Genomic DNA, 234,382 nt, shown 5'->3' with positions numbered 1-234,382 from the left:
CCAAAGACCCTTTATTTTTATCATTGGCATTTTCCCCCTTTTTTTCTTTGCCCACATAAAAGACAAAATAATGGAGAAAGAACATCATCACAGGCTGCTGCTAAGGTTAGTGGTAGCTCCTGGAGCCTTGCTTGGGTGACCTACTCAGAGAGTCAGACACCTCAAACCCAGATGCAGTGCACAGCGGGAACATGATCATCATAATCCGTTCACTGTGCTTTCCCCCGGGGGGTATTTCTGGGTTCTTTATTTATTTAAACACAGTGGTATATGTTTGAAGTAAGAATATCCCAGTCCATATTGTTCTCTTTTCCCCTGTGAGGGTCATGTTTCTTCTGTCAATAACACAGTCTCTGTTTTCCTTGAGCCCCAAATTACACTTCCTCATAAGAGATGAAAATGCCACAATTTCCTTCAGGTTTTTATTCCACATGATTCTGCTAATGACTAGGGTAAAACTGAGAAGTTCAGGAAAAGGAAATCTCTCCTTCCATCAAAGTGGGTAAACAAACTAAAGGAAAACAAGAAGCCAAATTATGTAGAGGGTTTAAACTATGTCCCATAAATCTGGAGGCTAGGCTAGACCCACAGTGGGACCTCCTTGCCTGTCCACCCAAAGAGACCCACAAGCTACACTCAGCACCTGTTACATGGACCCAGAAATGTGTGTGTGTGTGTGTGTGCACGCATGTGTGTGTGTGGTGCAGGGATACTGCAGATCAGAAAAACAGTGAAAGGGTTTTGTCAGCATTGCCATGCTGAAAAAACCTTGTATTCTGGCCACAGCTGCCAAAACCCTTTCACCAGTTTGCTGTGGGTTTTGTCTCCCAGCATTGGAAAGATGTAGTGCAAATGCTATTCAGCCTCAGTAGTATCATCTCACCTCATGTCTCCTTCTTCCCCTTTGGGCTTATCTGTACCCATCTACTTAAGATATTTCACATCAGCACACTAGTTCACATCTCCAAGCCCTTGTGCATAACATCCCATCAGTCTGAAACATTTTCTGTATCTGTCCATCTGGGAGAATGCCTACTGACCTTCAAAACCTTGCTAAGACAACCCTTCTACGAACGTTTTTCTAATCTATAATATCCTCCCCTCCCCCTACACACGTCTGTGTCCATTTAAAAGGTGTTATTGGTGCCTCACTTATATCCCCTAGGACTACCCCAGAAACCATCTGGAGACCAAGTGAGCAATTCCTGTCCATGTCTATGGCTTCATTTCTCAAGCATCTCTGTCTTGACTTGAGGGCTTTCTCTGACCACAGCAGCATGTCATCTCTATATGGGGTAGGCAAAAGTGCCAGGGAGTTAATACCTCAGAAGCAACTTTCAACCAGTGAGGGACAGGAATTCATTGATAAACACCCCAGCTTCCTTACTCCACCATGGGACAATTCCGAAGGCTGCCCTCCACGTGTCTCAGTGGGCTCTCAGCAAGACTGAGCCCCAGTGGCCCACAGCGTTCACTCTCTGATCAATACACTCCTGATTGGCCCACAGTGTTCACTCACTGATCAATACACTCCTGATTGGCCCATAGTGTTCACTCTCTGATCAATACACTCCTGATAGGCCCACAGCATTCACTCTCTGATCAATACACTCCCGATTGGCCCACAGTGTTCACTCACTGATCAATACACTCCCAATTGGCCCACAGTGTTCACCCACCAATCAAAACATTCCCAACTGGCTTTTTCTTCCTCTCTGTTTCACTTTCTTACTCCCTCATCGTGCTTCCTTGGATCACCTCCCAAATAAATGAATGGCTCCACATCCCTATTTCAGGGTCTACTTCTGGGGGAAATCTGTACAAACTTCCATGATCCTGTCATTGCTCCATGTCGTATCTGTTTCTGTGTGTCTAGGACAGCTCCTTTGAGGGTAGGCACTATTTGTTGCTCATTTTTATTTATCCCCAGCACCTAAAACACAGTGACTCCTCCATAAATGCTTATTGAAGCAAACCAAAGGGGAGACTGAGAAACTTAGGGGACCATCTGCAGAAGACCTGTAGGGGTGAATCAGTGAGCATAGGAATGACGACAAGAAGGAAGTTATTTAGAGAAACTGGGTTGGAAGGGAAAACTAGATTAATTAATGGGGATTGAAGAACTCTTAGAAACAGCAACTAGAAAATGCATCTGCAGAGGGGAATTTGCCAAAGCAGACAACAGTGTGCTAAAGGAGTGAAAGGTGGACTGTGGGGTGAGACAGTGTCCACACTGGCATTTCAGTGGCCAGGGAGAGGGGATTTCTAGCTAAACCAAAGATGTGGACTGGACTAAGCAGTCAGCGTGAAGGAGTAAGTTGGCTCCTTCTGAGGACAAAACTCCTTAGCTTGGTTGAGCCCTAGATTGATGTAGCAAATGACACCAAGGGTTAGCCACTGAAGGCTTGCCACCTACTTGCATATACTTACCGCTTAGCACTGAGTGTTAACATGGTGGGGGGAAAACTGCTATTATTTGCTCTCTAAATGGCTAAGCATGTGCTGGGCTGCAGACCCATTGTGAAGGAGTCAGGGGAGGCAAGATAGGGGAGGAAAGCTATGCTCTGGAGACAATGTGCTCCAGGTTCCCCTGGGGGAGGAAGCGTACAGCCCCATGAGCAGAAGGCCGGGTGTCTTTCAGGATGTCGCACATTGTTTCATCACAATGCTACATCTTCCCTAATTTTTTCAGAGCTTGCCCTCTATAGGTCAATGAGACAAAAAACCGGCTTATTTTTTTTCCTTTACCTGCACACAGAAGGGTGTTTACCCTAAAAATAAAACAAAGCAGAAGATGAGCAGTATTTGAAATCTCTGGCTCCACCCAGGGGGAGCCTCTGACAAACGCTCTGCAGCCGACTGTAGGAATTGCCACCATGCTATGGAAGTGCACTTACAGAGTGACGCAAGGACTGTGACCCAGGCTTTGGGACATTCCTAATCAAAGGCCACGTTAGAGGAACGAGCCAGGGTAAATCCTCATCTCCTGCACAAAATATGCAAACGCACAAGAACGAGAGCTTCTCTTGCATTGTGTCAGAACAGCAGGAATTTTTACGAGACAATTTTTAAGGCCATAGCTGGGCGCAGTGTTGAAAACCCCCCACAGGACCGATTGCAGAGTGAACACTCTGATCAAGATGGTGTCTTAAACTCAATGAACTCCCCAGCGGGTAACAAAGCAATAAGTAATACATGTGCAACCTTTGAAATTATTTTCTTTCCACATTCCCTGGTTACTCATGTTCTCCGTACACTCGAGAACAAAATGGTGACCGTTAGGCTGTGTTTACGCAGTTTGTTCTGGTGTCCTTAGGAGCCTTTCTCACCCAAGAGTATGATCTTTTGAGAGCTGGCTCAAAACTGACCCCAGGAAGGATCTTATTACTTTTCCAAAACACTGGAAATCATCATTTAGACACAAAAGTTAGAAGCTGCCTCAATCATCCAGTTAAAAGCAAACAGAGCTATGTGGTTAGGAAAGAGGTTGATTTCATATTGCTCCCTCTGTATTACGGTCTGCACAAGAACCTGGTACCACCTAAATCTATTGAGATCCATGCTGAATAAATAAGATGAATTTTTAAATATGTCAATTTTTTGACCCTAGACTTGTCAATGCAATATGAACTTCACATAACTTGATACTAAGATCATCTGGGGGCCGGGTGTGGTGGCTCATGCCGGTAATCCCAGCACTTTGGGAGGCTGAAGCAGGAGGATCTCTTGAGCCCAGTAGTTCAAGACCAGACTGGGCAACACAGTGAGACCCTATCTCAATAAATAAATAAATAGATGACACATAGATAGTCAGACAGAGAGAGAGAGAGAATCTGGGTATATGTACTCTTGTTTTTTTTTTCCTTCCTCTTTCTCTTCTGTTTTGGAAATGATGGTTTTGAATTTAAATAAGATAGAGGAAAGATGAGTAAGTACAAGACATTTGGAGCACCCACAGCCAACATAAAGTTTCTGAGTCCATGTTCCCTCGTCATGCCCCATTCAGATTGATTCATGAGCACACAGAAGGCTGCTGACCATATCCACGGTGCATCTAAAACCACATTTGAATTGCATTTCCTGCTGTGGCTTTGTTTGTTTGTTTGAGACAGGGTCTTGCTCTGCCATTTAAGTTGGAGTGCAATGGCATGATCATAGCTCACTGCAACCTCGAACTCCTGGACTCAATAGATCCTCCTGCCCCAACCTCCCAAAGGAGTAGCTAGGACTATGGGTACACGCGTCACCATGCCCAGCTAATTTCTGTATTTTTTGTAGAGATGGGTCTCACCATGTTGCCCAGGTTGATCTTGAACTCCTGGCCTCAAGTAATCCTCCTGCTTAAGCCTCCCAAAGCACTGGGATTACAGGGTGGGCCATTGCATCTGGCCTGCTCCAATTTCTTTATATTTTGTTTCCTCAGTGATTTATGGACTGAGCCTCTCAGGGTGGCTAACAGACTTCAAGAGAAAGCAAACCTGTGATTTAGTTAAGATATTGAGTCTGTGGAGTAAATCAGACTGGCAATAAAAGAGAGAAAAAAAATGACGGACGTTGTTGGATGGTGAGGAGGAGTTGCACTGTTGGACTTTATTTTGAGGATTCCATTCAAACATACTCCAGTGTGCCGGCAGTGAGTTTTGTGTCAATTCTATTATCTTTCATTGTGTAATTGTGGATAAGTAATTTAAATGGAAACATCTTGGGCTGGACAGAGAATGGTTTTTGGAGTCAGACAGATCTGAGTTTAAATCTTGGCTTTGCTACTTAGTGATTTGGGGCAGGTGAATTAACCTCTCTGGGCCAGTTTCCTCATCAGTCAAATGGAGAGGGTAATCTTACCTCATATGTTTTATAAAGAATAAAAAAGATGGTGTGTGTAAAATGCCTTTCACTTCCTCCTGTCTTCTTTTTTCCAGCTTTGAAAAATCAATTATACCTGCCATCTATTTGTCCAACACTCCCTTGGGAAGATTAGTTATTGCATAGAAACCAGTTTTAGTGAGTAAAATAAATTAGTTCACAAAACTATGGTTATTAAAAATTAAATAGTGTAAGTGCCCCGTGGTCTGAGTGGGTGACAGCCCCTGTATTTTGTGAAATGCATTTTATAGGGAAAGGTTCGAGGACAAGCAAGATGTGTTCAGACTGACTTTTGTAGCACTTGCTTTCAGGTACTAGGTTAAATTTTCTGATTTCTAAGGCTTCATGCTGATACGTGAGAGCAAATATTCAAATACAATGACTTTGGGGAACTGTGTCATAAAACATATATGTTACCAAGTTAAAATTCCTTATTTGACATTTTTCCATAGAGATCCTTAATTGTTTGGTTCAGTGATTTCTATGTACCAAAAAAATAATATGTGGGTATGCGCATTTAGTGAGAGCGAGGGCTCTGTTTGTAGTGAATTTCACAAATGCCTTAAAATGAGATACACTTAAAAAAAATCTAAGTCACCTTTTCACAGATACCATTACAGGTGTATAAATGTTTTAGTAGAGTCCAGAAAATTCTGCAGAAATTTTCTTTCTCTTGTCATCAAGGACCAAGACTATAACAATTTTTCTTCTACTGAAGATTAATATTTCAAAGGATTTCTCTTCAAGGGTAAAGCTCACAGAAATATCAACTTCTAGGATAAAAGGGGACTCTTTTATTCCAAGGATGAAATGTGCATTCTTCATTATGCAGCAGGAAGCCTGGCTGCCTTGCAGTGCTGTCCCCAGGGCCATGCCCAGGATAATCCCCACAGTGAGACTCTAGAATGTGAAGTTCCAACATGGATCTTGTTTATGCAAAATTTATTTTTCCTGAAAACTAGCGAAGTGCCAGGGACTTTGAAGATTTGTAGAGTTTATGGTTCTCAAAATGCACATATACTTCACAATTAAAGGCATACTATGAAATAACATTTTAGAGCTTATCCTTACTACTTCTTAGAAAGCACCCTGATTTATCCTTTCAAAGAACGGATCAGTTGCATAAAATGGGACACTTTGCATAAAACTAACTAAAAATGCAAAATTTTTCCAAGTTTACTAAGACCCTTAATTTTTAAGACCACTACATCACTTTGTTAACCAAAATGAAAATTCCAGAAGGCTTGAGAACTCAGGGCTAGTAAGCAAGTTTAAATTCTTCCTGTTGTCAAAAAGTGGCATACCTAGGCTTTTAAACTTTAAACACTTAAACATTTTTTTTGTCTCAACTTCTTATTGTTTCAGTAAGATAATACAGGTAAACATCCTAGCCCATATCCAGTAAGTTATCTTCGTTAATAAAAATTCCACTTATCTAGCTGAAAAGTCCTTTGGGTGAAAGGCCAAACCCAATAAAATTTTTCCTTAATGAAAAAGCAAGGTCAATAGGATCAACAAATCACAGAATTAGAGGTCTAGACTTGACCTGCTGAAGCTCCACTCAAGTTAGTGTTCCTCAACATGCTTGAACTCCACCACCAAGCATCTTTTTCAGAGTATGACATTCTTGCTTTCAAAACCTCAATGCTGAGATTTATTGGGGAGTTGGGAGTTTGCATCTCAACTAAGGGGCCTCTATCATAACATAACAGTGTTGAGGAATGGGATTTATCATCCCCTAGAGAGCTTTAATTATTTGGCTACAACCATCATTTTTATTAACTGGAATGAAAACTCTGGATGTTTTTGAGAACTCAGTAGTAATCATGTAGGGTATACTGACATCTGGTGGCATTGATTAAGCAAACCTTATAAATTAATGAGCAGCATTATAATTAAATTCATTGACCGAGTTGTTTTTAAATATTCATAACTCTTCTGGAGTTTTTCTAAACTCTATTTTAAAACACTTTCATTTCCCCCCGCATAATACTTAACAGCTAGCCTAGTCCATTCATTTAAGCATTCAGTAAAAAGTTCTATTTTAACTCCAGAGTAATTAATCCTAGATTAATAACAATAGGTACAAACTGTTGACTAACTTAGGACTCCAGTTTTAATAACATGGTCTAAATGATAATGAATTTTTCTGATTTTTAAAAAATTTGTTCTGTTTTTCAAGGAACATTTTAACATGGAATAAATCTGGTTCTTCTAGTTTCCTGCTTAAAAGCCAAGAGTGGAGAGCTGCCTACAATAAAAATGGGGTGTGGTGTGTACATTTCATGCTACTAAATCACTTGACTTTTCAAAAATACGTCTAATCAAATCTAGGAGAGAATTACCACCGTCTCTTTATTAGCATGGCTCCAGAGGTGTCCATCAAGAGAAGTAAAACAATAGTTTCCACTCTGCTTTTCAGAGTGGAAAATGAAGACAGATTTTTTACTTGTCCAAAGTCAATGTCAAGTCCATGAATAGAATGCGGGAGTTGCTAAATCCTGGTTCTTCTGGTTCTTGCCACCTTTTGATGTGTGTTTCCATTTAAGATGAGTGACATGTAGTCAGCTGTCATAGTTTTAAATAGATCTCTGTAAGGTCTGGCTTTTGCATAAAATTCTGGACTAAAATCATGTTTAAATTTTGTTTCCTCTCATCTTGTCCTGGTTTTGATTATTTTTTAAGAGTAGTTGATGGTCTCATGACACGAGCCTTCTATTTTGTGTTTTGTGTTTCGTGTTTTGAATTTTATGTGAAATTGTGGGTTTGATCTTTGACCTCTGTTTACTATAATACTGATTTGCCACTAATTTGATAGCAAGCCATAGGGATCTACTGTAAACACGCTGCTCACTTTACATAGCTCTGTTTGACTCTTAAGTGAAGAAATATGTGTGTGGAATATAATTGAGAGGCTCTTGCAGAAGTAATAAAAACCATGTAAGTTTTCGACTTCCCAGGTAGCACTCAGATTAATATAATCACTTTCTGTGATGGAAGGACCTAGTAAATTGAGAGGAAGTCATCAATGTAAATAGGTATAACCTAGCATTTAGTTTTAGTTTGGTCAATAAACTTATCCAGAAACACAGAAAAAAAGGTATAGACCATGTAGCCCTGCCTAAGCTGCCTGGGGCTCTGAACTCAGAACTCTGATTACAGGTGTGACCAGCATGGAAGGCAAGATCAGTCCTGAATTATTTCATGCCCCGATCCTCGAGAGTCAGGGCAACTGGGAAGGAAATATACAATACACAGACATGGTGGGGAGGAAGCGGGAAGCATTGGCTGAGTGAGAGTGCAAAGAGAGGGCCTCAGGTGGGCTTAGTCAAACCTGCACTGCAAGAGGCACCCAACCTGTGAGGTGATAAGTCCGTGAATTTATTTCCCATTGACCAGACCTTCCAAAGGCAACTGTGTTTACTTCTTTTCTTATCTTTTCTTTTTTTTTCTTTTGAGATGAGTTTCACTCTTGTTGCCCAGGCTGGAATGTAGTGGCATGATCTCAGCTCATTGCAACCTCTGCCTCCTGGGTTCAAGCAGTTCTCCTGCCTCAGCCTCCCAAGTAGCTGCAATTACAGGCACCCACCACTATGCCTGGCTAATTTTTGCATTTTTCATAGAGACAGGGCTTCACCAGTTTGGCCAGGCTGGTCTTGAACTCCTGACCTCAGGTGACACACCCCCCTCAGCCTCCCAAACTGCCGGGATTACAGGCATGAGCCACCACGTCCGGGGCAACTGTGTTTAGTTCTTAATCCCACAGCTGAAGAAATGAGAAGATCTTGGAGACTCTGCAAGGCAGGGTTTGCCTTGCAGCGGATACACCTTTGGGCACAGGCCAGGGAAGTACAGAGCAGCACTGGCCTCAGGAAGGAAGGATATGGCAAGACTCATGTTTTGAGAGGAAAATACTGTCTTTCTCTTTCTCCCTGTTAGGCCAAATGCCTGTGATTTGCTGGCCTGAGAAGGAAAAGGTACCAAAGGATTGTCTTGTCAACGTATATTCCAAGTCTTAATTTCTTGTGGTTGGGTTTATGTTATGCCCAGTTTAAGATCGGTCAGCCCTTATGATTCTGGGCTTCAGCTAAACATGGAGCATCAGTTGTTGCCCTTGGAATACTTTGACTCAATAGAAAAGAATTTGCTATTAAAAACACATTTGTGGTATTCAACCTGGTCTCTCTTTTTCAGTTTCATCTCATTTCTCTTAATCATATTCAGAGATTTCATGAGAATGAAATCATTTGTTTGTCCAACAAATATGTACTGAGGTCCCACCTTCTTTATGCACTATGCAAGGCATTGAAGGAGAAAAGACACATACAGTACTTAGGTACTCCCTCAAAGAGCATGCATTTCTACTGGAGACATGGAACATATACACGTGCAAAGGTAAAAAGCAATTCAGGAGTCTCACTGTGCAATACACACATCCAGTAGACAAGAGATGCTGCAAAGCATGGTAGGACTCTGAGGAAAAGGAGTGGGGTCAATAAAAAAGACTTCAGAAGAGAAGACAAGCACTAAAGACTGGAGTTCAGGAAAGGTTTGCCGGTACAGATGGCAATTGAACTGGAAAGGTGGCATTCCATGTAGAGAAGGGGAGATGTATTTTGAGAACAAATCTAACTCAGAGGAAAAAGACTCAGGGACATGTGGTATGGTGCAGGAGACACGAGTTCCAGCCCTGACTCACTGGCTTGCTGCTGCATGACCTTTAACCAGTCTATTCCATTAGCTGCAACTGAGCTTACATGTGTATAAAATGGGAACACTAATGCCTCCCTTGACTTGCATGAGCAGTACTGTAAAGATCAGATGAGGTAATAAGCATGAAAATGCTTTGTGATACCAGCATAAGAGACAGATTAGAGAATGCCTGAAATGCCAGTCTGGGTTTGACTTTAATCCTTTAAGTGATAAGAAGTCACTGAAGATTTTTTGAAGGAGGGAGTGAATGACATGATGAACAAGGTGTAAGGAACCTAATTCCCCTCTCCAACTCCCTCCTGTAGCCTGGCAATCAGTCTCTCTTTTCTGCTGACAATTCTTTGTGATGTCAATTCAACATCTCCTGCAGACACTGGGAAGAAAATCCATCCCAGCTCTGGAGAAGAACTGTGCATGCCTTGAAGTAATCATGCTATGTAAATCAAAGGCCTTGCTACAGCCCAGTCCTCCCATTCACTTAAGCATATCTATTGTTCCTGGAACTTCTTCCAATTTATTCGCATTCAAGATGCCTCATACTGTGTACAGAGCATTCTTGTACTGTATCACCAGAAAGCATCCGTGTTTTATGATGTGCTGTCTTTGGCTAGGCAGCTTTAAAAATCATTAGCCCCCACCCATTTTGCTGCTTTGCTGAATTCAAGCACACGTCTAAGCCCCAATAATCTTTTCAATATTAGCCTAACCTTTTGAGGGAGTATGTTTCTGAATATATTTACTTTTTCTTATATTTTAATTTTACCATACTGAGCTACTAAATTTGTGATATTACAGATCCTACAGAGCTTTGCTTAGTGATGAGTCATTTTGCTGCAACAAGTTGGAAAATCATTAAATGTCCAAAACCTTCATCGAATACAGTTATTTAAAAAAAAAAAAAAAAAAAAAAATCCAGCTTTTTCTTTTCTTTGTTTGAAGCAATTGAAAGGTTTAAAGAAAATTTGAAGGCAGTATCTGCAGTTCTTTTTAACCCCATGAGTGTTTCTAAGATTTTTAGTTCCTATCTGTCTAGGCCAATGAATGGATGAATGAATTGAAACAACTGGATCTGGAAAAATGTATTTATATTATTCATCTAGTTCCAGAGTCAGCAAACTTTTCCATAAAGGGTGAGATAGTATATACTCTCAGGTTTGTGGCCATGTGATCTTTGTCCCAACGATTGACTCTGCCATTGTGGCGTGAAGGCAGCCGTAGACAATACAGAAATGATGGGTGATGATATTCCAATCAAATGTTATTTAGAAAAATAAGCAGTGCCGTGAGAGAGTTTGGCTCTTGGGTTGGTCTAGTTACTTGTTCTCAAATGTTGATGTGCATGAGAATTACCTGGGCAACTTGTGACCAAAAAAAGATACCCAAACCCCAGATTCTGATGCCATGAATTTGAACTGGGGCTGCAGCTCCCCAGATGATTCAGATGGAACAAAATTTGAGAACCTTTGCCCTTTTTTCTCAAGAAATGCAGCTCAGAAGTCTTATTTTAGCTGTCAAATTTTGATAAGGGACTCATATAAGGCAGGTTCAGACAAGAGAATCAAAGTTGGACCAGTGAAGATGAGCATATTTTAAATGGAAAAATAAAGCAATTCTTGCATTTATACAAATTTCAGGGCCCAGTAATTTTACTCTATTATTCTAGCTAGCATCAATTTTTGTAAATCGTCTAAATTGTGATATTTAAATAAATCATAGAACTCTAGCAATAGCCAAATAATCATTTGAATTTAGTCCTTAATGTGTAAATTGAATTTAAATAATCTCAATTGATTTTTAAGGGTTTATTAGCCTCCAACCTGTAAAATAGTTTACTACTATTATTAAAATTATCATAACTCAAAAAAAATTACTTAATAACTTTATAGCCCATAAAATCCCCTCATTGTTTTAGCATCCCATCAGTTGATACTTTATAAATCTGGAATGAGATTTTTTCCAAAAGCTTATTGAAAGCTACTCAGCAAAGCAATGAAAAGATAGAAAATATTTTTTTCCATATAGAAATTGAGAGGAGCATGGGTCCCACCCTGTACAAAAGCATTTCTCATACAAAGAAAAGACACTCAAATTATAAACAGATGGACAATCACATGGCAATCAATTAAAATATATCAGGTGAGGTCTGGTTCCAAATCCGAATTCCAGTTTTGTTGGCTAACCCCACAGTTTCCTTAACAGTGAGATGAGCTGCTACGTGGAACTGTAAGCTCCAGTCCTGTCTCTGTCCTCCCCTTCCTGGATAGCAGGGACAGAGACTCCCGCATAAGCAGAGAACTTGGCATCTAAGGAGACTTACATTAGTCCTGAGCCCATCTGCCAGCTGGTGGTGAAAGATGGAAGAGTGAACTACCGCCCTTCTTGGCTAAAGGATAAGTTTCCATTTGCTCCTCCTTTGTGATTCAACTCAAAGCTAATAATTTTTTTATTATTTTCCTTTTCTTTTAGTAGCATCCTGCCTGCCTGGCATACTGTACAAATACAGACTAGGTTAAAAAAAATCAGAGCTCAATTCTTGAATTTTAGCAGTGGATAGACGAATATATATATACCTCATGTAAACTGCCTCATTTCTCTAAACTTCAAATTTTGATAAATGGGAAATAACATTTTTTAAATTTACATAATTATAGGACAATAAACAGGTTAATCTTGGCTGGAAGGCATTTGGTCATTAGAACAGAGGAAATTCAATAATCTGATATTTTGAATTGTTTTTGTAACTGATACAAAGCGGTTTTAAATATGTGGTTAATGATGCAAGACTTTAATGCCTGTATAATTAAGAAATGATTTTTATATTTGCATTTGGCAAATATAAACTAACTCATGAATGCATACTTAATAACTTAATAACATAGTAATGATCCTTGTATGTGTCCAAATCCACTTAAGACCCAGAGCCCCACCTCCCAATGGAGACACATTTAGTACTCCCTGGTTTTTATTTTGAAAAGTTGCTAATCCTTAGCTTGTCCTCACTGTTGTGAGTACTGGTGATCTCACTGGTTTCATTCGAAGCAGAGTGAACCACACCAGGACCATTTCTGAAGCCACTGATAATGGCTAACAAAAAACTCTCGGCAACAAATGAGTCTCTGTCACACACTAAAGCTACTGATCCTGTTCCAGTGTATTGTGTTCCAGAACACAATAAAGCCCATTGTGTTCTGGAACTGATTCTTGGAGGTAAAACTTGTAACTGTATTTTCCCGAAAGAGTGGAATAAAATGCCTTTAATGTTTGCTTGATTTAATTATTTTCCCAAAAGAACCAGCATCATGACCCAAGAATGTTGGTTTACTACCAAACTGATATTTTATCTTTAAAATCACGATACTCTAAAGCAGTTATATTCCTCCAGATTGTATTCCCTCAGTGTCTCGTCTCATTTTGAAATCAATCCATCCCTGTACTACTCTCCTATTGCAATCCAGGAAGATACACATTCATATCGCATCTAATATATACCTCCCAAACCGCCATGTATGACTTTCACTTTTGTTCTCAAGTTAAATAACGAATTGCTTATTTTTATTCAATACCTCCTACTTATAAAGTGAGGATTTTAACATGGTTGCTTAACTGTCTACATAAAGCGCTACTAACCTCCTTAAGAATAACCCAAGGAGCATCTTGTTGAAAACTTTCAGAGTACATTTCTAAAATGAAAGTGAATAGAGTAAAATAAAGAACAACCTACTCATCCTAAAGGAAGACTTTTTATATGAGTATGCTTTTTTCCCTTCTTTTTCTTCTTACACCAAACATCACACCATATATGTACCATAGTATATTAATGTCTCAAATAAATATTTCAACATCTCAAATAAACAAGAAAACAGTTCAAAAACAAGGAAAAGGGGAAGAAAGATTCTTTTGCAGGGGAATTTACGTCTTTGATTCTCTTTTCTCTGGATGAGGAATCTTCGGTTTTTAAGTCATGTATGTACCCTCCACTATTGTACCTGCCTAAATCCTATTAATCCTTCTGTACCCTACTTGACTTCTACCCACTTGATAGTATTCTCTAATTTCCTCAAAACACACAGTTATGCTCTTTCTGACCTGATACAATTCTTGCAGGATATGGCACCAGATTAGACTTCCAGTGTGCTCTAATTGTTTCATGTGTATTTTGTGACTTGCCTAAAGTCAAACAGCTAGTAAGCACTTAGGAGAAAATGAAAATCCATGACTGCTGGCTCCAAATTCTATGATGTTTCTTTTCCCATCATGCATCCCTGAGCACTGCTGTCTGTTACTCTTTGGTCAGAAGATAAGAGTTGTCCTTTTCCTAAAGGACGGCAACTTATGTAATATTTCATGTGCTGCCAAATTACTTGGCCTCTGCAAGTTATATTTTTCTAACTAGTTCTCCTGCTTCTTGGATTTCTCCTCCTGTCTCCTTCATGGGCTCCTCATCCTCTTATTGCTCTTTGAGCTTTGAAGTCCCCCAAATGTATCCTCAGTTACCTTTTTCTTTCATGTTCTCTATATCAGTGGCTTCATTTATATCCAAGAGTTTAACTCATGCCCTGCATGCTCTCAGCTTCCACTGCAATATATTCTGGAGCCTGCTGAACATCTCCAATATGTTTCAGAAAATGAACTCACAATTTTTCCTGTATGACCTCCTCCTCCTAGCTTACCAAGTTCAGCCACAATAGATTCTCAGTAATCTTTTTTAACTTCGGTATCCCCTGTCCAATCACTAGCTACATCTTATGGTCCTGTCACCTCTTTCACATTCCCAGTGGCTTCTCCCTAATTAGGGACTCTTCAGCTCTTTTCTGAACAACTCCCATAGATAGCTAACTTTTTCTCACTTTCAACTGCATCCCTCTGCCCAGTCCTTCCTACACATCTCTTGAAGCCAGGGCAGTAAGTGATGCCAAATCAAAGGAGACAGGGCCTGGCAGGTACCTTGACCTTAAACACAGGGGTGATGTGATTTGGCTGTGTCCCCACCCAAATCTCATCTTGAATTGTAGTTTCTACAATGCCCACATGTTATGGGAGGGACCCAGTGGGAGATAATTGAATCATGGGGGTGGGGTTTTCCCATGCTATTCTCGTGATAGTGAATAAGTCTCATGAGATCTGATGGCTTTTTTTAAAGGGAAGTTTTCCTGCACAAGCTCTTTTCTTGTCTGCCACCATGTGAGGCATGCCTTTCACCTTCTGCCATGATTGTGAGACCTCCCAAGCCACATGGAACTGTAAGTTTATTAAACCTCTCTTTCTTTTATAAATTGCCCAATCTTGAGTATGTCTTTATTAGCAGCATGAAAACGAAATAATACAGTAAGTTGGTACTGGGGGTGGGGCACTGCTAAAAAGATACCCAAAAATGTGGAAGCAATTTGGGAACTAACTGGGTAACAGGCAGAGGTTAGAACAGTTTGGAGGGCTCAGAAGAAGACAGGAAAATGTGGGAAAGTTTGGAACTTCCTAGAGAGTTGTTGAATGGCTTTGCCCAAAATGCTGATAGTGATATGGACAATAAAGTCCAGGCTGAGGTGGTCTCAGATAGAAATGAGGAATTTGTTGGGAACTGGAGCAAAGGTGACTCTTCTTATGTTTTAGCAAAGAGACTGGTGGCATTTTGCTCCTGGCCTAGAGATTTGTGAAATTTTGAACTTGAAAGAAGTTTTTAGGGTATCTTGAGGAAGAAATTTCTAAGCAGCAAGGCAGTTAAGAGGTGGCTTGGGTTCTGTTAAAAGCTTCAGTTTTATAAGGGAAGCAGAATATAAAAGTGCAAAAAAACTTGTAGCCTGATAATGCAATAGAAAGGAAAATCCCATTTATGTGAGAAGTTCAAGCTGGCTACAGAAATTTGCATAAGGAACAAGGAGCCAAATGTTAATCCCCAAAATAACTGGGAAAATGTTTACAGGGCATGTCTGAGGTCTTCAAGGCAGCCCCTCCCATCACAGGCCTGGAGGCCCAGAAGGAAAAAATGGTTTGATAAACCAGGCCCAGGGTCCTCATGCTGTTTGCAGCTAGGGACTTGGTGCTCTGCATCCCAGCTGCTCCAGCCATGGCTGAAAGGGGTCAAAACAGAGCTCAGGCTGTGGCTTCAGAGGGTGGAAGCCCCCAAGCCTTGGCAGCTTCCATGTGGTTTTGAGCCTGTGAGTGCACAGAAGTCAAGAATTGAGGTTTAGGACCCTCCACCTAGATTTCAGAAGGCGCATGGAAATGCCTGAATCCCAAGGCAGAAGTTTGCTGCAGGGGTGGGGCCCTCATGGAGAACCTCTGCTAGGGTAGTGCAGAAGGGAAAAGTGGGATTGGAGCCCCAACACAGAGTTTCCACTGGGGCACGCCTAGTGGAGCTGTGAGAAGAGGACCACCATCCTCCAGACCCCATGAAGGTAGATCCACTGACAGCTTGTACTGGCCCCTGGAAAAGCCACACATGCTCAATGCCAGCCCATGAAAGCAGCTGGGAGGGAGGCTGTACCCTGCAAAGCCACAGGGGTGGAGCTGCCCAAGACCATGGAAACCCACCTTTTGCATCAGCACGACCTGGATGTGAAACATGGAGTCAAATGAGATCATTTTGGAGCTTTAAGATTTGACTGGATTTTGGACTTGCCTGGGGCCTCTAGCCCCTTTGTTTTGGCCAATTTCTTCTACTTGGAATGGCTGTGTTTACCGAATGCCTGTGCACCCATTGTATCTAAGAAGTAACTAACTTACTTTTGATTTTACAGGTTAATAGGCAGAAAGGACTTGCCTTGTCCCAGATGAGACTTTGGACTGTGGACTTTTGAGTTAATGCTGAAATGAATTAAGATTTGGGGGGACTGTTGGAAAGGCATGATTGGTTTTGAAATGTGAGGACGTAAGGTTTGGGAGGGGCTGCGGTGAAATGATATGATTTGGCTGTGTCCCCACCCAAATCTCATCTTGAATTGTAGCTCCCACAATTCCCATGTGTTGTGGGAGAGACCTGGTAGAAAGTAATTGAATCATGGGGGTGGGTCTTTCCCATGCTATTCTCTTGATAGTAAATAAGTCTCATGAGATCTGATGGTTTTATAAAAGGGAAGTTTCCCTGCACAAGCTCTTCTCCTGTCTGCCACCATGTGAGATGTGCCTTTCACCCTCTGCCATGATGGTGAGGTCTCCCCAGTCACATGGAACTGTTAAGTCCATTAAACCTTGCCCAGTCTCAGGTATGTCTTTATCAGTAGTGTGAAAATGAATTAATACAAGGGGGTGCAAGGATCAAGGCTTTTTAAAAAAGAAATTTAAAAAATAGCAGGATGGGGGGCATGGGGAGAGAGATAGAGTGGGGGGGGTGCGGGGAAGGGAGAGAGAGAGTGATCCTGAAAGCCAACTAGGAGAAGCAGGGAGGGATCAAACACTTGAGAGGGAAAAGTAGACATGTCTTTATCTCAGATATTCTACTTTCTTACCACCAATTTGCTTATATTAACAACAACAAAAAATAATACTTAACTTTAAAGCAGAAAAGCAGAATATACCCATTTTATTCTGATTTTTACAATGATTTGGATCTGAGTAATGATTCTTAAAGGATTGACAGAGTAGGAAATCAGAGAAGTATCAAATAGAACCATGGATGGAGCTGGAGGCCATTACCCTCAGCAAACTAACGCAGGAACAGAAAACCAAATACTGCACGTCCTTATTTATAAGGGTGAGGTGAACAGTGAAACAACACGGATACAGGGAGAGAAACAACACACACTGGGGCCTGGGAGAGGGGGATTAAAAAAAAATAAGAGAAAAAAAAATAGTATATAAACCTAGATCCTGAAAAAGTACTAAGGTGGTTTTGTTTGTTTGTTTGGAGAACAATAATTACTATGGTACCAGCCTCAACACAGCCTCCTCAGTAACGGTTGATTGTGTATATTTATCCACCAATGCTGAAGAAAAAGTGTCAGTTTTATAAACTCCAGGTAAACATTTTGAATTTCTAGAGAAAATAAAATCAAAGACATATTTCATGTAATAAAATACACATTGCATTCTTGAAACAAAGTGTTTCTCATTTAACCCACCACCCTAAAATCATTTGCAACTAAATCAAGAAATGGCAGAATGAGCAGCTGTTTAAGAGTCCTGGGTACCTCTGGTTTTAAACCAAAGATAATCAGCCCTTAGAAGGATTTATACCAAGCTTGTCCAACCTGTGGCCTGCTGGCCACATGCAGCCCAGGGCAGCTTTGAATGCAGCCCAACACAAATTCATAAACTTTCTTAAAAAATTATGAGATTTTTTTCCAAAGCTCATCATCTATAGTTAGTGTTAGTGTATTTTATGTGTGGCCCAAGACAAATGATTGTGGCCCAGGGAAGCCAAAAGATTGGACATCCACGATTTGTACGTTACAAAATGAAAGTGTCTTTATTTACAGCAAGTTTTTTTTTGTTTTTTGTTTTGGTTTTTGTTTGTTTGTTTGTTTGACCCAACTGTGGTTTCCAACCCATTTGTGAAATCAATTTAGTGGGTCATGACAAATTTTTGTTAAATAAATAAAATAACATTTTTTAAAAATGTTAGAGTATATTACAGATGTTAAGGGTATTACTTCATGAAACTTTTATTTCAGTAAATATATCTGTATATATGTGTATACTGCCTTAATATAAGAAATATTTCTTCTTGTGTGTTACAGTTAAAACAAATGAGAAACTGATTTCAGGCAGTATAACAGGCTTCCTACTGTTTAAAATAAAAAAGCCAAACATTTCATCAAATTAGACTGTCTTACATTGTTCTACCTATAGCTGAAATCACTTCTTTAAAAAGATACCCTGTGTATTTGTCACTTTTAACACTGCTATAAAGAACTGCCTGAGACTGGGCAATTTATAAAGGACAGAGGATTAATTGACTCACAGTTCAGCATGACTGAGGAGACCTCAGGAAACTTACAATCATGGTAGAAGGAAAAGGGGAAGCAAAGCTCCTACTGCACAAGGCAGCAGGAAGGAGAATGAATGCAGGAAGAACTACCACACACTTACAAAACCATCAGACCTTATGAGAACTCACTCCCTATCACAAGAGCAGCATTGGGGAAACTGCCGTCATGATTGAATTACCTCTACCTAGTCTCTCCCTTAACAAGTAGGGATTATGGGAATTACAGGGATTACAATTCAAGATGAGATTTTGGATGGAGACACAGCCAAACCATATCACCCTGCCTCTCTTCTCTGCCCTACCTTCAGAGAGTTTCTTATGCCAGTGATTCACGAAGTGCCCATGGATCCTTGGACATCCCCAAGATCCTTTCAAGGGAGTCAACAGGTTCAATACTACTTCTATTATAAGGCTGGGCTATTATTTGCTTTTTCACTTTGCTGACATTAGTATTGGTAGAGCAAAGGCAAAATGAGTAAAACTGCTGGGTAAAATGGGTAGAACTCATCACTCCTGAGGCGGTGGCACCAAATTGTGCCAACAGTCCATGAATTGTCACTGCCACATGCTCATGGATTTTTCTTAAAGCAGTGATTCATTTAACAACGACCTTGATAAATCCATGGGAAGTATTCATTTTATTAAATGTTGGCCCTTATGCACATACTGTTTTAATATTCTGTGTGAGGAAATGAGAAGTTCTCCTAAATGCTTTGATACATACTAATTACGATGGTTGACTCAAGAAAAATCATGTGTGTGATTATTTGAGTTCTGAGCTGAACTAGTTGCTTTTTAATGGAATTCGATTTTTACTCAAAAACAAACTATGGTAATTCAGATGTGAGGATTTGGCAGACATTTTCCCCAAAATGAACAAAGTGAGACTATCACTTCAAGCAAAACAACTGAAAGTACTTATTGCCAATAATAAAATTCCAGCTTTCAAGCAAAAATGAGAATTTCTAAAAAGCTGACAGCATACCAATACTTAAAGGATTTAAGACAAAATCAGTGGTGATATTAATGAAAATGATTATTTGATACTGTATCACGAAATGTGTCAACATCAGGAAGATCTGCATAACTCAGGGAATCAATGTTTTCCAAATGACCAAAGCATCATGCCAATACATGAGAGACCAATGGATTTTAATGGAATGAAGAACAAAAAGTAATTGATAATGGTTTCAGAATCTACCAACATTTAGGAGATCATCCTTGAAGAAACTATCACTGGTTGAATGTTGATGTCAAATCTGAAAGAAATATCCACAATCATCTAAAAAGGGTGTTAAAATAGTCTTCTCTTTTTTTAGTTACAGATTTGTGTGAAGCCCAACTTTCTTCATCTACTTCAACCAAAACAATGTATCACATCAGGTTGGGTGCAGAAGCAGCTATGAAACTGCAGCTGTTTTCTATTAAGTCAGCCATTAAAGCAACTTATAAAAATGTCAAATGATGCCACTCTTCTCATTAATATTTACACTAAAAGTATCTTTTTATATTATTATATAATGGGCTTATTATTTTAATGAAGAAATAGATTTTAAAAATCCTTTTTTAACTTTAATTTTTAATACAATAAACATTATATATGTAATGTTTTAGTATATGTTTATATAACATACATAATTATATATTATATATATAACCATTACATACAGATAAATATATATTTATATGTATAAAATAATATAACCCATGTAAACAAAAGCTCTTTGGAGTCCTCAATAATTTTTAAAGAGTATTCATGGGACCTGAGACCAAAATGTTTGAAAATAACTTTCCTTGACCTTGGTTTGATTCCTTTCTAAAAATTACCAAATTTAAAGATATGAACTACATAGTTGAACCTGTAAGCAACAATCAATTGTACTGTTTAAGAAAATCTTACTAACAGGTATGGATTGGGTATTTTGAAGCCATTTCTGGGGTAAAAAAATGAATTTCCTAACTAAAGACTATTTAACGTATACATCATATGGTGAGCAAGAATTACCTAGGGCCCAAAAGAGATCCTCAATGTTTTCTCCCCTGCTGATCTTGATTTTAAAATGTTCACTTTTAGTTACTATGCTGTCAAGATGGATATAATGTACAAACACAACCTTTATTCATCAATACAGAACACAATTCTAATCTGACACTTTAAATACCTCATCCAACCTGAGAAGTGTATCATACATGATGCAAAATGCCTACCATCAAGAGCTCTTCTTGAATTGTCAGTGTGAAAGCCCATATACCCATGGTACCCATGCCCCCAGAACACTCTAGAGCAGACATCACCCTGCAGTGAAGGCTGTACAAAAGCAACATGACTTAATTACATTCATCACACTGAAAATCAAATTCTATGCCAATGATACATGGCACTTGGAGCTTATTTTACAAACATTAACTAATTAATCTGCAAAACATCCCTGAGAGGCAAGACATAATGATATATGAGCTGACAACCTAATTATGTCTAATTATTCCTATTTCCCCCTTCCAAGTGTTTTTTATTGCTAGTTCAGAGAGGTGGGACTGTTATGTTCTTAAATCAGATATGGAAATCAATTATCTCTGATTCCATCCAGAATTCCTTTGCTACAAGAGAATTCCCTAGCATTCACCTTTCTTTGTGGAACAGATCAACCTGTACCATTTTTCACTGGAATAGTTTACAGAAACTTTAAATCACTCAAATATTAATTTAAACTACATTCTTTGCTCCTTCTTTACCTCCAAGTAGTTTTGATTATTACCCTCAATTGCCTGACCAATTTTGCTCTGCTGTCTTTTCTTTCTATGGTGTCTTTCTGCTGGAAAGATAATCATAGGCGCAGGCCCTATTATCCATGCAGTTCCTTTTCCCAAAATTTTGTAATCAGAAGGTCAAAGTTGCCTTCTCTGTGCTTTCTTCCCTATTGTCTCCCTCTTTTGAGACCTTCTTAGGTTTCCTCAAGCTCTCTGCAGTCCCTCATTTCTCATTCCAATTAAAATTCGGACAATTTTGTTTCATCCGAGAATTCCACTTTGGCTTCTAAATTTTCTCCTTGGCAGCAAGGTGCACCTTGAAAGTGAATGCCCCCTATGTTTAAAAACAATGCTAGAAGATGTATTGTTAAAAGTGATGTCACCATTTGTGGGGATAAAAGATATAATTATGTTTTAAAATGTATCAATTATCTCAGGAATTGAAAATAAGTAATGACTCTTATAAGAACTATAGTAGAATTCTCCAAAGAAACAGAACCAATAGGATGTTATGTGCACACACACACGCACATACACAGACACATACACAGAGAGAGAGAGAGATTTTAGGGAACTGGATTTGTAATTGTGGGCCTATAAGTCCAAAATTTGCAGGGCAAGATGAAATTCTAGCCAGAGTTGAGTCTAGCAGTCTTGAGTTTGAAGGCAGTATGAAGCAGAATGCCCTCTTGCTGGGGGAAACCTCAATCTTTGCTCTTAAGGCCTTCAACTGATTGGACATGGCCTACCCACAGTATGGAGGATAATTTGCTTCACTCAAAGTCTACTGATTGAAATGTTAATAGAATCTAAAAAAAAAAAAATGCCTTCACAGCAACATCTAGACTGGTGTTTGACAAACAACTGGGCACCATAGTCTAGACAAGTGGACACATAAAATTGGCCATCACAAGAGCTTACCTTGTTTGAGAAAGCATTTAAGGTGACTACTTCCTCATTGCTGAAATCCTGCCAGCTAACAAAGTGCCTCCTTTGCTAGGTGTTCACTTACTCTTCATTCAGTGGTGAAGTTAATGAATATGTGTTATGCTTATGTTTCCAATAAGTTGTAAGCTTGAGGGACAATATTTCTCTTGCATTTCCTGTAGCAATTGCAATTACATAACTCACATTTTCTGGAGTAGGACTGATTTCAAGTGCTCTGTTTCACTGTTACATCATGTGTCCTGAGTTTTAATTTTAGGAAACATGGTCACTATACCTCTAACATGTAATTGCATGCTGGACATGGTCAGTAAATTTCAATAAATACTTACTGCTTGAAATGGAATTTCCAGCCAGTGGACATTTTGTTTAAAATATGACAAAATACAACTGGAGGAAATTATCATTTTTCACCTCATTTATTCCTGAGACATACAATGCAATCTGGTTCTTGTGTTTTAAATTTTCCAAGTCCAGTTTTCAGGGTGTGGTTATAATGAATTGCCAAGCCAATATGAAGTAAGATATTCAGTAATCAAGGACAAGTTCAAACAATGCTGAAGATTTTTTTAGGGTGAGTGAATATGCAGGTAATATATCCAGGGAAGGGCTTGTATATAAAGGGAGGGACACAATTAGACAAATAAAAATCCCTGTTTACAGTTTCTCTGTGCAGATAATAAAACCTTATGACTCCAGGAGGAAGGTGAATGAACTTTATTGTACATGAGAAGATGGCACAATCTAAGAATAAATACAACATAAAGAATTTTTTCCAATAAAAATTACTTGGGGCTTTTCTGGACTGCTGAAATTATTTTTCTACTTTATAATCTGGAGTACAAATTATACCACTTGGAATTTAGATAGGCCTGGTGAAAATTTAAAGCTATCATGGAAAACTGAACGATGAATTATCTTCAGGGAAGCCAGAAAGTGCCTGAACCAAAAGCTTTCAGATACTCAGTAAAAAAATTAGCAAGATTTAGTGACAGCTTGGGTTCATGGAATGAAGATATGAGAGAGATGAAAGATATTTTAGTTGAAGTAGGAGATGGGACCATGCTGATCTCATTGCTAGAGACAGAGAGATTAGGACAGAGAACCAGTCTGGAATATTTAGTAGTAGAGCAAAGGTGCTGAGCCATTTTGAACATGTTGCGTTGAAGTGAAACGTGGAGATGCCCCATACACAGCTGGAAGTGCAGAATAAGAATGCAGGTGAAAAATCAGAACCAGAGCTGTGTTTCCAGAACCTTTATTATAGAATTTAAATGAAGCCTAAACTATTGACTGTGGTTATCCCTTTCAGCCCCACTTCTCCCCCAAACCACACATTTCCTCTTCCTGGACTCCAGCTAGATGGAGTGATTGGCAGGCCCCTTACTTGATCTGTGCCCCTTCTGGGACATGTACACACTATTTTTTTACCTGCAAAACTCTCTCTTTTCCCATCCCACATTCACAACCCCACTGCCCAACTTCCACTCAACCTTCAGGTCTCACTTTAGATGTGGCTTCTGAGTGCCCCCTTATACACACACATGCACACATGTGCACAAACACACATGTGTGCGAGTGTACACACACGTATGTGCAAGTGCACGCACACGTATGCACAAGTGCACACACACACATGTATGCACACGTGCACACACACACTCCTCCCGTGTTAAATTAGTTACCTTCCTGTGGGGTTCCAGAGCCCCTAGGATTTATTTCCCCCACTATACTATGTTATAAAACCCTGCTTACCCTTTCTCCCATCCAACTTGAGTCCAAGGTTTCCCAGGGCAGGGATTGTATCCTTCCTGCTCGTTATTGTATTTTTAACTCCATAACACACAGTAAGGCACTCAACAAATTGAACGAATAAATTATCAGAGAGGATTGAATACAGGCAAGATTACAGTGGATACAGCTCTACAAAGGCATGTGGGGAAAAGAGAAGGGTAATAGTTGCCTACCTCAAAGGACAAGCCTGGAAATGCTTGGAAATGTTAATTACTTGTTGTGTATATGACCTTGTGGAATTAATGTGAGGTTATGGTGTTGCATTCTGATGTGGTTTTTCTGGTGAGGTGTGCAAGGTAAGGCACACCCGTGTGTGTGGGTAGTGAGCATGTCTTCCAAGAAGCTGGAAGCCGTTCTCCAGAGCAACCACTTGGGAAAGAAGGGTGTTCTCGGGCAGGAAGTAAGCTGAACGGTGGCATGGGTGGGGGAAAGGACAGGCTTGATCTTGTTCTCTTGGTCTGGAGCTGTGCTTTCCGATAGAGCAGCCACGAGACACATCTGTGGCTACTGAGCACTTGAAATGTGCTGATCTAGATTGAGATGTGCTCCAAGTATGAAATACACACTAGATTTCAAACTGAGTACAAAAAAATAAGATATTTCATTAATAGTTTTTATATTGATTCCATGTTAAAATGATATTTTGGGTATGGTGGGTTAAATAAAATCCAGTATTGAAATTAATCTCACCTGTTTCTTTTTGCCTTTTTAATGTAGCTACTAAAACATTTAAAATTCTATATATGGCTTGAGTTACATTTCTATTGGACAACGCTGGTCTAGACTTGAGGAGATTTGCCCTGAACGTCCTCCTGGGTGTGAGACAGAGAAGAGACTCTTCTTAGAGGCCCCCCGCCCCACCCCAAGCATGGAAATAAAGGCAAGTCTGGAGTTCCTTCAAAAAAAATTCCAAACACCTAGCCAGCCCCACGAAGTAAATAAGCAACCTGATAAGCAAGAGGGTAATAATTGCTTAGGGGAGGGACAGCAGGGGGTGGGGAGTTGGGGAGAGATAGCATGGGGAGAAATGCCAGATATAGGTGAACGGGAGGAAGGCAGCAAATCACACTGCCATGTATGCACCTATGCAACAATCTTGCATGTTCTTCACATGTACCCCAAAACCTAAAATGCAATTAAAAAAAAATAGCAAAGATGGGCTGGGTGTGGTGGCTCATGCCTGTAATCCCAACATTTTGAGAGGCTGAGGCAGGTGGATCACGAGGTCAGGAGTTTGAGACCAGACTGGCCAACATGGTAAAACCCTGTCTCTACTAAAAATACAAAAATTAGACAGGTATGGTGGCATGTGTCTGTAATCCCAGCTACTTGGGAGGCTGAGGCAGGAGAATCGCTTAAACCCAGGAAGGGGAGGTTGCAGTGAGCCAAGATCCAACCATTGCACTCCAGCCTGGGCGACAGAGTGAGACTCCATCTCAAAAAAAAAAAAAAAAAAGGCAAAGGAAGTTAGAGTCACAAGCTGTTTGGTTTCCTATAGAAACTAAAGATAGATTGGGTGCCTATAATCCTAACACTTTGGGAGGCTGAGGCAGGAGGATCCCTTGAGCTCAAGAGTTCAAAACCAGCCTGGGCAATGTAGGGAAACTGTCTGTAAATAAAAGAAAAAAAGAAAGAAAAGCTAAAGATAACATCTTAACAGATGTCCCTGAGCTGCTTTTCAGAAACCTACACCTCCCCACCAAATGGAAAATGTCGTTTACTGGCATGTAGACCTCAGGTAAGGGAGAAGCAAGAACTGAACGCCATTCTTTGTTCTAAATTTCCTCTTGAGGGGCACTGAAGAGTCACAGGCACAGGCCAGACCTCAATATTCCTTTCTGCTGACCCCAAGTTTTTAGACAAAGCTTTCCTTCCTTAACTAGTTGTGAATCAGAGAATCTTTGAACCCTCCAATGACTGATAAGCCCCTGCTTCAAAATATCCCACCTTTTTAGGCCAAACCAATCTCTACCCTCCATGTGTTGATTTCTGATCTTACCTGTAACTTCTGCTCTCCCGAAGTGTACTCCTGCCTTTAAAACTCTGTGCCTCTAAGCCAGCAGGGAAGCCAGTCTTAAGCACAAGCTGCATGATTCTTATTGCTTGGTGCCCTGTAAATAAAAGCCCTCCTTTCCCTCACTGCAAAACGTCGGTGTGGGTGTTTGTCTTTAGTGTGCTGGGCGAGTGGACCCAGGTTTGGCTCAGTAACAGGTGGAGCTATTAAGGCAGCAATGGAACAAGCCTGAAAGCCTGAACACTAAGCATATCTTGTAAAAACAGAGTATGAGCATCTCTGTCTTGTTTGCATCATTGTAAAGGATTTCTTCCTGGTGCTCTATGTGCTGAGCACTGTGCTAGATGTTGGGGCTACAGGATAAACCAGGGGGAGGTGGTCCTGCCCTCATCAAGCTTGCTCTCTAGCTACATGATTCAGTCTCTCCCTTCACTAGGAGAGTTTCTGCTACTGCTGTCCTTGCAGGAGAATGGATAGGGAAGCATGACATTTGATATTTGTTTTTCCTCATGATTAAATGTATTGAATGTTGACTCTGTGTCAGGCACTTTTAATTCCTTGTCTCTTGGAATCCTCATTAATCAATCACCCTACAAAGCAGAAACTATTATTATTCCTGTAAAGAGGAATAAACTGAGGATTGGGAAGTAAAACGACTTGCCCAAGGCCAAACAGCTGGTCAGAAACAGAGCCCGAATTGAAACCCGTATCTGCCTGAATGCAGCGTTCCACAGCTAACCACTATGCATATACTCACTGGCTAACTAACTTAAGAACCAGATAGGCCACAGCACAGAGCAGGGCCCTGCAAAGAGAACTGCGGAGTGGTCCCTGCATTCTTTATCATCTAAGACACACACATTTAGAGAGACGGCGGGGGCTTGGGGGCACGGCACAAGTCTCTCACTTGGTTGTCCAGCTGGTCTTTAACTCCTGGCTTCAAGAGATCCTCCTGCCTAGGCCTTCCAAAGTGCTGGGATTGTAGGTATGAGCCACCACACCTGGTCTATTGCTATTTTACAAATGAGGCAATTGAATCCCAGAAAAGTGAAATAACCTGGCCAAGATCACGCAGCTACTAAACTGTGGCACCATTATTTGAATCTTAGTCCTCTTACATTTAAAGTTCTTTAAATATTCCATTTCTCTAAAGTTTCTATAAAATATATATTTTAGTGGCTCACACCTGTAATCCCAGCACTTTAGGAGGCCAAAGTGAGCAGATCACTCGAGGCCAGGAATTTGAGATCAGCTTGGCCAACATGGCGAAACTCGGTCTCCATAAAAATATACACATACAGTAATACCCAGATGTGGTGGCGTGCTTATAATCCTAGCTACTCGGGAGGCTGGGGCATGGGAATCATTTGAACCTGGGAGGCGGAGGCTGCAGTGAGCAGAGATTGCACCACTGCACTCCAGCCTGGGCAACAGAGCAAGACACTATCTCAAAAAAAATCATAAGAAAAGAAAGAAAGATTTTAAACGTGTGGAAGATAAAAACTAACCTTCTTAGCTTGGTGCACACCTGTAGTCCCCTGTAGTCCCAGCTACTGGAGAGACTGAGGCAGAAGAGGATCATGTGAGCTCAGGAGGCCGAGGTTGCAGTGAGCCGTAATCGTGCCACTGCCTGGGCCACAGAGCAAGCCCTTGTCTCAAAGGAAAGGAGACGAGAGAAGAGGGGAGAGAAGAGGAAAGGAAGAAAGGAGGGGAAGGAAGAGAAGAGGAGAGAGAGAGAAAGGGAAGGAGGGAAGGCGGGAAGGAGGGAAGGAAGGAAAGAAAGCAGGAAAAATTGGAGGAATAACAGGCTAACCCTTTTTGACCAGAGACTAACAGATATCCCCAGATGTTGTAGGAAGACGGATTAGTACCTTCTAGAGTCATTCTCTCTTCCCCTAAGTAGCTGTGGGGGAAAAAATAACTGCTATAATGTGAAGAAGATAAAAGTCCTCCTAGACTCATACTTCAGAGTTGGAAACATTTGGAAAGTTGTAGTCCACGCCTCTCATTTCACAGATGAGGCCCAGGGAGATACAGGAGTTGCCCAAGGTCACCCAGCTGCTTGGTGGCAGAGCCAGACCTGGAGCAAGTGCTGCTTTGCACAGCGTATGCCTCTCTTCATAACCCTCCAGCCCACGGAGCACCCAAACAAGGGCCTTGGGGAGTTTCAGGGCAGTGTGTGTGTTTGCAGGTGAATTGCTGGGGGATGCCCTATCGGCTGACAGGAGGCAAAGCTTACTCTGCCTCATCATACATGTAGTTTTCATCACATCCCCAAGGCACTTGTGAAGAACCCAGACAGGCCACAGCACAGAGCAGGGCGCTGCAGAGACAACTGCTGGAGTAGTCCCTGCATTCTTTATCATCTAAGACACACCAGGGCTGCGGATCCAGATGACAGGACAAAGAGCAGAAAAACAAGATTCGCTCAGTACCTGGAAACAAGTGGAGGGTTTTACTTTCCTTGCTTTTTTTTCCTCCAAGCACATGCAAGTCCAGGAGAACAGCTTTTCAGAGGAAGCCTGTATAACTCGGCAGAGCAGCTGTGGGACTTGACCGGCAAGACAGGTTTAGGAAGCCGTGTTTGGGAGGAGACGCCTGCAGGAGACGCAGATGACATTCCATGCTGATCCTGGAAATTTCACACACAGTGAAAAAATTCTAATTAGCAATCTGGGCCGAAAGCTGTTTCTGGGTGCTGCTCTCCAGGCATCAAGCTGTTCCATGGCACGGGTGCCCACCCAGCCATGACTCGCTGTCCCTGCACACACATTTGCACTTCCCACTTCCCTCCGGGTGTTCTATATTCCTGCCATACTCTCTCCTGCCCACGCTTGCATCAGCCACGCTCTTCTCTCAGGCCCTGCTCAAGAACCTCGACTTCCCTGAAGCTTTTCTAGACCCTGTCCAGCTTGATAATCGCTCCTTTTTTTGGAATCCAACATTCATATCCTCCTGTATTTAGCACTCAGGTATCGAGTTCCTACTTGATTTATACTTATTTATCTTTGTATGTATATGTTCTGTCTCTTAAACTGGAATTAAGCCACACACAGCAAGGGACAGATCCAGTTTTCTCCATGAATTCCAAATTCCTTCTTGGTACAGAGCCACATGAGTGCAGGCACTCCATACGACTTTGGATGTTGATGATGACAGTGACAATGATGAGGAATGAACACGATGATGGAGGAGAATGAGAACGAGAGAAGAGAGAAAATAAATTTGTCCTAAGGGACAAACTGGATGACTATTGAGATCAAATTCACAGCCAAAGAAAAAACTGAGAAATATTCAAATTTGTGTCTGTGAAACTTCTATTTGCCACGTTTGTCACATCTGGTTTCACAGGCCAATGCATCAGTGTTAAATGCAAAGCTAAATTGTCTCTTTCTTTCCTTTCCTTGAGGACCACACTGTGATGGCTACTTTCATGTGTCTACGTGACTGGGCCATAGGGTGCCCAGACATTTAGCCAAAGATTATCCTGGGTGTGGCTGTGTGGGAGTTTCTAGGGGAGCTCCGCAGTTGAATTGATAAACTGAGTATAGTGGGACTGTGCTCCCTAATGTGGGGGACTCATCAGTTGACTGAAGACCTGAGTAGAACAAAAAGGCTGAGTCAGAGGGAACCCCTGTTGCCTGACGGCTTGAGCTGAAATATGGGTCATTTCCTGCCTTTGAAATCTGACTGAAAAATCAGCTCTGTTTGGGACTCAGACCTGCCCACTTTTGGCCTGAAACCTACCCCACTGGCTCTCCTGGTTCTCAGGCCTTCAGATGTGGACTGAAACTGTACCATTGGCTCTTTGGGGTGTTCAGTTTGCCAACTACAGATCTTGGGCCTTCACCTTCATAATCATGTGAGCCAATTCCTCATAAGAAGCCTGTGTGTGTGCGTGTGCACGTGCATACGCCTATCTCCCATTGGCTCTGTTTCTCTGAAGAACCCGGATTAGTATACCCTCCTACCTGGACATCTTCACTGAGTGGCAGAAGTCTCGGCTCGACCACAAACCAGCAGTGAACATTAGATAAGTAATTTAGCTTCTCTAAGCTGAGGTTTTTGCGTTTGTTTTTTAAAAATGCAAATTTTTGCCAGGCACGGTGGCTCATGCCTATAATCCCAGCACTTTGGAAGGCTGAGGAGGGTGGATCACTTGAGGCCTGGAGTTCAAGACCAACCTGGCCAACATAGCAAAACCCCGTTTTTACTAAAAATAAAAAATAAAAAATAGCTGAGCATGGTAGTGCCTGCAATCCCAGCTACTTGGGAGGCTGAAGCATGAGAATCCTTTGAACCTGGGAGGTAGAGGTTGCAGTGAGCTGAGATTTCGCCACTACACTTCCACCTGGACAACAGAGCGAGACTCTGAAAAAAAATTTTAATTTAAATTTTAATGAAGAGAGGTTGGTTAATAGGTACAAACATGCAATTAGATAGAAGAAATTAGTTCTAACATTGGATAGCAGACTAGGGTGACTATAGTTAACAACAATGTATTGTATATTTCAAAATAGCTAGAAGAGTTTAAATGTTCCCATACATAGAAATGATAAAAACTCAGGGTGATGGATACCCTAAATACCCTGACTTGATCATTTCACATTCTATGCATGTAACAAAATATCACATGTACCCCATAAACATGTACAAATATTATGTATCAATTAAAAATAGATAAATATACTAAATATAAAAATGCTTTTTGGCCGGGCACAGTGGCTCATGCCTATAAACCCAGCACTTTGGGAGGCCGAGGTGGGTGGATCACGAGGTCAAGAGATCGAGACCAGCCTGGCCAACATGGTGAAAATCCATCTCTACTAAAAATACAAAAAAAATTAGCTGGGCATGGTGGCGTGCGCCTGTAATCCCAGATATTCGGGAGGCTGAGACAGGAGAATTGCTTGAATCTGGGAGGTGGAGGTTGCAGTGAGCTGAGATCGTGTCACTGCACTCCAGCTTGGCACCTGGTGACAGAGCGAGACTGTCTCAAAAAAAAAAAAAATGCTTTTTAAAAACACAAATGTTCTTCCTACTTTACAGAGCTTTTGAAAGAATCAAATGAAATAGTAGAGGTGACAGTGTTTGTAAACTATAAACTGGAAGGGAAAGATAATACTATGATGTGGCTATTTCTTTTTTTGTTTGTGACAGGGTCTTGCTCTGTTGCCCAGGCTAGAGTACAGTGGCATGATCATGACTCACTGCAGCCTCAACCTCCCAGGCTCAAGTCACCCTCCTATCACCCTCCCAGGTAGCTAGGACCACAGGCACATGCCACCACCCCCAGCTAAGTTTTCTACCAAGAACCAGATTGGTTGGGAGACCCCCACCCAGGCAGGCTGAAGGTAATGAGAGGCAGAACCCAGATAACACAACAGAGTGAATCTATCCTGGGGACCAACAGCCTGAGAGCCTGTGGGGCTGACAGCTCCCCAGGACTGAAGGCCCCGAGCAGAGACTCATTCACGCATTTATTTGCTCTTTGACAGGTGATTCTTATTAATACACAGGTGTTCTACATACACACATAACTTCAGAATATACCAAGTAGGTAGCTGTTACCCGCCTACCACTAATTACAAACTAGAAGTATCTTCCACAAAGGAACCATGGGGGCAGGATAAACTTAATGTTTCTCAACAGTTTTCTATTATTTTGTAGAGATGAGGTCTCACTATGTTACCCAGGCTGGTCTCCAAACTCCTGGGCTCAAGTAATCCTCTGACCTTGGCCTCCCAAAGTGCTGGAATTACAAGCACGAGCCACCACGCCTAGTCAGTAACTACCTCTTGACCTCCAACCTGAGGCCATTTATCTAGCCCTATATTTCTCACTCCAGGGAATTTTTATTTACCAATTACAACTAAGATCTGTTGCGTCATCACCTCAAAGTAAATATTTTATTTCTAAAATTAAGGTTTTTATCTCATTTCCCTCAATATCTCTCCAATTCACAAGCAGCTTACCAGTAACAAACCTATGATTTAATGAGATTTGAGGGGCAATTTTGCCCTTCCCACCTCCATCTGCCCAAATTCTTACCATGACTGAAATACTTCTTTGGGTTTAAGACCTTGTGTTGCCAGGAGAGTCCATTTAGAAAGCAAATAGACACAGAAGATCTATTATGTCCATACCTTGGCATGGATTCATTCTTGGACTCCTCTTTGAAAGTAGAGAGCAGCCGGGCATGGCTCACGCCTGTAATCCCAACACTTTGGGAGGCCAAGGTGGGTAGATCACCTGAGGTCAGGAGTTTGAGACCAGCCTGACCAATGTGGAGAAACCCTGTCTCTACTAAAAATACAAAAATTAGCCAAGTGTGGTGGTGCATGCCTGTAATCCCAGCTACTCAGGAGGCTGAGGCAGGAGAATCGCTTGAACCTGGGAGGTGGAGGCTGTGGTGAGCCGAGACTGTGCCATTGCACTCCAGCCTGGGTGACAAGAGCGAAACTCTGTCTCAAAAAAGAAAAAGAAAAGAAAAGAAAATAGAGAGCAAAGGAATGAGAAGTGAGACGGTTTGATTTTAAACAAAGCAGGGGAAGAGACGCTGTCTGTGGAGGACTGGTCTGGATGGGACACAGCCTTGGGAAGCCCTGCATAGCCAGAAATCAGTAAAGGCAGGTGGGTTGGGGTAAGAGGGAGGACAAGAGTTGGGGACAGTTATGGAAAAAGGCTTTCCAAGAAGTCAAGGAAAGGTCAGTCTTAAAGCAGGGTGGGCACTAGATTAACATTTTGTCCATTGAATACTTTTGTTTAGGGCTGGCTCTGTTCTTGTTTCTCCAGGCCTGAGACCAGATATTCTTATCAGCTCTCTCCTCCCTTGGCCTATTCTACCTCCCTCAAGTCATCTCTCACTAAATCCTGCTGTTTTTAAATTCCACATTGCTTGGATCTTGCCTTTGTGTCTGGTTCCCAAAGATGCAATTCTGCCTCAGGCCCTAAGGGTCACACCAGGACTGTGCTTGGCCTTGCAGCCTTGGTTCTCTCCTTGATGGGCTCTCCCCGCTCTGAGCACTGTCTCCCTTGAGTATGGATGGATCCCAACATTCCTTTCCCAGAAGCCTCCTATGGCTTCAAAGTAATAAAACTCCTGGCTCTCCCTGATTCCTAACCTCTTCCTTATCTAAGTTTCTTTGTAGTCATAACTGACATTCCAGTAGTGAATTCGAGTTTGGTGAAATGTTATGGTTAACTATAGTTTGGCTGTCACCCCAACACTCTACTGAAACTCTCAGGAAAACATCACCAGTGACCACCTATTATCGCTAAAGCCAATAAACACATTTCACTTACTGTCTTGGTATCCTTTCTGCAGCGGATGGCTTTATTCAACACACCTTCATTTTTGTAATTCTCTCCTGTCCAGGTTTCTACAGCACTGCTCTATGCCGGTTTTCCACAATATTGACAATTGCTTTTGTCTGCTCAGCACCCCTTTTCCTCACCTTGGTACGGCCCCATCACCTTGAATAGAGTGGGCACATGATCCAGGTGGGCCAATCATAATACTAAATCCTTCTGTTCTCAGCGATTGGTCCAGGGTTGGGTCACATGTCCCAAAGGAGGCCAATCAGAGTTTTTTCCCCGATTTTCTAACTGAAGCTGGTTGGGAATACCCTTAACCAACTGGTTTTGCTGCTTAATACATACCCTCAAAAATCTCAGTGGTTTTCAACAATCTACATTAATTTTCTTGCCCAAGAGGTCAAATACGGCTCCATTCAAGACAGCCAGGATTGGCTTGAGGTCCACTTCACAGGTTTCTTTTTCCTCCCTGGACCGGTGGCTACTTGGAGTAGAGAGGAGCACAGGAGCACTTCTACAGAGCTTGGCCTGAAACTGTCACCCTCACTCCATCCACATTTCTATTGGCCAAAGCAAGTCATGTGCCCAAGCCCACCATCAATGGGAAGATGACTCTGTGGGAGATACTGCAATCACTGAGCAATGGGTGGGGACGTACAAGCCAAATATTCCTGTGCGGGGTGGGGCAGGCATGAAGAACTGTGTAGTCCAATCTGCCACACTCCCCCTTTTCCTTTGCCACTCTAAAGACGGCATCAGGAGCCCCTGTGGCCATAATCTCGCCATGTGAAGCTGATCTGAGGATGAAGCTCAGATGGCACCATCAGGCTCCCAGATCCAGTAGTGCAGCTCCACCCCTGTCTTCCCAGGTTTTAGTTAGGAGTTAATGAATTTCCCTTTGAACTGGGATCCTATCTTAAATACTTGAGAACTCCATAAATCCATGCTCTTACCTCTTAGGCAGTTTTTGTCGGCCTTGTGTTCTGTGCTCTGTCTAGAATAGGGGTCAGCAAATTGTGGCCTTTGGGCCAAATCCAGTGGGCATGCTGTTTTTGTAAATAAAGTTTTATTGGAACACAGTCATCCATTTATTCACATGTTGTCTGTGGCTGCTTTCACGCTGCAACAGCAGAGTTGAGTAGTTGTGACAGAGACCATATGGTCCACAAAACCTAAAATATTTACTATCTGGCCATTTACAGAAAAAGTGTGCTGAGCACTGCTCTGAAAGATACTGGCTACTTGCTAATCCTGGCCAGTCTCATCCACCTGCATGCTGGTGAGTCCCAGATCTATTTTCCTGGCCCTGACCTCACCAGTGCGCCTTAGAATAAATTCTGTACACCCTTTTCTGCTTGAATATTCTACAAGTTCCTCAAATTCAATGAGTCTCGAAACCAAACTCTGGTTCCCCCTATGCTGGTTCCTCTTTCCTCCTCCCCATATCAGTGAATGATGCTGCCTTTGTACCTAGCACCACCAACTACAGCAATCTTAGACTCTCCCTTCTCCCACCCTCTCCTGCCCCATAAGCAGGTCACACTGATTTTACTTCTCAACATTTCTTAAATCCCTCTCCTTCTCCCCAGCCTTTCTCATATATCCTCACTTGAGCATAGCAGTCTCTAACTTGTCTCCTATCTTGTGATTCACCCCTTAAACCACACCCAACCACACCTGCGCCTCCAACAAAGGAGCTTTTACAGCAGTAGGCTTGCCCTGCTGCCCCATACCTTAAGCTACTTAGTGGCTCCCCATTAAGAGTCAAGTCCAGCTGCGCGGTGGCTCACACCTGTAATCCCAGAACTTTGGGAGGCTGAGGTGGGCAGATCATGACATCAGGAGTTTGAGACCATCCTGGCCAACAGAGTGAAACCCTGTCTCTACTAAAAATGCAAAAATTAGCCAGGTGTAATGGTGTGCACCTGTAGTCCCAGCTACTCAGGAGGCTGAAGCAAGAGAATCACTTGAACCTAGGAGGTGGAGGTCACAATAAGCCAAGACCACACCATTGCACTCCAGCCTGGGTGACAGAGTGAGACTTCATCTAAAATAATAATAATAATAATAATAATAATCAAGTCTCACCTTGATCATCCAACACACAAAGCCCTCAATATGGATGCATACATACTCTGCTGTCTTTGCCTGTGCTCTGCCTGCTGCAAGCTCTGCGCACTCCCGACCTCCCTTCCTCATGTGGCTAACTCATCTCAGCTTTCTCAGTGGTCATCACCCTTTCTAGGTAGCCATCCCAGGCTGCACCTGCCCACCCAACCTGAGCTGGCTGCTGCTGCTTTGTTTCCTCCCACTCTCGTGCTGAAGTTAACTCCTAAGGCTGAGCCTACCTATTTGCATATCTGCCTGCTCACAGCTGGTTAAGCTCCTCATGCCTTATCCAATTTCATGTCCTGGGCTCCTGGCACAAAGTTAAGTATTTGGTGAACTGCGCTGACATACAGCTCACATTACCTATTACTTAATGTTCAAAAAAGCCTTTAAGATAAATATTATCATTCCCATCTTATGAATTAGGAAACTGAATCTAAGAGAATTTGCCCAAAGTCATGCAGCTGATAAAGGTCAGAAGACCACACTTTAATCCAGGTCTACCAATCTTGAACTTTTCAAACCTCTGACAGCAAAACCTTGTTTTTTTCCTAGATGGGTCTTTTTGTGTTCATTATAAAATATATTATAGTTATAAAAGAGCACACTTGACTTTCATGCTATGGGTAAAGACATACAAAAAAAAAGCACACTTGACAGAAGTGTATTAATAATAGTACAAATGCCCATGTAACACATCACCCAATTTAGAAAGCAGAACGTTGCCAAACCTTTGAACCACTATCAGAATTTTTGTGTTTTTCATTTTCTGCTTCCCTCCCTCCCTCCCTCCCTTCCTTCTTTGCTTTCAGACAGGGTCTCACTCTGCCCAGGATGAAGTGCAATGGAGCATCATCACTGTACCTGTACAGATCCCCCATGTTGCCCAGGCTCATTTTGAACTCCTAAGCTCAAATGATCTGCTCGCCTCTGCTTCCCAACTGCCAGGATTATAGACGTGAGCCACAGCACCTGGTCCATCCTTTGCTTTTCATTAGGTCTTCCCACATATAGACAGACGTACTTCTAAATAATATATTATCTAATTTTGCATTTTGCATGCTTTTGAATAATACCGAATAAAATCTCCTATGGATTTGGCTTTTTAATCCAATATTATGTTTGTGGGATTCATCCATTTTCTGTGGCTACCAGGTAGTTGTCATTCAGGTAATTTCATTGCTGTATTCCATTTATAAGTGTGTCAAAATTCATTTGCCCACTATTCCTGCTGATGGATATTTGAGCTGCTTCCAGTTTTGTTTTTTTATTTTTATTTTTTTTTGCTGTTACAAAGAGTGCTGTTATTCTTGCACATCTCTCCTGCTGTCCAGGTACAGAAGTTTCTCTGGGGTATGTACATAAGAGTGAAATTCACATGTACATCCTCATCTTTACCAAGTACTGTCAAACTCTTTCCAATGTCAATAGCATCAGCACTAGATAAGAGTTTCTTTTGCTCCACATCCTTATCGACACTTGGTATACAAATTATTATTATTATTATTATTTGCCAAGAAGCAGGTGTAAAATGGTTCTCATTGGAGATATTATTTTGCATTTTTCTCATTATTGGTGAAATTGAAGCATTTTTATATGTTTATTGGCTATATATATGTTTTCTTATGAAGAATACTTGTTACGTTTTTGCCCATTTTTCTACCAGGTTGTCTGACTTTTTCTTACTGGCCTGAAGGAGTTATTTATATATTCTGGATGTGAATCCTTGGTCAGTCATATGTGTGAGAAATAAAAGTTGAGTTTGATTTTTGCTTTGTTTTTTTGAGACAGGGTCACACTCTGTTGCCCAGGCTGGAGTACAGTGGCATGATCATAGCTCAGGGCAGCCTGGACCTCCTGGGCTCAGATGATCCTCCTGCCTCAGCCTCCCCAAGTAGATGAGACTACAGGCACGCACCACCATGCCTGGCTAATTTTTTTGTATTAAGGTTCTCAGTTTCTGACTTATCTTTTTACACTTTATGGTGCCTACTGATGTATAAAAGTTCTTAGTTTGTCTGGGCGTGGTGGCTCATGCCCGTAAACCCAGCACTTTGGGAGGCCAAGGCAGGCAGATTTCTTGAGCCCAGGAGTTTGACACCAGCCTGGGCAACATGGTGAAACCCCATTTCTGCAAAAAAAAAAAAAAAAAAAAAACCCACAAAAATTAGCTGGGCGTGGTGGCGTGAGCCTGTAGTCCCAGCTACTTATGAGGCTGAGGTGGGAGGATCAAAGGCTTCATCGTGCTGAGATTATACCACTGTACTCCAGCCTGGGCAACAGAGCAAGACCTTGTCTCAAAAAGAAAAAAGTTCTTAGTTTTATTGTAATTGCACTTATGAATCTTTGTCTATGTGGATTGTATTTTTGAATTTGTTTAAGGGATCTTTCCCTATGGTAAGATTATAAATTGTAAGAGCCGGCACTCATTGAGTACTTTCTACGTTTCAGGCACTCCTTTCATCTCCCTTTTACAGCTGATGAAGACAAGGCTCAGAGAAATGAAGCAGCTAGATGAGGTCACACAGCAAATAAGCGGTGGAGTCAGGATTTGAACCCAGACAGTCTGCCTTGTGTTTGTACTTTAACGATTGCCAAACTGCTGTTTATAAAGATGGTCTCACATGTTATTCTATAAGTTTTAAAGTTTTGCCTCTCTCATTAAAGTCTCTAATCTGGACTCGGCTTATGATGTGAGATACTTTAATTAATCCTACTCTCCTTTAGCCCATGAAAAGCTCCTAATTTGAGTAATGCTTATTATAACACAACTAGTATTGACTGAATTGTGCTAGAAATGAATTTTAAAAAATTATTCATGGGAGCAATCAATACCGTGGACTACTAGAGAGGGAAGGGAAGGAGGAGGGCGCAGGTGGAAAAACTACCTATTGGTACTGTGCTCAGTACCTGAATGTAATAAACTCATGTAACAAAACTGCACATGCACCCCTGTATCTAAAAAGTAGTTGGAAAAAAAAAAAGCTGTTTTGTTAATGCTGCCAGTGACTGACCCCAGGCAATTAGGCAAAAATTTAACCACGATCTCTAAGTAAATGATTTGGCACCAGAGTAGAGTTCTTCAAATTAACTGAAGAAGACAGACCTCCACATTTCAGCCTTTTTTTTTTTAGTTTTTGGCATCCCGTAAAGTGAACAGGATATCCCCTGAAGAAATCCCACGAGAGGTAGAGGCCGTCACAAAGTACGGAACAATCTCCACAGCTCTGCCTACACTGCTGGGACCAAAATAGTTCACATGGCATTCCTGCCGCCTCCTTGTGAACTGTGTGGGAAGGAACGCTGGTCACGAATTCTTCGTTTCAACCACCCCCACACACTAGGACAGCAGCAGCAACAGCAGTGACATCTTGGAATCTAGAGAACAGCACGTGGTAGGCAGTACATCAAATCTCTGCATCATGTACCATCTTCCTCCAAAATTAGAGGTTTTAAACAAATGTAAAGAAATTGAAAATGATTTCTTTAGATTAAGAAATAAAATAGGAACAAGTTGAGTATAGCAGAGTATCAACTAAAGAAAAAACATCAAGCTTTTAAAGAATTAAACATAGTTTTATTCAGAAGTCTCACTGAATCATTTGAGGTCAGAAGTCATAGACCAGTCTAGGAAACATAATGAGACCCCACCCCTGTAAAAACAATTATTTTAAAAAAATTGGTCATATGGGGTGGCTCACTCCTGTAATCCCAGCACTTTGGGAGGACAAGATGGGTGGATCATGAGTTCAGGAGTTTGAGACCAGCCTGGCCAATGTGGTGAAACCCCATCTCTACCAAAAATACAAAAATTAGCCAGGCGTGGTGGCATGTGCCTGTAATCCCAGACTCAGGAGGCTGAGGCAAGAGATTGCTTGAACCCAGGAGGCGGAAGTTGCAGTGAGCCGAGATCATGCCACTGCACTCCAGCCTGGGCAACACAGCAAGACTCCGTCCCTCAAAAAAAAAAAAATTAGCTGAGCATGGTGGTGCACACCTGTAGTCCCAGCTACTCAAGAGGCTGAGGTGGGAGGATCACTTGAGCCTAGGAGGCTACAGTGAGCTGAGATTGTGCCACTGCACTTGAGATCATGCCACTGCACTCCAGCCTAGGTGATAGAGCAAGACTCTGGAAAGAGGAAAGAAAGAGAAAGAGAGAAGAAAGAAAGAAAGAAAGAAAGAAAGAAAGAAAGAAAGAAAGAAAGAAAGAAAGAAAGAAGGAAGGAAGGAAGGAAGGAAGGAAGGAAGGAAGGAAGGAAGGAAGGAAGGAAGGAAAGAGAGGGAGGGAGGGAGGAAGGCAGGAAAGAAAGGAAGGAAGGAAGGAAGAAAGGACGGACAGAGAGAGAGAGAGAGAAAGAAAGAAAGAAAAACAAAAGAAGGAAAGCAAGCAAGCGAGCGAGTTCTCTAGGGAAACTAGAATTGTTGCTGAGTCTGTGAAGGAAACTCAAGATAAAGAGCAAGAAGACAGGAAAATAAGAACAAGAAAGAAAGGAGAAAACAGTTAAAGACATCATGTGCCAAAGACCAAGAAATGTGGTTTGTTTCTCACTCCCTGTTTAGGTGACAATGAGGAGATTCTAACATAACTTAGGTAACTCTGCATATAGCTGAGGACATGCTCTGGATAACAGAGTTGTCTACGGGCTCTGAGAAGCCTGAAGATCAGTGGCCTTCCCTGAGGTCCCTGGTGGAGTGTGGTGACTCCTGCTTGTAATCCCAGCACTTTGGGAGGCCAAGGCAGGAGAAATGCTTGAGCCCAGGAGTTGGAGACCAGCCTGGGCAACACAGCAGACCTCATCTCTACAAAAAACTTAAAAATTAGCCAGGCGGAGTGACACGTACCTGTGGTCCCAGCTACTCCGTAGGCTGACATTTGGATCACTTCAGCCCAGGAGTTCCAGGCTGAAGTGCCATGATCACGCCACTGCACTCCAGCCTGGGTGACAGAGCAAGACTGAGGCCTATGGCCCAGGAGCAGTTAGACTGCTCCCAAAGCAACATTTCAGTCATGGTCCACATGCAGGTGGTGAAGATTCAGTATGCGCAAAATCACACCCAACTTGCTCCTAAGTTAAATTAAAGCAGAATCACATCAAGGTTTGGGTGTAAGAGACATCTGATCATAGATTGTAGACATATCATCATTAACCCCATTAGATGTTAAGGACTAGGGTCATTTATCATTTAAGAAACACAGTGACTGCAGCAAGAGATGTGGGGGGCTGTGTGCTTTGTTCTGTTTCGTCTTCAGCATTTCCCTCCGGAGAGCTACTTCACCACAGAATCAAGGGTTCATGCAGAAATTAGCAAACATGGCTTCTTAGTTTTGCTGCTTTGGCTCACTAGAGTATGGGGGCCAGATCACAAGGATCCCATGGGCCAGGTTTTAAAAGTGTGGACTTCATTGTAGCAATGGGGAGGCTTTGAGGCATTTTAAACCAGAAAGTAACACAATCTATTTAGTATTTTGCTTTTTAGCAACTGTACAACTACTTATAATCTGGCTGATAGAAAAATACTGAAGAGTGGTTGTACCAGGCTTGGCTGCTTCCCCTCCCCCACACCCCATGGCATTCCCGCTCATCCCGGTTGGTAGAGCTCACCTCTCACTCTCCAGGTTGGAAATACACAAGAATCACTTTCCTAGCCTCCCTTGCTGGTAGAACATGGGCATGTGACCCAGTCCCAGCCAATGGGATCTGAGATGAAAGGATGGGGGCAGGGCAGGGCAGGGTAGGGAGGGGATTCTGGAAAAGGACAGTACCTCAGGGATGGTAGAGCAGAAAGATGGAAGTGATGACATAATAGAACCACATAGAGATGCATTCCTCTGGAGATAGTGGATACTTATTATTTAAGCCACTTCTATTTGGATATTGTTACTTGCACCCTAAAGTATGTGAAGAGAAAGAAACATTAATAAAGTCATCAATATCAAGTAATGTGATGTTATAGAAAACTTATCAGTCCAGGCATGGAGGCTCACACCTATAATCCCACCACTTTGGGAGTCCGAAGTGGGACAACTGTTTGAGGCCAGGAGATCTGGACCAGCCTAGGAAAAATAGCAAGACCCTGTCCCACAAAAAATAGAAAAATATTAGCTGGGACTGGGTGTGGTGGCTCACACCTATAATCCTAGCACTTTGGGAGGCCAAGACAGGAGGATTTCTGGAGATTGAGGCCAGCCTGGTCAACATGATGAAACTCTGTCTCTACCAAAAATACAAAAATTAGCTGGGCATGGTGGTGTGCATGTGTAGTCCCAGCTACTCAGGCAGCTGAGGCAGGATAATCGCTTGAACCCAGAAGGCGCAAGTTGCTGTGAGCTGAGATTGTTCCACTGCACTCCAGCCTGGGCAAGAGAGCAAGACTATCTCAAAAAAAAAAAAAAAAAAAAATTAGGTGGGGCATGGTGGTATGCACCTGTAGTCCCAACTACTCAGGAGGCTGAGATGGGAGGATTGCTTGGGCCCAAGAATATGAAGCTGCAGTGAGCCAAGATCACACCACTGCACTCCAGCCTGGACAACAGAGTGAGACTCTGTCTCAAAAATAAAATAAAATGCAATATAACAAATAGAGACCTTTTTCCTTCAGATATTTATCTGAAGTAAATCAGCCTCTTAAAATTGGGAATAATTAACTACAATTGTTAGCTGTTCACTGAACATCTTGAGGGCTTAAGCCAGAAACTACACAATTTCTGAAACATGTCTTGTTTTTTCTGTATAAAAAATGACTTTTTCTCATTGTCTTCTCTCATTTGCACATTTTCCCTAAGAAACACTGTAAACTCTCCCTGTTCCCTTCTGGGCAGTATTTCTCTTTTCTTGAAGGTCCCTCTTTCATGAAGTCATGGAAGTCAAAGCACATTATCTAAGAAAAACCTCAGCATTGTGTAAACAAAAGAAGGCAAGTATCAGGCTTCAGGCAACAGTAAAGAAATCTCATCTTCTTAAAGTGAGAAACACCTTACAGAAAGAAATACCTTACAGATCATTTGTGGTCATACATTAGAATTTGAATACAGGTAAAACCAGAACATCTGGTTAGAGTTCTTAAGATTAATAACAATATTTATCTTTCATCCTAAATGCACATATATCCAGTAGCTGGCAGCTTCTCAGGAATTCTGCTGGGTCCCATCTGAAGAAAACCCAATCCAGTCATCACACATTGGGGTCCTGCAGCTACCACGGGGTATTCCTTCCTCATTTAAGGATATTTATTAAGGATCTATCAAGCACTGGCGCTGAAATTTAATTGCTCGCATCTTGATTCTCCTATTGCTTACACTGTTTGGGGAACTTATGACTTTTTTATATGCAATCAATTTTTTAAATATCCATGAGAAACACTACATATGTGATAGAGAACTGGAATTGCCACGTAGAGATAGGAGATGGTAGCTGCTTTGGGTTAGTCAGTGTCTCCTTTCTCTTCCACTGACTTGGACATAATGTTTACATCGGAGATGATGTGATTCTGGCCCCGGCAGGCGCGAGCACCCGTTGCAGACTGCCGTGGGGATTGCCCTCTGGACAGTGCGGCCCGGAAGATGCAGATACAGGCCCGGCGGGAGGAGGGTGCTACGCGATCCGGGCGCCCCTGAGAGGCCGCAGACCTCCAGGATCCCCGCGGACACCTCGCGCGGGAGGAGGAGAGGAGGCCGCACCGGGCCAGGTTGCAAGCACCTGCGGCCGCGCGGGGGCGGGAGCCAGGTGGCCTCGGCGCGCCCGCCTCACCCGGCCACCTAGCAGGAAGTGGCTGCGGCGCGGCCCGGGCGCAGCCTCCAGGCGGTGCAGCCGGGAGGGGAGGCGGCCGCAGCCCGAGCCGGAGCCCGAGCGCCAGGAACAAGACCTTATGGCAGCGTTGGCTCCCGCGGGCCCCTGGGACGCCGCCTCGGCAGCCCTGGACGAGCTGTCCCTGAACTTCACGTACGGGGCGCCGGGCCCTGGCAACGGCTCCCTGTCGGGCGCCTGGTACGGCAGGAACCAGGTAAGGGCCGCCCCGCAGCCCCGCAGCCCTGTGCGGACACGGCCGGGGCGGCTGGCTCCGGGAGCCTCTGCGCCTCGGCTGCTTTCCTGTCAACTCTCAGGAAGACACCCGGGCTCTCCGAGTGGGAAGAGCTGACATGCGATGTCTCCTGCATTGACCTAAGTCCCCTTCATCTGGGGGCGCGGGGGTCCCAGTCTTCCTCTCCCGGGCAACCGGCACTGAGAGTGTGCGCCAGGTCCTCGGCCTCGACCTCAGGCACCCGTTCCTGGGCCTCCAGATCCCGATCCCGCCTCCCCAGCCTGCGTCCGCCCTCTTCTCCCGGAAGGAATCTAGGAATGTGGGGGTGATTCTCCACTCATTTTCACCCCAGGATGCTTTTACAGTTTTTTATTTTTTTCAAGTGACACCCCGTCGTCAGAAGCAGAAAACTCATTAAGGGCAACCTAATGTCACCTCGCTCAGATGCCCTGCGTATGTCCCTGGTGTCTCAGCACAGCTCTTCCATTTCCGTGCGAGGAACACATTTTCTCAGGTTGCATTTGCAGGACTCTCATTCTTTCCCACTGCCCTTTGGGAAAACATTGTTAACCTAAACAATGCCAGTTTACGCTAGAAATATACATTTAACAAAATCAAAGGGACTTGGAGCCGCCCATTTATTTCTGGCTTGGTTTAAGATGAGGGAAAGCTCTGGCCAGCCCTTCTTCTAGCAGCATTCATATTGCAACTGAGTTTTATCACGGTGGATTCCAGGCTTCCTCCTGTTTTTATTAAATGTGTTTTGTTCTTGTTCTTTAACAAAGCCATGGATACTTTTATTTTTGCAACAATATAATCAGAAAATATTTGTTGCTGTTGTTCTAAATCGGAGACTTTAACCAATTATCAAAGATCTAGATTCCTTTTATGCCTGAAGAGTGTTTTAAATGTTAATTTCTGAATGCAGAAGACAGTATATTTGTATAAAGAATAAATAAGATAAATAAGCATGTCCACTTTATTAGTTTTCAAGAGGGGAGAGTATTGCTTTAAGTCTATTTCATCATAAAAAATATAAAAATAGGAAAAAGAAAAATGAGGGGACCCAGAGCCTCTTGATCAGTGTTTGTAATCCATCCCCATTTCTCCTTTCTTCTACCCATAGGAATTACAAAGAAAAGCATCATTTTTATGGGAACTTCTTTGAGTGTATTATATTATTCTTATATTAGAAGCATTCCCAATACAAGTTTAAGAATGAGTTATCTATCCCCTCTTGGTAGAAAAAAATGAGAGGGTTAGTAGATGTGATCATCCCAAAATAGGACAACATTGTTTTCACAGTGGAAACCTCTGTAGTCATTAGTTTTCTTTGACATTTCCTGGAATTCTTGATTGTCTTGGCGCTCTGATATCCAAACACAGATTATCATGTGACATAAATGGAAGGCAAGTAAATATTGTTTACAAGGCTTAATTTGCCTTTGACAGTGTATATTTGCACAGGTTAGAGAGGAGGTATCCAGAATGTGCTAATTGAAATTACTGAGCTGACATCTAAACTTTGCTGGTTTGAAATAAGACTGTATCAAGTTTTCCCATTATTGTGCAAATTTAGGCACTCTTATAAGACGGTGGTATTTTGTCTTTTCGGTAATGCATTTGTGTTAAGCAAAAGTAAAAGTTAATTTTTTAAAAGTTCACTTGAGAAGCATTTTATTGAGTGCTTCTAGTGTTAATTGAGTCAAATTTTTCTTGTCTTTTTTGACAATGAATAGAAATGGCTTAAAATGGGTGTGGCTCCAGAAAAACACAGTGTGAGATATAAATGTGTCACTCTCACAATCAAAATTAATGTTGGTTGCTAGCTAGCCACAGCTTAATGATGCTTATTGCTTGCTTCCATTGGTTTTATCACAACTAAAATATTTGTACAGCGTTGGCTGATAGCCTAGTTCTCTGTCCCTTTCAAAGTGATTATCATCAAATCTGATCAAGTAACCCGACTACATAGAAAAAGACAAACTTCCCTGGAATGCTTTCATGTAATAGATGAATGTTTAACAGTGGCCACTTAGAATCAATGCTGTCTAAGGCAAAGGTGTGAGTGCTTCTGGAGGAAGAAATCTCAAAGCAACTCAAAAGGAGTAGTTCAGTGGGGACGATGTCTTAGGAGCAGGGAGGTGAGGTCTTTGCCCTTGCACCACTCAGGTGCTGCATGCTTGGTGAAAAGCCTGGAATACAAAAGTATAGAAGGGATGGAGTTCTGCCTGGTAAAGAAAGGGTACTTTATGTTTGATCCACAAGTTTTCAGTAGAGAAGGATAATGTTCCCAAGATGTTTATTGAGCTTCATGCTATGTACAAAGCACTGTGGGGATATTCAATATAGTGCAAGACCCAAACTCTTCCTTCCATGAATATTATGAGGTGTTTGGGAAAATGAGTTATGTAGGCAATGCCAAAACAAGGCTGTATGTTGTAAGTGTCATGTGAGTGATACAAAGTTCTATGGAAATTCAGAGCAAGGGGGTATTTGGCTGGGCCATCAGGGATGTTTTGTGGAGAGGTGGTATTTGAACTGGACAGTTAAGGATAGACAGGGTTTCACTGATAGGCATGCACAGTGTAGGGTGCTACAGGAAAGGAAAAAGCTCAGGGACCCAGGAGCAGCCCTCATGGCCTGGACGGGTGCCTTTCTGAATATATTCCTTCCTAGAGTACAATTCAGCCATCATTCTGGTCACAGTGGAAGATGGAGACTGACTATAAGGCAGAAATATGGTTTGGGGTCTTGAATATAGTCATGGGTTGCCTTGAAGGACTGGTGACAATGTTCGGACTTTATCTTGTAGACAGTGGGGAGCCACTGAAGATTTTTTTGAGCAGGAGTGCAGGAATCAAAGGAAATGAAGTAAAAGAAATTTAAATTAAGGCTAGCAGGATTCAGAGCTTTGAAACTGGCCAGCTGTGGACTAAATCCAGCCTATAGATATGTCTTGTTTGACCACCAGAGAGGCTTAAAAGTGTTCAGTACATTGCCAACATTTAAAAATGAGAAGATTAAATATAAAACTTTGAGTTTCCATAATCTCTTTAAATACTAGGAGTTCTAGCAACGCTGGGCCTTTTCCCCCATGTGATCACTGAGCTGGAGCTCATGTTTAAAGCAAGCTGTGCCCCCTGCTGTGGCTCTCTTGGTTTTCTTTTCTTTTACCTACTGACCCCCATATGCATTTTAAAAAATTTTTTAATGTTTATGTATACGTAATAGTCATACATGCTTATGGGGTCCATGTGAAGTTTCAAAACATAAGCATTTAATTTGTGCTAGAGGCTGTCACCTGTGCTGTTAACTAGCATACTTGGGCAAGTCACTTAAGTTCTCTGGATGTCAGTTTCCTTACTGGTAAAATTAGAGTTGGACCAAAAGATCTCCAGCCTCCCTCATGCTATGCAGTTGGATAAATAAGGGCCAAACCAGCAAGGTTGCAGAGGGAATGGACAGAAGAGGGAAAATGTGGGAACTAATTGAGAAGGAGGATTTTGTTGTTGGTTCTTATTGTTAAATGCCTAAATTCACAAGGACATGGTCAGACAGGTTGATTCTGCATAGGGTGAGATGAAACTTCAGGATTTTTTTATGCCCTTTCTTTGAACTTTAGATTTTCAATGGCTCAGATTTTAAAGTCAACATATTTAAGGGAAAATTGATACAACTTGGCAGGGAGGAGGACAGCGAAGAGACTGACATTTGTTATGCATTTACTATGGGACACTTTATAGCTGTTATCTCATTTGAGCCCCTCAACCGCGTAAGGTATGTATTATCCTCACTGCTCATGTAAGGAAACGTGTGTTAAATAACTTGCCCCGAGATCTTACAGCAAGTGGGTTTAACTGCAAAGCTATTTTTATTCCATGCCTGAAGGCCATTGCTAGAAACTAAGGCTTGAAAACAATGTGGTAAGAGTCCACGCGAGGGGAAAATGAATAAGGCTTCTCTTGCTGTACTTGAGAAAAATTGTGCTGAGTTTTATATTGCCCTTGTTGCCCTTTTATTCATTTTGCTTTGCTACGGTCTACCTCTTTTCTGCTGGTAGCTGCATATGACTATCTCTTAAAGAAAGAACAGAGCAAAACTTCCAAATAATCAGAGGGCTGAGTAGAGGTTGCTTTCTGGTCCTTTCTATTTCCTTCCTAAGAAAAATTCTTTTTCTATTTTGTTTTGTTTATACTTGATGTTGTTCCCTTCCTTATGAATCCAATGTGACATTTTTCCTTTATCAGATTTTCTAGGAGATGTATGTATAAGGCAGAAAAAAGCCAGACATGGTAGCTCGTGCCTATAGTCCCAGCTACTCAGGAGGCTGAGACAGGAGGATCTCTTGAGCCCAGGAGTTCAAGACCAGCCTGGGCAACATGGCACATGATGCTATCTCAAAAAAAAAAAAAAAAAAAACAAGAAGAAGGAAGAGGGAGGAAGAAACAGATTACCTCAAAGCAACTGTCCAAAACTTTTGTAAATCAATAAATAAGTCCCCTGGCCCTTTTTAGAGGAACTGAGTTTTAATATACTTGCATATGTGGCAGACCAGATATTATGGCTTGAGTCATACTACATAGTTATAATATTCACATTGATGCAATCAGCTGAATCCAGGCTATGAGAAACTTTGCCAGTTTATAGCATACATGACCTGGTTTCTTAAAAAATCATTTTTATGAGGAAAAAAGGGGGAAAATGGATGGATGGATGGATGACCTGTAGATTAAAATAGACCTAAAAGAGACAGCAGAAAAAGACACCATTTCCTATAATGTTTAGGGGTACACACTTGGGTGATAAAGCTATAAGAAAAAGCAAGAAAGTGATTGCCACAAAGTCAGGCCAGTGATTCCTCTGGGGAAGGGAGAGCTTGTGATGGAAGGAGGAAATAGGAAGGCTTGGGTGGGAACCCAATTTCTATTCTTGATCTGGATATTTTCCTTATGATAATTTATTGTGGTAATTTATTCATCAAAATAATTATCTTCACAGTTGTCTATATAATTTTTAAAAGCTTAAAAAATATTACTAGCATTGCTATGACTATTCAACTTGCATGCTTCACCTAGGTAGCATGGGAAATTATATGTCATATTCATTTTGTTAGCTTATGAGAATTATTTAAACAATTTCTTTTTCCAATGTCGATGATGGTTCACACTGACATTTGAGAATTTACCCTGGAAAAGCTGACATTCCCCAAAGCTATCCTTTTTGTTCCTATATTGTGCTATTTTAAAAGCTCAGCCTCTTTACTAGATGTGTTGCCAAGTTTCTCAATTTTTCTATTTCTTGGCTTTCTCTATATAAATGGAAACAATAATAATACGTATGTACCTTATAGAGTTGTTATAGGCACAAAATAAGATAATGCACATCAAATAGTTAGCAAAATGCCAGATACATAGCAAGTACCCAATAAACACTAGTTATTATTACATTGCAATCAACCTATATTATAGGAAATGTCATAAAAATACATATCTAATGATCAGTAATTTTTGGACTTAGTTCATTGCAAATGGAAATAAGAAAAATCATGTCAGTTATGTGATGTAGCTTTGCTTTCTTTAAACCATAACCACTATTTCTCTGCATCTGGTGCCTTCCTCACTTTCTTTGATGTTTGCCTCCCTTTCAGTCATATTTCAGAACACTTCCTCATGAGAGTCATTTTCTATTTGGAGCACTTGATATCTCGAAGTACTAAGGCAGAGATTCTTCCCATGTCTTCAGCCACTTTCCAGACTTCCAGGTTGGAAATGTGGGATGTGTAGCATTGGGAACAGCTGATAGCGGTGTTTGGTGGCAGTAGTGTCATCATATTTCATAGACCCTAACTGTAGTTCAACCAACAGGACCACCACCCCAACCTAGGAAAGCTCATTTAGTGTTAACATAAGACTTTGGGCCATTTATTTTAGCTTATTTTTTCCTGAAAGACCAGTATTCCTCTATTCCATTTATACCTTCTGTTCACTGCCCCCTTCCCCATCCCATGTTCCAGTAGACTTACATTTTACATAAAGTCAAATCTCTTCACCCAGTCTGTCATGGCCCGCCAAAGTGTCCTAACTGCATGAAGCCTGGCAGATAGCACTCTACTTCACTTTCCCAGCCCTTGGTCACTCTCAGCATGTTTTTTTTGTTTCGTTTTGGTTTTGGTTTTGGTTTTTGAGACAGAGTCTTACTCTGTCACACAGGCTGGGGTGCAGTTGTATGATCTCAGCTTACTGCAACCTCTGTCTCCTGGGTTCAAGTGATTCTCACACCTCAGCCTCCTAAGTAGCTGGGTCTACAGGTGTGTGCTACCACACCCAGCTAATTTTTATATTTTTAGTAGAGATGGGGTTTCACCATGTTGGCCAGGCTGGTCTCAAACTCCTGACCTCAGGTGATCCACCCACCTCAGCCTCTCAAAGTGCTGGGATTACAGATGTGAGCCACCGTGCCTGGCCTCAACATGGTATCTTGCCATCTTTGGCACATATCAGAAGGTGCTGACTGATCCCTAAGGTAAATATAGGCGGATATATGTTTAGTTATGAGCTCCATGCCTCACTGAAGATTGTGTTTGCCCCAACATGACTTCTTCAGAGACCGACCCTGAGCTTGGCAGGTCATACCAGATCTGCATAAAATGAATGTCTGGCTGCTTGCCTGTGGCCTCAGCACTGGTTCCCTAAATCACCTTAGTCTTTTTGGTGCTGTTATAACAGTATACCACAAACCGGGTAATTTATAAACAATAGAAGTTTATTTGGCTCATGGTTCTGGACCTGAGAAGTCAAAGGTCTAGGGGCTGCATCTGGTGAGGGCCTTCTTGCTGTGTCATAGCATGAGGGAAGGCATCACATGGTGAAGGAATGTGCAAAAGAAAGCAAGAGAGGGCCAAACTTCTTTTATAAGAAACCTACCCCAGAAACAAAGACATTAATCTGATCATGAAGGCAGAACCCTCATGACCTAATCACCTCATAAAGGTCACACCCTTCAATACTGTTGTATTGGGGATTAAGTTTCCGACACATAAACTTTGGGGGACACATTTAAACCATTTCATCACCCAACCCCACTTCACCTTCTTTACAGCTCTCAAATTGTTTCCTCCTCTAGGACTTGGACCATTGGGCTGATTTCTTTGGCTTGCAAGAGGAGTCAGTCTCTCTTTTGGTCTTTGAACTTGGCTTCCCTACCATGAATACTTTGTAAGTTAAGAGGCTTTAGGTTGCAAGTTACAAAAAAAAACAAAAAACAAACAAACAAAAAAGACTAACTTTAGCTGACTTAAATAAGAAAAGAAAGTAATCCATTTGGATCATGTAAAAGGTGAGAAGAACTGTGGGTTCAGGCAAGCCTTCACCCCAGGGCTTTAATGATATGGCAAATGCTCAGTTTCTCACTGTCATTTTCAACTTTTGTTCTTCAGGGCTGTTGGTTCCACCTGTAGCAGGCTCGTCCCTCTAGGGTACATACTTCCTTCCACTCCCTGGTAGAAGGAGCTTGACTTTCTCAACCACTAATGAAAAAACATGGGCTTTAGTCTGATTGGATGAGGTTAAGGCCATGTCCTGTCTCATACCAGTCACCAAGGCTGGAGTTACTAGGCTTAGTGTTCCCAGAGCACATGGGCATCCTTGGGAAGGACTGGACACCCACCTGAAATAGGGCTCCTGTAACCAAGAGAAAAGGGCCCCAACAGCAATGCCCCGCAGGTGGACTTGAGTCCTCCCCCTATGGATTTTTGTCTTCATGGGACACCCTTGGGCTAACACCATTCCCAGCTCACAGAGGACCTTTCATTTCTGTATTCTGGCTCACATGAGAAGCTCCCTAGAATAACTCACTCTGCCATGTCATTGTTGATGGGACCTGAACAATAATCTCCTTAGAAGCTTAGATTATAGGTTTAATTTCTGAAACATTTTCAAAAGCATCATCCCTAAGCAGTGATTATTTGCAAGTTCTAAATGTATCTCCTCCTACCCCCAAGGAATTCTAGAAAGGCCTCTATTCATTCCTATTGATAGAAAAATTAAAGGAAATAAATGGCAAAGGCAGTGTCCTCTGCTGGGTCTCTATCTTGCTTCTATTTGCTTGGCAAGTTCTTATGAACAAACGCCTCTTTAGGAGGTAGGAATCTCCTACAAGTTTAGTTTACTTAGGTGACTTAGATTATGGTGTACAAATACAATGCTGTAGAGTCCTAGGGGTCATGTTAGCATTGTGAATATCTCATTCAAGTTTGAAGTGAATCCTGAGAATTCTGGGGGTCTTTATTTCCTCTTCATCCTCTGGACTTTCAGGGCTCTGATTGTTCCAGGCCTGTTTGGGGGGTGTCTGCACTGTGTTCCCTCTTATCATAGCCCACATTAGGCTGGGTCAGTGAATCAATGAGTGCCAAAAATGCAACCAACATTCCATTCAAGAAAAACCATAAACAGAGAATCCTTCTCTATAAGGCAGTGTTAACAAAGAAGTCAGAAAACATGCACTATGACCTCAAAAAGCAGCTGTACTTTTTGTGATATACATCGTGTGTGTGTGTGTGTGTGTGTGTGTGTGTGTGAGAGAGAGAGAGAGAGAGAGAGAGAGAGAGAGAGAGAAAGCCTTAGAAATATTTCAAAAGGCTGGGCATAGTGGCTCATGCCTGTAATCCTAGCACTTTGGGAAGCCAAGGCGGGTGGATTACGAGGTCAAGAGATCGAGACCATCCTGACCAACATGGTGAAACCCCGTCCCTACTAAAAATACAAAAATTATCTGAGTGTGGTGGTGCATGCCTGTAGTCCCAGCAACTTGGGAGGCTGAGGCAGGAGAATCTCTGGAACCTGGGAGACAGAGGTTGCAGTGAGCTGAGGTCGTGCCACTACACTCCAGCCTGGCAACAGAGTGAGACTCTTTCTCAAAAAAAAAAGAAAGAAAGAAAGAAAAAAAAACTGAAAAGATACTTGAAAAATATTTGAAAGAGTAGTTAGAAGTTACTTTTCTTATATAACCTGATGAGTTATTTACATTAAACTTCCAGAACTAACATGGTACTGTTTTGTGTTTGTAAATAAGAGAGCCAAAGCAGAAGAGGAAACATTATGATATACATTTGAATATGGCTGCTGGAGTTACAGTGGTAGCATGGGCAGTTCTTTGTGAGCAAGATTCGACAAATAACAATTGCGATCGGTGAATCATGTAGGTGTCATATGAGCATTGATCACGAGGTGTGTTGGGACCTGGCTGCCATGCTAGTGGGATGTGAGGCTTTTGCCAGGAATAGGGGGCTTGGGCATGAGGAAATTAGACTGGCTGTGAGGATTGGCCCCTGAGAGGTTGTGAAGAGCCCAAGTCACAATGTCTAAGGGGTATAGCAAACTTGAACTTGATTCTTGCCTTGATTTCAGAAAGGTCTAATCTGGTGGGTAGCGAGGGCCTCAGGAGTCTCTGTCAGAGATCAGTCAGTGAGTGGCAACGTCATCACAGTCCCTCCCCATATCAAGATAGAAACTCACCCAGTGGCTGATGCCTGGTATAGGCTGTAGAGTTTAGTCTTTGGGGAAAGCTGCTGGCAAAATACTGTTGGAGTTCAAGGCAGGCATTGCTCCCAAATAGAGTATGCACTCCGGAAACCCAGGCAGGTGTGGGGTAGAGTGTTGCAGCTAACAGAGCTCACAGCATCCAGCTTTTGCAGAGGAAGCCTTGTTCCAAACCTGGGCTGGGCCTGAAAAAGGTGGCCTGCAATCCTGCCTCTTTGGAAACAAAGGATTATGGGTTGTTAGAACTATTATAAGAAACGTGCTTGTAAAATATGAAAGTTGTAAGGCCCTATATTGATCTGGACACAGACAATAGCATTCTTTGTGTTCAGCATGTCTGTCTTTGTTTCAAAAATTTCCTCCCCAGTGTTATACAGGATTAAGCTGTTTTGTACTAGAACCAAGTTTAAGACTTCCCTAACTGGAATCTCACCTTGACTATTGTTGCTCTCCATTTACCAAAGTGTTAAAAGCTCTCAAAGGGCGTGTTATTAAATATATTGCTTTTTCCATAAATTTGCTCTGCTGAGACTTAAATTTCTCAGAAATGAAAAATCCTGGTGGCTTTTTAGTAAAACTTAGGCTTATTTTTAATGAAATTTTGTTTTTAAAAATAAAGCATGTACAATGATATAAATAAATGTGTTCCCTAGTAAAAGACAAATGTAATAGTTTTTAATTGCATGGGAAGGCAATATGTTGGGGTTTTCTGCCTAGGCTTTAAGGTTGATTAAAAATTGGCATGGAACAGCTTGTAGAATAGCAACGATATACTGTGTTATGTAACTCTGAGCTTATATGTTGGCTTTTAAATAACCCGATGTGGCATTGGTGTCGTAGACTTTCTCAGAATTGGAACGCAATAACCCAATAGCATGCAATAACCAAGTAACAAATTAAAAATCTGTTCCTGACTGAAAATTTCTCTTTCTTCTTTTTCACATATGGGATTATAGTTTTAACTCGGTTTGTGTTAGTATTGCAGACAACTCAATTATCTACAAGAATGAAGGAGATTAGTGGTAAAAATAGCACAACCCACCCAGTAATCTAAAAAGCATTACCATATTTCAGGTTGCCTCCAATGTTTGCTGCTATGAATATTGTTTCTTTTTCTTTTCTTTTTTGTTTTTGTTTTTAGAGACAGTCTCGCTCTGTTGCCCAGGCTAGAGTGCAGTGGTGCAATCATAGCTCACTGCAGCCTCAAACTCCTGGGCTGAAGTGATCTTCCCGCCTCAGCCTCCCAAGTAGCCAGGACTACAGGTGCATGCCACCACGCCCAGCTAGTATTATTTCTTTAGGGCCCTGTTATAATTATCCTCATTGCCGCTACTTCCTGCGTGAACTCCTAGATCTATCTCCTGCTTGGTCTTCCTGTTCTCTGGTCTCCTTGCTACTCCATCCTCCACACTGCAGCTAGGATGAGTCTTCCAAAAGCCAGATCTGAACTTAGACTTCTATAGTTTATGTCTTTGTGTTCTTTGAGTTCTTGGTGTCTTAGCACCGCCTACAGATCCATGGCACAAAAGTCTCCTGTTTGCCTCTCCAGTCCTCTGCTTTCAGGTCTTCGGGGTGCCTTGTTTGCTGCAGCTTGGGCCCCTGCACCTGCCCTGCTCTTTGCCAGAATACACTAACCTGGTGAGATATCACCCTGAGAGGCTTCTCTAACTCCCTCCCTGGATAAGCCGATCAAAGACTCTCCCCCTCCCAAAAAAAAGACATCTGCATCTAGACCCCAAAACCTCCTTCGAATGTTACCTTGCATGGCAAAAAGAGGACTTTGCAGATGTGATTCAAGTAAGGATCTTGAGATGGGGAGAGTATCCTGGCTCTCCCAGCGGGGCCTAAATGCCATCACATGTATCTTTACAAGAGAGAAGCATAAGGAGATCTGAGGCAGATGAGTAGAGGCGATGTGATCACAGAAGCAGAGCCTGGGGTGTTGCAGCCACGAGCCAAGGAAGCCAGCAGCCACCGAGGCTGCACGAGGCAAGGCACGGGTTCTCCTCTGGGACCTCCAGAGGAAGCTCGGCTCTCCTGACTCCTTGATTGCAGCCCAACAAAGTTGATTTTGGACTTCCAGCCTCCAGAACTGTGAGAGAAGAGATTGTGTTATGTTAAGCCACAATGTTTTGTGGTAATGTGGTACAACGGTCACAGCAAACAAGTACAGTCCCCGCCCACAAGGCAGATTTGTACTCTGCCTTCTCTGTTCCCTGGGGTTCTAATAGAGCAGAGCACACCTCTATTGGAGACTGAACAGGCTGTGCTCTGCTTGTTAGTGGTTGCTTTCTCTACTTCTCAGATTCCCTTTTTACATTTTTTTTTTTCATTTTTGTGGGTGCCTAGTAGGTATGTATATTTATGGGGGATGTGAGATGTTTTGATACAGGCATGCAATGTATAATAATCACATCGTGGAGAATGGGGTATCCATCCCCTCAAGCATTTATCCTTTGTGTTACAAACAATCCAATTATACTCTTCTAGTTATTTTAAGATGTACATTTATTATTGGCTGTAGTCACCCTGTTGTGCTATCAATTATTTGGTCTTACTCATTCTTTCTGTTTTTTGTACCCATTAACCAACCCCACCTCACCACCCCCTACCCCAGTACCCTTCCCAGCCTCTGGTAACCATCCTTCTACTCCTTCTGAGCTTCTTAGGGGTACTTTGCATCCTTGATTCCCAACATCAGGCCTAACATTTAGCAGTTGCTGAATGAATACTAACTGGATGAACAACTAAATGGATAACATCTGATGTGAGCTTGCTGAAGTTGTCTGTCCCCTACATCGCTCCTCTTTCTCTCTGATCACTTTCATTTCATGTCCTTTCCCTCTACATAGTGTGTTTTTCTCAAGCAGTGCCTACATGTGGTTTTCAGTTGCACAATGGTTTTATTTTTCTCCTTAACATCTTTTCCTGGTTCTGCCAGCTTCCTTTTCATTTCTTCTCTTGTTATCATCTCTTCTTAACTCTATTTATAAATAAATTCCTCTTCTCCTTAATTTCACTGAGCCTGCAAAGGAAGGTTGCATTTAAAATTTTTTAGCTTGGAAAATTTTTAAGCCTATAGAAAAGTAAAAAAGAGAAGTACAATAAACACCGTATGTCCCTCACCCGGAGATTCACCAATTGTTAACATTGTGAAATATTTGGGTTTTTTTTTTCTCTCTCTCTCAATACATATATAAAGAGTAATGGACTATTTGAAAGTCAGTGGCACAGGTTATAAATCTTTACCCCTAAATATTTAAAGATGTATCTCTAAGAGTATAGATGTCTTCCTGGCCCGTCCTAACTGTCCTGGAGACTTAGCATGTGCCTACCTGTCTACTGGGTACAAATACAAAACAACCCCAGCTCATTCCTAAGAGTTTACTGTGAGATGGTGTGAGCTGAACACCCATGTCTCAGATGTGTCCCCTGGTGTGTGCAGGCTATTATGGTCATTTCTGCAGTGATTAGTTGATCTAAATCACTCAACCTGTACTATTGCTGATACAAGACACTAGTTTGTATCATTTCCAGTTCATACATGTTTTATTGCCAGGAACAAGATAAAGCATTATTCCAGTTGTGAGGTGCATACAACCATTACTGTGTTCAAAATGAGCTCAGAATCTATGGCGCTTTTGTGCAATGTACTAGCTTCCACTGGGATCTGATTTTGAATTTATGTTTTGAAGACAGAGCCAGGTTGAGTTCAAAGCCAGAGCTGGGACAGATGACCAATTCCACACACCCCTGTATTGCCATATCCCATCTCCATACGGACAAATCACTGCTCTCGCTCCGCAGTGGATTACAGGTCAATAACACAATACTACAGGTCAATTTGAAATGTATAAAGAACATTCTGGCACAAAAAAGTAGGACAGAAAATTGTTGTTCCAAATAAAATTAAAATATCTTAATACTTATCAGTGCTGCTATTTTGAGCTTCATTCTATATAAGTTGTATGCTGTAGCTGCCACCATCTATTTGCCAAGACATGCTGGAAAAGCCAGAAATTATGCTACAGTGGTGACAACAGTGAGCACTGCAGACTTTAATTAAGGGCATCTTCCTGTGTTTCTGGCTTCTCCTTGTAACTACATTACTAAGATGTAGAACTATCTTTCCTATCTATTGTCATTGCTTTATTTCATTTGTATTGAGCAACAGAAACAAATTCTGCTAATTAAAAACTTGTGGTGCATTGACATTGACTAGCCAGAAGGTTACCTATTGCATTCTACAGATAAATAGTGATTCAGACTTGACCTGGGTGCCTTGGGCTCAAAATTTGGCTGCTATCTAGCTGTGTGATTTTGCATAAGTCACCTTCCTTTCTGGCCCTGTTGTCTTCCCTGACTAGTCTCCAGATCAGTAAAAGGACAGGGAAGTAGGGGGAGCAAAAGAAAGAGAAAACAAGAAAAAGAGAGAGATTTAAGCTTCTATAGATTCTAAAATGTTGGAAAAAGATATAATGTGCTGATAAGTAATGATGTAAACTAGACATTTTTAATCTAATGTAATGGCAAGTTTCTAAGGGCCTGCTCAATGTATGCAAATGATACTTCTGACTGCAGGAGTTTGTAGTCATTAAAGCACATTTACCAGAGTCTCTAATTGGAAGCAATATTTAGTAACGGTTACCTCAAGTTACTGTATGTCTTTAAAGGTAATCAAACCACCTTCTTTTAAAAGCATTGCAAATTTGAAGCTTTCCTCCCCAATAATTAGGGCAATTAATGAGGATTTACTATGTTACTACCATTCACAGGAATGTTTTAAATAAATTTAATAAATATGCAATCAACCTTGAATAATTGGACAAAATTTCAGAAAAAAACATAGAATAAGATGTATCAGTTTATACAGAGTATTATCAGGAAACTATTTCTGACAGCTGCTTTATACCGACATATTTCTTGTTTTTTTAGTATAATACAAATCTAGTAGATTTTAAAAGTCAGCAAGCAGCTTTTTACTACACTCTTGATTGTTGAAATCTGAACTCTGGGACAAATTTTGCTCTTACAGAAACTGGATGTTTGGTATATTCAAACCTCGGTTATTATAAAATAGTTATTCACTGTGATCTTTCTAGGGCCAAAGGTCAAAATTTCCTATTTCTAGACAGTTTATATTTGATCTGATAGTTCAGTTCAAATGATATTTAATAAACAATGTCTCTGTGCTAGGTCTATACTAGTCATTAGGGTTTAAAAGATGAGTCGATGTGTAAGTCACAGCTCTGCCTTCAAGGAGCTTATAGTCTAGAGAAGAAATGGGCTTATAAAAATTAATTGCATTACTGTGTATGCCCTGATAGAAATATATAAGACTCAATTCAGAAGAGAGAAGTCAGGAAAGGTAAACTGGAAGATAGTTCCAAGAAAGTTACCCAGAATTCAGTACAAAGAGATAAAGAGTTGGAAAATATAGGAGAGATCTTAGGAAACAAGGGGTTAGAATGAAAAGACCTTGTGTATGAGTAAGAGGAATTCCATATGGAGAAGAGAGAGAGAACAAAGGAGAGATGACATTTAAAGGGGTAATGGTGGAGAGCTTAACACAACTAATGAAGACATGAATCCTCAAACTGAGAAACCATGAGTCCCAAACAAAACATAATTCACATATACAGAAATTGTATATGCAAAAAAAACACCGTGACAAAGAAAATCTTAAAAGCATTCTGAGAAAAATGACAAATTAGACTAACAGCCGACTTCTCAACAACAATAAGAGCCCGAAGTCAATAGAATAATATCCTCAAAGTGCTGAGTAAAATTGTCAGCCTATACTTCTATACTCAAGTGGAAAAATGAAGATATTTGCAGAGTGACAGAGAATTTGTAATTCAAATAATTTTATTGAAAGAGCTACTAAAATTTTCTTCAGGAATAAGGACACTGAAGCCAGAAGAAAAAATAAGATGCAAGAACATAATATCCAAAACATGAAAACAACCCAAATATCTATCAACTGATGAATGGATAAAATGTAGTATGTTCATGCAATGGACTATTATATAGACATAAAAAGAAATAATACATGCTATATAGGTGATCCATACTGATACATGCTACAGTGTGATGAGCCTTGAAAACATTATGCTAAGTAAAAAAAAAAGAAAAAAAAAACATGTAAAAGGCCACATACTGTATGAGTCCATTAATATAAAATGTCCAGAATAGGCAACTTCATATAGTCAGAATGTAGGTTGATGGTTGCCATGGACTGTGGGGAGGAGGGAATGGGAAATGACCGCTAATGGCTATGGATTTTCTTTTTGGGGTGATGAAAATATTCTTTTTTGTTTTTTGAGACGGAGTCTCACTCTGTTGCCCAGACTGGAATGCAGTGGTGCGACCTCGGCTCACTGCAACCTCTGCCTCCTGAGCTCAAGCGACTCTCCCATCTCAGCCTCCCGAGTAGCTGGGACTACAGACATGTGCCACCATGCCCAGCTGATTTTTGTACTTTTTGTTAATAGTAGAGATGGAGTTTTATCATGTTGACCAGGGTGGTCGGGAACTCCTGATCTCAAATGATCTGCACACCACGGCCTCCCAAAGTGCTGCAATTACAGGCATGAACCACTGTGTCCAGCCAGGTGATGAAAATATTCTGAAATTAGATAGTGGTGATGGCTGCACAACTATGTGAGTATATTAAAAATTATTGAACTGTACACTTTAAAAGGCTGAACATTATGGAATGTAAATTATATCTCAGTAAAGCTGTTATTTAAAAAAAGAACAGTGGTGAACCAGAAATGGATAAACATGGACTGGGTATAGTGGCTCACGCCTGTAATCCCAGCACTTTGTGAGGCCAAGGCGGGCAGACCACTTCAGGTCAGGAGTTCGAGATCAGCCTGGCTAACATGGTGAAACCCCATCTCTACTAAAAATACAGAAATTATCCGGGCATGGTGGCTTGCACCAGTTAGTTCCAGCTATTCAGGAGGGTGAGGCAGGAGAATCACTTGAGCCTGGGAGGTGGAGGTTGCAGTGAGCCGAGATCATACTACTGCACTCCAGCCTGGGCAACAGAGTGAGACTCTCTTTCAAAAAAAAAACAAAAAAGAAAAGAAAGAAAGAAATAAAAAAAAATGGGTAAATATGGACAAATAAGGCAAGTATTGACTATATAGAACAATAATGATGACTAGGAACTCTTATTCCTTGCTAGTGGAAATGCATGGTATAGCCACTTTGGAAGACAGTTTGGCAGTTTCTTACAAAACTAAACATTCTCTTACCAGGCAATTCAGCAACCTTAGTATTTACTCACAGGTGTTCAAAACTTATGTCTACACAAAACCCTGCACATAGATGTTTATAGCAGCTTTATTCATAATTGCCAAAATTTGGAAGCAACCAAGGTGTCCTTTAGTAGCTGAATAAACAAACTGTGGTACATCCAGATAATGAAATATTATGAAGCCATAAAAAGACAGAGGAAGCTTAAATGCATATTACTAAGCGAAAGAAGTGAATCTGAAAAGGCTAAATACTGTATGATTCTAACTGTATAACATTTTAGAAAAGGCAAAACTATGAGACAGTAAAAAGATCAGTAGTTGCTAGGGGTTGTGAGTAGAAAGGGATGAATAGGCGAGCACAGAGGATTTTTAGTGCAGTGAAACTATTCTGTATAATATAATGGTGGATACTTGTCATTGTACATTTACCAAAAGCCATAGAGTATAAAAAACTAACAGTGAACCCTACTGTAAACTGTGAACTTTGGGTAATGATGATGTTTCAGCGTAGACTCATGAAATGTAACAAATATATCACTCTCGATTGGTGAGGGGTGAGGTTAATAATGGGGAGGGCTGTGCATGTGTGGAAGCAGGGAGGAAATGGGAAATCTGTATCTTCCTCTCAATTTTGCTGTGAACCTAAAACTGATCTAAAATATAATACTGGTTAAAAATCATAGCAATCATGACACTTTTGAGGATATAAATAAATACAGGGTAGAATTGATACACTAGTCAACAACACGTAAGATAGGACAGAAGAAAGACTGTAGTTAAAACAAATGGAAGCTTTTATAACGCTCAGGAGGTTGGGGATATTGATTAACTTTAGAATTTATGTCAAGAATGCAGATAAATTAGTGGAGCAACTAGATCACTCATGTATTGCTTGTGGGAAAGTAAAATTGTACAACTCTGAAAAATAGTTTGGCAGTTCCATTCAAAACTAAAAATGGACTTACCACACACCCAGCAATTACTTTTGGGCATTTATCCCAGAAAATGAAGATTTATTTTCATGTAGAATTTGTACATGAATGTTCATAGAAGCTTTATTCAAAACAGCCCCAAACTGGAAACTACTCAAAAGTCATTCAATGAGTGAATAATTAAACAAACTGTGGCATATCCATATCATGGAATACTACTCAGCAATTAGAAGGAATGACTCAACAACATAGATGAGCCTCAGGGAAATTATGCTTAGTGAAAAAAAGCAATTTCAAAAGTACACATACTTCTAGATTTCATGTACGTAACATTATTTTTTAAATAACATAGAGATGGAAAATGGATTGGATTGTGGTGGCTGGGGGTTAGGAATGGGGAGGGAAGGAGGATGTATCTATAAAGGGCTAACACAAGGGAGTCTTATGGTGATGGTACAGATGAATATTGTGATTGTGGTGGTGGTTACACACACACACACACACACAAATGAGTGCCTATGTAATTAGTGAAATCTAAATAAGGTATTTACCAATGTCAATTTCTTGTTTTTGATATTTTACTGTAGTTGTAAACATTTAGGGAGGGCAGTTAGGGGAAATGTGCATAGGAACCCCCTATACATTTATTTGCAACCTACTATGAGTCCATAATTATTTCAAAATTAAAGATTTTTAAAAAATAGCAGTACTATTTTTATTTTTAGAGTTCTAACTAAAATGAAATGACAGAGAAATGTTGAAAGTAAAGTGATGGAGGAAGAGGAAATATCAAAAGAAAGTGATTATATTAATATCAGATAAAATAGACTTTAAAACAAACATATTATTGAGATTAAAAGAGACATAATGATAAAAGGAACAATTAACTGAGAAGATAAAATAATCCTGAACTTGTATACACCTGATACTATAGCCTTAACATATATAATACAAAATTCAGCAGATTTAAAAGGAAAAAATGTCTATATTTGTGGTAGATTTTTAATATATCTCACTTGGCAATTGATAGACAAAGTGGTGCAAAATTTAGTAATATTGTTGAAGATTTGAGCAATGTATTAATGGAGATGGATGGACAGATGGGTGGTTGGGTGAATGGATGGATGGGTAGGTGGATGGATGGATGGATGGATGGACGGATGGATGGATGGATGGAGGGATAGATGGATGGTTGGATAGATAGATAGATGGATGGATAGATATGGACGGATGTGTGGTTGGGTGGTTGGGTAGATGGATGGATGGATGGATAGGTAGATGGATGGATGGATGGACAGATGGATGGATGGATAGACAGATAGAATATGTAGAATATATATACAATGTTAACAACTAAATACTTTCTTTTCAAGCATACATGGAACACTTATAAAACTTGACCACATATTACCTAGTCACAAGACAAATTTTGATTTATACCATGTATTAGGTCATAAAGCAAATGTTGATTCACATGCAGCACATTTCTGACTCTAACTTAACAAAATTAGAAATTATTAAAGTGATAACCAACTACCCCACTTATTTAGAAATTTTTTCAGAAAACATACTTCTGAATAATATTGAGGCTCAGATGAAAATCATGAGATAATGAGAAACTATTTAGAACCAAATGACAATGACTATCTATGTCAAAAATACACATGAAGCTGAAATAGACAGTGTACTTAGAGGGAAATGTATGGGGTACTTTCATATATTATTAGATAAGAAGAAAGGGAAAAAGCTAATGAGTTAAGAGTCCAAATGAACAAGATGAAAAAGGAAAAACTGAGTTAACAAAATAAAGATAATAAAAATCTAAGAAAGAAATATATTTATTAAATATATCAACCTCAGAAAATTACTTATCTCTGGGAGGGAGAAGAGACTGAGATAATAATAGCTACATTTATAGTATTTTGTTTCTTTGGACAAATATCTACATTACATATAGTGTTTTTTAAAGTATTTTATTTTCAGTAACAGCTTTATTGAAATGTAATTCACATACCATATCATTCACTCATTTAAAGTGTACAATTTGTTGGTTTTTAGTATATCACAAAGTTAGACAACGATCACCACAATTAATTTTAGAATATTTTATCACCTCTAAAAGAAACCCCCTTTTTCAAGATAGTGCTGCTTGAGAAAAAAAAAAAAGAAAGAAAGAAACTCACTCACACTTTAGCTGTCATCCCCAAGCCCCTCATTCATCCCAGCCCTAAGAAAACCCCTGATTTATTTTCTGTCTCTACAGATTTGTTATTCTGGACATTTAATATTCATAGAATCATATTTTGTGATCTTTTGCTACTGTATTCTTCCACTTAGCATAAACTTTTCAAAGTTCATCTAGGTTGTAGCATGTATCAGTACTTCACTCCCTTTTACGGCTGAATAATCTTCCATTATATAAAATACATCACATTGGTTTATTCATCCATCAGCCAATAGACATTTGGTCATTTCCACTTTGGGGCACTAGGAATAATGGTGCTATGGACATTTGCATACACGTTTTTATGTGGACATAGGCTTTATTTCTCTTGGATCATTTCTCCTCTGTAATGATAGCCTTTTCATGGACACTTTCAATCCTTTGTTTATCCCAAATATCACTGTGGAGTTTTGTAGTAAGTTAATATCACAATGATGTTGAGAATTATCGAAATATTCCTGGAAAAAATAAGCGTTTCCTTGGTTTTTGGACATCATAAGTTTATAACTCAATTTCAAGTGTTTTTTTGATTCTATAGAATTGTATAGTGTGTGGGATAAGATGGCACACACTATGATGCTTTTTCTAAATTGGTGTTAAGGACAAATGGATTAATTATATTGAAACTATTTCTTAATATACTACATTAACTGGTAATAATATTTTAAATAATAGGCCATTTCTAATAGTCTAAAATATTTATGCATAATCAAGTGAAATAAACAAGTTAACTGGTATTCAATAAATCTCCCTTCCTTTTTCCACACCACAGTCCATAATTATACATTTAACTGCTAATTTTTTGCAGCACAGTCTTATCCAATTCCATTATTGGGGATGCAAAGATGAATAAGTAATAAAAAGTGGACAAAACTTCTGCTCTTGATGATCTTCATTTAGCCAGAGAGAAGTAAGAAAAGAGTTAACATCAGTCATGAGGTCCTAGAAGGAAGATAAGCTCTGAAGTTATTCAAATCGACCTGGGATCCAGCACTAATGGTGGAAATTTAGAAGGTAACTTAAACCTCTCAGGTTCAGCTTCCTCATCTACAGCAAGTGAATACAAATCACTGCTTCTCATTGAGAGAGAGAGGACAATATAGGAGCAGAATTATTGTCTTAGAGCAGCTGAAAGGTTGTGAAGAGAAAGCTGTAAAAGAGAAAGCTAACTTAGGTCTCTAACTCTAGAGACAATAAGAGCTCGTGAATGCAATCTATGGCAAAAACATGAAAGCTCCCTAGAAAAACTACCTGAGGTCTTCCGCAACAAAACGACTAGAGGCCCACTTAGTCGGTAATGATTTCCCCATCACTGGAGGAATTCAAGCAAAAACAAATCTCTAAATACCAAAAAGAACATAGGGAAAAATCACATATCAGATATAAGGGTTCTTAATTGTTCTTCACAGATAGATTTCAGGGAACTGTGAATGTTAACAACGACAACAACAAAAAAAAAACCCTACATCTTTATTTGCACTAACCTCTGACTGAAATTTACCAATTCCTTCTATAATGAATGTAGACAAGAAACTAAAGTGGTATTAACAGCAGTTGTAGCTGTGTCACTAATAGAAGTCATAGCTCATTTTAGTTCATATCACAGTTGTTGCAGATGTCTTGAAATACAGGCACATCTCACTCATTTTGTTGAACTTTGCTTTATTACACTTCACAGATATTGTGTTTTTCACAAATTGAAGGTTCATGACAACCTTGCATTGAGTAAGTCTATTGGCGCCATTTTTCCAACAGCATGTGCTTACTCTGTGTCTCTAAGTCACATTTTGGTAATTCTCACATTATTTCAAATTTGTCATTATTATCATTATTTTGAGACAGGGTGCACACTGTTGCCCAAGCTGGAGTGCAGTGGTGCGATCATGACTCACTGCAGCCTCAAACTCTGGGGCTCAAGTGATCCTCCTGCCTCAGCCTCCTGAGTAACTGGGACCACAGATGTGTGTCCCCATGCCCAGCTAATTTTAGTATTTTTCTGTAGAGAAAGGCTTTCACTTTGTTGCCCAGGCTGGTCTCCACCTCCTGAGCTCAAGCAGTTCTCCTGTCTCCACCTCCCAAAGTGCTGGGATTATAGGCATGAGCCACCACACAGGGCTCAAATTTGTCATATTATTATATTTGTGATGGTGATCTGTAATTAGTGATCTTTGATGTTACTATTATAGTTATCTGGGGGTACCATGAACCACACCCATATAAGACAGTGAACTTAATTGATAAATGTATATGTTCTGACTGCTCTACTCACTGGCTGTTCCCTCATCTCTCTCCCTTTGCTTGGGCCTCCCTATTCCCTGAGACACAACCATTTTGAAATCAGGCCACTAAGTAACCCTACAATGGTTTCTAACTGTTCAAGTGAAAGAAAGAGCACCTCAAATCAAGAGCTAGAAATGATTAAGCTTAGTGAGGAAAGCATGTCAAAAGCCAAGATAGGCTGAAAGCTAGATCTTCTGCACCAAACAGCCAAGTTGTCAATGCAAAAGAAAAGTTTTTAAAGGAAATTTAAAGTGCTACTCCAGTGAACACATGAATGATAAGAAAGGAAAACAACCTTATTACTGATATGCAGAGAGTTTGAATAGTTTCAGTGATCTGGATAGATCAAGGGGACATAGCATTCCCGTAAGCCAAAGCCTAATCCAGAGCAAGGCTGTAACTCTCTTCAATTCTACGAAGGCTGAGAGAGGTGAGGAAATGACAGAAGAAAAGTTTGAAGCTATCAGAGGTTGGTTCATTAGATGTAAGTATAGAAGTCATCTCTGTAAAATAAAATGTACAAGATTGAGTAGCAAATCCTCATATAGAACCTGGAGCAAGTTATCCAGAAGATCTAGCTAAGATCATTGAAGATAGCTACACAGAACAACAGATTTTCAATGTGGACAAAATCAGCTTCTTTTCGAAAATGTCATCTAGGACTTTTACACCCAGGGAGATGTCAATGCCCGCCTTCAACACTTCAAAGAACAGACTGACTTGTATGAGGGGCTAATGCAGTTGGTGACTTTAAGTTGAAGATAATGCTCATTTATCATTCTGAAAATCCTAGGACCCTTAAGAATTGTGTTAAGTCCACCATAAAAACACTAGAAGGAAACCTAGGCAAAACCATTCAGGACATAGGCGTAGGCAAGGACTTCATGACCAAAACACCAAAAGCATCAGCAACAAAAGCCAAAATAGACAAATGGGACCTAATCAAACTCCACAGCTTTTGCACGGCAAAAGAAACAGTCAATAGAGTGAATCGGCAACCAACAGAATGGGAAAAAATTTTTGCAGCCTACCCGTCTGACAAAGGGCTGATATCCAGAATTTACAATGAACTAAAAAAGATTTACAAGAAAAAAACAAACAAGCCCATTCAAAAATGGGCGAAGGATATGAACAGATACTTTACAAAAGAAGACATACATGAGGCCAACAAACATATGAAAAAATGCTCATCATCACTGGTCATTAGAGAAATGCAAATCAAAACTACATTGAGATACCATCTCACACCAGTTAGAATGGCGATCATTAAAAAATCTGGAGAAAACAGATGCTGGAGAGGATGTGGAGAAATAGGAACACTTTTACACTGTTGGTGGGAGTGTAAATTAGTTCAACCACTGTGGAAAACAGTGTGGCGATTCCTCAAGGACCTAGAAATAGAAATTCCATTTGACCCAGCAATCCCATTACTGGGCATATATCCAAAGGATTATAAATCGTTCTACTATAAGGACACATGCACACGAATGTTCATTGCAGCACAGTTTACAATAGCAAAGACCTGGAACCAGCCCAAATGTCCATCGATGATAGACTGGACAGGAAAAATGTGGCACATATACACCATGGAATATTATGCAGCCATTAAAAAGGAGGAGTTCACATCCTTCGTAGGGACATGGATGAACCTGGAAAACATCATTCTCAGCAAACTGACACAAGAACACAAAATCAAACACCACATGTTCTCACTCATAGGCGGGTGTTGAACAAGGAGAACACATGGACACAGGGAGGGAAGCACTATACACGGGGGTCTGTTGGGGGGGAGGGGGGATAGTGGGGGGGGTGGGGAGTTGGGGAGGGATAGCATGGGGAGTAATGCCAGATATAGTTGAAGGGGAGGGAGGCAGCAAATCATACTGCCACGTGTGCACCTGTGCAACAACCTTGCATGTTATTCACATGTACCCCAAAACCTAAAATGCAATAAAAAAAAAAAAAAAAAAAAGAATAGTGGGTAATAAAAAGACATGGAAATGAATTTAAAAAAAAAAAAAAAAAAAAAAAAAGAATTGTGTTAAGTCTTATTCTCAGGCCATAGTGGAATAAAAATAGAAATCAATACTAAGAGGAATTCTCAAAACCAAACAGTTACATGGAAACTAAACAACTTGCTCCTGAATGACCTTTGGGTAAACAAGGAAATTAAGGCAGAAATTTAAAAAATAATTTGAAACAAATGAAAACAACATACCAAAATCTCTGGGATGTGGCAAAAGCAATATGATGTGGAAAGTTAAGAAGTTAAGAAGTCCTCAAATTAACAATCTAACATTGCACCAAAAGGAACTAGAAAAAGAAGAACAAACAAATCCCAAAGCTAGCAGAAGAAAAGAAATAATTAAACAAGAGTGGAACTAAATGAAATTAGGAAGTTGCTTCTTTGAAAGGATAAATAGACCATTAGCTACATTAACAAAGAAAAACAGAGAAGATCCAATAAACACAATCAGATTACAAAGGTGACATTACAACCAATCCCAGAGAAATACAAAAGATCCTCAGAGACTAATGTGAACACCTGTATGCATATAACAAGGAAATCTAGAGAAAATTGATACATTCCTAGAAGCACACAACCTCCCAAGATTGAATCAGGAAGAAACTGAAACCCTGAACAGATTAACAATGAGTTCTGTAACTGAATCAGTAAAAAAATCAAAAACACAAAAACAATAAAACCCAACAACCAAAAAGCCTTGGACTGGATGGATTCACAGCAAAATTCTAGCAGACATACAAAAAAAAAAAAAAAAAATCTGGTACCAATTCTACTAAAACGATCCCAAAGAATCAAGGAGGAGGGATTCCTTCCTAATTCATTCTACAAAATCAGTATCATCCTGGTACCAAAATCTGGCAAAGATACAACAACAACAAAAATTGAAACTACTGGCCAATATCCCTAATGAACATAGATGCAAAAATCCTCAGGAAAATACTAGCAAACTGAATCTAGCAGCACATTATAAAATTAATGCACCATGATCAAATGGGCTTTATTCCTGGGATGCAAGTTTGGTTCAACATACTCAAATCAATAAATGTGATTCACCACATAAACAGCATTAAAAACAAAATATACATGATCATCTCAATAGATGCAGAATAAGCTTTTGATAAAATTCAACATCATTTTATCATAAAAACCCTCACCAAACTAGGCATCAAAGAAACATACTTCAAAATAATAAGAGCCATCTATGACAAACCCACAGCCAACATCATACTAAATGGGCAAAAACTGGAAGAATTCCCCTTAAGAACTGGAACAAGACAAAAATGCCCACTCTAACCACTCTTATTCAACATAAAAGTCCTATCCAGAGCAATCAGACAAGAGAAAGAAATAAAAGGCATCCAAATAGGAAAAGAGGAAGTCAAATTATCTCTCTTCACTGATGATATGATTCTATACCTAGAAAACCCTGAACACTCTGCCAAAGGGTTCCTAGACCTGATAAATGACTTCAGTAGAGTTTCAGGATACAAAAAATACAAAAAAAATGGTAGCATTTCTATACACCAACAGTGTTCAAGCTAAGAGCCAAGTCAAGAACACAATCTCATTTACAAAGCCACACACAAAAATAAAATACCTAGGAATACATCCAACTAAGGAGATGAAAGATCTCTAAAAGAATTACAAAAATACTGCTGAAAGAAATCAGAAGTGACCCAAATAAATGGAAAAATATTCCATGTTCATGGATTGGAAGAATCAACATTGTTGAAATGTCTGTACTGCCCAAAGCAATCTACAGATTCTATACTATTCCTATCAAATTACCAATCTCATTTTTCACAGAATTAGAAAAAAAAATTCTAAAATTTATATAGAACCAAAAAAGAACCTGAATAGCCAAAGCAATCCTAAGCAAAAAGAACAAACCAGAAGCATCACCTTACCCAACCTGAAACTATACTACAAGGCTATAATAACCAAAGCAGCATGGTACTGGTACAAAAATAGATGTATGGACCAATGGAACAGAATAGAGAGCCCAGAAATAAAGCAGCATACCTACAACCAACTGATCTTTGACAAAGTTGACAAAAACAAGCAATGGAGAAAGGACTTTCTATTCAATAAATGGTACTGGAAAAACTGGCTAACCAAATGCAGAAGAATAAAACTGTACCCCTTCTTCTCACCACATACAAAAATTAACTCAAGATGGATTAAATATTTAAGTGTAAGACCTCTCAAACTATAAAAGTCACCTAGAAGAAAACCTAGGAAATACCCTTCTGGAAATTAGCCTTGGCAAAGAATTTTGACTGAGTCCTCAACAGCAATTGCAACAAAAACAAAAATTGACTGATGGGACCTAAGCTAAAGAGCTTCTGCACATCAAAAGAAACTATCAACAGAGTTTTAAAAAAACCTATAGAAAGGAAAAAATATATGCAAACTATGCATCTGACAAAGATGTGTTAGTCCAGAGATTTTTAACTAATATCCAAAATCTATAAGGAACTTAAACAAATCAACAAGCAAAAATAAAATAACCCCATTAAAAAGTGTGCAAAGAATATAACAGACACTGCTTAAAAGAAGACATACAAGTGGCTAACAAACATACAGAAAAAATGCTGAACATCACTAATCATCAGAGAAATGCAAATCAAAACCACAATGAGATACCATCTCATACTAGTTCAGAATGGCTATTATTAAAAAGTAAAAAAACAACAGATGCTGGTGAGACTGTGGAGAAAAGGGAACACTTATACATGGTTAGTGGGGATGTGCGTTGTTCAGCCCCTGTGAAAAGCAGTTTGGAGATTTCTTAAAAAACTAAAAATTGAACTACCATTTGATCCAGCAATCCCATTACTGGATACATACCCAAAAGAAAATAAATTGTTCTACAACACATGCACTCGCATGTTCACTGCAGCACTATTCACAATAGCAAAGACATGGAATCAACCTAGGTGCCCATCAACAGTGGACTGGATAAAGAAAATATGGTATATACACCATAGAATATTATGCAGCCATAAAAAAAAATGAAATCATGTCCTTTGCCCCAGAATGGACACAGCTGGAGGCTGTTATCCTATGCAAATTAACACAGAAACAGAAAAACAAATATTGCACGTTCTTACTTTTAAGTGGGAGCTAAAATCTTGGATACACATGGACATATAGTTGGGAGTTATAGACACTGGGGACTCTGGAGGAGGGAGAGGGGCGAGGGTTTAAAAAAAGCTGTCTATTGAGTACTATATTCACTATCTAGATGACAGGATCAATACAAGCCCAAACCTCAGCATCTTGCAAACATACCCTTGTAACAAATCTGCACATATATCCCTGAATCTAAAAGAAAAATGGAAATAAATAAGTAAAGCTACAGTAACCTACAACAGCAACAAAAACAATAACCAAAAATGACAATAATCTACTTTGCCTATGCTCTACAAATGGAACAACTGAGCCTGGATGACAGTGCATCTGTTTATGGCATGGTTTACTGAATATTTCAAACCCACCAATGAGACCTACTGCTCAGAAGAGATTCCTCTGAAAATATTACTGTTCATTGACAATGCATCTGGTCACCCAAGAGCTCTTAGGGAGATGTACAAGGAGATAAATGTTGTTTTCATGCGCACTAACACAACATTCATTCTGCAGCCTACGAATCAATGAGTAGTTTTGACTTTCAAGTCATATTATTTAAAAAATACATTTTGTAAGACTATAGCTGCCATAAATAGTGATTCCTCTGATGGATCTAGCAAAAGTAAATTAAAAACTTTCTGGAAAGGATTCACCATTCCATATGCCATTAAGAACATTTGTAATTTGTGGGAGGAAGTCAAAATATCCACCTTCACAAGAGTTTGGAAGAAGTTGATTCCAACCCTCGTGGTTGACTTTGAAGGGTTCAAGACTTCAGTGGAGGAAGTAACTGCAGATGTAGTGGAAATAGCAAGAGAACTAGAAGTGGAGCCTGAAGATGTCATTGAATTGCTGCCACCTCATGATCAAACTTGAATGGAGGAGGAGTTGCTTTTTACGGATGAGCAAACAAAGTGGTTTCCTGAGATGAAATCTTCTCCTTGTGGAGATGCTGGGAATATTGTAAAAATGACAACAAAGGATTTGGAATATTCCAGATACTTAAACAGCAGCTGAGTTTGAGAAGATTGACTCTTATTTGAAAGAAGCTCTACTGTAGGTAAAATGGTATCAAACAGCACCACATGCTACAGAGAAATTTTTCATAAAAGATAAAGTCAATCAATGCAGCAGACTTTATTATTGTTTTATCTTAAGAAGTTGCCACAGCCACCCCAGCCTTCATCAACCACCACCCTGATCAGTGAGCAACCATCAACATCAAGGCAAGGCCCTCCAGCAGTACAATGACTCACTGCAGGCTCAGATGATCATTAGCTTTTTTGGTAATAAAGTATTTTTTAATTAAAGTATATCTAACCTTTTTAAACATAATGCTATTGCAGTATGTTTATTGTATTAAGTATAGTTCTGACTATACTTAGTGTAGTGTAAACACAGCTTTTGTATGCACTGGGAAACCAAAGTTTGTGTGACTCACTTTATTGTGGTGGTCTGGAACCAAACCTGCAATATCTCTGAAGTATGCCTGTATAATTTTGCTCATTCCTACTTTATTTTGTGGGGTTTTTGTTTTTTGTTTTTTTTGTTCTTGAGACAGTCTTGCTCTGTCACCCAGGCTGGAGTGCAGTGGTGAGATTTCGGCTCACTGCAACCTCCACCTCCGGGGTTCAAGCAATTCTCTCCTACCTCAGCCTCCCGAGTAGCTGGGATTAAAGACGTGCACCACCATGCTCAGCTAATTTTTGTATATTTAATAGACAGGGTATTTCACCATGTTGGCCAGGCTTGTCTCGAACCCCTGACCTCAAATGATCTGCCCACCTCAGCCTCCCAAAGTGCCGGGATTATGGGCATGAGCCACCGCACCCGGCCGTATCCCTACTTTGAACTCATGGTAATTATTGCACCTGCCACCAGACACTGTTTTTATTGTGTTAGTAAAGACACACATATATTACCCAAAAAAATGCATCGTAAGTATTCAAGGAGAAATAGTACAGGTTATCCTTTGATAGATGAGAAAGGCTAGAAAAGACTCAACTAAGGTGATATCTACCTTCAACATTCTTTATGAAAAGAAATTGTGCATATTCAATTATCTCTTTGCCCACTTGTTTCTGCTCAGTAATTTAAAAACATCTGATTTGCTCAGGTACAGTTTGTGGTCGTTCCTACCTCTGTTAATTATTTTATAACATTCAGAACTAGACTTAGACTGAAGAAAGAACAATCTTTTTGTAGTTTCTTAGGATGTGAAGTGGAACTCCCACATGATTTTGACAACTATTATTTAATTGTGAGGAATGTGTATATGTCTAATTTTAAATCTCTAAATTTTTGCCTCATGTAGATTCCAGGGGGTGGGGAACAGACTTCAAAGCTAATTCTAACTTCAGAAACTATAAAGTAAGTTTTATATTCAGGACATTTTGAAATATGAGTAAGCTTTATAATAACCCATAAGCTTATAGGGAAGTGGTAAGAAAGGAAATATAATAATGTGAGCTCTTTTGACCTTATAATGATGGTTTTAAAAGTTAAAATAATAAAATAGTATGATTGGCATTACCAATTAGAGAAATACAGAATATTGGCCAGGTGCAGTGGCTCATGCCTGTAATCCTAACACTTTAGGAGGCTGAGGCAGGATGATTGCTGGAGCACAGGTGTTTGAGACCAGTCTGGGAAACATAATGAGACCCTATCTCAACAAAAATACAAAAATTAGGCGGGTGTGGTGGCATGCCTGTAGTCCCAGCAACTTGGGAAGATGAGGTGAAATGATTGCTTGAACCCAGGAGGTCAAAGCTGCAGTGGGCTGTCATCATGACACTGAACCCCAGTTTGGGCAACAAAGTGAGACTCTGTTTCAAAAAAAAAAATAAAGGGAAATAGAATATCCCTCTAGTTGTACCTATATCTGTAAGTCAAGTAATTTTCTGAGAAAAATAAATAAAATGCTATATATATTTTACAGCATTAAAAGTTGTAATTGGTAGTTTATACCATCCCTCTATTAAGAAAATCAAAATATCACCTGTATCTTATAAATATTTTTATATTCATTATATTTGGAAGACATTATTGAAAACAAAATGAATGATGCAATAATGTATCATAAAGGTGGGACACACACCCTGAGGCAGAAACCCAGGGAATAGAGAAACAGCAAAACCTTTATTTACTATGTCTGCCAAGGAACAGGTTGGCAGTTTTTTTTTTTTTTTTAAAGAGACAATTTATATGATTGCTTGGTCATTTTAGATAAAGACAAAGAAAATAAAGCCTTATTATTACCTCTTAGTATCGCCTTAGCCCATCACTTTGGATGACTAGGGTGTTGTGTCATACTTTCATTAAGCGCGATCTCATTCATTTATGTCTCCAAACTGCTTATGGTATTGTTTTAATCTTACAGTTGAGAAAACCAAGAGCCAAAAAGGATAACGGCTTTGCAGGAGTCACACATAGTGAATACCTGGCAGGGACAGGTCTCCTGACTTTTGGAACAGTGCCTTTTGGTCTAACTTTTAAAATAGTTTGTTTCCTCTGTGCCATGGTAACCCTGAGCAAATGTCTCACCTTCTTTTTTTGTACCCCCTTCTTCTCACTGTAAGTGATCCACAATGTCCCCACTCCATTCTCTCATCTTCTTAGCCTTAGTCTATTATTTCTTGTTGTGTAATGTCATCCTAAAGTTTAGTGGTTTAAAATTACAACCATCAATGAGTGCTTTGGTATCAATTGGTCAGCTGGGCATTCATTAATGTGGGTCAGATTTGGCTGAGTCCACCTGGGCTCACTCGTGTCTCTGCAGCCAGCTGGTATGTCAGCTGGGGGCTGGCTGCTCTAGGGGTGGCTCCCCTCTGGGGTTGGACATTGCCTGACTATTGGTTAGGGCCATAGACACTAACGCAGCCGGGTTGCGTGTATCCCCATCTGTCATCACCCAACAGGCTAGCCTGGGCTTGTTCTCAAAATATTTCATAAGAGAAGCATGCAATACCTTTTGAGGCCTAGTCCTGGAACTAGCATGTCTTCACTGCTTTTGTAGCCTGAATTAATAGATAGGAAATTAGACTGTTCTTTCTAACAAGAGGAGGTACAAGACTCCCTAGCCAAGGGCACATATATAGGGAGGAGTAAGGAATTGTGTCCATTTTTGCAATCTGCCATACTCCAATTACTTTCAAATAACTTGTCTGAATCATTCATATTGAGATATTAATAATTTAGTAGTTTATACCTTTTCAGGAATATCTTCTTTGGGCAAAAATAAACCTGTGATAAGAATATTTAAAGGATCGGCAGCATAACGCTGTCTTGATGAAGAATTATCTGTTTTATTCTTTTATTTTCTGTGCATTTGGTGTCATAGCCAAGAAATTATTGCCAAATCCTGCCACCAATTTTTTAATATCCAGACTGTTGTTAAAAGGACAACTTCAGTCCAATTGAATTTAAAGGAGCTTAACCGAGCAATGAATAATTCATGAATCAGGTAGCACACAGAATCACAGCGGATTCAGAGAATCTCCAGGGATGCCTCATGGTCAGAACAAATGTATAGAGAAAAAAAGGGAAGTGGCATATAGAAATTGGAGGTGAGATACAGAAACAGCTGAACTGGTTACAGGTTGGCATTTTCCTTATTTGAACACAGTTTGAACACTCAGAAGTATATGACTGGTTGGAGTATGGCTGCTGGCATTGGCCGAGGCTCAGCTATTGTTACAGGCACATACTCCTAAGTTTGGGTTTCAGTCTTGTCTACCCACTAAGTTAGGTTGCAATTCATCCACAAGGACTCAAATATAGAAGTATGGAGTCCTTCTCAGACCATATTTAGTTTGCTTTAACACTGTTAACCCTGGGCCAGGGAGCTATTCTGTAGCAGGTGAGCTTTCCTTACTTCTTCAAGTCGAAGCACATTCTTACTTCACCACCAATTTTTTATTATTATAAAATATAAGTAGTATAAAATTTTACCATTTTAGCCATTTGCAAGTGTACACTTCTGTGGCACTAAGAACACTGTCACTGATGTGCAACTGTCATCATATCCATCTCCAGAATTTTTTCATCTATCCCAACTGTATACTCATTAAACACTAACTCCCCATTCTTCCTTCCCCTGACTCTGGCAACCACCATTCCACTTTCCATCTTCATGAATTCGACTACCTTAGATACCTCATGTAAGTGGCATCAAACAACATTTGTTCTTTTGTGACTGCCTGATTTCACTTAGCATAATGTCCTCAAGGTTATAGACAAAAACAGTCAAACTGTAAAATATTTGAAGATATTTATTCTGAGCCAAATATGAGTGACCAGTGGCCTGTGGCACAGCCCCAGGAGATTCTGAGAACATGTGCACAAGGTGGTCGGGTTACAGCTTTGTCTTATACATTTTAGAGAGATATCTCAATCAATACATGTAAGATGTGCATTGGTTTGAACTGGAAAGGTGGAAAAACTGGATGTGGGGGCTTCCAGGTCATGGTGAATTCAAAGCTTTTCTGATTGGCAATTGGTTGAAAGAGTTATTATCTAAAGACCTGGAGTAAATAGAAAGGAATATCTGGATTAAGATAAGGGGTTGTGGAGATCAAGGTTCTATCATGCAGATGAAGCCTCTGGGTAGCAGGCTTCGGAGCTCTCATCAGACCTAAAAAGGTGCCAGAGTCTTAGTAAATTCTCTACTGGACCAGGGAAAAGACCTGGAAAGGAATGGAAATTCTCTACAGAATGTAGATTTTCCCTATAAAAGACAGCTTTGCAGGGCCATTTCAAAATATGTCAAAGAAATTTATTTTGGGAGTAAAATACTTTGATTTCTCTCAGGGCCTGTTATCTGTCATGTGATGCTATACTAGAGTCAGGCTGAAATTTGGTGTCTTATTGCTATAAAAAGTCTGTTTTATCAGTCTTAAGATCTTTGTTTTCATGTTAATGCTGGACAGCTGTGCCCTAATTCCAAAGGGAGGAGGGTATAATGAGGCATGTCCCAACCCCCACTTCCCATCATAGCCTGAATTACTTTTTCAAGTTAACTTTGGAAAGCCTTTGGCCTAGGGGAGTGTCCATCAGTCAGTTGAAGGGCTCAGAATTTTATTTTTGGTTTATAAGGTTCAACCATGTGATAGTGTATATTCAAATTTCCTTCATTTTTAAGGCTGGATAATGTTCCATTATATGCATATATACTCTATGTTGTTTATGCATTCATCCATTGAGGGACACGGGTTTTTTCCACCTTTTGGCTATTATGAATAATGCTGCTATTATTGAATGTAAGTGTCCAAATATCTGTTCAAATCCTTGTTTTGAGTTCTTTGGGATATATATCCAAAAGCGGAATTGCTAGACCATATGGTAATCCTGTGTTTAATTTTTTGAGGAATCTCTATGCCATTTTACACAGTGGCTGCACCATTTTACATTCCCATCAGCAATGTGTAAGTGTTCTAATAACTCCCCATCTTTGCCCACACTTATTTCCTTTTCTTTTTAATCACAGCCATCCTAATGGATGTGAAGTAGTGACTCAATGTGGTTTTGATTTGCATTTCCCTAATGATTAGTGATGCTGAGCATCTTTTCATGTCTTTATTGGCCATTTGTGTGTCTTCTTGGAGAAACAGCCATTCAAGTCCTTTGCATATTTTTTAATCAGGATGTTTATTTTTTGTTGTTGAATTATAGACATTCTTTAAATATTCTGGATCTCAACCCAGATATATGATTCGAAAATATTTTCTCCCATTCCATGGGTTGCCTTTCACTCTGTTGATAGTGTGTGTGGATGCAAAAAGTTTTTAATCTCAGCCAGGTGTGGTGGCTCATGCCTGTAATCCCAGCACTTTGAGAGGCCAAAGTGGACAGATCACTTGAAGTCAGGAATTCAAGACCAACCTGGCCAACATGGCAAAACCCCGTGTCTACTAAAAATACAAAAATTAGCTGAGTGTGGTAGTGCATGCTGTAGTTCCAACTACTCGGGAGGCTGAGGCACAAGAATTGCTTGAATCTGGTGGGCGGAGATGGCAGTGAGCCGAGATCATGCCACTGCACTCCAGCCTGGGTAACAGAGTAAGATTCAAGTTTTTAATCTTGATGAAGTAGAATTTATCTATTTGTTTCAATGCCTATGATTTGGTGTCACAACCAAGAAATTATTGCCAAATCCTGCCACCAATTTTTAAATACCCAGCCTGAAGCCATTTAAACTGCTCAGTGAATGACTTAAAGAATTTTAAAGTGAGTTGTTTCTATTCAATAATTTACTTTTATAATTATAGAAGATGTTAACAAATATCCATTCAATGCCAATTTTTTTTCCTCAGTCTTTATTTTCCTGATTACTGCCAAGTACATTAGATGTAAATAGAATGCATGGAAATAGCACATTGTATTGTGCCCCAATTATTTCCCCACGAGAGAAAGTGATTAAAATTATTACCAAGTGCCTCTATTAGGAAAAGAAAATTCTTAACTGATTAAAGACCATAGATATTATATATCAACTATAAAATGAATTTTCAACTGTTTACTTCATTGAAAAAAAATACTAAATTTCATTTCTAAATACTAAATACTAAATTTCATGCTATACTTGAGTCAGGCTGGAATTTGGTGTCTTATTGCTACAAAAATCACATATAATAAAGCTCTAAAACTTCAAAGACATTTTGCATTCTGAAAAGCGTTCTTTGTGGTTTCAATCTTCATTTGAAATTCAAATAACTCCTTGGAATTTGAAGCTGGCTAGAAGTTATGTAGTGTAGAATAAGAAGGAGACGATCCTTTGTATCATTGCAAATTTATACTAATAGAAGATATTATACTTTTGTACCTATATGGGAGCAACAAACGCATCTTTTGAAATCATTAAATAATACATGAGCTATCTATGATAAACATCCTGGGCAATTTGTAAGAACTTACCTTTTAACCTCTATAGTTCTTGGGTTAGACCATTACATATTTTTAAAGCAAGTGTTTATTAAATCTTCAATTTTATATAGCAATAGATAACACAGAAGACTCAATAGAAAGAAGAATAAGACTTGGTTCTCTTCCTTCAGAGAGTAAATAAGGGAGGCTTACCATTTAGAATCTGAGAAAGTTAAGATGGGACGAGGTGGTCTGAGGACGTCTCAAGGAGATGGACCTCTGCAGGCCAGGAGGGCAAGGTTTGGTTGGAGAGGCGCACCTGCATGACCTGGGAGTAGTGGCACGAGCAAGTGTCACATGTGGCTGGAGGATGGCGTTGCCAGATACCTGAGATAGAGGAAGCACATTAAAAGTAAGTCATGGACAGAGGCCTGGGTGAGGACTCATTGTGGCGAGCTAGTACAGCAGTTCATTGTTTGATGTAGTAGACTGTAGAGAATCACTGTAGGTTTTCGACCAGGGGAGTAAAAGGAAAATTTAGCCCATTGCCAGTGGAGATCATAGAACCTTAGAAGTAAAGTGATTTCTGGAAATGTCTTCTCCAATATCCCATTTTTACTTAGGCCAGAGAAGTGAAATAACTTGCTCAAAAGGTCACCCAGTTAGAAAATAGCAAATCTGACCAGGCACGGGGGTGCACACCTGTAATCTCAGCACTTTGGGAGGCCAAGGCGGGCAGATCACGAGGTCAGGAGATGGAGACCATCATGGCCAATATGGTGAAACCCCATCTCTACTAAAAATACAAAAAAATTAGCTGGGAGGGGTAGCATGCGCCTGTAGTGTCAGCTACTCAGGAGACTGAGGCAGGAGAATCACTTGAACCCGGGAGGCGGAGGTTGCAGTGAGCCGAGATAGCACCACGGCACTCCAAACTGGTGACAGAGTGAGACTCTGCCTCAAAAAAAAAAAGAAAGAAAGAAAGAAAAGAAAAGAAAAAATAGTAAATCTGTGTCTCAGATTTATCCTTTAACTTGTAGTCTGATGATCTTTCTTTCATATCACAGCCCTCCAAAAGATATTAGAGAAAAGAAAAGAAAAAGAAAGGATACATAAGAAGCAGCATCTAGGGAAAAGTCAAATAACTATTTTATTTATTTTAGTAAATGGGGCAGACAAATATCTAGAGAATTCACAAAGGACGAAGTGATTTCTTAAAAATAGTATTTGAGGCCGGGCATGGTGGCTCACACCTGTAATCCCAGCACTTTGGGAGGCCAAAGCTGGCGAATCATTTGAGGTCAGAGGTTCAAGACCAGCCTGGCCAACATGGTGAAACCCTGTCTCTACTAAAAATACAAAAATTAGCTGGGTATGGTAGCTGGCACCTGTAATCCCAGCTACTAGGAGACTGAGGCAAGAAAATCCCTTGAACCCAGGAGGCAGGGGTTGCAGTGAGCCCACATTGTGCCACTGCACTCCAACCTGTGCAACTGAGTGAGACTCCATCTCAAAAAAATATACATATAGTATTTGAAAAAAGTGAAAAACTAATTCTAATTAAATCAATATTAATATTCCAAATCTACCCTGGCAAATGGGTGCTAAGCTAAAACTGAATTACTGAACAAATGAATACCTAAATATGTCTTTTTCTTTCAGTAAATACCTTACAAGTATTATTTAAGGAAAACATTTTCTTTTACAGATTCACCTTTTTGGGGTTTTGCTGGCCATTTTAGGAAACTTGGTGATCAGCATTTCTCTAAATATTCAGGTAAGAAAAAAGCTTATTTTTCTAACACTGTAGATTGATTCAGGGACACATGATGACTCTCATGGGCTTTGGGAACTTTTGTCTTTGTAGATCTTTTCTCTATAAAAATTATTAAAAATTATATTTTATGACTTCATTGGTATATAGACAAATATATATAATCCAGGCTGGAGTGCATTCATTTTTCTTCTTCTTCGTCTTCTAATTTTGAAAGAAATTAATTTTGGGGGGTAGAGAGGACTCCAGTAGTATTATAGACCCTAGGTAAGGGGCCTACTGTGTCTAATGGATAAACAGCACTGGTCTGATTTGTAGTACTTTGATTTCTTTCATAGCCTTCACCCCAGATGGGATATGGATATTTTTTAGAAGCAGGTCATCCAGCCGTGGTGGCTCACGCCTATAATCCCAGCACTTTGGGAGGCCAAGGCCGGTGGATCACGAGGTCAAGAGATTGAGACCATCCTGGTCAATATAGTGAAACCTCATCTCTACAAAAAATACAAAAATTAGCTGGGCATGGTGGCATATGCCTGTAGTCCCAGCTACTTGGGAGGCTGAGGCAGATTATAGGACTTTTATCCCCTTTCTTTAAAATACTGTTAAATATGCCAGTATAGATTAATGGTCTTGAGAAAAGAATGTAGAGTACAAAATAGGAACTATAACAGAACCTGAATCAGAAACCTGAATAAATTGCTGATTTGCTAAACTAAAAACTGAATGAAATATGAATTGTTTACCAAATAATAAATTAAATAAAAAAATTTAAATCATTTAATGAATCACTTTGAAATAGAATCAAATCACTGCAGTTTCTAAAATGATTTGAATCAAAATAAACCTAAACATCAGAATATCTCCCAGAATGTTCTATGGTAGTTCCCTCTTATCCTCAGGGGATACCTTCCAAGACTCCCAGTGGATGTCTGAAACTAGAGCTAATACTGAACCCTATTCAGTATACACTATGTTTTTCTAGACATACATACCTACGATCACATTTAATTTACAACTTAGGCACAGTAAAAGATTAACAACAATAACTGATAATAAAATAGAACAAGTAAGTAAAATAAGGGTTACTTGAACACAAGCACTGTGCTGTTGCAACAGCTGATCTGGTAACCGAGGAGGCCACTGAATGACTAAAGGACAGGGAGCGTCTGCAGCGTGGATACGTTGGACAAAGGGAGAATTCACATGCCAGGTGGGACAGCCTGAAATTTCATCCTGCTACTCAGAAGAGCATGCAATTTAAAATGTATGAAATGTTTATTTCTGGAATTTTCCGTCTAATATTTTCTGACCATGGGTAGCTGAAACCACAGAAAATGAATCTGGATCGGGGATGACTACTATATTTATTTATATAAATCTTTCCTACAAAATGACCTAGTATAATTTTCAATAATTCCCCAAAAATGTATTTATTTTTGAAAAAAAAAAAATCAGTGTTCTTATGAAAGGAATTGAATACAAAAAAAAAAAAAGTGACATTCCCCTCATAGCTCAGAATGTTTTATTTATCTTCTGATTTACTTTCAGAAATATTCTCACCTTCAGTTGGCACAACAAGAGCACCCAAGGCCATACTTCAAGAGTGTGCTGTGGTGGGGTGGTGTCCTGCTGATGGCCGTGGGAGAGATGGGGAACTTCGCAGCCTATGGATTTGCTCCCATTACTCTGATCGCTCCGTTAGGCTGTGTGTCTGTTACAGGTAAGCCATTCAGTGTTTTGACAAACAGAAACTCAAAGAGCAGAGTAATTGGAGAAAAACACACAACTGAAATGACAAATGCACCAAGGAAGAAAGGCTATTCCCTGGTTTCTTAGCACATTTAATGTGGAACAATTATTCTGCTAATTTCAGTTATCCATTGTCATGCTGTCACATTAACCATGAAGAAACTTGCATTTTGTGACTATAACACTTATGTGTGAAAGCCTGATGCCTGAGTCTTAATAAATTAACAGTGACAGAAAATGTTATACTGTGTTTGTAATCATTAAGGAGTTACCTAAAAGCATTTGTAATGCAATGTTTTATTCATATGTTAAACTGATAGTACCTATAGGTAGAGTCTTAGATGCCTGGTCTTGACTCCATAGTTTAGTGTCTTTTTGACAGTAAGAATTAAATACTGGTTATTCTACATTACTATAAGAATGTGTAATTTCACAGTAATGTCACAAATATCTACTTAGAAATTTTATGTGATTTACTAAGTACATTTAGAAAAGAAAAAATGAGGTGTTGTGAAAGACTAAAAAAAGAGCAAAAATCATTGCTAAAAAGGAGAACAAATTCTCTAAGCCCTGTTAAAATCAATAAAATCTTTTTGGTTTTACTCTTTATCTGCTGCTATGGAAACAGGACATTTCTGAATTTCTGTGAATTTAGAAACTTCACTAAAATAGAAACAAGTTGATAGTTATTATCTATTAACACCTAGATCAAGCATATCCCATGTTTACATATCTCAATTTAAATGTTTCTCCTAAACAACTATATAATATTCTTAAAGAAAACATCATTTATACTGAAACAATGTAGATTCAAAGAGAATTATTTTATTTTGTAAGTTGTTTCTCTAAATCACTTAAAATATTTTATTTAAAATACTTTCATGAGGTATAATAGAATATTTAGCAGAAAACACTAATTTTGCTTTCTAGAAATTGCCTACTTAAAAGAGCCATCCTGTTACCACTCTGAAAAGGCACACAATTTATGTAATCATTTACTGTTTTTAACATTCCAATAGAACGAGCAAATTGGGTAAACCTCATTTTCTATTTAGTAAAGCCCATAACATGTACATAGACAATTTAGACGTTTTATGTTTTCAAAATCTGAGACATAACAGATAAAAGATCTAGTTATACGATCAACTTGGGATTCCTCCAGACTCTTGCTATCTTGAAAATGTTGTTGTATTCTCCATAATGACTGTGTATGTCGTTCTGATCTTCAGTTTTGTTCCTTACTTTATGCTCAGTTTCCATGAAATCGCCAGAGAAAAATGTGTCCAGGCATATTAGATAGATACCTAGGGAAGGGAGGCGATGAGTGCACCTTATCGTATTGAAATTCTCCATTTGTCTCATGTCTCCTGTTCTTTTGGGGTAATGGGGTTATAAGAAAAAGGGTGCTACCCCAGATAGTTCAAAGAAAGGGGAAATATTGTTGTAAAGATCAAAGATTTCACAGAAATGAGATATAGCCAGACTTCATGGGGTCTAAGGTGAGAATGGGGCAGTTTTCAGGACTTCAGGGTCAGCCATGGTACCCCTCTGAAACCTTTAGGGAAGCTAGCTGCCTGTGAGTCTGCTCATCTTGGCAAGACTTGATCCAAGCTCTCATTAAAAACTGGAAGCTGAAGCTTTCTAACCTTCCACTCAGAAACAGTGTCCTATTCTCCCCAAGTCCCCTGCAAACCGATCCACCCACCTTCAAACTCTGAGCCCACTGCCTTGACAGATGGGCTTTTGCTTCATGTTACAGATTATTTTTCTTTGTGTGCTGTTAGCCCCAATTAAAGTTTCAGCTTCAGAACATTTTTAGCTACCTCCCTCTCTGTCCATCTAAAATGACTCAAAGAAGTGAACTTACAGCCTCGAACACACTCATTTCCTACTTTACAATCTTTGCAAACAGTAATGTATGCTCATAAATAGTATTCCCACGGCAGTCCTAAGCTGAATTTAAATCATTGTAAAGCTTTGTGGGTGGGTGAGGGACTGCTGGTGATGGAGCATTTTCCCTAGAATAAACCTCTGCTACCCTGAGATTCTTGATAAAGGTTCTAGAAACTCTAGAGAATTTGAAGGGAAAGGGAAGTATAAACCAGATGTGTCTTATGGTGGTGTCTACAGATGAAGCAGAAAAACCACATTTTTCTATGTTAAAACTTTTTTTCTGTATCATTTCTTGAGAGCTTTAAGAAATCAAATCTCCCTTTGAATTTTAATAACAAATAAAATCTATTTCAGTGTTGTATGGGAAATTGCATATTCTTTTCTGATTTTTCTTCTGTCTTTTGTTGCTTTTCTAAGAGAAGGAGACACAGAGAGAGAGAGACTATTAAAATCCAGAACACTTACAATAGTTTCAGTCCTTAAGTCCAAGTGTGTTAAGTTCCTTAAGTCTTTCATCTTCCTCCCTCTCCTTAGATGGTCTGGTTCACACCAACACATTGTGCTCCTTATTTCCTTTCCAGAAGTAGGGAGAGACTGTGCAGGTAAACATGTGAACTAGTCTTACTACACCGACGATTGCTAATATACCAGAACTGCTATGTTGTCTCACATAATCAAAATTCCTGCTCCTCTTGTATACTTTAATTAGTATGGTATATATTTGTATACTTTAATTGAGTATAACATACTCAATTATGTATTATATGTAATTATATTTAAATATATATTAATATATTTGTTTAATAATATAAATACAATTATATTGATATTTAATATATAATAGTTAACATAATTATATTAATTATATTGACTATATTAATATGTAATAGTTAACATAATTATATTAATTATATTAGTTATATTTAATATATAATATTTAATATAATATGTATTCTATTAATATATGATATTCAACATAATTATATTGGTTCTATTTAATATATATTTAATATAATTATATTTTAATTAATATATGATATTTAACATAATTATATTGGTTCTATTTAATATAATTATATTTTATTTTTATATATGTAGTTATATATTAACAGATAATATATTAATTGAATATGCATTCAATATTAATTGAATGCATATTGTTAAATTGAATATTCATTCAATTAATATATTATTTAACAATATGCATTCAATTAATATATACATGTCATATAATTTACATGTATATGACATATGTCTGACATATATACTAGTCACATATAGGACTCATTTGTAAGAAGCACCACAGTTAGTAATGTGGGCATTTCAACTTACCCTCTGCCCATGTTTTCATGCCCTGAAGCATCTTTCTTCTGTCCTTTCTTTCTCTTTCTCTGTGTGTCCTGCTGTTCCTCACTGACATGCTCAACTTCAGACAGCATTTGTCCAACATTTGTCTTACAGGTAGATTCATAGGTGTTCTAAGAAACAAAGAATTCCATAATCAAACAGGATTCTGCAATTTGGGGTTTTAAAGGCAACACAGGTTTCATTAGTGTAGGGCTTCTTGGGGCCCTAAAACAGGCCCATGCACACTGTGAATCTTTGAGAGACAGATGCAGTATGCCAGGTTTCCAAAACCTGATGAGTACATCTGATATTCCCTTGAGTTTATCTCAAGGGACAGCAGTTCTGCAGAAAACCCTTTAGAGAATTCTTAAGGCAAAGCTCACAGGCAGTCACATCATGCTAGAGACTCAGCCTAAATAACCCGTCCATGCCTTACCATGAAGACAGCACAATGGGGAATGATCTCAGTACACAGAGATGCCCAGGCCTGGGTCCAGCTGTTTGAGAGAATCAGAACCTTGGTAACCTTGTGTCATCTTTTAATTTTACTTTATTTTTCTCACTTGGAAGTCTTTCTCAATGAATAATAGGTCCAAAATCTATTCTGACTAAAATGCTAGATATACTGGCAGTGTGGTTAATTCTAGATGTCGATTTGTGTTTCCATTAATTCAGAAAGCTTAATTAATGATTTTCAATTTCACCTAGAGACTAGGTTCAATACTCGCCCTAATAAACCAGGGCAGCAGAAAGGTCAAGAGCTCTAGGGCCACACTGCCAGGTTCAAATCACAGTTCTGCCATTGGCAAGCTCTGTGACCTTGGCAAATTATTAAAACCAGTTTATACCTCAGATTCCTAGCCTGCAAAATGGGAATGAAAGAAGTTTCCATATTAGAGGTCGTCATGGGGAAGAACTGAGTAAACTCAAACTCCCAAGGACAGTGTTAGATATATAGTATTTGACATAATGACAACATTGGCTATTGTCACTATGATTTGTAATTATTATTGTATAGAAAAACAAAATACCTTATTCTTTATAATGGAGTATACTTCCATGCCTCCAAAGATGGCTGATGGTTGCATTCTCTAAAATGGAGAAACCATTTCAAGAAAGGCTTTTTATTATTCTTATTCATGCATTGGTTAAATTTACGGACAGCAGGAAAGTAGGATCCTCACAGCTCGTTTTTCATCCAATTAAGTAGCAATTACCCTTCAACTCCTTCACATATTCCCTACCAAAAAACAGTGGAAAACACAAGAATTTCCAAATAACGCACCAAGATGAAATACATTTTAAAAACAAATATAGGAGTTGGTCAGAGGAAATGCACAGCAAGTTAGATGTGTGTACAGTTTTCCATCCTCTTGCTCTGGCTTCAAAGCACATTGTTCACTTGTTTATTAATCACAGAGAGGCCGAATGGCAGATTCCTTTCAGATCAACTGTGATTTGAGGCTATGCTTAATATACCAGAAATCCAGTACAAAGAAATAGGTTGGATATTCTGTGGAGTTTGTAATAAAATTTCAAACTACTGATAATCCTTCTTGTCTCAGGTAAACCCTTGCTCAGGAGATCTTCCCTGGCTTTCAGACTAAGGTAATTAAACAGGCTTATTCTCTGCTCCCTTCACACCCTATGCAGGCCCTCTCTCATCTGTGTGGTGTTGTTTTGTGAATTAGAAAAAGGCAGCCCTTTCTCAAAATACCTTATTTCTGTCTGTCTGCAAATGTTTGTAATACATTGATTTTGTTAGAGCAGGACACTGGCACTATGTATCAGAGAACTGTGCTGAGAAATACACAAATCAACAATGTATGAGATGCGGGTGTGCCACCTCAGATGTGGAGGCTTTCTGCACCGCAAAACCTACACCACCTGCCCAACCACACAGCAACCCTGCCCTACACTTCCCCTTTGGTACCTCTCAACATACTCACAATGCCCTGTTTCATGTCCCTCCTCACCATTTAACTGTGACCCAGGGGACTGGCAACTGACTGCGTGTCTCATTGCTTGACATTTGCCCTTCCTGGGAGACCATGGCACCTGGAAATCACACAGTGCAGCCTGTAGAATTGGTTCAAATTTGAATTTTGATAAAACAAGGATAGGATGTTCTGTTCTAGGGTGTTGGAAGAGATACACACTTGCTTAAGAGATTTCAATTCCTAATGAAGTATGGGGGTTAAACAGTTCATTGCAAGAGACTCATGAATATTCATGCTTGTGAACATTCACAGGCCTATAATCCTGTCCTTTGGGGGTTGAGTTCAATTATTTGTGCGTCTCCAAAGCGTGGGCTTCCATTTAATGTTTTCCTTCTTCTGTTTATCTCCATGACTGTGATCTATGCTATGCCTAAACATTTAGAGATGATTAAAAACAATGAAGTTATCAACAATCCAAAGAATTGAAGCCACATGGAATTAAACAGCTTCATGGCAGACCTCATTCAGTATAAAATTAACTAGTCTATGGGGTGGCAAGGAAGTGGGATATGGAGGGAGATCGTTGCAGAGGCAAGGAGGGAGAGAAGGAGAAATAGAACGTGATAGAAGCACTAGTGACATTTTTCGGTTCTATGCCTCTGAATATATTGATTAAAAGAAACCAGAAAAGAGTTCAAAAACATAGCACCTCCTTCCAAGTTAAATTCAGGGAACACTTTAGACAAAATTATAAAGGTAAGAAACTAATCTTGAATGAGCATCCACTATGCCAGGTATGAGAAACATAAACTCATTAGCTCACTTCATCATTGCCCAGCTGAATGGAAATGAGTAATAAATAGATTGACTTTAGGATAAATTGTATTAAATTAAGCATTTGAAATTTGGGACGGAAAGATCATAGCAGCAAGATCTCCATGGCCCTAGAATAATTTCCTAGGTGAAGTAGTCACTCTGTTACTGAACTAGTTTGGATTAAGGTTGGAGAGCTAACTGCATTGAGAAAATGAGGAGAGCATGAGTCTGATAAGTCTTTTCCATCTCTAATTTTCCCCAATATGCTGGGTTTTGCTCAAATCAAAATTCATCATGTGGAATACATGTTGTTTTGTGTATTTCTGTGGTGCTGTTATGAAGCCCTAAACTGAAATGTATCTGTAATCCATTAGACAATGGTCATAGCAGAGCCGAAGCCCTGGTGAGGCCTTTTGGAATTCCAAAGAAATCATGTCAAGCAGAAACTTTGGTCTCCAAGATTTTTATTAGAAACAAATGAAAGGAAACATAAACAGACCAATGAGCTAGTGACGCGTAGCGTTACACAAACCTAGATGCTGCAAATTCTCTTTGTCCCTCAGAGCAATGTGCTTAGTGCCAGCCTGGATGAGGTCACCAGAACTCTAACCTCACAGGATGCCTGTGATAGTGTCGCTTCACATGGACATCGATTTTCATGTTCAAGATATGCAGAAAATATCGCTCTTCTCAGTGGCTTGCTGAGTTATCTGCTTTTGCGTGTTTGTCCAAAAACCAGCCTACATAAAATGTGTGAAATACAACTCTGAAGTTTTAATTTTATGTCTGCTCATACATTCTCAGCAGAAAGCATTCCTGAAGCCTAAACACTTTATTTGAAACATCTTTTCCACTCATCCTTATTTTTTCAGCATGCCACAAAGTATTTCTAGAGATATTGCTAGTGATTAAGTAACACACAATTAAATTTGTAATGCAGAATTAATCTTAGTCAGTGGTAGTATTTTTACTTTTTTGGAGTCTTTTCAACTTTAATCATTAATGCATGCCAAGAAAAATGTAGAAAAGAAAGGATTATTGTTCTTAATCCAGGTAAGTTTTCTCATTTGAAATTGTGCAAATTGTCTCTGAATGACAGTTCCTTCTTCATTATCTTTAATAAATGACAATAGCAATTTTTTTAATCAACATGAATTACTTGACGCTTTTCTTCCTGCCAACATGAATTGTAGAACTTTTCTGTGAGATGACATTTTTCAAACTGTCATATCCTCAGATCTTCAAATCTTAATTCCAATTGAATACATTGTAATTGACATACCTCTTTTCCTAAAATTGTACAACTGATGGGGAATGATAATTAGGAGTTGTGCCTCAATATGGTCAGAGTTGACTCAGCCTGTGAGCACGCTTAATGTGTCCATGTGTTTGAAGCTTGATTGTGACTGACATGAAAGTGTTTTTGTGGTTTTCTTTTTAGCAGTACAATAAAGTTGCCATTATAAGTGGTCAGAAACCACAAGCCAGATATTTACATGTGAGGCTCTGTTTGTAGCATTATTATATAAATATGTTCTTTTCATGTCATGGGTTTTTTTTTTCTGTAAAAGAAAGTTTTCCTTACTGTTTTATCTTTTACTTTTCTATATTATAAATATACATCCTGGTTTCTCCCTATATCACAGAGGTGACACAATACATTGAATGTGCAGGAAACAAAAATGGATGAAATTTTTATTTGTAGGCTAGATCAGAGTTCACAAACCTGCCTGTAGACCAGAGTTGGCCCATGTTGTGTTTGGCTCAAACAATGCTTTTAAAGAATACTAATTTCCCATGGGTAAAATTAGACAGTAACACACACACAACTGAATTTTTGGCTGCAGAATCAGATTTGGTAGTGCTGGATTTGCAGTTGACTAGGGCTGATTCATGAGTGCCACCTTTCACTGATCTTGAATAGTTCACCACGGCCCCACAACCCCTCACTACCATGGCCAGTGCCCACCATCACCACAGCCCATCCCCTCATTACAACCTACTCCCATCACCACACCCACCTCCCTCATCACCAGTGCCCATCCCCTCATCATTACAGCCTACCCCCCATCACCACAAGCCACCCCCGATCACCACAGCCCACCCCGTCATTACAGCCTACCCCCCCATCACCACGCCCACCTCCCTCATCACCAATGCCCATCCCCCTTATCACCATGACCCACCCCTCTCATTGTTTTGTCTTCAGAGGATCACCTTAAAGACCATTATAGGCATTTAAGTTTGTAACCTGTCAACCAAAGGTTTTTTTATCTCCAACTGAACCAGATAAGAATATCATATCCATAATCATATTTGAGTAAAGTATAATTAATTGATGTCTTAGCTTTGGGTTAAATTTGTCTTTAAGAAGTGATAATAAAAGGTAAAAAAAAAAAAAAAGAGAAATAAATAAAAGTGAACAAAATCATTTAAAACTCACCATGCCCTAAATGTTTAAACAGTTATTGAACAGTCTTCTATACTACTAAGCTTTTAATGAAAAATTATTATATGGAAGGAAGAGAGTTTAAATAGAAGGCACACATATGTCCTAATGTAACAAATTTAAAAAGGGAATGCCCATTTACCTATTATTCTACAGACACAGAGTTCTAAACTGACATGTAAAAATCTGCCCTTGAGTTGAATTGCTAACAGAGAAGTTGGAATTTAACTTCTTATTCCAAACCAAGTATTTACAACTTTTCTGAATACTCATGCACCAGGTTAATTTATGATTGGCTTCTTCTCTCTTGTGGCCTGCTATGGGTCTTAGAGCATCAAATAACTCTTCCATAATCACAGCTGGTCTTGGACCGAGTCCCATAAACTGAAGGATGTCAGAGAGTAGGTGAATGAAGGACAAACCAAGGGTTGATTCCTAAGTAAATCAAGAAGCACAGGGAAGTGCAACACCAAGACACATACCTCGCCCTGGGACTGGCACCCTCCCCACATCTAGATGTGGTTTGGAAGGCACAGGAAACTTGCTTGGCCTTTATTTTATCTATTTTCTTTTAAGTCAATAAATTTTTATTCAAGGAATTCCATGTTGTGATTTCTTCCTCTGTTCAACAAGGTTACTTCAGATCCTCTAAAGAGCTGGAGTGAAGAGATTTCTCTTCAAGTTAGCCCTTTTTCATGAAACTGATGCTTATTTTAATCCAGTTGTCCTGTCAGCCCATACTTCTTTTCTTTTGGCTTCTGTCATCTCCTCTTAATATGGATATACTGATGAAGACTTCAAACTTCACCAAGAATCCTTGGTATTGGGGCATGTGCCTGTACTTGCAGCTACTCAGGAAGGGGAGACTGAGGCAAAAGGTTGAGCTCTGGAATTGGAGGCTGCACTGAGCTTTGATGGCACCACTGTACTCCAGCCTGGGTAACAAAGACAGACCAATCAATTTTAAAAGACTGATTCTAGGACTATAAATGCTTAAACAGCATGGGATATGAGGGAAATCCTCAGCAGTATTAATTTTGCATTCCAATTTCATGTTGACTTGATATATAAGATGGCTTTTTGTTTTAAAGGCTTTTATCTTGAAAACATGATGTCTGGAGTTAAAGGTCTTGGCATATTTCCACACATCTGTACTATTCTTGAATGTGATCGCTTAGGAATGAATATGATTTGATGAATATGTTAAGAGAGGGTGTCAAATTGAGAACCAGGCAGATCCACCACCTACAGTAAAAAGGACCCTAAAGTAAATTGGTTGAAGAAATATTTTATCTATTTTCATCTGGAAACCTGAATCAGAATGCCTGTGTGTAGGTTTCCTTATGTGAACCTTGATCAGAATGAATCTCCATTCTGATTGCCAAACTGAGTGACACTTAATAGCCAAAAGGAGAACAGATGACTCACCAACAGGAGTCAGTCCACTGCAATTGCTGCTGAGAAGCTTCCTGACCGCAAAGCATTAGAGCTTCAAGGGCAACTGAATACATTAAATATGTTAGACTGCTCCATGGAGACACCGTTTTTTCCCTTATGGATAGTATTCTTGCTTTTCCCCCCTATGACTTCTACGGAACCACTCTTTGGATTTGGGCATATTATCTTTTCAAAATTTTTTATTTTTAATGTAATTTTTAAAATTTTGTTAATTGACAATTTTATATATTATGAGGTACACTGTGGTATTTTGATAGATGTATACACTGTAGAAACATTAAATCAGGCTAATGAACATATTTATCATCTCATCTATTTCTCATTTTTTATGATTAAGAATATTTAGGCAAAAGGCTGGGCACAGTGGCTCACTCCTGTAATCCTAGCACTTTGGGAGGCCAAGGCAGGAGGATCATGAGGTTAGGAGTTCAAGACCAGCCTCGCCAATCTAGTTGAAACCCTGTCTCTACTAAAAATACAAAAATTAGCTTGACATGGTGATGGGTGCCTGTAGTCCCAGCAACTCTGGAGACAGGGGCAGGAGAATCGCTTGAACCCAGGAGGCGAAAGTTGTAGTGAGCCGAGATCGTGTCACTGCACTCCAGCCTTCGTGACAGAGCCAGCCTCCATCTAAAAAAAACAAAATTAGCCCAGGTGCAGTGGCGTTTGCCTGTAATCTCAGCACTTTGGGAGGCCAAAGTGGGAGGATCTGTTGAGCCCAGACTTTTGGTTATTGTCATAGCAACTACTAGAAAGTGTTGGGTTTGACAGATCTCTGATTACAAACATATATGAGAGTACTTCAGTTTGTTTTTCTCATTTGAAAAATTTACTGCTCTACTTAAAAGGCATGTTATTAGCTGTTGCTCAGATACTGCCTTTTTGCTCAACACAGCTCTCATTTTAGCAAGTTTTGCAAGATAAATGAGTTGAAAGTAAATGTATCTTAATAGAATGTTCTTTTTTTATTGCCTTTTTTAACTAGATAAAACTAAAAAATCTTCTTGTTCTATTACCTAAAACTTTTGTAGCAAATCTCATGTTCTCTTAAAACAAGAAAAAAAAATGCTATTGGCTGAATGTAGACGTGCATTAGACTTCTAACATCGTTCAGAAAGGAAGAGTAGCATATTTATGTTTCATAAAATTCTGATAATTATTTTATAGCAATTGATATAACTTGATGCAAGCAGTGTATTTCCAATTTTTTTTGTTACCAATCATGTCCTTTTTGCTTTTAGCAATGAAATTATTTCCCTTATAACATTTTCCCCTTTTCCTTCTGAAAGTAAATATATTTATGAAACTGTGGCTTGGCAACAAGAAAAGTAAAATGTGTTTTCTTACTTCAAGGGAGCCAGTGGAGTATAGTGTACTAGAAAGAGCTCTGGACTGAGAGTAAGGAAATATGGGTGCCAGTTCCCACTCTGCTGTCATGTAAATGTGTTATAAAAGGATGGATCAGTGAATAGAAAAACAAATTCTTTGGACCTCAGTTTCCCAGTTATCAAGTGTAGAACCTGGAGTAGATTGTCTGTCTCCTACGACCCTAAAATCTCATTCCATGTAAGCAGTGTTTCCCTTCTTACTGTAATCCTTTGTTGTGAGATGGTCATCTCAAGGATTGTTATAATGGAACACATTTGGGATGTGTTAATGCAGCGACACTTCGCCTATTTTTTATTGCTATCTATCTCCTTCTACTTAGAAACGTTCCTTGCTTAATTACACAGGAAGTCAGTGATTGGAGGGTAGGGTAGGGGATTAGGTTTTTAATCCCTTTTCTCATACTCTACTTTGTGAAATTAGTTTCCTTGGATTATTTTGGTCCAAATCTGAAATAGAAAATTTGCATACATTTATATACCTATCCCAAATTCATTTCTTAATGTAATGAGCTGTGAATTCATGCATTTGTTTATCTACAGAAAATCTTGCTTTAATGTTTTTAAACCACACCACTCAAATTCACGCTTGATGGACATTTCCCATGCTCAGTTTATTCTGTGGGAAACTTCCATTCCTATAAATAACCTGCCCAGGAAAGGTTTTGAAGGACAAAGATCAACTAGAATGAGAAAAAGCTAAGTTGAGACAAAAGAAAAGAAAAAACAGAAACAAATAGCGTCCTATATTATCCTCCATGAGGGTTTCTGGTGTGGACTTATTTTGTTTTCCATAAATTGCCAGAATACCAGATATAGTCAAATTCAAATTTAATCACAGCATCTATTTAATGGATTATCATACCGACATTAAAATTACATCTGTGAAGAATTCTTGATGACATGGCAAATTGTAATGTGTTCACTGAGGAAACAGAAAATAAATGTTGTATTAAAGTTTGATCTCAACTGAAAATAAAAACACCAATATATTAACTGCAGTTTTCTTCACAGAATATTATTTTGCAATAATTTTTCTTTCCTGTACTTTTACTTTAAAAAAAAAAACAATGAGCAAATAGTTTTTGTTAACAATTTACAGCATATATTATGCTGTGTCTCTTTTTGTATTATTGCAATTTTGGATTTTCCCACGCCTATACTCATAGAGAAATGCCCCATAAAAGGAACAACTTGGAGAGGTTCAGTTTAACCCTGGTACCCGAAGTGATAGTAGCAGGCCATGGCTCAACTATGAGGGAGAGAGTCCAGTAGTGTCACTAATGGGAAAGAGAACAACTGCAAGGCTGAGATCCCACACTCTTTCATTTCATTCAATTAGCATTTATTGAACACCTTTTATGTGCTAGATACGGCTACTCACTGGAGATCTTAGAAGAATAAGAAGACATATCTCAGATTAAAAGGAACTGATAGTCTTTCAGGGGAAGACAGGCAAATAAATCTTAGGTGTAATGAAAAAGCTATACACAGAGGTAATCAGAGCATAAGGGTGTTGTGATCCGCTCAGCCCAGGGGAATCCAGAGGTGACACGTAAGTCTAGAGCTGTCACAAGGATGGGGTAGAGCTGCATATGTCAAAGCCATTAAGCATGAAACTGCATGGCGGATTCTGGGAATTATAATTATTTCAGCAAGGGTGAGCTACGGATTATAAAAGAAATAAAGACTAATATGGTGACAAAAGCATCAGAAGCAAAATCATAGCTCTTTGAGTGTTCTGCTTGGTAATGTGGCCTTTGTCCTGTAGACCAGCCACTTAGGGGTGTGAAAGCAGTGGATTTACATTAGATTTGCATTTCAGAGCAATTACTCTGGTGGTGGTATGGGGAAAAGGAGGAAATGGAAGGTCAGAGGGAAGCTGGTGGTCTAAGCCAGAGGAGAAGCTGCCCTGAACTTGGGGCAAGGCTGGTGATCACAGGAATGAAGAGGCGGGAACAGACCTAACAGAGAGTGAAATAAGGCTGGATGCGGTGCCTAACGGTGGCTTACATCTGTAATCCCAATACTTTGGGAGGCTGAGGCAGGTGGACCACTTAAGCCCAGGAGTTTGACACCAGCCTGGGCAACATAGTAAGACTTAGTTTCGACAAAAAAAAAAAAAAAAAAACCACTAAAAAAATTAGCCGAGCATGGTGGCATGAGCCTGTGGTCCCAGCTACTTGGGAGGATCACTTGAGCCTAGGAGGTCAATGTTGTAGTTAGGCATGATCTTGCCACCGTACTCCAGCCTGGGCAACACAGCAAAACCCTGTCTCAGAAAAGGAAAAAAATATAGAGCGGACTATAGACTTAGACCCAGTGACCTGTTGGATGTGGAGTCTCAAATAGGAGAGGAATAGGAAGAGTCCTAGGATTCTGGTGTTAGTAAGTAGATACAGGAATTGTTGGAATAGGTATTATGGGAGGAGATGCTGGGAAATCAAGAGTTTCAGTTTAGGATATATTTAAAGTTCTTCCTGTCCTTTTTTTGTTTTTCTTTTTTTGAGACAGGATCTCCCTCTGTCACTGAGGCTGCAGTGCAGTGGCATCATCATGGCTCACTGCAGCCTCAACCTCCCAGGCTCAAGAAATCCACCTACCTCAGCCTTCCCAGTAGCTGGGACTACAGGCCCATGCCACCACACCCTGCTAATTTTTTGTATTTTAAGTAGAGAGATTGATGTTTCACTATGTTGCCAAGGCTTACTTGGAACTCCTGGACTCAAGTGATCCTCCCACCTTAGCTTCCCAAAGTGCTGAGATTTACAGGCGTGAGCCACTGTACCCTGCCCCATCCTTCTTTCTTTCCTTCCTTTCTATCTCTTCCTGTCTTTCTAGCCCTTCCAGCTCTTTCTGCCTTTCTTCTTTCTTTCTATTCATTTCTTCTGTCATTTAGTAAACTTTTATTAAGCCCTCACTATATGCAGGATACTATCTCAGCCACATCCATCATAAACCACACCAATTTCCACATAACCTCAGCCACAGGGGCAAGAAAGGCCTTTTTATAGCCACAACTGCTGAATGTCTCTATCAGGACACAGCTCATCAGGCATAAGACACACATTGCTTAACTGCTTTCAAATGGCATTGTGTAATAGACACTTTTTTATTGAAACTACCACTAATGGCCATTTTCTTTATAGGTAGTGCCATTATTTCTGTTACATTTCTGAAAGACAATTTGAGAGCTTCAGATTTACTAGGTAAGTAATTATTTAATTCATGTAATTGTAGTATTGCTTGATCAGGAAATAAATAATACTATCTGTAAAAAATACGTGTGATAAAAACTAGAAACAAATTACTGAAATGGGTGTAAGTCTCATTTAGAGGTTAGCATTATTCTGTCTTGGAGCTGCCATCACTTCTCACATGAAATGCTTCCATTTCTATTGTGACCACTGCTAAATGTGATCAATTTTTGCTATAGCAAATTTTAATAATAACTATAATGAATTATTATAATTTATAATTATACTATAAATCCATTGAATTGTAATTTCATAGCATTAATATTATAATAATGCATCATAAAATACAAATACTTTAGGCACTTTAAATAAAACAATGCCTACCCTCTTTGAGGGAGATCATATTTTTTTTAGAAAATTTGAGTTCTAAATGTGACACTAGTGTTGGTATGTGGAGAATGTGTATATTTTATAATGGTTTATTATAATAATACTAATGTTACAAAATTATATGAACATAATAGAATTCAATGAAAACATCTGTGTTACCTAATAGACTATTACACTCCAAAGGATATATTTGTTCTATTGTTACATGAAAGTATTGCATAAAAATGAAAACCACAAAAAATTTGATGTACCAACTACAATTTGTATTTGACTTTTCCCAAAAGTACCACAGAACATTGTTCTTAAATATTTGATTTGGAAATGCATTATTAATGGAAAGTGGCAGTAGCCTTCCTGGATGTAAGAAACATTTCTGACCAGGCACGGTGGCTCACACCTGTAATCCCAGCACTTTGGGAGGCCAAGGCGGGCAGATCACGAGGTCAAGAGATCGAGACCATCCTGGCCAACATGGTGAAACCCCGTCTCTACTAAAAATACAAAAAATAGCCAGGCATGGTGGCACGTGCCTGTGGTCCCAGCTACTTAGGAGGCTGAGGCGGAAGAATCGCTTGAACCCAGGAGGCGGAGGTTGCAGTGAGCCGAGATTACACCACTGCACTCCAGCCTGGCGATAGAGCAAGACTCCGTCTCAAAAAAAAAAAGAAAAAAGAAACATTTTTGATGTATGGCAAAGCCATCATTTGTGTATTGTATTTTTCCCGCTATTGTTGGACATATTATTAGTGAGAAGAATTATAGAGATTCATATTTTCTTCCGTGACAAAATCCTGCTTGAATTGCTGCTGACATATGATAATGAATACAAAAACGTTAGGCACTTAAAATAAAACAATGCCTACCCTCTTCCAGAGAGATCATATTTTTGTAAAAATGTGAGCTCTGAATGTGACACCAGTGTTGGTATGTGGAGCATTTGTTTTCCCTGATCATATTTCCCTTGAGCATAATGTCTTGAAAGTGTTTTCTCTTTTTCTTTTCCTCCTTGGTTTGATTCTGCTAGCAGAGTTTTTAGTCAACATTGTCAAATTTTTCATGGTTAAATGTTTTTCTAAATGTATTCATATGTGGATTCTATCTTTTCCACCATATTATTTTTCTATACCCTTTTTTATATGTTGTGGTTTATAGAATCATTTTGGGAAGTTGTATGGACTCAGAAATGAGAAATGCCTGATGCAGCGGCTGATGCCTATAATCCCAGCACTTTGGGAGGCTGAGGAAGGTGGATTGTTTGAGTCCAGGAGCTCCAGACCAGCTTGGGCAACATGGCAAAACCCCATCTCTACTAAAACTACAAAAAAAAAAAAAAAAAAATTAGCTGGGTGTGAAGGCATGTACTTGTAGTCCCAGCTACTTGGGAGGCTGAGGCAGGAGGATCACCTGAGCCTGGGAGGTTGAGGCTGCAGTGAGCCAAGACTGCACCACTGCACTCCAGCCTAGGCATCAGGAGTGAGAGCCTATCTCAAAAAAAAAAAAAAAAAAAAGACCAAATGCCTGAGTTTTATAAATTAAAAATTAGGTCTTAGATTTATTTTTCTCATTTATCAAGTGGCTTAAGGGAACTTTAAATCCTTTCATCTAGTATCTGTCATCTTTTGTAGCTAATGGTTGAGTAATGATCAAATTAATCTAAGGTATTTAATGAAAGAATGCAGATATAAAGGGGGATTTGCTGACTAATCTTGAATATTAGTGATAAAAAGATGATGAAGACAGAATCCCTGCCCTCAAATAATTTATAGTCCATGATGAAATATATTCATAAATAAGTTTTTTTAAGTAGAAAAGAATATGTGCCATATTGCCATGAGTCTTTAGTTTAGAAGTTTCTGAATCAGCATTGCTGACATTTTGAGCCAGATCATTCTTCATTGCAGGGGCTGCCCTGTGCACTGTAGCATCTTTAAGACCCCTCCTGACCTTTACCCACTAGATCCCTCTAACGTCCTCCCACTCAGTGATGACAATCAAAAATGTCTCCAAACATTCTGAAACATCCCCTAGGGGACAAAATTACTCAGGTTTCGCTCTGATCTTATCTAGCTGAGAAGATCAGAGAGAATTTTTTACAGCAGCGATAACATTTGAATTGGCTCTGACAGCTGGGTAGGACAGGCATAGGCTACATCCAAAAATTTGGAGGAGGACACACAAAGGGAATAACATGAGAAATGTTAACAAAGGTATGAAAAGGTAAGTTTCTGTTTCACACTGTACCATAACTCCTGCCTATAAGGATTAGGAAAAAATAAATGCAAGTTGTAACTATGGAAAGGAAGAAATAAAAATATAAGTATGTACAGTTGACTTTATTATATACTTAGAGAATGCATGATTAACTAAACATTACTAGAAGCAATAAACCAGCTCTCAACATTAAAGGATATAAATTAAACAGGCTCTTTTAACTTCAAATCTGGATTCAACACCTGCTATCAATTGCATGGGCAACCTAGGATGACTTAACTTCTCTAAGCCTCAGTTTCCTGACAAATATATAAGACTGTTTTGAAGATCGAATTAAATAATTCCTATATAAGTACTTTGAAAAATGCAAAGCTTTGTCAATATAATTGTCGTAATTTCTTTTATCACCTTCATTGCTCAGAGATTCCTAAGAGGTAATACTAAAAATGTAATATAAGGAAGGCAAAATACACACACACACACACACACACACACACACACACACACACACCCCAAGAAAACAAACAAAATAAAACCTTTAATTATCTATTTGGGATTATTTGCTAATTCCTCATCCCTTTTTTTTTTTTTTCTTTTTTTGAGACAGAGTCTCACTCTGTTGTCCACATTGGAGTGCAATGGCATGATCTCAGCTCACTGCAACCTCCATCTTCCAGGTTCAAGCAGTTCTCCTGCCTCAGCCTTCCAAGTAGCTGGGATTACAGGCAGGTGCCACCACACCCAGCTAATTTTTGTATTTTTAGTAGATAGAGGGTTTCACCATGTTGTCCAGTCTTGTCTCAAACTCGTGACCTCATGATCCACACACCTCTGCCTCCCAAGGTGCTGGGATTACAGGCATAAGCCACCACACCTGGCCTAATTCCTCATCTTTTAAAAGCAGCTAACATTTATTAAACAATTTATTCTTGCCAAATACTATATTAAGTGTTTTGCATGGATTATCTCATTTAAATGTAGGAACAACCCATTTACAGAATCAAAATCTGATTAGAGAGGTTAAGTAACCTGCCCAAGGTCGTTTAACTAGTACATGATGGACCAGTATCCTAACAATGGCAATCTAGTATAGCTACAGCATGAAGTTAGGGTGAGTCTTTAGTATCAGAAAGCTGTTATGTAACCTTATATTACCTTTCTCTTTTTTTCTTTTGTAAGATCACGTTAGAGGAACCTTATGTAACCTTTGCAAAGTTACATAAATAAGCTTTTTAAGCCTCAATTTTCTAATCTTTAAAATAAAGATAATATTACATACCTCACAGGGTTAAATGAGTTCATATATGTAAAACTCTTAACAACAGGACCTATCATATAATGTGTTCAATAATATTAGCTATAATTGTCATTATTATTACTACCACCACCACTCACCACTGTACTCTACTAATTAATCAGAGGAAACCTTGATTAGGACATTTTTGCAAACTTTAGTAATCCAGGTAACCTTTCCCACAACTCTGATTGGGTGCTTTGTTTAGTTTTTTCCTACCTAACTTAATTCTTTTGGAGTAGGGGTATGTAACTCGTAAGTCACATTTATTTCATATCATAGTTAAACATGATCAATTTTTGCCTTTAATCTAGTGTCATAGGAATTAAAAAAATGACTTAGTCACCTATTCCATACCCTTGCCTCCAACAAGCGATATCCTAAGATTATCATTATCTGAGATGTAGTAACACACTTCATACTTAGGGAAGTCCAAGGAAGGACTTTTCCTCAACCCCCTCGGAAATATGTCAAGTCACATGCATTTTCTTTGGGCCTTTATTGCCATTGCCTTAAGAAAATGTGGCTTTTTCTGTTAAAAGCAAAAGAAAAAAAAAGCATCTTTTTCTTTATAGGAATTAAAACCAAAAGCAAAGAGGGAAAAGAGCAGTTAGTGATGTTTTCTAAAGATTAACATATGAACATGCTAAAAATGAAATTGTCAAAATGTATAAAGGAAAATCATTTATTCTTTCCTGTTTCAAGCAAATGAAAGTTTGTTTTTCATGATGGAACAAATGAAGATTTGGGGGCCATGTGGAAACAAGCTGAACTAATTTCTTGCCAAATGTTACCCTGTGACTATGAAGCTTTTCACCACTAGTCTCAAAAAATGACCTCACAAAAGCTATGTCTGAAAGCAATCGCCAAGTATTATTAAGTCAATGACAGGCTTTGGAATGTGCTCTGATTCTTAGTGGATTAATTATTTTAATGATTATTTTTCCTTTAAAAAAAAAAAAGCACCGGATTTCTCTCTCCTTCCATCAGCTAAAAATTATAGTATTTTCTTCTCTCTTCTCCCTTAGACATCAGAAGTACTGAATCATCTGTGAGATTCTAGTTGATTTAAGACCAGATAGTGTCATTATAGAAATAAAAATGAAGGTCAACTCATGAGCACCTTCCAGAGACCAGTAATTTGATTACTTCAAGTCACCTAGAAAGGATTTCACTACATAGAATGTTAGGAGATTAATAGTGAGAGGAAGGCCGTTTCCTTCCTTCCATTTCCCACACTGGAAGTCAGCTCGATTTGGGGCCAGTATCTAGAATACTAAACTAGCTAAACAAATCATCATCTCTGGTTGAGAAGACAGATTGGCTGTTTTGGTGGCAGAGCTGCCTCAAGAATGGGAACCTTTCTGATGGAAGGTCCAGGACTACTTGAATTCACCACATCATTGAGATTTTCAATCGAGAGCTCCTTCAAGGTTTAGCTACCATAAGTCTGAGGAATTACGGGAGGGTATTCCCAAATGGTTTGATGTTAAGGAGTCCAATTTATTCTGTGACTCCTGGTATTCCACAAAAGTAATAACTGGACTCCCACTGACCAGCAGACATATTGCAGGGACCAAAGGGATTCAACTGCAATCTTGGTTGCAGTCAGCTTAACTGAATAAGAAAAACTACTAAGGCTTCTAAAAGTCAGTTCAGGCCAGATTCCAGAAGTCAGCAAATGGGCAGTTAATACTAAGTAGCAACCAGCTGGAAAGTGGACAAAATTCAAGAAGATTTCAGGATTTAGTTAAGGGAAAGAGGAACTTGGGAACCAGGATATTATCTGTTGTGGAAAAACCATGCAAGTAGATCTTAGATTCCAAGACTTGCACAGGTGAGGGACTCCACAGGTTAGAGGTGCCAGTGATCAGAAGCTTCAGAAGGAGCTTGGTTCTGGGATATTTTCCTCCAACCACATTCTTGGTGCACAGGTATCTATAGAAGATTTTTGCAACAGAACACTAGTAGCCTCCGAAACAAAGGCATACTCACAGCTGGATCCAGTTAAATGTCAAGTATTTCCCAAAAAATAAAATATTCCCCCAAAACACTACTTCAGTGCAATATAAATGGTCAAATACGTTTAGAAAATATGACAACCGTATCCTCCTCTGGGAGAGGTACAGTGAATGCTAATACATTAGGATCTGAAAGGTTTTCCAGTAAAAGAATTAAGTTTGTTGAATTCACCTCTTCTCAAATACATTTGTCTTGGGACTTTTTTTGGTGGAGCATCTGTCTTATGAAACTGGTTCCAGGGAACACCAGTTTGGGAGTACTCTTCTAAAGGAAACTTAGGGCCAGAAAAATTACCTGAGACAGTCAAGGACCCCAGGGACCTCTGCCAGGAAGAATCAATTCCTTCTATCCCCAATGAGGATCTGCATCCAGCCTCAGATTGTGCTCTCCACAGCTCCTAGGGTTGCCACTCACATAGACATCAATGTAAATGACAGCTCTGAGCTGTCCATTCAGTGGCCTTGATTCTTAATGCAAATAAGAGGTGGTGGAGTATAATCGTTAAGAATATAGACTACCTAGGTTCCAATCCCAGCCCTCCTCTTCTTAGCTGGAAAATCCCAGGCGAAATAGTTATTTCTTCTGTGGCTCAATTTCCTCATTTGTCAAATGTAGATGGTAACAGTAGGAGTATATGTTATATAGTATTCATATCATATGTCATATACTATACAACTTATGTATAGTATAAATTGTAACAGTGTAATAACACAAAGGTAAATCATTTTCACAGATTTGTTGTAAGGATTAAATTAGTTATATATAAAACATTTGGAACTGTGCTTATAAGTATTATCACTATTATAGTTATCATTATCATCACATTTTAGCATGCTACTGATTATGCCATAACACTCATGTCAGCCTTACATGTCTATGGACTCAATAATTTTAACAACATTGCCTGAAAAAAATTATCACTGACTGGGCATAGTGGCTCACACATGTAATTCCAGAACTTTAGGAAGCCAAGGTGGGAGGACTGCTTGAGACCAGGAGTTTGAGACCTGCCTGGGCAACATGGCCAGACCCTATCTCTACAAAAATAAAAATTAAAAAATTAACCAATCACGGTGGTACATGCCTGTAGTTCCAGCTACTTGGGAGGCCAAGATGAAAATATCACTTGAGCCCAGGAATTTGAGGCCACAGTGAGCTATGATTGCATCACTGTACTCCAGCACGGGCAACAGAGTGAGACTGTGTCTCTATTTAAAACGAAAAAGATTACTTTCCCATGGCATATGCCCTCCCAGTATAACTAGTGTATCTATTATAGAGAGCAGGGATTTGCTTGTTTACCTGTTTTGCACAAATATCAAGTTTATATAGGAAGAGGTCTTATTTGATATTTGTGTATGTTATCAAACTAAATCTAAGATTCCCACCAGACAATTACAGACTTTTAAGTGACTTGCGTTGTATTTGATAAGAAAATGTATTTGCTGCAGGTTTGGGCATGAGGGCAGAGGATGGCATCCCATGCCTGTACTGTGGGTAGCATCTAGCGTCTAGACATTGGCTTTTACCTGCAGCTTACCCACAGCTGTCTGGCTGCTGTTTTATGTCCCCTCCAATATCCAGATCTTGGGACTCTGTGCACTAGTTTCCTGAGGCTAGCTGTGGGTAGCAAACATAGGACTGCTATTTTTTCCTTCTACTTTGTTATGTCTGTTAGTTACGTCATGGCCTTCTTTCTGTTTTCTTTGAAAACCAACAGGGAGATGTCTTTGTTAGGATTCAGAAAACACCAGCCAATTCCTTCCTGCCCATCCCTTCCATTCTCAAATTGGGTTATATCCTTAGAGACAGCCCCAATGATGGTCCCTGATCATCCTGAGGCTGTAATATTAGAGATACAATTTTGGATTAATCTTTAAGCTTAACTCAGATAGCCATTGGCTCATGGCAGGCAGTCAGCATCCTGAGATGCATCTGTCCAGGGTCCACTGTCACATCTGGCCTCTCAGTGAGCTTTGAAACATATTCTGTTCCCTAGACTGGCCTCTTGCAGAGCCAAATTCCTGGGATTTAGCAAGTATGATGACTTAATTTGTTCCTAGAGATGAGGAAACTGAGTCACAATGGAGTAAATAACTTGCCTAAGCTCTTCCAGGTAGCAAGTAGCAGTGAAATGTGAATTTTGTGGGGGCAGTTTCCGTTTGGATTAGACTTCTGGGATCCAAGTCTTGACCTAAAATGTAACATTTTCCTGGGTGAGGAACATGTTGGTGATACCCTGCTATCTTTCGGAACTTGACATGTCCAGACAAAGGAGGTGGAGCAAGATGGCTGAATAGAAGCCTCTACCAATCGTCCTCCCTGCAGGAACACCAAATTTTACAACTATCTACACAAAAAACAGCACCTTCGTAAGAACCAAAACTCAGGTGGCAATCACAGTACCTGATGTTAACTTCATATTGCCAAAAGCGCACTGAAGAGGGTAAGAAGGACAGTCTTGAATCACCAACACCACCTTTCCCACATCCTCCAGCAGTGGCCATGTGGCACAGAGAATCTGAGCACTTGAGGAAGAAGAGCACCGTGATTACAGGACTTTGCACTGGAACTCAGTGCTGCCAACACTGGGTAGAACTCAGCTGATGGCCACAGAGGGAGCGTTTAGACCAGCTCTATCCAGAGAGAAATCTACCACCCCACAGGTGTGAACTTGAGTTTTGGCAAGCCTTGCCACCACAAGCTAAAAGGCTCTGGGGTCCTAAATAAACTTGAAAGGCTGTCTAGGCCATAAGAACTGCAACTCCTAGGCAAGTCCTGGTGCTGTGTTAGGATTGGAACCAGTGGACTTGAAGGGTATCCGATCCAGTGAGACACCAGCTGGGCAGACAAGGGAGCGCAGGCGCCACTCCCCCCGCAGCCTCCTTTCTTCCCCTTGAGGCAAGGAGAGACGATAAAGAGGACTTTGTCTTGCAACTTGGATACCAGCTCAGCCACAGTAGGATAGAGTATTAGTCAGAGACCTGAGGCCCCCATTCTAGGCCCTAGCTCCTGGATGACATTTCTTGACACACCCTGGGCCAGAAAGGGAAGGACCTAGTCCAAAAAGGCTTCATCACCTGCTAACTAAAGAGCATTTGGGCCCTGCGTAATCCGCAGTGATAGCCAGACAGTACTCATGCTCTGCAAATCACTGTGAGCCTTGGATGAGACTCAGAGACATGTTAGCCTCAGGTGTGGCCCAGCATATTCACAGCTGTGGTGGCTATGGGGAAGGACTCCTACTTAAGAAAAAGAGATGAATGAATAAAAAGCATTTTGTCTTGCAGCTTGGCCACAGGTGCAGGTAGAGCACCAAGGGTGCTCTTGGGGTCCCTGATTCCAGGTCTTGGCTCTTAGATGGCATTTCTAGACCTACCCTGAACCACAGGAGAGCCCACTTCCCTGAAGGGTAGTGGCAGGCCTGGCAGCATTCAGCATAAGCTGAGTGAAGAGCCTTTGGACCTTAGGTGACTATTGGCAATACCCTGGCAGTACTTGATGGTGGTGGACAGAGGAGAGACTCCTCTGCCTGGGGAAAGAAGAGGGACAAGTAGGAAGACTTTGTCTTGTGGTTTTGGTGTCAGCTTAGCTGCAGAAGAATGGAACACCAGGTACATTTCTAAGGTTTCTGACTCCAGGCCTGACTTCTGGACAGCATCTCTGGACCCACTCAGGGCCCAGGGGAACTTGTCATCCTGAAGGGAAGGACATGAGCCTGGCTGGCTCTGCCACCTGCTGATTGTAGAGCCCTAGGGCCTTGAGCAAACATAGGCGGTAGCCAGGCAGTGGATACAGCTGGCCTTGGGCAAGATCCAATGCTGGCTTCAGGTCTTACCTAATGCAGTCCTAGTAGGAGTGGCCGCAGGAGTGATTGTGTCATCCCACCCCTCGCCCCAGCTCCAGGCAGTTCAAGAGAGAGAAAGAGAGATGGGCGGGGTGGGGGGGGCGGGTGGAGAGAGAGAGAGAGAGAGACTGACTCTGTTTGGGAGAAAGTAACAGAAGAGAACAAGAGTCTCTGCCTGGTAATCAAGATAATTCATCCAGATCTTATCCAAGACCACCAAGGTGGTACCTCTACAAATCTGCAAGAACAGCATTACTGGCCTTGGAGTGCTCCCTAATGTAGATATGGCTACAGTGACCAAAAACTTAGATCACAACACCCAAATCCCTTAAAATACGCAGAAAGCCTTCCAAAGAAGGATGGGTACAAAGAAGCCCTGACTGCAAAGACTACAATAAATATCTAATTCCTCAAAGCCCAGACACTGACAAACATTCACAAGCATCAAGACCATCCAGGAAAACATGAGCTCACCAAACAAACTAAATAAGGCACCGGGGCCAACCCTGGAGAGGCAGGGATATGTGACCTTCCAGACAGAGAATTTAAATAGCTGTTTTGAGGAAACTCAAATAAATTCAAGATAACACAGAGAAGAAATTCTGAATCCTGTCAGATAAATTTAACAAAGAAATTGAAATAATTCAAAAGGATCAAGCAGAAATTCTGGAGCTGAAAAATGCAACTGACATACCGAAGAATGCATCAGAGTCTTTTAGCAGCATAAATTATCAAGCAGAAGAAAGAATTAGTGAGGTTAAAAACAGGCCATTTGAAAATACAGTCAAAGGAGACCAAAAAAAAAAAAAAAAAAAAAAGAATAAAAAGGAATGGAGCATGCTTACATGATCTAGAAAATAGTCTCAAAAGAACAAATCTAAGAGTCATTGGCCTTAAAGAGGGGGTAGAGGGAGAGACAGGAGTAGAAAGTTTACACAAAGGGATAATAACAGAGAACTTCCCAAACCTAGAGAAAGACATCAATATTCGTGTCCAAGGTTATAGAACACCAAGCAGATTTAACCCAAAGAAGCCTACGCCAAGGCATTTAATCATCAAATTCCCGAAGGTCAAGGATAAAGAAAGAATCCTAAAAGCAGCAAGAGAAAAGAAACAAATAACACACAAGAGAGCTCCAATACATCTGGCAGCAGGCTTCTCAGAGGATCTTACAGGTTCAGATTACTCCTTTTGGCAAATGGGCCAGCAGAAGGTAAACTAACAAGTTTCCTAAGTCAGAAATCTGTGTCTTTCAAAAGAAGGAATATAGGTAGCTTTACTGAAATAAAAATAGCAGGAACTGATGTCTCATACCACTTTTAGCAAAAGGTGAAATAGAAATAAATTTAAAAGGAATTTATTTAAGGAAGTGCAAATGACGATCTTTAACACTTTTTAACACTTATGAAAACTATGCATACAACTCATAAAGGGGACAGTAAATCACTTAAATATAAATGACACCAAATAAACAAGCATACAACTGGCAGCAGCTATCCAGAACTGCCTTTGTAATTATTGCAGGTAGCTGAATTAAAAATTATTAAGAAGAATGTGTGACCCGCTGAACTGACAGAGATTTACTTAGCAAATGCACAGTGATGTGAGGCCCAAATGAAATAATATATGTGAAAGGGTCTTAGAAAGTATAATTGTAGCCAGGCGCGATGGCTCACGCCTGTAATCCCAGAATGTTAGGAGGTAGAGGCAGGCAGATCACCTGAGGTCAAGAGTTAGAGACCAGCCTGGCCACTGTGGTGAAACCCTGTCTCTACTAAAAATACAAAAATTAGCTGGACATGGTAGCACATGCTTGTAATCCCACTACTCAGGAGAATGAGGCAGGAGAATCGCTTGAACCCAGGAAAAAGAGGTCACGGTAAGCCAAGATCACACCACTGTACTCTAGCCTGGGCGACAGAGCAAGACTCTGTTTCAAACAAAAAAAAAAAAAAGAAAGAAAATATAACTGCAAAGCATCAGCCATTTTATTTTTTAAAAAAGTTTTGAAATGCAGTGAAATACACCCCATAAATATATACACCTACTACATACCCACAAAAAATAAAAATTTTCTGTTTTAATCTCTTTAAAAATTAAAAATTTTTAAAAAAGAAATGCAACGAAGATATACATTAGTAGGGACAGGCATGGAAGGCAAATGCGGACATGGATTTGAAATGGAGGGATATGTCAGGATGTGAAACAGGGACAATATTGGAAAGTTGTTCAGTAACAATATTACTTCCATGAGATAGAATATTAGTAGACCGCATATACTCATGTGAAATGTCCTCCAAGATGTTCTAAGTAGGAAAAAAAAAGCAAGATGCAGAAAACTTTATATAATATGCAATTCTTTACATAAAAAAATAAAATTCATGCACACTTAAACACACATGCATATAAAACACCTCTGAAAAGAAAACCTTGGGAACTAGTGGTGGTAGTTAACTTTGAGGAGGAAAACTAGTGAGCCATCAGGGTGGGTGAGATTTAACTTTTCACTGATCACCTTGTGTATTGTTGGAATTTTGCCATATACACATGTTGACTACTCAAAACTAAATTTAAATACGAGAAGGTTAATTGAAACTAGATACTATTAGAAGAGATAAAGAAGTGTCTGATAGAGGAGCTTGATATAACTAGAAATTTGGATTTCACAAAAGAAACAGAAGTCTCTGAGACATTTTAAAGTATATTAAATGAATTCATGCTACTTTACCATACCAAGTTTAGAAAACAGTTTTTTTGAATCTCTTCCTCCTAGGAACCTACTTTTGAACAATTATGTAATTTTTTCCTAAAGAAAAGACATAACTGACCAATAATTTTCCCCCAAGTTCTTATATATGGTTTTATTATTAGTTTTTATTACAGTGTTTAATAATGTATATTGGTTTTTGTTTTTAAAGTTCTCATTAGAAATAGCTTTAAAGGTTGCATATAATCTGTCTTCACCAAGTGTTACAGAATAAATTGTTACATTAGAGGAAACTTCCTTGTAGCTTCTACGATACCCTGAATTGCTGTTGTCTAGCTTTTGTGAAAAATCAAATGCTACTTGTTTCCAGGAACAAGAGTTCAAAACCTAAGTCATTTGGGTAAGAGGAACAGGAAGTGAGTGCCTTCAAATTGTGAGACTTTGTAGACAAACCAAATTGTTTCAGGTTGGAGTCAATGCTGGTTATAAATTATATCCACAATAGCACTGACCTCAGTGGTGAAACAAGTTGAATTACGCTTTCAAGTGTGCCATCCAAAATACGCTACTTATATCAGGGTGTCTTTTTTCAGACTGCTAATTATATATAAATAAGTAGTTTTCAATGTTATTTGGAAGGGCACATCCTCCTTTCACCCCTCCTTCAGTGGCCTCGCTCCCACATACATTCCTTTCTGTCGTTTTGCGTAATGCTAAACCCATGGCAGTAACATACTCCTTACATAGGTTTATGATGTGGTTCCTATTTTATTTTTATTTTACTAAACTAACCTTGGAATTCTATATTCTAGGTTGGATTAATTAAACTCCACAGCAAAGTCAGCATTCACCTTTGTTATTGCTGCTATAAGGACTCCAATAAATGGCAGTGATTAAAGATGCTCATTACCAGAGTTTCAAATTATTAAATCACCTGAGTGTGCTTGAAGGCTCCCGAGATGAGTGAGCGTAGCGCAGATCATCATGTGATGGGCTTCCCTGTCCTCTGGGCTGTGCTGTCTAGATCCATCATGCACTTACTGGCCCATGTGGAAATAGTCAGCTTGGGATGTGTTTTCACGTCTTCATAGCACATACTCTGATCTTCCCAATCTTTGGTGAAAGCTTCCCTGAAAAGGCCGGGATTCATCCAGAACAACAGAGAAAAATGGGAAGTTATGCCCTGCCCCATCCATCCCCTGGCTCTATTCCCCTGTAAAGGGAATGCCTTCAGGTGAATGTGGGATGCTATCCAGGGATGGTTTGATAAAACAGATTGTAATAGGAAAGGCTGATTGGCACTTTTACAAGTAAGGCTCAGTCTCCAGGCAATGTCTGCATCAACAAAAAGCTTTAGGTTGGCTTCAATTTGTTTTTGTTTTTTTTTTCAATTTTATTTAAAGGTATGACACTGGCATTTGCAGGAACATATTTACTGGTGAGCTTTGCTCCAAATATAACTCAGGCGATCTCAGCAAGAACAGTACAGTATTACTTTGTCGGATGGCAGTTCCTGATCTATATGGTAAGAATTCTAAGTATTTTATTGTCCCCGAAGCTATATTATCTAGTCCACTGGCACATGCAGATATTAGAGAACATAATCTTTTCCTTACCAGTGCTAATTTCTTATTAAGATATAAATGTATTTGACCAATACCAAGGTATTTGAAGTACTAAGTCAGCAACAGAAGCACCCTTAGTTTCCCAGATATCCTTTCCTGGAAAAATTTCCACATCAATTAATCCAGCAAGTTCCAGAGCAACATGTTTTAGGACAACTCAGAGTAAAACAAAACATTCCCTTCCAAGTTGAAGGGACAATACTTAACACATTTTGCTTTACTGAACTTGATTCAAAATAGAAGTTCTCTTCAAAAAAGTCCTTGTTGAGATCAACGACACAGATAGATTGTCTGAGAGGAGCACACAATAGTACTACAATGCCGAGAGATACGTAAAAGAATGAAATGAGGCTGGGGATGGTGGCTCATGGCTGTAATCCCAGCACTTTGGGAGGCCAGGGCAGACAGATTACTTGAGGTCAGGAGTTCAGAACCAGCCTGGCCAACATGGTGAAACCCCATCTCTACCAAAAATGCAAAAAGTAGCTGGGAGTGGCAGTACACACCTGTAAATCCAGCTACCAGGGAGGCTGAGACAGGAGAATTGCTTGAACCTGGGAGGCGGAGGTTGCAGTGAGCCAAGATCTCACCATTGCACTCCAACCTGGGCAACAAGAGTGAAAGTCCATCTCAAAAAAAAAAAAAAAAAAAAAATGAAATGAGCTGATAGATAAATGTGAAGGCATTAACTGGGATATCTCATTTAATGCAGTGGCTGTATCTGTAGGTATAAAGAGAATATGATCGAAAGGGTTGATATGCATAGAAGTTGGTATAGATTAGGGAATAATAATATTCTACGAAGGGCAGGTAATAAAAAGAAAGCAGGGATAGTCTAGCTGAGCATTTAACCAAGAACTGGTTTGGTAAAATAGTTGTGAAATCAATAAAAAGAATAAGGCTGAGCATGGCGGCGTGCATCTGTAACCCAACACTTTGGGAAACCAAGGTGGGAGAATCACTTGAGTCCAGGAGTTTGAGACCAGTCTGGCAACACGGCAAGACCTCATCTCTACAAATAATTTTAAAAATTAGCCAGGCATGGTGGTAGGCACCTGCAGTCCCAGCTACTTGGGAGGCTGAGATGAGAGGATCTTGAGCCCAGGAAGTCAAGGCTGCAGTGAGCCACGATCGCAGCGAGCCATGATCGCAGCTCTGCACTCCAGCCTGGGTGACAGAGTGAGACCCTGTCTCAAGACAAAAAAAAAAAAGAAAGAATCAAAGCACACAGAACTAGACATTTTTAGGATTAGAAGTGACCTCAAAAAACTAACTGGTCTAGCCCTCTGCCATTAAAACAGTATGCCATTAAAATAGTATGATCCTACCTTATATGCCTAGTATTGAAAAGTGTGACATTGGCATTTACAGAGACATGTTTACTGGTGACATTTGCTCTAAGTACATGACTGAAGCAGTTCCTAGTGCATATGACAAGAATTATATATATCCTACCATTTCTAATGTGTATTCTGACCACTAGAACACAAATATTTACAGATCTTTTCACTTTCGTTTCCTTTTCTACTCCTTTCTCTTGCCCTATGAAGATACTTAGGTTTCTCTGTTTAAAAAAAAAAAATTCTCATATACTACACACCCTTTCAATAAGCTGTCCCATTTCCCTCCTGCCATTTACTACCAAAAATGTCCTCAAATAGTCTACTTTTGTTGGCCCTGTCCACTTCCTCAGCTCCCACTAACTCTTCCCTCATTCCAATCTGTGGATGGGGCTGTGGGTCAAAGGAGGCAGGGGACTTTGCTGGCAGAGGGAACAGAAGACAGATACAACAGCACTGTGTTATGTGGCTGGAGGGGGCTCATGGGTCAGATTTGTTTATTAGGAGGAGCTTGTAGCTACAGTGTTGACGATGCACAGCAGGAGAGGAAGCCTTGTTAAGAGGCTGCTGAGACGGTCCAAGCAAGAGATGGTGGAAGCCTGAATTAATGCAATGGGAATGGGAATGGGCATGTAGAAAAGGACCAAGTTCAAGAGGCTGTACATTTCCAACAGGAATGGGGCTAGGAGTGGCGAGTGAGGGTGGAGAAGTCTGGAGAAGTAAATCCCTCTCTGTGAATTGTCAAAGGAATTGCTTTTTTTTGGTCCTGATTCTTCTTGAACCTTATGCAGCATTTACTCCCTGGCCCATTATCTTCTGGAAACTTTCTCCTCCTTGCTTCCTCCAGATGTTTTCCATTTCTCTTCTTCCTCTCTCACTAATCCATGCTGGGCTCTTGAGCATCTCCTCTTTCTCTGCCTTGCTTCCACTCATGCTGCACCCTCTTCCCAGGTCTTCTAAAAGAATCCAATTGCCCATCCACCAGCATCCTTTTTAAAGACTTCCTAATGCAGACCCACCTCTCCTTCCCAGGCCCCTCCTGAGCTCTAGATCTATATTCTCATCTGTTTACTTATTACTCATCCCTGCCTGGACCTCCCATAGTTTCCTCAAATGTAGCATATCAAAAACTGAACTATCTTCCCCCTCAAACTCTCTCTTCTCTTCCATGTCAGCCTCCCATACTGGAAACCTAAGCTACACAAGACTCCTCCTTCATCCCCATTCCTCACTCATACCCCTGATCCTGCTGGAAATGTAAAGTCTCTTGAACTTGGCCCCCTTTTCACATTCCCATTCCCATTGCATTAATTCAGGCTTCCATCATCTCTTGCTTGGAGTGTATCAGCAGCCTTTTAAGAAGGCTGCCTCCCCTGATGTTCATCATCAATACTGGCTACAAGCTCCTCCTAATAAACAAATCTGACCTGTAAGCCCCCTCCAGCTACATAACACAGTGCTGTTGTATCCGTTTGCCTCCCCTACCTCCTTTGACCCACAGCCCCATTTCCTTATGACCCCTGAAAACACCCTCATGGGCATGGCTCAGATTGGACCTCTTTATCTATTTACTTGCCTGTTTTATTCCAGAAGACCCTACACTTCTTCAGGACATGAACTTGTATTGGTTGATCAATGAGTCAATCAGGCCATCAGTCCTAGTGTCCTGCTTATTTAAAGCCCTGATCCTCATATGTTATGGCCCTGCAATCCATTTTCATAGGCCTTATCTCTATCCTGGTGCTGTCACTTCCTACCTCTTCCCCTCACCCCTGCCCTCCTTCAGACTTTAAGATTGGGCTTCCATCATTCTCAGCAAACTGACACAAGAACAGAAAATCAAACACTGCATGTTCTCACTCATAAGTGGGAGTTGAACAATGAGAACACATGGACACGGGAAGGGGAACATCACACACTGGGGCCTGTCAGGGGGTGGGGGGCTAGGGGAGGGATAGCAGGGGTGGGAAGATAGGCAACAGATAGCATTAGGAGAAATACCTAGAGGAGGGGGTGATGGATGCAGCAAACCACCATGGCACATGTATACCTATGTAACAAACCTGCACGTTCTGCACATGTACCCCAGAAATTAAAGTATAATAAAAATAATAATAATAAAGATAGAGCATCCCAACTCAGATCGCCTTCCTCGGGTGTGTCATACTTTGTGCCAACCCCCCGCCCCATTTATCTTCCTGCTTCTATGCCACATTCAGTTTTTTAATTATCACAGCTTTCATCAGTCAGTGATAAGCACTAGAAGGAGTTCTAATCTCTGTGATTTACTTCTGTTTTTTATACTTTACTGAAAATTTCTTGATAGTCCAGACTTGAGGCCTTACCAACAAATTATAACTCTTTGCCTAGAGACAAAATAAATTCTTCATCTAGCTAAGAAAAGGGTCACATAGCCTGAAACCAGAAAATTAATGGCCTGAGTTAAATTCTTTGTATATTAAAGATGCATCAAGACTTATTTCCTGGAATAAACAGCATTGTTTAATGATGATGTATCTTGTATTGTTTTAACCCCAGAGAAAACATTTGAAGAGATCCAAACTACTTTTCATTATACTGTATATTTCCACAAAAAGTACTGAGATTAATTGCAGTTGGGCATTTTTCCAAAGTCAGCTCTTAAAATAAACATATTCATTCATTTATTCACTTATCCATTAAGGTGGTGATGAGACACCAAGCTTAGAGAGAGGAATTCCCATAGCAGGAATTTTAAAGTTCTGGGAGAAACCCATATATCTGAAAAATCATATTAAGATAAAGAAAGTATATTTGAAAGTAAATACCACAGAGAAAAATGTAAATAATTCCAGGTATTTAAAACATAGCATAAAATAAACCTTTAATAAAGTCACATTTGAAATAACACTGTTGGCATTAGACTCTAAGGGGAAAAGGTCTATATTATATTCATTTGTAATTTAATCCATTACCCAATTGCATCTCTAAAGACTCTAGTAGTGATGAATTTTATACAAAGATCGTGAGCTGAAGTTTGGTTTAAATTGTTAAACACCTAAGTAATATTTAATCCTCAGATGTGGCAAATTCTGTGCTTTTCTGCAAGCCCTGACTGCAAAGATAATAATTACAGTAATTAAGACTATTCTTTGACATATCAGTCATCTAATTCTATGTATTATACCAAGTATAAATAAGAGCACCTGAATTGGCTTTCAGGACTGATCAAATAACTTCTAAAATATGTATAAGCCTGAATACGTTTTATATTTCTCACAAAAGGAATTATAATATTGCAGCACCCACTAGCTCACATCAACCCCTTGTCTTGTGTGTTTGCCTGCCCCAGACGGAAGTCTGTTTTTCCTTCAAGGCTTACATTAAATGGAAGCCTCACAGAGACAAGGCCCAGGAGCTTTCCCTCTGATCTGGTACAGAAAAGAAAGGAAGTAAGATTTGAGAAGCTCAGTGTCTACCAGCCAGAGAAGAATAAAGTGCCCTTCACTCACGCACTAAAACAGCCTTTCCCGGCCTGTCTGCCACAGAAGGGCAATCCCCATCCTTGCCAAAACACAAAGAGTAGGGTTTTCAAGGTCAAACTAGGTGAGAAAGATTCCGCATAACAAGGCCTGTGAAATTCATCCTCTCTGTTAGCATGTTGAAAGCTAGACATCCTGTAAGAATGAGAAAGGTTTGATTTTGTTAATCCTACATGCCCCAGGCTTATTTGATCACGAGGGCTTTTTCTCGGAAGGACCTTTTGTTGAGTAATACCTATGAGCAAATGTGTTCTGCAAAACCCACATTAGAAAATGTAGCCCTAAGTCTCAATTACTTCATGTTATTTGGCAGGCTTGGTCATGGCCATTTCGCTCACCCGGATTTTCCAAAAGACTATTCAAATGGAAACCTCTTTTGTGAACATAAAATCCTTCACAAAATAATCTACACAGTGCTCATTTTCTCTCAGACAAAAAAATTAAATCAGTAGATGCCGGGGCCAAGCCTGTCATTCGGTGTCATTCTATACCCTAAACCTGATTATTAAGTCAGCCTTTCTAACAAAGCTGCGACAAAACCCACCATCAGGTATTAGAAACCTAAGGGAGAAAACTGTATTTTGTTTTGGTTTGTTTTGTCTTTGAGATGGACTCTTGCTCTGTCTCCCAGGCTGGAGTGTAGTGGTGCGATCTTAGCTCACTGCAACCTCCGCCTCTCGCATTCAAGGGATCCTCCTGCCTCAGCCTCCCAAGTAGCTGGGACTACAGGTGCCCACCATCACACCCAACTAATTTTTGTATTTTTAGTAGAGACAGGGTTTCACCATATTGGCCATGCTAACTCCTGACCTTGTGATCCGCCTGCCTTGACCTCCCAAAGTGTTAGGATTACAGGCGTGAGCCACCGTGCCCGGCCAAAAACTGTATGTTTTTATAGGACATCAGTATCTATGGCATGATGTTATTTGCTTTATTGTCTGAATGCAAATATCACTTGTGTGTCCACTCAAGAGTCCACTTCTTCGGTAGCATTAGCCAACACTCTCTGAGCAGCTGAGCCCTACGTCTAGCTCAGGCTACATTCTGTTCTTTACCTGCCCACTGGCCCTATACATGGGGTGCTGTTATCCTCTGCATCTGGTGGATGGCGAAGTTGGGGCTGGGGAAGGTCCAGGAACTTGTTTAAGGTCACATAAGTACTAAGCGTTAGAGCCAGAACACAAAACCAGTTTGTTCATTTCTGGGATGCACATGCCTTACTCAGTGCCTCTCTCTACAGAATAAACTGTACCAAGGATCAGATCTTTGTCCAAACCTGGCCCTAGAGAGAACCTTCGCAGAGCTCATTTCTTGTGGACAGAGAAGCCATATGCTGTGGTCATAGACTATGCGTTCGAGAACTTAGTGAGGGAAGATGAGGCAAAATCAGGCTCAGATATTGGTACCAGCAGTGGGGCATCCAGTGCTGAAATTTTGTCTATCTCTTTTGCCACGTACCCCTTCAGCTGCCAGTACCCTTTGAATTAGGTCGGTGCAAAAGTAATTGTGGTTTTTCATTACTTTTAATGGGGGAAACTGTAATTACTTTTGCACCAACCTAATACAGAACCCCTTTGCCATGTAAAGTAACATCTTCACAGCTTCCAGAGATTAGACCAGGGACTTCTATGAGGGGGCCATTATGCTGCCTATCAGAGCTGCATCATTTAGCCCCTCTGAGCCTCAGTTTCCTCACCTGTAAACTGATGATAGCACCTACCTCCTAAGTGGTTGTGAGGATTCAATGAACTTGTACACAGAAAGCCCTGAGAACAGTGCACAGGATGTGGGGGACGCACAGCAAGCGCTGTTACTCTTTATAACCTGTGAGATGGCAATCAATACTGCAGCCTCTTCCTGGGGCACCGCAACTTGCAGACATCATGGCTTCTTTAATATTGATGTTTTCAGGGAGGAGAAAAAAAAAATGTTGCTAGAAAAAAATTAGCATTCACTCATACTGCTTTAATATTTTATTACTGGGAGCTGTGTGACTTCTCGCCACAGGCAGAACCAGGGCAACTAGAGTTATTCTGTGAATTATAGGAACTCATGTTTTATTTATCTGAAGCCACAGAGATGGAATTTGCCCACACACACAAAAAGTCATACATGGTTTCTAGAACCGGTAACAAATGCCTGCAAAAATTAATAATCGGCATGATCATCAATTTACCTAAGGGGCTCTGTGTGTTAGCGCAGGAAGAGCTTTCTTTTCTCCAGCAACAAATACAGTGGCCCAAATGCTGCTGTGAGTTGTCTGTAATTCTCATGTGAGAAATGGAAGCCTGTGGTTGAGGGGAGACCGAAACCAGAGGGATAGTTCTGTTAACAATTGGTGAGCTGCACAGAAATTAGGACACTCAATGTTTTGATGGCTGTTTTAGGGAAGGCAAAGAGATAGGAGTTTAATAGCTTTTGTAGCACTACTCAATTAAATTAAAGGTCTGGCAAATAAGTCCCAAAAAGAAACAGTTAAAATAATTGGTTTAATTTGCCAGGAGAAGAAAAGACAAAGGGATGATTTCATCTTCCATATTAGATGAAAAGGTTTTTAAATGAGGAGATAAGGGCCTGCTGTTTCCCATGCCCACAGAGGATTAGAGGAAAAAACAAACCCACAAGCAAACCCTTGAATGGAAATAAATTTAAGTTGATTTAGAGAGGATGTTGTAAGTAGAATGCATTCCTGGAAATAGTGAAGTCCCTAACTCCTGTGGTTAAAAAAAGAAACAAAATTAGTGATGGTACTGTCTGCTGTTAGAAAAATGTACATTCATACTTACAAATTCAGTCCAAGGATACCATCTCTTAAAAAATAATAGCTTGGGATGGGTGTGGTGGCTCATGCCTATAATCCCAGCACTTTGGGAGGCTGAGGTGGGTGGATCACTTGAGGTCAGGAGTTCAAGACCAACCTGGCCAACATGGCAAAACCCCATCTCTACTAAAAATACAAAAATTAGTCAGGTGTGGTGGCAGGCACCTGTAATCCCAGCTACTCAGGAGGCTGAGGCAGGAGAATCACCTGAACCCGGGAGGCAGAGGCTGCAATGAGCCGAGGTCGCACTATTGCATTCTAGCGTGGGCAACAGAGCGAGACTCCATCTCAAAAAAAAAGATGTTAAAACAAAAATAAAACTGAAAACTCAAAATTATACTAGAGTTCTTAAGGATTGGAAAATTTTAGACTTGCAGTCAATTAATATTTATTAAACAGTCAATTTATTAGACATTAGGTCTTTTTTGGCAAGTTATTTGTAATAAATTTGAGATGTGATTTACTCATTAATTCCATCAGTACTCACTGAATGACCAACTGCGTGCCAGGCACCAGAGATTCGGTGGTAAAAAGAGTGGGTAAGATTCATGTTCTAGGGCTGACATTCTACTAGGGAAGACAGACCAGAAACACATAAATAGATGAACAAGAAATGATGATGGCAAAATGCTCCACAGCAACCTGAAGCTGGGGGTGTAACAGAATAATGGGTGGCTCTGTTAGATCTGAAGAGTTGGTGAACTCTCAGAGAGTTGGCATTTGACCTGCGAGCTGAGTGAGGAGGAGGAGCCATTGTGTAAAGATCAGCGAAAGAGCATTCCCAGCAGAGCAAACAATGTAAAGGCCCAGGCAGGAGTAATCTGAGGATTGCCAAGAACTGGGGGAAAAAGAATTTAAAAACATTGCCATTGAGGCTGGCACAGAGTGGACCATCCAGGAGTGAGTAGTAAAAAATGAGGTCCAGGGAGTTGCCTGGGACTTTGTGATCCAGAAGGGAGTTTGGATTTTATTCTAAATATGATAGGAAACCACAGGAGGTTTCAGCAAACAATGAATGGGTCTAGTTTATATTTTTGTTACATGCATCATCCTGGACAAATGTCACAAATGTCACGGTGGAAAAAAGCAAGCAAGTGAAAGCAAGTATGATTCCACTTGTATAAAGTCCAAACATGCAATAATAAACTGGGTACCATTTAGGAACACATAAAAATGCAATAAACTATAAAGAAAGTGAATGATAAACACACATTTTCAGTGTAGTGTTTCCTGGGGAGGTTAAAGGAGGAAGGAGTGCAGCTGGAGAGGGGCACACGAGAAGCTTCAGAGATGTCAGTAGGTTCTGTTTCTTAGGTTGGGTGAAGGGTCTGTGAGTGCCTGTCATATTACTCTAAATCCCTTTGATGTGCATCATATATGTTCTCTATGAATAAAATATTTCATTATCCAAATGGTGGTTTTAAATGATTCTTCTGGCTATGGAATGGCTGGATTACAGAGAGGCAAGAGTAAAATCAGAGATGAGTTAGAAGCAAATGCAGCTATCTAGAGAGGATGGGGGAAAGGGAGTGGTTAGGGTGTGTGCAACAGGGAGTGTGGGAATGCCACTAACGAGGGCAAAGGCCCCGGAGGAACAAACTGGGAAGATAGGAATGGAGTGGTAGGTGTTACTCACATTAACGTGGCGTGTCTATTAAACATGCATGTGGAAATGTCTTGTAGATACTTGGGGAAATGAGACTGGACTCCCAGGGAGGTCAGGACTGGAGATTACTGGCAGGAGGGGTGTTTGAGCTCTGGGTCTGGAAGGCCCAGGTGCTTATACTGCTCTCCTGTGTCGGCCCTAGGAACCTCAGCCACCCTCAACTCTCATATGAGAACTGCTGCAAAATCAAAATGAGAAGTGTGGCATTTTGAAGACTTTGTGTAGAATAACTTACTCTTTTCCGTCTTTTTCATTTCTAGATTTTAGAAATCTTAATTTTCTGCATTCTCCTATATTTCTATAAAAGAAAAGGAGTGAAGCACATGGTGATTCTGCTAACCCTGGTGGCACTTCTAGGTAAGGGTGTATTTTGTTTTCTTATTCTTAATTGAGCTATGCTGAGTCATAAATGAGGTTTGAAGGAAAATACTTGAGCATTCTACTCCTTTCTCAATGTTTATATTTTTCAGCTCTGATCTATAGAAAGAAACTGAGTCTATATTATAAAAAGTATACATTGCCTGTCCATTACTGTAATTGATATATATTTAATTATTTTAAAAATACATTTTAGGATTTTCTGCTTCTTGATAACCTTATTTGCTCCCTGACAATTAAGATATTTGTTAATAAGTAATTGAAAATCTTAAAAAAGAAACAAATTAATGAACCTAGTTGGAACTCTCGTGTCAGGAATTGGTTAGCAAGACCTATAATACTGTTTATATTTTCTTTAAAAACTTTAAAATGTGACTAATATGAAACATCAATGTAAGCAGTATGATTTCCACATTTTTTTCATTCATTGTTTACCAATCCATTTACTTTTTCCAGAGGCACCTTGTTAGAGTTAAAAATGAGTGCTTAGATAAACCCACTATATATTTTTTAATATATCTTCCCTCCCTTCTCCTTTTCTGTCTCTTTATGTCTCTCTGTCCCTATCTCTTTCTTTACTTCTCTTTCTCTCTCTTTCCCCCACCCCTCCACACAGGCACAGACACACACACACACACACACACATACACTCATGGATACCAACACCAGGAGATCTCACTAATCATTTAGGAAATTCCTTTTTTAAAAATTTATTTGTAATTCTTCCTTTATTTTCTCTTTGCCAGTCAAATGACCTAAGCATCATGTGTCGTTTGCCATGACCTGGAAGGCTGTGCTCATACCCCTGGGGCAGCATCCAGCCCCCATGTTAATGAGGCGCTGGGTTTTCCTGTTCCTATCCCATCAACTAGTTCTGTTTTTTGTACTGGAAGATTTGTGTTTTTGATAGTTACTTATAGAAACAAATGTACTCTATGCTATATTTAGGTATGCTGTAGATCAAGAGAAGAGAAAGAGAACTTTATATTTGTTTCTTTCCAAATTATCAAGTAGGGAAAACAAAAGCACACACCTAAGAAACAAAATGTACCTTGTATAAGAAAATGTTGAAAACAAATCAAACTTTAAATAGGAATGTAAGATAACAGAATTAAGATAATGCATAGCAGTGATGATAATAAATGTAAATGGAATAAGTTTACCTAGTAAAACAAACAAAAAAAAAGAAACATGCTCAAATTGGACGTCAGAGAAACTTCCAGATTGATTTTGAAATGATTCTGAAATTGAATTCAGCCAAGTTGCACTAGTACAGGCGTAAGGGTAATTAAAATAGCTGCCGCCATGCTTCTTTCTCCTAATATCTCCTCCTCTCAACCCCAGTCCTGTCATGATAAATACTAAGACAGGGGCTCTCCCAGCAGTGCCAGGGCTGGTACCCTTTCTGATTGGCCCTTGCAGGTTGCCAAGTGTTTTGGCTACATACATAAATTTTCAATAATTTTCATTAAAAAAACAAGGTAACTCAGGTTGAAAGTAAAAAAAAGCAGGAGATTATGATATTATTAAATGAAAATTAAGGCAGAAGATATTACATGACAAAATGAGAAGATTTATCCTGACAAAATGAGCACAATCCACAAAAATAGCATATCCAATATGCAATGGAAAATCTGCAGACAATGCAAAACTGCGTTAACAGAAATATAAGGGGATTAGGAGACTTCTCTCAACTCATGGAAGATAATTAGACAGAAAGCCATATAAAGACAGAGGATCTGAATAATTAATCAGAATAAATAATCTAAATCCTGAAAACAGAGAATAAACTTTCTTTCAAGTGCCTGTGTAACATTTACTAAAGTTGATCACATAATTGGCCATGAAGAAATCCTTGATAAATTCCAGGAAGTTGAAATAGTACAGACCACATCCTCAGATCACAGTGAAATAAAAACAGAAAAATAATAACAAAAATAGAAACCAGTAAAACTCTACCACCTGGAAATGTTAACAGTACTCCTAAACTGCAGCTGTGCAAAGTAGAAACCAAGATTTAATTGCAGCATTTTAAAATTATTATTAAAGCACTTAATATTAAAACTAAAGTTTATGACTAATGCTATATTCAGAGGAAATTGCTTTACATGTAAGTCAATTAAACATTCAACTCAAGAAATTAGAAAAAATACTGAAATAAAGCTAAAGAAAGCAGAAAGAGCATTTAATTAAAAAGGCAAAAATTAATGAAATTGCTTATTTTTAAATGAATTTTGAATAAATTGCTTATTTTTAAATGAAAATAATTATGGAGGAAATAAAGGAGTTGTTGAAAAGCTGTATCCTAAAAAAAGAACCAGACCAAAAGAGTTCCAGCGTATCTTCAAATCCTTAAGGAATAGATTATTCTGATGTTGTTGCAACTATGTGAGGACATAAGAAGAAAGCTTTTACTTTTTAAAAAGCATAATCAGATAAGACTCACCTCCCAAATGGAAAAAAATATAGAACAAATAAAAAACACTATGAATTAATATCACTGCAAAATATTGATACAAAAATCCCAAATAAAATATTAGCAAATAAAGCACAGAGCAAATCATACTCAGTAACCCAGTGGTCTTTGTTTTATTTTTTGGTTGTTTTGAGATAGACAGCGCCTTGCTCTGTCACCCAGACTGGAGTGTAGTGGCACAATCGTAGATCCCTGCAGCCTCAAAATCCCGGGCTCAAGTGATCCTCCTACCTCAGCCTCCTGAGTAGCTGGGATTACAGATGTGTAGCACCATGCCTGGCTAATTTTTTTTTCTTTTTTTTTTTTTTGAGACAGAGTTTCGCTCTTGTTACCCAGGCTGGAGTGCAATGGCGCGATCTTGGCTCACCGCAACCTCCACCTCCTGGGTTCAGGCAATTCTCCTGCCTCAGCCTCCTGAGTAGCTGGGATTACAGGCATGCGCCACCATGCCCAGCTAATTTTTTGTATTTTTAGTAGAAGCGGGGTTTCACCATGTTGACCAGGATGGTCTCGATCTCTTGACCTCGTCCACCCGCCTTGGCCTCCCAAAGTGCTGGGATTACAGGCGTGAGCCACCGCACCCGGCCTAACTTTTTCTTTTTTCTTTTGTAGAGATGGTATCCCTATGTTGCTGGAGCTGGTGTCAAACTCCTAGGCTCAAGCGATCCTCCTGCCTCACCATCCCAAAGTGCTGGGATTACAGGCATGAGCCACTGCCCCCGGCCCAAGTAGTCTTAATAATAACTGGTTCTTCTTTGTAACACTTACAACAATTTGTACTTCATATTCTACTTATATGTTTATATGTTGTCATGAGTCCCTCTTCCTGGCCAGATGAGCTATGTGAGGACATAGACCGTGTCTATTATTTACAGTATATATTCTTTAAGTAGAATTGATCATAGTGAGTACACAGTAAACATTAATTTAATTAACTATGGGAATGAAAGAAGGATTCTTTAAGAAATTCATTAATATAGTTCATCAAGTTTCATAATGTACCCCTAATAAAGAAGTTGATGGTGAAATACCAGAAGTGGTCTTATTACAGCAAGAAATAAGTGGTCTTATTATAGCAAGAAATAAGAACCAAGATGCCCACTCTGGACTGTGTGCTCATCTTGAATATTGTACAATGAACATTAGTGCCTTTAAAAAATGATTATGAAAGTCATGTTGTAGCTTAGGAAGATATGTACAGTGATATATAAAATGGAAAAAGTAACACACAACATTTTACCCACTTTTCACTGTGATTAGTAAAACATACACGAGGCAAAAACTGGAACTGCATGAGAAGTAGCAAAGTACATAGGTGGATTTTTTTCTTTACTTTATTGTTGTCATGATATTGCTTGTGTGATTGATAATAAATAGAATCAAAAAATGGAAATAGCAAATGAGCGTAGTCAGAAGAAAGAAACCTGGCTTCTGGTGAGCTTCCCCCTTTGCCAGTGGCAGTGATCATTCTTAGAGGACTCCAGGTCGGGCTCAGTGGCTCACGCCTATAATCCCAGCACTTTGGGAGGCCAAAGCAGGTGGATCACCTAAGGTCAGGATTTTCAGACCAGCCTAGCCAACATGGTAAAACCCCGTCTCTACTAAAAATACAAAAATTAGCTGGGTGTGGCAGGTGCCTGTAATCCCAGCTACTCAGGAGGCTGAGGCAAGAGAATAATTTGAATCTAGGAGGCTGAGGTTGCTGTGAACCGAGATCATACCATTGCACTCCTGGCGACAAGAGCAAAACTCCGTCTCAAAAAAAAAAAAAAAAAAAAAGATTCCAAAGCCTCTGGGCTGATCAGGAAACCAGGAAAGCCAGGAAGTCCTCCTTTACCCGTGGAACACTCTGGTTGTCAGAGACAAATTAATAAGTAAAATGTTTATGGCTCTCATAAGGAAACATTGATGGCAACCTAGGAAAAATTTGGGAAGGAGCTATTGATGAAAAATTAAGAGGAAATTGAGAGGGCCAAATTTCAAAAACATCTCAGCAGATGTTTAGAAAAAATGGTGTTATTCTAATGATGAAAGTATATATGATAATTATTGATAATTAAGAAAATAGAAAAAGATACAAAGAAAAATATAAAAATTTGTGTAATTGAGCACTGTATGACAGAGTATTTCTGCTACTCTCTGGAGGGCAGTTTGCTAGTATATTTTACAAGCCTTCACAGTGGCTGTCAACAGGAATTCCCCTTTAGGTGGTTTTCCTAAGGAAATAGGCAGAGTGATATACAAAGATTTGTGTTCAAGAATATTCATCACAGCCCAATTTTTAATGGCAAAAATTGGATACAAGCTAAATATCCAAAAATAGGAAACTGCCAAAATAAATTGTATATTCATACAAAAGCATGCTCTATGGTCAACGAAAGTCATGCTTTATTTTTAGTAGAGACAGGGTTTCATCATCTTGGCCAGGCTGATACTAGCTGGGTGTGGTGGTGGGCGCCTGTAATCCCAGATACTCGGGAGGCTGAGGCAGAGAATTGCTTGAACCCGGGAGGCAGAGGTTGCAGTGAGCCGAGATCGCACCACTGTACTCCAGCCTGGGCAACAGAGCAAAACTGTCCCAAAAAAAAAAAAGTCATGCTTTACAAGAATACTTAATGGCATACAAAATACATAATGGTAAATAGGTTCCTAAGTGGCATATACTTGGAAAATAAATTCCTAAGTAGCATATAACTTATGATTCACATGTTGCAACATATTCATACTTAGGAAAATAACAACATGCCCAAATGTCAGAAATGATTTGGTGTGAGTGCTGAAACTACAGGAGATTTTAATTTTCCTTTCCAGGCTTTTCTACATTTTCCAAAAATTTTAAATGAATGTGTTTACCTTTACAGATTTTTAAAAATGAATTTAAAGTTAATTCATTATCCCAGTGCTAGAGATAACCACTGACAATATCTTGATGTAGTTTCTTCTAGCCCTTTTTTTCTGTGCATACCTAAGTACTTTCTATTTTTAAGTATAATGTTAGAACATTGCATTACAGTTTTGTATTTCCACCTATCCTCATCAACCACCCCCAAAAATACTTAGAAGTACTCAACACCAGCCTAGAAATAACTTACAGAGTTAAAATAGTGATTAATCAGTTGACGATTGTGCATGCTTTGAAAATATGATTGGCAATAGAAACTGTTAGTTTGTTTAGCAGTTTAACAGATAATTCTAGTTTTGTCTTTGTTTTGTGTTTAAGTATAATATAAAATCAGATAGTGGTTAAATCAGATGACCTTTAAGGTCCTTCGCAATTCTGAGGTTCTGAGGCTAATGGAACAGTACATTCAACTCCCATTAATTATCCCGTTGGGAAACCTCGCTGTTCAGACCACAAGATCATAATCACATTGTACTCCAATTTCAGTCAGTGTTTAGGAGGAAATCGAGGTCCCTCAAGAGCTAACCTACAAACTTAAACCATCAAGTGACACACAGATCTCCACAGGTATTCAAAATGCCTAGTTTAGCTAAGATGTTACTATTGGCATAATCAGTAGGAAATAGGTAAAAGAATTAGGTCAAAAGACATTTTAAGATGGAGAGAGGCCTGATTGTAAGGGCCTCTTTGTTGAGGATTGGGGATTTGTTTTTATAATTTATTATTGATGTCCTTTGTCAATTATGATTTTTAACTGAAAGAAAAGCCTAATTTAGAAGTGTGCCCTAGTACCCTTCAAGTTAAAGTATATTTCAGTTTTTGGAAAAGGATATTATGGGAGGCTCTTCTTGGCTGGTCACCACTTGCTATTTTAAATATATATAAATATATTTCAAATATATATATATACCTTTTCAAATAAAAGGAAGAAAATTCAGATATATTATGACCAAGCAGATCAACAGCAACAAAGGGAGTATTTCTCCTTCGCATTGCCTTTGACTTATAATTTTTTGATTTCATGTAAAAATTATTTTTTAACTTTCAGTGGGTTTCAGCTAAATTATGGAATTATCAGCAACAGTAAATTCAAGGGACATAAGACAGAAAGCATTCTCTTCTTCCTTACAGAAAGATGATGTTGCTGGAAAATGTTTCTATTACTTTCATAGTGATATAACCTTACCAAGTTACTTTTTCTTAATTGCTGTTTGGAACCTATGAAAAGTTTGTTCTCATAAGGGATTGGTTCCTCTTTAGTATAGAAAAGAAATAGATATTGCTTATATAAACCTTAAATTTATGGTTCACCCTGAGAAATGAATACTCAACTCTGGTCCTGCTTCCAAGTATTGTCATTGTCAAAAGTATTTTTAATGAAACTTCCAGGTATCGCCTAACAAAAAGGCTTATACATAGACTTAGTGCAACTCACTTGATCTTAGTCAAAAGGCTGAGACGCAATAACTTAGTACAACCCTAAGTAAACTCAAGAAGTGAGCTGCATTTCACTTTCCAGTCTTCTCATCTCTTTGGTTTTTAAATTTTCAGTATAGTTTAATAGTTATTTTCTCATTAATGTCACATGGATGACCTGACTTTTCTTACCTCCTCCCTCCATTGTTTTTGCCTTTCCCATCTACTAGTAATTATAACCTCCACAGCATTCTTTCAACTGTTAGGGCTGGAAAAGGAGCATCTTGCTCCGAAGATAAAAAGCACACAGTCACACAGCAGACCTTTAGCTGATTTAAGCAAATTTGAAATCCAGCACAGCTAGAGCTATGAGGCCACTGCTTGGTTAATGTCGTATCCCTTCCTACACCTCTCACAGCCGTGTTCATTCTTAAAGCATAATTGGTATATTTGCTACACAACCACGTAAGCTTAAGATATTTATTTGTTAATTCTATCTCAAATATGTTCTTTATTTGTGTTTTTTCTTTTTTCTTTTTCAGCCTCATTGACTGTTATTTCAGTAAAGGCCGTCTCAGGCATGATCACTTTCTCTATGACGGATAAAATGCAACTAACTTATCCCATTTTCTATATCATGTTTGTCATCATGATAGCATCTTGTGTTTTCCAAGTCAAGTAAGTTAGCTTCTGCATACTCACTAATCTTTCAACATTCCTGTGCTTCTCTGGGCATTAATCTTTATTGGCTTCAGATGATAATTAAAATGAGCTACAACTGATTTCTAAGGGTGAAGGGCCTGCAGCTTGTCCTCAGCCAACATGCCTGGTTTCCTCCTTTGCATCTAATAAGGAGTTTTTACGAAACGTTGCCTTCATGTCTTTTGAGTTCTAAAGCGCAGCCTTAATCCAGCTAAGTGCACTTTGATAATTTCCTGATGCTCTTCTGCTTGTAATTAATATCCATGGTACACAGGTTGTCATTAGCAATAAATCAAAGGGGCAGGTCCACATCCAGGCTTTCATTCTAAATATAGGACACACATGAACCCTTCACCTTAGTTTCTTAGCTCATGTTCACTAATTGCCCAGAGATGGACAAAACCAGACGTTTGGCCGGGAGGGAAATCCTTTCTCCAAAATTTTGCGTCTTTGGCCAGAATTTCCTTTGTACCCATGGGATTGCGAAATGATTGTTTTATGTTTCTCTTGGGGCCTAATAGTGATGACATGGAACATTTTTAACTTCTGCTCTTCCCTGCCCCCACCTCCATCGGCTCTAATCACTTTCCCTCCATCTCACACTGGGATTGTGCCTTTGCCTGCTGGGATTTCTTGAGTTGACCTACAAGCTTTCTGTTCACCCCAAATGCTATGCAAAAGCACCGTCTAAGATAAGAAATCAGAGCTCAAACTCAGAACAAGAGTGGTTCCTTCTGCAGGTGTGAGAAGTACCATCTAATTGTTATGGGCTGAAGATAGGCCCTGTTACAGGGTCTGTGGAGAGTTACCAGAGAAACCTGATGTTTTGTCACTGGTTTGCCATTTCCTTATAAAGCCTGTGTTTCTAATACTTGAATTTTGCTATTTTGTTTTCTCTTTATTCTTCTGAATTGATTGGGACTGCCACAGTATCTTTTGGGATTAGTGGCATTATCGTCACACTATGTAAATTTGACAGGCAGACACGATTGGAGATAAACTGCATCCCATCACGCTTGTCTCATCTCTGTACCTATCAACTGTACAACTGTGGTTCTCAGCCTTGGTTGCCCATTAAAATGACCTGGTTTTTGTACATATATATACACATATATATATATAAGATCTGGCTTTTGTATGTATATGTACATGCATGCATACATGCACATACATGCATTTATATATACCCACATATGTGTACGTATACACACACCCAGACACTACCCACAAAGTACATTTTTCAATTGCTCTAGAGTAGGACCTAAGCATTAGTGCTTTTTAAAAGCACCCAGGTGATAGTGCAATTCACTGCTTAAAAAAACAATCTAGTCCCTAGCAGGGCAGCACAACACAGTTGTGTGAACTGAATTCATATTGCTGGCCAGAACGAGAAGCTGAGCTCGCACATGTGCTCTGCAGATGGAGCACTGAGCATTGTTTTTGAAACATTAAACATTCCTTTACTTCTCCATCTTCTTTCTTGGCACGTGGCATGTCAATGGATAGCTATACTATTCCCCAGATATGATATTTAACAGATTCTAGGGTCTATCCTAATGAATCAGGCCCAGTGTGATACTGGTCTAGCAGCTTGAATCGCTTCCAACTCAAACTTCTGTGGCCTCGGAATATGATTAATTGCTTTTCATTGTTACTGTTGTTGGTTTAAACAGACCATAAAACTTGACATCTGATCTCATACATCAGATGCATATAAGCTATGACTGCTGATTGGAAATGCCCTTTCACTGCACTTCCTTTCCCTTTGTAGTTGTAGCTAAAGAACATGCGTTTCTTGAAGTTATTGTTAACTTATTGCTGAATGTCTCTTAAAGCCAAAGCTCCAGTGTCTTCTGCCCTAGGTTCCTGAATCAAGCCACGAAACTCTACAATATGACAACAGTGGTGCCAGTTAATCACATTTTCTTTACAATCAGTGCCATCATTGCAGGTGAGTTTTGGTTTTCTATACATAGGTGATTCCAAGCATAAATGAAGTTTCTCCAGGAGTAAATGAGAGAATCCAGAAATCTTTAGGTTGTAAGGATCTGTGTGGCCTCCACCTGGTGTCTGAATTTCCCCCACGACAATCCTCCAGGAGAGGTTCCTCTACTTTGTGTGAATGCTCTCTGCCTCCTGGGTCAGCTCAGTCCTGCTTTGGATCACTCTCATTATCTGGAGATTTCTAAGTAGAAAGCATTTTCTGATACTGGTGCTGAAATGAGTTTCCCTGCAAATTCGAGACACTTATCTTTGTTCTGCTTGTTGGAGCCTTTCCTTGGCCAGCCCTTGTATTTGTCCATTTTGTGTTGCTATAAAGGAATACCTGAGACTGGGTAATTTATTTTAAAAAGAGGTTTATTTGGCTCATGGTTCTGCAGGCTGTACAGAAGAATGGTGCCAGCATCTGCTTCTGGTCAGGACCTCAGGAAGCTTTTACTCATGGTAGAAGGCAAAGGGGGAGCAGGCATGTCACATAGCAAGAGATGGGCCAAGGGAGAGGGGTAGGTCCCAGTCTCTTTAACAGCCAGATCTCATATGAATTCAGTACCGAAGGAGGACACCAAGCCATTTATGAAGGATCCACCCCCAGGACCCAAACACCTTCCTCTAGGCCCCACCTCCAACATTTGGGCATCACATTTCAACATGCAATTTGGAGGGGACAGATATCCAAACTATATCAGCCCTTCTGATCATCAAAGCAACTGAAAGTTTCTCTTGAGTCTTGTCTCTGGGCCATTCATACCCAGTTCTACTAACTCTTCCCTATATGCCCTTCATCAGCTTGATCAAAGAGTACGGTCCAAAATGGAATTCAATGTTCCAGGGAAAGCCTGAGAGACAAGACTACTACCTTTGCTGTCTGGCCTCTATTTTTATACCATTGCAGGAATTTTATTTGTGAGGACCATTTTTTAAAAATATGACAGACATGATAGTGTTAAAACAAAAAGCATAAATTTGAAACTCAGTCCAAACCAAAAACAGTTGATTAAAGTCCATCATTTCTAAAGTCGGTACTGGTATGCCTTCACTCATTGGCTTATTTGATGTATTTACCACCTTCTTGATCTTGAGACTTAGTTTCTCAATGCAAAGTTTATCTATGTGGGGAGTAATTGAGGATTGTCTGTTTCCTAATTGGCACATTTTTTTCATCTTATGAGAAATAATGTGACTGTCAGTGGGTAATTCTTTGAAGTAATTAATGGATTTTCTGTTTTCCAAAATTGAAACTTAATAGTTAAAGATCCTACCCCATGACATCTAATTTTTTTAGTATTTTAAGCTAGTTAATAAAGATTGCAGATTGATATGTCTTAGAATTATTGGAAAAGGAAAATAAGCCAAAAAGAGTCATAGAAATGACATAAATCTAATAGTTAATATTAATGTGCATAAAGAATATAGTTGTCCTGATCAGAAGATTTTCTGCAGCCTGGGAACATAGCAAGATGCCATCTGTAAAAAACTGGGGAAAAAATTAGCCAGGTATGGTGGCACATACCTGTAGTCCCAGCTACTCAGGAGGCTGAGGCAGGAGGATCGCTTGAACTTAGAAGTTCGAGGTTACGGTGAGCTATAATCGCGCCACTGCTCTCAAGCCTGGGTGGCAGAGCAGGACCCCATCTCTAAAAAATAAAAGTTAAAAATAAATAAATAAAGATTTTTCTAGGCAGACCAACACGGCTGGGTCTTAATACTCAGCATACAGAGTAATTGTTGAGTCAGGGAGGCTGAGACCTTTTGGGAGCCATAAGAGTTCCTCTAGTGTTACTGGTGAGTAGAATGGTGGTAGAGCTTGCTGACTACTTCTCCTCTCTACCTCTATGAGAAAGCATAGCTTACAGTTGATATGAGATACCATATTTTGGCTACTAAATTAGTCAAGTTTTGTTTGTTCTTTTTATTGCAATAGCCAATGCTGATAAGGCTACAGTATCACAGGCATTCTTTTGGGCTGGGTAACGTGGTACCACCCTCCCAGAAATGAGTTTTGTAGTTTTTATTAAGAGCCTTAAAAATATTTCTACTCTTTGATTCTACAAGTCAACAACAAAAAACCAAATAACCTGATTTTAAAATGGGAAAACGACTTGAATAGATGTTTTTGAAAAGAAGATACATAAATGGCCAAAAGACATGAAAAGATGTTCAACACTTCTAATCATAAGGAAAATCCAAATCAAAACCACAATGAGATATAGTCTCACACCCAATAGGATGGCTGCTATTAACAAGAGAAAACAACAAATGGTGGTAAAGATGTGGATGAACTTGAACCTTTGTACACCATTGGTGGGAATGTAAAATGGTGCAGCCATTAGGGAAAACAGTATGGCAGTTCCTCAAAAAATTAAAAATGAAATTACCACATGATCTACCAATTTCATTTTTAGGCAAGAGAATTGAAAGCAAGGTCTTGAAAAGACATTTGTATATGTATGTTCACAGCAGCATTATTCACAAGAGCCAGAAGGTAGAAGCAACCCAAATGTCCATCAACAGATGAATAGATACACAAAATGTGGTGTATGTGTGTGTGTGTATATATATACACACACACACACACACCACACATATATATATATACACACACACACACACACATATGTATATATGGAATATATTCAGCTTTTAAAAGGAAGGAAATTATAACACATACTACAGCATAGATGAACCTTGAGAACATTATGCTAAGTGAAATAAGCCAGTCACAAAAAGGAAAATATTGTATGATTCCATTTATATATCTAGAGTAGTCAGACTTAATAGAAACAAAAGTAGAATGATGGCTGCGGGAAGGATGAAATGAGGAGTTGTATAATGGGAATAGAATACCAGTTTTGCAAGATGAAAAAGTTCTGGATATTGGTTGCAAAACACTATGAGCCTACTTATCACTACTGAATTATACATTGAAAAAAAATGATTGAGACGGTACATTTTATGTTATGTATATTTTACTATGAACTTATTAAATTGGAAAAAAAAATAGCCAGGTATAACGGCACACACCTGTAGTCTTAGCTACTCAGGAGGCCGAGGCGGGAGCATCACTTGAACCCAAGTTGGAGGTTACAGTGAGCAATAATCATGCCACTACTCTCCAGCCTGGGTGATGGAGCAGGATCCCATCTCTAAAGACATAAAAATTAAAAATAAATAAATACAGACTTTCTAGGAGGACCTAGAAAATCTCTAGAAACAGAAATTCCACTTATAAACCTTCCCCCATTCTAATGACCACAAAAATCCATAAAATACTGGGGGAAATGTGTTGATGAGGCATACCTCATTTTATTATGCTTTGCAGATGTTGCATGTTTTACAAATTGAAGGTTTGTGGCAACCCTGCATCGAACAAGTCAACTGGAATCATTTTTCCAACAGCATGTGCTCACTTCATATCTCTGTGTCACATTTTGGTAATTCTTGCATTATTTCAAATTTGTTATTATTATAGCTGTTGTAATGATCTGTGATCAGTGATCTTTAATGCTACTACCATAATTGTTTTGAGACACCACAAACTGCACCTGTGTAAGACTGCCAACTGATCGATAAATGTGTGTGTTCTGATGCTCCACTGACCAGCTGTTCCCACATCACTCTCCCTCCCCTTGGGCCCCTTTATCCCCTGGGACACAACAATATTGAAATCTGGCCATTTAATAACCCTACAATGGCCTGTAACTGATCAAGTGAGAGGAAGCATCACACAATCCTTCCCTTAAATCAAAAGCTAGAAATGATTAAGCTTAGTGAGGAAGGCATATCAAAAGCCAAGATTGGCTGAAAGGTAGGCCTTCTGCACCAAACAGTTAGCCAAGTTGTGAATGCAGAAGAAAAAAGTTTTTGAAGGAAATTTAAAGTGCTACTCCAGTGAATGAATAAGAAAGCAAAACAACCTTACCACTGTTATAGAGGAAGTTTGAGTGGTCTGGATAGATCAAACCAGTCATAATATTCCCTTATGCCAAAGCCTAATCTGGAGCAAGGCCATAACTCTTTTCAATTCTATGAAGGCTGAAAGAGGTGAAGAAATGACAGAAAAAAAGTTTGATGCTATCAGAGGTTGGTTCATGAGGTTTAAGGAAAGAAGCCATCCTCGTATCATAAAAATACAAAATGAAGCAGCAAGTGTTGATGTAAAAGCTGCAGCAAGTTGTCCAGAACATCTAGCTAAGATCACTGATGAATGTGGCTACACTGAAAAACAGATTTTCAATGTAGACAAAACCATCTTCTATTAGAAGAAGACACCATCTAGGACTTTCATGGCTAAAGAGAAAAAGTTAATGTCTGACTTCAAAGCTTCAAAAGACAGGCTGAGTCTCTTGTGAGGGGCTAATGCAGCTGGACACTTTAATTTGAAGCCAATGCTTATTAACCATTCTGAAAACCCTAGGGCCCTTAAGAATTATGCTAAATCTACTCTGCCTATACTCTCTAAATGAAACAACTAAGCCTGGATGACAACACAACTGTTTATGGCATCGGTTACCAAATATTTTAAACCTGCTGTTGAAACCTACTGACAAGAAAAAAGATTTCTTTCAAAATATTACTGCTTATTGACAATGCACTTAGTCACCCAAGAGCTCTTATGGAGATGTACAAGGAGATGAATGTTGTTTTCATGCGCACTAACACAGCATCCTTTCTGCAGCCCAGGGATCAATGAGTAATTTTGATTTTCATGTCTTATTATTTAAGACATACATTTTGTAAGGCCATAGCTCTCATAGATAGTGATTCTGCCGATGGATCTTAGTAAATTGAAAACTTTCTGATTTTCTTGATGTCATTAAGAACTTTTGTGATTAATGAGAGGAGGCCAAAATATCCACATTAACAGGAGTTCAGAAGAAGTCTATTCTAACCCTCCTGGATGATTTTGAAAGGTTCAAGACTTCAGAGAAGGCAGTAACTGCAGATGTGATGGAAATAGGAAAATAACTAGAATTAGAAGTGGAGCCTGAAAATGTGACTGAATTGCTACAACTTCATGATCAAACTTTAAAAAAAAAAATGGATGAGGAGTTGCTTTTCATAAAAGAGCAAAGAAAGTGGTTTCTTGAAGTGGAACCTACTCTTGGTGAAGATGCTAGGAACATTATTGAAATGACAACAAAAGATTTAGAATATTCCAGAAACTTAGTTGATAAAGCAGCAACTGTGTTCGAGAAGATTACGTAGAGATTTTGAAAGAATTTCTACTGTAAGTCAAATGGTATCAAACAGCATTGCATGCTACAAAGAAATCTTTCATAAGAGGTAATTGATGTGGCAAACTTCATTATGGTCTTACCTTAAGAAGTTGCCACAGCCACCCCAACCTTCAGCAACCACCACCCTGATCAGTCAACAACCATCAACACTGAGGCAAGACCCTCTAACTTGGAAAAAGATTAGGACTCACTACAGGCTCAAATGATCATTAGCATTTTTAGCAATAAAGTATTTTAAGGTATGTACATTTTTTAGATATAATGCTATTGCACATTAATAAACTATAGTATAGTGTAAACATAACTTTTATATACACTGAGAAACCAAAAATTTAGTGTGACTTGCTTTATTGAGAGATTAGCTTTATTGTAATGTGGTCTGGAACTAAACCCACGATATCTCCAAGGCACGCCTGTACAAAGAAGTACATTGCTCCTTTACTAAAGAAAAAAAAAATTGAAAAAAAAGGAAAAAAATATAGAAGCAACTTGAAATGACCTTAGAGAAGAATATTAGGGTAGATCAGTTTAAAATAACATGAAAACATTAAAATGATTATAAGAAAGTATGTAATAACCTCAAGTGTGCTTCAGAAAGTTTCATTCATTCAACAAATATTCACTAGAACTGGACAGGGCTTCTTCCTGTAAGAAGTTCATTCCCTAGGTAAGGAGATAAGGTGAAGATTGAGAAAGGCTCCTTGAGGATAGGTCTCTGTCTTGTCGTCTCTCCAGTACCTAGAGCAGTGGCTGACACACAGCAAACGTTCAATAAGTATTTGTTGGCTGGCTAGGAAGGATAACGCCACATACACAAAAAAACTTAATTCCAGGTGACATATAACTTAAAGATATCTTATTTAACAAAAACTCTATGAAGGCTTTGGAACATTAAATGCAGAAGAAATCATTGAGACCAACAGGGAGAGAAGCAAAGTACATCAAAGTAGATGATGCGTCCTTGTTTACCTTCACCCTAAAAGGAAAACCAGAAGATGAGAGGGGGGTTAGTAGGGAGAAGTGGAGCTAAGGTAGCACTTCAGCTGCTAGATTGTGCTCCGGTGCTTGAGTCACCATGTGGCCAGACCATCAGACCACTGGGCATTGCCAAGAGTGACACCATGGGTAACAGAAGCTGGCCTTAGGTGGCTGCCATGTCAGAGGCCCCAGAGTCCACCTACACTCTCAGGCCAGGCTGGCTGACCCCAACCTAAAACTGCAGGTGGGGAATAGTCGCTAGAGTCTTGTTTTCTTGTATGTTCCAGTGGGGCAATCCTGGACTGGATGAGAAATTTCTGCTTGCAAATGTATGTCAATTATGTTGATTTTATAATAATGATAATTATGTCAGGTATGCAGATCTGTGTTCTTTTTGGAACACTTCAGAATGTAAGTGTGGCGTACAAATTTTCTTAAACTGCTAAATGTACATTTTAAGGGTGACAATTTACTTTGAAAAAATAACATGAACATAATTTTACAAACAATATTTAGCTATTATAAATAACCTTACTTCAAAATCAGTGTTTTCTTCTCTTCCTATTACAGGTATCATCTTTTATCAGGAATTCCTTGGTGCTGCTTTTCTCACTGTATTTATATATCTTTTTGGGTGAGTAAATGCCTCAAAGGTAAAGTATATGAAATTCTATTACTTTTACATAGGATTTTTGGCATTGCACCTGAGGTATGGAAAATAATATAAGAAAGATCAGTTTCCTGAATTCCTAAAAGAAACATATTTTTTAACTTAGGGCCCTATGCCGGGCTTGATGGTTTTGGCTTTGGCTTTGTGATTTAGGTATCCCTCTGAAGTTCTGAAACATTGGGAATTTTCAATTACAAGACAAAGACAAGATACATCCACTGGCCCTTGTTACTCCACGACCTTTCTGTACTGTATCAGCCCTACTTCACCCTTGGGAACCCCTAGATTAGATCTAAATTAGAGAGCCATGATCCTCTAGGGTCACCCAAAATAGAAGGCAGGTAGATCCCTGGCTTTAGTCTTGATAACATCAGATTGGTAGCATCCCTTTCTTGTGTCAGAGTGTGCAGCTTGAACTCTCCCCAGAGATTTGGTGGGCATCATTGCTAGCATCACTTGCAAACAGAGAGCAGAACTTTGACAATATACAGTGTATAGGAGCTTCCATGACTCCATGAGGCACTTCATTAAATGCTTAACTGCTTCCTGATCTGGTAGTCAGCATGATCATTGTTATACAAACTTGAGCCTAGGCTATTTTCAGTGTAGGAAACCATCTATCTTGAAAATTCAATTTCATAAGATTTTTGGGCAAGGCCAAACTTCTGAGGTCTGGAAATTATGACTAGTCTTACAGCCAAGGACAACTAGATTTCTTAGAAAATTAAAGAATAAATTATTTTTCACTTGTGTCACATACCAGAAATGGATCTGGGCGTGCATGGGTAGAAAATGAGACAGGATGTCTACCCAAAGGGTTTTGAGCCTCAATTAGCCCCCAGATGGTAAAAACCTGGGACAGAGATCTATTGGAATCTGCCCAAGTCTTGGTTCTGAGTACAAATATTGACTGTGCTAATTAAGACAAGTACTAGGAAGCTTACCATGAGAAACTGGATGAACAAAACTAATGGGATTTATGTCATCATGTAGAATATGGAGCTCAGTTATTTAATACCGTGAGTCTGTTTCAGTGTTCTTGTATTCTTTATTAATATTATCCTTACAGGTGTTTTCTGTCATTCCTTGGTGTGTTTTTGGTCACAAGAAACCGAGAAAAGGAACATCTGCAACAGTCTTATATTGATTTTGGAAATATTCCTGGTAAAATCATATATTCTTTACAGCGGAAAATTTGATCCTTATAAATGAATAATTGTTGGTATTATTTTGGGTGGTGAGTTAATATAAAACATAATTCTTACCCTCAAAAAATGTACATTTAATAATGAAACCAAAGGTGATATTTTAAGTGTAAATGTTACTAATAATTTATTAAATGTCAGTTTTGCACAGAACTGGCGATTGAAAGGAACTGACCATGTTTTCTTGATTTTGAGGATTTCCTTTTTGGGTTTCCTTAAATTGGAAAAGGGTAGAGAAAAGAGTAGCAATGGCTACCAGCAGCAGACCCCTGCTGCTTGGAGTGCCTTGAAGGAACACCCAGGAACAGAAGGGTAGGCAGCTAAGGAACATGTCCTGGGGGAAGCCTGGGGTGGCTTGTGCACTGTGGCTCAGGACGCAAGTAGCTTCTTCCCCCTTCCTCACCCCACCTACCGAGAGAGCAAACATTCGCACTGAGGAATAACTCGCCTAGTCACGTAGACAACAGAAGCCAAGTCCTGGACAAAGGAAACCGTCTGCTGTGTCGCCTCCTCCCCTGCCGGCCCACCCCCAGCACTCTCCAGCTTACTGGGGATGTGGGCAGATCTATAGGTTTCTAGGCAGGAGTGGAGATAGTCTCACAGCTTTCTCCACCGTTCTGTTAGCATCATGCCTGTGAAGCAAAAACTAGGAAAGCCTCATCCCTAAGACTGAGAAATATGGCCCCATGCAATGAATTCTGTGTTCTCTTTGCCATTTGAGCTCTCTTATCTGCCAGAAGCAGTCAATGAAAGAACTGGCATCAGTGGCAAGGGGGCATGTGATAGAAGCCTTGTATGGTTAGAGGTTCTTTGGTAGGAAATAAAGTTTGATTTTTTTTTTTTTTTTTTTTTTTGAGATGGAGTCTTGCTCTGTCACCCAGGCTGGAGTGCAGTGGCGCAATCTCAACTCACTGCAGCCTTCCCCTCCCGGGTTCAAGCAATTCTCGTGTCTCAACCTCCCGAGTAGCTGGGATTACAGGTGTGCCACCACCATACCCGGCTAATTTTTGTATTTTTAGCAGAGATGGGTTTTCACCATGTTGGCCAGGCTGGTCTCGAACTCCTGACTTCAAGTGATTTGCCTGCCTTGGCCTCCCAATGTGCTGGGGTTATGGGCATGAGCCACCATGCCCAGCCTGATTATTTTTAACTCTTATTTTTTATTTCACGGAGCCCAGTGCATAGGCTCAGTAGCAGCCCTAGAAGCCACTATCACAGGCTATTTTTCTATGATATTATATGCATTCGACATGGAAAAGAAGACACAACCCCAGGAAGAGAGGCTTGGAGATGAGTGAATGCTTCATGTGAATCTCTGGGCTAACCCCATCTGATTTCCATGCCCAGCATGTAGATCCCGTGGGGTGGGGCAGTGGCTCTGACATGGACAGCTTTTTTATTCATGTAGCTAGAGACTCTGCGTTCCAGGGGCCTTTTTCTCCTTGACATTCATCTCTTATGTTTAGAGAGTGCCCACATAGTATAAAAGAGAGGCGATAAAATGTGGCCTAGATTGAGAGGAAATTATTAAGACTTATTTTTCTGTAAGACCTCAAAAGATTCTTTATGATTATTATCTCCACAGGGAAACAAATGTTGGACAAAATACAACCAGATTCCAATAGCTTATCCTATGGAACTTTGCCTGATGGAAGTGATGCAACAAAGAGCCAAAGTGGAGAGAAGAAAGAGGTCTAAAATGCCAAGAGGGATGGCTGTTGGCCTGTTATTCAATACCACCTTTTTAAAAAATTGCACATGTTCAATTTGTGTCAGCAGCTCTCTTATAAGCTGACATGTGTTAGCATTCGTCTCAGTCCTTTCCCCCACCTCAGCATCTATGGACAATCGGTGACTTCCTAAGCTCTGACAGTCTAATGTTTCCATGGAATGTGATTTGAAGTGTTCCCCACACCCTGGACCTCTCCCTAGTGATTATCTAACCAGCTACACCTTAATCAGGGCCCGACTGCTCCAGCAGGCATGTTGCACAGAAAGGTACATTTGCAATTTGGCCATAGGTTGCATAGATGCCTTCTCCCACGGGTAGTGTCAATTGCTTCACTTTAAAAAAAGACATTTTAGCCCCATAACCTGACTCCCAAAAGAAAGATTTGAGAGTGCTCATTTTTTTCTAAGACACCATTTATAAGCCTCCCTATAAAAATCTCACCTTTCTAGTCCTAAATTAGAATGGCAAGTCATCTTTTCTGAAAACTCGTGGTATCAAAGTCCTCGTATGAAAATTAAGAGTCTCTTTAAATTAGAATTTATAAATGGCATTCAGTGATGGTGCATGGTGCGTACCTAAATTAAAAGACCTTGACTGATGGGCTTTTTAAATGTAAGAAAGAGGAAGTTTAAGAAGTAGGGCTGTGCTTGCTTCAGTAGCCCATGTACTAAAATAGGAACAATGCAGGGAAGATTAGCACGGCCCCCTCACAAGGCTGACACATAAACGCGTGAAGCGTTAGAGAAACAAAGTAGGACCAATGTGTGTTTATGTTTTACCTAAAAATATAGAATGGTGACATTTTCTTTAGCTGTATGATTCTATTATACTTGAAACTGAAGAAAAATTGAATATCCTGTGTCTTTATTTGTTTTTATAGATCTTATAATTCATCAAGTGGGTTTATATGTTGTATTCTCCATACAAGTCTCAAAAATCACATTTAAATTCTTAGTGATACTTTCACTACACATCATTTCTTCCCAAAGGCATTATCTCAAGCTTTGTAAATTATTCTAGATAAAAGGAGAGTTGTGATTAGAAAACTGAATTTCAGCCATTTAAATCTGTAGACGTAGAACAGAACCTAGTGGTTGAACCTGAGCCTCAGGAAGAAGCCCAGGTGCTCCTGTGCCCTGAATGGCTTTTCCACTCCAGTTCATCACAGATCTCCTGAGACACATTTACAGGCAGAATCCATAATAATATCTGTTATTTATGATCTACCTAATATTTAGAGGAGAAGAAAAGATGTAGCCTTCATTGTAGCCAACGTGAAACAATAAGCCCAATCCTTACTGACATTTCAAAGCCTATGACATGTCTGTCCAATATCATTCCAACCAATGGTCTTGCATTTAACTAGGTTGTTTAACTTGGTGGTATTGATACTGTAACCTTAATGGCTCAGGTCTTTTAGCTTTGTTCTCTGTCATAATCTGCACTCCTGACCAGACTAACCAAACCTGGCAGCAAAGGAAAGAGATTTGAATTGATCACCAACGTATGAAAAATAACCCAAAACCCAGGTCTGGCTCCTAAACTCTAGGTAATAATTCCCACCATTGCAGACAGTGTCCCATGCATTCAGATAAAGCAGCCATAATTTATGGCATATTTTACTGAATAGGTCCAGCATATTGGTACTACAAGGCTCAGCTGAGAAATGTGTCTGGTGCCTTAAACTACAGGTTTCTGGTGACTATTAAAACTGGTTTCAAAGATTGGGAAAACAATTAGATTGAAGCGTTTTGCTTCAGGTAGAACTGCATTCACAGCTAGAGTGCATGAGGTTTTCAGCATTGTAGAATTCCATACAGGCACAAGCATAACACCAGTACTGCAGCGGCCGCCAACAGTTGCATCTATTAAACGTTTTGAGAAATGACATTGGCTTATGCACATTTAAGCAGTCAACAATATTTTAGAAGTCCAGGTAAATATCAGATATATTCAGACCTAGTTTTACTTTCCATATTGCTCCTCCAAAGTAAGGCAAATAGGAGTTTTGGTTGTACTGGCTTGTAAGATTTTTTAAATTACACAGTGCATGACCAAACTAAAGCCAACTCAGTCCTTCCCTTGGCATCGTGAGTTGAGGATCTTTAGCCAACAGTTAGCTCATCTGACTATTTGTCTGGATCAAGGGTCGGCAAAGTTTTCAGTAAAGACCCACAAGTACATATTTTAGAGTTTGTGCTGTCTGTCCCAACAGACAGACATGGTGTCTGTCCCAAGTACCTAACTCCGCCATTGTAGAATGAAAGCAGCTGTAGACAAGATGTAAACAAAAGAGCATGGCTGTATTCCAGTAAAACTTTATTAACAGGCCAGGCACAGTGTCTCATGCCTGTAATCCCAGCACTCTGGAAAGCTGAGACTGGCAGATCATCTGAGGTTAGGAGTTCAGGACCAGCCTAGTCATCATAGTGAAACCTTATCTCTACTAAAAGTATACAAATTAGCCGGGCATGGTGGTGGGTGCCTGGAGTCCCAGCTACTCAGGAGGCTGAGGCAGAAGAATCACTTGAACCTGGGAGGTGGAGGTTACAGTGAGCCAAGATCATGCCATTGCACTCCAGCCTGGGCAACAGAGCAAGACTGTCTCAAAACAAAACAAAACAAAACCAAGTGGCCAGGCTGTGAGCTAAAGTTTGCCAACTCCTGGTCTAGACTCTTCTGCCCTTGCTATGCAGCTTCTTTCCTGTTGATTGGGCATTCAGGGAAGTTTAAAAAGTGACACTCATGGCTCATGACAAATGAGATGCTGTGGGAGTATGGAACCACGGCTTGATATTTGTCTTCTGATATTTTTGCTTATATAAGTTATAAATGGAAGTGATGAGTTCATTCTCAGGGTCCAAGTTTCTCTCTTCTGAAGGCACTGGGTCTTTTGTGAACACCAGTAACTACCTTGGAAGAGCTTCTCCAATCCCACATTCCAAGTCGATAATAGCTTTGGAAATGAGTAACAATGACCTCTCATATAGTAGATTAAAGCAGAGGCCTTTACCATCTGATTATTTTTTGGCTTAAATGTTTGCTTGCCCTGTAACTAGAATGCTTTCCTTACCAGAATCACTTGAAAACAAACACAATAAAAAAAATTCTCAAGCAGTGACCCAGAATGTATTCTTCCCCCGCCTCAATACCCTACACACTCCTAGAGATTCTGTTCTGTTGCAACATAAGAAAGGAAAAGACAGATTTCACAGATGAGTGCCATTTCAGTGCTATGAAAGAGTAATGGTGATAATGTGTAAGTTTGGCTCAGAAGGACGCAGGTGTAATGGTGGACATGACTTAAATGGATAGAAATGTCGAGCCAAGTTCCCTAAGCCAAGAACCCTCTTTGTGCTCCTGTTTCCAAGGATGCAGCTCATCCAGGAATGGTGAGTGTACACACTCAGCCATGCTGAAGGCTGCCTCAGTGCTTGCCAATTTAACAGTGATATGATGGACAAAAACATGAACCTTCCCCACACTCTTCCAGACTGCTTTACTTAAACTCTGTGGCTGGTTATAGAGGTGATCTTTGCACTGGGCAGCTGCAAAGCTAATGCACATGTTTGGCACCAGTGAATGTGAGTCCTTTAGTGAGGTTGCTAGATAAACACCACACATTTTGAACTATTAGAACAAAATCTCAAAATTGAACCCAACATGATTGTGTAGGGAATTTAGAGGCTGCTTCTAATCGTTAGACTCATCAACAGTCTGGCTCTTATTATGACCATCTTGAAGTAAAAAAATAAAATAAAATTCCACACATACACAGTTTTAATGCAAATATAGACCAGTCTTGGGCTATTAAACCTAGCATTTTAGCAATTGTGGTAAATGCAGGGAAGAGCCTTCCCACCCAGGAATTTTTGAGTCTGTTTCCTTTCTCACCAGCCTCAGGGTACCACACAACATGATGTCCGGTGCCAGGAAAGCAAATCAGTTACAGGAGTTGCGGCCCATTCAAGGCAGCTTTTCGTTTTTTTCTTGAGAGGGAGGAAACTCCTCCTTTAATGTTGGTCCTTATTGAGAGTTAATGAGTCCCAACCACAGTGTAAAAGACAATATCAATCCCAATATCAAATAAATGTGGTGTTTCGGGGTGCACCCTGCTGAGCCAGGCACTGCCAAGAGTTTCACAGAGTTCCAGTCAAGATGTAAGATAGTCTCCATGTTCCAGGAAAGAATCTCCTTCCCAGGGAGCTGGCAACTGCACAGCCAAGAAGGAGCCCTCCATTCCTGGTGGGACCAGCACGCATGGACTAAAGCCACTTTGCACATTTGAGCTGCTGCTATCCAAACACGAGCCAGTCCTTCCAGTGTGCACGCATCCCGCTTTCAGAGCCTTTCCCTCATAGTTCTAATCTGAAAACCAACCTCAGAAATGTCCTGAGGCTTGGGCTCTACTCCCTCTATCCAAAGCACCTCACCTAAACCTTCTAAACACTGTACATGAACAAGGAGATAAATCAACTCAAGAACTCTTGACCCAGGGACTCGAAGCCTGGGTTATTTGCCTGATTATAGACTACGAGCTCAATTTACATGTCTCAAACTTAGCAAATGTTCATTAATTCACTCAAACATAATTGATCACCTACAGTTTTCAATGTAACACACGTGTTTGTTTTTATAATAGACTTTATTTTGTAGAGCAGCTTTAGGTTCACAGCAAAATTCAGCAGAAGGTACAGAGAACTGGCACCTGCTTCCTGCCCCTACACATGCACAGCCTCCCCTATTAGCAACATCTCCCACCAGAGCGGTACATTTGTTACAATCAGTGAACCCACGTTGGCACATCTTATCACCCAAAGTCCCTAGTTTACATTAGGGTTCACTCTTGCTGCTATACGTTCTACAGGTTCGGACAAATGTACGATGACATGTACCCATCATTATAGTATCATTCAGATCAGTTTCCAAAACCTCTGTGCTCTGCCTGTTCATCCCTTCCTCCCTGCAGGCCCCGGCAACCAGTGATCTTTTTACTGTCTCTCAAATTTTGCCTTTTCCAGAATGTCATATGTTGAAATCATACAGTATGTAGCTTTTTCAGATTGGCTTCTTTCACTTAGTAACATGGATTTAAGATTCCTCCATTGCCATTCATGCTTAGCTGCTCATCTCATTTCTTTTGAGTGCTGAATAGTATTCCATTGTCTGGAGGTACCACAGTTTATTTGCCTGTTCATCTACTTGGTTGGACAAGTAGATGAATATATGTCATCTTGGAAGGACATCTTGCAATTGCAAAAAGCTTCCAAGTTATTGCAATTTAAGGTTATTGGGAATATGATGATGAATTAGACCAGCTCTTTGGGAGTTGTCTATCTAGTCAGATAAACCACAGCTATCATTCATTGAGCCCGTACTGTGTGCCAGGGAGTGTGCTAATCTTTTACTTGTGTTACTCATTTAATCCTTACAATTCTCTGTTAGAGAGATCCCAGTCCCCACTTTACAGATTAGCAAACCATGATAAGAGGCAGGGCAAGGACTAGAGTAAGTCAAGAGAGGCCCAAGGGACACAATTTAAGGAAGGTCATGAAAATCTGACTTGCAGGGTGGTGAGAGGGCCCTGAGAATGAGTGCCTCTTTAAATGTCATGTCCTAGGGGCCTCACTGTGTTCCAGTCCTGGCAAGAGGAGTTAAGTGAAGGAGTTAAGGAGTTAAGTGAAGGAGTTAAGCTGGCAAGTGGTGGAGCTGGTATTTGAACCCAGGACAGCTAACTCTGTAACCCACACTCTTAGCACAAGTGGCAAAGTACCTACACTGTGCAACAGAATGTCAAAAATACCTTAAGAGACTTAAAGAGCATGGGAGCTCGGAGGAGAGAAAGGTCTAGGGCACAGTCTTCAAAGGGATTTGGGATTGTAGTGGGTTAAATGGTGGCCCCTGAAACAATACATCCATCTCCTAAACCCTGGAACCTGTGAATGTGACCATATTTGGAAAAAAGTTCTTTGCAAAAGGAATTAAGGATTTTGAGATGAAAGCAACCTGGATTACCTGGGTGGCATCTAAAGCCAGTGGTAAGTGTCCTTATAAGAGACAGAAGAAAAGACAAAACATGGAAAGGGTCCCGTGAAGCTAGAAGCAGAGACTGGAGTCCTGAAATCACAAGCCAAGGCAGGCCTGGAGCCATCAGAAACTGGAGGAGATGAGGCAGGACTTTCCCCAGCACCTTCCGAGGGAGCACAGCCCTGACCACTCCTTCATTTCAGACTTCTGACCTCCTTAGTGGTGATTTACTGTGGAAACTCTAGGAAACTAAAATAGGGACTGACCTGGTCTTTGAAGCACATGTAGAATTTGGACATAAAGGGAAGCCCCATGAGCAAAGAAGAAACTGAACAGTTCAAGCCTGGTAAACGTCTATAACATGGGGTCACATGAAGAGGAAGGCAGCTCGGTAAGGCTAGAAAAGCAGGTTAGAAGGCCCTGAGTGGCCAGCTATGACACAGATTTAAGAGTTCAGGCTTGATTGTATTAACTCGATTGTATCAACTAAGTGTATTAACTTCATTTCCGGGGATGCTGACTGGACTTATGAGCATGATCAGTATCTTCCCAAAAACTCACCTACCCATGCACACTGGCAAATAACCACTCAAAAACAACAATAATAAAACTCACCTATCAGAATTTAAGGACATTCCTCCATATCTTCCTTAGGCATTCACTATCAATATAAGATAGCATAAAAGATATTCAAGAAATAATGACTGAACTCCACTTTCACATTTGCAGCTCATCGCATCCTACCAGAAACGATCAAGCATAGCAGGGCCATGAGCTGGACAGTGACCTCTGAGTTGGCCTCAAGCAAAACAGCTGTACCCAGAGAAGTATGTACTGGGCCACCCAGAATCTCACTCTGCATGGAGACAGTCAAGGAGTTAGGAGTGGGAGCTGATGCTGGAAGGCTTCCCAGAGAGATATAAAGGTACAAGGGGACCACAGAGGGCCTTGGCAAGCCAACATTAATAGTATACAGGAAGAGGGAATCATGAGAGTAAATGAGCTAAGAGCCAAATCCGTTCGCAGAGACAAGGGAAGTTAGAAAATACTGCAAGGAAAACAGAGACTCAGAGAGAGGTGACCAGGAGCACAAAGACCAGGACGTATTGCAGGTGTAAGTTCATGGCACACTTAAAGTAACAGCCAAGTCCCTCCAGCTGGCTGGAGAGACTCTTCCTAGCCACCAAACAGCCTGAGTTCCATGGGAGTCATTGGGTTTCCAGAAGACAATAGTTAGATGGGGCTGTTGGCACCAGACAGGGAAGCGATGAGCTCATTTGAGAAATACTTCATGAAAACCAGGAGGCCATCATTTCCAGTATTCACATGCCAGTATTCATCATTTCCAGTATTCATCATTTCCAGTATTTCCAGTGCAGGACTATTCAGTGAGAGTCTATAGTGGCATGGGACAACCTTCAGATAGAAGACGGAAGAAAGTGGGCCCAAGAAAATGATCAGGAGTCCCTGGTGGATCCCAGGCCTAATCTTAATGAGCAATATACCCTTGTTGTTTCTTAAAGGTACGTAGAGTAATCCCAATGCATGGTCATTGACTGATGGCTGAGGCATCTGCTGAGTGAGAGTGAGAGAGAGACAGTGTGTGTGTGTGTGTTGGGGGTGGGGCACAGTGATGCATAAAAAGATGTTGAGGGAGCAAGGGACATAATGGGAACCCTGTCAGCGTGGAGAGAAAGGTCAGCTCCCTCAGTCACAGACAGGATAAGAACAGGGAGCACAACAGCAAACGAGCTGTTTAAACACCTCCTTCTTGACTCTCTGTCCACCTAGGAGTGCAAATCTGAGCAGGTGGCTCTTAGGGCAAAACCCGAGAAATGAACTGAGTTGGGGGAGGAGAGGCACCTCCAAGTAGCACAACCCCCATCCCCCCGGCTCTCACCACCCCCAAGCTAGGAACTCCTGCGCCGGGCTGCGGCTCCGCTGCTGTGCCTTGGGGAACCCACATGGAGCCTGGTATGCGATGGCCACCTTTCTCCTTTGGCTTCGGGGTCTCGGGGTGACAGCCTGGGACACTGACTGCTGTCCAGGCACGACAGGGCCCACCCCGCTTCTCAGCCACTAACAGGAAAACAGGATTCTGCAGGAGAGGACAGAAATCTGTCACCTGGGGCACAGGGCTTGCCTTGCTGGCCTTTCCACGGGCCTTCTCTAAAGCAAACCACCTGTTTCCTGCCCGGCGTGGGCCTCAGCCTTCCAAGGTCTCTGCAAAAAAGAAACGTGTCCAAACCACTGCTGAGGAATGACAGTCTTGGCACTGCCTCCAGTTATATTTGTTGTTCACTAAGGAGTTTTGTGGAATCCAGACTCATTTTACACTGAAACAAGGGAAAGTAAAGACAGCACCAAATAAAAATAGCTTCCCAGCGTTTCCTGTTTACTCAGCTCTGCGGGCTCTCCGTGGCCTGGGGGCTTCGCTGGCGTCTGCACAGAAAGTCCCTCTCCAAAGACACTGCAGGTGACAATTAGCTTTCTCCTTCTGTGTTTCTATTTCTCTTCCTTGTGTTCCATGGACATTTTGTTTGGGGGTTTGTTGGATTAACTCCCAAATCTTCTCTAGCCCTTTCTAGAGGGAGACAAGGTTGCGGGGTGCTTCTCTGCCTTCCACGGCCCCACCATCTCACAAAGTAGAGCTAATTATGTCTGGCCTGCTGGGCCTCAGAAGGAGGATGTAGGAGAAAGAGTAGGTGACATAAATATAAAAGGACTGTGGAGAGAGGGGACCTGGCCAGGCACAGTGGCTCATGCCTATAATCCCAGCACTTTGGGAGGCCAAAGCAGGAGGATCACTTGAGTCCAGGAGTTCAAGATCAGCCTGCGCAACATAGGGAGACCCCATATATACAAAAAAAAATTTTTTTTTAATTACCCAGGCATGGTGGCACAGGTGTGCCTGTGGTCCCAGCTACTCAGGAGGCTGAGATGGGAGGATCCTGTAAGCCTGGGAGGTCGAGGCTGCAGAGAGCTAGGATCTTGCCACTGCACTGCAGCCTGAGCAACAGAGCAAGATCTTGTCTCAAAATAACAACAAACAACACCAAAAATGTGGGTGCTTAGGCCTGGCACAAAGATTTCACATCCTCCTTCAGAATAATGTTCAGGAGAGAACAGAATTGACGGCAAAGACACAGGTTACAAGACAGAAAAAGCCCGTCCTACGGAAGAGCAGAGGTGTCCCAGACATCAAACCTAACGGAGCTGTGTGTGACTCTAAGATTTTTCTTAAAACCACAGAGACATCAAACACGTTTGGGAGAGGTCTGTCTGAGCAGCAAGCTATTCCTGGGTGGGCCAGGAGTGACGGGTCTGCGCTGCAAATTGGTGTTTGGCCCTGCGCGCAGCCCACGTGCTGCACATGTTTTCTCGGTCCAGAAGCAATGGGAGCAGCCTCACTTTCCCGACTGAGTTTTGCACCACAACAATAAAGTTAATAATGGAAAAAACATATCCCATGGCCAGGAACGCTCTCAGCAAGCACAGCAGAGCGTTGGATCTACCATCTATCAACAGAAACTGCTGAGAGCAAAGCAAAGCTTGTTAACTGATTTTTTATGAATGATTGAAACAGCAAAGCAGATTTGATTTCCATAATATGAAAATTGACAATTTCATAAATAGATCTCTAAAACTATCAGGATGAAAACCATCCTATTCTTGACAGGAAGAGAGGTGAAGGGAAGCCACAAAAAAGCCAAACTGACACGCTGCTATCGGGGACCTCTTTGTGGGTTGAATTGGGTCCCCCCACATCCAAAATAAACATCAAGTCCTGACCCCCACTACCTCAGAATGTGACCTTATTTGGAACTAGAATCTTTACAGAGGTGAGCAAGTTAAATACGAGGCCATTAGTGAGTGCGCCCTGACCACTCCAGCTGGTGTCCATAGAAAAAAGGGAAACCCGGACATAGAGACATACAGAGGTTACGGCGAAGACACGGTGAGACACTGTCAACAAGCTAAGGGACATCTGTGACTACCGGAAGCCAGCAGAGAGGCATGAAACAATCTTCCTCGAGGGTCTCAAAAGGACCAACCCTACCGACACCTTGATGTTGGACTTCTAGGCTCCAGACTGTGAGACAACAAATTTCTGTTAAGTCTCCTGGTTGATGGTGCTTTCTTCCAGAGGATGTAGCAAGCTCGTACAAGGACTTTCGGCTCCTTTGCTCCCAGAGGCTGACACCCTGCTCTGTTTGGAGAATGTGCCATGGTGCGAACCTTGCTGGGAAGCAGACCACCACCCCCTGCCCCCATGTAGCTATGAAAGCTAAAAGGCAAGATTTCCCTCTCCCCAACCCCTGGCAGATGATGCTCCATTCCAGGGCACTGGGGCTAGAGCACGGGGCAGTTTTGAATGGATTCTTTCATCACCAGCAAAGGTGGCTCCTAACTTCTAGCTGTAATAGTGCCAGGATGCCACCCAGCATTTGCCAGAAGCCTGACCTTGGCCATGCGTCTGGCCATTTGATTTCACTTGGTTCCTTCCCCTTTTCCAAGCCCAATCCTACAGACTTCCCATGGATTCTGTAAGCGCCTCAGCAAACAAGGACATCAATGCAAATCGATAAAAAGCTGAGCATCCCTCGCACCTTGTCCGGCATTTTCCACCCCTTGACCGTGACATCCTAATTTCAGTGCAAACAAAAGCAAGCTCCCCACATTTACCCTCTGTCTTTTCTCCAGCCACCACCAAACTACCTCTGTTCACAGCACCCCGGGGCTTCCTGACCACCATGAGACTGGTCCTGTACAACCGCCACTTCCCCTTTTTTCCAGGCCCCCAGCAGCCACCCTTGCATCAGGTCCTCCCACCTCAAACACCACCCCAGTCCACACACCGGTCTGAGCCATTGTCTGCACCTCAGATTCCCATGCATGCTGGTGAGGACAGAGAGTCCTGGAGAGAGAACGTCCTGATCCTCCCCTCACCATGCATTTCCCCTGCTCCTGCTCCTGGCCTCATCATCTGTTCACCTGCACTCCACTGGAGTGGGCCCTCCTTCAAAGCCCATCTCTAATATAGATAGAGTTTTATAATGCTTCTTTTTAAAACAGGATCTTGCTCTGTCACCCAGGCCGGAATACAGTGGTACAATCTTAGCTCACTGCAGTCTCAACCTCCTGGGCTCAAGTGATCCTCCCACTTCAGCCTCCCAAGCAGCTGAGACCACAGGTGAAGGCCACTGTGCCCTGCTAATGTTGGTTTGGTTTTATTTTTTTGTAGCAAAAGGGTTTTATTATGTTTCCCAGGCTGGTCTCAAACTCTTGGGCTCAAGCAATCCACCCATTTTGGCCTCCCAGGGTGCTGGGATTACAGGTGTAAGCCACCGCGCCTGGCCAGTTTTGTGATCCTTCTCAGCCAGAGGTGCTCCTTCCCACCTTCCAATCCCCTTTACGTTTTTGGAACTCAGTATCTTCCATGTTGAGTTATGGTCATCTCCATGCTCTCCTGGTTCCTGCTATCCAATTGCCACTATCTACGGGACAGGATTTGCCCTGGACTTCTTCAGCTCCACTGCCACCACAGCCGCCTCTCAGTGATGATCACTAACAGCCCCCACCTGATTATTCGGTAGAAAAACCCCAGTCAAAAGACTAGACACGATTCAGCCTCCATGACCTCTCTGCCCAGAAGGCCTCCTCCTTGCTCCCTCCTTCCTTCTCTCCAGCCTCACTGCTTCCTCCCTGTTCCCTGAACACACCAGGCACACTCCTGCCTCAGGACCTTTGCATAGGGTAAGTCCCTCAGCTTCTTTAAGTTTTTGCTCAAATGCCACCTTCTTGAGGAGGTCAGCCCTGATCTCCTTATTTATAATATTGCAACCCAACCCTCCTCCACCCAGTACCCCGAGTCCTGTTGCCCTGCTTTCTCAACGTAGAAGAGATCACCTTCTAGAATACTGAATGATATTTTATTTTATTTTGAGATGGAGTTTTGCTCTAGTTGCCCAGTCTGCTGGAGTGCAATGGCACAAACTGGGCTCACTGCAACCTCCGCCTCCTGGGTTCAAGCAATTCTCCTGCCTCAGCCTCCCGAGTAGCTGGGATTACAGGTGCGCCACCATGCCCAGCTAATTTTGTATTTCTAGTAGAGATGGGGTTTCTCCATATTGGTCAGACTGGTCTCAAACTCCCAACCTCAGGTGAACTGCCCGCCTCAGCCTCCCAAAGTGCTGGGATTACAGGCGTGAGCCACCGTGCCCGGCCTGAATAATTTTTTATTATGTTTATTGATCATTGTCTGCCTCCCCATCCCCACCTGCCACAAAGTGAGCCCCTCAAGAACAGGGATCTTGATCTGTTATACTTACTGATGTATCCTGGGTGCCTGGTACGTGGGAGAGACCCAGTAAATATTTGTTACATACACAAATCTCTGAATTCTGCATATGCCTGACTGTGACAGTCACTAGATTCCCAAATCATGCTACTTTTCTTTTTAAGCCTAGCTGCCTGGTTGCTTGGCTGCTCTTCCCTGCGCTGCCATGGAAACCAACAGCCTAGGGACAGGTTGCTTTTCATGAAGTCAGGCAACGAGCATCACACCCATGGACCTGCACCATGCCCTCCATAGCCAGAGGACAGGACGCTCCGGCCAGTTAGCTGGAAGTGTAGGAGTGTGAATGGACCTGGGGCCAGCACCCGCCTCAGCTCAGGCAGTCTCAGGATCCCCTCACAGTGAGCGGTGGAGGCTCCCAGGAGGACTCACCCCTGACTGACGGATGCCCACACAGACCACACATTCTGTTCTCAGGGGAGGCCCAAGTCAGAATGTTCCCATTGCCTCCCACAGCCACTGTCTTTCTATCCTCAATAATAGCAGGCATTTATGGGGCACCTACTATGGATGAGGTACTTTGCATATATTACCTCCAATCCTGGTGACACTGCAAAGTCCTAATTATTATGATTTTCACGCTTGAGGGAACTGAGGCTCAGGGGGGCTAATCAGCTTTGCCTTGGGTCACAGAGCAAGTCGGTGAAGGAGGTAGATTGGAATCTAGGCGCCGAAGGGTATAGCCTTTTCCCACACCAAGAGCTCCCACCTGCACTGCTGTGATTGTCTCAGACCCTGTGCCTGAAGAAGGGCAAATAGAAGGCAAGCGGTGGGGGCAGAAATCATTGCAGAAATTCAGAGTGTGCACGTCACATGCATGCACACGCGCACACACACAGATCAATGACATGGACCCGACAACGCTGTAACATCAGAGTAGGTTTCTGAAGGAGGGGGAGCTCTAAGCTCTCTCTGGAGGTCTTTAAAAAATAACAACAAATAAAAGATAATTCCATCTCACTGGAATGACGTAGGTGTGGTCGTGTCTAACAGCAGAGATCAGCTGACCCGTGATGGTCCCGTTTAGCTTTATGACTATGATAAACCATTACTGAGCAAGCGGACTAGCTACTTGGAGTATTGCTAAATCTGTTTTTCATAATGTCACCATCCCAGGACCAAACCCTGCCTCATCACTGCAATAAAGGTTCATCATCGCTGGAGAAAGAGCACTGGGTCACAGAGGGCAGAGGTGGGGAAGAGGGGACAGCTTGTTTGTTCTCAAGCATGGGGATTCATGAGTCATAGTCTGGCTCAGACACGGGTGAAGAGCTTCAAGCTTTATCTCAGCTGAGGTCTGAAGAATAAAGATGAAAACAATGGAAAGGAGACCATGTCAGAGCAGTGAGGACAACAGCCGTGCTTGAAAACTTCTCAGCAACAGTACATGGGGCTTTGTCAGGGTTGGCATGCACCCAACTGTGTAAAGTCCACATTGCAGACACACCAAGACACCCCTCGCAGGTGTCTAAGATTGCCAGGCAATGTTTGTCTCAGGCTGTCTCCACAAGTGGCCAAGCGCCTACTATGTGACTCAGGTGGTAAACATTAAATTGAAGTGCCACCAAGGGCCAAAACTCTGGTCAGCACTGGAGAAGTAGGAGGGGCCTGCAGGGGAGAACAGAGCCTGGCAGCCACCCCCAAGGAGTTGCCAGACCAAAGGTGATGACATGAGAAGTGACCAGAGGAGATGGGTGTGAAGGGATCTCAGAAAGCAGTGACATCTCAGAAAGGGATCTCGGAAAGTGTCCACATGTAAGCGTCTAGGGCATTAGGCCAGCTGGCCCAGGTCCGCAGACCCTACTAGTGTTGACAGCTCTCATCACCTTCTGCACCCACCAGAATCCAGGCCTTTCTGTATCAAACGAGAAGGGTGGAGTTCATGCTAGGCAAAAGAATATCGAGAATGGGCAGGAGACACCCCGGCTTCTGTGTCTGCGTGGGCTCTCAGGTGGGTGAGAGCCATCTCCAGGGGTGCCTCTTCATGGAAAGACAGGGTTAGCTGGGTCCCACAGCAGTGTGCATGGGCAAAGAGGTGACACAGGTGTTCCAGAGGTGGGGGGAGATGGTATCTTTGCTGTCCCTGCACAAAATCTGCACTTTGCCAGCTCCCTGGGAGAAGGGGATTTAGGAGCACCCACATGAGTTCTCACACAAGGGACTCCAGCAGTGAGGCCCTGGTGAGGCTGCTCCAAATGACTCTCAGAGAGTGGATGTCAGGGATGAGAGAGGCCCAGCCTGGCACACCTGCACATCTGAATGCCCACACACTTGCAAACCTGCCACCTCCAACCCTTGCCAAGGGCCTCCTGTATAAATACACCCAAGACTCCATGGGCAGGGGAAGAGGGGAAGGCCCCATGTGAGCAGATGGGGACTGGAACTTTAGGCCCCTGTCTGCATCTAACAGGAGACATTAGGGTAAAGGAGACACAGGAAGAATGTGCTCTGCCACAAAACACTGTGACCAAGACTCCACCATGGTCCCAGCTCACTGCGAGTAAATACCCAAGTACCACATCTTACCCCCACCCTGCCCTGTGACCCCAGTCCCTGCTGCTCTGGTACTCGCTCCCAGTGCTCCAGCCACACAGGCCTTTCGCCAGCACTGGAGAACTCCTGGATGCTCCCACGGCAGGGTTTCTGCTCAAACCACACCTCTGCCTGAGACATTCTTCCCCCAGGAATCACAGGACTCTCAGGCCTCACCTCGGCCAGGCTTTCCTCATGTCGCCTGCTCAGAGGCCTTCCCGACTCACTCACTAACACGGCAGCCACTCCCTGACTCTTGCTCTCCACCTTCTCTTTTTTATTATTTTTCACAGTACCCTTTGCCCTCAAATATTCAACTTCAGTATATTTGGCTTATTTTTTGTCTATTGTAAGTTCCCTGAGGGCAGAATTATTAGCCGTTGCCGTCTCTCCAGTGCTTACCATCGTGTCTGATAGCTGGTACTTGCATGCACATTGTTGAATGAATGAATGAACAGATGGACAAATGAGTGAATGAATGAGAGAAAGGGAGAAGACACTGTGCCTGTCCTCAAGGCCTTTGCTCTCTGGTTGAGTAGATCTGTTTGCTTAGAATAACTTAGGAGCAAAATAAGTTCAGTGGTCATAAAAGATTTCAAAAGTTTTTTCAGCTCTTCTCCCCTCCAGATTCTAAGCAGGATATTACATCTAACCCAGTTCTTTTTTTTCTCCCTCAAAACAATCATGGAAACCATGACTGAAAATCTGAAGGGATTTGGGAGGAAACTCATCTGTTGCATTGCGGTCCTCACCCCAACCAGCCTGGCCTGGGGGCCAGAACGAATGCTGACAGCAAGCAGAGCCAACTGTGCTGACAATGCCAAGTGCTGGGCAGGGACTGAGGAATCCAGGCACGGGGAGTGGGGAGTGACACCAAGGCTGCCAAAGCAGGGGCCAGGCAGGGGGCACCCACACAGAGCACATACAGCAGCAAGACGACTGTCACCCACTCTCAGACCACACTGCCCCGCCTTACTCTGGGAGTGGGCAGCTCAATTCTGGAAGGGTCTTGATATCTGAAATTCTATTAGAGTTGCTGTCTGTCTTAGCTAATGTTGCATAACAAGTCACACCAATACTCAGAGACTTCAACAATAAGCACTGATTATCTCTCCTGGTTTCTGTAGGTCAGGAATTCAGGGACAGCTGGGCTGGGCAGCTCTGGCTCAAAGTCACTCATGAAGTTGTAGTTGGATGACAGTTAAGGTTACAATCATCTCAAGGCTGGACCAGGGCTGGAGGCTCCCCTCCCACCCTCCCAAGGCGGCTCACTCACATGGCGGCAGATTGGTGCTGGCTGTTGACCCGTGCGCATCCGTGGGGGTCCCTCCACAGGGCTGCTTGAGTGTCCTCATGGGAAGGCAGCTGGTTTCCTCCAGAGCAGCTGATTCAAGGGGCATGTCAGAAGTGACAATGCCTTTTTGCCTTAGCCTTGGAGGTCATCACTTTCACTCCCATCATATCCTATTCATCACACAGGCCAGCCCAGATTCAATGTGGAAAGGGGCTGCATCCCCGATGCAGGGTGTGAATCCCGGAAGTGAGGATCACTAGGAAAGTGTGTGTTTGGGGGCCCATTACCTCACACTGTCTTTTATGACATCAAGTCACTGCCACAGTTGGGGTGCAAGGGCCTTGGGGAGACGTAGCTACTAAATCTTATCAATCCAATTCACATCTTATTGGGACTGACTCCCCGACACCATCCTTTCCAACTAGGTTTTGTCTCTCTTCCCCCATCCCACTCCAGCCTCCCACCCCTACCCAGCCCCCACCCCCACCACAGGCAGCAGAGGAAATCAAAAAGGAGAGTAAAATGACATGGCAGGGAAAGTGAGGTGGAGGCTGGGAAGGGAAGTGAGAGGAAAAGCCAAATGCAGGTCTTCTTCCCTCTACACTCAGGGCTCCTGCTGAATTCACCTATTGAACAAACATTAATTGCACCAACAATATGCTAGGGACTGAGTAGTAACCCAGATTTCCCACCCTAAATGTATTCTGTATGGCCTACATCCTCATGGAAGTATTTTCTAAGGTCCACCAGGAGCACAGAGGAAGAAGAGCATAAAGTCTGTGCTGGGGAAGATTGGGAGGGCTTCACAGAGGAGGGGCCACTGCATACAACATGAATGAGGCTTCCCAGCCCTTGTACAGTCAGAGAGACAGGAAGAGGCTGAACATCTTACTCCCTGTCACAGGGAGGAGTTTCACAGCCTGATCTTCTGCCCTCAGCACCCAAACAGCACATCCCACAGACTGTCATGCTCAACACAGCTCTCTGGCCATGGCAAGGAGACAAGGCTGGAGCTGTGGAACCAACACCGCCATTTACCAACATGAAGCCCAGGACTACAGGCCGGCAGCTTCCTATCCTGTCACAGAAGTAATCAGAGGGAGAAGCCCTGGCAGTATGCTCACCCAACCCCGTCTAGGCAAGTAGCCCTCGCTCACGGGAATCCTCCCAAAGGCTCAGGTCCAGTCTCTCTGACTAGATGTTCAAGGCAGTTCCTCTTACCATGAGAATTCTAAGAGTTATTACACAGTGTTTGTCTTTTTAACTGGCTTATTTCATCTTGCTTTACATCCTCCAGGTTCGTGCATGTGGCAGCATGCGTCAGAATGTCCTTCCTTCTTAAAGGCAAGTAATATTCTATTACATGTATATGCCATGTTTTGCTTCTCCATCGGTCCATCAGATAGACATGTGGGTTATGTCCACCTATTGGCTATTGAAAATAATGCTATGAACGTGGGTGTACAAATACCTCTTTGAGACTCTGCTTTCAATTGTTTTGGGTGTATACCCAGAAATGGAATTGCTGGATCAGATGATAATTCTATTTGTACTTTTTTGAAGAACCACCATGCTGTTTTCTGTAATCGTTATTATAGTTATTAACAATTTAATGATCAGTGAACAGCAGCCATCCTGCAAAGCCCTATCCCTCATTCCAAGTCTTTCTTATCTGCTCTCATTGTCTGAGGCAATACCCCAACAGAAAGCCTTCATTTGCTGGCACTCAGTGTTGTTGTTACACATTAACCCCCCAAATTACACATATTTCACAGATGAAAATCCTGAGTTGCCCTGATGAAAGGGAAATTGCCAAGAGCAATAGAGTGAAATGTCAGAACTCGAGACGAATCCAAGCAGCCAAGCTTCTCATCTCCCCCCAGGAGCTGTGGTTCAAAGCCTGGGTTAGAATTGGGACTTGCAGGCCAGGCATGGTGGCTCACGCCTGTAATCTCAACACTTTGGGAGGCCGAAACAGGCGGATCACCTGATGTCAGGAGTTCGAGACCAGCCTGGCCAACATGGTGAAATTCCATCCCTACTAAAAATACAAAATTAGTCAGGCATGGCGGCAGGTGCCTGTAGTCTCAGCTACTTGGGAGGCTGAGGCAGGAGAATTGCCTGAACCTGGGAGGTGGAGGTAGCAGTGAGCCAAAATCATGCCACTGCACTCCAGCCTGGGTGACAGAGCAAGACTCTATCTCAAAAAAAAAAAAGGAAAAAAAAGAATTGGGACTTGCAAAACTGTGTCACCTATATCATGTGACTTAAACTCCCTTTGCCTCAGTTTCTCATCCAGAATATGAATCTAATGATGCTGATTTGGGAGTCACTTAAGGATTAAGTTAGGTAACTGCCAGTCTGCCTGGGATGCCTTAACTAAATACCACAGGCTAGGTGGCTTAAACAAAAGAAATGTATTTCTCACAGTTCTGGAGGCTGGCAAGTCCAAGATCAAGATCAAGGTGTCAGCAAGGTGGGTTTCATTCTGAGGCCTCTTCTCTTGGCTTACAGGAGGCCACCATCTGGCTGTGTGTTCATATGACCTCTTCTTTGTGCTTACATGGGGGGTGGGGGAGACAGCAAGCTCTCTGTTATCTTTTAAGGGCACTAATCCCATCCTGAGGGCCCCATCCTGACAATGTCATCTAACCCTACTGCCCTCCAAAAGGCTCTACCTCCAAATACAATATGCCATCACATGGGGAGCTGGGCTTCCTATGAATTCTTGGGGGCATACTGAGTCTACAACAGTCCATAACTTACCGGAGGAGTTTCCATGTGCTGGCTACGCTAACTGCTTTCCCCCATCCCAGGCTCACAGGGCAGCGCTAGGCAACAGAGCTTTGTGGCTAACAGCAGGGGCTCAGAAACTAACTCCCTAACATATAGTAAGTGCTTAACAAATAGTTGCTATTACTTGCTCCACTTTGCAGATGAAGAAACTGAGCTTTAAAAAAATCAAGAAACTTGCCGGAGGGGTAAGCTGGGCTCCCTGATTCCCGGTTCCCTTGGGAGAGCCCTTGGTACAGTTCTTCACACAAGGTAGACACTCTGAAGGACAAGGCTGGCTGATGACAGTTACAATGTTTCCTTCTCGTTCAAGCAGCTGGCCCTGCTGCGGCTGCCTGAATTCCAAGGGCAGACCCCAGAGGGACAAACCCCAGTCCCCACCTCCCCTCTTTAAATTCTTATCTCAGACTCTGATCCTTCCTTGCTCCAGTCAGCCATGGCCCCAGTGCAAGATGCAGCTTCCCAAACAGCTGACATGGGGCCTTCTGATGGCCTAGGAGATGGCGAATGTCATGGCAGGAAGAGGCGCCAAGGTTGGCTCCAGCCTCCCTCCCAACCTTTTCATTGACTTCTGGAGTCAGCTGCACGCTGCAGCACTCCCTGGACAGCTCCTGGATGCCTTCATGTATGTTCTTCTCAGGTCCACAGGAGTAAATCCTACCCCATTTCCAAGACCTCCTTTGGAGACTTCTGAATCACTCCCCATTAACTCCACCTCCCCTGCCCATCTCTGCAGCATTTCCCACTTTCCTCTGGCTTACAGATATTAAGGCACATGTGCTCTCTCTCTTGCCAAACTGCAAGCTCCCTGCAGGCAGAAACTACAAGAACATTGGGAGCTGAGCATCTGGAGAGGCACCAGGCCCACAGGAGTCACTCCATGAATGTTGATCAAATTGCGTTGAACTGTTGAAGTGAAATCCAAAACTCCCAGGGAACCTCATTCTCCCTGACGAGGACCAGAAGGGCCCCAGCAAAAGGACACTCACTCTGGGTATCCCTGGAGAGACAGAACGCGAGATCAATCAATACCAGGGGTTGCCAATCTTTGCTGTTTTCCTCTTTCTTTTTGTTAAGTCACGTTTATTGTTACAATTGGTCCAAATATTTTAATTCCCACACAAATGTGTCACCTCCAGTCTCCACAATGTCATAATGTCATCAAGTAACCTCCCCGAAGTCGCATTTAACCTCCTTGGCGGCATCAACACCCACACAGCTGCGGCGCCACAAAGCAGCGGTGAGGCAGTGGGTGTATCATCCCCTCTGCCTGCCTCTCTTGTTTCTATATATATGCAAAATAGTTACAAGAAATAAAACAGTTGTCTCTGGCTCTCAGGCTAAATCTTGCAAAGATTATGTCTCGCTGCTTTCTATGTGAACCACCCAAGAACTGCTTGTCTCCCAAAGTCTATTATCCTCAAAAAACAGAGAGAACATTATCATCTCTTCTTTGTTGCCATAGCTTTTGCCTGCTAAGTTTTCTCCCAAAACATAATTTTTTTCAGGCCTAAGCATACAACTTTGCCAATAATGGTGAAAAAAACTCTAAAGAAATGCAGCCCTTCTCACCCTGGGATTATTTTGCACGTGTTTTTGTTGGACATATGATGTTCTACAGGCTGTGTGTGTCTATGTAGGTCACTGTGATATTACTTGTGTTGGGGCATGATTGATAGGTATGCACACTTGTGTATGCACATGTATGTGGATACGTACTGAGACCAGCTCAGCCATAGAGACCCCCACCCAGGCAGTGCTGAAGGAATTAAGAAGCAGACACCCAGATAGAACAGCAAAGTGGGATTATCTGGGGGAACCAACAGCCTTCCGAGCTGAGAGCCTCAGAGGGCTGACAGCATTCCAGGCTGAAGGCCTCGAGCAGACGCTGACCCACATTAGTTATTCTCTCTGAACAGGTGATTATTATTAACAAACAGGTGTTCTGTGTTTTCTCATAGAACCAAGATAAACTAGGTAGGCAGCTGGTGCCTGCTTACCACTGATCAAGGAAAAACTAGAAAGTATTCTCCACGAGGGAGCCACGGGGGCCGGGTCACATGTCCCACGCTTAAAGAATTGTTTTAACCAGTGTATGACACACATATGCTGTCTTGCTACTTTAGAAGGCCCAAGTAGTTTTCCACTTGGGGTGGGGGGGGCGCGGGGGAGGGCTACTGGGTTTTCCTTGCCATTGTTCTTCTTACTAAACAATTTACTTTATACACTCAGCATTTCTCAACAGATATGTGTGCATTTGTGGATGTGGGCAGGGAGGCACAGGTGGGTCTAGTCTTGTGGCAGAGTTGGACGGCGCTCACCCACTATGCCTGTGCTTCCTATGCTTCTCAGCCCCCCTTGTCTTTATACTGGAGCAATATGGCTAGTTTTGGCCAGTGGATTGTGAACAGAAGTGACTCTGGCCAGGGCAACTTAGTGCCCGCATGCCCTTGTAGTGGCAGCTGTCATGAACTAAATGTTTGCCTCCCCTAAAATTCACACACTGGAGCCCTAATCTGTGATTCGATGGTATTTGGAGGTGGGGCCTTTGGCAGGTAATTAGGTGTAGGTGAGGTCATGAGGGTAGGGCCCCATGATGAGATTAGTGGGTAGAGCCCATGATGGGATTAGTGCCCTTGTAAAACAAGAAAGAAAGACTAGAGGCCAGGAATGGTGACTAACACCTGTTATCCCAGCACTTTGGGAGGCTGAGGCTGGTGGATCATGAGGTCAGAAGTTCGAGACCAGCCTGACCAACAATGGTGAAACCCCATCTCTACTAAAAATACAAAAATTAGCTGGGCATGGTGGCACGTGCCTGTAATCCCAACTACTCAGGAGGCTGAGGCAGGAGAATCGCTTGAATCTGGGAGACGGAGGTTGCAGTGAGCCGAGAACGCACCACTAGTACAGTCCAGCCTGGACTACAGAGGAGATTCCATCTCAAAAAAAAAAAAAAAAAAAAAAAAAGAGAGAGTCTTCTCTCATTCAGCCATGTGAGGACACGTGCAACCCAGGAAGAGGGCCCTCACCAGGAATTACATATACTGGTACCTTGATCTTGGACTTCCCAGCCTCCAGAACTGTGAGAAATAAATGTCTGTTGTCTAAGCCAACCAGTCCATAGTACTTTATTACAGCAGCTCAAGCAGACTAAAGCAGCAGCCTTGGAGACATGCATTCTAGATGAAGTAGCATAAAGATGGAAGGCTGCCCAACTCACACAGGCTGCGATGCGAGATAGAACCTCTGAGTGTGTTAAGCCATTGAGATGGCAGGGTTTCTCTTTTGCAGCAACTAGCATTGCCTCATCTATAAAATAATACAGATAATCTTCTGGGATTAAAAAAAAAAGTAATAACAATGTAGATGATACCAAGTACACAGGGTTTTTGTTAGAACTGAATTAGGTAATAACTTAAAAATCATGTATCCATTCTCCAAGTAAAGCAGGGTAACTGCAGTAAACAACAATGTATTCCATATTTATTTCCAAAGAGCTAGAAGTAAGGACTTGAAATGTTCTCAACACATCCAAATGATAAATACTCGAGGTGATGGATATCCCAAATACCGCGACTTGGTCATTACACATTCTATGCATGTAGCAAAATAGCATATGCCATAATTATGCAAAAATAGTATGTATCAATATTTAAAATTGGACAAATGCCTAATAAGCAGGCTCTACTAGCCTGGCCTGGTGCCAGGTGCTGGGGATACAAGCCCAGGTACCCTGTCCTCAGAGACATTTTGTTCTAGTCGGGCAGATGGAGAAACTGACATACATGGTAAATGCACAACTCCGGGAGCGCGAGCCTACACAACACTGGGAGGCAGCAGTGCAACCCGCAGGATTCAGGAAACGCAACACTGTAAAAGGGTGGGATGAGTAGCATTTTGAAGAAGAAGCAGAGCTTGCCAAGTTAAATGAGCCAGGGGTCTGCCTCAGGGGAGATGGGGGAAATTGGTTTTGAATGGTGGGATGTACATAGCAGGGCCCCTTGCTAGTTTTTAGAACCTTCAAGGAGGGCCTGGGATTTCAGACGCTACATTCTGTCGAGGCTGGGTCACTCTGAGTGGCTCCAGGGATGGGGTGAGGGTCTGGGAAAGCTCAAAGGTCTCATTTACCCTTGGGGTACAGAAAATGAGAGCTTTTTTTTTTTTAAGGCTATGGTAAAATGTCCTGCTTTCTTCGTATTCATCTAGAAGGTCATATGTCGGGGGCGTTGGCCACCGTTCCCCCAGCGAATGTGCGCTCCTAGAGGCAGAAACAGACCTGGTCATGTAGACCCTGGGTTCCCTGAGCCGAGGGCCTGGCTGCGCCTGGAGCCTCCGCAAACGCCTGTTGCATGGAAAGGAACACAGACCTCACGCTGGGCTGCAGTACTGAACAACAAAACTGAATACTCACCCCAGGGTGCCATCCACGTCAGCCCCAGCGCGGCGCGGAGGATTCTGTCCTGGGGACTCTGTGAGCTCTGGCGCCGGTGTATGGCGCCACCCCGCGGTCACACATGGGAACTGCACCTTCCCGGACTGGGCCGAGGAGCCCCGCTCTCCTGCCATTGTCACCCCTTCCAAGACTGGCATCTTCAGCCTACCTCCTTCCCTCTATAAAGCCTCCGACAATGTCCAGGCACTGCTTCACCACGGTTATTTGGGTCCTGATATCCTAAGCCTCACTTGTCAGATTATAAGTGGTAAGTGACAATGAGAATTCAAGGCACATGTGAGAGAAAGGGACAAAGACAGGACATGGTAACCCTTTATTGAAGAGCATACTGGTTAAGAATGCTGGCAGAGAGGGGTTTCAGCCCAACTCACCCACTCCCGAGTTCTGACCCTGCAGAGCTACCTCACCTTGCCAGGCCTCAGTTTCCCTCTCTATCCAGACTCACTGAATTAAGATATAATTCATTTAAAATAAGCTAAGTTTCCATGGCTGGCACATAGCAAGCGTTCAACAAATATAAATTCAAAGCACCTATGCTTCCATCAGAGTCTTGCTTCAGGTTAGTGAGGTAGATGTTAACACTGAGGCTCAGAGAACAGAAGGGACTGGCCCGAGTTCTTTCAGCCAGGAAATGATGGGCTTGAAGCTGAGCCTTTTTGTGCTTCCAACATTCCAGGAGCCCCCGAAAGAAGATGCAGAGCGCAAAATGCTGAAGCAAAGCTGGGAAGGTCAAAAGGGAAAAGAGAGGGCAAGTCCAAGACAGCAAACTGCTCTCTTCCCTTGTGGATGTTAGACCTTCTCTCTGGAAAAAAAAAAAAAAAGGTTTATTCAAAAAATTCAGCTGGGCACAGGGCACAGTGGGAGGCTGAGGGCAGGAGAATCCCTTGAGCCCAGGAATTGGAGACCAGCCTGGACAACATAGCGAGACCCGCATTTCTACAAACAACAACAATCACAAAAAAAAAAAAAAAAAAAAAACACGAAAAAACATGGCGAAACCCTGTCTCTACTAAAAATACAAAAATTAGCTGGATGTGGTGGCACATGCCTGTAATCCCAGCTATTTGGGAGGCTGAGGCATGAGAATTGTGTGAACCTGGGAGATAGAGGTTGCAGTGAGCCAAGATTGTGCCACTGCACTCCAGCCTAGGCAACAGAGTGAGACTTTGTCTCAAGGGAAAAAAAAAAAAAAAAAAATGATTAAAAGACAAAAGGTTGGTCCTGAGAAGCACCCAGCACTGTTAGGAGGCCTGGGCTCTGGTCCCTGCCCTGCTACAAAGGAGTGGTGTGACTGGGTGACTTTGAACACATGATACCCCCTCTCTGGGACTCAGTTTCCCCCTTGACAAAATGAGGGAGAGGGTGGGTCAAGACGCCTGCTCTGGGGCCTTTCAGCCCCACACTGGTCACTCCACATGCTTTTCAGATGCCTTGTGGGGAAGCTGCCCGCCACCACCCTGTGGACGGCCACGGGCAGGGGGTATCATCATTTGACCATTTGCCCTCAGAGACCTCCGAGTAGGAGGAAGAAAGGATCCAGAACTGTGCCCCGGGGTGTGACAGATGGAAATAATAACTCTTAACTCGAGCATATGAACGGGAGATTAACATTAATCCCCAGTGGGGACTGAATCACTGTGCCCGAAATGCTGCACGCAGAGCCAGGAGCTCGGCAGGCGCAGAGCGCCGAGGGCGGGGAGCCGATGCGTTCACCAGCCAGATTACAAACATTCAACCCGCCGAGGCTCTGAAGGCAACCCTGGGCAGAGCCGAAGGAGAGGCCGCTGCTCCCTGCCACCTCTCAGCTGAGCTGAGAGTGCCATGTGGTGTACCTGTGCCTTTCTGGGTACGGGACGGCTGTGTGCCTGTTTCAATGTTTGGCTTTTGGCTGATGTTTGAAACATGAGCAGTCCAATTGGGAGACGTAATCACAGGCCTTGCATAGCCGCCTAACTAGGGGAAGATGAATGGCTTGGGTGTTGCTAGAGCTGAAAATAACAGCAGCATATCAGGGCAGAATTAAAGAGAGAAAAGCAAGTGAAATAAATCTATCAGGACTGCAGGGCCATCTTTCCGAGGAAAACGTCAGGATGAGACAGACCAGATTCCTCTTCCAGTCCAAGGGTCAAAATCCTCGACAGGCTTCACGTGGCCCCGAAGCAGGGAGCTGCGGTTGGCCTTGAGCTGCCTGAGGACAAGTGGGAGCCTGTGTCGGGAAGATGCGGTCAGCGTCCCATCTCCTATTCCTAATGACTGATTTAAGCCGTTGGACATGTGAAAAGCCATTTCAAATGCCACGCTGGTGGAACAGCTGTGTTTTTTTTGCACTCAGGAAGCTGGAGGCTGAGGATGCACTGGTGACTATCAGGACAGGGGTCTCGTGCTGGCGTTTGGGGGAACCCTAGCTGTCCCTGTTACCAGCTTGACTCTGTGGCCACCACAGGAGGGACAGACAATCCCCTCCGCCCCCTCCCCAATGCCCTCCAGACTTAGGGTAGGGTCTGCAGATTCTGCTGGGATCACAGGGGAGGCCCAGATTGCAGCCACCCCTGCCCCTGGCCTCGGGGTGGAGGGGCAGAGCCAGGCAGCTCTGTGTGTGAGTGATGTTGGCCCCATGCTGAAGGCAGCTTCTCTGTGGCTGCCACCTGCTTCCCCTTGGAGGGTGCCCCTGAGCCAGTGACAAGTGTTTGGGGAGTCAAGCTCTGCCTTGGGTAAGAAGAAATTTCCACCTTCTCTCCCTGCTCCACAAAGACAGCTCTACAGCCCCATTCCAGGAGAACCTTCTTTTCTTTTTTGAGATGGAGTTTCACTCTAGTTGCCCAGGCTGAAGTGCAATGGCTAGAACTTGGCTCACTCCAACCTCCACCTCCTGGGTTCAAGCATTTCTCCTGCCCCAGCCTCCCAAGTAGCTGGGATTAAAGGCATGTGCCACCACACCCAGTTAATTTTGTATTTTTAGTAGATACAGGGTTTCTCTATGTTGGTCAGGCTGGTCTCAAACTCCTGACCTCAAGTGATCCACCCGCCTCAGCCTCCCAAAGTGCTGGGATTACAGGCACGAGCCCCAGAAGGACCTTCTAAGGATGGCTTTCTCTCGGTTTGGAGTCTCCGATATGCTTTAACCCCTCAGCCTGGTGGGGGAGCCCTTGAGGTCTTCATCCTCTCTCTGCTCACCTGGAAGTACTCTGTGCTCCCTGAGGCCAGTTAGTGCCCCATCCAGCAGGCTTTTCTCCCCTTGTGATGCCCAGCCAGCGGGGGTGCCTCCAGATGCCCCAGCCAAGGCTCCCAGGGCAAAGGATGGAAGTTGCTTTCTCAAAGGTCACTCAGGCTTGTGTGGGGTGAGGCAACGGGACAGGAATGACCCTAAGATGCCGAGACCAGATGAAAACACACTCTGACCGCCCTCTACCGTTCCCTCAGGCCTCATCTCCCGACAGCCACACAGGGAGTCAGGATCGGGTGTCTCAGAAACATCCTCTCCAGTGCCTGGCGGCTGAGCGAGGGCAGCAAAATGGCATCCCAGGCTCCACCAGAGCTTTTATGTCCCTGCAGGAGTGTGAAGCCGTGGGAGCTTACAGGGCATGGCGAAATACCCAGAAGTTATGTGAAGGGGCAGCTGCTAGATATTAGAAGAAAAACAAGTTCCTGACCAGAATATTCAATATTCAGCAACCAGAAGCTAGGCCCCTTACTGTTTTAAAAAAGAAAAGGAGGCCAGGCGCAATGGTTTATGCCTGTAATCTCAGCACTTTGGGAGGCTAAGGCAGGCGAATCAGCTGAGGTCAGAAGTTCGAGACTAGCCTGGGCAGTTTGGTGAAACCTCATCTCTACTAAAATTACAAAAAAAAAAAAAAAAATTTATCAGGGTGTGGTGGTGGGCGCCTGTAATCCTGGCTACGCAGGAGGCTGAGGTGGGAGAATCGCTTGAACCCAGGAGGCAGAGGTTGCAGTGAACCGAGATTGCGCCATTGCACTCCAGCCTGGGCAACACAGCAAGACTATCAAAAACAAGAAAGAGAGAGAGAGAGGGAGGGAGGGAAGGAGGGAGGGAAGGAAGGAGGGAAGGAAGGAAAGAGAGAAAGAAAAGGCCTACAGTGACCCAGATCTCAATGTTAAAAACAATTTTTAAACCTTTATGCCCTAATTCATAACACACAAAAAGAGTGACATTCAAATTTGTGAATACTCAATTCTGGCAAAAATATCAGAATCTTACAAGTAGAAAAAATATCCAAAAGATGATCTTGCTTGTGCTTCTCAAACATGATCCCAAGAAATTGCATAGGGAGCCTAAAAATCACAGGTTTCAGGGCCACCCTGCAGACCTAGTCGGGCTGGAATCTCCAGCTGATGCTAAGACATTTGCGAGTTTAGCAAGCTCCCCAGGTGCTCTGATGATAATAAGGTTTGGAAACCACTGAGGTGGCCCACTGCTCCTGAACCTTTTCTGTGCATGGGAACCACCTGGTGGTGATCTTGTTCTAATGCAGATTCTATTTCGGGTCTGAGTGGGACCTGGGATCTGCATTTCTGTTGCTGATGCTGCTAGTCCTAAGACCAGAAGTGTCCAGACTATTCTCCAACCTCCCTCACTTGACTGAGAAAAAGATAAACTGAGCAGCAGATACAAGGGATGCCGAGAGGAAAACTGCAGAGTTGAAAGAGAAAAAAAATGACGTGGGTGGGAGCTGAGCTGAAAGGAAGCTTCAAGCTAGCTGGTCAAGAGTGATAGTAATCCCAGCACTTAGGAGGGAGGCCAAGGCAAGAGGATTGCTTGAGCTCGGAGTTCGAGACCAGCCTGGATAACAATGCAAAACCCTATCTCTATAAAAAATACAAAAATTAGCCAGGCATGGTGGCTCATGCCTATGGTCCCAGCCACTCAAGAGGCTGACACAGGAAGACTCCTTGAGCCCAAGAGGTTGGAGTGAGCCAAGACTGCACCACTGCTGCAGCCTGGGTAACAGAGCAAGACCCTCCCCCAGGCCCCCCCCTAAAAAAGAATGATGGTATAGCTGGTTTCAAAGCCAGCCCCATTATCTCCACTTGGTCATTTTCTTATCAGTCTTGGGGCTTGTTTCCTAGTGATTGTTGCAGGCGTATAACAGGACCTAGAACTCTGCATGGTCCCTGGGACTGAGAGCTTTCTGCGCAGCTTGACCCACTTTGCTCAGCCCTTGCTGCAGCAACCAGCTGGGCACAGGTGTAGGCCAAGGGCACCTTGCCTTAGCCGCCCCTAGTCTTCTGCCCTTAGGGCTTCTCGGCCTGCCTTCCGTGAGATGCTCACTGAGCAGGCCCAGCCATTCTAGCATCTGTGCAAACCTAGTGGAAATGAACAGTCCCTGGGGCGACCCTTAGCCAGTAGGAATGGGAGCTGGTAAATAAAGATTTTCCTCTCTTGGGTCTCATATAAACAAAGCACTCAGTTCATCAGACTGTCCCCAGAGGACAGAGCCCCAGTTGCCTCTGAGAGCAACCAGCTCACGATGCCCTTAGATTGGCTTTCCTCCTTCCCTGGTTCCCTTTCCCAGCCTCCCTAAAATAAACTCCCTGCATGAAAGCCAGGCCAGGCTCTGTTTTAAAGAAAAACCTGGCTAACCCATGCCCTCCAGTGGTAGTGGCTAAATCCTGCAGAATAAGGAAGGAGGAGGCCACAGACTTCACAGAGGGCCGGCCCACAGGGACCCAGAACACGAGACGCTCTCCCTAAAGCCACAGCCCTTGCCCAAGGCTCACTGCAGCTGCACAGGGTTGTTCTGAGAACAAATTATGTTGTGTCCAAAAAATAATTCAAGATCCTCTGTACGACGTTGGAAATAAGAGAAAGAAAGCTAAAGAAATGAGGCTTGTTTAGCCTGGAGAAAAGGTTAATAACCAACTTCATAAAAATAAATGGGTGGTTCTCAATGTTAGCTGATGTAAGAATGCAGGGAGATAGGACGGAGCTGTATACTGCCGAAGTGGAGATGGCATCTCCTGGTGAAGTAAGGAGCTCCCCATCATCGGAGGCATTCAGCTTGTGATGGAGAGGGGTAGACTTACCGGGGATAATGTGGATGGAATTCATTCTTTGGATAAAGCTTTTAAAGTTATTCCTTTCTGGCCGGGAGCAGTGACTCACGCCCGTAATCCCAGCACTTTGTGAGGCGAAGGCAGGTGGATAACCTGAGGTCAGGAGTTTCAGATCAGCCTGATCAACATGGAGAAATCCTGTCTCTACTAAAAATACAGAATTAGCCAGGCGTGGTGGCAAATGCCTGTAATCCCAGCTACTCAGGAAGCTGAGGCAGGAGAATTATTTGAACCTGGGAGACGGAGGTTGCATTGAGCTGAGATTGCACCATTGCACTCTGGCCTGGGCAACAAGAGTGAAACTCTTGTCTCAGAAAAAAAAAAAAAAAAAAAAGTCCTTTTTTTCTCTTTTGGAGATGGAATCTCACTCTCTCACCTAGGCTGGAGTACAGTGGCATGATCTCGGCTGACTGCAATCTCCGCTTCCCAGGTTCAAGCAATTCTCTTGCCTCAGCCTCTTGAGTAGCTGGAATTACAGGTGTCCACCACCACGCCCAGCTAATTTTTGTATTTTAAGTAGAGACAGCTTCCTAAAGTGCTCGGATTACGGGTGTAAGCCACCACACCCGGCCTTAAGTTAATTCTTTTCTAGGCACCTCTTTGAAAATCATGGATTCTTTTCAACTTTGAATTTTGTTAGTATGAGTCTGCCCCAAAAAGGAAGAATGTTGATTGATATGTGACCTCATAAACTCCCCCAGTCCAAGGACATAGACAATTGTGCTTTCGCTCTGATGTTTTTTCCAGAGTGGGCTGTTTACTCATGAGGTCTTGGCACCACCTAGTGGGTTCCTTTGTTCATTACAACGTCTGCCTGGCCTATAAGACTGAACTGTAAAGTTCAATACATACACCCTTTTTAATGCAACAATTCAACAAAAATGTATTAAATACAAATTCTGCTTTAAGCATTGTGCTATCACCTGGGTGCAACACTAATCAAACAAGACAGTCTCACCTTCATGAGGCTCATATTCTGATGGACTAGACAATAAACATGTAAACTGCTGAGAAATGCTGAGTGTATGATAAATTATATTGTTTGCTAAGAACAGTGGCAAGGAAAACCGAGCCAGCACCGCCCCTACCAAGCAGAAAACTGCTCAGGGTATTCTGAAATAACAAAACAGTATATCATACACAGGTTAAAACAATTATTTAAGCTCGGGATATGTGGCCCGGCCCCCGTGGCTCCCTCGTGGAGAATACTTTCTAGTTTGTCTGTGATCAGTGGTAAGCAGGCACCAGCTGCCTACCTAGTTCATGTTGGTTCTATGAGAAAACACAGAACACCTGTTTGTTAATAATAATCACCTGTTCAGAGAGACTACGGGGGGTCAGCGTCTGCTCGAGGCTCTCAGCCTGGAAGAGAGTCACAGCCTTTCTGAGAGTCTCACTTGGCACACTATCTCTGTGTCTGCTTCTTAATTCCTTCAGTGCCGCCTGGATGGGGTCTCTACGGCTGAGTTGGACTCAGTAGTAAACAACGAAAGAATTAATTATTATACATTGTGATGTCAGGAAATAAGCCCATTGTGTGATACACAGTAATGTAAGCAAGAAGAGGCTATATTAAATAGGATTGGCAAGGCCAGCACGGTGGCTCACGCCTCTAATCCCAACACTGGGAGGCCCAGAGAGGTAAATTACTTGAGGTCAAGAGTTCAAGACCAGCCTGAGCAACATAGTGAGATGCCTGTCTCTACCAAAAAACACAAAAATTAGCTGGGTATAGTGGCACCTGCCTCCAATTCCAGCTACTCAGGAAGCCAAAGTGGGAGGGTCACTTGAACCCCGGAGGCAGAGGCTGCAGTGATCTGAGATCATGTCACTGCACTCCAGCCTAGGTAACAGAGAGACTGTCTCAAAACAAAGACAAAAAAAATAAGTTTGGTGTGGTGGCACACCTGTGTGGCTCCCAGATACTCAGGAGGCTGAGGTGGGAGGATCACTTGAGCCCGGGAGGTTAAGGCAACAGTGAGCTGTGTTCATGCCACTGCACTCCAGCCTGGGTGATCGAGCGAGACGCTGTCTCAAAAAATAAAATAAATGGTGGGCAGAGAAAGCCTCTCCACGTGGATGATCGTGAAGGAGTCAAGAGCTTGGCTGTTCAGAGCACAGTGGGTGAGGCCAGAGGGGCGCTGTGGGACTGCAGAGAGAGAAACGAGGGCATTTCCATGTTTGTAAACATTTCCTCAAGTGAAAGCAACAGATGGTTAGGGTGGGCTCTTCCAGAACGATACCTGATTAAATTAAAACCTTCAAAACACGGGGAGACAGGAAATGCCTTGATATGAACTTGGTCATGTGCTCGGCTCCAGCAGGCCCCTACCAGGGCCATGGGTCACAGCTGTGTGCCCCACTCAAGACAGCTGCATCTGCTCTCCCCGCTCGCCCCCTGCTTCAGGGTCCCCATTACTGATAAGCTGCATCTTTGATTACTTACACTGGAACCTCATTCTTAAAGTCTGAAAGAGTGGTTCTCAACCTTGGCTTCAAAAAAAACCTTGGGAGCTCTTAAAACCCCCGAAGTCTAGCTCACACCCTTGACTAGTTTAAGCTTCATCCCAGGCAGGTAGGCCCTGGGCACCAGTACTTTGAAAGCCCGAAGGTGAGTCCCATGTGCAGCCAAGGCTCAGAAGAGCTGATCTGGAAGGCTACTCACCAGGAGAAAACAAACAAGAGGCCTCATTTGATATCCTCAAGTAGAGAAGGTTACACAAGTAATGAGGCGGTTTTCTTTGCCAAGACCAAGCCTTTTCCCCAGGTGGAAGCCCCTACTCTGGGCCACCCAGCCCTCAACACTACGCTCTCACTACATTCCCAGCTGGACACTTCACAATGCAGTCAACAGACCCTGTGAGCTGACTTTGCAGAAATGTCTTTTTTCGTAATGGCAAGCAGGCCTGCTATAGGCACAGGAATTCTGGGGTTTCCATGGCCTCATTACTCAGTAACATTTCCCCAAGGTGCAGAGGGTCCAAGAGCCAGATCTCCTAAAGCAGAGATTCTCAGCTGAGCAGCATATCACAACAGCTTGGGGAGCTCGTAAGAAATACTTATGCTTGGGCCCAACCCAAGATTGATTTCTGGGCTGCAGTTTGGGCTGTTGGGTGATTCTAAAATGCAGCCAAAGGCCAGGCGTGGTGGCTCACACTTGTAATCCCAGCACTTTGGGAGGCTGAGGTGGGCAGATCACTTGAGGTGAGGAGTTCAAGATCAGCCTGGTCAACATAGTGAAACGCTGTCTCTACTGAGAAATATAAAAATTAGCCGGGTGTAGTGGCACATACCTATAATCCTAGCTACTCAGGAGGCTGAGGCAGGAGAATCACTTGAACCTGGGAGGTGGAGGTTGCAGTGAGCCAGGATCACGCCACTGCACTGTAGCCTAGGCAGACAGAGTGTGACTCTGTCATAAATAAATAAATAAATAAATAATGCAGCCAAGTCTGGAAGCTGCTGTTGCCAAAGAAAAGGCAGCGCCTGTGTTCCTCTGTGTCCTGAGGAGGCCTACAATAACCAGAACCGCTGTGTAACTAGGGCTGCTGCTTGAGTGACCCACAATTGCTACAGGCTTTGTATTCTCTGCTATGCAGCCCAGTCCTGGACCTAGCTCTGTGCTCCCCAGGCCTCAGATTGGCTGGCTACGAATAGGCCAGTTAAGACTACGAGGGAGTCCATATAGCTTGTCAGCTGCCCCCCTCACCTCCCACTGGCTGGGAAGAAAGAACTCACGCACGGCATGTAGCTGCCAAGATGGCAATGTTACATTTAGTACCTGATGGTGGTTATCTACAAACTTCCCACTTCAAAAAAAAGGGAGTATTATCCTTAAAGTTCTTGCCAGTCAAGCACCAACAAAAAACGGGTAACATGCACTTTAGCTGCACTTGAATGGTCTAAGTCTTTATATAAGCAATGGCTTGTGTTATTAAAAAAATAAAACTACCCACATACATCTGAATGCCTAGGATACACACCAGAAGGGAACTGGTTACTCCGGATGGTGAAAATCCAGGTGATTTAAATGTTGTTATTGTTGTTGCTTATCTTCATTTTCGAATTGTTTTATGATGAATATGGGTGACTGATATGAACAATATTACTAGAGCATAAACACCAAAAACAATCCATTGTTTCTTACAGAACTCAAGTGTGTAGCTGGTCTGTAAGTGCTCAGCTCACAACTCTGCCTTTTAGGATGCTCCAAGAACCCTAAAAGCGTTGCTCCCTCAGCAAGAGGACAAGGGCCACGACGCACTTCTTTGGTAGCTATGCGGCTCTAGTACAGCATGGCAGGCACTTGGAAGGATCAAGATCAACATACTAACCAATTCAACTGCCAGAAAGTAAGCCATTCCCCATCAGTCTTTTTCATAAGGAACATGGATTCTTTATTGCCTCTGCAGATTCTGTTAGTTTTTCAAAGCATCTTCTGTGAAACTAGTGTTCTCTGGACAATAGGTATGCAAAAACCAAAATAGGTACGTGTGTGGGAGCCTGAAAGACAGATTTTTTTCTTAAAAAGCTTTGCAGAGCTTTGACTATGCAATTATTCATTGTGAGTCGCAATAGGAAGATACCATATATAGCTTTTCCCAAATGTATTTAGCCATAGAACACTTTTCTTCAGGAACAGCTGCAGGGACTGGTACTCCCAGAAATACATTTTGGGAAATGCTAGTCTGTCTTTCTGGTGCACAGCTCTTTGACCTACCACCCACAAAGCAGACTGGCTGCAAACATCCCCTGTAATGAGGGCAGGGCAGCAGGCCCCAGGAAGGGTTGTACAGAATGAGGTTAGGTGACCACGCAGCACACTCAGACTTCTGCCATCAAGTGAGCTCAGCCACAAACGAGGTGACTTAGAGCCCAGAAAACAAATAAGGAATGCTCCAATAAATATTCACAACTGAACATCAGGTGACATTTTCATTTATTCTGTTTACGGATGCCACTTAGTTACACTGTTTTTCCCGTCTCATCTGGGTTGGATCCAAAGATATCAGAGGCGTGGTGACAGGCAAAGCGTCAGACCTCTCACGGGTGGCAGGTACTTTCTGACTACCACCTCCCGTACCTTTCCCCACCTCATCACCCCCAAAGCTATTTACTGCCAAACGCTACTGCAAAAACCCAATGCATTTACATAAACTAACGCCTAACTGCACATTGACATTTTTTAGAAAAAAATCCCATTTAAGCTTTTCTAGAAACTTATGGCAGGAAAGTTAAGGACCAAGACTATGAGTGAGACATACGTGGCAACTAAAAGTAGATGAGCGCCGAGTTTCTCCACAGGTGGAACCAAGCCACACTGAACCCACTCTTCCTGTGGGGCAGGATGAGACCTTTCTTTTATACCCTGCTCAGACTCTCCGGTGGACAATGTGACCACATGAGTGTTGAAAGGCAGCTTGCCGGCTTAGTATCACCTTGCAAAGGTAGCTAGGCACTATGCAGCCACAGTGCCCAAGGCGCGCTCCTAAGAAATTGGTCCTACAAAGTGCTCCTTATAAGAGAACTTGAGGGATCAAAAGTATTTAGAAAATACGATACACTATCGTTTCCTTCCAGAGATCCACAATGCACACTATTACATGGAAGTTTCCAGAAGTCCTTTCATAAAGATATGCTTAACTTTATTTAATCCAGAGTTTCCTAAATCAACTTGACCTTGGAATCTCTTTTTTTAGGTGGCACATTTCACAGAACACATTCTAAGAAATGCTCCTCTATGGCTTTGAGAAATTCTTCGCAGAAACAAAAAAATAATAATTTTTTTACTTAAAAAAATTAAGTAACTCCTAGGATCATGTGTTGGTCAACAACAAAGAGATCAAAGAGTCAGGAAATCAACGTCATAGACCCCCCTTTCTAATTCTAGCCCAGCACCAATGCCATAAACTGTGCCTGCCTGAAAACAGGCAGCAATCAATTTTCCATGACTTCCTTCTTTAAGGCTTGAGTTGTTCGGCATGGTAATCACAGTACAGAATTGAATGTGGCCCAGCAGGGGTCCATATTTCATGTACAGAGGCCAAGTATCTAGTCTTGTCTTCTGCCATAACAGTAAAATCACTAAACATCTATTGTTGCTTATCACATGACTACAAGGTTTTTCAAGTAGACTTGACAGCCCTTTGCTCCTAACAAAAATAGAGGATAACTCGCAGAGCTTCTAACCATAATACAAACTTTTGGCCAAATAGTTTAATAAAAGTATTACAGCAAGGATGGGGAAAGATGGAAATTAACGCCATTACTGGGATGTAAACATTTCATCATCTGCATACTACGTTATTTTTTATTCTTGTTTCCAAGGAGTTTCACATGATATTTTGAAGCAGAAGCAGACTCTCCGCATGTGGAACTTGGCAGACAATAATAACTTAATATCTATGCCCTGCTGAGATATGAGGGTGCGTTCACACCTCAATAGCAATCCTCGCAAATCGATACTGCAGAGACGCGGGAGGCCTCAGTAGTACTAAACCCCTCTGGGCCGCCGGCTGGCTGGACAGCACATCCAGCAAGCCTGTCAAGCTAACAAAGCCCAGGGCTTCTCCACAGCCAACAGCCATGGAAAAATCTCCCTGAGTCACAAAGCCTAGCAGAGTTCTGGAGCAGTGCAGCGTCACACGCGGCAGAGGGCCTGACCACAGCCCCAGAGTCAGAGCTTCCTGCCCAGCCACGGGCTCTTCCCCTGCCAGGCCATCAGAAGAGGTATGTCCCAGCTTCTGCCGCTTCTCCCTTTTCTTCTTCTCTTTCTGTTTCAGGATCTTGCTCTTGAATGGGTCACTGTGTTTGGATTCCTGGGGCCCACAGTAGTGCCAGTCCTTACGGAGCTGGAGGAAGTCCTCCTTGGTGGGGACGCAGATCATGGTGTGCGGCTCAGGGCTGCCCTTGCTGAGCAGGGACAGGCTGACCCATACCAGGGCCCTGGGGAAGTGGCACAAGATGGACAGGCAGGCCTCTCTGGTCAACCCTTGCTGGGCTCTGCCAGGAGCTCGCCAGGCTGCCCGATTGTCCTCAGAACTGGGCCCACACCAGGCTGACAGTTGCTTCAGTAATTTTCTACTCCTACATGAAGTTGGAGACATACATTTGAGGATATTTTGTTTCAGAAAAAAATACGCAATCAGAAGATTAGACACTGCTAGAATTAATCTGACTCTTTTATACTATATGAGAAAGCATCAAAACTACAATTTTTAAAAAATTAGAAATACACTGTAGCACATTTTAGTACTGATATTTTTCTTTTTGTGTTTGCCATTCTGAAACTCAGGAACTAAAGGGTTTAAGAAGTTGAAGACAGGAAAATAAGACAGTGAGATAGAATCTAGGATTGCAATCACAGTGAGGGTGAAAATAAAGAGGCACTAAGATTTTGATGAGTAAAGGAACTGTAAGGGACAGTTACATGTAAAGTAAGAAAGAACGATATGAAATTATGAGGCTACGGAAAAGCAAGCACAAAACTAGAGGATAAGCACTTTTTAAAAATCAGATCACAGGCCGCGCACGGTGGCTCACACCTATAATTCTAGCACTTTGGGAGGCCAAGGAGGGCGGATCACCTGAGGTCAGGAGTACAAGACCAGCCTGGCCAATATGGTGAAAATTAGCCAGGGGTGGTAGCATGTACCAGTAGTCCCAACTACTTGGGAGGCTGAGGCAGGAGAATCACTTGAACCCAGGAAGCAGAGGTTGCAGTGAGCCAAGATCACACCACTGCACTCCAGCCTGGGCAACACAGCAAGACTCCATCCCCCCAAAAAAAAAATCAGAGCAGAGCACAGAATGCAGGTTCACTGATACACAGAACCTGGACCACAGCAATACTGAGAGGAGAACATACTTGTATCTGGTAGCCTCTCTGGTTATGACCATATTACATCTAATGGGTTGCTATTCTATCACAAATCCATATAATTCAAAAAGAACTAGAATAAATCTAATTTGGTGATTTAAAGCAAAGAATGCTTGCTCAAACTGCATAAAATATATCAGAAGAAACTGCCTTGGCTTAGATCCACGGATGACAATACTGTAAATCATTTCATCAATTAGCATCATGCCCTACATCAAATATTAGTAAGCTCTTTCCCTGAGCTCTCTAGGAAACATAAAAGACTGGCTTTTCCTTCCAGAAAGTCTATAAATTCACTTGGGTTTTGCAAAAAGAAACAGTGATAACATTTACATCCTGTAGCCCCTTCAGTATTAAAATAAATAATCCAAAATGTACCCAGAAGTCACCGACACTTACCTGAGAACACAGAGTTGACTCCCTGTGGCAGCAACATGATTTTCACTGGCCTCCTGGTCTGTGATGCTCTCAGGTCCCACTGGTTCTTGACACCCTGCGTCCATTACCTCCTCTGCCTCCCTGGGGTAATCTATGGATGTGCCCACTTTATCAGATGGCTGAGGAGTTTTCTTCGGCATAAGAGCACAAGGCATCTCAGATCTTCTTAAGTCATTCTCCTTACCATTTGGAGATGAAGCTACAGGAGGTTCTTCATGGGCCTGGCCTCTTAACTCCCAGTCTTGAGTTAACTGCTCCCAGGGACAGAAGAAAGGTGCCAGAGTGCCAAGCTTAACGTAGTTGGGCCGTTTTGCAGGAGGGCGTCTAAAGAAAAACAAAGAGGAGAACCAATGTTGAACAATTTAGGAATGGAAAACTAAAATAATTATAACCATTATAATGCAGCTCTCTCTTATTTTTTGACACAGAGTTGCGCTCTGTCACCAGGCTGGAGTGCAGTTGAGAGATCTCAGTTCATTGCAACCTCCACCTCCCGAGTTCAAGCGATTCTCCTGCCTCAGCTTCCCGAGTAGCTGGGACTACAGGCATGCGCCACCATGCCCAGCTAATTTTTGTATTTTTAGTGGAGATGGGGTTTCACCATGTTGGCCAGGATGGTCTCAATCTCTTGACCTTATGATGTGCCCGCCTCAGCCTCCCAAAGTGCTAAGATTACAGATGTGAGCCACCATGCCCAGTCAATGCAGCTCTATTTTAAAAACACACACACACAAAAGCTTTCCAAGAAACATACGATAAAGAATAATAGGGTGAGCTCAACGGGTCATGCCTGTAATCCCAGCACTTTGGGAGGCTGAGGTGGGCAGATCACTTGAGGTCAGGAGTTTAAGATCAGCCTGGCCAACGTGGTGAAATCTCTACTAAAAACATAAAAATTATCCAGGCGTGGTGGAAGGTACCTACAATCCCAGCTACTTAGGAGGCTGAGTCAGGAGAATTGCTTAAACCCAGGAGCAAAGGTTGCAGTGAGCCGAGATCACACCACTGCACTCCAGCCTGGGCAACAGAGCCAGACTGCGCCTCAAAAAATAATAATAATAATAGGCCAGGCACAGTGGCTCACACCTGTAATCCCAGCACTTTGGAAGGCCGACGTGGGTGGATCACCTGAGGTCAAGAGTTCAAGACCAGCGTGGCCAACATGGTGAAACCCCATCTCTACTGAAAACACAAAAAAATTAGACAGGTGTGGTGCTGTGTACCTGTAATCCCAGCTACTAGGGTGGCTAAGTCAGGTGAATTGCTTGAACCCAGGAGGCAGAGGTTGCAGTGAGCCACAATCATGCCACTGCACTCCAGCCTGGGCAACAAGAGCGAAACTCCATCTCAACAATAATAATAATAATAACCAACTCTACTGGCTAACCTTTTTTATTTTCTTTGGTCTTCAATAAACAATGTAGCCCCATGTGGCCACTGGACCACCCCAGGGGGTCCATTCCTGAAAGCTACAAGCAACTGGTTCCCCTGGGCTTGTGCCTGGATTTTCCTATATACTTACAAGTTTCTAAGTTCAAGGTTACATGAAATTTCTGTCTTACTCTGACCTCTAGTGACCCAGCTACCCTCCACAGACATTAAATATCATCATCAGTTTCTTATATAACCTTCTAGAGACATTTTATATACATATAAGCAGACATGTACATATTTTTCTTTTTACTTATTTTTACACAAATAGCAGCATACTAGGTACAGTAGTTTTTGCTTAACTTTACTTTTTTCATTTAACAAAATATCTTGATCACTTTATGCCAGTACAGAAAGCTTCCTCATTCTTTCTTAAAGGCTGTGCATCTTGTAGCTTATTCTACTGTATGAATACGCCTAATTGATTCAGACAGTCCTCTATTAAAGGACATTTTGGTTGTCTTCAAGCTTTTGTTCCTATAAACAAGGCTGCAATAAATGGTCTTGAAGGTCACGCTGCTCTGTACCACCATGACTCTTGTCAATCCCAGTGGCTTCAGCATCTGCCTAAATCACCCTTCCAATATCCCACCAGTCACCTTCCCACCCTCACTTCACATCTCTTACTTCACCCACCTCAAGCACCCAATCCCTGGTCATACCTTAGGTGTAGTCACTGCCAACACCTGTTCCAGCTTAAAACCTCGATGTCAGTATCCTGCTCCTAGAGCCATGCCTCCTATTTTCCACCCACTTACCTCCCGCAACAATGCCCCAATCATACATTTACATTAGCACCTCCTGCTGCTCCCAGAGACTGCCTCGCTCTCCATCAGCCTAGACTCCATGGCTCACACCACCATCCGTCCCCTACAAACACCCTGACTCCCTCCACTGGAAAGCCACCTGGGTACAGCCGACTCTCCAGTGACCCCATGCCAGCCCGAGCTGCAGAGCACAGCTGAGGAAGAACTCACGATGGTCCTGAACCGTCTTCCTTTATAAACACAAATCTCAAGTAGGTGTCCTCTACATCTTACAGATCCCACGTTTCTCCTCTCAATTCTATCTTCCATTCTTCTAGAAACTGCTTACAATTCCTCTCTCCTCAAATCTCCAACAGCCTCTCTCCCCTTCTTACTGCTGGCTGATAGCTGTGACTCTTTTTTCATGAAGACAGTCACAATCAGGAGTGTGCTACCTAATCCCCTCACCACAGAGTCTAACCTAGCTAAATAAATCCATGTTCAGATTTCAGTGGAAGTCTAACAGCCTTATATTAATTTTTCTGAGGAAGGAGAACTAGCCAACTTAAGAATTACCGAAAGTGGTCTGGAAAATAGGATTAAGGGTCAGAACTATTAGTAAATCTAGTTGAAAGATAGCCAAAGAAACAAAAGCAAATTAAACTGTATCAGTGGCGGCCAGGCACAGTGGCTCATGCCTGTAATCCCAGCACTTTGAGAGGCTGAGCCAGCGGATCACCTGAGATCAGGAGTTCAAGACCAGCCTGACCAACAAGGAGAAACCCCATCTCTATTAAAAATACAAAATTAGCCAGGCGTGGTGGTGCATGCCTGTAATCCCAGCTACTTGGGAGGCTGAGGCAGGAGAATCGCTTGAACCCAGGAGGCGGAGATTGCAGTGAGCAGAGATCATGCTATTGCATTCTGGCCTGGGCAACAAGAGTGAAACTCTGTCTCAAAACAAACAAACAAAAAACTCTGTATCAGTGGCAGACTAACAGCCTTATATTGAGAAGAACTGAACTCAATCCCAACAGATTGAGTTGTGCCCTGAATCCTCTCCACTTGTGCCCTGAATCCCACCCCTTCTTCCTTGTTCAAGGACTTTTAGCCTCCCTCCCCTCTCCTGGGTACCCCCAACCAGCCTAGAAACTTGTGCTTCCATCAAGAACACAAGCTACATGGCCAGGTATAGTGGCCCATTCCTGTAATCCCAGCACTTTGGGAGGCTGGGGTGGGAGGACTGCTTGAGGCCAGGAATTCAAGACCAGCTTGGGCAGCAAAGCAAGACCCTGTCTCTACAAAAAATTTAAAAATTAGCCAGGAGTGGTGGTGCACACCTATAGTCCCAGTTCCTCAAGAGGCTGAGGTGGGAGGACTGCTTGAGCCCAGGAATTGGAGGCTGCAGTAAGCTATGATCACAACACTGCACTCCAGCCTGCATGACAGGGTGAGACCCTGTCTAAAAAAATAAAAAAGAATATAAGCTCCATGAAGGCAGACACAGACTTGTCTGCCTTGTCTCTCTTGTTGCCCCAGCACTTAGAATGGTGTTTGACACACCATAGGCTCTAAAGAAATGTGTGTTAAATGAAGGAACAAATGAGACAAATATGTAAAGATGTACACAGAAAGATGTTCACAGAAACACAGCAAAAAATCAGAAATAACCTCAAGAGCCACTGATAAATTACAGGACATCCATGCTGCAATTGCATGTGACTATTCAAAGTGACATTTTGAGCAAAGCTGGCAGGCTGACTCACAGGCCAAATGTGGCCTGCTGTGTTTTTGTACGACCCACGAGCTAAGAATGATTTCTACATTTTTAAATGGTTGAAAAGGCAAAAGAATATTTCATGACACATGAAAATTATATGAAATTCAAATCTGAGTGTCCATAAATAAAGCGTGATGAGAACACAGCCATGCTCGTCCCCTTACATGTCATCTGCAGCTGCTCTGGAGCCACAGTGGCAGAGTCCGGTAGTTACCATGGAGACCAAAGGCTCCACAAAGCCAAAAATATTTATCTTCTGGTCCTCTACCAAAAAAGTTTGTCAACACTTGGTTTAGAGTTATATTTTTTGACATGGTAAAACTGTACATACTATATTGTTAAAGGAAAAAGGCAGGTTTCAAAATAGTATATGTAATACCATTCTTTAAAAACATGTGTATCTACGGAAAATTTTCAAGCATAAAACAACTCTGAAAAGTGAGAAATAAGTTATTGTCAACTATTATTTAACAAACACATGGAAGCCTCTCAACTATGTATTAAGGGAGGCACAAGATGTATAGCATGTGATTGCTGCCCTCAAAGAGCTGTAAGCTAGCAATCCAGGAATATACCACTAGTCACTCATTCATCCACCACTCAGCAAATAGTTTGAAACCCAAGCACAGGCCACGCAGAGTGGCTCACACCTGTAACCTTAGCACTTTGGGAGGCCGAAGCAGGTGGATCGTTTGGGCCCAGGAGTTCAAGACCACCCTGGGCAACGTGGCAAAACCTCATCTCTACAAAAAAATATAAAAATTAGCCAGGCTGAGAAAATACCAAATATTTGTTAACAATTAAAAAAAAAATTAGCCAGGCATGGTGGTAGGTACCTGCAGTCCCAGCTACTTGGGAGGCTGAGGTGGGAGGATCCCCTGAGCCTGGGAGGTGGAGGCTGTGGTCAGCCATGATCATGCCACTGTACTCCAGCCTGGGTGACAGAGTGAGATCCTGTCTCAAAAAAAAAAAAAAAAAAAAAGAGCCAGGCTGTCTCTACGGTTATGGTTGCAGCAATGAACAACAACAAAAAAAAAAACAATTCTGCCCTTATGAAGCCCACCATCAAGGAACTACAACATTCAACCAGTCATTCACTAGATAACAAATAGAGGTTATCAAGTCTACTGTGCACCAGGCACTGGCTAGACACTGCAAGTGCCACAATAAAGAGAGAAAGCTTCTATGCTCTGAGAGCTACAATTTGGGGGGGCAACAGATTCCCAATGATAGAATATACTTAGCAATATAAAGGAAATCATGACCCTCACTGGCCACACTTTCAGTGAAAAAAGAAAAGTCTAAATGGTTAGGTACTAAGATATAAAAACAGTGCTTGGCCTGGCACAGTGACTCACACCTATAATCCTGGCACTTTGGGAGGCCGAGGCCAGTGGATCTATGGAAAATTGGTATCGAGACTAGCCTGGACCAACATAGCAAAACCCCATCACTACAGAAAATACAAAAGTTAGCCAGGCACAGTGGCACATGTCTTTACTCTCAGCTACACGGGTGAGGTGAAAGAATCGCTTGAACCCAGGAGGCAGAGGTTGCAGTGAGCCAAGATCACGCCACTGAACTCCAGCCTGGGTAACAGAGCAAGATCACCATCTCAAAAAACAAACAAATAGTGCTTCTCTCTCTGGATGGCAAGACTATACCAATTTATCTTTTTCTGTATTTTCATAGTTTCATTAAAATTGTGTAACTATGTATTACTTCTATAATAAGTTTTAAAAACATAATTTCCATTTTGGAGGGGGAAGCGGTTGGCAGTAGAAATCTATTAACAAGTGTTTGAAACTCATGTCCATGTTTAGGTGTACATCATTATTGATAGTAACAAATAACAAACAGAATGGTTTGTAACTGAAATGGGCCTATAAAAGCCAAATAGATATAAGACAATCTCCTCACTTAATATCTTCTTAATTATTTCTCAGTAATGCTGAACTCACTGCAAAGTGTATGAAAACTCTACATTATACCTAATAAGAATTACCAAAGTCATCCTGATGTTTGGGATGCCAATATAAGCAGGCACTTCTCTTCTCCTTAAGACATTATTAAGCTAGATAACTCAGCTTCTTACCTTTTATATTTTTCAAGAAGATTCTTAGCTTGCTCTTCTGCAAACAGCATCCCAGCAGGACAGTCTGGAAAATCACCTGGGACACTAGGCGACCTCTTATACTGAGAATGTACTGCAGACTCTTTCAGTCCTCCAACTCTTGCACCTCGATAGATCTAAAGGAATGTCAAAAAGATACTGTCATTCTACCAATGGGATTGCTTAACTGTTTATAAGGGGAAAATGGGAAACAACCTAAATGCCCATCAGAAGGAGAATGGATATAAATAAACCCAGTGGATTACATGCAATAGTAAAAATGAATGAAATCAACCCTCGTCATGCTTCATCAATCAATATGGAAAAAAATCTCAATGCCAAGTGAATATAGCAAGTTACAAAATCATATATACTGTGAGGTATATACTTTAAAAATATGTTGAGTCTAAATACTTATTTTATTGCAGGATACAAACATACTTTAATAAAGCTATAAAAATATTCATGGTAGTAGCAAACACCAAAATCAGAAGAGTGATTATTTTAAAAGGAGGAATGGAAATGAGACTGGAGTGAGATACACAGGGCACATCCAATACATCTGTAATGCTTTATTTCTTAAGCTGGATGGCAGGTAAATGGCACACAGGCATTCACTATATCAGTATCTATTCTTTTTTGTATGCTTGAAAGCATCTCATAATAAAAAATTAAGTAGGATTATTTTTAAGTGTTCCTACTCCTATATGATTAACTGGATGTCCCTTGTACTAGGCATGCTAAAAATTAATTACTGGCATGAATCGAAAAGTCTCCCATGCCTTTTACACTCTCTATCATCAAAGTAATATTTATTTATTTATTTATTTATTTTTATTTCTGAGACAGAGTCTCGCTCTGTCACCCAGGCTGGAGTACAGTAGTACAATCTCAGCTCATTGCAACTCCATGCCCCAGGTTCAAGGGATTCTTATGCCTCAGCTTCCCAAGAAGACATGCACCACCATGTCCAGCTAATTTTGTGTTTTTAGTAGAGATGGGGTTTCACCATGTTGGCCAGGCTGGTCTCAAACTCCTGACCTCAAGTGATCTGCCCACCTCGGCCTCCCAAAGTGCTGGGATTACAGGCATGACCCACCACACCCGACCCTCAAGGTAATATTTAAAATAACCAGGAAAAAAAAGACACATTCGATTCTAATAAAATTTTTAGCTACAGTTGATAAATAGGGGTATATGGTTATAGTTAACATTTTTTAAAAAACTGTATTCTATCCATCTGTAAAAGTTAAGTCCTTTGCTTCTAAACTATAGCAAATTTCTTCAAATCAAATGCCTCAACATTTTTGTTGCTGCTACTATTCGAAAATCAGGCCACTTTGAAAACCTCAACAATTGGGCCAGGCGCGGTGGCTCACGCCTGTAATCCCAGCACTTTGGGAGGCCGAGGCGGGTGGATCATGAGGTCAAGAGATCAAGACCATCCTGGTCAACATGGTGAACCCCGTCTCTACTAAAAATACAAAAAAAATTAGCTGGGCATGGTGGCATGTGCCTGTAATCCCAGCTACTCAGGAGGCTGAGTCAGGAGAATTGCCTGAACCCAGGAGGCAGAGGTTGCGGTGAGCCGAGATCGTGCCATTGCACTCCAGCCTGGGTAACAAGAGCAAAACTCTGTCTCCATAAAAAAAAAAAAACCTCAACAATTGACAATATGTCAGTACAGGTCTTATAATGAGAACTTGGCTCCAGGGACTCTATATATGAAGTATCATGTATCCAGAACTATAGCTCTAAGGGCAGAAATATACCACTAATTCCTCCTGAATTGTACATAAAGTCTGGAACATTTTGAGTACTTAGCATTTATTAGGAATATATTGTAAATATTACAACTGTTAGAACCAAAAAGTAACTTACAAATGGAATCCAGAAAGCCATGCCCCAGCCCTTGGGAAGCAGGACATCCCAGCCACTTCCCCAGCCTAGTCGGTCTTCACCGGTCACTTTTCCTGGCTGCTGAATCAAAAGTATAGGTATCTTGGATTCATGGGGACCTAAAATAAGCTGTGACCCAGGCACCAGCAATTCACTCCTCATCCGGTTTAAATCCTAAAGTGGAAGAAAATAATTCAAGACAAACAGCCCTAGTCTTCTGGGAGATCCTCCTGGGTCTCCCTATAAGCAGCTTTAGAAAGTTAAATGCTCTTTTTAAAAAGCAAGAGAAAAACGTTCTCAACAAATAAATGTAAGTTCTCAACAAATAAATTTTAAGTATATGGTTAAAATCCTACAGATATTTTCCTCTATACAAGTGCTTGGGTAGAAATGCCAAATTATCTTATATTATTCATTATCAGCATTCATTCTGCTGATCTCTTATATCAAGATTCATCTTATATGTTGATATTCTGTCCCTACATTGATTTTCATTAAGATTTGCTGTCATGAAGTAAAAAAGGTATAAACTATTAAGTGACACCTTCTCAAAGATGGGCAACTAGAAAAATGCACTGGCTCTTAAGAAAATTGCTCACCAGGTCTTAAAAATTTAAAATAGATGATGTTTAAAATAATTGTTAAGGGGAATGTAGCGGGTGGATAACATCCTTTCAGACTTTTCTTGGAGCTGTAAAAAGAGACTAACAGGTAGGTAAGAGGGCTATCACTCAGTTTAGAAAAACTATGCAAGAGACTGCCTCCAGGCCACAGTCTAACTGCTACCTCATGAACGCTCTTCAAGCCAGGTCCAATCCTGATTCTTCTTTTTCACATTCACTCAAGTTTCCACTACCATCTATGTGTTAGTAATTCCAAACTGTAGCTCTTTAGCCCTGACTTTTCCTCCTGGGACCGAAACCTATCTTCTAGACCTCTGTTCTTGGGAAGTCTCACATCCCCTCAAACTCAAGATTGAACTCATCACCCTTCCCACTGTATTTGCTCTCTTCCTATATTCCCCACCTAGCTGAATGACACCACAATTTACACACTCCATTCATTCATCCATTCATATATTTACTGAGCACTTCTATGTACCTGCCACACATCCGTGAGCAAGTCAGACTTGGCTTTGGCTCTCTTTTGGCTGAAATCCTAAATCCAAGCTAGAACATCAGGACCTAATCGACACGCCTCCTCCTTTTTTACCTCCCATCTTCCAACCAACCAGCAAGCCTTGTCAATTTAGCTTCTGGGAATATGTGTTAAACCTTAACCTCTCCACCTCAGCCATACTGCCACAATTCAGGCCCCCATGATATCATACCTAGAATATGTCAAGGGTCTTTTTAAGGCCATCCAACCCACAGTCTCTCTCCCGTTCCCTCACCCCCCATCTCCAACCCCACACTACTGCCAGCGTGAAATATCATGTCATAGCCAACCTTAAAACCTTCAAGGGTGATCCACATCTCCAGTCCAAATCCCTAAAAGGCTTCAAGGTCTTTCATGTTCTAGCCTCCATTTGTGTCTTCAGCTTCATCTTTCACCCCATTCCTGATTCTTCACTCCTGATCCATTTACAGAGTCCTGATCCACTTGGAGCATCTTTTGCCTGGGCTCCTACACATGCTGTACTCACTTCCTGCAATCTTACCTTCGCCGAAACCTTTACCCTACCCCGAAGAACTCTGGTTACTTCTGGCTACCATCTGAGTGTCAACTCAAATGCCTGCTCTTCCATCCAGGAGGCCAGCCTCATTTTTCTCATCTGAGCTCAGTACCCCTTCTAGAAGTTTCCTGAGTGCACTGTACTTCTTTGACCACATCCTAGTCATCTACACCAGCATCTCGCACAATGTCTGGCCCTGGAAGGACCGCAATCATAGTAAAATTAAAGACAGATAACATTTAAGGGAAAAGAAAACACTAAAAGAAAAACATAATTAAACCATGAGATCATCATTTCAAGAAAAATCTTTGTATTAACATTTTTCTAGAGATTTTCTTACTTTATCTCTAAGAATAGGAAAAAAATCATAGTATGTATCTTTATTCTTAGATTCTTATCCTTGGATAATAGATAAGATCCTTATCTTATTCTTAGATCCCTATCCTCACTCTTAAATTATCCCTAAGAACAGAAGAAAACCACAGTATACATCATGAGTCAGGGATCAACAACTTGTTTGAAAACAAAAGAAAGTCTATGGGATTTTATGAAGTACGAAATAACTTCTTATGGTCTCTAGAATGATATATTTAATCTGTCATTCATGACTTTACCAATAATCCTTTCACTATTAGTTACCTGATCCAAGATTTTATTCTCTGTGACACTCTTACAGATATCTTGGTTCCAGATAAAGCTATGCGTACATTCCACAGGCACACCCTCCAGAAGCAGCTGTCTAACCTTCTCATTATCTAAGAAGGAAAAGAAATAGCCTTCAAATCAGGTCCTTCAGATCAATGAAGTCAAACTCCAAACATTGGCAGTAGGCCTTTTGTTACAAAATTTTATTTGATAGGCATTTACTTAGCTTAGAAGAATTTATTTGACAAGAAATTAGTTATTCTTATAGTCAGTTTTATAGTCTATGACATAGGAAAGGCTCCTAAGCAGTTTTCTTTAGTATTGATTTTTCATGTATAAGATGCAAATATCACAATATTAAATTGCCTCCAAATAACTGCCTAATTCCACATGTAAGATAATCAAATTCTAGGAGCCACTGCAAAGGCAAATAATATGGCACATTAAGCCAGGCATGGTGGTATACACCTGTAATTCCAGGTACTTGGGAGGCTGAGGTGGGAGGGTCACTTAAGCCCAGGAGTTTAAGTGCAGCCTGGGCAACATAGCAAGACCCCATCTCTAAATAATAATGATAATATGCCATATTATAAATACCTATCATACTTCAGCTACTGGCTTCAGGGCTTTGTGTATCATTCCTCATCCAATGATGGTGAGCCAACGGATATTATCTTCTCTTCTACCCCACTATTGAACTATTTATTCCTTTCTGTAAAATGTATTTTTTCATCCTTTTTTTTTTTTTGAGATGGAGTCTTGCTCTGTCACCCAGGCTGGAGTACAGCGGCACAATCTTGGCTCACTGCAACCTCCACCTCCTAGGTTCACGTGATTGTCCTGCCTCAGCCTCCCAAGTAACTGGGATTACAGGCACGTGCCATCATGCCTGGCTAATTTTGGTATTTTTAGTAGAGACAGAGTTTTGTCATACTGGCTGGGCTGGTCTCAAACTCCTGACCTCAAGTGGTCCGCCTGCCTCAGCCTCCCAAAGTGCTAGGATTACAGGCGTGAGCCTCCGCACCCAGCCTCATCCCTTTAAAATAAACATATTTTCAGTGAAACAGTGTTTTATCCCTTTATTATAAGCTGTACCATGCTAGAAAGTACTCATGTAGGAAGGGGAAGAAACTTTATCAGTGACAAACTTCTATACTGATAGAAGGAACTTCCTACATGTAGTCATTTAATCCCTAGGGAAAAGTATCTTCCAAATCTCATTTTGTTGAACTGAAGAGTTTTCATTAAAAAAGGCAATTTGTGAGTTTGAATTATGGTTCTAAACTGTCCACAAAAGAAACATCACTCAAAGGCACATACTTGCCTGCATGGGTCTGATGGCTAGGAAAAAATAAGTTGGAAGCAACTGGGCCATAGTGTGACAAATTTTAGGGGAAAACTAAGTTAGAAAAAATTAAACTGATAAAAAGATCTGAAATGGAAACTGTTTAAAAGTCACAACAGGCTGGGTGCGGTGGCTCACACCTGTAATCCCAACACTTTGGGAGGCCAAGGTAGGCAGATTGCTTCAGCTCAGGAGTACAAGACCAGCCTGGGCCACATGGTGAAACCCTGTCTCTACAAAAAAATACAAAAATTAGTTGGGTGTGGTGGTGTGCCCCTGTAGTCCCAGCTACTTGAGAGGCTGAGGTAGGAGGATGGCTTGAGCCCAGGAGGTGGAGGTTGCAGTGAGCCCAGATCGCACCACTGCACTCCAGTGTGGGTGACAGAGCCAGACTCTGTCTCAAAAAAATAAAATAAAAAATTTTTAAAAGCCACAGCAGCTTCAGTACACTGCTCTTCCTCATGGAGATAATAACCATCAGATTCTCAAGCCACAGTGCAGTGTGCTGCACAAGTTCACACAGCCTGTCTAGGAGCAGTCAAGCTCCACTTCCAAGCCTGGGTACACAGAGCACTTTCCTGCGGAGCACTGCCACAGATTGGGGGACATGACTGGGATTTTAGTCAGACTAAGCTGCAGACAAGAGAGCTGATACTTAAAGTGTAAAGACACAGGAAAGTACTTCCTCATCTTCAAATATTCTAAAAGATAATAACAGATAGGTTTGGTAAAAGTGGCTCATGCCTGTAATCCCAGCACTTTGGGAGGCTGAGATGGGAGGATCACTTGAGCCCAGGAGTTTGAGACCAGCCTGGGGAATTTAGTGAGACCCTGTCTCTACAAAAAGTTAAAAATTAGCCAGGCATAGTGGGTGCGTGCCTGTAGTCCCACTGACTTGGGGAGGCTCAGGTGGGAGGAAGCTTTGAGCCTGAAAGGTCAAGGCTGCAATGAGCCATCATTGTGTCACTGTACTCGGGTCTGGGCAACACAGTGAGACACTGTCTCAAAAATAAATAATAATAATAATAATATATAAAACAAAGTAGACAGTATGTCCAGACAAGGGAATATTATTGAGCTAAAAAGAAATGTGCTATTGAGCCATGAGAAGACACAGAGGAAATTTTTTTTTTTTTTTGAGATGGAGTCTTGCTCTGTTGCCCAGACTAGACTGAGTGAGATCTCAGCTCATTGCAACCTCTGCCTCCTGGGTTCAAGCAATTCTACTGCCTTGGTCTCCGGAGTAGCTGGGATTACAGGCACCTGCCACCATGCCCCGCTAATTTTCTTTTTTTAGTAGAGATGGTTTCACCATGTTGGCCAGGCTCATCTCGAACTCCTGACCACAGGTGACCTACCTGCCTCAGCATCCCAAAGTTCTGGAATTACAGGTATGAGCCACCGTACCTGGCCTACATAGTGGAAATTTAAATGCATATTACTAAGTGAAAGAAGCCAATCTGAAAAGGCTATATATTATATGATTCCAATTATATAATATTCTGGAAAACACAAAACTATGGAGATGGGAAAAAGATAAGTGATTACCAGGAGTTAGGGGGAAAGAAGGGATAAATAGGCAGAGCACAGAAGATTTTGGGGGCAGTGAATCTATTCTGTATGATGCTATTATGGTGAATATGTCATTACACCTTTGTCAAAATCAATAGAGTGTATATACCACCAAGAGTGAACCCTAATACAAACTAAGGACTTTAGGTGATAATGATGTGTCAATGTCAGTTCATGGATTATAACAAATGTACCACTCTAGTAAGGATATGGACTGTGTGGGGGTGGTGCATAGAGGGGGATGGAGGCTCATGGGATCTCTGTACTTTCCACTCAATTTTGCCGTGAACCTAAAGCTGCACTAAAAAATAAAGTCTATTTACAACAAACTGGAGTATGTCTGAAAGCAAAGGGGAAGGCCCTTTTAAGTCAATAGTCTTTACTGGGAAGAGAAAAAGACTATCTCCAGCTGAGTCAGCACAAACATCAGCATGCCTAGAATGGCTGCCACTTCTGAATGTAATTCTAAGTCCTTCCCCAGACTCATATAGCATGTTCTCCTTCATATGCAGACAAAAGTTCTTGAATTGGTTATATTAACTCCAGAATGTGACTTAAAGAATGAAGGAAAGAACTTGCTTTCTCCTTTCTTAAATGTATTTAAAGATCACCAAATGGTAAATTAAAAATTTTTTTAATGAGTTTTACTCAGAGAAGCAAAGGTAACCAGTAAAAGGCTTTCTCATCTGGAAATCAAATAAAACCAAGCCTTCAGATTCACTCTATTTTAAATAAAATATGCAAAACAGTTAAAAGGGCCCAGGGGAAGCAGAGAAAATGACTGCTAACTGGGCACTGCTCAAGTCCACTGCAGATCACTGCTCTCGAAGTGCTTGCAAGAGCTATAAAATATAAAGGGATGATGTCTGACCTATCCCTCTAAAGGCAGCTGGACTCCTTCCATGTTTTGGGTAGTATGGGAAAGTCATACTACCAAAGAGTGTTTAAAGGGAAAGATCAGAAGCCCACGAGCACAATGTAAATTCACTACTTCCTAAAGGAAATTGATCTCTCACAGATAAGAACTAATCAAAATAATCCATCAATGCAAACTGGTAAATGCTAAGGATGGCAAATAAAATAAAAGCTAGTACGACAGAAACTAAATTTTTAAATCTCACCCAAAAAAAGTTATATATAGTGAAATACTGTGTTAATAAAGTTGAAAAGATTTGCAACAACACATTATTAATATTTAATTCAAATTCTAGAACAAACGATCAAGCAAAACTTTTCAAAGCATTTAGGAATATGCATTATCACTTCAGGTTCTTCATGTACCCTCCCTTTTAAAAGCTCTCTAGCTGGGAATGGTGGCTCACATCTGTAATCCCAGCACTTTGGGAGGCTGAGGCAGAAGAATCACTTGACTTCAGGAGTCAAATTAAATCATGTTTTTCAAGATAGACTTTAATTTTCCTTGAGCTGATTCATATTAAAACAAAAGCCATAGAAAGGATTTAATAATCACCTCATTCCAAAAAAGGATTTGAAGTAGCAAGAGAAACTAAGTAGCATTTACAGCTTTAAGGTGATTACAATAGTCAACATTTAATGGTGTAGTAAATGCTGCAACTTTTACATTGCATCAGACCACACTGGTATTAAAAAAGAAAAGAAGAGAAAGAGGCAACAACCAATTGAGTAAAGTCTTAGGCTTCAGAATTAACTAACTTACCTATATATCTTCAAACTCCTCTCTCATTCAATCCACCTTTTATGTGAAGTTCTGACAGAGTAATTATTGCCCCCTCAATCAGCTATCTAACTACATTAAAAAAAAAAAAAATTCTGAGCCAGGCACGGTGGCTCATGCCTGTAATTCCCAGCACTTTGGGAGGCCGAGGTGAGTGGATCACCTGAGGTCAGGAGTTCAAGACCAGCCTGGCCAACATGGTGAAAAGTAAATTTTTTGTTTCAAATTTTAAATACAAAAAAAAAAATAAATTAGCCGGACATTGTGTTGGGCGCCTATAATCCTAGCTACTAGGGAGGGTGAAGTAGGAGAAGCGCTTGAACCCAGGAGGCAGAGGTTGCAGTGAGCTGAGATGATGGCACTGGACTCCAGCCTGGGCAACAGAGCAAGACTCAGTCTCAAAAAAATATATAAATAAATAATTCTGAAGTCGTTACAACACAAACCTGTACTTTATCTCCAAAGATTCACATACTAATTTTAATTATTCTTCCAATTAATCATGTTTAAATGCCAGTAAATACAATGAGACATTATTGAAATTGCTGTCTCCCCGTACTCACTTCCTATGCCACCCCAGCTAAACAACTTTCTCAGGCCACTCTACTTCATCTAAACCAAGACATCTTATACTTCAGCACCTGGGATGGCCTTGCCAGGATTCGAACCTGGATCATCTGTATGGTCAGACAGAGGCTTCCACTGAGCACAAGACCAGCTTCGGGTGCAGATCCCTTCCTCACAATTAAAATTCTGAAACACCAGACATTTTCAGAGAATGTAGTTTGCAGAGAGACGGGTTTTACTAGATACTAAAAAAAGAGAACTTGGAAAATAAAATGAACATAAGTATCAGGCTACATGTTTCACAGCTAAAAGACACTTCCACATGTACCATTTCCTCAGATTATAATCAGTTTGTAAAGTGGGCAGGTAAGGAGACTGCCCTAATTTTTTACAAGTGAAGTTACTGGAGAGGTGTCAGAGACAGAACTCTTCTAATAAGACTGGGCTGCCCAAAATTGTAAGGAAAACCTGGGGTGTTTTTAGAACTTTACCTTGGCATTTTTCTGGATTGGGCAAAGCTTTGGACTTCTTTGGAGGCAAATTTATTCGAGGATCCCCAACGGTCAGTCCCAGAATAGTACCTGCCGGAATTTCTGCTGGTGATGTTATTCCTTTAACAAGAACAAAAAGAACGAAAAGAAGCTTAAAGTCACTCATAATACATCTATATTTGCTTGTATTTTTAAATCTTTCAGATTTTCTAATGAAACTTTTTCCTTGGACTAATTACTTAAAAACATGTATTCTCTCTCTTCCCATTGATACTTTTAGAGAATAAGTTAACATTGATAAAGAACAAGGTTTCTTGCAAAAAACATAAGAAAAGGTTCTTTTATGAAATGAACACATATGTTTCTATCAGTGATCAGCTATGAGCAAAAATGCAGTTGTATACGGGTAAGCATAAAGTTTAGGTCAGCAGCTGGCATATGCATTTATCTCCACTATCAGAATGCTAGTTACTTAGAATAGGAACATCTCATTTGTTTGTTGTTTCATAACAAGCATGAATACAATGTTTCATAACCAAGCATGAATACAGTGTTTAATGACTGAGTTCAGTCCCTCTCTTACTTGGTCCTCTTGCTGTTCACAATAGCAGCATGTTAAAAAGCAATACTACACAGTTGGAGGCCCAAATGCAAAAGGCTCTCTTAGCCCCCTTCCTCCCCAACACAACCCAGTCTTCCCTTTGTATACCTCCCAACAACTCGAAAATGGCTTCTTGTCTGTAATGAAGGGAAACGCTGTCGGGATTCTTACAGGTTTCTATCCACCAGCGGTGAGGTGTCTCCTCTGTGTTCTCTCCCACCTGAAAAATAACAACTACTATTCACCAGACAAACAATGAATCCGACTTAATAATTTTGTCCTGGTTGTGATATCAGCCCCACTCTTTCTTCTTTTGTGTGTGGGAATGAATGTGTTATGGGGTGAACCAGGGAAGTTGCCACTGTACTAAACAGAGTAATTAATACCCAGACTAACTACTCCTTCAATTAGCAGCAAGGATATAGTATTACACTTCTCAAGATTTCATATATGAGGAAAATCATCTATGGCTTTCAGAGACTAACTCATTAAGATACCTCACACTCAAAGTCTCTCTAGAGCACAGTACCAAACAAAGGAGGCCTCACTTCTCTCCTACATTTTTTTTTTTACAGTCTCAGTCTGTCACCCAGGTTGGAGTGTAGTGGCCCAGTCATGGCTCACTGCAGCCTCAATCTCCCAGGGTCAAGTGATCCTCACACTTCAGCCTCTCAAGTGGCTGGGAGCTGGACCTACAGTCACACGCCACCATGCCCAGCTAATTTTTTTAACTTATTTTTTGTAGATACACAGTGTCTCATTATGGTGCCCAGGCTGGTCCTGAATTCCTGGGCTCAATCAATCAACCCACTTCTACCTCCCAAAGAGCTGGGATTTTGGGTGTGAGCCACCATGCCTGGTCCTCTTCCACTAGAGCTAACTTCACCATCTCCAATGTAAGCAATAAAATGTTCTTCACCAAAGGAAAATCAAACCAGTACCTTTTGAAGAACTCTCTAGATAAAGGATATACTACTACTACAGCATTCCTAGAAATCTATACTTTTTTCCACATGGAACTAGGAATTGTGCAAGATTCCAAAAAGCCCTTCAAGCATCATGTGCATGGCAAGAAGGGAATCTATAGACACAGCTCATGCTGAAGTTCACTGAAGTAGGATGTACACTTACGGATCCTAAAGAAGCAATCGTGGCCGGGCACAGTGGCTCACACCTGTAATACCAGCATTTTGAGAGGCCAAGGCAGGCGGATCACTTGAGGCCTGGAGTTCAAGACCAGCCTGGCCAACATGGCGAAACCCCGTCTCCACTAAAAATACAAAAAAAATTAGCCAGGTGTAGTGGTATATGCCTGTAATCTCAGCTGCTCAGGAAGCTGAGGTATGAGAATTGCTTGAACCTGGGAGGTGCAGGCTGCAGTGAGCCGAGATTGTGCCACTGCACTCTGGCCTGGGTGACAGAGTGAGGCTCTGTCTCAAAAAATAATTTTTAAAAAGCAGTAATCATAACAAAGGTACCATTTACTCACAGAAGCTCAGGTAGCACAGCTTAGTGGTTTACAGTACAGACTCTGGAACAAAACTTCATAGGTTCAAATCTTTTCTCCAGAACTTATTAGCTACTATGGGGCACCCTCTCTGTGTCAGGCATGGTGCTAAGCACTGGGGACAGAGTAAAAAACAGGACCAATCCTGTCCTCGCCCTTGTGAAGCTCACGGTCCGATGAGAGACACATTCATTACATAAACACACAAATCTATACATAAAAATTGAGGACATTTGCAAGATGCTCTGGAAACAACAGGAGAGATCTACTTTGTTTAACTTGGGGGATCAGGAAAGGATTCTAGAGGGAAATGCTAGAGACTGAAACCTGAAGAATGAGGAAGCTTCCTCCAAGCAAAGAGTGTTGGAGGCAGAATGCTCAGTAGTTGGGGGAATAAAAAACAGGTGCAAAGGCTGTAAGGGAGACAAGAACTGACATTCCAGAATCTGAAAGGTCATGGTGGCTGAAGTGTAGAAGGGTGAGGAGAAAGGAGGCCTCAGAGGCAAGAAGGCATAAGATTATATGGGTCACACTGAGCACCCTGGATTTTATCTTAATTACAATGAGAAGCTATCCAAAAACTTTTCATCAGGAAGCAACAACAGGTGAATAAATTATCAAAAAATCACTCTGCCTCCTGCGTGGAGAATGGGCTGAAAAGGAGGAAGGATGGACGAAACTTAATGTTCCCTCTAGAATCCTTTCCCGATCCCCCAAGTGTTCAGGCAAGAGACAACACTGGTTGAGAGTAGAGCGGAGGCAGTGAAGAGGGAGAAAAGTCGTTTTTAAATTTTAAAGCATCTTTCTTCTAAAAACTCAGAATCTGTTCAGCTCTATCGAATTTGGCCATGTCAAATCGGTGAGAGGCACAGGCACTGAAAAGTTAATTGCACTAAGATGAGAAAACAAACAGGATCTGAACCCAGGGTACGGATTCCTAATCTAGTCTCTATGCTAGCCACTTGCCAACAGAGCTACACAAATTTAATTTTTAGTCAATTAAAGTTAAGTAAAGGTATAAATTCAGTCCCTCAGTCACTCCAGCCACAATTCAAGTATTCGACTGCCTATGTGGCTAGTGGCTATCGTACTGGACAGCACAAAGGAAAAGCATCCTCACAGAAAGCTCTACTGGAAGTGCTGCCCTAGACATAGCACTCTTAACCTTTTTAGAGATTGTAGACCCCTAAAACTAGCCCCAGAAAACCAGCCAGGTGCAGCGGCTCACACCTGTAATCCCAGCATTCTGGGAGGCTAAGGCAGGCAGATCACCTGAGGTTAGGAGTTCGAGAATAGCCTGGCCAACATGGTGAAACCCTATCTCTACTAAAAATACAAAAATTAGCCAGGCCTGGTGGCGTGCACCTGTAGTCCCAGCTACTCGGAAGGCTGAGGCAGGTAAATCACTTGAACCTGGGAGGTGGAGGTTACAGTGAGCCGAGATCACACCACTGCCCTCCAGCCTGGGTGACAGAATGAGACTCCATCTCAGGAAAAAAAAAAAAAAAGAAAGAAAACCTACATGGCACAAGCATAAATGCACAAAAACTGGGACATGGGATTTTAGGGACTCCCTACCTATGAAGCAGAAGTTAAGACCATCTACAAGACTCACAGCTACAAGAGCAGTCTGTATTTAAATAAGAACAGTCAGTTTACAGATCATATCCACTTAGATGTGGTCTTCTAGGAAAAGTGAAGGATAACAAAATCTTTGATAATAAGCATAAGTAGGGAAGTAAACATCTAAAAGCCATGGCCCAAAATGTTACCAAATTATATATAGGTTTCACAAATTTGACAGGAAAAACATGATTAGAATAAAACACTACAGTCACTTTTACTCTTACAGTGTGGACAGAAGCAGCTTTTATTGCTTCAATTAGGATGGAGTGGGAAAGTGGCCCAATCAGCCGGAATCTGTTCATCTCCATGGTCAAATCACTGAAAAAGAAAAATGATCTTAAAATGGAAACTTCCATCACACAACATTTGTGCCACTGACAAAAATGGAGCAAGTCTTCACTGAAAATGTTCAGTGGGTTCAAAGCAAATTCAACTCATACCTGATTATAATGCCCGTGGCTGGAGAGATCCAAGAATATGGTAGGCTTGGATCTCTAGTTCCATCACCAATAATTTTTTTAATCGGTTTGGCATTTTCTCCGTCATCTTTCCTTTTCCTTTTCTTGCCAATTTTCTCATCAGGCAATTCAGTTTGGCTTTTTTCTTGGGATGGCGTCAGACGTGGATCAGTGATGCAGACAACTGATTTGATGGGTTCCACACACTGGCACACTGCTTTTATTTCCTCTAAGATATCCTAAAAATATCAACATTCACTTTAAAATTTTGAAATTTAAATATATTATGACAAATTTAGTTGGGTTATGTTATTTTTTTATCTCTTTAAAAATTCACATTTAGCCAGGTGCGGTGGCTTCAGCACCTTGGGAGGCCGAGGCAGGCGGATCACAAGGTCAGGAGCTCGAGACCCAGCCTGACCAACATGGTGAAACCCCATTTCTACTAAAAATACAAAAATTAGCCAGGCATGGGTGGTGCGCGCCTGTAATCCCAGCTACTCAGGAGGCTGAAGCAGCAGAATCGCTTGAACCTGGGAGGCAGAGGTTGCAGTGAGCTGAGAACATGACACTGCACTCCAGCCTGGGCAACAGAGCAACATTCTGTCTCAAAAAAAAAAAAAAAAAATTGCATTTTTGGCCAAGCATTGTGGCCCATACCTGTAATCCCAGCACTCTGGGAGGCTGAGGTGGGTGGATCACCTGAGGTCAGAAGTTTGAGACCAGCCTGACTGACATAGCGAAACCCCGTCTCTACCCAAAAGTACAAAAATTAGCTGGGTATGGTGGCAGGTGCCTGTAATCTCAGCTACTCAGGAGGCTGAGACAGGAGAATCCTTTGAAACTGGAAAGTGAAGGGTGCAGTGAGCTGAGATTGTGCCATCGCACTACAGCCTTAGCAACAGAGCAAGACTCCATGTCAAAAAAAAAAAATTCACATTTTACCCCTTCACAAATTAACTTAAATTAATCATCAAAAAGCTTTTTTGGGCCAGGCCTGGCGGCTCACATCTGTAATCCCAGTACTTTAAAGCTAAGGCAGGAGGATGGTTTCAGCCCAGGAATTTGAGACCACTCTGGGCAACATTAGGGAGACCTCGTTCCTACACAAAATAAAAAAAATAACTTGATGGGCCTGGTGGTGCACCCCTGTAGTCTAAGCTACTTGGGAGGCTGAGATAGGAGGATCACTTGAGCCCAGGAAGTAGAGGCTGCAGTGAGCTATGACTGCACCACTGCACTCAAGTCTCAGTGGCAGAACAAAACCCTGTTTCAAAAAAAAATTTTTTTTAATTTAACTTTAATTTTTTTAAAAAGCTTTTTTGGGTGTTCTGAGTAATGTATGCCACTTTAAACAAAAAAAAAATTTTGAAATTTAAAATTTCAAAAGTGTTAATTAGGGCTAGGGTTAGGGGTAGGGTTAGTCAAATATTATGAAAACAATATGATCACTCTGAGTAAATTTTTTTTAAGTAGTGAGTATGCCAAAGAAGGGAAGCTAAGCTAAATGCAGTATGAAAAAAATCATAAGAATTACTCAAAATAGCTTCTTATTATCAAATAGGCTCCAACTAGCACCTAGATACTAGTGAACTATTTCAGTCATGGTGGAAATATTAGTTCAAATTCAACATTTCAAATAATTAGCATAAGGCTGGTTTTTATCTTTACTTCTGCTTATGACTTACTAAAAAAATGAGAGGTCAAGATTAGTTTCATTCTTTCTTTCTTTTTTGAGACAGGGTCTCACTGACACCCACGCTGGAGTGCAGTGGCATGATTTCCTCTCACTGCAACTCTGTCTCCTGTGCTCAAAGCGTTCCTCCCACCTCAGCCTTCCAAGTAGCTGAGACTACAGTCACATGCCACCACTCCCAGCTAATTTTTGTTTTTTTTGCAGAGACAGGGTTTCACCATATTGCCCTGCCTCGTTTCAAACTCCTGGATTCAAGCAATCCAATTGCTTCAGACTCCCAGCGTGGTAGGATTACAGGCATGAGAAACGATGTCTCACCCTGGCTTCATTCTATTTGATGAACAAGTTCTGGATGTACAGCATGGCTGGTGATGGATGTGTTACTTAACTTGATTGTTGTAATCATCACACAACATGTATATCAAATCATCATATTGTATCCTTTGAATATATTTCCTTTTTGTCAATTACATTTTTAAATAAAATTTTTTTAAATAAAAATTTTTAAAGTTTTTTTAAAATTTCACTTTATTCAATATTCATAGAACCCCCCCAATACAAATATCAAACTATCAGACAAACTTTTACACTATTTATATTTCTACAGTATTGACTTCCAGCAGTAATTAAAAATGTACTTTCAGAATGATGGGAAATAACCTGAAGGATTATACCTGTTTAAGGGTTGGATGAAGCCAGATCCACAGCTGCCTGCTCTCAGAAGTGTCACCAGGGGTCCTCTGGGACTTCCAGATAAATGTCACAGGCCCAAGCATTTCTCTGGGATATTTATTTGCCCGATAAAGCACAAGGCTCCCTTGGCGCTTTCCAGACAAGCAATGAACTGCCGCAAATGTCAGCCCTGATCAGCATCAACAAAAACAAAATTCCATGATTCCAGGTACTGAGACTGCAGTCTTATTTCCTGATAGCCACACTGTCATTTACTGTCTGCCTCCATGAAATGTGAAATTTTGGTTTTGAGGATTGCTCAGATCAAAGCCTGGTACACAATAAGTTCTCAATAAATATGTGTTAAAAGAATAATGAGAGCTTCAAGTTTCTTTCTGTCAAGTTCACTCCACCAGAAAAATGACTCTATCACTTTACACTGGACAATGTTAGAAGTGATTGAAAAGCCACCCCAACTGTTCTTAAATTAACATTTTCATTGGGAATGATTAGTGTCTCATGCATTTTTCTGTATGTTTGAATTCCAAAATGTTTACAGTAGATATTTCTTTATGAAATGAATAAATATACAAAGACTAAAATAGAACTCAGCTTTAAAACAAGTTTACCTGTGTCTATGCTACACATTTCAGAAAGTGCCTTTAGTATTTCTTCCTCTTTGCCCTTCAACTCCAAACAACAGTAGTAGGATAAATCCTGCACAAAAGGGAAGACACAATTAAGTACTTAGGACTTTACACATGTGAAACTGCTAAGCCAAAAGCCACATCACAAAACCTTTAGAGGCCTAAGACACAAAACAAATGGCTAAAGCTATGTTCTCGTAAGTCAAAATCTAAACCTTTTTAGGGGAAAAAAATATCTAAACCTGTCCATTCCTATTACCTTAGCAAATATTTTTAAACCAATCTGAACCAAAATAAAAATGAATCTCCATTTAAAATGTAAGTTACTTACTTTTTAGACAATCTATGTTTTATCTCATATTCATAGACAGGTTCTATGGAGGATATGTAACTGCTGCTTCTAAGTAAAGAAACATTCACCCCCGAAATCTACTTAAGGTAAGAAACTAGAGTAAAATAAGCAAAACAGTAATGAATTCTGCAAAATTATGCTCAGGTTGTTCAATCTGATTAGCTAATTCAAGATCTCAAATTACTTAACATTAAGCCTAGAGACACAATATTACAATTAATCCATCTCGTATTTCTTTCATGCTGTCTTGACCATGATATGCAACTTTAAGCACAGAAAGTAAAAGTAATAACATACAATTTTAAGTAAGATGAAGAGAGATCAGACTAAGCTAATGAAATGAATGTTAAAAGTCTGAATAGTTGTAGTATCCATAATAATATAGTAGTCAGTTTTGTTTTGTTTTTGAGACAGTGTCTCACTCTGTTGCCAATGCTGGAGTACAGTGGCACAACCACAGCTCACTACAGCCTCAACTTCCTGGGCTCAAGCAATCCTCCTGCCTCAGCCTCCCAAGTAGCTGGGAATACAGGCACGAGCCACCACACCCAGCTTTTTTTTTTTTTTTTTTTTTTTTCGGTAGAGACAGAGTCTCAGTATGTTGCCCAGACCAGTCTTGAACCCCAGGGCTCAAGCAATCCTCTTGCATCAGCCTCTCAAAGTGCTGTGAGTATAAGCATGAGCTACCATGCCTGGTCTGTAATAGTTAACAGTCAATGAAGGGTTACTGAGTGCCAGCAGTGAGTTAATTCCTTATATGAGCTATCATTTAGTCTTCCTGACAACCAGATGTACCAAGTATGGTTATCTTATCTGATAAACAAGGACACTGTGACACAGAGACTTTTACTTGTACAAAGACACAGAGTCATTAAGTGGAGAAGCCAGAATTCTAATCAGGCTCAGTGACCCGTCAAACCAATCCTCTGCTATAGCACCTTTAAGCAATTTCAGTACATTCAGCAACTAGAACTAAAAGGCAAATTATAGCTATGATTCTGACAACACATGTTAATTGATATGATCATTCACACAAAGAAATCTTCCCATACAGTGACCAGCTCTCAGCTGTCAGTGGCCACAGGAACCTCACCCAAATGTGTACAAAGTGACAGCAGAGATTAATGTTTATGAATGTGGAACCCTGGAGTTAGGCAACTGGGGTCAAATCTCAACCTCAATACTCATTGACCATATGGTCATGGGTTAATTACCTAACCTCTCTGTATCTCAGTTTCCCCATGTATAAAATGAAAATAATGGTAACTTCTTACCTCATACCACTGTGAGGATTAAATGAGTAAACACACGCAAAGCATTTAAAACAGGATACGGCATATATTAAGCACTCACTGATATTGGTTAGTATTAGCTATTATTTTCTTACTTAGGGCTGATCAAATTTTAAAGAAAATATCTGATAATTTCAGCAAAAATTCTGCCCAGAATGAAAAGTAACTCATTAGCAGTGGAAAAAGTGCAGGCCAGGGGAATCAGCTGCCCAAGTGCTATGAAGGCCACCAACAAGCTGTGTGACCCTGGGGAAGTCACTTCATCTCTCTAGAATCAATGAGAATGAGGAACTCAACTATAACCTATGATTTCGGCTGCTGAGTTCTCAAATCAAAGACTCCTAAAAGGTCCTCTTATTCACTTCACACTCATTAGAATGACTGTGATCGAGTAAGTAAGTAAATAAATAAGTAACAAGCCCTGACAAGGATGTGGAGACACTGGAACCCTTGTGTATTGCTGGTGGGAATGTAAAGTGATATGGTTGCTATGAAAAATGGTAAGGCAATACCTCAATTAATTGAACATAGAATTACCATATAATCCAGCAATTAACTTCTGGGGATATACTCAAAAGGACTGAAAGCAGGGATTGTAATGATATTTGTATGCCCATGTTCACAGCAGCATTATTTACATTAGCCAAAAGGTGGAAGCAAGCCAAGTGCCCACTGACAGATAACTGGACAATCAAGATATAGTATACACCAATTCTGACGCATGCTATAACACGGATGAATCTGAAGACATTATGCTACGTGAAATAAGCCAGTCACAAAAAGACAAATACCGTACAACTTCACTCATATGAAGTACTTATAGGATCAAATTAATAGACAGACAGTAGAATGGTGGCTGCCAGGGGCTGAAGGAATGGGGAGTTAGTGGTTAATGAGTCCAGGGTGTCAGTGTGGAAGGATAAAAAAGTTCTGGAGATGCATGGTGGTACTGATTACACAACATAAATGTACTTAATGACATAGAACTGTACATTTAAAATGGTTCAATGGTTTTGTTATGGATACTTTACTATAATTTTTTTAAAAAGATTACTGTATTGATTATTCTACTACATTATTCTCAAGGGGTATCAAAGGACACCAATAATAATGGCTTTAGAAATTTGGCCAACGCCATTCTACCATTGAAAGATAGGCTCTTCTGCAAAGAACAAATTTCTAAATATGTATTGGAAGAAACAGAAAGCAACTGAATTAACTACTAAGAGGAGGGAGCAATCAGTACTATTAAGAGGCTCTAAAATAATCTGTCCACTCAAAGAGTTTAAAATTTAAAACATCCTGCCCAGCATCCTACTGACCCATAAACACTCAGACCAGCATTTTGAACCCTGCTCAGGGTACACAGTAGATTCTCAAATGTCTGTTTTTGAATGAAGGACTGCTAGATTAATCTATACAGAATAAAGCTTGACATGATCAACAAGACCTGCACGATCTGTTTCCTACTCATTTCTCCAGCCTAACCTCGCCCTGATGTTGCCTTGCTCTGCTTCTCTTCATCTCTGTCACACAGAATTGATTCCAGTTCTTTACTCTCACCTGGCCTCCTTCTGCCTTCCCCCTCTCCCATCTTATCCCTGAGAGCTCACCTCAAGCAGCACTTGTGGGGGATGCCTTCCAGTCAGGTTAGAAATGCTCATCGTACTGTATGCTTTTCCCTTCAATCACGTATCTGGTAAGTTGTTTGATTAATGTCAGTCCCCGCCTAACTTTAGGCTGCCTGATCTCCAGCATCTGGCAAAGGGCTTGGGCCTCATGCTCAGGAATCATTTTTAAAATGAATAACCACATAAACGGGGCTTGACATACCACAAACTATTCCAAAGGTCTCCATAGGAAAGAATCAAACAAAAATAACAAGAAAGCCCACTGGAAAAGCGCACCTGCAGGAGGCACCGGTTGGTCATGGCTCGATAGCAGGCTCTGTGGCTCTTGACCGTCGGCCTCTCCCCAAGGCAGTAGCCCCACTTCTTGACCATGTGAAACCGTTTGGCATGCCAAATGTGAGTTTCTAACCAAATGTTCTTCTTTTGTCTACGGTTAAATTCTAGCGTCCGGTTCATGTGACATCTTCGAGCTTTATGGCATTTATTTTTTGAATGTTCTTTTTTCTGATGTACGGTTTTCTCTGCCTATAAGTTGAAGAAGACAGACATATCCCAGTTTGTAAGAATCTCACAACAGAGTTAATGGCTAGGAACTCAAACAAATAACTTCAGTTTAAGTAGAATATTTTACAGATCCCATTAGTTTGCTTAAATTTTTAACTTGGTTCCTCCAATGTAAGTAGAGAAGGAAGACAATGGAAAGAGTGAATATTTTAGAGCTAGGCAGACTAGGAAGGAGGCACAGTTCTATTACTCGCTAACTGGGCAAGTTTCATGGAATATGAAAACCAGAATACTTATAAAATGTTCAACACAACCAGGTGTGGTAGCTCACACCTGTAATCCCAGCACTTTGGGAGGCCAAGATAGGTGGATCATGAGGTCAGGAGTTCGAGACCAGCCTGGCCAACATGGTGAAAACCCATCTCCGCTAAGATACAAAAAATCAGCCAGCCGTGGTGGCATGCACCTGTAATCTCAGTTACTTGGGAGGCTGAGGCAGGAGAATTGCTTGAACCTGGGAGGCAGAGGTTGTAGTAAGCCAAGATCATGCCACTGCACTCCAGCCTGGGTGACAGGGCAAGACTCTGTCTCAAAAAAAAAATGTTCAACACAGTAACATAAGCTTAATATGTCTATTAATATTAAAAAGCAAGAAAGGAGAAATCAAATGCTAGCTTCTTGTCATTTTAACCTGTAGAACTGTAACTGAAACCAAAAACTTAAGACCAAAATTAACACAAGTGAGGAAAACCCACATATTTCATTTCGGTTAGGTTACAGACAGACACATGCTAAATGTTATCACTGGGAAACAGACATTACATTAAATCTAGAAAGTATAAAATTCCTTGTTAGTCTTCACTCTTGAACTCAAACGCCACTACCAGCATAGCAATGGTAAACAGAAGGTTGCTCGATAAATGGGTTTTAAACCAACTGGTAAAGTCATGGGATCAATTTTACAATGTTCAAGTCTAGAATTCTGGTGAAGCCAAAACAAATTAGACTTGTACAAAAATTAAAACCCAGTTCAAGTTTTCAACTTTGAAAAAGTCAAAAGGCAAATGCTAAGCATTGATGCTGCTTTTTTTAACCTTCCTACCCAAAGCTGGCCACACCCCAAAAACACAGACCCAAAACCATTTGGTAAGAGGTCAGAAGATTTTTTTTTTTTAAGTATCTAGGCAGGGAAAATCAACTATTCAACATTCTTAAAAGAGAGGAGTATCAAATACTATATTTCAAAGCACCTATAATGGCCAACTGCCTGCTAATTTGGCTTGAAGGGAAGAAGTTTGGATAATGATTAAATCAAATATATGCAAAAACCATGAGTGTGTTGTTTTCCGGAGTTTTTTTTTTTTTTTTAAGACAAGACATCACTGTTGCCCAGCCTAGAGTACAGTAGTGCAGTCACAGCTCATTGCAGCCTCAACCTCTCCCAACTCAGGGGATCCTCCCGCCTCAGCCTTGTGAGTAGCTAGGACAACAGACACACATGCACCACCACACCCAGCTAATTTTGGGATTTTTTTTTTATAGTGATGAGGTTTCATCATGTTGCCCAGGCTGGTCTTGAACTCCTGGGCTCAGGCAATCTGCCCACCTCAGCCTCCCAAAGTGCTGGGATTACAAGCAGAGCCACCATGCCCAGCCTTAGTTTTTATTTTTAATAAATTCTATTAGGTTAATATTTCTCAATTTCTTCTAGGAGCTACTAACCTAAGCATTTGCACTAACTGGAACTCCTACCTCTTTCTGGGCAATCTCCTGTAACCATCTGGGAAGGCGTTTGACATTGTGACTCATGGCTCTTCGTCGCATGTGCCGTGGCAGAGTTTGGAAAACCAGTGAATTCGAAGACTTCTGGGTCACAGCTTTTAACATAGCGCTGATTTCAGCAGCTCGTGCTTGAGCAAAAGTAGAAGCTGTTGAAGGAAATGACAATGTCATTAAACACAAACCTTGAATTAACATTGGAGAATAAACAGGGTACTGGGGAAACTTAAGTGAATTCCTCCACCAAGAAGGCATAAAGAGAGACCAGAAAGCACATCTAAGGTATTTACAAGGAATATAGGGTTTAACGTGGATGGGGATCATAGGGTGAAGAACAGGAGAAGAGTCTGGAAAGGGCCTGGAGACAGGCCCTTTAAATAAAAGGTTGGTTGCCATTAGGGCATACTCAATTTTCCATCTTTGGAGAATGCTGTGCTGAGTGTGGATGGTATATTTAAAATAAGAGGAGCTGGGGGTTGAGATAAAGCAGAACAGTTCATTAAAACTTGTAAGAAGACGAGTAAGAGACAGGAAGAGAAACTGAAGAAGGGAGAGCCACCAAGCCCAAGGAAGCTCTGGCCAGAGTCCAGGCTAGAAGTGAGAAGGGTCTGAAGTGGGAGGAGGAGAGAAGAGGCAGGGGAGGTAGAGCCAGGACCATGAGGAGGGCAGTTAGCTGCTGCATTAGACACGAAGAGCTCAAAATACAAGCAAACCACTTCTTTATAAGTACCCACCAGTTATATACTTGGGGATCTCCTGAGATGTACCCTCGGGACCTGCTTTCCATCCTCCCTTTTTTCTAAACATCATTTTGGAGGAAGACTGCTCATTCACATCAGGGTCAGGCAGAGAATGGGGGTTGACTCTGGTTTGCCACTGTCGTGAAGTTCCAGGATGAGGCTCTAGTGTATTTTCAAAAAGAAACATGTCACCTTTATCAGAGATAAAAATTATCGTGGAGAACCAATATTTGTTGGTGGCAATACTGACCTTGTTTTTAATCCTACAATCACCCTATATGGTGGCTATTACTACTTATTTTTAAAGAGGAATCCCACATAGGAAGGTGAATTAACTTGCCCAAGGTCACAAAGCTAGTAGGTAGAACACAAGGTAATCATGTCAGGATGACATATAAAGGACCTTGGATATAACAGATACAGGTGAAATTTTCTCCTGTAAACAGTGCAACATGAATTTCAAATCTAAGCTCCCTGCTAAGGTCTGAAGGCTTATGTCCCCCAAAATTCAAATGTTGAAATCCTAAACCCCAAAGTGATGGTATTAGGAGGTGGGGTCTTTAGGGGGTGATTAGGTCACAAGGGTGAGGCCCTCATGAATGAGATTAGTTTCCTTATAAAGGAGTGCTCAGAGACCCTCACTCCTTCCACCATGTGAGAATCCAGTAAAAACGTGCTGTATATGAACCAGAAGGCTGGCTACTTGATGTTGGACTTTTCAGTCCTCAGAACTGTGAGAAATACATTTATTATTTATAAGCTACCCAGTAAGGTACAGGTTGAGTATCCCTCATCTGAAATAACTGGGACCAGAAGTGTTTCAAATTCCAATTTTTTTTTTTATTTTGGAATATTTGTATATGTATAAAATGAGAACTTGGGGATGGAACCCAAGTTTAAAGACAAAATTCAATTATGTTTCTTTCACCTTATACATACAGCCTGAAGGTAATTTTATACAGTATTTTTAATAATTCTGTGCATGAAATTTTTTGCACATCGTGTACTTGAACCATCAGAAAGCAAAGGTGTCATGGTGTCACGATCTCAGCCACCCTTGTGGACAATCTGTGATTGGCTGGCATCAGCATCCTTTCTGATTCTGAATCTATATGCTACCGATAAGCAATCACTTTCTTACACTTATTCACATGTAAGTATTTAATAGTAAAAATTACATGTCATTTTATTTGTCTTTGTGGGTGTGTTTAGGTGGTGAAATCTGGGAGTGCTTGGAAAAAAGATACATCACAGCTGAAGGGGGCTGGGAACATCTTTCTTCCCATGGGAATGCTGAATAAACTGTGTGTTGTGTGCCTTCATTTTGACTGTGACCCCATCACGTGAGATCAGATGTGGAATTTTCCACCTGTGATGTCATGTCAGCACTGAAAAAGTTTTGGATTTTGCAGCATTTCAGACTTCAGATTTTTAGATTAGGAATGCTCAACCTGTATTTTGTTACAGCAGCCCAAACAAGACTCCCTTAATACTTTAATCCACATGATTGTTTATAGTCAGTCCTTTATCCTAATGCTCTGTCACACTCAAATTGAGAGCCACTATACTAAAGAATGAATTAAAAGCAAAGTTCCAGGATGGGCGTGGTGGCTCTCACCTCTAATCCCAGCACTTTGAGAGGTCAAGGTGGGCAGATCACTTGAGTTCAGGAGTTTGAGACCAACTGGGGCAATGGGCAAAACCCTGTCTCTTCCAAAAAAAAAATTTGCTGGGCACATTAGCACACGCTTGTAATCCCAGCTACTCGGGAAGCTGAGGTAGAGGGAATCATCTGAGCCCAGAGGGTCAAGGTTGCGGTGAGCAACGATTGTGCCACTGTGCTCCAGTGTAAGTGACAGAGTGAGACCCTGTTTCAAAAATATATATATATAATTTAGAAAGCAAAATTTCCAGCCAAGCATGGTAGCTCACACCTGTAATCCCAGCACTTTGGAAGGCTAAGGCAGGTGGATTGCCTGAACTCAGGAGTTCAAGAACAGCCTAGGCAACATGGTGAAACCCCATCTCTACTAAAACACAAAAATTAGCCATGCATGGCAGCGTGCACCAGAATTGCTTGAACCCGGGAGGCAGAGGTTGCAGTGAGCCAAGATCGTGCCACTGCACTCCAGCCTGGGCAACAAAGCGAGACTCCATTCTCCATAAGAAGAAACAAAAATGCAAAATTTCCAGATAAGTGTCTGGGCATTATGACTATAAGACAACATTAAATATCTGTCTGTGGCCAGGCGCAGTGGCTAATGCCTGTAATCCCAACACTTTGGGAGGCTGAGTCAGGTGGATCATTTGAGGTTAGGAGTTAGAGACCGGCCTGGCCAACACGGTAAAACCCCATTTCTACTAAAAATACAAAAATTAGCCAAGAGTGGTGGCGCACGCCTGTAGTCGCAGCTACTTGGGAGGCTAAGACAGGAGAAACACTTGAACCCAGGAGGTAGAGGTTGCAGTGAGCTAAGATCGCACCATTGTACTTTAACCTGGGTGACAGAGCAAGACTCTGTCTCAAAAAAAAAAAAACCGTATGTAAATTAAGGGATCAGTACAGGATTTTATAGTGTTCCTGCTTATTTCAATTGTGTTATTAATTATTAAGCCACTATAATCCTAGAACATTGTGAGGTTTAAATGAGATAAAATGTGTGAAAGACTTATCACATGGCATGGTAGGCATCAACTGTAGGATCTAAATCTAGATCTTATGAATTTGACTCTAAAATTTTCTTCATCAGACCTGATCCACAGTTTTTAAAGCATTCCAAACAAGTTCTTGGCTGCTTGCTTTGCTGTCTTACCAAATTGGCACTTTCTACCACTGCCTGAATGAACAACTGTGATCTTCCTATCACTTCATAAAGATCTAAAGTCAGCATACCAGTGAAATACAGATATGATGGCTATACTACATTTCTCTTAGGAAATCAAGGCCAGGCACAGTGGCTCACACCTGTAATCCTAGCACTTTGGGAGGCCGAGGTGGGTGGATCACCTGAGGTCAGGAGTTCAACGAAATATAGAAGTGTAATAATAATTGATGTTAAGGTAGAAATAAAATATATCAGCTCTAAAATATGCATAGCCAATTTTCGTTATTTACAGTAGTTATGTTACATATGGTCACTGAATTATGTCAATGAATTAGTGAATACTGAACCATTTGTTGGGCGTACATATATATCTCTATCTCTCATAGATTATAATCTTTTTTATTCTTTTCTTTTTTTGAGATGGAGTCCCACTCTGTTGCCCAGGCTGGAGTGCAGTGGCGCAGTCTTGGCTCACTGCAACATGCACCTCCCAGGTTCAAGCAATTCTCCTGCCTCAGCCTCCTGAGTGGCTGGGACAACAGGCATGCGCCTCTATGCCTGGCTAATTTTTGTATTTTTAGTAGAGACGGAGTTTCGCCATGTTGGCCAAGCTGGTCTCGAACTCCTGACCTCAGGTGATCTGCCAGTCTCAGCCTCCCAGAGTGCTGGGATTACAGGTGAGAGCCACCACGCCTGGCCATATTATAATCTCAAGTCCTAAAAACAACTCATCCTGGTAGAGTCTATTTCCTTTATTTTACAAAAGAGAAAATGAAATCTAGAAATGCTAAGTAACTTGCATGAGGCTGCCCCAGGACTTGGATTCAAACCCCAGTAGAGCTGGAGCTTCTTGCACTGTACTGCCCTGCCCCTGTACTGCCTCCATCCTCTGGCCATTTCTGGATGAAGGCTGGGAAGCTCAGCTGCGAACATAAACATGGGGCAACTCAAACTTTTCCTGCTCTATGTATGTCCACGAATGATAGCCAAAGCTCCACGGGTATTGATTTTGGGATTACAAATAAGCTTTGGCAAGTAGGCAAACTTGCAAGTAGAAAATTCAAAAATAATGAGGGTCTACTGTAACTGTTTATAATTCAGTTTATTTACTATTTAGATAATGACTATCAAAAGAGTTGACGAAAGCAATTTGGTCAAAATAGGAGTGGAGAGAGCATCATGTGTCTCTTACCTTGTTTTTGAGCTTGGAAAGGTTTTCCACCTCCATTGTGGTGCTTTACACCTTTGTCAGCCCCAAAGCCAGAGGACAGAGTCACATTGGTAGGCTGGTTTCTCATTTTCTTAGCATGTTTTCTTTCTTTTGCATTAGACATTTCTAGAAAGGAAGTAACACATTTAATACAGGGAAAGGAAACTTCCACTTGAAAATAAAAATAAACTTAATGAATAAATATTCATGTGATTCAAAATAAGTCTACTGATGGAACGACCCTATTAGTACATTCCAGTTTGCACTGCCAAATCATATACAACTGTTGATACCACATAAAGTCTGTCAGAAGAATGAAAAATGAGATAAGATTGATATGAGTGATAAAAAAATTTTTTAATTAGTTCAAACACTTTATCTTGATTCTTAGGTGAAATAAGAGCCACTTGAATCAATGAAATATAGAACACCCTATTCCAAAAGGATAAACTCTATTAAAAACAACACAAATTACTGACATTTTCATTTCTACTACTCAGATGAGGCCACCTATATATTTAATTTATAATATTAATAGATAATGATTTCTTTCTATTTGAAGCAATATAAAGACAAAAACATAGTGGGAGCCCGACTGATTTACCACTCGGTAGTTCCCAACTTTCAAACTCAACATCTCCTATTTTTACTGATTCAGTTTGAAGCAGCTGTTTTCTATTTTGAAATGAAATGAACGTTATAACCTATTCGACACATATCAAGATATACCCTACAATAAATGCCCTAATTGTAACATAAAGGAGAACTAAAGTAATTTTAATAAAATAATATGTAACTATTTTGCCACAACTATACTAGATGACATTATGAAATAGATTTTGAACCCAGGGGATAATGACATCCCCACAGGCATCAGCACAGGCATTGGCACAATCCATAAAGCTGGATAAGGGTCCTGGAAGCCCTCCAACCCCAATGTAACAGTCATTAACTCTTGTTGCTAACTGTAGGAAATCTGAAGGGCCCTATACATGGAAATACTAGGAGGCAGGGGAGCTCAGAGCAGCTGATATTTACCAAGCTGTTCTCAGAGCAGTTCAGTATTTTAATACCAGTCTTTACTTCTACCTATACACAGAATTACCATGAATTCCACAGCCACAAAGGCAAAGCAGCACAGGTGTGTTGTACCAGTGCCTCAAAGAGAAGTTAACAATGCCACTGATGATGTGATTTTCCAAACTGGTAAACACCTTTAGTAAAGTAGCCCCCTCAACAAAAGTACAAACTTGCTTTGATTTACTGCATTCCTGGAAAATTCAATGCATATTAAAACTGTGTAACAGGTCGGGCACAGTGGCTCACGCCTGTAATCCCAGCAGTTTGGGAGGCTGAGGCGAGCACACTTGAGGTCAGGGGTTCAAGACCAGCCTGGCCACGATGGCGAAACCCTATCTCTACTAAAAATACAAAAATTAGTTGGGTGCAGTGGCGCACACCTGTAGTCCCAGCTACTCAGGAGGCTAAGACAGGAGAATCGCTTGAACCCAGGAGGTGGAGGTTGCAGTGAGGCGAGATCACACCACTGCACTCCAGCCTAGGCAACAGAGCAAGTCTCTGTCTCAAAAAAATAAAAATATAAATAAAAAACCCGTGTAACCAATAATTTTATTTAAATTAGGCACTAGACTACTGTGGGGCTTTTCTGCACATGGCAGGCTGTCTAACATCCCTTTTCCTGCCCAATAAATGCCAACGATGTTAGCCCAATTATTATTGCAGCCAAAACACCTGCACAAAATTCTAAAATGCCAGCCATATCAGGATTTGCCCACTCCCGCTGAGAGCGACTAAGTTAACTACCCCCCATTCACTTACTACCTTTTCCAATGCAAGACCTCATACAAAATTAAGACTGGTATATAGTGTTTAAGGGCTTTCACTATGCAGTTTGAAAGACGTGGGTTCAAATTCCGTTTTTACACTTTTTAGTTACATAATCTTAGGAAAATTACTTTCTCTCTTTCAGCCTCAGCCTCTTCCTCAACAAGTTGCTGTGATAATTAAATAAACATTATATACAGGCCAGGTGCGACGGCTTATGCCTATAATCCCAGCATTATGGGAGGCCAAGGTGGGTGGATCACTTGAGGCCAGGAGTTCAAGACCAGCCTGGCCAACATGGTGAAACCCCATCTCTACTAAAAAATACAAAAATGAGCCTGTTGTGATGGCATGTGCCTGTAATCCCAGGTTCTCAGGAGGCTGAGGCACAAGAATCTCTTGAACCCAAGAGGCGAAGGTTGCAGCGAGCTGAAATCACGCCACTGCACTCCAGCCTGGTGATAGAGTGAGACTCTGTCTCAAAAGAAATAAACAAACAAACATATACACACTGTATACAGTTTTGGCTTTGCAAAGTGCATATACACAACTCACTTAGCATGGGGCTTTATGCTAACTAAATGCTCGGTTTATGGTAGCTATTATTCTTAGATAATAAATAACAGGGATTGATGCCATTTCACTGTCTCCCTCCACTAATTTTAGCTAAATGAAAGACAACTGTATCTACAAGCAAAAACATTTTTCAAATTAAACAGTATGAAGGAAGTAAATGGAGTTCTGCAGAATTGGTTGGCTAGTGAAGCACATGATTGAGATCAGGCAGCATTAAAAGCCATTCAAAATATTTTACAAAACAACTTAGTTAACCTACTATTACCTGCTTGAATCAGAACTCACCAGCAAGACTAGACAATAGAACTCTAGCTCCGCTCAGGATTAGAATGGGCCAAGAAAAGGCTCGTGCTGGAGGATTAGGATAACCTTGGGAACATCCCTGAGCTTTGGGTCCAGACTAAAACATGAGCAAATCAAACTAGCAGTGGTCCTCTATCAGCAGAAGGGAATGAATATAAGATGCATCTTTATGAAGTCATAGAATTTAGTTTAAAAGTTTCCAGAGGCCCGGTGTGGTGGCTCATACCTATAATGCCTGCACTTTGGGAGGCCAAGGAGGATTGCTTGAGCTCAGGAGTTCAAAACCAACCTGGGCAACATAGTAAGACCTCATCTCTACAAAAAATAAAAAAATAAGCTGGGCATGGTTATGCATTTGTGGTCCTACCTACTCAGGAGGCTGAAGTGGAATGATCACTTGAGACAGGGAGGTTAAGGCTGCAGTAAGTGAGCCTTGATGACACTACTGCACTCCAGCCTGGTGACAGAGCAAGACCCTGTCTCAAAAACAACAACAAAAAAGTTTCCAGAAGGAATCTTAACTCTTATCTTCACCTTCAAGTCAGTTTTGTCAAAACTTTAATAAGCACTAAATATGTGCCACCTTTATAAAAATATTTTCCCCAAATCTTCAAATAAAATGGATATGTTATGTTTTCTGATACAGCTTAGTATCCTCTGATTGACCAGACATACCCTTTGGTATAATGGACTCCAGTTTGAGAACCTGGGAATTAACTAGATGATCTCTGTTTTCTTCCAGATCTAAAAAGCTGGTGATTCAGACTTAATATAAAATCTGCCTTAAGATAAATGTACCGGCCAGGCGCAGTGGCTCACGCCTGTAATCCCAGCACTTTGGGAGGCCAACGCGGGCGGATCATGAGGTTAAGAGATCAAGACCATCCTGGCCAACGGGGTAAAACCCTATCTCTACTAAAAATACAAAAATTAGCTGGGCGTGGTGGCAGGTGCCTGTAGTCGCAGCTGCTCGGGAGGCTGAGGCAGGAGAATTGCTTGAACCCAGGAGGTGGAGGTTGTAGTGAGCCTAGATCGTGCCACTGAACTCCAGCCTGGCGCCTGGCAACAGAGTGAGACTCTGTCTAAAAAAAAAAAAAAAAAAAGAATAAAATACCTTGTTTCACAAGAAATATTTTACACAAGTTGAATCATTTGTAATGCTCCAAGGTAGCTTCTTATTTACAAACTTAAATGATGAATTATTTTGTAAATAAAAAGCATCTCTTAATTATTTAGTTTAATCAAATTTAACAAACTTTGGGGCACCTACTATGTGCCTAATAGTTTCAGGCTGTATATAATACCAAAGTAGAATAAGAATTTCATCATCTTAGGCAGCATTGAGAACTTGATGTGGCAGGCACTATTCTACATGACTTATTCATTTAATTCTCACAACTCTGTGGTCACTGGTATTATCCTCATTTTATAAATGAAGAAATTAAAGCACAGAGATGCTATACCAGCCCAAGGCTACTAAGCTTGTGATAGTGCTGAGATTCAAACCAGGCAGTCTGACTCTATCCACTATTCTTTTTTTTTCCCCACCCCTTCCCTCTCCAATCCACCATTCTTGAAACACACAACAACTAGAAAACAAGACTTCACATAATAAAATACTAAATTATACAGTACAACACAATAGGAAACAGGAGAAAGGAAAGAAAAAAAATGTGGCCGGGTGTGATGGTTAAAGCTATAATAATCCCTGCACTTTTGGAGGCTGAGGTGGGAGAATTGCTCGAGCTCAAGATTTAGAGACCAGCCTGGCCAACATGAAGAAACCCCATCTCCACAGAAAATACAAAAATTAGCCGGGTGTGGTGGCATGTGCCTGTAATCCCAGCTACTTGAGATGCTCAGGCTGGAGGATCCCAAAAGCCCAGGAGGTCAAGGTTGCAGTGAGCCAAGATCACGCCACTAAACTCCAGCCTGAGTGACAGAGTGAGACCCTGTCTCAAAAAAAAGAAGATAAATAAAAAAAAGAAAAAGGAAAGGGAATGAAGGAAAGAAGAAGAAGAAGAAATGTGAATTGGTAGGAAAAGTAAGAGAAAATAGGATTTCAGTTAGCTGGAATTTGCAGATAAGGAAAAAAGAGTATTCAGGAATCTACTGTGTAAATACAGGAGTGAGGACTCTAGACTCTAGTGGGAAGAGAGAGTAGATGACAATGAAACTTGAATAGGCAAGGGGAGGCCAGACTGAAAGGTCTTTTATTCCAGGCCCCAAACCAGTGAAAAAAATCAGAGGGTTCCTGAGCTGGAAGGAGTAAGGTCAAATCCTTAGCAGCTTGTAAGACAAAATGAGAGGGAATAAAGGAGATTTTCTTATATTATCTTTAGGAAGCAGGAAAGGCAGAGGTCTTACTTTTTTTTTTTTTTTTCTGTTGCATTCCCAGCACCTAGCAGAGTGCCTTACACACAATAGGGACTCATTATATATCTGTGAGTGCCCGCATAAATGAAGAAATGAAGCGTATTTATAATGCAAATACTAACAAGATAAGAAATATTTAGCCAAGTAGCATCCCTTCTGACACAGCAGAATACTCACAAGGGATCTGGGCCATTTCAGATCACTATCTTACTTTCTGAAATGATATCCCAATCACTAGAGCTCTGTTCAGATAGTGACCTTGTAAAGCCCGAGGAGCACCCTAGAGAAGGGAATACCGTAGGAGCAGGAAAGTGGCTAACGCCCAAATCTCAGCGTGGTCCCCTGAATGACCGACCGACCCATCTTAGTCCTTTGGGGTTGCAGAAGAGGGATACAAGCCCATTCCCAGGGTGGCCTCCGCCTGGCGGGGCAATGAAGGGAAGTGACAGACGTAGGGGACTCGAGCGCAGGGGCCAAAGGAGATACGACACCAGGAAGAGGGGCCCCGGGCACAGGCACCAAGGAAAGAAGAGGTCAGCAGAGTCTGAGGGACAGTAGATGAGGAGGAGAGGCGGGCGCCGAGCGGGGGGCTGCCACACACAGTCCCCCCGACATTCGTAGCTCTGGAAGGCACCAACCCCTCACGACCAACCTGCCAGACGCTCTGAGGACTCCCCGGGTCAGAATGACAAGCCTCCGCGACAGACCCCACTAAGGAAAAGCGCCTGGAGAGCGCGCTGGAGGACGCATGCGCCAGACGCGGCGCTTCCTCCACGTGGCCTGGAGCGGTGCCAAGACTACAGTTCCCAGAATGCCACGCGAGCCCGTCCCTGCGGGCGCTTTGGGACAGAGGCGCTGCTAGGGTTGGTCAGTCCAGTGAGAAGCGAGCAGGGGTAGTGCGGGGGCTTCTTCTCCTCAAGAAGAAAGGGCCGCAGGAGGAATTAGCCATGTCGTCCTTGATCAGAACGGTGATCAGCACCGCGAAAGCCCCAGGGGCCATTGGACCCTACAGGTAACGTGGCTGGTGGGAGCAGTGACGGACCCGGGGCGTGCGGGTTCGGGGATTTGGGATTGGGGCCACTCCGAGTCGGAGCCCCTGCGAACACGCGAGGAAACAGAGCCCGGAAAGCGGGCAACGCACCCGAAGACCCACAGCGAGTTGGGAGCCACGGTGGTACCTGCGAGCCTGCGCTCCAAGGGACTTTGCTCGTTCTGGCTGGGGCTGCCACGCAGCGAAGCCCCAGCCTGCCAGAAAGCTGTCCCTGGTTAGAAGTCTTCAGACCCTGCGTTTTGTTTGGGGCAGAGGGTCGTTTTTGTTTTCTTGTTAACAGCTTTATTGAGATATAATTCACGTACCATAAAATTCACCCCTTTTAACATGTACAATTCAGAGGTTTTGACCATACTCAGAGTTATGCAGCCATCACTACTTTCTTCAGAACATTTTCATCACCCCAAAAATAAATCCCATCCCCATTAGCATTCACTCCCCATTCTCCTCTCCCGCCTGGCCCCTAACAATCTACTTTCTTCTTCAGGGATTTGCTTGTTGTGGACATTTACTATAAATTGAATCATAAAATATGCGGTCCTTTGTGACCGACTTCTTTCATTAGCTTCATACTTGGTCTAACCCTTTCTCAATTGGAAAGAACCTCATCAACAGATGTATAGTTGTCTCTTCTGTGGAGAGCTGAGTTCTTTTAACAGAAATGCTTAGCAAATCCCTGCACATCTACCCAAGCCACTGGTTTCTGCAACATGTGGAAATGCATTGTAATGTTTGTCAATTCACTGCCCAGTCTTATTTCCCACTGATAAATACAAATCATAGCAAAGATTATTTTCTAAGCTTGTGCCAACATGCTCTAGCTAAATATATGTATACTGGCCAGAAAGTCTACCCTGTGTGCTTTTGTTTCTACTTGTCAGAAGTGTTTTTAAATGGAAAGGTTAATTTTATTTTTAAACTTCGTTTTCTTAAAATGTCTCAGCTTTAAAACTATTGGATCTTATCGTATGTATTATTAGAGACTTTCTTTTTCTAAGATAATTTTTGTGTTTATTTTTAATTCTTCACTAAAGTGCACTGAATGCCTACTATATGCCAAGCACTTAGGAGTATAAAAATGTATAAAGGCAACCCAGTGTGAAAAACATTCATATATATGGGGAAAAGAAAAATGGACATTTTAATTTAGTGCATGCTCTATGCCAGACACCATGACAACCACCTTCTCTTAAGTCCCATCCCCATTTTACAAAAAGAAAACTCAAGCTCCAAGTCAAGGTCAGAGAGTCTATAAGTGACAGTTTGATTTGAAGTCAAGCCCTAGCTCCCTCCTTTAAACCTACTGCTGTGAGAAAAGGCACTGAGATGTGACAGAACAGGAATTATTATTATTATTTTTAAAAAAGATGAGGTTTCACCATGTTGACCAGGATGGTCTCAATCTCCTGACCTGGTAATCCTCCTGCCTTGGCCTCCCAAAGTGCTGGGATTACAGGTGTGAGCCACTGCACCTGGCCAGAACAGGAATTATTATAGAAAACTTGGAAATAAAATGCAACGGGAGTGAGAGGGCAAGTGGGGTATGGAGTAAAGGAGAAAAAAGACACATTCATTTTAACTTGAGGTGGAAGAGGAAAAAGGAGATTTAGGAAGCTTCCTTGTGAGAGAGAGTCCTTTGGTTTTGAAAATTGGTTTTGTCATTTATAGTAGTGTTGTAAAGTTTGATTTTTAAATTAATTTGTTAAGGATTTCAACAGGAAGTCATTGAGTGAAGGGCATGGAGGTGGAAGTCAGGTGGAGGGAATCGCTTGAGTGAGGACATGGAGGTAGAAGGATGCATGGTATAAAGATTTGGGGGAGAAAGTTTTCATAATTCAAGTTTGAATTATGAAATTCAAGAATTTCATAATTCTACGTCTTTTTGTTTGTTTGTTTGCCAAATCTATCACTTATAATTTACTTAACCTATTTCTTTGAGATGGCTTACTTCATTTTATTTAACAAGTTAATTTAAAAAGGAAACTTTACACTAAATAAAAAACAATTCAATAGAAAGTAACAGTAAATAATAAACTCAATTTTAAAAAAGGTGTTATTAAATTTTAGCTGGATATTGCATTTGGCTCAAAACCTGAGGCCAGCTCTCTCTTTGTTAAGAGTGATGCTTCTTTGGCTGAGTAATGTGGCTCACACCTGTAATCACAACACTTTGGGAGACCAAGGTAAAGAGGATTGCTTGAGTCCAGGAGTTCAAGACCAGCTGGGACAACATAGTGAGACCCCATCTCTATTTTTAAAAATGTTTAATTAAAAATTTTTAAGTGATTTTTAAATTTGTTTTCTAAAAATGATAATTTTTTTCTCCTTAATGTGATCAGATGGGGCAGAGTCATCATTGCTAACATTTACTGTTGCTTACTCAGCACTGGGTTTTGTTTGTTTGTTTGGTTGGGTTTTTTTTTGAGACTGAGTCTCACTCTTGCCCAGGCTAGAGTGCAGTGGCACAATCTCGGCTCACTGCAACCTACACCCCACAACCTCACAGATTCGAGCGATTCTCATGTCTCAGCCTCCCAAGTAGCTGGGATTACAAACATGTGCCACCATGCCCAGCTAATTTTTGTATTTTTAATAGAGACAAGGTTTCACCGCATTGGCCAGGCTGGTGCTGAACTCCTAACCTATAGTGATCCACCCACCTTGGCCTCCCAAAGTGCTGGGATTACAGGTGTCAGCCACCACACCCAGTCAGCACCAGGCACTGTTCTAAGTGATTTATGTGCATGGTTATATTATAGTCCCCATTTTTCAGATGAAGAAACTGATGTGTGCAAATTAAATAATTTGCCAAAAGTTACACCACTAAAAAGTGATATAACAAAATTTGAATTTAGAAATGGGTTCTAGAGCCTAGTCTTAATCATTTAGTTTGTTGTCCCTTATGTAGATTGAAAAACAAAAATTGGACAATTTTCTTACTGTATTTCACTGTGTATGACTGACTCCTTTGAGAAATGCTGATTAAGAGTTGGACTTTGGATTTGAATTCTTGTTTTGCCTCTTTTTAATTATATGACCTTGCAGCATGACTTAACCTTTCTTAGTGTGCTTCTTTGTCTTCTAAGTGGGCATAAATAATACCACTTGATAAGATTATTTTGGGAATTAAACAAAAGTGACCAATACAAATTAGATTTTAGCAGGGTACAGGTTGTAGTGGATTCCAATACTAAATGGAAGAATATAAACTTTATTTTATATATAATGTAGAACAATCAAATGTGTTTTTTTGTTGTGGTTGTATGTGTTTGTGTGTGTGTGTGTTGAGACAGTGTCTCGCTCTGTCACCCAGGCTAGAGCTGGGATCGCTGCTCAGTGCTGCCTCAGCCTCCCTGGCTCAAGCCATCCTCCCACCTCAGCTTCCCAAGTAGCTGGGAATACAAGCTCAAGCCACCACGCCTGGATAATTTTTGCATTTTTTGTAGAGCTGGGATTTTGCCATGTTGCCCAGGCTAAATGTTTTTAAGCAGGGTGGAACATGATCAGATCTTTTAAGAAGAGAATTCTGATAGAAATTTGGAGGTAAAGAAAGTGAGAATAGTTACGGGACCTTGTAAGTAAAAATCTGTAATCTTTTTTCTCCTTCTATCCTAATATCTTTCCCTCAATCACACAGTGGTAGCATTTAGAAAAACACTTTTACTTCTGAACAAGAGGGACACAAACAAATCAAAGTGATATAAGAGACACTTTGTTCTGGAGCCTGCTAAAGAGCATACCCCTTCCTTGACCTCTTTAGAAATACTCCATGGACTTGTTCAAGAAAGAAAGCATAACAGTAATGTTTCTGGCTGACTTGAAGGTGGGTAGGAGTCAACTGTCTTTATAAAGCTGAAAGCGAAAAAGAGGGGAGCCATCATATGAATGTGCCAGTATAACAAGAAAAAAGCCATCAACCAACTTCCTGGTGTGGAGACTTGCAGAACATTGTGCCTCTTGTGCACTAAGTGACTAGAAATGGTGCTTATTTTAATGTTTAAGAAAAAACTGACTCCAACTAACTACTTATATTCTGATAAAGTTAATTGGACATGTTTTAGAAACCTTTTGGAAACAAGAGTTTCTGTGCATGGAGTGTGTAGTGAGTCCACTTTTTGAAAATCCTGGGTCATCTCCAGGGAGAATTCAAATGTGTGGAACTTTCAGTCCCTGGCATTGGATCGATGGGGTGTTGTAACTAATTAGCCAATTAGCTCAGCACATTTTAGGAATACTTCCAGACAGAACCTTGAACTCTTTCAACAGTGCATTGCTTTGCATTACTCATTTTGCACACCGTCCTCATAGTTATAAATTTTTGAAGTGGTAGCCCATGCAGCATAGATTATAATGTGAGAATTATTAGAATGCTTTTGAAAGTGTGATTACCCTTTAATCTCAAAGTAGAACAATGCACTTTTAAATTTTAAAATTCTTTAAATTAAAGAATCCTACTATCACTTGTCTGTGAATAGTAGGATTCTTATGCTCAGAAGATGACAACTAGCCAATTATTCTTATAAACAAACCTCTTTAGATCTACACGAGATAACTTATATAGCTCAGATGGTCTCAGCTCCAGAGCTTACTTTTTATATTCTGAAAATAACAGAGTTTCTTTGTACTATCATGAAGTTTCTGATAAATAATAATGCATATGGTCTTAAAGTGTGTTTCAGATATGGGGAAAGCTGAAGGTACTTTGCACAGGACCTAGGGCTGTCCTAATTACACAGGACACAGGATAGTTAATAGAAACAGGACAGTTAATAGAAACAGTGTCACTGATGGTATTATTTAACCTGAGAAAAGATTACAAATTAACAAACTCAGTAGTTATCTATTTGTGGACCAGTGTGAAAGCCAGATAGTTGACAAGACTTTCTAGATTTTCTGAATCATGTTACCAAGTGTAAACATACCTCCTTAGCGCTCTAAGGCATTCGCTGTAAGTGGACAAGTCCTGCTAAAAAGAGATTTATTGACAACCAAAATTATTTATACTACAAAGTAATTAAAGAGCAAAACATCAGCAAGTACTTATAGTGTGCCTACTGTATGCAAGGAATCACCTACACCCTACACAGCTACAGAGACGTGGTAAGACATTGCCCCTACCTCAAGGAGTTTAGAGTCTAAGATACCTTGGGAGACAGGATAATATCAGGACGAGTTACAACACGAGGCAGGATCCTGTACATAGTATAAGAAAGACACAACCAGAGCACCCCTGGGATCCAGAGAAAAGGAAAGCTTAGTTACTTAGGGAAAGTGTATGTGTGTGTGTGTGTGTGTGTGTGTGTGTATGTGTGTGTGTGTGTGTATTTACTGTAGTTTTATTTATAACAAAATATTGGAAGCAATGGTGACTAATTAAATAAAGTACATCCATATTGTGAAATATAGGTAGCTGTTAAAAAAAATATGAGGAAGCAGCCAGGCACAGTGGCTCACGCCTGTAATCCCAGCACTTTGGGAGGCCGAGGCGGGTGGATCACAAGGTCAGGAATTCAAGACCAGCCTGACCAACATGGTGAAACCCCGTCTCTACTAAACATACAAAAATTAGCTGGGCATGGTGGCGTGTGCCTGTAATCCCAGCTACTCAAGAGGCTGAGGCAGGAGAATTGCTTGAACCAGGACCTGGGAGGCAGAGGTTGCAGTGAGCCAAGATTGCTCCACTGTACACCAGCCTGGGCTACAGAGCGAGACACCATCTCAAAAAAAAAAAAAAAAAAAGAGGAAGCACTCTACATAAACTTACGGAAATATCTTCATGATATACTGTTGAGCGAAAAAAACGAAGTGTACAAGAATGTTTAATATACTATACTTTATGTAAAAGAAGAGAGAGTATATATTTGTTTTGATCGTGTGTTCATTGAAAAAACGGGATGACTACATAAAGAACAATGGTTCTCGGCTGGGAACTGAGCAAATGGGGAACAAGAATGGAATAAAGACTTTTCACTGCAATTCTTTGTAAATTTTCTGGATTTTTGAACCATATGAACTCCTAATGAAAAATAAATTATAAAGGGAAAAAATATATATGGTCAAGAAGACCAGGGAAAACGTCATGAAATAAGAGGAAAGTTTGGAGCATGTTGGAAAATGGAAGAATAGGAAACTAAAAGAAGATGATTAAAATGAGACTATCTTAAATTTATAAATAAGCATGGAAATTTTAAAACAAATTTCTTTTTTTTTTTTTTTTTTTTTTTGAGACAGAGTCTTGCTCTGTCTCCCAGGCTGGAGTACAGTGGTACAATCCTGACTCACTGCAACCTCCACCTCCCAGATTCAAGTGATTCTCATGCCTCAGCCTCCCAACTAGCTAGGATTACAGGTGTGCACCACCACACCTGGCTAATTTTTGTGTTTTTTAGTAGAAACAGAGTTTCACCATGTTGGCCAGGCTGGCCTTGAACTCCTGGCCTCAAGTGATCCATCCGCCTCAGCCTCCCAAAGCGCTGGGATTACAGGCATGAGCCACCATGCCCTACCATGTTTCACTTCTAAATTAAAATTACATTAAGGCTTCTCTCTTCAACATCTTTAAAAAAACAAAAAACGGTGGCTCAAGCCTGTAATCCCAGCACTTTGGGAGGCCGAGGCGGGTGGATCACGAGGTCAAGAGATCAAGACCATCCTGGTCAACATGGTGAAACCCCGTCCCTACTAATACAAAAAATTAGCTGGGTATGGTGGCGCGTGCCTGTAATCCCAGCTACTCAGGAGGCTGAGGCAGGAGAACTGCCTGAACCCAGGAGGCGGAGGTTGCGGTGAGGCGAGATCGCACCATTGCACTCCAGCCTGGGTAACAAGAGCGAAACTCCGTCTCAAAAAAAAAAAAAAAAAGGCTTTCTTCATCCCAAAATTAGTATGATTCCTATAAAAAGTTGAATTGTTTGGCTTTTCTTCAGGTATCAATGTATTATATTCTTTTTCCTGTGATTTTATCCTACTTCTGAAATTTAGCATCCTCATGACAAAAAAAAGTCAGTTACAGTAGTGAGCACTTTGCAGGAATGAAGTTGTAATAGTTCATTTTCACATTGCTATAGAGATACAACTCAAGTATTTATAAAGAAAAAAGGTTTAATTGACTCACTGTTCCACATGGCTGGGGAGGCCTCAAGAAACATACAATCATGGCAGAAGAGGAAGAGGAAGAGGCACATCATACATGGTGGCAGGCAAGAGAGAGTGTGCATGTGTAGGAGGAACTGTCAAACACTTATAAAACCATCAGATCGTGTGAGAACTCATTCACTATCATGAAAACAGCACGGGGGGAACTGCCACAAGGTCCAGTCACCTCCCACCAGGTCCCACTCTCAACATGTGGAGATTATGAGTACTACAAGTTGAGGTGAAGTTTGGGCAAGGACACAGCCAAGCCATATCAGAAGTGTACCCTCAAAAGTGTGTTCTTAATTGATCTCTCAATAAGCAGTGACTAATCTTGTCTGAGGATGACTACTTATTTTTTTTAAAAGTGCTCTTGGCATTGCATTTTTTGTTTGTTTGTTTTACAGCTATATTGAGGTGTAAGTTACTTATAACAGTTACCAATTTTAAGGCCAGGCACAGTGGCTCTCACCTGTAATCTCAGCACTTTGGGAGGCTGAGGTGGGTGGATCACGAGGTCAGGAGATCGAGACTATCCTGGCCAACAGGGTGAAACCCTCTCTCTATTAAAAATGCAAAAATTAGCTGGGTATGGTGATAGACACCTGTAATCCCAGCTATTCAGGAGGCTGAGGCAGGAGAATCGCTTAAACCTGGGAGGCGGAGGTTGCAGTGAGCCAAGATCGAGCCACTGCATTCCAGCCTGGCGACAGAGCGAGGCTCTATCTCAAAAAAAAAAAAAAAGAAAGAAAAAGAAAAGTGACTAATTTTAATGGCCAGGTGAGGTGACCCATGCCTGTAGTCCCAGCACTTTGAGAGGCTGAGGCAGGTGGATCACCTGAGGTGAGGAGTTCAAGACCAGCCTAACACAGCAAAACCCCATCTCTACTAAAAATACAAAAATTAGCTGGGTGTAGTGGCCCACGCCTATAATCCTAGCTTCTTGGGAAGCTGAGACAGGAGAATTGTTTGAACCCAGGAGGTGGAGATTGCAGTGAGCCGAGATCAAGCCACTGTACTCCAGCCTGGGCAACAGAGTGAGACTCTGTCTCTTAAAAAAAAAAAAAAAAACCAGTTACCTATTTTAATTAAGTGTAGTGTTCCATGAGTTTTGGTAAATGTATAGAATCATGCATTCACTATCATAGTCAAATTTTAGAACATTTCTATCACTCCCAAAAAATTCCCTTGTACCATAGCCAGGCACAGTGGCTCACATCTGTAATCTCAGCACTTTGGGAGGCCAAGATGGGAGGATCATGAGGTCAGGAGTTCAAGACCAGCCTGGCCAACATGGTGAAATCCCGTCTCTACTGAAAAAAAATACAAAAATTAGCCAGGCATAGTGGTGCATGCCTGTAGTCCAGCCACTCGGGAGGCTGAGGCAGGATAATTGCTTGAAGTGGGAGGAGGAGGTTGTGGTGAGCCAAGATCGTGCCACTGCACTCCAGCCTGGATGACAGAGCAAGACTCTGTCTCAGTAAAAAAATTCCCTTGTACTCATTTATGGTCACCCCTTGCCCAAGACAACAACAATTAATCATCTGCTGCTATTGTCGTTTCTAAGATTTCATTTAAGTGAAATAAGACAATATATAGTCATTTGTTGGCTCTATCAATGGGTGCATGTGTGTAAGTGTCTTGCTTTTTTGCTATAAATAATGCTATTCTGAAAATTCACATAAAATCTTTGGACATATGTTTTCATTTCTCTTGGATAGTCGCCAAGGAAAGAAATTACTGGGTTGAGGCTCAAGCCTGTAATCCGAGCACTTTGGGAGGCCAAAGCAGGAGGATCACTTGAGTCCAGGAATTTGAGACCAGCCTAGGCAATATAGCAAGACCTTATCTCTACAAAAAATAAAAATAAATTAAAAATTAGCCAGGCATGGTGGTGTACACCTGCAGTCCCAGCTACTTAGGAGGCTGAGATGGGAGGATCGCTTGGGCCTGGGAGGTCAAGGCTCCAGTGAGCCAACATCCTACCACTGCACTCCAGCCTGGGTGACAAAGCAAGAGCCTGTCTCTAAAAGAAGAGGAGTTTGCTGGGTTGTATGTTAAGTATATGTTTAAATTTTTAAAGAAACTGCCAAACTATTTCTAAAGTGGCTGTACCATTTCTTATTCCTACCAACAATGTATGAGGGTTGCTCCACATCATTGCCAATGTTTGTTTTATCAGTGATGTCTTATTGTGTGTGGTTTTGCTTTGCATTTCTCTGATGACTAATCATGTTGAGAAAATGTAATGTATTCTCTTTGTATATTTTCTTTTGTGAAGTATTATTTACTCATTTTTATTGGGTTGTCTTCACATTATTGACTTAAAGGAGTTCTTCGTATATTCTGGATACAGGTCCTTTATTAGGTGTATGTTTTGCAAATATTTTTCTCCCAATCTATGACTTGACCCCACACATTTTTTGGGGGGTCTCTCTCTGTTTCCCAGTACCACTGAGGCTGGAATGCAGTGGTAGAGTCATGGCTCACTGCAGCCTCCAACTCCTGGGGTCAAGCAATTCAATCACCCTAGTCTCCTGAGTAGCTGGGACTACAGATGTGCATCACCACACTCAGCTGTTTTTTATTTTTTATTTTTGTGGAGACAGAGTGGTTGCCCAGGCTGGTCTAAAACTCCTGGCCCCAAGCGACCCTCCTGCTTCACCCTTCCAAAGCACTAGGATTACAGCATCCAACTCCTTTTCATTTTCTTAAAGATATCTTTGATAAACAAAAGTTTTTAATTTCCATGAAGTTCAATGTATCTTTCTTTTTTTTTACAATTTGTACTTCTCTGTCCTATCAAAAAAGTCTTCTAGCATTGAATTTCATATTTTATACTTATATAAATAAACTAGCTTTCTGTTTATTGCAGCCAAGCTGTGTTAGTCGACAGGACTGTTTACATTTCAGGACAGATAGGCATGGACCCTTCAAGTGGCCAGCTTGTGTCAGGAGGGGTGGCAGAAGAAGCTAAACAAGTAAGTCATTTTTCACATTTGAGGTTCCCTTTCCTCTACCTTTTTAATGTCAAAGAGTATTAAGAATCCACTTGCCTGATTTATTTTATAGAGATTAACAGATAAATGTTTTTTAAGCTACTTGCTGCTTGATTTAACATAGTTTTTGATCTAAGAGTCGGAAATTTGATGGATCGTGAATCATCTAACAACCAAAAAAGAGATTCTATCTCCTTATCACTAAGGTGACTTTAACCTGAACCATTAACATCAGATGACATGTTGCCACTTCCACATGGATTGGGAAATTTCTTTTCGGGGCCACTTACCTGCCCCACTTCAAAAAAAAAACTACCACCACAGAAGTAAAATGTAAACAGTAAACTTTTTTAAAAATAAGCATGGGGAATATAATTCTAATCCAATAAATACAATTAAAGCATCATTTAGGCCAGGCATGGTGGCTCACACCTGTAATCCCAACACTCTGGGAAGCCGAAACTGGTGTATCACTTGGGGTCAGGAATTCAAGACTGGCCTGGTCAATATGGTGAAACCCCGTCTCTACTAAAAATACAAATATTAGCCGGGGAGACCAGGCACGGTAGCTCACACCCATAATCCCAGCACTTTGGGAGGCCAAGGCGAGCAGATCACCTGAGGTCAGGAGTTCGCGACCAGCCTGGCCAACATGGCAAAACCCCGTCTCTACTGAAAATACAAAGATTACCTGGGTGTGGTGGCACGTGCCTATAGTCCCAGCCGAGGCTAAGGCATGAGAATCATTTGAACTCAGAAGGTGGAAGTGCAGTGAGCCAAGAGCACACCATTGCACTCCAGCCTGGGCGACAGAGCGAGACCCCGTCTCAAAAAAATAAATAAATAAAAGAAAGAAAAAAGAAATTAATCGGGTGCAGTGGCATGTGCCTGTAGTCCCAGCTACTCAGGAGGCTGAGGCAGGAGAATGGCTTAAACCTGGGAGGCGGAGATTGCAGTGAGCCGAGATCGTGCCACTGTAGCTGGCACTCCAGCCTGGGTGAGAAAGCAAGACACCATCTCAAAAAATAAAATAAAACAATAAACTATAATTTAATCCATTTACTGAGTCATATAATGCTCAAAGATTTTTAAAAACCTAAATGGTCACTCATAAAGAACTGGTTGAATAAATCATGCTAGATCAATACAACTAAATTAATGTGGAAAGATCTCTAATTGTTCCATGGTAAAATAAAACCAAGATGCAGAATAACATGCACAGTATACCACCATGTGTGCTTGTTTGTGTGTTTAAAAGTGTGCAGCACAAGCACTGACTGTACCTAGAAGGATATACAATCAGTTAGAAACAGTGGTTACCTCTGAGGAGGGAAACTGGGCAGAGGGAGAGAAGGGTGAGAGACATTTGTACACTGTATATGCTTTTTTAATAGCTTTTGAATTTTTTTGTTGCCATGTCCAAATATTACCTATTTAGAAGATTATTTTAAAAGACACAAGAATATAATCAAATATTACATTGTAACCAGCAAAATGGGAAGGAAGAATGAACCCAAAAACAGATAAAGATAAAATAAGTGTTCTTCCAGAAGCTAGTGTGTCAGTTAATTTACTGTTTTTTGAGAAAAAGGAAAAAGAACTCTTTAAAGTCAAATATTGCTTTAAAAGAAAACATGTTTTAATGCTTACTAGCTCATACTTATCCTTGAAGCAATATCGAGTGAAGAACTCCAGAAATTATTTCGGTGGACATTGGTTGAACAATTAACACATTTATCACTGAAGAAGGGACTTTAACCCAATCTTTTTTGTTGTTATTGTTGAGACAAGGTCTCGCTCTGTCACCAGGCTGGAGTGCGGTGGTGTGGTGTCAGCTCACTGCACCTTCCGCCTCCTGGGTTCAAGCGATTCTCATGCCTCAGCCTCCCAAGTAGCTGGGATTACAGGCACCCACCACCACACTCAGCTAATTTTTGTATTTTTAGTAGAGACAGAGTTTCACCATGTTGGACAGGCTGGTCTCGAACTCCTGACCTCATGATCCACCCATCTCGGTCTCCCAAAGTGCTGGGACTACAGGCATGAGCCACCTCGCCTGGGCTAACCCAATCTTTTTAAGCACAAAAGGAGACAACCTTTTCATTGTATTTCAGAAAGACTCATTCTATGAAAGGAAAGCCAAGAAATAATTCACTTGTAAGCTTCCTAACAAGAGTAGGGAGGATTTTTCTGCAACATAAGCTATTTAAGAAAGTATTAGTAAAAGATGATTAATTGAATTTAACTGAAGTTTTAAATCTAACATCAGTGACTTGGGCCTTTCTTGGCTCGGTTCACAGGCCCTTAAAAACATGAGTGAAATTCTGAAAGCTGCAAGCTGTGACTTCACTAATGGTGAGCAATTTGATCTTATTTCACATTTCTGTTTGATAGTTCTTTGGTCTTTTTGAAAAGTATATGGCATCCAGTAATATGCTGTGCCATATCTTTGTTGCTATTTCAAGCTGTTTTGAATAGCAACTGTTCTACTTCACTTATTTGGTCCCATTTCAGTCCCATTTTAATCAAGACGGTCTCAGAATCATATACTCTTTTTCTAAGTAATGTTTTGGATCAGACCAAATAACTAAACCTAATGACAATGTTTCTATCTTCTAGTGGTGAAAACAACTGTTCTTCTGGCTGACATAAATGACTTCAATACTGTCAATGAAATCTACAAACAGTGTAAGTAATTTGGTTTTATTCCTGTTTTCCATTTTTAAAAAGAAATAAGTCTGTTCATATTAATGAATGTCAATTATGAATTAAGAGTGGTAGGAGATGCTAAAGAAATGGTTCTAGATCTTGTCCTAAAATAATGAATAACTTGATTGGAAATGTGTTGTATATCCCCATGAAAAAGTTCTAAGACATCTCTATTGCATTCCCTAAAACAATGTACTGAAGCACTACATATTGATTTTTCAAAAGCTTAATTTCATTAAACCCTTCTCAGGCTTTTTAAACTCTCCTAAAAATCTTTTATGCATAGGTTTTATTTACTATTGCTATATGGTCCGGCCACCATCTTTATTCTGGCTCTCTCAGACTCATTAGTTAGTTACTTAATATTTCTATGCCTTGGTTTTCTCATATGCAAAATGGAGATAATATATTCCTACCTTAGAGGGTTGTTGGAATGATTAAATGAGTAAGTACAACATGTAAAGCACTTAGAACAGAAGCTGGTGTGTTAGAAGCACTGAGCAAATGTTAGCTATTAGTAACATTAATGCCATAGTGGGGAAAATCAGTGTTCCTACCACCTAGTGAGATGAGACAAAGGTATAACATGGAAAAAGCATCAGCTGGGAGCAGTGGTCACATCTGTAATCCCAGCACTTTGGGAGGCCGAGGCTGGTGGATCACCTGAGGTCAGGAGTTCGAGACCAGCCTGACCAACATGGAGAAACCCCATCTCTACTAAAAATACAAAAAATTAGCTGGGCATGGCGGTGGGTGCTTGTAGTCCTAGTTACTTGGGAGGCTGAGGCTACTAAAAATACAAAAAATTAGCTGGGCATGGCGGTGGGTGCTTGTAGTCCTAGTTACTTGGGAGGCTGAGGCAGGAGAATCGCTTGAACCTGGGAGGTGGAAGTTGCAGTGAGCCGAGATCGCGCCATTGCACTCCAGCCTGGGCAACGAGTGAAACTCTGTCTCAAAAAAAAAAAGGAAAATGCATTATTATTTATCCTCTCCTGAAGAAATGACTAGAAAAGGCCAAAGTTGGCAGAGGAAGTACTTGCCAAAATTGCGGGAGATGGGCAGTTGTTCCCTATTTAGATAAATAGCTTATAAATATCACTTTAAAAACAAAACCCCATTCACATCACACAAGATCAAAATGTTAGAGTATTTCATTTTCTTTGCCAGAAAGCTAAGACATTTAGAAAAGTATTAACTATCACAGGAATCATATGGCAAAATGTTTTATCAAACAAATGTTTTATCAAACAAATCTGATGAGCCTCTTTTTTTAAAATGTTGCTTAAGGCTGGGCTCAGTGGCTCACACCTGTAATCCCAGCACTTTGGGAGGCTAAGGTGGGTAGATCACTTGACATCAGGAGGTTGAGACCAATCTGGCCAATATGGCAAAATCCCGTCTCTACTAAAAATGCAAAAATGAGATGGGCGTGGTGGTACATGCCTGTAATCCCAGCTACTCGGGAGGCTGAGGCAGGAGAATCGCTTAAACCTGGGAGACAGAGGTTGCAGTGAGCCGAGATCACACCACTTCATTCCAGCCTGGGTGACAGAGTGAGACTCTATCTCAAAAATAAAAATAAAAATAAAATGTTGCTTATATCTAAGAACTGACTAGTATATCAAGCACTTGCCAGATTCTTAATTGTAGAGTGTGACAACACAATATCTGAAAATTAAAATAAAATTTTTCACTTGATCTTTTTTCAACTCTTCTGTTAAAAACTGAAATTCTTCTAAATTCAGATTTCAAGAGTAATTTTCCTGCTAGAGCTGCTTACCAAGTTGCTGCTTTGCCCAAAGTAAGTATACTTTAAATAACTAATGTACACGGTTTTCAATTTCTACGGTGTTTTCTGACTATAAGTAAACTAAGCACTGTGAAAGGAAACTTAAAAAAAGTAGCCTGGGCCAGGCGGCTTACCCCTGTAATCCCAGTGCTTTGAGAAGCAAACACAGGAGGATCACTTGAGACCAGGAGTTCCAGACCAGCCTGGGCAACATAGTGAGACTGCCATCTCTACAAAAAAAATTATCATTTAGCCAGGCATGGTGGCGGACACCTGAACTCCCAGCTACTTGGGAGGCTGAGGTGGGAGTAACACTTGAAGGTTGCAATGAGCTATAATCGAGCCACTGTGCTCCAGCCTGAGTAACAGTGGGACCTTGTCTCAAAAAAAAAAAAAAAAAAGAAAGAGAAAGAAATAGACCCTGCTTCCCAAGACTTAAAGTCTGAAAGGAAATACCCCATATTACATGCATGAAAAAAAATTAAGAAACCTTTTAAGACAACACATGAACATAGAATCAGAATAGCAGCTGTGTTGTTGTAATGTTACTTAGAGGACTATAAATTTGAGCCAGGTTTGTTTGTGACTTCTGCAGTAAAAATTTCACCTGGCTGTTGTATAATTAAAAATGGAAACCTTCCACTAGAAAAATAATCTGTAAACCAGGGGCACACATATTTCTCACTGCTTTGATTTTGGTACTCTAACTCTAAGCTTAGCAGCACAATATTCCTGCATATAAAAAAGCAGCTCTTACTGACTCCCACTTGCAGTTTCTACTAAAGAAAATTTATTTCCTAAGAGTGTCATTTGTATTGCTTTAATTAACTGTTACTTGGAATGATCATTATCAAACCTATTAAGATACTGGGTATAGTAGAAAGAGCTCTAACTTGGAATCACAAGACAAGGGGTCAACTTCTGCTGTCTCGCCTATGACTTGGGATGAGTTAATTATTCCTTCTGCACTTCAGCATATCACTCTGTGAATTGAGGGGAAAACATCTCTCTAATAGGGCTGCTGTGAGAATCATAGGCGCTAAAACTATGTATGATATGCCTAGCATGGTTACCTGGTCCATTATAGGTTCTTGGTGAATATTTCCTTCTCCTTTCCTTCTTTGAAAAGTTTAATGTTAAAAATGTTACATTGCCAGGCGTGGTAGCTCACTCCTGTAATCCTGGCACTTTGGGAGGCTGAAGCGGGAAGAACACGAAGTCAAGAGATGGAGACCATCCTTACCAACATGGTGAAACCCCATCTCTACTAAAAATACAAAAATTAGCTGGGTGTGGTGGTGGGTGCCTATAATCCCAGCTGCTCTGGAAGCTGAGGCAGGAGAATTGCTTGAACCCAGGAGGTGGAGGTTGTAGTGAGCTGAAATCATGCCATTGCACTCCAGCCTGGCTGACAGAGCGAGACTCCATGTCAAAAAAAAAAAAAAAATTATATTGCTGTAGTTGTATGTTTTTCATAGGTATTATAGAGCTTGCAATTTGTACAAAATGATTACAACAAATTGTTTCATTTTCCTCACAGGGTGCCCGAATTGAAATTGAAGCAGTAGCTGTCCAAGGACCTCTGGCAACAGCATCACTATAAGTGGGCGCAGTGCTGTGTAGTCTGGAATTTTTAACATTTTAATTTTTACAATTGATATAACATCTTAATTAACATTTTAATTTTCACAATATTGATGACAGTGTGAATTTGATGAAAATATCTGATGTTATTATGGAAATACCATATAATAGGGAGAGTTGAACATGAACTGAAGATTAGAGAAGGAATCCAGTTACTGTTTTAAATTACACCTGTGTGCACCTGTATTCCTGAATACAGGAAAGAGATACTCATTACATAGTTACTCAATAAATAAAAGAGAAATAACAGGCAGGAAAGAAGACTTATTATTCCTGAGAAATAATCAAGAACATATCTAATTCAAACTAATGATGTGAACGATTTAATTCTCATGTCAGGTATGTGATTCTTCTTTTCCTGAGTAAAATTAAAGTGTTTAAATTTGAGGTCAAGGAGAAGAAAGTGGACCAAAATGTTATATAGATAATATTTTTCTAACAGAAATAAAATAGACATGCAGATTTCCTTTGGTGCGACTTTGTTCATTTATTTCTTAACAGTTTATACATTAAAACATATTGCCTAAAGGCGGGGGTAAAGTTAAAATCTCCAACTATTTCATTTCCCAAAGCCCACTTTTGACTTCATACACTTTTATACCGTTTATTTTTTTCAACAGTTTTAGCCAACTATTACATGAAGCCTTATTTAAACTTACCAGTCTTCCGCAGTTTTGGTCATTTACAGTGTTGCAGAATTTGCATGTAAATTTTCACACTTGTAGACATCTTTTTAATCTCTGCTA

General features: G+C 41.2%; 3 protein-coding genes and 1 non-coding gene across 7 annotated transcripts; 3 read left to right on the top strand and 1 right to left on the bottom strand.

Annotated features, from left to right (window-relative positions):
* Positions 1-43,184: 43,184 nt before the first annotated feature.
* NIPAL2 (NIPA like domain containing 2) lies at positions 43,185-142,982 on the top strand. 2 transcript variants are annotated; one of them, XM_012455808.3, is made up of 11 exons: positions 43,185-43,427; positions 80,418-80,486; positions 82,035-82,206; positions 96,673-96,732; positions 110,595-110,716; positions 120,425-120,521; positions 127,879-128,014; positions 129,901-129,989; positions 136,825-136,888; positions 137,994-138,088; positions 139,715-142,982. In XM_012455808.3, exons 1-11 carry the CDS (start codon positions 43,293-43,295, stop codon positions 139,825-139,827), a joined length of 1,152 nt encoding a protein of 383 aa, XP_012311231.1. In that variant the 5' UTR covers positions 43,185-43,292; the 3' UTR covers positions 139,828-142,982. The 2 variants fall into 2 exon arrangements, with proteins under 2 accessions (XP_012311231.1, XP_021531431.1); XM_021675756.2 differs by lacking the exon at positions 137,994-138,088.
* LOC135278142 (U6 spliceosomal RNA) lies at positions 140,505-140,611 on the top strand. The gene has a single exon (XR_010345699.1). It is a non-coding gene; the product is annotated as a U6 spliceosomal RNA (small nuclear RNA).
* Positions 142,983-174,315: 31,333 nt separating the features above from the next.
* POP1 (POP1 homolog, ribonuclease P/MRP subunit) lies at positions 174,316-217,060 on the bottom strand. 3 transcript variants are annotated; one of them, XM_064384443.1, is made up of 16 exons: positions 216,963-217,060; positions 211,193-211,336; positions 207,170-207,337; positions 206,409-206,584; positions 204,429-204,677; positions 200,860-200,947; positions 200,233-200,420; positions 197,845-198,101; positions 197,629-197,722; positions 194,380-194,491; positions 193,671-193,790; positions 187,994-188,109; positions 185,662-185,853; positions 183,763-183,917; positions 177,672-178,034; positions 174,316-176,479 (listed from the first exon to the last, which is right to left on the bottom strand). In XM_064384443.1, the coding sequence occupies exons 2-16, from the start codon at positions 211,332-211,334 to the stop codon at positions 175,825-175,827; spliced, it is 3,075 nt and encodes a 1,024-aa protein (XP_064240513.1). In that variant the 5' UTR covers positions 211,335-211,336; positions 216,963-217,060; the 3' UTR covers positions 174,316-175,824. The 3 variants fall into 3 exon arrangements, with proteins under 3 accessions (XP_064240513.1, XP_064240514.1, XP_064240515.1); XM_064384444.1 differs by lacking the exon at positions 216,963-217,060 and adding an exon at positions 214,610-214,666; XM_064384445.1 differs by lacking the exon at positions 216,963-217,060 and adding an exon at positions 213,917-214,592.
* A 96-nt stretch (positions 217,061-217,156) lies between these two features.
* RIDA (reactive intermediate imine deaminase A homolog) lies at positions 217,157-234,102 on the top strand. The gene is made up of 6 exons (XM_012455807.2): positions 217,157-217,322; positions 227,371-227,476; positions 229,795-229,849; positions 230,114-230,182; positions 231,949-232,004; positions 233,533-234,102. The coding sequence occupies exons 1-6, from the start codon at positions 217,258-217,260 to the stop codon at positions 233,593-233,595; spliced, it is 414 nt and encodes a 137-aa protein (XP_012311230.2). The 5' UTR covers positions 217,157-217,257; the 3' UTR covers positions 233,596-234,102.
* The last annotated feature ends 280 nt before the right edge of the window (positions 234,103-234,382 follow it).

The sequence above is a fragment of the Aotus nancymaae genome, unplaced genomic scaffold, assembly GCF_030222135.1.
Source record: "Aotus nancymaae isolate 86718 unplaced genomic scaffold, 86718_ANA_hifiasm-v0.15.2.pri h1tg000036l, whole genome shotgun sequence".
Lineage (NCBI taxonomy): Eukaryota > Metazoa > Chordata > Mammalia > Primates > Aotidae > Aotus > Aotus nancymaae.
Note: the sequence above shows the minus strand (reverse complement) of the source record. Positions and strands in the feature narration are given on the sequence as shown.

Bases quoted from the DNA above. Each gene is read 5' to 3' on its own strand.
- NIPAL2 (XM_012455808.3), top strand. From the start codon at position 43,293: ATGGCAGCGTTGGCTCCCGCGGGCCCCTGGGACGCCGCCTCGGCAGCC. The intron at 110,717-120,424 runs GTAAGAATTCTA...TTTCATTTCTAG, and splicing joins GGCAGTTCCTGATCTATATG to ATTTTAGAAATCTTAATTTT. The intron at 120,522-127,878 runs GTAAGGGTGTAT...TTTCTTTTTCAG, and splicing joins AACCCTGGTGGCACTTCTAG to CCTCATTGACTGTTATTTCA.
- POP1 (XM_064384443.1), bottom strand. From the start codon at position 211,334: ATGTCTAATGCAAAAGAAAGAAAACATGCTAAGAAAATGAGAAACCAG. The intron at 207,338-211,192 runs GTAAGAGACACA...AAAATACACTAG, and splicing joins TTTCCAAGCTCAAAAACAAG to AGCCTCATCCTGGAACTTCA. The intron at 194,492-197,628 runs GTAAGAGTAAAA...GTTATTTTTCAG, and splicing joins AAGCTGCTTCTGTCCACACT to GTGGGAGAGAACACAGAGGA.
- RIDA (XM_012455807.2), top strand. From the start codon at position 217,258: ATGTCGTCCTTGATCAGAACGGTGATCAGCACCGCGAAAGCCCCAGGG. The intron at 217,323-227,370 runs GTAACGTGGCTG...TGTTTATTGCAG, and splicing joins GGGGCCATTGGACCCTACAG to CCAAGCTGTGTTAGTCGACA. The intron at 232,005-233,532 runs GTAAGTATACTT...TTTTCCTCACAG, and splicing joins AAGTTGCTGCTTTGCCCAAA to GGTGCCCGAATTGAAATTGA.